Source organism: Callionymus lyra, chromosome 3, assembly GCF_982586985.1.
Source record: "Callionymus lyra chromosome 3, fCalLyr1.hap1.1, whole genome shotgun sequence".
Taxonomy (NCBI): Eukaryota; Metazoa; Chordata; class Actinopteri; order Syngnathiformes; family Callionymidae; genus Callionymus; species Callionymus lyra.
Genome location: NC_141820.1, coordinates 20802393 through 21029892, shown reverse-complemented (window position 1 = coordinate 21029892; position 227500 = coordinate 20802393). Strand labels below are relative to the sequence as shown.

Genomic DNA, 227500 nt, shown 5'->3' with positions numbered 1-227500 from the left:
CAAAAAGACACTTAAAAACATTGAAATACCACCATGGTGCTCGTCTGTAACATCCATCTTGTATTCTAAGTTTGTTTGTAGCAGACGTTATTATTCTTTCAGTTGCTGTCTGACATCTTTCCTCATGAAAAACACATTGCAAGTGTCAGTGTGAAAGATTTACGCTGCTGACCGGCAGCATCTGCTAAAAACAATCTTAAAAATACAGACTTGTTTAAGTTTTTTCAGGAATAATTCCTCATGTTGAGGCTTAAATAGAAGATGGACGTTACAGACGAGCAGTATTGAGGTATTTGGATGTGTTTTTGGAGTGTTTCATTTCCGATGAAGCTGAACCTGGGCGCTACATAGATATAAATTTTTGTTTATAACTTTAAAAAGGACGCCCCCACCCCAAGTTCTCCCTTTCTGGTTCACAGAACAATTCCAACTTTTTTATTCGCTACGATGGTTCATGAGTTATTATACCTGAACCCTGCGTAGGTTTTGATGAGGTGAGGCTGGTCTAGGTTTGGATGGTTCTACTGTCACCGTAATGACAGTAATATGAGAGCAAAGATGAATGTTTGCTAATGTACGAGTCAGCAGTTGATATAGGGTCAAAGTCTTGAAAATATTTTAACATTATTCACTTTTTCAAGCTGTTTTTTTGGATTCACCTGTTAAATAAACCTAAATAGTGTTTGAACCGACTTTTAGCTTTTTTTCTGAATTCACATGAACAAGATAATTAATCCCCATAATTCATTTCATTAAGTTATCTTTGGCTAATTCTGGACATGATACTTATTTAACACTAGTCACACACAAACAACCACTAATAAAGTCATCAATGAACATATTTTTACCCAGAGAAGATTAAAAACTTAAGATTGCAATGATGAAATAAGTTATTGAGCAGCTTCAACAGAACGGTAACTTGTAAATATATATGTTTTAATTCATGAATATTTGTAGATAATAATCTCAGGCTTCTCTTTATTGTTGTACAGGGAAAAATAAATCCTCAATTTAAGTAGAGATGATGTAATTATTGATCGAGCGCGGGGTCAATGAGGAGCAGCCGCGTGTACAGCATGAGCGAAACCGATCTGGTTCTGTCCTCTGTCGAAGATGCTGTAGTACTCCGTCAGAAATATGTCGCCCAGGATCCACAGGGGTCCGTCGGGAGACATCATGTCGACGGCCTGGAAGCCGCTGAAGCACAACTCTCTGCCGCCGAGCATCTCCTGGTGACGGTGGTGAGGAGGTCAAAAAGGTTTGAAAAAGAACCAGGAACCAAGATTCTTCACTTCTTCTCGCTCACCTTCCTGACGTACTCTTTGGCCGTCAGCGTGTACTCCACGCCTCCCATGACGAAGGTCACGTGAGGCAAACTGGACAGCCTGGCACAGTCGATCAGATACTAACACACACACACACACACACACACACACACAAGTCAACTTCAAGTTCAAGCCCATCATCCTCTTCGCTCCTTCTTACCTCGCCGATGTTGGTGGGCGTCGCTCCGATCAGCTGCTGGAGCACCAGGATGTCGTTGGTGGGCCCAGTGATGAGAGACGTCCCCGTGTCGACGATGGCCTGGCAGCCTCGCGGACAGAAGGAGTTCACCCCCTGGACAGCCACGCTGGAGCAGGAGACCAAAGATACTTCTTGTCACAACACCTCTCCCGCTCAAACGTCCTGTGATCTGAAGCACCTGTCCAGCTTGATCTGCCAGTAAGCTTTGGTGGTCACTGGGATCCAGTTGATGGGTCCAGTGTACAGAGCTGCGTCTATCCCACCCAGCAGGAGCTCCCCTCCCGGGGTTCCACCGTACATCCTCCTGCAGGTGACCGAAAAAGATTATTTGGAAGCAAATAATTGTTGCAGAACTTTCGGAATTCTAAGTGGGTCTTTCCAGACGTAGAGACAATTGTCGATTAGTTAAAGGGTAACTAATGTGAAAACCCAACTCTCTTGACTCACTCACATGTTTCAAATGTTGAAGTCTTCTTCTCCAAGATGACCATACATCATCATCATGACCATGTTTTGAACTTATTACTTTATAAAGTTCTCCCCCGTCTGAAATCTCCGCGAACGAGAGGTTACGAGAGCGGAGTCCGTCATAATGTAATAATGGATTCACTCCTCCTCCAGCCAGTTGTAATCATGCCCCGCTTTGTTTATACAATGAGTGTCTTGGAGGTGGAGACTTCTGGGGTTTATGACACGTAGTGACAAACCCTAATGCTTGACCAATCATAGCCGAGCAGGTGTGGTTATAGTAAACAAGATATAATCTCCAGAAAATAAAAGCATTTCCAGTGGGCGGGGCTTAAGTACATTTTCTAATGTCAATATTTAAATAAAAAGAGGGTTTTGTACAAACACATACTGATGATACGATAGAGGTCCATGATTTACTTAAGACACACTTAAATCAACACATTAGTTGAACTTTAAAAAAAAAATGCTGATTTATATTTATTGAAACGTGTTATATTATTCTCAATACGTTCATCAACAGTTTTAATCTTTTTAAATATATTCTGACTCACATTCTCATGATATTTTATGACCAAATCTAGAGTTAAATAGAAAAGCATTCAAAGCGCAGACCTCTGACAAGCAGCTCATTCCACCCATGTTGTAATTGTGATATATACTGTATATATATATATATATATATATTTCTAGAACTAATAGCACAACCCAGTAGAAACATTAGAAACATCACCAAAAGGTTACTGTTCCTTGTCCTCCTTTCAATATAGTTATTATAAGTTCCTGGGTGTTCACCTCAACAACCGCCTGGACTGGGTGGATAACACTGCTGCTCTTTATAAAAAGGGGCGGAGTAGAATCTACCTGCTCCGGAGGTTGAGGTCGTTTGCTGTCCGGGGGCCACTCCTGAAGTCATTCTATGACTCGGTAGTGGCCTCTGCCATCTTCAACGGTGTGGTCTGCTGGGGGAGCAGCATGACAGCAAAGGATAGGGCTAAACTGGACAGCCTTATTAAGAAGGCCGGTTACGTCCTAGGGCGCCCCCTGGATCCTGTGGAGGAAGTGACTGGAGGGAGGATGCGGAGCAAGCTGGGCTCCATGAGGAGAAACTTGTCTCACCCTCTCCAGCACACACTGAGGGCATTGAGGAGCTCCATCAGTGATAGGATGCTCCATCCCCGGTGTGTGAGGGAGAGGTACCGCAGGTCTTTCCTCCCTGCTGCCATCAGACTCCACAACAAGAACACACCAAGATAACTATTTAACTGCACCTCTTGTTATTTATGTAAATATGATTGTGTATATATTATATAGCGCAGATTTATCTTTTATTCTATTTAGATTTTCTTTCTCGTTTTTATTTCTGGGTGTTTTTATTTCTCTTGCTGTTGTTAAACCGAATTTCCCCTCGCGGGACTAATAAAGGTTTTCTGATTCTGATTCTGATTAATCGCTCTTCAAGTTATCTTCACAGACAGGCAGACAGATGAACTGGTGAAAACCCTGCCTTCTCTGGCAGTGAAACGCCACGACTCACCTGCTGAGGTAGAAGGAGAAGACGGGTTTCTCCACGGCCTTCTGAGCCATCATGTTGTCAAAAACAGGGTTTCCCAGGATCTCGGCCAGAGCGGGGTACCCCATCCCGAGGACCCCGTCGAACCTGGCCATGACGAACGCGGCTCCAGGCTCGTACACCGACTCCCCAAATTCCTGATTCAGGGCCGTCAAGCCGCCGACCTGGCAGAAATTCATCATCCCAATTTGTTGAAACAATCCAGGAATGATAAAAACAGAGTATTTTTTAGATGAGAAATATATTGTGAATTTAAAAAACATTTAAAAAAAACGTATTATCTGCTATATGAAACTTTCTAAATACATTTAAAAAATATAATGCCAAACTCTTTAGAGAGAAGGGAAAGAGAAGTTTCAGATGGATTATAAGTGACTGCCGAACAAAATCTGATATTGTTTTTTATTTTTGAAATTGGACCAATTTAAAATTTTTCACAGGGGGTTTTCTGCCCCCCTTAATCAGTAATATTTGTTTTATTTCAAAGGATGAAATGTTTGGAAGGATGAAATATTCTACTGACACTGATCTACTCCCACACCTTCAGGGTGTCTCTGGCCATGACCCCCAGCAGGTGTCCTGACCCGTAGTGGATCCCAAAAATACGACCGTCGTGGCGGAACGAGGTGGACTCGAACGCCTTGAACTTCCTGTGCAAAGCTACACACACACACACACACACACACACATATACACACACACGTGCAAACACAACACACAGATTTCTTATCAAGTCAGGGTCGAGCTGCTCCGACTCAATAAATACAAGGTTTTGCAATAAAGAGTCAAACAAACGTTAAACAAGTAAATGATCAGATATATGAAATTATGATGGTAGAATTATATAAGATGTGTTTCGGTGTAGTGTTGTGTGTTTGTGTTACCGCAGGCCTGCGTGACACAGTAGGACGAAGGCACCCAGAGGTCCGACGACCCGGTGTCAAACACCACAGAGAAGTTCTGTTCTGGCGTCCCCAGACTGATCTCGCCGTAATACTGGGCCTGACACACAAATGTCACTTGTAGATAAATGTCAAGTTGAAGTAAAGAAATATTTAGTATTAGAGACTTGATGTAAGACATGGATTGTAGAGAGAAACTACATGTAACATTATTAATTCAACTTTTTCTATTCAGTAATATTTGAACGAAGGAATATTATCATTTATCTTACGTCCATGAAGTTGTAGATCTTCTCGCTGGTCTGTCCCACCCTCAGAGAGGGGGTCCCCGGCGGGAAACACTGCGAGTAGCGCCTTTTGAAAGTGTCGGGATGGTGGTCCTGAAGGAATTCCTCCAGCAGTCCATCAGCCCGAAGGCGAGACCGGATGGAAGGCCCCCTCTTCAGGGGGATCCTGCGTATATGAAGGACTCTTGAAAACCTGTCAATCAAAAGGGGTTCGATTCAGCGTTGACCTCCTACCTGAGCAGTGCCGACCCGGTCCATGTCCACAGGAGAATCAGCAGCAGGGACTTCATGGTTGCTGACTCCAGGGAGGCAGAAGTCAAGGACTTTATAAAGCTCAACTTCTGCCCTGATTGGATCAAACTGCTTTCAGAGAGAGAGAAAAAAATCCAGACAAATGACATTTGGATACACAGTAATAAAGTAAAGGTCTTTTTCAATTTGGGTCACAAATAAACTCTACAGAGAAAGTGAAACGGTCGAGATAATGCGTTAAAAAAATATAGAATTATAGTTGAATATGAGTTATTGTTCATGGATTTTAAATGTCATCTTATCTGAAAGCTGTGTCAACAAATAGAAAATACAGTCGAATCATGTAATGTTTTAAACTTGTAAGCAAGAATAAAGGTGAAGCCACACTGACCGAAAAGATTGTTCAAATATTTATTTTCTCTTAAATGGTTGTAAAATTCTAAAGATACTTGTAAAGTACCTGCTTTCAGCAAACATTAGCAAGTGAATTCTTAGCATCACGTCTTGTCAAGATAGCCGCTAACGCTAGTTAGCTCTTAATGCTAGCCACGCAGCTTCACTGATATTAACCCTTGAATCTTAACATAGTAACCATATTTAAATTGGCTAGTTTGTAAACATAAATTGTTGATCAAATAAGTATAAAACAAATGTGAACCCCATGTGATAACACGTGACCGAACCTTGTTAGAATGACTAGATTTTTAGTTGAATCTAAAATTGAAAAGGTGCAAAAGTAAAGTAAAAGCAGCAAAATGACCACAGTTGTACATGGAATCAAGAGAATATACATTATTTTGTATATTACTATATTTAAGAAACTTTACAGAAGTACCACCTTGTTCAACTGAATCACGTTTTTAAATAAACTAAAATGTTATCATAGTTTACAGTAGACATTTACAGGAACTATCTATGCAAAGCTAAAACGAGTTTATAAAAGAACACAGCAAGACTACACAGGTGATCTGAATGGGTTCATTTATTTCAGTAACCAAAACAAACATTGAAATTGTTCCGTCCTCATGCTGGCTCGTGATGTTCAGCCTGGAGCTATAGCATCGATCTTAGCTAATGTTGAGAAAGAAACGCTGTAAGCGTTCTTGTTACTTCACAATAGCTTCGCCACGGATGAGGTCCGGCTGTCGACAAGACTAACAGTGGTTTAACAGGAAGGAAAGGATGGAGCGTTTCTGGATTGGAACTACAACAATGTGATAAATAGTCAGAGTCCCTCCTCGGTCTTCTTCATCCTCCTGTTACTCTAGCAGGGGTGATGGTCCGGAACCCTTTTCCTACAGCGAGGAAGCCAAGATCACAAGTCAATAACACAAGCATGACATATAGAACCTCGACATGACAGCAGTGCGATCAAAACTGACCTGGGAGCTGCTTTGATGATGTTGTCGACCCTCAGGATCATCTCGGCCGCCTCAGACGCACTGAGCAGAACCTGACGCTTCACCTGGAACGACTCTGTGACGCCCATCTCGGACATGTCGCCGACCGTGCCCTCGATCATGTCTGAAGAAAAAGAGTACGGAGGAAATAGTTGCGGCATGTTTTCACTTCTGATCACACGTGTGAGGAAGATGGACTCACTCAGGCCACAAGAGTTCTTGTTCTCCTGGTGAGCGGCTCTCAGTTGGGCCACCAGGTCAGCGCTGTCGTAGCCTGCGTTGTCAGCAATGATGGTTGGAATCTGGGAACAAACACCAAAACAAAATGGTTCAGCTTTTCTTAAATAGTCTAAGGAAGACATTGCAAAGCCAGCTCTATACAGTACAGGTCGACTTTGGTTTGGTTGTAAAATGCTTAAAATGTAGTTACTAAAGAGTAGTTGAACTAGTTTTTACTCGCCAGTTCATAGAAGTGATTCAAGAAAATGTGAACCTAATTACTATTCATTTCTGGACCTGAAGTTAAAGACACGCAGAATCCTAGTGAATTTTCAACAACCTCGTGACCCATACTACACCTTCTTAAACAATTATAATCTGTCCAGATTAAGAAAACTGTGGTCATTTACCATCCTCAGAGCTTTGGCAAACGAGTCCATGGCAACGGCCTCCTTCCCTGGGGTCCTGTTGGCCAAATCTGTCACTACCTTGGCCATCAGCATTTCAGAGCATCCTTCACGAGAGAAGAGATCAAACGTTAATTGAACGTAACTCGTCAAAGTGTTAAAGATGTTACTCAGGACGCTGATCAAAAAGCATACCTCCTCCGTAGACCGTTCGTGGTTCCTTCACCGTCTGAGCCAACACACAGAGAGCATCGTGCAGCGAGCGCTCCGCCTCGTCCAGGATCTGCTGAGTGGCTCCTCGCAACACGATGGTGCAGGCCTCACCTGGAGGAGAGGACGGTCAGGACCTTCCGATAAACAAGAGACAAGGCGTGTCCTTACGTACCCATCTCCACCCCAGAGAAGTGGATGAGCATGTCTTCTCCGATCATGACCTCTTCGATAAGCTTGCAGTGACCGAGCTTCACCATCTCAGGGTGGTCGAAGGTGGACGTGATCTCACCACCTGCGGGTCAGAGATTTTGATCTTTGTTAAGACGGTCACATTATCAACGTACAATCGTTATCCTTAGTTTTAAAAAAGTACATATTTTTGATTAATTAATTAATTTTAAAAAATCCTTAAAAATGTATTCAAGTAAGAAAAATGTGAAATTTTCAGATATAATTTTTTCCATACCTGTGACCAGTGCAAGACGTTCAACTCCAGCAAAGTCAGCATGTTCAATGGCCATGACTCCTGCCTGTGCAAACAACTGCTCTGGATAGTTGTAGATCAACTGTCTGTGTGGAGAAATAAAAGAAATAAGGCACAATAATTCAGAGGAGAAGAAAAAGCGGTACTAGTAGATGAAATATGTTTGAATATAGATGTGGATAAAGGATAGTTGTAACTATTCAGAACCCCCCCCCCTTCCCCTGTACAAATAAACATTACAAACTAGCTGATATACAAGACATGCTCACATAAAGCAGATAGAAATTAGTGAATTTATTCCAACCGCCTTGGAAGGAAATGAAATACTAGAAAAGCTGAAAGCTCTGCCAAACAGATAATTTCCTCATATAATGCATCTGTTTCCTAATGTTTTTGTTCTACATTTAAAGCTGGCTAGGCTGATGCTGGAAACTGCAGCAACCGAAAAGTGCCAAGAAAAGTTAGTGTGTTTGGCAACCTTAAACAATGTTGAACAAACTCAGCCACATTTTGGCACAACAGAAACATGAAAAGCAATTTTAATAATACATTTGTTTTTTTAAGGCAGGTACATTTTGTGCACCGTCCTGAACACAGTAAGGGTAAAGCCAAATATGTGAGTGACTTCAAAATGTTCCTGGATCCTCGAAACCGTTTATAACATCAGGTAATTTAGCTAAGAGAAAAAAATGGTGAAAAATAAAAAACTGATGGCATTTAAGACTTAAAGAAAATTAAGTTTGATTGAAACGAACAAGACCAAGCGTTTGTACCTGTTGATGAAGCAGTTAATTCCGTGTTTGAGGATTCGGTCGACCTTCTCCTTCATCTTCTCCTTCTCTGCCAGTTCAATCTCTGCGACCTTAGCAGTCGAGTCTACGCGAACCCTTGAGCCAAAGATCTAAAAAGGAAATAAACCAGTAGGTTAACAACAAGCACAAAACTGACCGTCCATCAATATCTGTCTTGACTAAAAGCTTTTGGTTTCCACCTTGATCTTGTCTGTATCCATGCCGGTGTTGGCGATGAGGATGTTGACATTCTCAAGCCTTTTTGGCTGGTTGACGCCGATCTTCTTGTCCAACAGGAAGCCTGAAAACCGTTAGGCGTTAAATGACATCAACCAATAACAAGGCAGCAGCTGAGGTCACATGTTCCAACCTTCATCCAGGTAGGAGTCTGTGAGGCTGCCGCCCAGCTTCTTGATGACGTGGATGGCCTCCAGGTTGCCAGAGCCCTTGAGCCTCATGACAGCGTTCACAGCAAGCTTGGCAAAATGATCTTTATGGTGAGTTAGGAGTTTGGAGGAGAGCGTTGTACGTGAGATGTTGAGCAGATCTTCTTGGAATCGAGCGTCATCGTTGCTAAAGATGCAAAAAGGTAAGTCTTGTTAAGCTTGCCCAAGTTACCGAAGAAGTAGTCGATAGAAAGGTTGATGAATCAATCACCTGTGGTCAACAGCTGCTTCCCTCAGAGCATCCCTGGCCACCTGTGTGGCCTTCCTCCAGCCAGAGATGATGGTCTGCGGGTGAATTTTCTTAGCAATGAGAAGCTCCGCCTCCTGTCATGACAGAAGTGTGCATGGTCAAAATCACATCCATTTGTCGACCTATAAAGCTTTATTAGATATTTCAGTAAGTGACATGTTTTATCCTTGCTTAAAGACAAAAGTGAGCTTTTAAACGTTACTCTTATCCTTTAATTAATAAACAAATAAAACAAGACATACCCGGAGCAACTCAGCAGCCAAAACAGTCACAGAGGTTGTTCCATCTCCAACTTCATCATCTTGAACCTTTGACATGTCTGAAAATTAAATTAAATTCACGTTAAATACGTTAGAAAACATGTTTCATAAATATTTGTATCATTTTTTTTTTTTTTACTTACCAACCAGAACCTTGGCAGCAGGGTTGTCAATGCCAATGGCCTTCAGGATAGTCGCTCCATCATTGGTTACTGTGACTGTGGAACCCCTTGCTCCACTGATCAGGATCTTATCCTGCGAACAAAACATATTAAAACCATTAGCCATCCACAAAACAATATTATTCCTCCATGATATTTTAATTTATTTATTCTAACATTAAAAACGGTATTATAGCCAAGTTGTAGACTTGCATAGTCTAAAATATATATTTCTAAAATAAACAATTGTTTATATTATGAAACAGAAAAATTAAGATGAAGAAGAAAACATAAGCAATTTAATACATGATTTAGGTAAATATGAAGGCACTTACCATTCCTTTTGGTCCCAGAGTGCTCTTGACCAGGTCTCCAATGGCAATTGCGCCCACAAAGGACGACTGCAGGGAAAGCACAAGCAGATGTCATCTAAGGTTTTTGATACCAGTGATTACAACGACAAAGATATACAAAAGAAACTCACCAATCGAGCAGTTTCTGCTTTCTCTTCATCAGCTCCATGCTTGAAGATGTTGACGGGGGCCATTGATAAGGACGCCTGAGGCGACAAGACATGAATTGATCATTCACAAAAATCATAATAACATACATTGTTATAAATCAGAACTGTGATTGAGGGAAACAAAGATAAAATCGGATTCGGTATTTTGCAAACATGTGTAAATAAACAAGTCATTGTATGTATAATCATAAACAAATACAGTAAATTATCATTATTAAAAAGTTACAAATATGCACACACTTGAGTATATTAGGCGCCACAGAATGGCTGCCTTGTTGATTGGTTCTGTTTCTATTCCTTGTTATTTAATTTAATTATTTTATTCAGTACTGACACCACAAAAAAAAAGTCCACGTTGTGCTTGCAACACTTTAAAGGATTCTGATTATACGAAGGTTTCTACAAAGGCGTGGGCGCAACAATTTATTCCGAGTTCCGTAAACGCACCAGCAGTCATCCCTGGAAACCGCTAGAAGCTTTGAGAACTATTACACAGCAATCGCTGAGATCAAGCTTTTCACCATATTTTCCGTGTAAAAACAATCCTTCTGTGTGTGAAGTCATGCGTGCTCTGGTGAAAAGTGATGTTCGGTTGTAATATTCAAGTTAAAACTGCCATTTATAACCATGACAGCAACAAAGACTGACAAGCTAAACTAGCATGCTACACATAGCCACCATTGACTTCGTCACACATCGTTTGGCCATTAAATCTTGATATAACGCTGCTGTTAATAGAAATTGAACTGGAAAATGTCTCCAACTATGTCATAAAACCCAGAAATAGGGAAACTGTTACAGTTAGCGTAGCAGCTAATGCAGTCACAATGCCCATGTGGTCGCCGGCTAGCCCGGCATGCTAACATCGTTTTTAGAACAGATAAAACAAAGACAAATACATTAACAACGTGGTTTAATATGATCTATAAACATTCAAGCATACATTCGAGTATATTTGGCATTCGTGGAATGCAAAATAAAGACAAATAAGGGACATTAATCTCACCATGATGTCTGTGGTGCTGAACACTCAACGTAGAAGGGCTGGACCACGGCGATGACGTAACTACGTAAGGAACGTAAAGCCTCTTCAAAGAGATCACGGAAATCAGTACGTCGGTTTGCGCACGTTGAAAATAGGCACAATAAGCTTTAATGTATTATTTTTTTTATTAATCACTTCGTTGAACTTTCATCATCATATCGTTGCTGTACAAAAGCTCAAAATGAACCTTCAAATTAAAAGAAAGTGAGATAAAACAACCCACAGTATTTTTTTTATATAAGCATTAATGGTGTGTTTATTTCTCAGAGAGTTGTTTTGTAGAAAGACAATAAGCTGCTTCAACGCAGGAACAAGAAGTCCTCAAATGTTTTTAGAAGATATTTCTCATCTCTGCTTCTTCTTCAAGCCCCGCCTCGGTCTTCTTTGATTGACAGGCTGCACAGGTAAACAGTAGATATGCATGGGGAACATCTTGAAGTAGCTGCTGACCCAGGGTCTGCAGGAGGTCAACGAGAGAGGGGACAGTTGGTCATCATTACATATACATTTTATCCTAAAAAATATTTAACAAGGTGTCGACCCACTTGGCCACACGCTGACTCAGGGTCAGGTAGCAAAGATCCTGCCACAGCAGTTTGTTCTCTTGTCTCCAGAGAAACTCGTCTTCCTGCTGCCGTTCCATGTCCAGACGAAGAGACTCTCTGAGCTCCGCTTCGATGGATCCGAGCTGCTCACAAAGATTTGACAGAACAAGTTTGCATCATATTATTTATTTCTTAAAGGGATTTTAAAAAGATGTGATATTATAATAGCAAAATAGAGAGATTACAGATTTCTAAAGAGAAATAACAATGTATTCCCTGTTCTTCTACCTCTTCCAGCAGACTTCTGTTGTCCTCCACGAGCTTCTGCTGCTCTGTCTGGACCAGAGGACTTTCAAGTGTCAACACGTCTCTGTCCTCGTCTCTCATCGCAGCATCTCTGGATCTCACACTCTGTTTGGAAACGATGGGAGGGAGGACACACGTGCTGGGGAGAAGAAACGGTTGATGTGCTTATTTTATTATATTATATATATTTATACAGTTTTAATTAAGAATTTCTGATATCATGCTCTATGGCTTTCAATAGTTACTTTCTCAACAATTCTTTGTTCCTGTAGCGATGTAAGTTTCAGAATTCTATTGCCACAAAATAAAAAATAACAAAAAAAAACAAAATAAAATACATTTACAAGGATGATATTGTGTTTTCAAAAAAACAATATGGGTGTAAACGTGCAGGGAGGCATTTAACAATAATTAAACATTATACTCATTCAACATTTTGTTAACTGTTAAATCACAACATGGATTATTTAGTATGTTTTTTTATTTTGATGTTAGAGATATAAAAACATGTCTCATGACTCAATTTTCTTTCAATTTATACCGATAAAGTACAAACACACGCCAAAAAAAATCTGATTTGTTTTTACAACAGAATCTGATCAGTGTAACGTGTATCCTTCAGTTAAGATCAGGCTTCAGTGGAGAGTATCACTCTCTCGCACGGACACACACACCGCACACACACACACACACACACACACACACACACACACACACACACACACACACACACACATTCACTGGATTTACTGTGACACAGACTGATAAATACACACAAACACACTCCTGTTGCAGATCCAACACATGAACAACATTGATCCAACACAAACATACAACACAATGTTGTCAGCAGCTCGTCCCAGCAAGCCAGGGTTAAGAAGCATCACGCTTTAGTTGATTTTAAAAACTTGCTCCGAACCAGCAGCCAACAAACTCACGACAAACAACTTTCATATCCACTTGAACATCTTCGTGCGATTGTTGTTTGTATGCTGTGAACCAGTCATGGTCTCACCTGTGTTCTCTGCTGTCTGACTCTTCTTTTATCTGGGAAAGATGGCGGGCTCCCATCATGCTCTGCAGAAACACACTCACGATCAGGTGTCAGTTAATTACACATTCCCTGCAGAGACAGAAGTTGAGAAGGAGAGAAGAGACGGTTTCACCATCGACAAGAGTTTCCGTGGTGACAGGAAACGTTTGTCCGTCAGTGTCCAACAGACAGAGGACACCATCAGTGACACACACTTGTTATTATAGAGTATTATATTTTTGTTAACAGCCTTAATTTGACCAAAATTTTCAAATATATTTTCATTCTGTGTCATGAAAAATATGAACAAAGCAACTTAAAACAGTTTGTAGTTTTGTTTTAACAATTAAACGGAGACACTTGATTCAATGTTTAATTTAATTACTAAATGATAATTATTATAAATAATAAGTCAACACAATACCATGCATTGCATATTAATAAATATGTCTGAGTATGTATGTACGCTTTTCTTTACTGTAGATATATAATGTTAATCAAAACAGAATTTGAAAAAGGCACAATATTTTCAGAAGAAATAATTATATAATTTTTCATTGTAAATATTGTAAATAATGGACATTCCGAATACATAAAGACAAAAAAAATATTCATATAACTTTTTAAAATTCAAACAAAACAGAAAAATAAATGAAACAAATACACTTTTCCACCTAAGAAAAGCAAAAAAAAAAAGGTTTGTCTTGAAAAGCAGCCAATCAGAGAGAGTTATGATGGCAGTAGGCTGCAAGGCAGCACCAGCTGAACGAGTAGCAGTAAAGCTTAAACAATTAAAGCAATACTCAATAAAATATATACTTCAAAGGTCAAGATAAAACTGATAACACAACAGGAGTTCCAGTTAATCAAGGAAAAGCCTGAACAAATAAAAACGTCTTAAGATGTTTCTTGAAAGAGAGAGTGAGGTGGATCCCATCCCAGCTACTTCGGGACAGAGGCCAGGGACACTCTCAAAAGGTAGCACACAGAGACACACAACCATACACACAAACACAATCACACCTAAAGAAAATTTAGAGTGTCAAAGTTCTTGGTTTTTGTTGTGTTGACGGGAAGAATAAAAACTGTATTTAAAGTTGACAGTTTCAACAAGAACACTTTCATTATATTAGTTTCACCCTTTGACTGTATATTCAATGTTTCTCCAATAAGACTTTAGATACTAAACATACTTTATTCAGACTCACCATGAGTGATCCGTCCATCCCGACCCTTCCGTCCTGAGAGCGTCTCTCCACTGCAACTGAAGCTCGGACAACTGACCCGTCGACCGACACCTAATTAGGTTTGTGCGTCGACCTCCTCCACCTGAATTAGTCATCACTCCGTGTGATTGTGTGTCTTCTCTCGAGGAACCTGACCAAACACACTCTCTTAAGAATTCTCCATGTTTCTTAACTCCCCTGCTTAATTTCTACAGGCTGTCCCAGCTAGCCCGGCTCACGTGGAGGCAGAGGAAACATGCGAGTCACATGCATCCACATTTTAATGTTGTATTCAAAGTTTTATTTTCTCAATTTAATAAAGAAGAAAACGAAAGTAGACAAACATGTTTTTGATAATTGATGAATCTACCTACAAACTAAAAGTAGAAGGAAAAAATCATTCATTTCATAACCTTATAAATAAACAATATATACAAATAGATCTTTATAGCGTATTTAGTTTCCAAATAAATAAATACATTTAAAATAAAATCATATTTATAACCCTTCATTCACTAATTTAATTTCATCTATTATAAGTAAGTAAGTAAGTATAAGTAATTTATATATATTTCATTACATTCAATAGACACCAATGTTTAATTTTTTCAAACAATGTCACATAAGAAACACAGAACAACAATTTACAGAACAACAAAAGCAGCGAACAGATTTCTTGACTGAATTTTAGTTAAAAAGTGACATTAAAGATGTGACTTCATTGGCTGAAAATAGGAGGATTGAAATACAGTTTTTTTAAAACAGTTGTTGGTGAAAGAGTTGGAGTTTTTCTCTCAGTCAGTGCATCTTCTGTAGAAGTGGAAGTGGTAGTCTGTGAAGAGCGCCCCCCCGAAGTGACGGTCGGTACTGCAGTCTGCCTGACCCTGCAAGTAAGTAAGTAAGTCATTTTTATTTATATAGCGCTTTTCCAGACCAGGGTCACAAAGCGCTTAAACAATCAAAACAAAATTCAATAACATATATACTTTAAAGGTCAAGATAAAACTGATAATACAACAGGAGTTCCAGAAAATCAAGGAAAAGCCAGTTGATCGATCAAGCAGTATTAATATTTCACGTTTAATACTTGTTGAGAACATCAGCAGAAGCGAATCGAGTTGCTTTTTTAAAATAAATTTTCATGTTCAAAGTTCAAAACATTTGTATTTACACAAGTGTATGTTCAGCTCATGAAATGTACATGGAAACGTTGACATATCAACAAGACCATGGACAATTTCCTATGCCTGGAAATTCACAAAAAGAATAAACATCTCAAATATCACATTTTTAACCAAATGATATTGTATTGCATTATTAAAATGAATACAATCTTTATTTTCTCTAATAAAAAAAATGTAATTAATGCTCACAGTCTTCACGAAACACATCTACATGACAAAATAAAATGAGCAACAAATAAAACAAATGATCAAGTGAACTCACAGCAACAGTGGAGCGAAAGTGGTAGGAGCTTCGGTAAAGACGAGCCACGTGAAGAGGCCATTCATGTTCCCCCTGCATGGACACACATGTTAAGACTCACAACCTCATTTAGATAAAACACTTTTAGTTCATGTTTAGTAAATCTTAGAACATTTATTTAAAGTGACAAACATCTCATAAAATCAAACAAAAGTATGTGTGTTGTTCAACCAGCGATAGATTTTTAAATATATTTGGTGATATCAAGTATAGATATTTGGTGGTTGATTGACAGGTCCGCCGGGTGTAACTGTGATTAGCATGTTGTCATCTCGATGACACTCCTTCATTATTCATCGAGCACTTGTTCTGCGTTATTGACTCTCACAGCCGAGGAACAACAACATGGTCACAAAGGAAACGGCTTCAGCCATTTTCACTCTTGTTTTATTTCACCGTGATGATCGACGTGCACGCACCTGAGTGTTCCCCGGATATCTGATCCCGTTGACCGTGCTTATGTCCAAGAGGGAAGAGCAAACCTCCGACTCCACAAAACTACAAAGATGGACGACCAACACCTCCGTCGAACTACAACACATGAAACAATATCATTGAATCATTTGCAACTGTTCATGCTCATAGTCTACATGTTTTCAGACTGTTATTCTTCACTGGGACAGCAGGGGGCGGTTGATGACCACATTACCTCCTTGGCTGAGGTAATTCATCCATTATTACCTGTTTCATCTTTACTGTCAAGCTTTCTCTTTAAATATACATTTTAGATATCAGCTTTTATTAGTAACATCTGTATTTTTGTGCTCTTTAAACTCTTAACTGGATTCATAAATGGCTTTAAACTCTCGTTCAATCACTCCATTACACTGAGCTATTTTAATACCTCACACAGTATATCTTGTTTTTCTTATAATATTTTTTAAAGCTGTTCATAATGTATTCTGTCATTTAAAATTAATCACGTTTGTTATCAATTCTATTGCTCATGCTATAAATGCTATTATGTAAAGCATTCAAGAAACTATTGTTGGTCTGACAGCTGCTATATAAATTAATATTGTTTTATTTACTATAAACTCTCTACAAAAAAGTATAAAAATGAATTTCCTGAATTTGGTAAATGAATAAATTAAATCTATAATCATTTAAAAAAATAAAAGCCATATGTTTAGGACTTTTAACCTTGGAAATCAACTTTAGTAAACATATATATATATATATGATGCAAATGATTCAATGATATTATATATATAAATATATATATTATAGACGCTTTCTGATATAATGACAATGTACAGTATCAAAACTACTTTAGGGATGAGTGAAACGTATACATAAGAAATTAATTATTATTTAATAAAACATTAACCACAGGTTGTCTAAATAATGGCTTTATATTTTACGTGTTATTCTCTTCATTAAAATACTTTACGTCTTCTGTGCGGACCATACATTATATTAAATTCAATGTATTTTTTTTATTATTAGTTATACATTATTTACATGCCATTTTATGGCAATATCTCTCCTTTATTATTTATAATAATTATTTATTATTGTATTTTATTATTCACATAATTGCATTACTTTCATACTGTAATGGCATGTGTTTACACCGGCAATAACATTTTCTGATTCTAAAGTCATGAACTACAAACAAGTAGAACTATATCAATGTTGTTCATACTTCATCAGCAGAGTGACTTTCATGTTTTCTGGCACAAACTGGCTGATGGGAACTCGGAAGACGAATCTTCCGGCTCTGAAAGAGATGAACAAACATGTCACAAATGTGCACGTGAAGGTATATTATCTTGAATGTTCTCTCACCTGCATTCATCCCTCACACAGTATTTGCTGTCGATGACCTGCTGACTCTCTTTGATCATGATGGTGTGGATGGTTGTGTTCCTCCCTGACACACAACACAAGTTAGTGGGTCAGTCTCAGGAGAGGTGTGAGCACAGAACTTACAGTCTTGGGATTTTAGGAGCTTTTCAATCACTTTTTGTTTTCCATTTCCTGCAGAGAAAAAAACAACAATAAACACAGAGAGAAACTCGATGTTTAGTAAATGCAGCAATTTAAACTTTTATTGGCAATCCTGTCCGCACAATACTAATGACTCAAACCCTGATGATTCCTTCAATAGGATGATCCAAACACAGAGCAGATTCACCTGCACATGTGTCAGGAGTTACACAGGCTTATCGGTAAAATAAATCCAGAATCATTGGTCCGATTAAAAATATAAATGGTTTCTTAAAGCAGAAACTACTATTCCACTGATGATGAACAGTCGTGACAGTAAAAATCCTCAAAACACAAACGACGAGTTCACTGAGAGGGAGCGAGACTGTTGTTTAGAGAATATTTATTGAGTAGAAAGTCATAATGTAATTTAATTTTAGACAGGAGGCCAGTTAGGAAGCGATTTTTACACAAATCAATATTAGTTTAAGTTAATCCTAACAATCCTGACATTGTATTTATGAAGTGGCATAAAAACTAAATCTTTATTTTAATTAACTAATAAATCCAGGAGAGAGTTATGTTAAGTTATTGATACAAAACTGTTAAAATCGATCGATACAGCTCGCAGATTTATTTGTATTTTATTTAAACTCACAGTTATGTTAAATCTCTAAGGAATACATTTTGAAAACTTGAGTTATTGTGGAAAAAGGGACAGAAACTCTCACTCATAACGCATTTTAAAATAGTTCTACTATGATAGAATCAAATTAAGTCCGGCTCAGACCTTCGTACGTGGAGTTGATGTTGAACCCTGTGTCTCCCCCTGGCGGTGATGGACAGCAGTACACCTGGTCGCAGTAGAGCAGGTCACAGAAGTCTACATCAGGGGGCCACGACCCTGAAGGGATGGTTGGTGAGTCTGTAAAATGGTAAAACATTATAAAAAAAAATCAAGATGAATGATAATTTGGATCATTTAGAAGAGCATCTATGTTTACCTGTCGTGGATTCTGTCGGCAACGCAGGACACGGAACCTCAGTGCAGTTACTGAAGAAGGAAAGATAAACACATCTACAACTTTTTTTCCTAAAGATAACTTCATGATAATCTTCAAGGAAAAAATGTTTACTTGTAGCCAGGCAAGGTCACAGAGTTGTCCTCGGTCAGAGTCGCCAGGTAGAGGGCTGTGATGGAGATGACGCTGCATGAAACCAAACAAAAGCATTGTTTCTCGGGGTTTTAAATGAGAGAATGTCTTCAGGTCGCTCACCAGAAAGCCATGGTTGCTAAAAGGGTGAAGACGCTGGCCTGGAAGACTTTGTGCTGCATACAGTGATGGTACTTTTGACTCCGGCTCTGCTTCGGCTCCTTCCCGGGTTTAGAGTCCTGACTTGTTGCCACGGAAACACAACTTTGTTTCCTGAGTTTCCTAGAATGAAAAAAAAAAAGTTTTTATTGGTTTATTTACTCTTTTTTTTTTTTAAAGCATTATATTCTTACTAAAAAAAACAATGATAAATAACATGTGATTTAAATAAGACAACTTTGAAATAATCAATAATCTTTACCTAAAGAGTAAAACATTCCAATAAAACTGAAGAATTCCATCATAAACAAACTGCAGAGTAAAAAAAACGAGTTACGTAATCTGATAAATAAACAGTAGCCTTCAGAGGCTCGACTGTCCTTGACTTTTGACCCACATTCGTCGCACACCTTCTTTTATACAACACATATAATCGTCTATATGGTCGTAAAAGATTCACTTTTTAAAAAGGTAAGGTAAGGTAAAACTTTATTGATCCCTTGCGATCAATCTTTTCTTCATGAATCCAATGTCTCGCCAGAGTTTAAGTGAAGTGGCTCCAGTTGAATGATTTTAAAATGAACGTTTGCTCATATTTTACGACAACAATTATCACTGAGGAACTGCAGGTGATGCAAGATTGTTTCCACAGACGATAAATGTATTGTGAAATCACATAAACTCTCAGTCCACAGTGGATTGATTCTGTCTTTTAAACGTTAACTCTTTCAAGCAGATATGAATCACCCTGCAGATCTCAAGCTGCCGCTCAAACTCTTGAGCTTGGCCAGGCGAGTGTTCCAACCCTCCAGCTCTTTGATCCGAGTCTCCAGGTTGTCCGTGAGTTTGGAGAGCTGCTGCACGGCTCCGACGTTCTCCATGAAGATCTGGTCCTGCAAGACCGAGAGCTCGGGTTCAACATGACATGTGACTGTAGTCGCCAACATTCCGGCCAGCGATCGTCCACCTTGTCCACCATGAGGAAGTTAGGAATCTTCTCTCCATCAGAACAGGTGACGTCTCCAACTTCCTTCACTGCTGAAGGTAACAACTCCTTCACTTCCTGAGCCAGGATTCCTACATGAAAAAAAAAGATGGTGCCTTCTTATTTATATTTTTGAATGAACTTGATCCTTGTTTGTTTATTTATTTACATGTGGAATGTATAATATCATAATTTTATTACGAAAATGTATAAAACATTTAACTTTTTTTACTTAAATTTGACCGAAAAAAGCGTAATTTATATAAATCTATAAGAATATATAACATATCAGATAATATTAATATCCTTATACAATTAATATACTGTAAAACACAATACACAATACAATATGATATAGTTTAATAAATATATGCATAAACTATTATACCTGTGATAACACAAGGGTAAAGAAACTTTATTTTATTTTCACAAAGTCAAATGTATTCAATTCAAACACATTCTACTTTAAAAAAGTCCATCGTTATTCTCGTACCGGTCTGGTGACTGTGGTCGATACCCATGGTGGAGGCGAACTCTGGTCTGTAGTCAAACTCAACAAGTCTCATTTGATTGATTCTCTTCAGCTGCGTTTCTGAATCCACCTAAAATAAAACACATTTTTGTCAACAACTACAGAAAGCCAGAGCTATTTTCACAGGTTGAGTGTTTTTTTTTTACCAGTCAAACAGAACCAAAATATCATGTTTCTATATCCAATTGGCTCGTTGAATGGTGTCGTAAATACAACTAGTAAATAAACTAATAAGATCATATCACCTCGTGTATGTTCTCTTTAGCACGGCGGTCGGAAGGCTGCATGACAGTTCCCATCACTTTTGCGTTTCCACAGACGACCAGAGCCTCGTCAGGACTGTCAGTGTTGATGCCAACCCTGCCCTGGCACACGAGCGCCTCTGGCAATACCCCGCGCTGCCACAAGGTGTCCCCGTCTGTCTCGAACTGACCTGGGTTTGAAGCCTAAAAAAAACAACATGGAATCTAAATCAACGTGATTTCATAGTTACTTGTAATTGTTACATAGTGACTGTGTTGTTACCCTGACAATGATCTTCTCAGACATCAGCGCCGTCAGCAGGAAAGATTCTTCTCTCACTAAAGCGTACAAGGCCACCACCATCTGAAAATATCTACAGAGCAACATGTGTATTTAGCAGCACGTATGTTTTTTAAAATACACAAACTACACAACTCACACACGCACCTCTGGTCTGGGTTGGGTTTTCCTTTCTTCCTCATGTTGTTGGCAGTTGTTTCGCTGAAGTGGAGTCGACCCAGAGTCACTTTGGTGATCTTACCTGCAGGCAGACTCACCCTGGGACAGGAAAGAAAGACTCAATAGGAATCGAACCCACAACCTTCTTGCTACGGGCTGCAGCACTAACCACCTGCACACTGTGCTGCCTTTATATCCACGTATGACTTTTTAAGTTGTTGAGGTGTTGGTCTATAATCTGCTGTTGAGTCATGAAGTACACAAACCCAGGTGGGTCAGGACTCCTAGGACACCTGTGCTGCCCGGTCTATCATTTAGACTTAGACTTAGACTTAGACTGCACTTTATTGATCCCTTTGAGATGACACTCTCAGGGAAATTTCTGTTTTCCAGTAGTATAGAAGGAATAGAGAAAAACCAAAACAGCACACAGAAGAGGACGATAGCATTAAATAACAACAACAGTAACTGAATATAACGACAGTAAAAAAAATAAATAAAATAAAATAAAATAAAATAAAATAAAATAAAATAAACACCAAAGCATCAACAATGTATCTAAACCTATCAGAACTAAAACTATTAAAACTAATAAAGCAAGTTTCAATGTCATTGTCGTATAAATCTACACTTGTTTTTGTCATTTTTACAGAGCATGGACAATAGAACTTGTGCATTAAAACATTTGTGTTTTAAATCCATTTTCTATTAGTTTCATGATCACAACTGGATTGATTCATTAAGTGTTTTTGGTAGTTAGATAGATAAGTTTGACCGTACCACCTCTTAACTCATCATAGATTGTTAAAATTAAGTTTTTTTTTTGCTATCTTAGCTAGTTGCTAACAGCTGCAACCATCCTATAACATGTTGTTTATGTTGTTTATTCAAGTAATATACTGTATATGTGTGTGTGAATACATGCACTGAAATTCCAAAGTCCAGGATTGAATCTTCTACCTGACAGTTTGAAAAGGCTTCTTGCTGCGGTCAGGTTGCGACTGCTCAATGGTCACCTGGTAACTCGGAGCTTCACGCTGCAGGAGTGAAATGATGACATTAAAAAAAGGAATTTGAGTGAATACCATCAAAAGTACACCGAAGTAAAGACCTTGACTCCAAAGACTTTGACCAGGAACTTGTCCACCGCTTGCGGTCCACTTGGCGTTCGGACGTATCGCGCCTCTGCCACGACCCCGATGTGAACCGTGACCTGGAAGTGGTTCTTCTTCTGGCAGATGAAAGCCTCGTCGAACGACGAGTAGTTGAAGCCCTTGTCGGTCTCGACGTGATAAGCAGGAGCCGACCTGGGAAGAAAGAAGAAGATGAAGATCTCTCTGGATCTACAAGCGTGAGGAAGCTGCTCTTACAAGATCTGGTAGCTGCCGTCCAACAAGCTGCTCCACTGCTCCGGCCGGTAGGGTTCCCAGGTCAGCATCTGGAATGACCCCAGACTGCTGCTCTCCCCCTCACACCCTGACTGATGGATCGTTGCTGGAGCCGTTTCTGACTCACTCCTTCTTCTCTTTCTACCGTCTGCAGAGCTGAGGAGACGACAGAAGGTTATTGTCTCCACAGAAAGAAGTAAGAATTGTGTGTTCAACGTGTATCTGGCACCACCGTCTAGATTTCAGCTGCCGACGACACATTTCAATGAATAATCAAGTTTTTCATGATTTTAAGGGAATGCCAATAGATTGTTCACGGAATGTTGATTTTGTTGTCTTTTGCATGTTAAAGTTTGACACTGTTTTTTAAAATAACCAAAATACACAAATATTCTACACTAATTATGTAGTTATGCATAAAAGTAAATATCCATACACCAATATATCAGAATGTTTTTTTTATGATACCATATCTTCATTCAACAAAACTGTAATGACCCCCCAAAAATATATATTTAATATTATAAAGAAAATGTAGTGTTTTTTGGATTTGTAATTTTATTTAATTTGTATCAGAGTTATTTTATGGCTCATTTTATAAAAAAAATTGTATAAAATAATAATATTTTTTAGAATTAAAGTTCAAATATTGATTGCGTTTGTTCATTTTTGGATTGCAATTTAACTTCCCTTCACTAGATGGCTGCGGTCATTAGGTCAAAAGGAACCATACAAAAACAGCCAGACTGAGGACGAGAGGATACAGTCGACTCCAGCCGCTTGTAAAGCTGATGTTTCGGCATATTTTGGTTTCCAAACAAATGAAAGCAGTTACGACTTCATCAAGAGTCATGTTTTCTGTGAATTCTGCAACACTAGAGTCAAGTACTCGACAATACTACAAATATATCCTTGTTTCTACAGTATGGCCATATATTGCAGTGTATTGTATTTGTTGCCCCTGTATCATGATATGTATCGTATTGCCACATTCTTGCCCATACACACCTCTATCATATATAATGTGTGTATATTTAGTCATTTTTGGCTTTTTCTTTTAATATAACAGAATAATGTATATCAATATCAATACAAACATATGAATGAATATAACAAGTTAAGAATGTATAAATTAAATAAAGGTTAAAAGAAATACTGGAAATATGAAATTTGAATATTTGAAAAAATATATATATATAAAAAAACATTTAATTTTATTGTCCTAATTGTTTAACTTTGATTATAATTTACAATATTATTTTATTTATCCATTTTTCACTTTAGGTCCAAAGGGTAATATGTATCAGAAAGAAGTGGATTATGAGACTAGTCGTAATGTTTTGGCTTCTCATTGCCTGTGTTGAATATATTCAAAAACAAAGGGGTGGAGTCACACGACGGTAATATGAATATTATTCTAAGCTTCGACTCACCAGGTTTGTTGTGTGCTGGCCTGATGGTGAGTTGGTGTGTGAGACCTTAGTCCAGAGGTCAGACCTCGACTGTGTCCAGAGACGCCTTCAGAGGGAAGTGTGGCCGGAGAAGGGGGAGTCGGTGGCGTGTAGGTCTGATGGCATCGGTCGGTCTGATGGATCAAGTGTTCGGGTGTGAGTTGAGAGGAGGCAGCAGGTGGGGGGGGCGAAGGTCCCGGCTTGACGGACATGCCGTTGAGGGCGAAGAGTTGATGGTCCTGCAGCAGACCAGGGTGGACGTGCCCGGAACCCTGATCCCTGAAGCGACACGAGGAAGAGGGCTGTGCTGGGTAGACCTGCTGGCGGGGCCAGTAGAGATGCTCCTGCTGTAGATCTGAAGACACAAGAAGATGATGATGATGAAGTGATGAGCTTCTCTACTCACGGGTAACAGGTGAAGGTTCAATACCAGGTATCCGTGCAGGTGAGCAAGCATCTGAGCAGGAGTCAGGAGGAGATTCAGGGAGCAAGCTGCGACAATTTAGCAGAGAATAATCATGAAAAACAGAATTAAACTGTAAATTAAGAGCATGTACAAATATATTACTGCCTTATTTTAATAAAAGTCAGGGTTTAAAACCGCACTATTGTTAAACAGCACTGTAGGTACAAAACTACAGATAATGAATTAGGTCAAAACGTCCAGGCGTCTCAACACAACTCGTGAACACGTCTTACAAGTTATTAGGATCCATGTCGGTGCTGAGATAATGCTCCAGGATGCTGGTGTCCACCTCCACCCCGGAGCTGTCCAGCACGCCGCTCACGTCCTGACCTGCTGACACACAATAATTCATACATTGATCGAGGTCATCGTTCGATACAATTCAATACATTCAAGTGTTCCAGGTGTGGTGCAGGGGTGTGAGACGTTTCAATGACATTTTGTTTTTCCTTTCTCCACTATAGTCTTACTTAAACTGTAAAGTGTATTGAGATAATTGTTATGATAAGACACTTTAAATTAATGAAAATTTAATTTAATTTAATTTAATACGTCACATTTTTTTTATTATATCCATTGAAAACAAATTAGATATTGAATGAAAATAAAATCTTATTTCAAGACATATTCATAGATGGTTTTATAATAAAAAATCAAAGTTCACCTGCTCTCCACTTTCACCCATTGATGAGTCACAGGGAGCTTTTTCTTTTCTCTGATATAGTTTTATTTAAACTGTAAATTGTCTTGAGATAACTATGTTATGATTGAACTCTTTAAATGTAATGTCATTGAAGAACAAGATCCAGATAAACACTGATAGAGTGTTTCGATACCATTTAAACGTGTGATGTTTGACCCAGAGCCCACGTTTATACACACTAAATGACAACAAAATGTTTTCTTTATTTGAATTAGGACAATGTATATTCATCAACATGTCACCATAGAGCAAAAACGTAAGTATGCAGGAGTAAGCACAATAGTTAATTTGTTATTTGACAAAAACAAAATTGGATTTACCGCTGAAGAACTGCTGCAGCGCCTCGTTCTCCCCGACCACCTGAAGCGGCAGACGTCCACCTCCGGGCTCCATGTGTCCAGATGTTGCTGCTGCTCTCAGGTGATAACAGAGGCCTGCTGGGAGCAGAGCAAACACAGCCGTAGCATTTAAAAACAGATGGAAACAACAGTTCACAAATGTTAAGATGCAGAAACATTGCTTATCAACAAGTTTACATCTTCCAGTTTAAGTAAAAAAATAAAATGTCTTATATTTGACATTTAGTTTAGTATATAAGTAAGTAAGTAAGTAATATTTATATAGCACTTTTCCAGACCAGGGTCACGAAGCACTTAAACAATTAAAACAATACCCAATAAACTATATACTTTAAAGGTCACGATAACACCAAGACAAACACGGTAGTCCCATAGAATCAAGGAAAAGTGTAAGATATAAGCTAAAATCTTCCTGTTAAATACTAAAACCATATACGAATATACACGTCAATTAAAAATATATCCAACTTTATAATTTATCAAAATTGACATTTTTCTTTTATGTGTTATTTTTCAATTTCATACCTCAATGAAAATGTTCAGTTTCCCTGAATATATTGCCATGATAAGATGCATCCCTAATGATGGTAGGCTTGTTTGGAAATGTTTAAAAAGGTTTTTATAGTAGTGTTTTTTTTATTTTGTTTATAGTTTGTAACTGAAATGTTTTGGATCTACACATGAAACTAGGAAATGAGAAACAATGTATATTCTTTCTAGGATAAAAAAAGACAAAATACAAACACAATAATCTACTTTAACTTGTAATAAACTGTACATCAATAAAATTGGATTTAATGGTCAACCATGATTGTCAAACACACCTCTCTGTCCAAGATGGATGCCAGTCGGTCTGTGAGGAGTTTGGTTGTTCGTCCGCCCTGAAGCTCTGCAGCAACAGTCAGGTACAATCCATGAGTGGACGTGTTCGGAGACTCACGTCCTTCGAGTCCTCAACACAAGTCGGATTTGTATCCGCGGCCCAAGCCGAGGAGAAATGTTGATATTTCTCTGGGATTTTTTCTGGTCCGTGGTGTCAGCCTGGATTTCCTCTGCTCAGCTGAACTTTGAGCTTTGGACAGTAAAAGGTGTGGACACACCTGTGTGTGTGACAGATAAAGACGTGATGTCATGATTCTGGGAAGAAAGCGCATCAAACCTTGTTGTGTTTCAGCTTTCATTATCATTATTGTTTATTCGTGGCTAGAATAACTCAAAAAGTGCACAGGATGAGGATCTTTTAACTTGTTCTGCTTCTCAATGTTCTCAGGATCACAGTCGCACTAAGAGCTGGCAAATAAATGGAACACTTAACTTAATAAAAGCACATCATATCACGTGATCACTAAAATAAATCAATTGATGTGACTGTGGAGACAAAATGTGATGTTTATTCCTTTTGTTACATTACAATTAAATGCTGTGTTGTTTTTTAAGACCTGTGGAAATAACTCATTTCCAGTGAAATGAACTGTATCAGCGATTTTTCAATCGTATTTTCTTTAATATTTGTCACCACAAACCAGGGCCGGGTCTAGACAGGCATGTATGAGGGGGCAGCCACAAATCTTGAGGGGGCATTGTGCTGTTACTTACTTACTTACATGCAAGTTTGAGAGGGCACAACATTTATATGAGGGGGCCAGGCCCCCTCTTGCCCCTGCCTAGACCCGTCCCTGCCACAAACTATTATTTTAACCTGTTTTTCCATGTCTGGGGGTCCGTAGAAAAAAGGGCAATTGTCTTACAACGCTGCCATCTAGTGGTAGAAAATATGTAAGTAAGTAAGTAATTTGTATTTGTATAGCGTTTTTCCAGACCAGGGTCACAAAGCGCTTAAACAATCAAAACAATATTCAATAAAATATATACTTTAAAGGTCAAGATAAAACTGATAACACAACAGGAGTTCCAGAAAATCAAGGAAAAGCCTGAACAAATAAAAATGTCTTAAGACGTTTCTTGAAGGAGTCAGTAGATCATCAAACACAGAGAGAGGAATATGTAGGGTATTTGTGAATGTGAGTTGCATTTATAAATCTTGCGAAAAGAATCTCTCAAAAGTACGCCAGAGTTGTAAACGCGCGTAATTTCTTATTGAGAAATTCGAATCTCATATTCCAATTATTTTGATATATTTGACAACATTCACTCTTGTTTTGCAAATTGTTTGTTATGGATACGTAAACGCATGTGCAAACCAGTAAGCCCATACTCTGTGTGGGAGGGGCCAAAAGTAGGCGGACATTTTGTAATCAGTGGGCGGGCTTAAGCACATTTTCTAAAGTAAATATTTCAATTAATAGTTACGTACAAAGAGACATATACCGATGAGTACAATAGAGGTCAAATATTTATTTAAGAGAGAGATTCAACAGGGTCAGAATTTTATTTTAACAAAAAATGTTTTTCTTAAATTGTATTCATGTGAGTTTAAGCTTCAGGCCCAAATATAAATAGTAGAAGTGACGATGCTATGATACTCATCAACCAACAGGTGGGAGTGCAGATCAGTTTACAAATACAAGATATAACACGATTAAAAAATGTATTTACTCATACTAAATTATACTCTAAGTGCAGTGTAGTACTTTTTTCTGTCAACTTTTATTATTGTGGTGATCCAGAAGTAAAGTGTGCAAAGCATTCTGGGAGTGAGTGATGGGTTGCAGAAAACAGACTTTTGGTGAAATTGTTGCTTTGATGTATTTCCCCCCATATTAAATGTGTATGATCATGTCGTTACAGAGCTAATCCAATCACCCTCATGTACCCTAAAGACATGCACACTCAGAAAAAGAGAAACATTCAACCTTTTTGACGTTTGATGCATCTATCGTGACACAAACATGTTTTGTACGTCCAGAATCTACAGGTGACATATGGTGTTGTATTGGTCCGGTCGATAACCAGGACACTTGAGGTTTCCGGTTAAATGTAATTTTACATTTGAGCAAGACACGTGATAGAAGTACATACTTAGTCAATTCGAATGGAAGGGAATAGTGTACTTTGAGCTTACTTCTATAAATTAAACTATTGACTCGGAGAAGACACTGTTAGTATAGAGATTAATATACTTGAAAATACTTCAATAAACTTAAAATGTTACAATTTAGTCCGAAGAACCTTTCAAGTAGTACACCTGTAGTACACTACAAGTACATATACCTTCGTATACTTGCTATACTGGTACTTATACTTAAGTATGCTTGATAGTATGAAGTTCAAGTGTCTTAAGGGTGTGTGTGACTGACATTCGTTTTTCTCTGGCTTTACTATTCACTCAGCCACATCCAGGATATTGGAAATATATATCATGTGTAAAAATACCTGGAAACATTGGAAGTTGATTCTGACGTGAAAAAAAAAAAATCCTTCTCAGGAGTTGTTGTGTAAGGTGGTCATGTTAACACGTTTAAATAAGACAAGAGTAATGTAATGAGTTCCAAAACTGTTGAACTATTTCTCTGTTCGCCATGTTTGTCGATGGCGAGTATAACTTTCACTAACACTCTCTTCCCACACCGGCCTGACATCCCAGCACTGCTGTCTCTTATTATGCTGCAAAACTTGTTTGCAGTTTAGATTGAAAGTTTGCCAGGTTCATTTTAAAGTCATAAAGCGAGGCTCTGGAAGAAGCTGCCGCAAAACAAACATTCAATGAGTCACTCTTGCTCTGCGTAATTGTGCGATGGTTCAAGAATACATTTGCTGTGAGTCACCTCGACTCTCACTTCCGTCAGGTCAAATCAACCTGAAGCTTCAGCCTGGAGTCGCACGTATTCGGGAAGAAAAGCATCATTGATTAGTTTCACAACAACTTATTGTGTTTCCGACGACAACGTTCCAGGCTGCTGACGTCGGAAGAAGAAATGTTTATTTTTAGAAGTCGGATTTCATTGTCTTACAAACTGTTCATTGGCTTCTTAATAAACCACCTAAGACAGTTTGAACTTAACTACTTATGGAAGCCTAAATAATTCTACAGAAAAAGCATGATTTTTTTCATGTTATCACGTCAGTCCTCAGACAGTAGAACAAGGGTGAGCAATAAAATTTCCTCAGGGGCCACATAACATGCTGTGACTATTGTAAGGTACCGTCAAGCCATTAGAAAGAAGGAACAAAACCTCGAAAAATATTTCAAAAATATACTTATTTTTCAATATTTGTGAATACATTTATTAAATTTAATTTGAAATAAATATATAAATGCTGACTATAAGGACAAATAAAAATAAGAAACCATCCTAAAAAATGTTATGGATATATATTGAAATAAATAATACATTTGATGATAAGATGTCTGAAACATTTTTAAGCAATCATACTTTAACCTCTTGAATGCAGCCTTAGGAGGTCACAAGCAAGTATGTGAATCAAAATTACGACTCCAATACCGAATCGGTCGAGGCCTGTGTTAACAACTACCGCTATTGATGCCGATAACCTACAGGGTAACAATGGAAATTGAGCTACTGGTTCAGAAACATAGAGAAAAGAGGAAAGGCAAGATTCTGGAACTGAAAGTAGGGACTTTAAATATATTCGGACGATGACGGGAAAAGCTAGAGAGTTGGTTGACATGAAGCAGAGAAGGATTGATATACTGTGTGTCCAGGAGACCAGGTGGAAAGGTAGCAAGATGAGAAGCTTAGGTGCAGGTTTTAAGTTGTACTACTATGGTATTGATAGGGAGATAAATGGAGTAGGGTTTATCCTAAAAGAGGAGTTTGTTAGGAATGTCCTGGAAGTAAAAAGTGTCAGAAAGCCTGAAGAGTATGAAGCTTGAAATTGAAGGTGTTATGTTAAATGTTATTAGTGGCTATGCCCCACAGATGGGATGTAAATAAGAGGAGAAGGAAACATTCTATAGCAGTGGTTCTTAACCTTGTTGGAGGTTCTGAACCCCACCAGTTTCAAATGCGCATTCACCGAACCCCTCTTTAGTGAAAAATAAAAATTATTTCTTGTATTCTCCATCTCCACGCAGCTACGTACAAGAAGTGTTCCTTCAGTTTTTCCAGTGCTCAACTTGGCGTTGCAAACCATGCAGATATGACGCTCACGTGAATCCATGTTGTACATATTCGTCCGACCACTTTCTTCTTTTGCCCGACATAGTTAGTATGGATTCAAATATGAACAAACAAATCACACGACGTACTACCATGACAGTCACACGTTGACTACTATGCGCACTAAATTCCCCTCAGCACTGATTGGCCAAACAGTGAAGCATGATCCTCTGTAGCCAGTGATGGCCAAGCGGGGCGTGTCATCACAAATTTACACGATAATTCGGGTGCGTCCGGACCTCAGCGCCAGAGGCGATGCCGAATCCCTGAGACCGACTCACCGAACCCCTAGGGTTCGATCGAACCCAGGTTAAGAACCACTGTTCTATAGTGAGTTAGATGAGGTGATGCAGAATATCCCCATAGGTGAGAGAGTGGTAATTGGTGCAGTCTTCAATGGACATAGGAAATAGAGGTGATGAAGAAGTGATGGGCAGGTTTTGTTTTCAGGACAGGTACACAGAGGGAGAGATAGTGGTAGACTTTTAAAAAATAGGATGGAAATGGCTGCAGTGAATTCTTTTCCAGAAGAGCCATGAGCATAGGGTAACTTATAAGAGTGTAGGAAGGAGCTCACAGGTAGACTATAGCTTGTATAGATTATGTAATCTGATGGAGATCAGTGACTGCGAAGTAGTGGTGGGTGAGGGTGTAGCAGGTCAGCATAGGATGGTGGTGAATCTGGTGACAAGAAAGACAAAGAGGACAAAGGCAGAAAAAAAGGACAAAGTGGTGGAAGCTGAAAGACAGGATTGTTCGATGGTTTTCAGGGAGGAGTCGAGAAAGAATCTGGGTGGTCAGGGAGAGCTGATGACTGGACAACTACAGCTAATGTTATCAGGGAGACAGGTAAAGTAGATAAGGAGACTTGGTGGTGGAATGGGGAACTGCAGGAGTATATAAAGATAAATAGGGACATTGAGAAGACTGAAGTGAGCAGACAGAAGTACAGGGAGATGCAGCACAAGGTAAAGGTAGAGTTGGCAAAGGCCAAACAACAACAAAAGTAAGGAGGGAGAGAATGATTTACACAGGTTGGCAAAACAGGGAGATAGAGATTGGAAAGACGTGCAGCAGGTTCGGGTGATTAAGGATAAAGACGTGTGTAAACAGGTGCCACAGAAGTAATAGGAAGATAGAAATAGTACTTTGAAGAGCTAATAAATGAGGAAAATGAAAGAGTGCAAAGGGTAGAAAAGATAAACACTCTGAACCAAGTAGCAGAGATTAGTGAAGGTGAAGTGAGGACGGCATTGAAGAGGATAAAGAATGGAAAGGAAGTTTGTTATGGGAAAAAGTAGTGGAAACTAGACTGAGAGCAAAAGTCAGCATTTGTGAGCAACAGTATGGTTTAATCCCCAGAAAGAGTACTACAGATGCAGTATTTGCTTTAAGAATGTTGGTAGAGAAATACAGAGAAGGTCAGAGGGAGCTGCATTGTGTCTTTGTAGATCTGGAAAAAGCCTTTGACAGGGTCGAGAGAGAGGAACTATGAGGAAGTCTGGAGTGGCAGAGAAGGAAAAGCTGGAGAGGTGGAGAAATGCTCTAGACAGGAGAGGAATGAAGGTTAGTCGAAGCAAGAACTATGAGGCTACAGGGATCGGGGATAAAGAAGGTGGAGGATTTTAAGTATTTAGGGTCAACAGTCCAGAGCAGTGGAGATTGTGGAAAAGAGGCGAAGAAACGTGTTCAAGCTGGATGGAGAAAAGTGTCAGGAGTAATGTGTGATGAAATAGTATCAGCCAGAACGAAAGTAAAGATTTACAAGTCAGTGTTGAGATCAGCGATGATCTATGGTCTAGAGCCAGTGGCACTGAGGAAAAGGCAGGAAGCAGAGCTGGAGGTGGCAGAGATGAAGATGCTGAGGTTCTCTTTGAGAGAGACGAAGATGGATCAGGAATGAGTCAATGTAGGAGGAACATGTTAGATGTTTGGAGATAAGGTCAGAGAGAATGAGATGGTTTGTTCATGTACAGAGGAGAGATAGTGAGTATATTGGTAGAAGGATGCTGGGGTTGGAACTGGCAGACAGGAGGTCTAGAGGAAGACCAAAGAGAAGCTTTATGGATGTAGTGAAAGAGGACATGAAGTTGGTTGATGTGAGCGAGGAGGATACAGAGAACAGGGTTAGATGGAGGAGGTTGATTCGCTGTGGCGACCCCTTCTGGAAGTAGTTCAAAGGAAAAGAAGATACTTTAACCTCTTAGGTGCTGCATATATATTGTCAAAGGGAAGCACGAGAGGTAAATCCTACCTGTACATCCAAAAAAGTTATTGAGAAATATTCATCTATTTTTAACTCTAACGTGAAATTCCAATTTAAAAAAGTTCGGCAAAAATGTTTGCACCCTCAAAACCCTCTGTCTCCCTCTCAATTAATGTTAAAAATGTCTTTCTTAAAATTAAAACTTTAGCAAAACTTTTTATTTAAAATATATTTAGAAACATTTAGAATCAAATGGAAATTTACTCAAATATATGATGTAGCTGAGAGTGGCTAAAATAATCCATGCTAATCCAAATTAGATATATTATTCATATACTACAACACCAGCAAAAATATATATATGTATAAACAAACGCATTGATTGTCATAAAAAATAGAAAAGTTGCTCACATATGGATGTTTTGTCTTAATTTGAACTTAAATAAATGTATTTCAAATAAAATACTGCAGAGGAAGTTACCTCAGCAACAAAATTGACATGCAAATAAAAAATAAATGAAAATGTAACGGTTGAAAAAAACACATTTTAATATAAAATAGTTAAATATTTATTGTTAATTATTTTGTTCTGGCATTTTATGGTTCTTCATATTATTTTTTTTTTCCTGTTTACAAATGTGCTGATCATGTCAGAATGTGGTAATAATATCATTCTATCACATTTTTATCTCCTCTTTCTTTTACAAACATAGCCATAGAATGAATCTTAATCTAATCCAAAAGTTTGTTAAAACACAAAAGTTGCTCATATTTATTTTTCAGATTGAGATTGTTGTCAACATCCTCTCATAGCGCTAAAAATGCATGTTTTCAGTTGCGTTTTTTACATCTGTAATGTGTTTAATTGTGCATAAATATATGGATCAATAAGTCGTCAGTAGTAATAGTAACACGGTCCAGTGGATTATTGTGCGATTGCTTCAGCTCTTTCATAGTAAAAATGACTCACAACTGTCGCAAAAAACAAACACGGTGACAGCGTTGAGTTTATTACACAAACTTCACAATACAAACTATAACGGAGAAATATCTTACATGGAAGAAAAAAGAGGAGCAACATTCACACTTAAAAAAACAAAACAGAGTAAGTGCTGATCACAGAAAAAGTGCAGCATGACTGTCACACACAGCGGACGTCTTCAATACAAGGATCTTTACAACAGCTTTTGCAGAAGCAGAAGCTTTTGTCTCCACTTTTCAAAAACAACGTCAAGATATTTCAACAAATATGAAATGTTTTTTTTTGTTGTTTTTTTAAACTATTTGCTCGTGCAGTTCAACTTTAAACATCTATGAATCACAAGTTTAAACACGACGTCGTGAGAAGCTTCACTTCTTTCCCTTTTTTTAAATCACTTCAACTCCACCTCGACAACAACAGTTCAACCAATAAAGAAACAGATTGTCACAATAGCTTATATCCAGGAGCACATGAACATAAAGTGAGTGAAAACACTCTAATGAAGGAAGTGACCTTCACTTCTCCAGGCCGTTGCCAAACATTTTTTTTTATCTTGTTTGTCTTCTGATTCCGGTTTTGTTGTTTGAGAGTTTAGCTCGTGACGACATTCGCGGAGAGTCTGGAGTTTTCACACAATCGTGAGGAAACAGATTAGCTGTAGACACACACACACACACACACACATACGTTCACACACACACTGGAACGTCTGTGCGGCATTTGCAGGAACATTTGGTCGAACGTTTGCCAACACCATGTTGTAATTGGTGTCATGTTTCAAAATAAGAGCTGCTGAGCTGGTGACGTACGTCTGGGCTAATCCTTTTTTATTATATATATTGAAGTATACATGATATAAAGATCTGATCAGAAATCAGAAACCTCTGCCTTTTGTTTCAGGTTCTTATCAGGAGAAATTCGAAATGTGTTTTGTGTTTTGACTCTCCTACACTCTCCTCTTTTTTACTATATCATCCCTCACTCTTCTCCTTATCCATCTGTCTACCCCCCCATCCTTCCTCCCAGCCGGTCAAAGCAGGAGGCCGTCAACAATGAGTCAGGTTCTGCTCCAGGTTTCTGCCTTCTAAAAGGAAGTTTTTCCTCGCCATAGTTCACCGTACAGTGTTTTGCTTCTTGCTCTTTGTTGAATTGCTGGGATCTATTTTTCCTTAATCAACTATAGTCTTATTTCAACTGTATAGTGTCTTGAGATAACTTTGTTACGATAAGACACTTTAAATAAAATTGAATTGAATTGAATTGTTTTTGTTTAATCGATTTTGTGTTTTTATGAAGTCACAGGAAATGAGCTCCTTGGCAGAGGTATGTGCTGTCCATGTGTGTTCCTCAGCTGAAGATGGTGAAGCTATGGAACGAAGCTCAGTGCCGGTCAGGGGAGGTCACGGCGTGTTGCGACCTGCACTTCTCTCTCTTCTCGTCCTTCTTGGCGGCGAGTGCGACCAGAGCTTGAGTGGAATCGCACGACTGCTTCTCGGCGTCCTCGTCGACGTACGACGGATCCGTCGCCCCCGATATCGTCCCCCTCCCCGCCCCATAAATGGCGCCGCACGAGCGTTTGGCGAGGGCCGCCAGGTGCTCCCGGGCGAGGGGGTTGAAGAGGAGGTAGAGCAGCGGGTTGACACAGGCCGGCAGCGGGACCACCAGCAGGAGGAACCCCTTGGCCGCCTCCGACCCGGCCAGAGGGAGGCGCAGCAGCGAGCAGAGGCAGAGGAAGGCGACGGGCAGGTAGAGGAGGCAGTCGGAGAAGAGCAGCCAGGCCACGTGACGCGTCAACCCGGACTCCTCTTCGCCGGAGGGGGGCGGGGTCTTGCCGGCCCGGCAGTACAGGCGGGTGTAGGCCAGCGTCATGAGGAGGAAGCACAGCGAGTCCAGCAGCACCAGGGCCACGGAGAAGGCCAGCGAGGAGGACGAGGAGGAGGGCAGGGGGAGGCAGAGGGACGTGCCGCTGTGTCCGGCCAGCAGGGGAAGCAGAGAGACGATGAATCCCAGCAGGAAGCAGAAGGAGACGGCCAGGCGGAGCAACGGCGGCGAGCTGCGACCTGAGGAGGCAAGATGAGCGAGGAGTTAACGTTATCAAACGATTCTCGGAGTCTGAAATAGTTAACGTTTAAACCAGGAGTTTTTGATTAATTTCATTTATATTTTGACATTTTTATGGATTTTTTGTTGTTGTTTTGCCGTGAATTTTTAGTCTAATATTTTATTTTATAATCAGTTCCTTCTTAAATTGATAGAAAATTAAACATCACTTATTTTCTATTCACCCTCATGTCGACCAGGAGTTGGGATTATTTTCAGACTAATACGTTCCTTTTTAGAGTTATACAAGTTTTTTAATGTAGTAACTGGAGCTTACTCGTCCAAAAAGACACTTAAAAACATCTAAATACCTTGATACTGCCCATGTGTAACGTCAATCTTTTACTAAAGCCTCGACATTAGTAATTGTCCTGAAATAACTTAAATTATTCCGCTAAAAACAAGCTTAAAATATAGAGTTTAATTTTAAAAAACTTAAACAAAAAAGGGCAGGTCACAGAATATCACGTGTTCTGCTGCAAACAGACCAGGGCCTCAAAAGAAATATGTGTGACTAAACTAACTAATTTAGTTAAGATTTTAAAATAAATATACAAATAAAAATCCAACATTCAAATGCACATGTCTGAAAACATAATCGTGATTTAAGCAAATGAAAAGTAGTTCAACTTTGGAAGGTTAATTTTTTTAATTTCTCCGTAGTTCAATAACAAAATAAAACGCACAATCACACAATTCAAGTTTGTTATTTATTGTGTGGTTTCATCTCGGAAATGTCTCAAGCCTCCTTCAACCAGTGCAGATGTGTTAGGGTTAGGGTTGTTTGTTCTGCACGTTCGATTGATTTGATTGATACGAAGATAAGTTTGGACTTTAAATGTTTTGCCATTGTGTAAATAAAAGTGCTTGTTTTCTTTGTAAAGTCCATTTTTGATTTTGTGAATAAAGTTTGTCTCAATCAGCTGAGGTGTTACAGGCAGCTAAAGTTGAAAATAAGTGAAAAATACATTTTGAAAAATATAATTCATTATGTGATGTTTGAATTGAGAGTTACAGACTCTCAATTCAAACATCACATGGCAATTCTTTAGTTTTTAATTGAAATTGAAAAATCTTTTCATACATCTTTTATAATAAAAACAACAAATTGCATTGAAAATGTTATATTTTTGAAGTTTTTTTCAGCCAAACCGTATAAAAGTGCATCCAGACAAATTCCATTAGAATAAAAGCTGGATTATGAAACACTCACCAGTGTGTCCGACGCTCTTGTGACGACCGGTCGCAGACATGTATCTCTCCAGCGCAGCGACGGTCAGCAGGAAAAGTCCGGTCTGCGACGCAAACACACACAGGAAGCCACTGAGGCGACACAGGAAGCTGCTCTCCCACAGCGCCCCGTACCTGCAGACACCGTTCGTGAGTTCAATAACTGTGTCTGATGAATCACTGCAGGGTTTTCTGTCTCACCTCCAGAACTTGCCGAAGGTCCAGGAGTCGACGGCCGCCAACCAGCCGCTCCACACTCCCATCAGGCCGTTCACCAGAGCCAGGAGACCGATCAGCAGTTTGGGAGGCGTGACGGCGGACATGGGCGAGAAGAAGACCGAGAGGACGACGAGAGCGTTGCTGATCAACGAGAGTGCTGCTATGAGCCACACCCCGCCGCGGATCAGCCAGCTGCCCAGGAGGTGGAGGCACGGTTGGAACGGACCTGGAACACGATCATAGGGTTCATGAGAGGTCGTCGGTTTGTTTCAACGCTTCATGAAGGAGGTTTAGGATAATGTGCAAGGATGAAATTAAGCTTAACTGATGATGAGGAACTAATTTGACAATTTAATTCAACTAAATTACTAAATTAAATTGACTTTTTTTTAGCTAACAGTATATTTATCATTGTTTGACGTGATAAGTAATAGAGGCAGATGTTTAAAGGAGTTTTAGTTTGCAAAGATATTTTGAAATCTGTTTTTAAATATATAAAATCAGATTTAAGTTATTCAAATTCAGTAAGAAAACATTCTCACAAAAAGGAGAAAAAAAAAATTAAAAGTGAGAAACATTATAAATGCAACTGACTTAACTCTAATCTTACAAATTTTATTTTTATTTTTTCAAACATCATTACAAAATAATGTCTACTTATACACATGTGCGATATCACTTTTTTTTATTTAACAAATAGACTACTAACATTAAATACAACAAAAGTTATGGATAGTTTAAATAAATTACCATGATAGAGAAAATAACAAAGATAGATATAAATAATAACAATAATGATACTGATTACAATAATTACAATAATAACAATAAAATAAAAGATAAAAACAACGCAAAAGACAAACAACCCCTGGAGTGAATAAAAATAGTTTTAGTTTAATATTAAATAAAAATCATCAAGTATACATTCATTCAAATATATATACTGAAGATGCATCCAATAAAAAAAAAAACCTGTACACTCCATTCCCATCCCATTCCTTCTCTTCTTTATTTTAACAAAGTAGAACAAGGGGATCAACTCCTGAATTGACCTGCAGGTTCATAAGTCATCATCTGGGGTCAGGAGAACCTGGTCAGTCTACTCCTGCCATAAATCCTCCTTGTTACAGTCGGATCAACATCCATAATGAAGAAGTTGTATTTTATGCTAAAGTCGTTTGGCTGTTGACCATATATGTCTCTATATATCTAACACGCTTTACTGAACATTAATAGAAATAGTTTGTGTCGTTTCACTATAGTTCACTTTTGCTCTAATTCCCCACTTAATGTACATTTGTACAAACCTTCATTGCTTTTGTATTAAATATAGAAGGTTTTTATATTGTGCCTTTATAAGAAGAACAAAATTCATAAAAAAAACAACACTTTTCTTAATTGTTTTAAACATGTGTAATTAGCGTATGATTAGTGTAAGTGTGTTATCATTAGAAGGCGAGTGTGAGTGTGGTACCTGGCGCCGGGCTGCAGTGGACTGAATGATGAGGCTTGGGTTCGTCTTCAAACTCCAACAGGAACTCCTCCCAGTCCTGGTCCACTGCGCAGACATTGAAAGATTTACGTGGTCTGAGCAGGACGTTTTGATGATTCACACGGCCGTGAAAGACACTGTGACACCACGGCGTGAATGTCTGCGCAGCATTTGGTCGAACATTTGGAGGAATGTTTGATAACATAATGTGAATCCTGTCTTGTTGTCTCACTTTTAGGGCTCGTGTAACACTTTCTGTTGAATTATATACCATTAGAAGTCAACAACCTTTTGTCAAAATACACCATCTAAGTAATAAATTATAAATAAAGAACTGTACAGTGGTCCCTCTTTATATCGCGCTTCACCTTTCTTTAGTATGCCGGATCACAGATTCAATTTTTGTATCACAGTAATGCATAGTTCATGCTGCAGTCAGGAACATGAAGATCCTTGTCTTTAGTTACAAACAGATGGTTTATTTGAACAGCAGACAAACTTCAACAAACAGTAAACTCCAAGGATGCATTTCTAGATACTTCTCTATTAGGTGAAGGCTGCCACAATTTTTCTTGTTGTTTATTTAAATTAATACATCAACGGCTGTGATTTGCTCGGCTGGGCGGCAAAGCATTATGGCAGCTGTTCAGGTAACCATTACTGAGAGGGTTGTCGATCAATGCCATGTATTTAAGCTCAAATAAATTGTTCATTAATTTAGACAGATTTTAACAGATTTTTTTTAGGAACGTTATCCCCAAAATAAACGAGGATCAACTGCGTATACTCCACAGAAAATGAAAATGTATGTTGAGTTCCTCCTACCATGACTGGCCACAACAGGAATGTTCCTCCCCGACGAATCCGAGGAGTCGTCTCTCTCCCAGGACGAGCCTCCGTCTTCATTCCTCTCACAGGAGAGAAACTTGCAGCACTGGAAGGCGTACGGAAGCTCCACCACCCTGCAAACACACCATTTAAACTCGTACTCTCCACTGAAACACACTGCAGAGGAACTGAATGCGTTGTTAAATTCACGCCTAAATATAATGTCACTCAGCGTATTTATTCAACAGTATGGCTCCCACGGGTGCTTCTCCCACCTGACTCGAGGCAGCAGCTCTCGCTCGATGAGCTCCTTCAGCTGAATGTTTCCAGCCAAGCGCAGGTGAGTTAAACTCTGTAGACCAATCAGAGGCAAGGACTTCAGCTGGTTGGATGTCAGGTCACTGTTGAAACATGACAAATATTCAATCGAAACATACAAATCTATCGATACGTTTTTAGGAGTACAGGCCGAGCAAGGGATGGTTAAATAATAAATATATTCAAATCAAATGTTTTCATTTATATGGATTTGATTGTATAGTTGAGATAGAACAGATTAGTAAAACACAATTTCACATCTTTGTGACATTTTTATTGGTGCAGGCTTTTCCTTGATTTTCTGAGACTCCTGTGGTGTTATCTTGATCTTTTAAGTATTTATTTTATTGAGTTTTGTTTTGATTGTTTAAGCGCTTTGTGACCCTGGTCTGGAAAAGCGCTTGCAAATATAATTTACTTACTTACATAACATCAGACAAAAAAAATGGCCGAAACTCCACATACATTAAACCACAAAATATAAATAAATTTGGATAAAATATGTACAGAAAAAAGGGGCCCTAGCCCTGCAGCCCAGTCTCTGTGTGGGCCCGGTTGAGTCTGAGACACGTTTCCTTTCCCCTTTACATTAATCTTTCATTTTCAAATGATAGTTAAAATGATTAAAAGACAAATGCACTTGAAGATTCTTCACCGTTATTACATTAGATGATAAATATCTACTCTTACTATTACTAAACAAGAAGCTTTCACTCCTGAACTTTAACCGTTGTGCTTGCTGCCAAATTAATGTCCAGTTGTCTTTATAGCTGCTCCTGCAGGACATGAAACAGTTTCCGTACTAAAACAGAAACTAATTTTTCATTGTTCATGGTTTAAAGAGAGATTAAAAAGATGAAAGAATGAAAAGAACAGCAATAAAAATTACAACTCCTGCTCCAGCTCTTGCCTCATCTCACCCCCTCCCAGTGAACTCATCCCCGCACCTGTGTGCGTTAAAATGAATATTTATGGTCTTAAGCCTGCCTAACTCCTGACACTAACACAAGAATCCGCTTTGAAGACGTTCCTTAAACCACATTTATATGAGCACATGTGAACATCCTGTTCTCTGCTGCCGATGATGTTTTTCAGAGAAACAAACTTAACGATTCGTGATTATAAATACACGTTTAAAAATGATTTCCTCCGTGACGGGCTCGTCAATGAAAGGGTTAATAAAACACTCACAGTTTAGTGAGAGCAGGGAGAGCCGAGAAGGAGTTGGTCATCACCGTGGACAGAAGGTTCCACGACAAATCCCTGCAGGAGGAGAGAAGGTGAGGAGAACATGATTGACAGCAGGCGTCGCCTTCCTGTCCTTTCTCCACGATTACCCCGAACCAGCAGCACATCCTTCTGTCTGGACCTTTCAGCTAAACAATGTCGTCATGCCGGTCTCATCACCAACCGGACCACCTGGGTCTGTGAGTGTGTTCCCTTCTGGAAGTGTTTAAAGGGGGAACCTGGGGATCACGACTCAGGATCTCCTGGGTAATTGTGTGTGTGTGTGTTTGTACTTGTATGTGTGTGTGTCTGTGTTTCAACTTTCCTCTAATAACATATTTGTTATCAAAATCACATACAATTGATATTTTAATCAAGGTTTTCAATTATTTTTGCAGCTCTGTTTTCATTCGTCTATTAAAATGTGTTACACGTGTGAGTGAAATTGAACATCGTTACCTCTGCCAAGGAGATTAAGTCAGCATTTATCCCTCTGCTTAACAAACTTCTGAGCATATTCAGGCGAGGGGTTCGGAAACCGTTGACGACGGGACGATAAACAGATGATTACATTTATTTATTCTGGAGTTTCATCTGGATTAATAAATGTTCTGATGTTTCATCCGTCTCTTGTACGGCTTCTCAACCCTAAAGTTCGGGGGGGATTCAAGGATTTCTGGGTCATGATTTTCACTCCCCCCTCTTGAATCAAAGATTTTATTAATTGAAAAATACGTTTCTATTAAGTCATGTCAACTGAGCTCCTTGTCAGAGGTATGTGTCGTCTCAGTGCCTTTCTAGTTTCCTCATATCATCATGTGTCATCAATTCATCAATCAATGATGTGACACATTCAATTGCACACATTAAACATGTATAGCTTGTCATGCATTTGTTTTAATCAAATACATAAAATAAATCAAACGTGTCACTTACAGAGAGCGCAGCGACATCAGGCCATGAAAGGTGTCGTCCTCCAGCTCCTCGATCTTGTTATGCTGCAGATCGCTGTAGGAAAAAAAAGACATAAAGGATAAAACATAGATCGATGATGAATAAGATCTGATGTTTACTCACATCTTCTGAATGCTTTCACAACCGGAAAAGCTGGGCAGTCGTTGGATCTGGTTATAAGAGAGGTCGCTGCGACAGGAAACAAGATATGGATATTGTTAAAAGCTTGATCCCCTGCTAAAATTAAAAAATAAAACAATATTGGAAAAAGTCAATTAAAGCCTTTATTAACCACCTATCAATAATATCAATAATAAGTCATGATCACTTCCTGCATGCTCTTATTTTGGAAGCCATTTTTGTACTTCAACTCCACTGTGTAGATTTAGATTTCAGAGGTCAGGGGAGGCAGGTGAGGCAGTGCCTCTCAATGCGCAATCCATCACAAACTGTGAATACATGCAATTGACATGCGCCGGTTGCTGGTTGTATCTCTGAATGTCGCAAATATAATGCTCACATTTTATTTGCCTTGATTTTCCACAGACAGGCTGATGTTTTTATCCATTAAAGTTTAATGTTTATAGGGTCTTATTTAGTTTTGCTGATCAGAAATACAACCGCAGTGAAAAGGCAAAGTTTGAGGCACATAGTAATGTGTCTCCACAAACTACGTCACATCTCCATTGAGGCGGAGAGACTTTTAAAACTAATAGAAATAAGGTGGACAGGTTTGTGTGGTGAAGGAAAGATGCATGGACTTTATCTACAGATAAAATTAAGACCAGAAACAGTTTTAATTTCAATTATATAAAAAAGAGATAAAAATACCATAAGAAACTTTGTTCCGGTTTGTGTAAATCTAGCCAATCACGGAAGGCACCGCGCAATATTAACCAATCAGAAGCAACAAAAGTAAGTAAGTAATTAGTATTTATACAGCGCTTTTCAAGACCAGGGTCACAAAGTGCTTAAACAATAAAAAAAATAACCTATAAAATAAATACTTAAGGTCAAGACAAACACAGAGACAAACACAAGAATCTCAGAAAATCAAGGAAAATCTGTCTGTCATTACAGCACCACTTTTCTAACGCTGTCGCTCTGGATTCTTCACTATTGAGCCAAACTTAACTCTGGAGAGTTCTCTCTAAACTTGAGAGTCAATTCCCCAAGAAATGTTTAATTAAATCATATATTTTTTAAACTTGATGTGTGTGAAGAATGCTGATGAAAGTTGAAATAACCAGTAGCCAATTGAATTTTGAAAAAAAAGTGAAATTTTTGGTTTATATACTTCTGCAATCTGATACTAAAGGAGTCAGTGCCTCACCAACCATGAACCTCACCGGACGTCACTGTTTTATACTTATTTTCAAAACAATATAATTTTGCTATTTTTTGTATATTACCTCTTCATCACTCTCTTACTTTTTCAAAAGTTAAAACAACAGTTTGTTAGTAAGGTTTATACATTTCACAACACAAAAGGTTTGATTTGAAGTTCTGAAAGATGTTTCTGGACTTTTAAACCGCCAGAATTTGAAATAAAACAGACGCCACAGAAAGTGAGTAAGAAAATGGAGTGTAGCTCACAGCAGTTGCAGGTTTGGAAGCTGCTCACAGACAAAGTCGGGCAGTGACGTGATATGAGCTCCTGTGATGGTCCTGAAAACAAAAATGCTTCATGTCGGCGTCAGTGGGAAAAGAACCATATACAGGCTTCCTCGAGACGACATCAGGTCCTGCTACTTCATTCAGCTCATCATCAAGTCATGCTTCATAACAACCCAGAAGGAGCCAGAACCTCCAGCCAAGTCAAATGATTGAGCAACACAATCTTGATTTTTCCGTAACGTTCTAGAATCAAAATGGATGATAATAAACTCACACACGACCTCCCGCACGGCAGATTGAAAAGAAAGATTTTACGTATTTTCTATTTATTTATATTATACATAGATTTATTTTTCCATTTCACTCATTTTCCTTTCATAACACGTCAACATGTGTCTTAAACAATTAACTTAATGATTGTTTAAGACACATTTTGTCCAATGTTTTATTTTGAATGTCTTACTCATTCAGGATATTTTTGAATTGAGAAAATGTTCAACTAGATGAAGCAACAATATTTAACCAGTCAAATTACAACCAGTTTTGTATCGGCCTTTCAAATTCTATTTAAAGATTAATGAAAGCACTTTAATCTTGAATTTGGTATATACAGAATTTCTAGTACATTAACTATGTGTACCTACTTTAATATATGTTCACACATCGACAGAAAACTCAATTTGGGTTAACTTTCAGTTAATTTGAAATAATCTGCGTGTGTTGGCAAAAAACTGTGACAGAAAAGAACAGATTTCAACTCTAGGAAATGTTGCTAAAGGATTAAAGATCAGATGATTCTGTTGTTCTTCTGGAGTTCCCTTGGGATCCATACATTTTTTGAGGGAACTGCAGAGAACGATCCCTTTACTTTTTTGTTCTTTTACTATGAGTTGTGCCATCGAAGTGGACCTGCTGTTTGATTGAGCTCATTCAAATTCCACCATAAGTGATATTTCAAATGCTAAAAAAAAGGTTAAACAATCACTCGACTACTTAAATATGTGTTATTGAAATTCCACAGGTCTTCTGTTTGCTATATGGGTGGGAGAAGATCCGGTTCGTTCAGCACAAGGTTACAGAAGCACACACTGCTCTCAGATACAAGCGAAACATAGAAAAAACACAAGAAAAATAAATATTGTGAAGGTGTTTGTTATCACTTGGAAAAACTGCGGTTGGGGTTTCAGGCTGCTGAGATTTTCTGTTTACTCAGGGACAGATTGAATAATAACTGTGGCGTATAAATAACATCAGTCTGATTTGAGGTTCGGCTCTCAAAACACACAGTGGCGACAGAAAACCCTCCGCGATACAAGACGTCACTGTGTGTGTGAATGAGTGTGTGTGTGTGTGTGTGTGTGTGTGTGTGTGTGTGTGTGTGTGTGTGTGTGTCTTACAAGCTCTCCAGGCTCTGAGTTCCTGTCAGATCCGGAAACTCTGTCAAGTTGGCCGCCCCATTCAAAGATCTGAGAAACGACCCAGGAAATGGTCTCAGTTGTGTCATTTGAACTTTTAATAAAAAGCATTTTTTAACAAATTGTATCGTTAGCAAAGACCCTAGTGGTAACAAACAGGATTAAAAACTATTTTTTTCTTACAAAGTACGCAGCTCTGGAAGGTTCTGGAAGGCAGAGCGTCCGACTGACTCGATGGGGTTGTCGTAGAAAAATCTACACGGTGAAGTAAAAACATTTCATTTTAGGTAAATCAACAACATCTGCACATTTGATTAAATCCTAATGGTCAGTGCCAGGATTTGATTATGATAAAAACAGATAATGTCATTTGTTTTTCTCTTGCGTCTGCACAGGCTTCATTCGCCGACTGTCCATCTTCATTTTATGCCCCCGGTTTTCCACCCGTCTGTATATTACTGCTCCAAACACTTCAGCGTCTTTACGCCGCGGTAAACGACACCAAGCTTAAGTCGTGATTCATGAGGCAGTTACCGCCAACAAATGTGTTTGTTCACCTTTTCTCTCCTGCTACTCAATTACTACATGGATCAACATCATTGGTTTTCTTCCTCTCGACCTTTTGACTGCATCTGGAAATTGTTTGTTCGAACGACCTCTTCCCCGTCACCCCCGAGTGCTGCTTCCATCTTTCTCTCTATATAATCTTAAGTATCCCATTTGTTTGCTCTCCTTCATCACACTGAGTTCTTACAACATCAGTTTTTGTAAATCATTTCTCAACTCTCGTCTATTACAACCCAAGGCAGCTTTCTACAGAGGGTATGCATTATTTTGACTTTATAAAAGCAAGGGTTTCTTATACTGACAAGAGGCGGAGAGAATACATTGAGTGTAAATCCAACTTATTAACAATTAAATTACATTTGTGTGCACAGAATATTTGCTCAGACGCCTTCATACCATCAGATACTAAAAGTGAAAGTTATGCCTACATGGTGATGAGTGATGGGTTCCCGGTGAAGGCATGCTCGGGAATCGACTTGATGTTGTTGCTATGGAAACCACTAAATGATAGACACAGAGAATAAAATAAAATATATAAAATGTACTTTGAAATGAATACATCATTGATAACAAGCATTACGGTTAACAGTTTCAACTGTGTTAGTTTAATGATAAAAAAAAACTTCATTTGTAAGAACTGTGAAATTGTTGTGACAGAAAATACTTCAATCAAATGCTTGAATAAAATACGTAGTGGAGCTTCGTCTTGTCAATCAATCAATACATATGTTTATCAATAGAAGTGAAGACTTACAGCTCCTTCAGGTGACCGAGCGAGCGGATAGCAGTGGGAAACTGCACCAGACTGTTGTAGTTCAGATCTCTGAGCAAGAGAAAGAAGAAATTAAAATGTCTTATTCTTATCTTACCTGTTGAAAAGTACATTCAAAACACTAGAGTAATATGAGTAAATACTGCAGACATGGTAACCCTCGTATTATCTCAGGGTCAAGGTGACCCGGAGGCCCTAAAAAAATGTGTTTATGCTATCCCTTGTGTTGTCTCTGTGTCAAGATGAACAACCTCCACAACATGTATTCATGGAAGCGAGGGAGGTCGTTCACCTTGACCCAGAGACAACACAAAGGATCTATTTTCAGGACTCCGGGTCACCTTGACCCTGAGGGTTAAGAACATTTTGAAATCGTTTCCATCTACAGAACATGTCAGTTAGTAGAAAGAGAGAAAACCCCCTGCACATGTATTTGATGGGAACCTTATCAGGCCTGTGTTAAGGAGACACTTTTTTTTTTCAAGCCGATCCACACATGGCTTCACTCAGTTGTTTCCATCCTTCGCTGGGACACAGGTGGCGATTACGCAGCGACGATGCCACATTGTGAATATACCACTAAATTGAAATTGGTTCAGTGTGTTCCCGAGTCTTTCAACGTGTGTGTGTGGCCGCGGATGATTGGACGCCACCAGAGCCGGTGGCTTCCAAAGACAATAAAAAAAAAAAAAAATGAAAACATCAAATACTTATGTAAACGATGGCGGGATTTAGGAAGAAAAAAACCCTTCAGAGGGATAGATAACAGCACTTGTTGAACCAAAAGTTGAGATTTATTATGTTTCCTGTCTTCATTTCCGTCTTCCTCCTCTTTGTTTTTGTTTGTCGGCCAAGATGGACGCCAGTCGCTGCTGCAGTTTATTATTGCTGATCACACAGGTACGCAGCCACCAAACACGCACACACACAAATCCGGGAGTGTGTGTGCATGAATCGTAATTATGATTAGCATACAGCCGGGGCCACACACAGAGCCAGACACACAATTTCCAAATGAAAGCAGTGTGTGTTAGTGTTTAAAGCTCCCGCTCTGGTTGACTGAGAAAACAGAAACATGCTGTATGCACACACTCAGATACACACACACAAATTTCAAAATACACAAAAACAGCTCAAAGGATGACTATACGTTATTTAAAGATTTGTTTTATAAGGGGGGGGGGGGGTCTGGGGGGAACTAAACTGGATTTAAAGATGGAAAAATGGAGGTCGGCTGTAAATTCAATATGGCAAATGTGGGAGAGGAAAGTTTTGTTGCCTTTATTCCAGCAATAACTTCAAACTTCTGGCATGTAGGCGTCTACGTATATAATGCAGTGTCACTAAAGATTTTTCACCAACTTTTCAAGACTATTTAAAATCAAATTGATGGTAACACATTTCAACCAGCTTCATGTCTACGAGAAAAACATGCATGTTGTGCTAAAGTCAAACACAAACTTTTTCTAGTGCATTTTTATTTTTGTGTAGAAACATGTTTCATATGTTACTTTATTATACAAAAATATAAAATAAATTATCTTCATTGTCAAGTGAAAAAGTTTAATGGATGTTCACATTATAATGTGATTAGTTTAAAGGCCAACTAATGTGTTGATTTAAGTGTGTCTTGAATAGATGTTGGACTCTATTGTATCATCAGTATGTGTCTGTTTGTACAAAACTCTCTTTTCATTGAAATATTAGAAAATGTGCTTAAGCCCCGCCCACTTAAACCATTTCTCTGGAGATTAAATCTTGTTTACCATAACCACACTCGCTCTGCTGTGATTAGTCAAACATTGAGGTTGGTCACCGCACGTCATCAATCCGGTAAGTCTCCACCTTCAAGGGACTCGTTGTATAAACAAAGCGAGGCTTGATTACGGCTGGCTGGAGGAAGAGTGAAGCCATTATTACGGCGCTCTCTTAACCTCTCATTCGCTGAGATTTCAGATGGTGGAGAACTTTATAAAGTCATATCTTTAAACCATCAGTTGGTCAGGAGAGTTTGGTTTTCAAATAAGTTGACCTGATTTTTTACATTATAATGTTTAAAGAAATATTATTTTTTTAATTCTGGTTCACAATTATCTCCGCCAAGCATTTTATTTGATTGTCTGTTAGCTCCATATTACCATCTGGATCTGCAAACCTTTTTAAGTTTTGTCACTCTTGGTGGGGTCGAAGTAGTAACACGTGTGTACTGTGTGTGTTGTGCAACATAGGTCCGTCATAATACTGCCACAATCCTTACTGCTGAGTTCATTGCATCAGTGATATTCCAAATGTGTGGTGTTGTACAGCGGGGCTAAATGTATTGCATAATAATATTGAGTAGAAAACAGAAGTGCAGTAAATAAGCGGCTCAGTGTACCTTATTTAATGATTTCCAGGTTTATTTAAAAGTTTGCAAAAGAGACTAAAGGTATTAGTAACGAAATGTCCTCTTGAGTATTTACAGTCTTGTGTGTAGCGACGTCATCCTTTAAGAATGTTCTTCACAAGACAATATCAACATGTTCACTGAAGACTGTTTTACAAATGTGAAATTAAATCCTTCTCATCTCCTCACCTTTGACCCTGACCCCAGCTCAACTCTGTCTCCTCACACACACACACACAAACACACACACACACACACAAACTTACAGCGTCTCCAAACTGTGGAGTCCCTGGAAGCAGTTCGTTCCCATGGTAACGATCCTATTGTTGTTGAGATGCCTGCAGGGAGAGAGAAAGACGGATGGACTAATGAAGCAGACAAAATGTGTGCATGCACGTACAAGTGTGTGTGTGTGTGAGTGTGTGTGTGTGTGATGGCATTCAGAGCGGTGGCATTGAAGTCGGCTGTCACTTCTTTTGTCCAATCGGTTTGAAGCTAATTTGCATGAAATTAACAAAATAAAAGCAAAAAGCTTTTTGAAGGCCGAGGGCCCCTAAGAAGACAGAACACACCCCGCCGCCGTCACACCAAGCACACACACACATATATCCCCCACATGCACGCTCTCAGAGGGGCGTGCATGTTATTAGCCGGGCAGAGGGACAGTCACACTTAATACTACGATGTCTCCTAGCAACTGTCCGCACACACAAAACAAAAACAAGTTGTTTTGAAGTTGAAAGTAGAGGTCAGCCGACACAAGAGAAGGTTTTTTAGACTTTTTGGTCTAATTATATTATATAGATTGTATATTTCAAATACAAAATCATGGTAATGACTTGTATTTTTGTGTACAATCATAACAAATTTTTCTATCGATTTATTTTTAAAATGATGCCAAATATATTACATTTTGTCCCACATTGTCATGTCTACATACTATGGCTATTACAAAGACATTGTTTCTTAAGGTAAAATCATGCAGGAGCTGAGGAAATGTTTTTCTTACAGGTCATGAATTTATTAAATAATGTCAATGTTTTAAAACAATTTCATCTTAAAATATGTATGTGGACAAATATGTGGACAGTTTCAAAGATTGGAATAATAAGTTCACTTACAGCACCACTAGGCGGCCCAGCTTGCTGAAGGCGTGGTCGGGGACGTGTCTGATGTGGTTGAGGGCGAGCGTCATGGCCTGCAGGGCCGGCAGGTCGCGCAGGGCCTGGACAGGTACCTCCGTCAGAGTGTTATCGTCCAACCAGAGGTGTCGCAGAGAACGCAAGCCAGAGAAGCAGCCGTTGGGGACACTTGAGATGTGATTGGCATCGAGACGCCTGTGGACATCAGAAGAGAGTAAAGCATAAATATCAAGTATTCTGACTTTATTGGGTAAATATATTGTAGTGCAACGTGACTTGCTCTGATGAACTTACTAATTTATAAAGTTCTCCCCGTCTGAAATCTCGGCGAAAGAGATTTTACGAGAGCAGAGTCCATTAAGACTATTAACTAGTAATAATGGGTTCACTTCGCCTCCAGTCAGCTGTAATCACACCCTGCTTTGTTTATACAACGAGTACCTTGGAGGTGAAGACTTCCGGGATTGATGACACACAGTGACAAACCTTGATGTCCGGCCAAGTAGGCATGGTTACAGTAAACAAGATTTTAGCTTGAAAAAAACCCAGCATTTTCAGTTGGCGGGGCTTAATCACATTTTCTAATGTAACTATTCAAATGAAAAAAGAGTTTTGTACAAACAGACACTGATAGTACAATAGAGTCCAACATCTATTTAAAACACACAAAAATTAACTAATTATTTGCCATTTAAGTCAGGGGTTTTTCTTTCCATGCGTGTGTGGGTTTGTCCCAGGGTCACTGGTCTAAAAACACAGAATTTTAGTTATTTATTTCACTTTTTCTTTTACAGGACTGATGATAATGTAAGAGTAGATTACATCATGATATTATGCTATAGTTCCATCTGGATTTCGTAATGTTATGAAGGTTTTGTTGTCCCTTTTATGGCTTGAAAACACTGCCTGAGGAGCAGCCACTATCATTCACGACAATATAAAGTACTGTGTACTGTATACAGTGTATGAAAACAGAGCGTACAACCAAATCACGTAAATGAAACAACTTTCATGAGAATTCAGTGACAAAGTGTGTTCAATCAACGACAAGATTTAAGGTTTTGCCAATGGCAGGCTTCATGCTAGCGTCATCTGTGGTACAGTAATATTGACCAGACCACTCTGTTTTCATACCAGCCACCCGGGTTTGAGTCCAAAACAATTATTCGATCACGGAAGCATTGAAGTTGTTCCATAGTCAAGACAAGAATTTCCCACAAGAGCCATTTACAAAATGACTACATTGTCAAAGTGCCTTGGTCAAACACTTGGACTTCAAAAAGGCTTAGAAATGAAAGCTTCATTTGAAGAAACACGAGGGGTCAAGTGTTCGAGCACCTGGAGCACCACTTGACACGCCAACATCGTACCAGAGCCTCAGGAACGGCTTGTTAATGAGCGCAGAGAGAGTCCTTAACGCTGGAATCTACTAGAATATTTGCTTAAGGAAACAGGAAGCTTGTTTTGGAGTGTCAGTTGTAAATTAACATACATTATTATAATTCATTGATGGGTTATGAGTTGATGGTTCTTTAGCAGAAACTGGTGCATTGCAAATTGTGAACCCAGCTAACTGCTAATACAAAATCTCAACTATAACTGAACCTGATTGATTCTTATCAAAACCGACCTTGTTAAATTGTGTGATGGTGACAACCCAGCCTTAAACAGTTACATAAAATGTTATAAGTTAAAGTTAGGAAAGCTTTTGAATTTTGATGGTTAAGATGTGTTTCATGATGTACACTTGCTGTGTATACGGTAGAACCTCACAGATTTTAAATCACTTACGAGAGCAATGACATTTTGCCACGTTGGTTCATTGTAAATGGAACTTCATTCAATTATAGGATAGACTTTTGGAGGTCGATCCAAATCAGAATCGAGCCCATTGAATCTTCTCTGGCTCGTAAGACTATTAATCACTGCTCAAGAGCATGGTTTTGCTTAAAAAGAATAACCCAACACACCATAGAATTGCGAAAAAACATTCATGGCGATAGTATTGTTAAGTGTGTTGTTTTTGTTGGTCAGTAATGATGTGGGGTAACTAAACTTGACTTATGGCCTAGTGGTTAACACTGAATTCACAAGGTACAGGTTTGATTCCTGGTACCCTTGATCTATCGTGAAATGTTTTATTGATCAGATTTTATTATCTGAAATAAGCTAAAGGTATAAATATTATTACTGCTCTCCTATATTTTGCCTTTTTCTTTGCATAAACCTTTGCCAAATTGTGAAAAACCTCTTTTAACATCTCTTATTATGAGTTGCAGATGGAGTGAAAGAATGCTCCTTCACAGATGCGACACTAATAGACTCAAGAAGTCATTCATTCCTAGGGCTATTAGATTGTACAATTCTGAGTTTGTTGGCAGGAGTGGAGTAAAAGTATCATGATGTTCTGTTCTATGTTAGTCTTTGTATCCTTTGTCTTTGTTATTTTCTTTGATCTATGTTCTTTATCTTTATCTGTAGACTTAGATTGTATCATCTTGTTCTTTCTCTTTATTTCTCTTGTTCTTGTTCCCTTTTTTTATTTTTATTTCTATGAATAATTTCTGTATTGCTGTGACTAATTTGAAAAAAACAATTTCCCGAAGGAGACCTCCTGAGGGATCATTAAAGTTCTACCTAACCTAACCCAACCTATAACAAAGTGTCCTCTCCACCTGAACCCATCTTGATCATCCTTCCTGGTCATCGAATTGACTTCCTCTTTTTATTAGTCTCTTACACGACACTTAAAATCAGGTCTCTTTGTTGCCAAATCTCTAACATACAACTCAAACCCTCTAATGTTTACTAGCGTGTTTCCTCCGGCGACATTATGGAGATGCTTTCCCATCCTGCCTCAGTGACACTCGACCCCGCCACAGATAGACCCTTGCCCCTCTGTTCGGTCTTGTATGCAGGCTTTGTCAGCAACATTACTGAGCAGGTAACATTACTGCTTAAACAGTAGGGCACTTTCGGTTGAGGAGTCACAAGTCCTCTCAAAAAACATAAACATGCATGCTGTAAAGGAAAACCCGGGTACCTGTCCGGAGCAACAATAGCTCCTCTGTTCAAGCACAGGGAGATGAGAAGGATGGGACTACACATAATCATCCATCAGATAAAAGAGAGAGACCTTGGACAAAAAGACTCTCCAGTCTCTCACCCTTATCAGCACACATGTACACACATGCACACTCATATACTATTCTATGTAGCCAAGACGCCGAGCGCTGAGTCGACAGTTATTGAGCAAAAGTGCAGAATCGAGACAGCACTGAGGGGCTTCTTTGTATCGGTTCTGTGTGATTCCTCATGTCGGGAACGATCTGTGTGTTTCATTTAGGAGTCCATTTAAGGTGTAACTCTGGCGGGAGGCAGCGTAGTAGCAGAGTTCAAACATTAATAAGAAGCATTGTTTGGAATTGGAAGGACATTCAGGTCACTCTGCACTTGGCAACAACACCAGTGACTCGGTTGTTGATTAAGTAATGCCTGTTGTTATCTCCAGTCATTTTTGTTTTGTTTTGTTTTTTGGTTACTGCACATGTTCTTGACTGCACTTTTAATGTTATATTTGTATCTATGCAACATTTAAAGGGCAGTTTGAGATTTAAAAAAAAAAAGTCATATTGAGCTCATTGCAGGGACTTCTTTAAATTTTTATTTTAGATTATAATTTAATTTAAATGGTTTATTAAAGGTGGAGACTGTTTTATTCCAGCTGGAAATCCCAATTAAAAAGATACGTTTGTATTCAATTAAACAAAAAATATAAAACTCATCATCTAGAAAGGTTTATGACATCAATCTATTTAGTTGTTGTTTTTTTCTTAAATATTCATGGTTTTAATTGGAAATATAAAAAGTCTATTTAAAGGCAGTATAAATAATAGATCAAATTAAGTTCATCTGCTGGGTGAAGTTTATAGAGGCTTGTTCAATGGTTCCCATTAAAAAAAAAGAGGAGCAAAGGACCAATTACGAGAGGATCGTGTTACGCCTCCTCTGAAGCAAAGATTGCTCGGAGACACTGAGGAAGAATCTGTCCACATGTTAAACTTAAGACTCCCAAGGACGATGAGGTTTTTAACTATGCAAAGTTAATTGAAATGAATGGGTGTTAACCTGGATATTAAACATTTAATCGAGAAAGTTACCTGCACTGTTGAAGATGTGTTTGAAAAAAATATTCTCTTATGCATTTTTTTAATGAGCTCCATCTCATGCCGGCCCTCCTGTGGGCACCCAGGTGCCTGCTCGCATCACGTGGCGACTGTTTGGCCAAAACATTGATCAATTTGTGGCAAGAGACATTCCACTGTTTGAAAATACTATCTAGAGAGAATTATGCTTCAAAGTAAGGCCGACCCAAAAATGCAGCAACAAAACCTCAAGTATGAAGGCTATCATTTTGAGGGTCTTTGAGCGTACTCTATATATAATTATTATATATTATTAGTATTGATGCACACAATTGGTTTTAATGAAACAGCAAGAAGAGTTTCTCACAGTGACTGAAGGTTGTGCAGGTTGTTGAAGGCTTCGGCAGGAACAGACTGCAGCTGATTGTTCTGAAGCATCCTGGAAATACACAAAGTAACTATAAACAGTTTTCCGGATTTCGAACACAATATCTCATGGAAAACACAGTAAGAGGATTAGCTCTCTAACACTGAACCATCCCTCGTGGAACAAAATAATTAGTCCCACCCTGCCAGGACCACATGCGTTACACTGCTGTGTGAGAGGATTCAAAGAAGCTCATATCAGAATTTTTATTTGTAAAAAGATGTTTTGGTCTTTAAGAAAATGTAAATATTGTACACAGAAATGTTATTGTCAACATTAATGTTATCAGGCAGAATTATAGCAGATTTTTAAAAAGTATTTTAAATAAGATTTACCTAGTTTTTATTTAACCATAGTTAAAAGGTTACATGCAATGCAGACAAAATGTTAATATAATGTAAAACAAAATAAAATGATTGTTTCTGCTCTGATGCATTTTTCTTGACCTAATAAGTAGTATGTTTTATTATTATAATAGGCAGTATCAAAACAAACAGAAACCATCAAAATGTAAGCTAATAGTTATTTTTTTTATGTTTTTTTTGTATTTTGCTATAGATTCATTGCAATAGACCATTTTGCTATTTCTAAACAAAAACATTTGGTATGTGATTCACAGCAGGGGTCCCCAACCTTTTTTGAACCGTGGACTTGTTTAAAATGGCCTTATAGTTACAGACCGCCCTTCAGGTACACTTTTTTTTTCCACAAGTTTAAAGAAGAAACAAGAAAATACATTTAAGACAGCACTATTTAAAAGAACATTAATTATATAAATTGTTTTTTTTCTGCGGCCCGGTAACAAATGCATCACAGAGGGTTGGGGTCCATTGATTTACAGGATAGCTTTACCTTATAGCACTACAAACGAGAGTTCCTATGTACTTTGTATAACCTTCACTTTATATAAATGTTCACTACTTTGTGAATTGGATTTGTGTAAAATATTTAATTAAAGTGACGGTACTTGAACTTGAAAGGGATGCTCCCAAAATGTGACAATTACAACTTGCAACTTTATTCTTCACAATCTTATTGACGATTCCAAGAATGAATTGTTCCCGACAACAAAGAGGTTTACTGCACTTGGACTGATAGATGAAAGTGTTTCTGTGAATGATTAGCAACAGTAAACACACCCGTGTCATACACTTACAGCACTTTGAGATTGAAGAGCCCGGTGAACGCCCCTCTGGGGATGAATGACAGATCGTTTCCCGCCAAACGCCTTGAAGAGAAGAAGAAAAGCAATGACATTGTGTCACTTAAAAAAAATAAAAAAATAAAGTAAATAAAGAGCTCCAACAATTTTGAAGCATAATTTAGTTGTGAGCATTTTTTTCCAGATGTTATTCGGGAGCACCGAGAGTTCAGCCAGTCTCAATTCCCATCATACACCTCTGCGGTATCCTATCGCCGTAGTGACGTTTGTCACGCCGCCGCGACAAATATCACACACACATATAAACACACATTGCTGGCAGCCAAGCAGAACAGCAGTCAGAGTCATGTTCGGGTCTCTGGGAGGTCAAATGTGTTCTGGAACCTTCCTTATGTCCACTTTTATCATTGAAAATCAAAACAAGATGAGAAGCGTTAGCGAGGGGAAAGAAAGAAGTATACAATCAGGTTACTTTGTGATTCATAACTGCTCAAAAATAACTATAAATATTCCCCCTATTATGAACTGTTGACCAGTAAGTGTTGACTGATGAAGTCTCTGAGTTGTTGCCAGGTTTATTTGATTAATGTATTTCCTTTTATTTTTTTACATACTTACATATTGTTGTTATTACATCATATATACTGTAGGTATCAAGAAAGCTGGTTCCCAAACTATTTAAAATTATTATTTTGTCTGTATTGGTCAAAGGTTTGGAGCCGTTAAGTTTAACTTTGTCAACCTGTAACCTGTAAGTAATCTATTACTAATCTATGCTAACAATGCTACTTACTCATGCACTGAAGTGAAATTTACCACCTTTGTATCTTTGTATAGTTAGAAGATTGCGATCTTAATTTTGTAAATCTCTACGTACATAACAAACCTTTATTTTCTCATCTTAAATAAAGGGCATTTATAATGATATAATGACTGTATATAATTATATTAATAGGGACCAACTGCACATTGTTACATAGCACTTTGTCATATAATACATCTAATCTTCAGGATGTATGGATCTGACCTAGAGTCTGCATCACCTGTCACAGGTGTGTGTGTGTGTGTATGCATGTATGTGTGTTTAGACTTACAACTCCTCCAGAAAATACAGACTGGACAGCGCTCCACTGGTCAGCACAGTCAGATTATTCATACTCAGATCCCTGCAGACACACAACAGTAAATAAATACCATTTGACATTGGGAAGTGTAACACAACTGCAGATATTTAGATCATTATGTTTAAAATGATGATGAGTTGCTGTGAAAGTGATCAGTGCTCATATATACTAATAGAGCCAAGAGAAAACCTTGAACCGTAAAACCCTAATCTTCACATCAACAGGTTGAATTAGTATACCATTTTTTTTTAGACTTCCTGCAGTGTTGTCATCATTCAGGAATACACAAACATCTCCGGGGAATCTGAATTGAAAACAAGATGACTTCACTGTTCTGAATAGACAGTGGTTGTATTTGAGCGTATTCATTCCTTATCTGTGCGTCTATTCCCACAGTGTGATCCCTATCGACAGGTACTGTCTTTCCCTCGCCGGTGTCTGAGAGAAAAGACACAGTCTGGCTCTGTCACACACACACACACACACACACACACACACACACACACACACACACACACACACACACACACACACACACACACACACCGGGAGAGTGTGTGTTAGGTTCAATTCACCCGTCGTTAACTTTCTCAGCACTTCATAAAGTGGCTTTACAACACAGACTGGGTTTGTTTTTGTGCAGACTGCTTCTTTAACCCGCCAACAGGGCTACGGCTGATTGGTTTCTACTGTAGACACTCACCGCTTGTGTGTAGCTGCACCTCCTGACTCCATTTACGGCTCAGGGCACACTGGCATATATGTTGTTGTCTCCGTGTGAACGTATGTTCTGGCGGGGGGTCTGTGTCTCAACATTAGGTCACTTGTACTAAGTCGGGACACAGAGTTATTTATATCTCTCGGCTGCTTATTTTTAGATCCATACTTACTTTAGAATGAAATGGTAAAAAGTGAAAACTGAGTTTGCGTTGTTTTCGTCACCACCGTACGACAATACTGATGATGTAGAACACATGTCCTAGTTTATCTAAAATATTGTTGGATTGACCAAGTCACAGATCTCAGACATTTCGTTTTCACTCGACAAAACATCTAAAAGGTTCTTTGGAATCACTTTGATAATATCAGTTATACACTCATGGTTGAGTCTGCCGAATATTCTTTATTTTAATTGGATCTCACACTGATTTCTTTGGACCTGATTGCCTGGTCGTTTGTAATCTGACTCTAATCCAGCCATGTTTACTGACATTTTCAGTCACTTCCATCGATAGGTTTATAAATTTAATCAATTAAAAATACACTGTGACTGCTGCATGTTTCTATTACTGTATATTTATGCATATTTTTAGAGACAAATTTTCTTATTTAACATGATTTAATGGAGAAAAAAAACAATTTACATCAGTAATATTTAATGAAACCTATTTTTCCTGTTTTTGAAAAGGGTAAATGTTGAGCAAGTTATAACATTTTGAAAGTCGGATTCAACAAAAGTTCACAATTGACTTAGTATTCAAAACGTTGCAATTAGTGGATTTTCCCCCGGTTTTAATAATCAATAACTTTCTAATATTTATCACAAGAAAATGTTACTTGAAGCACTGGAATTGTTGTTATAAGACCTGTTAGATAATACTGGTTTCATATAAATCAAATAATCCTATGGCTGCTTGCATTATCTTTAGCACCCCTGTTAGCTGAATGCTACAAGGTTCCCACGGCATCAGAATTATCTTATTTACACATAAACTGGTTGTCACGTTCTCATGTTCATGTTCAATATGTAAAAATCTCCATCCAAACAGAAACATCTAAAGTAAGAAAGCCTTTATCTTAAAGTCTGTATATCTCTTTTTTATCACCGAGCTGATCTGGGAACAGATCCAGAGGTGGATCTAGATGTAGTGACATCGTCCTCACCATGAAAAGGACTGATTATCCTGCAGCCGAACCCTGTGAGATCATATGACCTCATATGATCTTAATCCACCTGTTTTTCTTAACCTGCTGAACTCTGAGGCACCAGCTCACTTAAATCTTCCAACTTCATAATGGGTCTGGTCAAGTTTCAATTGTACAGTAATAGCAGAGTAAGTACTTGATAATAAGAGAGTCAACTTTTTTTTTAGTCAGAAATTTATGTTTAAAAATGTATAAAAATGTTTTATTCAATTTTGAAACTTCCTGTTTGTCTGACTTGTTTTTCCTTCTTGTGTTTCCTCAGTTTTTTTTCCTGGTCCATGGCACTTGTTGCTCTCTCAGCAGCTGCATCTCATCTGCAACTGCACTGCAGCAGAATTTAAAGCCACCTCATTTCCAGCAACAGGCGCCAGATTATAATCGTCGTTTTTTTGTCCCCCTGTTCCTACTTTTTTCCTTTTTATTTCATTTGTTGTATGTGTTATATGTTTTTTGTAATTACTGCTCTCTTGTGTTTTTTCCATTCTCCTTGAGTTTTTGTTTTCCACCTGATTCATGGTTTACTTTGAGTTTCTTTGGACAGCGATACAGACACTTGAGAACTTCGATGTATTTTTGTTTTTATTGAATTTAATTTAGAAACTCTTGACGTAAATAAACATTTATGTTATTTATGTTCTGTCAAAGGTCAAAATTTTTCTCAGGCTCTGTTCAGAAACTCACAAGAGAGCCTGTTCATACACAGTTGGTTGAAATATTATTAAAATACTGGGCGTCTACAGGCCTTATCTTTTAGATGGTTAAAAACTTTATCTGACATTACATTTTCTTTGTTAATATAGATTTAATTGGAGGTTAACGTGCACAAAAAAGAAAAGAACGATCAATCTGCTGGGGGTTCTAAAGTTAGTGTAAAAAAAATAACTAAATAAAGTTTGTACAGTGAAAGATCAGCTCACTGAGTTCCATTTGTATTTAGTTCTTATTTATGACTTTATCCTCTTAGACTCATCGGAAGACCTTGGTAAAAATACAACGACTCACATGGCGTACCGCTAGAAGCACATTAAAGCTGTTATGTTAAAGCTGTGACCTAGCTTATCACGAGCCAAGCTAGCCGTAACCACGCCTTGATATCGAGTGTGAATTGAAGTGCTGGCAGAAGACGAGCGTGTGTGTGCGACGCGGGAGGTAATCACCCGGGAATGCTGCGCCGCGCTCAGCTTGAGCTCATCAGTTTGCCGTCTGGCTGCAGCTTTGGTGTTTTGGTTGACACCGATGGCTGTCATCATGTGGTTTTCACCAGGCAGCTGTTTTCACATTTACAAAAACAGCTCCAGAAATGACTAAACACAACCTGCTCGACATGGTGAAGCACTTAGCACTAAATCCTTTCGATATGTGTCGAAACCCGACAAAAACAGAAGATTTAAATTTTAAAAAAAGGATTTATTCTTGTTGAAACATTGGAATTGAAAAGGTGTCTTGTTCTCGTCCAGGCTCAGATTAAATAGATTAGAAAAAACCCAATCAACAAGTTCAACACTGATGATTTGTTCATCTTCGTGTTTTGTAGTGCATTTGTTAAAGTCTGATTGTGCGGTTGAAAGAAAGACTGCAGGCTTCTTTTTCTCCGCTTCAATAAAAGCCGTCCTAATGTGAGAGTGTTGATTTTTGTGCGCCTCCACGGGCTCGCACTGATGGATATCAGACCTTGACTCAAAAGGCTGCAAAAACACAAACTTTGAAGAAAGAGTTGTGTGGAGTGACAGCGAGGCCTCTCCCTCAGTTTTTGTCCTCTTTCACTCTTTCTTTTTTTTGGTCTTTTTCTCATTCTTTTGGGGGGCGGGTCAGCGGGGGCCTCTGGGGGCCAAGAAAAAACATGGGGGGTTTGGTCCCCAATTCGCACTGTCAGTCAGTGCTGCCTCGCACCACACAAACAAAACCTCAGAAGGACGTCAGGAGCATTGGCGAGGACCTTTTTTTTTTGAACTCATGGTCACTAAACTGTCGCTCTTTATACTGTCAGGAAGAGCTATAGACGGAGAAAAACTTCATCTGGATGTTTTTGTTCAGTTTATCTTCTATGGTGCTTACGCCGTTAATAGCTGTTAGCAAAACAAATCAATAACAGATTCATTTATTCCAATAAAATGTTGAGAAATTGAACATGAAACATATGATCCAATTGTTCCATCTGGATTTATAAAGTTTTAGAAGCCTAGAAAACCTAGCCCTGTCCAAGGGGAAAAAAAGGAAAAATGTCTAAAACCCCTTATATGGTCAGTAGAGTTTGTTAACTTTCCTGTTAATAAAGATTATTTTTGTGTTTGCAAAATGATCTGCGTATGGTTTTAACGAAACATTACAGCCTTCACTTTGTGACCCGGATTTGATTTCCTGTCAAGACCCTTCTTTTTTCCTCCACAAACTTCTTCAATCAAACAAATTGTTTTATTGATTACATTTCTGCTCATATGTGAAATCGGCTCATTGGCAGAGGTATGCCAAGTTACAGTGCTTTTCTAGTTTCCAAGAGTTTAACTTTAACGTGACAGAAATTGACTTTACTTGACGTGATCAGCAACTAGTCGACCCCACATTTATAAGGATACGATCAGAGGTCGGATTATATGAGAGAATAAGAGGAATATTATTGTAATTTAATACCTGTTATATATAATTATAAATGCCTGCTCACCTGCAGACAAACATCCTTTTCTTGACTTAACAACTTAATGAGAACAAACAAAGAACCTTTGATCGTGAGTCGCTCTTTGTGTGTGTGTGCGTGCATGTGTGTGTGTGTGTGTGTGTGTGTGTGTGTGTGTGTGTGTGTGTGTGCGTGCATGTGTGTGTGTGTGTGTGTGTGTGTGTCCATCTGCTTGCTTTGGAAACACACACAACTACTCCTCAATAGAGCGAGGTTTTCTTTAATGAGGGTGAAATTTAAATCCTGACATTGTGCAGCTTTAAGGCCGAAGCCAAGATGGGCAGGCTCTCACTACACACACACACACACACACACACACAGACACACACACACACACACACACACCGCAGTGACGTAATGGTTTGCAAAAGGCTAAAACTGGTCTTGAATGGAGCTTCAGTCACCTGCTGGGAAGTGAAATGGATTTCAGCTCATTTTAACACAGCAATACAGTGACAGTTTAGCAGTTCACGCAGGTTTGGTCGTTCAAAAGCTTCCAGCAGAGTTTCCTCGTCAACACGTCCCAAACTTAACCTCTCGTCAGAAACTTGATTGGCTGGGACTTGATTTCAAGTTAAATCATGCAACGTTAATGAAACTTTTAAAAAGAGGCTAAAGATGAGTCACTGGGTGAAGTAGAAAAGTTTGCAGACAAATTTAAAAAATGTTCCCTCGCACCGCTGGAGGATGATCAGTGATGCGTCAGGACACGATGACGCACTCGCTAGTGAACGATACGCCATTATATTTTTGGTTTACACTTTATTGCACATTATTTTTAGCATTTCTTTCAGATGAGGTGACTGGAGTGACACGTTGTCTTTTGACGTGTGCGTATTCAAGATCAAGAGATGGGAAATGCCTGACGTGGCTGTCAAATCATCACACAAGATTTCAATTAAAAAACGATGTCACTCTGCTAAAAATACAGTTGCGTTTAAAACATTAACCAGAAGAGAATATGAGTTTTGGCTCCAGGCAGCTTTTAGAGAGGAAATGGAGGCAACACAACTTTTATCTCTGTTAAATTATGTTTTAGAAAAGTGACTTTAAATGTTGTCTTCGACAAAAAATGGGATATAATGAAAATATTCTGGCCCCGAATCAAGAAATAGAAATGATAAAAACCACAATATAATATTCATGTTTCAGTCTATTTGCTTCCAAACTTTTCTTTTCCCAAACTAAATGGTGAGTTATTGATTTAACAAGTCTGGCTCTATGTAGATTTCTGCTTTAAGAAAGTTGATTTAAATGTGTTTACGTTTCTGCTTTTTTCCCCGATGAGGAGCTTAGTGCTACTTCTTATTAATTTTATCATGAATCGTATTTTTTGGTGCACAGTTATTTGTGTACTAACCAACTTGTTTTACACTGCCACTTCATGTAATAAATGTGTGTTTTATTAACTATTTTATTTCGCTATCGTGCATTCTTAAATGTTGTTAGTGACAATAAGAAAAATCTTGAATCTCGAAACCAGGACTGGTTTTAATATGAATGGCTTATCATTTTTTAGTTATTACAAGATAAACAAAAGCAATGTATTTAATAATATTGATGCAACTTCACTATTTTTCTTTTTAAGTTGACTTTTTTTCAAAGAGAAGTGTACACGTTTCCCAATAGAACTAGGTTAACCACAGGATTTGCGTCTTCATTCTCAAACCTGTGTGCACTAGGATTATTATCGCCACAAACATCACTTTCTCTTGAAAAATGAGCGATTATTTATGTCTAGGTGATTTAACCATTAGCTTTTTCTAAGCTTAAAAGGTTGGTAGTTTCATCCTTGAACCAATGTGTTGTAAAACAAAAGATAGAAAATAAAAACAATTACTATTATTATTGTTATTATTATGAAAATGTTAAAATACACAAGTTGTTGGCTTTAAAAAAAGAAAATGTATTTATTTTATTGTGCAGTCTATTACCAGATAACTACAAAAAGGAAAAATAAAACTTCTTCCACACAACTATTAACACACAATACATTCTTGAAAACAAATATGTATTTGTTACCCTATTTAACTTAATCAAGTATTTTATGTTAGATTAGACTTCAAGCTAGTATTATGAATTTAAAGCGTTGTTCGACCACATAAAAAAACAGTTTAAAGTTGACAAGCTGAGTTTGACACCAGAGAACAACAAAGTAAGAAAGAACAGGTGCAGTTTACATTTGTATCTGGTTGTTGTTGTTCATCCTTTGAAAGGCTAACATTGTGTTTTGGATGTAAACATACACTGATGTGATGATTACATCTTTGAATATAATTTAAGTAGAAGACGAGGATCTAATTCTAACGTGACAGCACTTTCTTTACAAACAACTTTTCCATTTATTTGCCTGAACCTGTTTTCAGGGATTCATTACCAGGTTCTAGACTGAATGGATGCCGACATCTGCAATGTTAAAAAAAACGAACCTTATCCTTTTATATTGTAAGTAAGTAAGTAATTTTTATTTGTATAGTGCTTTTCCAGACCAGGGTCAAAAAGCGCTTAAACCATCAAAATAATATTCAATAAAGTATATATTTTAAAACTGATAACACAACAGGAGTTCCAGAAAATAGAAACGTCTTAAGATGTTTCTTAAAGGAGTCAGTAGACTCCATCAAGCGCAAAGAGAGAGGAAGATTGTTCCAAAGCTTAGGAGCAACATATTGTATGACAAATACTTACATCACTACACATTAATGAAGGGCGGGTGTCTTGATGAAAATGAACATTTTGTGGACGAAAGAATGTTTTGATCATATGTATGTTGAAAAGCTTTGATAAGAATTTTAATCAAATGTTTTCACTGAAATAGTTTGAAGGTCAGATATTTGGCAAAAAAAAAGGTGATACTATAACTTTTTTCACATTAAGAATACAAAACTAATCCCTCTCAAAAATGCAATGATGTACTTTGATTTTTTGGCTGAGGAGACATGTGAGGATACAAACACATTTCCTTCAGTCTGTCCTTATACATGCCCTTAACAACCTCACATGCTTCTTGATTGACATGGCTGTTGTGAAACATAACTTAATCGGGAGTCTGGATTATATGTCACCCCTTCATTTCCCTCTTTGTCATTCTACATAATGCACTTTGTGTCCTGATCCATGTCATGATCTCTCAGTGTTATTTAAGGTGTTGTGAATTACGTAATGAATGTTTCAAACTAATTATAAGTATCTACACTTTCTATTTTCACCAAGAACCCAGACGAGGTCTGCAGGTCCAGGAAGTCTTGGATAGAAATTCCAAATTCTAATTTGCAACCAAATTTTCATTACTTGTTAAAATGATGGCATTCAGACTTTACTACACAAACCACCCTGTTAAACCGACATGTTTTGTCTTGAATAAAGAGAATGTTTATATCAGTGATGACATCCCTAATACTCCAGCAGGAGCCAAGGTCTAAAGCAGTCAGTTTGGTGAGATCTCAATTTTCCACACAAATCTGATACAATTTATTTCTATTTTTGGATACGTTAAGATCATCTATGTAACACAAAATGTTAAAATTATAGTTAGGACATTTTAAACTGTATACTACACTTGCTAGCTTAGTGAGTTGATAAAAATGCCATCCTTATTTTTTATTCATTATGAGGTGAAATTTTCCAACTCGTAACACTTTCTATCTTTGTATATTTTGACGATTCAGAATCCTAATTTTATTAAATCAAAATAGAAACTTGTTGTTTATTTCATACATGGAGGAAATATTATAAACAGAATACATATGTTTTGAAAGATCTGTGCATTATGTCTCATATCAAGTTGTATACATTTAAATTGTGTGTATTTATATAACATTTAAGCGAATTTAGGACGGGTTTTTCCCCACGTGACTCTTTTACCATACAGTTTACACGCGTGTAGTAACTACGAGAGTAAACATGTGCAACAGGTGCTCCGCTTCTCACGATGTACGCATGCGCACTCCTGCACGCACTCAATTACTCCATTCCCGGGATAAATAAACTTGCAAAAGTGTTTTTTTTTTTTCAGACTCACAGGTAAGAAGTGAAGACGCTCAGATTGCTCGGGATGTCCCGGAGTCCCAGGTCCGAGCAGTCCACCCGCTGCAGCTGCCCGTCCAGCTCGCAGCGACAGCGGTCCGTGCAGCCGCTGAGAGCCGCTCCTGCGTCCCTGGAGCCTCCGGCCGCAGACTCCGTCACAGTCCCGGGCAGCGCGGAGCTCCTGAGCCCGGGGCGAGGAGCACCTTCTCCGGGCACTTGTTGCATCTCCACGGAGCTGCTGCTGCTGCTGCGCGCGGCCGAGAGGAGCGCGAGAGCCGCCAATAAAGTTCCAAACACCCGCATGTGTCGCGCGGGACGTGCAGCTTCCCTCAGAACCAGAGTTCACCTGAGAAACTTCCCTCTGTCAACGTGTGCGCGTCAGGAGAGGTTCAGTGTGCACGGTGTTTGAGAAAAGTATGTGCGACGCCATCCACTTACTACAAGCCCATTTATATTCTCTCTCACTCACTCACTCACTCACTCACTCACTCACTCACTCACCCATACAAAGTAAAAATCTTAGAATGGTCGTTTTTTTTTCCTCCCGATATTGATTTGAATATATGTGTATATATATAAATATCTTGACAGAATGAATGACCCCAAAGTTGAACTGAGTATTAAGTCGATTATGTTTAAAGGCATCTTGGATATGATTCAATTCATTACTATGATTCCAATTCCATGCTTGAATAATTGAGTTATAACCAGTGGTGTCACACTACACACTACACAAAGCAGAAATACAGGGTCTTTAAATGTATTCTAAAACCAGGTTGTTGTTCTTTTATTGAAAACATCAACACATTTTGTCACCGCAGTCACAAGAAAATTTATTTTAATGAGGATTTAATAAGAATTTAAATAGATCGCATGATTTATTTTATAAACCCAAGTTTTTGCCAGTTCAGACACGAGCAGCGGTTAGAAGCCATACAAGAGAATTACAAAACCTTCAAAATTCTCTAAATCCAGATTAAACTACAAGTTTTTAAACTAAAAAAAAAAGTATGAAAGTGCAACTTATATATGAATATATATGTATTTAATTCGTAATTCATTGGGTATTCATTCTTTATTCATGTCATGCTATTGTAATGTCCATTTTATTTTAATGAATTGTATACTATTGTACTTAATTATATCAATCTCATTTTATTTCATGATTGTTATTTTATTTTTATATTCTGTAATGTCACCACAAGAAATTCCTTTGTTTTGTTAAAAAAAAAAGGTTTTCTGATTCTGATGTATGTCACAGTGAATTTTCAAATATAAATATGAGGAAATACAAAAGGAATCCATGACATACATGTTTACTGTTTGTTTTTTTTGGTGTTTTTTCTTTTGCATAGCTGACACCAAGACTCTCTTTTTGCTGATCTGTTAATGATCCACTGACCACAGGCTTCACTCCTTCCTGCGAGGGAAGAGGGAGTCTAGTAAAGGTGAGATATGAGGGTTATCAGGCCGACCGCTGTGAGGTCATGATGCAACAAGAACCATTCTCATCAAGTTGTACAAAAATTAAAAGTTTTAGACCAAACTAATTATTTTGTAAAAAGCTCTTTTTTTTAATTAAACCTTGTTCGTATAACTTTAATTTTGGAGAGACATATAGCATGTGTGTTGCTAATGAAACTGGTTTATTTTATGTCTTTTGCTCACCACAAGTCAATTTGAGTGTGTCGGCCACATCAAGAGACTTGTCAGACATCATTTGGCCCCAGGGCCTTAAGCTTGATGCATGTGCATTAGATGCAGGCTTGGGAAGAAAAAGTAAAAACACTTTCAATTAATTAATAATAATAACGAAATTTAAACACATTCCAGTGTATTTTATACATTCTCTTGATGTAATCCTCAATATATTTAAATCTATCTTTCCATGTCACATTTAACTACTTATTCCTGTGGTTTTGACACTTATTTCTGTTGTGCCAGGGTTACACCAACACAAGAACAATCTTATACATTATATGTGGGGGAAATAATCTATTAAATAATTTAAAAAAAAAGTTTACATGCGAATCATAAGATAATACATCCATATTACAATTAAATAACACGATTCAGTAAACGAGTCTGCTATTGTTTCGGTATTTAAGAAAAATGAAATCTAAAAAGACATTTTCAAACAGATGTAACCTCGCACTGCTTCATTTTCAGTTCACAAGCTGACCTCTAGCAGTTGTTTCCAAGTACTGCAACTACGTTGTTACGACTCAAACATTCAGGGATGGCTCAAACAAAACATGTTTAATAATCAAAGTTATTTTCATTTATAAATCTGACAGTCGAGCACTGAGGATAATTATACGTAAAAAATAGGTATTTTGACAAAAGTCTATAATTGAGAAAAAAAGGAAAAAAAACATTTCGCAATGTTGATCCAACTTGTATAAATATAATACAATACACAATTCCAAGTGTTTTTCGTTGGCTCTTGTTCATAAATGAAGTGTAAAAGTACATGATCTTATGACATGTTGGTGAAAGTTAATACTGTGAATAATGAAACGACCTTTAAGCTTTGATCACTGCGAGTATGACGTCAGGATTAAAGCTCAACACATAAATAAAGACTTAAAACGACAAGGACGGATTAGGGAAGTAAATTGATTTAATGGAAGGTCATAAAGCTCGCACGTCATTTCCATTTCTCACTGTGTCAACTTTGTTTATGTTTGTCTCCTATTTTTTTTTAAACGTTGAAGGGGTGTTTCCTTAAAAAATCCGAACAATATCTGTGGACTGTGGAATTGTAATGTGTTAAAATAGCTATGAAGCACATGGATAAATAAGGTGTTGTTGACATGTAGTGGCGTGATGTTGATGGTGGCGATGAGGCAACACCAGAAACTTCAGTGTGACAGGCGACCCCAACTCTGGTCATGTGACACGTCAGAGAGTGTGCGAGGAACAAGAGATCTCACTGTGTCGTATTACTGTGGTTTCAAACCAGGACATTTTTTTATTTTTTTATTTTGGAGTTACAGTTTCCAGGTACATACTTCCGCGGCAAACACGAATAGTTTTATTATATAGAAAAAAAGGTCAAGCTAGGGTCATCTAGTGAGAATGAATTCGCATGTTACAAAGCGACACCGGAAATGTTTGACAAGAAAAGTAGCAGCATCTTGTTCCGTATAGAGGATCTTTGCCGCTGGTGGCTAGTTGGTAACTAGCTGAACGAGACGCCATTAGTTGGTGAAATTGCAGAGATTCTCATCACTTTAGCTACAGATTCGTCTCGCTTTTTTCCCGAAGCTTCTCTCCGGCTCCACGGCCGCCGCCGGGCGATGATAATTCTCTAATTCACCGAAGCTGTCGAAGCGTCTCCGTCGTGAAAAAGCAGCAGGAAGCAGGAAGCTGATGTGAAGCTGCGCAGCGCGTCGCTTCTGAAGGGGTTTTAGCTGTAGCCGCGCGCGCCTCGACGGGGAGAACACACCGGTTTGGACCGGCTTCACCGCCACAGCAGGCGCAGAGATGTCCGCCGCGGGGACGGGCAGCGGCAGAACCTACTCGTTCAAGGTGGTGCTGCTGGGCGAGGGCTGCGTGGGGAAGACGTCGCTGGTGCTGAGATACTGCGAGAACAAATTCAACGACAAACACATCACGACTCTACAGGTGAGAAAAGATCCAGAACCATCTTTGCTGTGAGACCGCGGCGCTGTCACTTCAATGGCCCCCCCTCCTGGACGCTGGATTCGTGAGGCGAATCGTCGCGGGGGAGCGGGGTTCGCGGGGACGTGACAATGTTAAGCATGGTGGGAATTTAGACCGTGGCTCATCGTGGGAGCGTCGGATGTGAAAAACGAGCGTCCAACTTGACAACTATGCGTTTAAGTGAAAATATTTGATTTATATTTTTCAGTCAAAAACATTCGTTAACGAGAATTTATAAGTATTAATTCAGTAACTAGCATTTGTTAAATTCAAAAGTGGAGTTGAATCATTTAAAATGAAGACTGTCATTGTGGATTTATTTTTTTTTATATAAAGTTATTCAAGGGTTAGACATGGATCATATATATATCTGAGCATAAGTCTGTGTTTAAGTTAACACACATGAATCACAGCTGTCTGTGGATTCATTCGATGCATGGTATTTCATATGTAGTAGAACCACCTGTCCCTCATCTAATCCAGATTGAATAAATCTCACTTTTAAGGTGAAAGAAAATGTCATTATTTCACTAAAAATGTGTTTTGACAACTGTCTAAATTGACTGGATTGGAATTTAACTGGAAGTACTGCCTCATCTGTTTATTCACTTTCATTTATTCACTTTCATTTACTAGTATGCATGTCCAGGTGCACTCTCTACTACTTCCTTATATTAGATCATCTATAAATCACTGTTTTTGTCAGGCAGGCCATTTTGAAATTGCACAGCTTTGCCTTTTGACTGTATTTAAGATGCATGCATTTCCTTATAAATGGGAAGTTGTATAAAAGAAAGTAAATGGTATTCATGTAGGGTAGGTCTGATGACTGTGTTTCAAAACTTTTATTTTCACAAGCTCTTTCAACAACTTTTAACTTTTCAAGAGAAGTACAGACTAATTCCAGTCAATGTTTTACAATAAATATAAATTAAAGTTAAAAAAAATATTTAAAAAAACAAAATAACCCAGATAACCATTAACTAAATGAACTTTGAATGCCATGAAACTCCCACAGTTAGATAATCTTAATAATCTTATTTATTTTTTCTGCCCTGCAGTTCATGTTATTTAACGGTGACTCCAAGGGTTATGGAAAAACATCACTTGTTTTCATATTTTAATGAATCCCAGGAGACCCCAAAGACTAGTTGAAAAAGGCCATGCTTGCTAAATTTATGGATTAGTTTAATCTCAGAAGGTTATTTAGTTTAACATTTCAATCTTAGAGACTCTCAAGCTTTCAAGAGGAAAACTAAAGAAAAGCAGGTGGTTTTCAGCGATTCCCTTATTTTTCCGATCAAATTCCTATTTGAGACCAGAGTTTCCAGTTCATTTTTTATATAACGTCCCAACTATTTCAATCACGGGGGAAATGATGCAAGCATGGATGACTGACTCGTACAGGATTTAAGTCCAGTCACATGAGAGAAGATGTAACTCACACATGGAGTATTCCTCCATCGTTACGCCATGAAACATACACATTCTTTTATTCAACGACTACTGCCATCACTGTGTTGGACTTCTTTCAAGAGTTAAATTAAATGCAGGCATTTGAAAATTGAATATGATACATAAGAAATAGTCGCTTGTATGAGCACGAAAACTGTTTGGATTATTCATTAAAAAAGTTAATATAATTTTTCTCTTGACTGTTGTTAATTGTGTTTGCTCGCACACACAAAAAGTATCTCATTGAAACTTGGCACCATGTATAATTCATGAAAAGCCTTTGATTAAAAAAAAATGATGCTGTATAAATAGACAAATCAACACCAGTGAAAATGACACCTTCCTTACTTGTGATCGCTTTAATTTAAGAAACGCTAATTCAAATACTTTCACGGCTATTTGAAACAAGGCATTGAAGCCTCTCGCTGTGTCTTGCAGAAAACAGTATCTGGGCCAATAAATATAAAATTTGAAACTCGGTGTTCATGTTGAAGCGAGTCACATGTGCTCACAAGACTGTGTCTTGCAAACAAATCTAAATGATTCTGATCACAAGTCTGTTGTGTCCTCTGGTTTTACTGTCTACTAATTGTAATTGCATTAAGCAAGCCTCTTAAGTTGATGTGGATATGTTTTATTGGTTGTTTTGGATCTTTCTCTCTTGGATTTTTGTCCCGATTGGAAATAATTCTAAAACAGATATTGGTGATCTGTTTCAAGTGGCAATAAATGCTCACTGCTCGAGCAGCTGTCACACTATCAATCTGTTTCTGTTGGCTTGTGTTTGACGATGCTAAGCACAAAATCAGTCGTTTATTTGTCTTTTTTATATGCTTTCGAGCTGATGTTGAGACACTATTGAGTTCTGTTGATTCATTCAGTCATTTCAGATTTGTGATAAACATTCCTTGACGTTGGCATCAGATCACCTCAAACAATATATGGTTCTAATCATTTCTTTCACCATCAGTGGCCGTGCATGTTGCATACCTGACTCTGGCTTTACATTTTTGCCTCTCATTGAGATTTTCCAAGAATGTTTATACCCTCAACTATAGGTCAAAGTTCACATTTTCACAAGGATTTCTTCTGACGGAGTTTTCAACAATGAAGACCTTGAGCATTTAGTCCAGACAAAGTACTTTAGCACGTGATCTTTCTACTGACTACAACCATCAAATCGATTAATAGATTAGCCACGGCAAATGAAAATCTTATCATGACCGAAACAACTAGACAAAAGATAAATTTGTGTAATTTATTTGCCGTGAAAAGTTGAGTTGGACACATGGTGTGTTTTAAATGTCAAGTAAATATGTATGCAATTGTAAGAATGAAGGGTTTATATGTGCCTTCTAAGTGACAACCGAGTTGAGGGCTTTGATGTGCATGTTTCTTAAATTATTCTGAAAATGTATTTGCTTATTTTCATCTGGAACACCTTATGCCAAATTCTTATCTTGATGTCGGTTGGCAGTGATAAAGGTCAGGGCCGTCTAAATTGAGGTGGATGGGAAGAGCCAGGAGAACAGATTAAAACCGTGTATTATTCGCCGAAGAAATGTAGTATGTTAAAGTCTGAGTAGTCGGTCAAAAGTGTTTCTGTTTTTGTCACCATTCAAACTAACAGATGGCTGGAGCTACTTCACTGTTTCCTTATTTATTTAATGTTCGATACATTTTTTGATTATGCTGCGGTCATGCTGTTTCGTAGGGATGTGTGTTCGATACACTGCGTGGACATCCATCGTGGCGAACATAGATTTTAAATATTATTATTATTATTTTTTGTGTTTTCTTTGTGGCCTCTGAAGTGAAACAAATTGTGTTGGTGTATATTTCTCTGGTAGGTTTTTTAACGTGACTATAATGTGGTTAATCAATCAATAACCCACTGATTCGCCAGATCAACATGATAGAAGCACATTCTTCCTTGAGGTGAAACTTAATTTCTCCATAATGACTGTGAGTTTGAAGACGTATGAGTTGGTCTTGGCGTTGTTGAAGTTGTTGGTTTTTCAGAATCTGGTTAGAATAAAAGATCTAATCGTCTCTGCCTTTGAGTCATACATAGGAGCTGAATGTCAAGTAGACATTTGCCTCATTGTCGTGGTTGTATAACTTGTTCGTCCATCAAAGTTGTTGAATGTATGTAAATGTTTGACACGGTAAACAATGCAGAATTTAAATAACGATCTTTGGAAGATTCTAGACTCCCTCTTCGTCATGTGGGATTGGAACTAGCAGTTTTTTTTTGTCAAATCCTACAGTGCCAACATTATTATTGTTGGTCATTGGTGGTCTGGTGAAACATAACCTAATTGTTTGTTTTGATTGTTCAAGCACTTTGTGACCCTGGTCTGGAAGAGTGCTCTATAAATATAAATAAATTACTTACTTACTTATTTGTTTTATCCTGGATTACCTTCTGGATCCAGAGACCTTGATAAGTACTGTGTCGTGAGAGAGCACTGCATCTCAAACTACACTTCTTATTCGTATATTGTTTATATTGTGGAGAAGAGTTCAGGAATGTTCAAATGAAATTTAGGATTGTAAAATAATTGTTGTTGTAACTACTGCTTTAAGATCTGATGCTTATTCTGTGGTGGACAACATGCAGGTTTAAGAGAAAGTACTTAATTTGTCTGTTTTCTGCAGGCATCCTTCCTCACAAAAAAGCTCAACATCACAGGGAAGAGAGTGAATCTTGCCATCTGGGTAAGTTCTTCCTCGACAGTAGCATCAACCTGACATCCTTGCTAACGTTTGCCTGCTCTGTCTGCAGGACACGGCGGGTCAGGAGCGCTTCCACGCTTTAGGTCCGATCTACTACAGAGACTCTAATGGAGCCGTGCTAGTCTACGACGTCACAGACGAGGACTCCTTCCAGAAGGTCAGCAGTCCTCTGGCAAACTGGGAAGACTTGATGAAACCTAATTTCCTGAAAGACCTCTCCAGAGGGATTAATAAAAGTTTAGCGATCCATCTATCTAAAACTATTCTATTCATCATTTCTAGTTGGATGATCACTCCATTTGTATACTACTTGCTATTTGAGATGATACTTTAAAAATAGACTAAAACGAGCCAGTTATTTTTAGGGAAATAATAATTCTATTATTAGCTTGTTCAAAGTGTTTTCATTTCTTCTGATGTGGCAGATGTGTGTCTGAGAGTAATCTGTCTGTTTGTTGTGTTCCAGGTGAAGAACTGGGTCAAAGAACTGAGGAAAATGTTGGGAAACGAGATCTGTTTATGTATAGTAGGTAAGTTCTTGCCTGAAGAGCTGAATAACTTTGGTTTAAGAAATATTTTTAAGGGAAATGTACAACATTTTATTATTGCCAAGAAATAATTACACAAGCAAAACCTGGCTTTCATGTGGTTATCAGTTAAACATTAGTTCATAATAGAAACATATTTGCCTACTTCTTATTTTCAATAATTGATTGATCTGTTTTATTAATTGGTTGATCGAAAAAACAAACCCACACAGGTTAAGTGTCTGTGTGTGTATATATATACACACGTATATATATATATATGTGTGTGTGTGTGTGTGTGTGTGTGTGTATCCATGCAAGCCTAATATTTGTCATGGAACTCTAGTTATAAAACAGTCCTATGATACCATGGAGCTGCCAACAGTACTGGTTGTCCTTCCATTTTATTTAATCCTTTTACGACTTTCTTAATTTCTCTCGACCACATTTTCTTCGCTCTTCTTCTTGCAAACTTCTGACTAGTGTTCGAAAGACAGAAGTGGAAGCTTGTTGTTACCCTTAAATGTTAACTTGTGCATTAATTTGTAACATATTACTAATGATGTAAACATGAAACTGGAAACTTTGTCTGTTATCCCGTCTAAATATCAGATTTGTATAAATAAAAAAATAGTTAAATACTGAAAGAAAGATCTGTTAGAATAAAAGGTTCAGTATGTACTTGGGTCTCTGAAGAGAGACATGGATCACAGATCCCCACCACTGGGTTCTGCAGCCCAGTCCCGTCCAGACGCTTGTGACCCGGTTGGTTGTGAGGTGATCCCAGTAGAAGGAAAGATAACTGGGCTCTGATCAGAAGCTCGCTGTGATGTTCGTGCGGATCATGACGGCAGCATCAAAGCATCATAAAGGGACTTTTTGAAGCCTTTAACTGGATTATACTGATGTCACCAAATCTTTTGAAGACGTTCGTGGAGTAGCAGCCCAAGACCTTTGAAAATAGTTTGTAATTTAGGCACATGAGCTTGTTGTTCGGGACAGTGGTTCACGGTGAACGGGGAATATTTGAGATCGTTTCTGAAATCATATAAAACATTAAACAGCATTTTAAACAGAAAAAAAGTAGATTTTTGTGGATGACTAATGTCTTGAATTGCCTTTCATCTCCCAGGTAACAAAATAGACCTGGACAAAGACAGGCATGTTTCAGTGGAAGAAGCCGAGAGGTGAGTTAGTCGCTCGTCGAGTGGACTTCCGGAGAGTTCTTCTGGCTCCGGTCCTTGACCTTCTGCGTGTGATTGTGATGCAGTTATGCGGAGTCAGTGGGGGCCAAACACTACCACACTTCAGCCAAGTTAAACAAAGGCATCGAGGAGCTCTTCCTGGATCTCTGCAAAAGTAAGATCTTTCAACACACACTCCACTTAAAGGGGCCCCGTCCTGTTTCCAGGAGGTGCTGCTGTGGTGCTGCAGTTAGCTGTACTTTACAGCCGTGACGAGCTACAATGTAGTGAGTTTTGCACTTTTAAGACCATCGTTGTGGCAGTTAAATACAAACTTTAAATGCTACAAATTTCCGACCACTGAACCCAGCAACTCCCACCATAATTTGAGTGCAAGTGTGAATCCATCCAAACACAGAGCAGATTCACCTGCACAGGCTTCAGAGTGGAATTCAGTGATGAGTTCATTTAGAAGTGAGACTAAGAGAGCGTTTGGAAAAATGTTTGGACATTCAGTTTCAGTTAGAGTTAGAACGTTAGTTGGAAAAAAGGGTTTTATTTAAAACCTGCATAAAACAATATCAATTTCAGCAAATGTTTTAAGGACTGAACGTTTCTAATAAAATCAGTTTTTTTGTTAAGATGTTATTATGAATATAATTTTAGAACTCGGACTTTGTAAATAGAAGCGTAAACATGACACCAAATGTGTATTTAGAGCAGGAAAGTAAACCCAGACCACCTGGATGTAATTGTAGGCGTTAAAGGGTTAAAGACAAATCGTTTGTTCGTTCAAAGGCTTAAAATTTTACCTTTTTTTTAGCTTCAGAAGTTTAAAAAAAAATGAAAGAAAAGGGACTCATTGAAGAAAGAAAACTCTTGTGTAAGTGTCAGAGGGACAGGGATGATGATCTAAGAACCCATGAGTAGCTGAAACTGATCAAGACCGTCAGCGCCCTCCTGTGTCCGCTCAACTGAAACCTTACAACATGGGTTTTCAGTGTTTATTCTTCTTTTTTTTGCAATATGGACACGTTTTCACGGAGCTGTGTTCAAAGTGTGGCAAAAATAAAATGACAAGTGCATAAATAGTATAATTTACTCTAACACTGAGAGACCTGGACTTGTTTATTTATTTATTTTAACTTATTTTCACTGTTTTGGAGGCTTTTTCTTTTTTTGGAAAGGGAGGCACAAGTGTATTTTTCTAACAATGTATGTTTTTCATTGAAACACCTTAAAAAATAGACCTTGAATAATCAATATAATTAAAAAATTATAGAAAAAAAAACTTCTCTCTGTTAGGTAGAACTTTATTGATCCCTCAGGAGGTCTCCTTCGGGAAATTGTTTAAATAAATTATATTATATTAATAAATTAAATTGTGCTGCCCAGTAGTTTATCAGATTTATGAACCTGTTCCACGTTATAGAGACGTCAGCCGTGCATCACATACTTGAGCTTTTCTGTACCAACGTGGGAGTGTGTGCCGATGTTTTGAGCAAGACTAAAACCAACGACTCGCCGGTCACCGTTGTTTACTCGTGTGTGTTTTATGTCGACTGGAACAACAACTTCTGCGACTTCTGGCTGTCGCAGGAATGATGGAGAACGCACAGGCCGACGAGAGGTTGAAGGGCAACGGAGCCAGCCAATCAGCATCCAGCAGGCGAGGCGTACAGATCGTCGACGACGAACCACAAGCTGCAGCGGCGGGAGGCTGCTGCTCGTCCGGCTAGAACGAGCGCACACATGCGCACACACATGCACGCACACACGCACACACGCTCACACACACACACACACACACACACACCAGTGTTCATGTTGTCAATCCCGTCAGTTGAACTCCAATGTTGCGTGTGTGCAGATCTGTTCCTGTCAGTAATCATCATCTTTCTAAACTACAAGCCTGAACCAGAAGACGCACCAGTAACTACTTTCAAAGAGGTGATCATGTCTTCAGGTTGCAGCACTTTACACTTCCAACGAGTGGGTCTTGAGAGGATTTGTGACTTCTGGGTTTTAAGGGTAAAAAAAACAAAAACAAACACTCAATTAGGTCGAACACACATGGATGTGTACACATGTCGTGGAATCATTAATGTGGAGCCGATTTAGCTAGTTTTTGATCTTCATTAGTTAGAAACGTGCTTATTAAAGGCAACAAAGCGTTTCCAAAATGTCAGCCTCATAAACCACAATAAGTGCAATATAATGAACTGTTGATCCTCGCAGACACACAGTGATCTGATGACAAAGAGCAGGTTATTTCCTCCTGCTAATGAGGCCCATTATCAGTAAAGTCCACTTTTAATGCCAAATTCTCAGTGCGTCCACACACTTTAATGAGCTGCTTTTAACGATTGTTTTCTCTAATGCTGTCATCTGGGTTGTTTGGTTCGCTAACACACACACACACACACACACACACACACACACACACGTATACGACCCACAGGGTCAATAACCACGTGCATGTCCCATCTTTGTAAATGCTTTCAAAGGTTGTTAATAAAAGAGCTCGACTATGATTATTTAATAAGTTATATTGACATGACCGTGGTGGACGTGTGTCGTGTCTTCATCGCTCTGCCTTCTCTGGCCTCCATTAACCTTCCTCGCTCCGGTTCTCCTCGTCTGCGACGGTTTTTCTGCGTGTATTGAATCAAGGAGAAATAAACACGATACCATCTCTCGCTGGACTTCTGAAGCTCCAAGCATGTTGCTCACAGGAGTGCGTTTTTAACAATGTCGTTTTATAAAAGGTCTGTGTTTTGTAATGGAACTATAACAATTATAATGATTTCCAACAGAAACAGGCTTCACACAAGGGTGTCTTTTTTTTTTTTTCCTGTAAACGAACTTTGACCTTCACCACAAAGCTGATGTCAGCACTCCTGTCTGTTGGCGTCGTAGACCAGGATTCCAATGACGCGATAAAGCAACGAGCATCATAATACTTCATGTTGATCCACCATAGGATCAAGGATTTGCTCAACAATAGTTTCTCCAAACTTCCGTGAGACTGCAGTCCACAGTTGAAGAATAGTTTCCAGATCAAACAATAGAAAACATTCCAAAACACAATAGAAGTGAACAAACGACACACAAGACTGATCAGACTTGATTCTCTCGGTACAAACCTACATTCTTCCGCACGGTGGCGCCAGAGAGTCATTTTGACACGTTTAATTTTATAATTTTTTTACAGCAACTTTTTTTTGTGATGTTATATGTTACACATAAGTGGTTGTTTTAGCTTCATGCTAACTCAATATGGAATATGAACGTTACTATAATCCAGGAATAAATAAGTAAATGTGTGACGTGAAGCAAACATTTGCAACTTTCTTCTTACATTTTACGTGTCTGTATTTTAATACACGGAGGGAGTATCTGTCGTGGACTAACATGAACATTAAACAAAGCATCAAATCGCAATAATTTAATAATTTTCTGGGTTTTTGCAGGAACACTGACCCCTATCGGCCTCTGTGTGGAACCGCAACTTAATATCTATATTTTCTAGGTAACTTAAACAGTTTTGAGTTTCAGGGATTCATAGTTAAACATCATGTTTTTTTTTTAAACATATCGCATAATCCTTTGTATTACAGTATAAATAAACAGAACCTCGAATATACCACGGACAAAAATAAGTTATTGTTGCTATACATCATATAATGAAAGTATTACTCAGATTTGTATGTCAGGTATTATATATACAGGAAACGTAAATGTTAAACTTACCCTTAATGAGATTGAAAGTGATATTTAACAGTTTAAGTTTTGGGAAATTATTAAATACTTGATGGTTATAATCAGGGTTTTGGTAAAATATGTTCAACATGAGTTAAAAGAAATGCAAGTTGAATGGGCTTAAATTTGACATTTTATTATGTTGCACAAAAAGGTCAATTTTAAATGAACATTTTTTTACAATAGGATTTGTATTCAAATTTCACAAAACGGTCAAAAGCCACACGTTCCAAATATGACTAGGAATGTTTAGTTACACAAACATTACAAAACAAGAGACAACTTAGATTTAAAATAAAAAAAATCGTAAAAAAATATGCTAAATTGAAAGTGTAAATTGTAACAATTTGGGGGTAAAATAAGAAAAATTAAACTGACTGAACGGATGAAAGTCTAATCATTTGCTGTGATTATCAAAGCGGTAAACGTAGTATCACCTGATATACAGAAGCATCTTTGTGTTGCGTTTGTAAATGAGGCGTTAAGAAAAGTATGGTTGGTTGAGATTCGTGTCTTTGAATGCAACACGTTTATCTTTCAGTTCTACTCACTAACTTTGTTTCTTTAGCGTGTCTATAAAAGTTAAACCATTTCCTTAAAACATAAAGAATGTTTGCTGGAAAAAAAAAGAAGAATTTACAACAAAACAAGAGTAAATGAATCCAGTCACGACATTCGAGTCCAAGAGGTTTTATTGAATTCGACAAGGAAACACAAAGTTTTTACCACAGGTTTGACCTTCAAGAAGTGCCGTGGATAAAATGAAAAAAAAAAACAAACCTCGATACATTCAAAATGAATCGTGTCTTGCGAAGCAATGAAAAGACCAAAAGTGATATTATTGTAAGGCATGTGTTCAGCTGGAGAATCTTATCTGAGAAGTATTCAGAGACTTCAAGGAACGTGCGTCAGAAGCTGCTGCAGACGCGAGTGAACAAATCTAGCTCCAAGAACTCCTATGGAGGGAGGTTCAGTAGCAGGGCGGGTTCTTCAGCTCCTCGTATTTGGGCGGCATCTGGGCGAAGATGGCCGGCACGCTCATCTGCATGCTGGGCGTCGTCTTGCTGAAGCGCATCTGGTGGACGATGAGCGCGGACAGAACCAGTCCCAGCAGCTGTGGAGCAGGAGCGGGTCAAGAGATCAGCCAATTGTGTTGCCATCGCTAAAGCTATCGATGCTACGTCAGTGAAAAAGTGACACATATCTCATTAGGCTAACGCGCACAAGCTAGCAAAACATTTTATAGCGTGAATGAACATTCATTAGATTTGAGCAGTGAAACCGTGCACTGGTAGCAGTAAGTGCAATAATAAAAAGTGCTAGCATAAATGCTATACAATCTCACTTGAATGACAAAAGTCTAGCAACAATTTTCATAAGGAAAGATGTGAATTATCCACTGAAAAGCAAAAAAAGTTTGACAATGATCCGCTGAATGTAGTTTACAAAACCGCTACATCGTGCTAGCATAGCTTAGATAATCTTGCGGAAGGCATTACTTACAATGCCGACGTACAAACTGATGCATAACAAGCTTAAAACATCCCTTTGTTTAACGGCTAAGTACATCGATGCGCTTTCAATGTAGAATAACGCAAAATTGCGTAAACGAATAAGCCTTTAAATCTAAAAACATCACGTAGCTTGATTTGCTACTAAAAGTTAACTTCATCTAAACTGTATCCAGTCTGGCAATGAAATATAATTTGACTCACAAACACCGCGCAGAGCGTGAAGAAGACCGCGAGCACGATGTTGACTCCCAACAGGGCGTAGTGCATGATGAAGGGCAGGCAGGTCTGAGGAAGAACCACAGGAGGGTTAAGAACCACAGGAGGGTTAAGAACCACAGGAGGGTTAAGACCCTCGACACTAGAACACGTCGCTCTCTGGTTTCAATCAACTCACCTGACTGTAGATGGACCTGGTCCTCCTCATCAGGCCCTAAAGAGAAGACGATACACAGTTGATCATTTCTTCCATTTTATAGTTCAAAGCTAATAAGTTATTAAACTGCTAATGTAGCTAAATGCTACTTGAGCAGTTAATGTAGCTAAGTGCTAATTTAGCTGCTAATATGGCTTAATGCTTATTAAGCGGTTAATGTAGATAAATACTAATTTAGCTGCTGATTTAGCCAAGTGCCAAATTAACTGCTAATGTAGCTAAGCGCTAATTTAGCTGCCAATGTAGCCCAGTCCCAATTTAACTGCTAATGTAGCTAAGTCCCAATTTAACTGCTAATGTAGCTAAGCGCTAAATTAGCTGCCAATGTAGCCAAGTCCCAATTTAGCTGCTAATGTAGCTAAGCGCTAAATTAGCTGCCAATGTAGACAAGTGCCAATTTAGCTGCTAATGTAGCCAAGTGCTGATTAACTGCTAATGAAGCTAAGTGCCAATTTAACTGCTAATGTAGCTAAGTGCCAATTTAACTGCCAATGTAGCTAAGTGCTAATTTAGCTGCTAATGTAGGTAAGTGCCAAATTAACTGCTAATGTAGCTAAGTGCTAATTTAGCTGCTAATGTAGCTAAGTCCCAAATTAACTGCTAATGTAGCTAAGTGCTAATTTAGCTGCTAATGTAGCTAAGTGCCAAATTAACTGCAAATGTAGCTAAGTGCTAATTTAGCTGCTAATGTAGCTAAGTCCCAAATTAACTGCTAATGTAGCTAAGTGCTAATTTAGCTGCTAATGTAGCTAAGTGCCAAATTAACTGCAAATGTAGCTAAGTGCTAATTTAGCTGCTAATGTAGCTAAGTGCCAAATTAACTGCTAATGTAGCTAAGTGCTAATTTAACTGCTAATGTAGCCAAGTGGGTTAACACAAGACAACTATACTTACAGTGAACATACGCATTGAGCTAAAATCAGGTTAAACATCAAACCTAATTGAAATGCATCAGTGTTGTTGGTAAACTCACCATGTAGTCGATCACACGGCAATCGTCCTCAATGTGCTCGTCGCACAGACACGAGGCTGGGATCTCGTCATTCCAGTCGTCGGCGCCAAACAGACCACAGCAGTGCATCTGACGACAACAAACCATCATTAATGCTCCTAACAAGGTTAAAGATGCTGTCGACACATCAAAGTTCATATTCAGAATACAGAGATAAAGTACAAATAACAGTAAGTTTAAAGTACGGTTATTATCTCACCGTTGACTGAAGGTTGCTCATCATAACCTGAACTTCCTCTGAGGCGCTGTTGAGAGGCGTGAACTTCCGGAAGGTGTCCTCCAATATCCCGTCCATCTGTTGCAGTTGACAAAAATGTCGATTTATTCACTCAAATAAACCATTTAACAAACACAAAGTTTGGCCTCGTCCAGCTGCGCTGAGCTCAGCGGGTCAGAAGAAAGGTCACCTGAGGACGCAAGACGGCGGCAGGGATTCCGATCCGGAGCATCGCCAGACTCCCGCAGATCATGAACACCAGGAACTGTGGACAAGGACAGACTTTGATGACCTCGAGTGAACGAGACTCGACTGTTTTCTACTTCGAACAAGGTCGAGGTTTTTTTTAATGCCGGTCCTTCGATGGGCTTTATCTGAGATTAACGTCTGGTAAAGTCTCCATTTTCCCTTTCAGTTATTCAACATCTCAATAACAATTCTTCGTAATCAAACATTTTTATATTGAACTTTATCATAGTCTTGCTTACAGCTTTTCACCATTTTATATATATATATTTATTGCATGTGTGAGCTCGGGATCGTGTGATGTCATCTGCTGATACTCACCACTACCATGGCAGCATATTTCTCCCTGAGAACCCCGTAGACTCCCAACAACCCGATGCCCATGGTGGCCCCGCCCACCAGGTACAGGATGATCAGGGTGCCATAGCGACCGTCCAGCTGGAGGAGGAGGAAGAGAACGCTTTACGATTCTGGACAAATTTCCAACGAAGACGTTTGAGCCTCGGCTAATGCTTACGTGGAAGGTTTCGTTATTTGTGGAGACGACATGGACCAGGATGGCGAGGGAGAACACGACGGCGCCGAGAATCTGGGAAATAAAACCAACACTAATGAGCAGCTGTTGCGACAAACCCAAAAAAAACACATTGTAGCGCTTGAATATTGGCGTGTAATTAGTGTCGTTCTGCGACATAGAATCACACTGAAGAGTTAAGAAGAAACTCTTGTATTTTAATGCATTTTCAGATAAATAAACACAATAAAAAAAAAATGTAAACTTCCAAACTAGTAAAAAAAAAATGATTTCAACATAACATTACAATATTTCAAATGCTAAAACAGCATCTACTTATTTTGATAAAATAAATGTTTGGCAATGAAGCCATGTTGCTTTTTTAAAAATCAATATATCTGTGAAGTCTTTTTATACTCGTTTATGGAAATTGAATTTTTAATAACCATTTTAATACAATTTAATTATCACATATTTTTTTATACGTTTGCCCAAAATTTTGAACAGAACCGACATTTTCTTTGTCGTCAATAAACAAATGCTGTTTTTAACCACTTCCCATCCATTTCATGGACGTGCGTCACTCATGTTTATTTAACCAACATTATCGCCCTACATTTCTCTTGGATGTTATAATCTACGGCTTCTTTTCTCAACACGCTCAGTAGTCGTGAGCAAGGAACTGTCACATTTATATAGAATTGATTGTTATCAGTTTATTCTTTAATGTTGTTTTATATGAATTATCTCGGTTCGTTCACCTTCACTAACACGACAATTTCTTTCCTTCGACATCAGGTTCACTTGTATATGAAGTTTGTGTACAAGTGTTGACGACACAAACAAGAATCTCCTTTCATTTTGAGCGAAACCACATAAACTAAAACAAACGATCTGCTATTAACTTATTTTACTTAGTAATTACTGGCCTAGTTACGATAACACAAGGCCGCACAGAGAAACATCACAAAAAATAAAAATTGTAGTATTGTAGCAAGAAATCTTATTGTTAGAAGCGCTTTTTTGTCCACATAAACACACACATCTTGAAAAGTGAAACTCTTTATTATTTGCTATGAGTTTAAATTGATCCGACGGGACTTTTACAAACTGTAGGAAATAGTTTCACTTGTGATACTTCCGGAAGTAAAACACAATGGAAAAAAAAAAGTGTGTATCCAAGTGGACCTGGTCGCTTTTTTTTCTTTTTTTTTTATTCTAGGGGAGTTTTTGGACTTTCTGCACTTATACAAATAAATAACTATATCTATAGATTAAAAAAAAAAGTTAGATCTTATCGAAGATCAAACTTTTAACATTTAGTTATTAATATTTTAACACTAAACTACTGTCATTTTTTATTCATTAACCTTTTTTTTTTTTGTTTTACTCATTTTTAATAATTTATTTGTTGTCCTATTAACGTCGTTTAAAACTGGAAACACATGTTAACATTTGACTATATAAAGTTATTCAAACCCGATGGTAAAACTCGTGTGAAACAAGTGTTTGACTTCAGAAGAGGATCAGTGACAGACTCACAGGTAAAAAAAACAAAGATCAACAGGTCTTCACTGCGCACTTCAATAACAGCAGCCATCTTATGTACACTCACCGCGAATAAAACGTTGAAGATGGTGAAGGTTCTCTTGAGGCAGGTGTTCACCTGAGCCATGGTTGCTTGAGAAGTCTTTACAAAAATAAGTTGAAATAAAAAACTTGTGTCAAGCTCGTTCTTCTCGGTCCTTCTGAGGCCCGAGGAGGGTTGAGGGAACACAGACGGGGCGAGGGGGCGTGGCTACCAGGAAGAAACCGGTCGCCACTCCTTTTATGGCGTTTCCGGCGGCCATGTGTGGAGCGGGACGGACTTTTGGGAAGTAAACAAAAAAAAAAGTTCCATTCTCTGGGAAGTTCCGCCCTGCCCCCCATTCTGAGACCGACATGTTCTGACATGATCAAAGTCGGTTTGTGACGAACACGACACGTTTCTCTCAGATCAGAAGGTTCTTTGCAAACTAAGTCAAATAATGATCATTATTAATAAAAGATTGTTCGGTAAATAGAGAGCTTTGCCTTTTGGCTCAGCTCTCTCTCACTCACAACAGTGCGTTAGAGCGAATTCAATACCACCCCTGCAGCAACTATCCGCCCACCAATCTCCAATTCCCGACCACCCTCACCAGAGAACAAGACCCCAAGATTATTTAACTTCTTCACTTGAGTTAAGGGCTCAATTCAAACCCGGAGAGTTCAGTTCCCTGACATAAAAAAACTTCCCACAGCTCTCCATGGTTTAGTTAGTAGTAAAAAGCAGATCAACTGTCCTACACTACAGAGGAATTTTAAGGTTGACTTGTGACTCAGTTTACAGGAATCCATCAAAAATAAAGGGGCGGGCTCACAGAGAAACTTGATCATCATTATTCACATTATAGAGAAGTTTCTTTAGACCTCCAGATTACATCATTTAAATTAAACAGTGATCCCCAAACTGTGGCCAGGCCACCTCCACATTTGGCATTTATATTATATACATTTAAGTTGCCTTGCTGCCCCTTTTATATAATACACATCAGCTCTATGTTACAGTTATTATTAACCTTAATATTTATGAATTAGCTGAATTCTCCAAAATAGATAGATAGATGGAAGTGTTAATAGTTTATTTTCATCAATTTTCATAAAAATGCAGTGAATGAACAGAAGAGAAATGTCAATCAAATCAGTATTTGGTGTGACCACCCTTTGCCTTCAAAACAGCATCAATTCTTCTATGTTCACTTGCACAGTTGTTGAAGAAGCTCGGCTGGTCGGTTGTTCCTAACATCTTGAAGAATTAACCACAGATCTTCTGTAGATGTTTTTCTATCTCTTCATGTAATCCCAGACAGACTCCATGATGTTGAGATCAGGGCTCTGTGGGGGTCATACCATCACTTCAGGACTTCTTCTTCTTCTTAAGATATTTCTTAATGACATTGGTTGTATGCTTGATGTCGTTGCTGCAGAATACATTTTGGGCCAATCATACGCCTCCCTGATGGTATTGCATGATGGGAGAATCTGCCTGTATTTCTCAGCATTGAGGAAATCATTAATCCTGAACAAATCTCCAACTCCAACCTCCACCATGTTTCACTGTTGCCTGCAGACGCTGATTATTTTACCGCTCTCCAGCCCTTCGGTGAACAAACTTCTGCTACAGTATTTTAAATTTTGATTCATCAGTCCAGAGCACCTGCTGCCATTTTTCTGCATCGTTTGGCCTTTTTTCCATGTCAGACGAATGGCTTTTTATTTGCAACTCTTCCATGAAGACACTTCTGGCCAACAGTAGATGGTGTACCTGAGTCCCACTGGTTTCTGCCAGTTCTGAGGTCGTGCACGGCTGGAAATCTTCAGATTTCGAAGGGAAATAATCTTGATGTGTCTTTCATCTGCTGCACTTGTTTGTTTCCTTGACCGACCACTGCGTCTACGATCCTCAACGTTTCTTTGTGCTTCTTCACAAGAGCTTGAACATCTTTAAATCCAGTCTGCTTTGAAATCTTCGTCTGGGAGAAACATTGCTGATGCAGTAGAACTACCTTGTGTCTTGTTGCTGTGCCCAGTCTTGCCATGATGTATGACCTTTGACATGAAACTGACTTCCACAACCTCAGCTTGGTAGCAGAGTTTGTTCCTCACACAGTTGTGTCTTTTTCACTTAATGACTGTTTTTCAACCGACTTTAAATTGATGATCATTAGCATCTGTTTGGTATAATTGTTGATCATACTCTATAATCCTACAAAACCCCTGACTTTGTGCAAATATACCTGAATTGATGCTGTTTTGAAGGCAAAGGGCAGTAACAACAAATATTAATTTGATTTGGATTTCACTCACTTTGCATTTTGGAAATTGATAAAAATAAACAACTATTATTTATATTTTTGAAATAATTCTTAGTTTACAGAATTTTTTCCACACCTGCCTCAAACTTTTGCACAGTACTGTTTATATGTTCATTCCAATCTAATCTTGATGGGTTTTAATACATTTACACGTATCTTTTATAACATTACATATCGAATATTAATTACAATCGCGCACAATTTCTACTCATTTTTAGAAATCGAAAAGCAGAGACCAGTTCTTTCTTTGCCTGCCCCCCTTTCAGAATTTTATTATTTTTTACAGAAAATGTTTTACATAAAAGTGAATCGAGATTTATTATTCCTATTATTTTTGATGCTGATTGCCTGTGTTATTGTATATGTTGTTATTTATATGTTATGATGTTATTATAATTTGTTTTTTTCCAAATTAGGATTCGATGAATAACAACAATAATAATAAAATAAATGTGGAAATGTTTTAGTTTCCATGACATCCGTTTGTTCATACTTACAATTCTTATATTGGTAAAAAATAATTCAACATAATCGTTCTTCTTACCATTCAATGTTTCTTTCTTCTTAACCACGCCCCCTCCTGTCCTCCTCCTCGTCTGCACCTGAGTCTCTCCCGCCACTATCTCAGGCCGGCGGAGCCTCCATCGTTTCCTCTCCGTGGACCTCCTGTTCTCCTCGTCTCTCCTCCTCGTCTCTCCTCCTCGTCTCTCCTCCTCGTCCCTTTGCGCTGCCTCTCGACAAGAAGAGGGAGGAGAAGCGACGACGCGGAGGCGGCTGGAGCAGCCGTAGCGGCGGCTTGTTCTCCGGGTTCATGCGCTGAAGACTCTCGCCCCATTTTCTGGACGCTTCGTAGGAAGATGAAGAGAACATCCATGACGAGGCTTCTGTTCGTCTGCCTGCTCTGGGAGCAGCTGCTGGTCTCAGGTGAGCCTTTGTCGAACACATATAGTGATTCTAAGGTCATACATGTTTTCATCTTATATCACAACAGCTCTGGTTTCTTCTGGAACAATCCATGACCAGAGATGCTACTGTACTCATGTAACACATGTCTATGGAACACATGTCTATGGAACACATGTCTATGTAACACATGTCTATGGAACACATGTCTATGTAACACATGTCTATGGAACACATGTCTACATGTCTATGGAACACATGTCTATGTAACACATGTCTATGTAACACATGTCTATGGAACACATGTCTACATGTCTATGGAACACATGTCTATGTAACACATGTCTATGGAACACATGTCTATGTAACACATGTCTGACACCCAAAGGTTCTTATCCGAAAATATAAATATATATATATTTATTTTTTTTGTGATGGAAATTGCAAATCTAGTTTTTGACATCCATAACAACAAAAAAATATTTATTCAAATTAACTTATTTTATGTTTATTTAAATGTTGCATCTATTTTTCTTCACTACTGTTATGTTAGCAAAACAACCCCTGGAACATTTTTCCAATTATGGATTTGGGAAATATATAACCAATAATTCCATTTACTTGGAGTTCTGTTACATCATTTGTTTGTTTTTTGCCCCCCCCCCCCAAAAAAAAGAGCCAATTTTTTTCTTACTATTTTTGTGTCGAATCACAGGAATAATTCAACTTTCATTGAACCATGTTGAAGAAATGTGTTGCACATTTTCGTTCGTTTTATTTTTCATTTCGTCGACACGTTTGAGGGATTATGGTTGATGGTCACTAGGGAAGCAACACAACATTTATTAGTTTCTTAAAGGGTTAGTTCACCCAAAATAAAACTGTCACTCGTCTTCTACTCTCCCTCATGTCGATTTAGGGTTGGGATTATTTTCAGAGTAATGTTCCTTTTTAGAGTAATGAACAAAAATGTTCATTTTAATGTAGCGACTGGAGCTCAGTTGTCTACATATTTGTCCAAAAAGACACTTAAAAACATCCAAATACCTCCACGGTGCTCTTCAGTCCCACTTGGATCAAATCCTTCTCATTGGGAATATTGTTCCGGGAAAACTTAAACGACTGTATTTATGCTACACAGACATCAGGTACTCTGGGTAAATACTTCCAGTATAGACTGTACACTGTATGCTTACACTAATGTGTGTAGCGAACGAAGCTCAATTTTCTTCGTCCAAAATTACTTTCTTGAGTAAATACAGCCAACCACTGAAGACACCACGTTATATTAACCAATCAGAAGCAAGTTAAGTTCTGTCACGTCAGCATCACTACACACAGAGACAACAACGCAAGGTCGAGTCGGTGTAACATCAACACAACAACATCAAACTGCTGTCAATCCATTGGTTGTTTGTGTTTCTCCTGTCATGTGTTGCACTTACAGTAGGAAAGTTATCGCTCAACTTTACGGTAAATTCCCAAAAGGCCATTCAGGAGGAAGAATATTAACGTCCGGCTTTCAAATTAAAAGCAACATCAGCATCAGCGTCTGCGCTAAGTTGATATCCTTTTGTTTATCACGGTCGTACTCTTTACTGTTTTAAAATCCACCTTTTAAATCTTTAAAACAAATATTTATTCGATTATTTACCATATCTATTGATTGTTTAAAACAAATTTAAATTTAAATTTCCACCCTAAATAATAAAAAGTCAGGTTTGAGATTTGAAATGATAACATTTGACCACATTTGATTGTAGAACTTTGTATAAATTAATATTTTAGCTTTGACTCATCCATGTCATCGTCAAAGATGGCAGGTTTATGATGCTACAAATCAATGATCATCCCAAGTTACTATCAATGACTCCCCTCCCAATATTTTACAATTATTTTTTTTGCCGTTCTGAAACATTTCTGCGCGATATGAACGAGACTAGTTTGCTCGGGTGCAACTGTGTTAAGGTCTCATGAGTCACTGCTGCATAAGGAGATTCTGGAATCTTCTTAAAATAGTCCATCTGACTGCGGAGATACAGTATCTCCAGTTCCCACAAGATGGTGAGCTCAGTAGTGATGTCAGGATCTAAGCTGTCATGGTTAGTTTTGGATGGAGACAGAGCTGGAATCTATTGTCTTGGTTAAAAGAACAGTGAGCTGTGGGTCGACCCTGTTCAGTCCAAACATGATTGGCAGGATGTAGCGAAGCTTTACTTCTCCGTCCAATTGCAGCAGAACCCGGCTGCAACGGGTCGGGCATAGCAACCAAGATGCTGCCGCGAGGGAGAGCAGAAGCTGTGACACACACACACACACACAGAAACACACACACATTGTCCAATACTTGTTGTGAAGCTTGAAAGCAAAATCCATTTTCATTCAGTTTCCATCTGCGTTTATTGACCTGCATCGCTGATGCTCGGCTCAGATCCAGACTAGGAAAAAAAAAAAAAGTCTTCCAGACAGACTGGCAGACGCAGGGAGGATCATTGTTGGATCTATTGTTTGTACAAACATAACATGTCAACACAACTTAAGGTTCTAATATTTAATCAGTCATAATTCTAGTGTTGCTTTGTGGCCTGTTTCAATGTTAGTGTTGTGCTAGTCTTTGTGAATGTGGAGATCAGAACCTCCACAGACGGATCTTTTGACAACAACTAACTTTATCTTTCATTACTATCCGTACGGTCCACACGGGCATTTCCCATCATGTTTTCTTGCTAGTCCTGCCCCCAATATCTTATCACTGAAAGGAACCTGCTTTAGGCCTTACTTACTCGGGGACTTGGGGAATTTCCTGGTTTGTCTACAGTGTTGCACCGTCCCTGGTCACTAAGAGTGAAGCATACTGTACCCCTGCCAAAAGAAAAAGTTGTTAGTTTCAGTGCTTCATACTTCACTGTCGTTTTATGGTGATTTGCCTATATCAAGTCAGATAACGTCAAAAGTTACTTTCAGTTACGTCAAAAGTTACTTTCAGTTACGTCAAAAGTTACTTTCATTTACGTCAAAAGTGACGCCAACATCTTTTTAAATGTTTTCTCAGTGGAGAGATTACAAAATAAAAATAAGGAACATTAGCACCTTCATGTTTAGAAGTTAGATGTGTAAGAGCACCTCAGGTTTAAAAAATAAAAAGAAAGGCTACGACTTTAATAAAAGATTACACCTTTTATTTTCACGCTTTGTCACAAGAAAGTGAAATACTGAAGCAATACCATTAACCTACAGGTCACTAAAGAAGCTGCAGTGTCACTCAAAACAAACTGTGGCTTGACACACATCAAGGATGTACTGTGTCAGTATTTGAGACCACTCTGGTGGTCTAGGACGCACCGGGATCTACTCTGCATTTCTGCGTTTCTCCCAGAGTATGTTGATCATATTCTATTCTATAAAAATCTGAAGAGAGTTAGGACCACTTGGATTTATTTTCTCCAGAATTCTCGAAAGGAGTATTGATGTATTGGCAAGAGGGGGATACGATGCGTATCTTGATACAGGGACAACAATACGATATAAAGTGATACTCTAGAACAAGTATGTATTTCTAGTATTGTCGAGTACTTCATTCTGGTGTTGCAGAATGAACAGACAAGTTGTAACTGCTTTCATTTGTTTTGAAACAAAAATATGTCCTAACATCAGCTTTAAAAGCTGCAGAAGTCGACTGTATCCTCTCGTCCTCAGTCATGGCCGGAATCTTGCGGGATTTGTTCAATTAGCTGTCAAGGACGGCTGCCATCGAACAAACGCTATGAATCTTTGCATGATAATTGTAAATTAAAAAATCTATATATTTTATATTATATTCGCTTTGTTGAAATATAAGCAATAACAGAACTAAGACAAAAACTAAATAGACAATATATCACTGTGTCTATATTTTCTTACTCACCTAATGTTCGGTATCTTGAGCTGAATATTGTGTCTAGTTCAGTGTATCAATGTATTCTCTCCCTTTCTTCCTGTGGGCGAAACATTGGCTGCAGCGAAGGTCGTGTTCTTCGTCACATCAAACAAAAGGCCTGTTTGGTCTCTGGCTAGTAAAGTCATAATTGGACCAGAACCAGTTGTGTGTGTCTTGTTTGTGGTGTGAACGTCTCAAGAGAGAGAGAGAGAGAGAGAGAGCTGGAGGCTGCAGGCATGAAGCACTTGGCTCGGATGTTATTTCTGTCCTCTCATGACAAATAAAAAGTGAATGAATAATGCAGCGTCTTCATCACAGCCGGGGGAGCTTAAGTGCCGGGATTTCCTGCCGACTGATGGAAGGGGCGCACAAGTGTCTGGACGACGTTCCTGGTTTAACTGGTGTCGACGTCCACCAGGGTTTAACTGTCTGCAACAATAGAGCCGTTATCCTGAGCCTTTTCTTTTGTCCTCACGCTGCAAACAAAGTTAATAATTAGTATTTAAAGTGAATTCTGAATGGTTGATATAAGCAAACCAATCTGTCTCTTTAACCACTTTATTATGAACTTACATTTAAAATCTGCACATGTTTGTATCCAAAATTTTCAATTATTTAATGACAGCCTGGTTCAACTGTTGGAGTCACAGTGACTGGCTACATTATTGTGTCTGAATGGTTATTTGACAAAAAACAAGTGTTTTATTCAATTCAAATATGTTTGGCCGGGGAGATCGAACATCTAATAACTGCCTTCTATTTTCTTTCTACTCTCTCTTGACCCAGAAGGCGGTCTGACTCAGGTGGAAAGACGCCGCCAACACGCATTCTTAGACGTCATGTTCTGCTTTTAAAATGGAAAAATCTATAACTAAAACATTCAGTGAAATACTTTGTTTTGATTGGGGGAAAACTGTAAATCATTAATTCCAATTGAATTACAAGACATAGAGACCGGAATATGACGTAACTTTTGACAACACGACTAACTTTATCTTCCATTACTATAAAAGATATGATGGCAGCTCCTGGTTGTTTACACATATTGATTGTTCCTCATATCTAGGGTAGGGATCAGGCTTCTGTTTTTTCGTGGCACCGACAGAAATGCTTCGTAATATAGTGAATCCGTAAATGCTTCGTCTTTTGGTGCCAAGTTTCGGTACCTACACGTGATATAAACTTGATAATGTATGGATTTTATGGAAAGAAATATGATGTGTGACATCACATTCATCTTTTACTTGTTAGCAACTGTTCTTTTGCACTGGAATTGATCTGTTACTGATTCTTTTCTCAGGTATCAATATCGGTAACTAAGCTTTTTGATCGATACCCAGCCCTACTCGTATCACACCAGCTGAACCCTGTGCACCTGCATTGTCTATTAATGCTCTTTAAAATACTTTAAATTCAAAAAGGTTATTATTTTGTTATAATCATGTTGTTCTCCCCAGAGTCTTCCTCTGGAGATCACGAGCTGCGCCTACTTTCTCCTCGCCACTTCAGTCATCATCCTCTGCCTCCCCCGCTGGACCTCCAGCACGACGTGCCCTCATCTTCAGAGTCTCACCACCACCACCACCATCCTGCCAAACTTCTGCCGGCCGCTCTTCTCAACTTGCGGTTCCGACAGATCCCCGCTCGTCCGCGGGCCCTCAGCCTGCTGGCCCGCCCCGACCACGAGGTCAACTTGGAACATGCGCTTGTGTCTGCGAGACATCTGGTTACCGTGGTGAGTAGAGCTGGACATTTGATGGCTTGTTAGATTCAGAAGATGAATGATTGGCTGCATGATGATTGGAAAAAACAAACAAATTTTGAACACAACATTGAGTTCAATGAGACAAACAGTCCAGTGTGTTGGTGAGTGAATTGTTACACGTTTATTGAGTTAGTAGAAACTAATGTGTGAGAAAATATTGATACACTTAAATATCCTGATATTATTTTCATGTTCTCATATTGATCTCATAAAGATGTAGTTTCACATGTAATTTAAATCGTACTTCTTTCATTGTCTATGTTTCTATTAAGTGTGTTTGTAAATTGATATTAAACATTTTAAGGTCGCAATTAACAACTTCGTCAAGAGTCATGTGGTCTGTAAATTCTGCGACACCAGAGTCAAGTACTTGGTACAGTAGAAATATACCATTGTTCTTACAGTATCACAATAAATCGTATTGTATCAAAACTCCAGGAGTGAAAGTTAATATTATTAAATATTAGTATTTATTGTAGTTGTTTTTCTTACTTCATGTTTTTCAATCAAAACGGTCAGTTTCATGTTTTAAATGTAGTTGAACATTCAGTGTGTTTGCATTTCTGTCCATGGAAACTGTAACAACATAAATTCAAAAAAATAACTAATTTCAGGAAAAGTTCCAATAGTATCTACGTAAGTATGTATATCTTTGACCAACATAGCTGAGTCACGGAGGTCAACTCACCTTCTGCTTCAGAGGTGAAGACCAGGAGAAGTTCATGTAACGTTGCATGAGGTGCAGCTGTTTCATCACAGACTGTTCTGTAGGGAGGCTGCTCCCTCTGTTGCCACGGCAACAGATATCAGGAGTCCCACTTACCGGTGCAGCGTCTGGTTGCATAACACTGGGATGTGACAGTGGAAATCTTCCCGGCGGCATCGAGACAAACACTCCTAAATCACAAATGTTAAGAATACATCTTACAGATTATAGGAACATTTAACCATATTGAGATGAACAAGGTTATGAAATGATCTGATCATCTTCATGACACGACAGATGCATCGTGGGAGTGCAATCTGGAAATAAACCCGGCAGGAAAAACTCAAAATGAGTATGACATGGATCGAGGGAGCCTGAAAATAGTCATGCTAACACAAATGCAGGTCAATTCTAGGGACGTAACGACACACTCGTCTCAAGATACGATATATTCAGCTCAAAATACAAAATATTTCTATACACTTGTTTAATTTCCCTAACAGTTTTATGGGACACTAAATTTTGGGGATTCTTGTGATTACTTTTGATGAAATTAATAAAACTGAAAGCCTAAATATATCCAAACATCAGCTTTAAAAGCAGCTGGAGCCGGTGGTATCCTCTTATCCTCAGTCATCGCTGGGATCTTGCAGGTTTTCATTGTCCTATTATCTGCAAAGGCGTAGTGGTGCCATCTAGTGGCTGAAAGTGTCACTGCAACACCAAAATAAACAAACTGTGAATTTTAAGTCTAAATAAAAACTCTTAATTGTTTTATACACACGTTGTTTGAATATTAACCATAAAACAACCTTGATAAAATAAAATGTAATTTGAAAGATGAAAAAGTAAAACAATTTTCTTTTGAAAACAATTAAATATAAATCGAAAAAATGCTGTTGAATACCAGTGTCGTGAAAAAAGGGATGAATATACAGCTTGTTCTATTTCACATCACTAGTCAAATCATGGTAAGAAAGTCTCTCTTCAAAACAGGGGGTTAATAAGTTGACGTGTGACAGGAAGGGAATGGAACCGACAATAAGTGAAGTAATTGCACCGATCCTGACAGATTCAGATAAAATCCCCTTTTCTGAGTTCATTTAAAACCAAAAGCTGGATAAATATATAAATACTATTAGAGAAATTGTGTGTGATTTATTCTCAGAGATTATTCATAGTATAGTTTTAAATGGTTTAAGATTGAAGCACAAATCAGTTTGATGCTGGAAAGACTTTTGTCATTTACCTCTAGAAGGCTCATGACAATGTCAGTTGTTGGCTTCACTCCTGAAACTTACTGAAGCCTTTACTGACACTTGATTCTTGGAAAACCTAAAAGAATTATATACTTCATGTTTCATGTGTGTGTGTGTGTGTGTGTGTGTGTGTGTGTGTGTGTGTGTGTGTGTGTGTGTGTGTGTGTGTGTGTGTGTGTGTGTGTGTGTGTGTGTGTGTGTGTGTGTGTGTGTGTGTGTGTGTGTGTGTGTGTGTGTGTGTGTGTGTGTGTGTGTGTGTGTGTGTGTTCAAACGACTATATCCTCCTGGTTGCTCGTATCATATCTCCCTGAACAAGGGTCAGGTGATAGCAAGAGAGACTGTTGGTCATTATCTAATGGAATATTTGGCAGTTATACCAAAAAATCACTCTCTTAAGGATGTCTGCTTGTTCATATTTTACATGCATCTTTTATCTTTTATCTTTTAACAAGCATTTTCGACATCTGTCACAAAGAGTTGCTGAGCAGCTTGAAATAGAAGCTTCTGTGATGAACTACACTGTTTTTTTTTTCTGAAAAGGAAACAACCCAAGCGTGAATAATTTGACCTCACATCCTCTCACTAGTGCATGTGTGCACGTTTGTGATCTCATTGAGTCGAGTGCTGCACGTGCCGCTCACGTTTCCCCCGCCGGCCCCGAGCACAGCGACAGAGGCGGGAGAAACAATTCACAAAATACAACATGAGGTTTATCTGTGGTTATTATTGTTTAATAATACGATATTTAAAATCAACTTTTATCACATTAATGCCATTTTTTATTCACTTTTGTCCAAAAATATTGTATTTTCTAAAAGAAAATTACATTAACATTTTTGTTCTTTAGTAATACTTCGTAAGAGTATGAATCAGTTGTATGAGACTGAGACTGTAGCTATAGAGCGCGCAGACCTCCCCCGAGCAGCTCATTTACACTTGTATTGTGATTTATTTTCTAATGTTACACCATATTTTCGGATGCCGTATTTATTCACCATAATTTCATACCAGATAGGGATATTGTAATGAGCTCAATGCGACAGTAGGTGGCAGAAGTTCAGCTTGTTCTTGACTACAAAGCACAAACTGGCAAATCTCTGAATGATTATTATGGTATGTAAAAAAAACAACTAAAAACTTTTACAGACAGGGAGATGATTCATATGAAAGAAAAGTATGAACTCCTTGGCAGAGGTATTTGGAATCATCCACAGACTTATTCAAAATGTGACTCAGAAGAGTCCAGGAAGATTATTAAGATGAATTGTTATGATATATTAGTGGTGTTAGTAAGTATTTATATAGCGATACATCGCAATATTGTTTTCAATGATGGATATACATATTTGACATCACTGTATCTATTCTTATACGATACCATAGCTATTTTATTGTAATAATAAAGTATATATTTTGAAATCTACAATTCATTTATATTCACAGCATAGAACTTTGCCGACATAAACACCACAATCGAATAACCTCCTTGGCAGAGGTAATACATTTAGCAAAGTAAATAATAATCTTTTTATAATGACCACAAAACTGGTACTTGTACAAATCTGAAAACAACTCAACAAGTATCTTTCATCGCAAGTTAACGTTGAAAAACATTAAATGATTGAGGATATTTTTTAAGATAAATTCAATTTTTTGTTAGATCTGCTGGTGAACCAGAGATCATCAACTTATCTAAGGTTAACGTCATCACTTTATATTTACTATTAGGCATGATCGTTTATATTCCACTCACATACAAAAGACATTTTAATTCTTCGATAGTTACTAAGTTACCAAGAAAACATGTTTATTAGATGGGAATGATTTATTTGTAACAGGCCTATGAAGGGCTACTACGTCTACTATGTTGATGACCTCTGATGTGAACTGATAGAAGAGATAATCTTGTTATTCTTATCAGTTATATTGTGAACGTTTGGTGGGTGAACAGGTTTGTTACCATACATGAGTACAACACTCATAAGACTAAGTTTTGTTTTGTCCAAGCCTGCTTGCATTTCAGTTAAAAGTTCCAACATGAATCAGTTTCTTTTTATTCCGGAGTTCATTTTAGTTTTTCATTTATCCATTTGCAATGTGTTTTGAGTGTGTGTTTGAGGTAGAGAACCGAGGTGTGTCCAGGTAATTGTCAAGAATCATCAAGTGGTTTAATGACATTTGAAAATATGTGAGTCGTCAGGTTGGAACAGATCGTGGCAGCATCACGTGGCTGAGAGTTTAAAAGCGTTCACCTGAGAAGTGTTTCAGTCCGCAGAGACATGGAGAAGACTAGAGTTGATCTGAACAGAGAATCCTTCTCTTGTTGCATCTGTCTGGATCTACTGAAGGATCCCGTCTCTCTTTCCTGTGGACACAACTACTGTGAGGTCTGTGTTGAGGGTCACTGGCAGGACAAGATCATCTACGAGTGTCCTCAGTGCAGACGGACCTTCGGAGAGAAACCTCTCCTGCAAAAGAACACCGTGTTAGCAGAGTTAGTGGAGGAGCTGAAGAAGACTGGACAAGCGGATGACCTCGTCTATGCTGGACCTGGAGATGTCTCCTGTGACGTCTGCACTGAGAGGAAGCTTAAGGCCCTCAAGTCCTGTCTGCTGTGTCTGGTCTCCTACTGTGAGGAACATCTTCAGCCTCATCTAGAATCTGCGGCCTTTAGAAGACACAAGCTGGTCCAGCCTTCCAAGCAGCTCCAGGAGATCATCTGCCCTCTACACGATGAGGAGAAGAAGTTGTTCTGTCGTACTGATCGGCAGCTCATCTGTTTTCTCTGTGTGGACCAACACAAATATCACGACACGGTCTCCGTCACAGCAGAGAGGAAGGAGCGAGAGAAAGGCCTGGATCAGAGTCGAGGAAGGATCCAGCAGAACATCCAGAAGAGAAAGAAGGAAATGAAGCTGCTGCAGCAGGAGGAGAAGAACATCAGAGTCTCGGCTGATAAAGCATTGATGACCAATCAGGAGACCCTAAAGCAGCTGATCAAGGTCCTCCAGAGAAGAATGTCTGATGTGGAGCAGAAGATCAGATCTCGGCAGAAGACGGAAGCCGCTCGAGTCCGAGGACTTCAGCAGCATCTGGAGCGGGAGATCTCTGAGCTGAAGAAGAAAGATGCTGAGCTGCAGCAGCTGTTAGACACTGAGAGTCACACTGTCTTCCTCCAGAACTTGACTTCACTCTCGGAGGTCAGTGAAGACCTGCTCTCCTCCACAACCCACGACCAAACTCCAGGCTACTTTGAGGAAGTAACAGCAGCCGTGTCCGCCTGCAGAGATAAACTCCAGGACCTTCTGAGGGACACGTGCGATGAAATCTCAATGATGATCCACCCAGAGACCAGAGACGAGTTCCTCTCATACTCCCGGGACATCACTCTGGATCCAAACACTGCTTACTCATGGCTGATGTTGTCTGAGGGTAACAGGGACGTGACAAACATGAGAGGAGATCAGTATCTTCCTCCTCATCCAGAAAGATTCACTTGTCGTTGGCAGGTCTTGAGTCAGGAGTCTCTGACTGGATGTTGTTACTGGGAGGTGAAGAGTAGAGGAGATGTTCATGCAGCAGTTTCATACAAGAACATCAGCAGATCAGGACAAGAGAGTGAATTTGGATTAAATGACAAATCCTGGTGTTTGAATTGTTCCAACTCTGCTTGCTTGTTTACACACAACGGCATCCGGACTAAAGTCTCCTCCGGTGTGGAACCCTCCACAATAGGGGTGCTCCTGAATCACTCTGCAGGTCTCCTGTCCTTCTACAGCGTCTCTGACACCATGACCCTCATGCACAGAGTCCAGACCACCTTCACCCAGCCTCTACATGCTGGAGTCTGGGTTGACTCCAAGTGCGAGTTTGTGAAGCTGAAGTAGACAACCGTGTGTCTCCAGGAGTGTTATCTCCACATGAAGCTTTTGTCTTTTTTTGTCTGAGCTGAGAAGTTAGTTTGTGCTGCAGTGAAGCCACAGTGACGTCATGTGACTTTATGGTTCCTGTATCTCTGTGTGGTTTATCTTTAATGCATCTGATTAATGATTTTGATAATAATTATGTCTTCTTGTAACTTCTTGGAAATCTTCTTCATAAACATGGTTCACGATCAGACTGGTGTGTCTCTTCTCACGGAAAAATGCATTTCATCAGACGTCAACACCTCGACCTTTGAACTGCTCACATTCAATCACGTCACTTCGGTGATTACAAATGTTTTCTTCATCGACTCTTATGTTTGTACACGAGCTTATGTATAAACATTAGTTACACACATCAGTTCCACAATGTTACATTTACAAGGCCACACACGAGATTAATTCACACACACATACATCAACAAACACATATGCATAAACAGGCATACAAATCTACAAAAACACACATCTAAAATACACACATATCTACAAACACACATACAACTACACAAACAAACACACACATCTACAAACACTTAAAAATATATTTTTTAAAACTCACACACATCTACAAACCTATAAATATAAAAAACACATCTACAAACACAAACATCTACAAACCCATAAATATTAAAATAAAACAAAAACACACATCCACAAACACAAACATGTACAAACTCATAAATATAAAAAAAACACACATCTACAAACACAAACATCTACAAACCCATAAATATCTTAATATTGATATGAACACAAATTCAATTTAATACATGTTACACTTGCAAAACTTTAACATTTAAAATCATTTTAAAATAATAATGAAAATAATTTATTCTTGAAAGAAAAAGCAGAAATTAAATGACAAAAGAAATAGATAATGATGATGATGATCAGTTTTATAGTTTCACTTCCTCCTAAAACAGGCAAAGAGCCAAATGGATGTGAAAGTTCATCTTCAAATATATCCTTTATCGAGATCATTTTAAAAGATAGAACAGTATGTAAAATGATAAATAGTAAAGTAACCTTTACAATATTTGACTCCCTCTCTCTCTATGGAGGCACCATATTTCTTAATGGACTCAGTGTGTGTGTGTGTGTGTGTGTGTGTGTGTATGTGTGTGACAGAAATAGCACCTGATCCTGACAGGAAGCGCAGCGGGATAATGGCATTACCTGGACAACAGCCAATCAGCCTGCAGGTTGAGCTCTGTCCCCCTCTAAGCCAATCATAGATCAAGGAATTGCGCGAGATCAGGAATTGGAGCAGGAGCCCTGAGCTGCGACTGACAGGCTGTCTCCTCTTTTTTTTTCTCATTGAGTGAAGTCTTCAGTGAGGAGCCACAATGTTGACATGTCTGTGTGGTAAGATTTGTGATTCAGGAGTCGTCGTCTCATGTTGGATTTAATGTTTTTTCAGTTGAAAGGATTGTTATTGAAGAGAAATGTGGTGATTTTTATGTTTTCTGGACGTTGATTGTTGAAGACACTGAGTCCAGTGTTTGGCAGAGAGGGAGCTCAACAGAGAAGGTTGGCTGAAGGCGTGTGTCTGTGTGCCTAATGTTCCTAAAATTGAATTAAGTGGCAGCAGAACATGTTGTTTTTGTAGCCATTAGAACTCCCACACACACACACACACACACACACACACACACACACACACACACACACACACAACAATAACAGCAATATTGTGTATTCGACTGAAGGATGAGGCTCCGCGGGCGTGTTTCCCTCTAACCTCATGTTGAGGCACAAAATGTGAGAATCTCGAGTATTTTAACGAAAAGTTTCTGAACATGAAGTTTCTTCAAATCTTTTTTTTTTCTTATCAAACCTGTTCATCACTTTGATTTTAGAGTTGTTGTGTGTTGCTTTCCACGTGTTTAAGAATCTGACTCAATAAGATATGTGTAGAGTAAGGCAAACTAGAAAAGCACTGAGTCGTACCAAGAATAGAATCAAATTAAAAACAGGTTCCATGGTTCAATACTTCATGGTCGGGAACTAACATTGAATAAACCTGTTCGCTTTATGTGGTAATGTAGCGTTTTAGGTTTCATTTTCTACTTTCCAATGCTGTCTTCTCTTTTGTGACCTATAATGATTTATATATATATATATATATATATATATATACAGTATATATATATATATATATATATGTTTACTTTTATTTCCTTATGAATTGTCACTATCTTCTCGAAACCCAGAAATGAATTCCGCCAAGCAGGCCTGAAATTTGTCTTTCAAGTCAGAGTGCAAAAGTTTACTATTTGTTTAGAGCTCTGTCATCGGAGACTTGGAGTTGAGCATCATGTTCTTTAAGAGTCATCAATAATCACTTATTTATTTAGCTTTTTTCTCACGTTTTTCTGTTTTAGCTCCTTGCTGTAGATGTGAGGCAACTCAACGTGGGACTTCTTCGTTGGTTCAGGGAAGGTGTCGCTGCAGCTCTGGGAGTTCCTGCAGGACACGTGCACATCAACAGACTTAATGTGAGAAGGTTGTTTGATAAAACTACCTGGAGCGGCTACTGACCGAGCGTCTCCTTGCAGGAGAAGAAAAACGGCATCGAGCTCTTCGTGACCTCCGACAGAGCCGAGACCTCGGAGCCACTTGCTGCAGAAGAAGTCATCCAGTCGCTCAACGTCCGGGTGCTCCATCGCCACCTGGGACACTTTGGGATCACAGAGGTGTCAACGGAGGTGTGTTTGTCACCGTGGATCTCTATTTTAAAACAGCTCAGGATAAGAAAGCCTGATCAGGACACTTAAAAATAAATAAATCATTATTTATTGCTATATACATATATATATATATTTTCATGACCATATTAATTCCCTGTCCGTCTGACAGAAGAACGTCCTGCAGGGGGAGCAGAGGGACCACTTGTGGAGCCATGAAGGGTTTTACACCATCATCCTCTTTTTCACAGTCTTCGTCATCGTCGTCACCTGCTTGATGGTAACCACTATTTTTTAATTTTACATGTTGTCTTTTCGTTTATCATCCTGTCAATATGTTAAGGGTTAAAAAAAAAGAATTTGGTTTGTTTCGTGCAGTTTTATACTCAAGCCACGGAGGGGCGCTAAAGAGCTATAAAACAAATCGACTCGTTTTTTCAGTTATTTGTTGTAAGAAAAACTTTTACTTTGCAAAAACAGTTGTGATTTTAAATGTTTCGTTTTATTATCAAATCACATTCAGAAAAATACCAGATCATTTGAAATGTTTTAACCAGAACAGTCACTGCTTTTGCTCATGAGCATTTTTAAAACAACAAAAATGATCGAGTCAGCATTATTCATGGGGGATTGAGGTCTAACATGACTTTTCCTTATATTTACACGTTATCGATCTGTTTGTGTGTTTGTCAGGTTCTGTACCGACTGAAAGAGAAGGTCCAGACTTCTGACACGCGTGTAAAAACTCTTCCCCCGAATGTTCCCTCAAACTCCTTCCACAAGTCAAAAGGCAACAAGGTGAGGAGCTGCAGCTTCATGACCAGCGAAGAGATTTTTAGTCATTTAATTTCAAGTATCAGTGGTTTAAATGTCCCTCGTGTGTCTTCAGGGGTCCACACCTGGAAGCATGGTCCAAGCTGAGCTGCCTCCTGCTCTAGCCACGCCCACTCCCCAGCAGCAGCCAATCACAGCTTGCCGCCAACTCACTCCTCCCATCGCCCCGCGTCCAAGGTTTGTCTCTATTTATCAATCAGACACAATGTAAGATTCAAAAATGACTTTTTGTTCATTAAAACATGTCATTTTTATGTTACTTGTGAAGATGGCTGTACTAGCTCAAAAAGGTGCTTCTACTCAATACTGAGCAAGGGGTTTGAATACTTATGTATAAATATTTCAGTTTTCCTTTGTTAATAAATTTGCAAAAGTTCAGTTTTTTTCAGTCAAGATGGAGTGCTGAGTGATCATTAATGAGGGAAAAATGAACTTTGAAATGAAATGATTTTAGGGAATGGCTGCAATGAAACAAAGAGTGAAAATTAAAAGGGTTCTGATTACTTTCCTTTACTGTAAATGCATATAGAGTTATGGAGTAAATTGATTTGATTGATTCATATGGTCTTCTACTGAGATCTAGCTTGTCCGTTCTAGCGAAGCTCATTGACCGCTGATCATGAAAATTCTTTGAATCCTCTCTCAGCCCTGCACCCATCATCAGCAGCAGAGACCAGGCCGCCCCGACCGGCGTCGCACCGGCAAACACCGGCAACGAGCTCAGACCCTGCCCCTCCCCGTTCAAGATGAAACCTGCCGCAGGTCTGCAGGAGAGGTGAGTCACGGCGGCAAGGACAACATCCCTATTTAGACACCGAGGCCTGATTATGGTCATTACTTTCACTCGCCATAACCTGGTCACTGTTGGAAATCACTTTTGTTGCTTTCTGAGTAACGTGGGAACGTTCAGAGAAGTGCTGCTTAGAGTCGCAGCCATCACATGCAGAGCTGGAAGGGATAAGTAATATTGGAAAATAAAATGTATTTATTTACTGTAAATTTATTGTCTTGTATATGTCACTCAAAATTATTTCAGAATTAATCTTATTATTTTGCGCAAATACAATATTCAATTCAATAATGAGTTTATTTTAAAACCACTTACATACCAACATACACACTTCATTCCCTCCCTTACATATTCAAAAAGGTTTCTATAAAGTGAATTTAAAAATAGTTCTAGAACAGAGGATGTTACATTTATCATAATGTTGACAAATATAAGGAACACATGTAATAAATAACTTAGAATAGGATCTATTTTAGTTAAGAAAAATATGGTATTCTAATTTAAATTATATAAGAAGAAAAAGCTATAAATGTAAATCACTGATGTAACATTCTATTTATGTCAGTCCTGACAGTCGTGCACGGTCCCATCATTGTACCTCGTAAACATTCTAATCCGGCTACCTGCATCCGTCAGGTGTTGTTTGTGTACGTGCTGGAGCGAGGCTTTTGTCAAGTGTCTGGTTGTGTAACTCTCAATGTGAGATCCAAGTGTTGTTTGTGTTTCTTACGAGATTCGTTCGAACGCTTTCCCGCCGTCTCCGGAGCGAGACTGATCAAATCTGGAGGAACACAGGCTGATTCATTTCCGACTTGAAACGTTTCGTAACCGAAAAGAAAACATCTTAATCAGCAGCTCATTCGTCTTCTACTGATCAACCCCTAACTTTTGGGGGCGGCCATTTTGTCCTGCTCCCATCAGCGGAGGCGTTGAAGTGAGTGTTTTCAAGGCGAGCGGAGGAAGGAAGATCCGAGTGAGAACAGGATGTTTTTCTTGCTGTCTCTTTAATGTGTTCGTTGTTTCGCTTTGGACGGCGGCCAGTCGGCAATCAGACGGACAGGACGTAGAACCGTCCCGTCGAGGAAGCCGGGCCGACACGTAGCGAGCGAACGGTCCAATCAGATACTCTGGTCCTCGTCGTGTGAACGGTTTGGATTAATGAGAAAATTAGAAAGAAGTTCTGTCTTCATCAAGTGTTTGTTACATGAATGTAGCTCAGAGGATTCCTTGAATAATTTGCTAAATAAAACTAGTCAAATTATTATTATTTTTTTTTATAATCGCTTGAGAATTTGCAAGAGTTAGAAGCGCAGAAATATCAAAAAGAGTAAAGTATATGTTTTAATTTTGTTGTTCAAATGACGATGTTATGTTACGAGGTGAGGTTCAGGTTGACAGCAGCAGACAAGACCTACTTCAGAGTTTAGCACGTACAGTGGCAACATCCTGACGGACAGTATCAAAAGTAATGGTTAGCTTCATATACTGGAGAGAGAATGCTAGCTCAACAGGACCATTTCAAGGCTTTCTATTGTTATTATCCGCCTCAGAGTCACATCAACTTGTAGCAAATATAGTTAGTGCAGAAAAAAAAACACACGACAGTCAGAAGTCTATGCTGTTACTGCTTTCTTTAACAAACATCAGCTTTAAAAGCTGATGGAGGTAACTGTAGTCCTCTAGTCCTCAGCCATCACGTTGATCATTGATCGCAGTGTTTAGATCGCATTAATGGTAGATTAGACAGTGAATGTTGGCTTTAGATACATATTCGGAACATTCTGCTCTTGAATTTGAAATATAGCTTGTTCACGATGTTTTAAAGATCATCTAGCCTGTCTTTAACTGAAAATAATTAAAAATACTTTCAAATATGGGACTGTTTTTACTATATACTGTTTTTTCTTTTAATGTGAACTAGCTGCTGTCTGAGTAGTCAAGAGAATACAGTTGTCCCTTGTTTATTGTGTTTTAGTTCCCGGGTTAAAGGAGAAGAAGAGAGAAGAGTTACTTTTGTTCTTGCTGTTGCTGTTGAACAGCGTGAGAAGAGTGTGTTTTGGCAGCAGCCTGTGCATCAGTTACCAAATAAAGTAATGAAAACTACAAACTGTCTTGTAACCTTGTCAGTCGGTAACGCTGCAATATATTGACATATAGAATATGACATATAAAGTCAGAGCTAGTGAGCTCGACGGCTTTAGGTCAGACATAACTTAAGTCACAAGAAGCTCCAGTCATTTCAAAGTAACTTTTTAACGTTTCTCCACAGACGAGGCTCTAACGTGTCCCTGGTGTTGGACATGTCTGCGCTGGGTTCTGTGGAGCCCCTCAGCGTGGCTGTGGTGACGCCGCGGGAGGCGGCCGCTCAAGAGTACCTGCTGGCAGCCGGACGACCTTTGACCCGACAGCAGCTACGTGACCTCATCAACAACACGGACAAGCTGCACACAGAGTTTGCTGTGAGTCCTAACTTCGAATCAGAACCTTTCCAAGACGTTCACGTCTTCTCCTCCATTTATAGGAAGTACCCATGAATTTCATCGACCCCAAGGACCTGGAGGTTCTGAACCACGGGACCAAGAACAGATACAAGACCATCCTGCCCAGTGAGTGCTGCTGTTGCTCGGCAACAAGATTCCAGTTCCTGTTTAGACTGGAAGTTGAATTATCAAGTGGGAGGGATGACGGTCAAATGCCAACAACCCCAAGGACGGCAGATACTTTTGAAAAGACACACACTTACACACACTCACACACACACACACACACACAGGAACAATGGCTCCCTCAGAGCACTTTGTTCTCACACAGTGAGCTTCGGCCTGATTGAGACGTTATATAACCCACACATACACAAACCTGTCTAATGGGTGAGGTCAAGAATACAGTTACTGTTTGAGGAGGTGTTCCTTCCTTCCTTCCGGCCAATCAGGAGCAAGGAATGCTCCTCTTGAGCTGCTGTCAATCATCCCGCTTCTCACCATGAAGCAATAAATAACCTCAACAGTCGAGACAACATTTGAGCTTCAGTCTGTCGCCTAATAATATATGTCCTGGCATTGTCCCACACTTTCCTTACCTTCTTCCATTATTTCCTCTAGATCAGGGATGTCAAACTCGATCCCACAAGGGGCCGAGATATTTAGTTGTCCAAGTCAAGCGCCAAACAAAATGTATATTTACCAAACAGGACGTATGAGTCCGGTTTTTCTGTCTATTCAGACTCAATTTGTCTTAATTTTCTTTGTTTGTTGTCCTTAACCAAACAGAATCTAGTTTTACTTGTATTGTTGATTGACAGCCTTATGCTTCCCAGAGAGGTCAAGTCATTGTTCAGGTGTGTTTGGACTTATTTGTGAACGAGACCCTCTTTAACAAATGTTGCACAATTGTTCTTCTAACTAAAATAAAACCAGTTCCAAACTCTGTTTCTATCTTTGATGAACAATATTTAACTTGCTCACGCTTTCTGGCTCCCTCTCAGTGAACTCATTGTTTACCCCAAAAACTTTGTTGCCTTCACTCCATCTCGTTCTTTGCCACTTTTGCATCCTTTATTCTCAACGTGTCTTCTCTCCGTCTCGTTGCAGATCCACACTCCAGAGTGATCTTGAAATCCAAAAGTTGCAACGACCTCCTGAGTTCCTACATCAACGCCAACTACATACGAGTAAATGTGTTTTTCTACTTCCTGCTGTTTCAATCTCTCCTTTTTTTAGGATTATGATTCTCATTTAATCCTGACAAGTCTGTTTGGGATACGGATGAATGCAATAAGGCTCTTCCTAACAAATCAAACATTTATGGGAATATTTATCAGACTTAATTATGGAAACTCTCTACAAACGACTCTCTGGAATGTCACGTTTTCAATTTCGACTTCCTCTTGGTGACCCCCGCACACAAACAGCAACACAAAGTCCAGTGAAAGTCCACAGGCCATAATGTTCTCCCAGACTTTGGACACAATAGACCGCCTTCCTGTCAGGAAGAGCCACTGAAACGCTTTTGAACCGTCGTCCCACATGAAAGAAGATAAGCTGAGTAAATTCTTCTACTGACAAGTCTGCTGGTGTCGTTCGGTCGGAAGTCCAGTTCATTAATCACACGAGGACTAGATTGTCCTTTTAAAATAAACTCAACTGAACTGAACTGAAGGTCAACTAATGTGAAAATCCAACTCTCTGACTCACTCTCATGTTTCAAATGTTAACGTCTTCCTCTCCAAGATGCAGTTAGTCTCTCATCATGACATGTTTTGAAGTTATTATCTTATGGATCTTTATATATCATTTTAATATAGTACATTTTGAGGATGGAAAGACAACTCAAAGGGTTAATTGTGTTGTTTGGTAAACGCACAGACTTTAGCAGCAGGCTTTAAAAAAATTAAATATATTTATTTATTTATCTTTTGAGAAAATTATTAATTTCAAGTCATAGTACAGTACAAAGTACAAAAATAATTTCCAGTTTTTAAAGTTTTTATACATGTAGATTTTTAAGATTGTATAAGTTAACATTTCTGCCATTTTTTTTTACCTTCTCAGGGTTACCATGGGGACGAGAAAGCCTTCATTGCTACTCAAGGTCCGATGGTGAACACGGTGAATGACTTCTGGCAGATGGCCTGGCAGGAGGAGTCGCCAGTCATCGTCATGATCACCAAACTGAAGGAGAAAAATGAGGTTAATACAATATTATTGTTTTTTACAATATACTACATGTAAGAGTCAGGCATTTTTTTGATTTGCATGCAATCAAATCTAGAAAAAAAACTTTCCAAAAAGCAATATTTTTTTGCTTGTCTTACAAATATAATTGAAGTTTGTTTTATCATTTTATAGATAATAATGAAATATTGGTAAAACACCCTCTTAATTCCAGGTTTGATTCCTAAAACTACTCTTGGATGTTGACGTTTCTTTAAATAAATAACATGTATACAAGTAAATACTCTAAAGTAAGTAAGTAAGTAGGTAAGTAATTTTTATTTATATAGCGCTTTTCCAGACCAGGGTCACAAAGCGCTTAAACAATCAAAACAATATTCAATAAAGTATATACTTTAAAGATCAAGATAAAACTGATAACACAACAGGAGTTCCAGAAAATCAAGGAAAAGCCTGAACAAATAAAAACGTCTTAAGATGTTTCTTGAAGGACAACTGTTGTGGTTTTCAGAAGTGTGTGCTGTACTGGCCGGAGAAGAGAGGCATCTACGGTAGAGTGGAGGTTCTGGTCGGGAACGTCAGAGAGTGTGAACATTACACAACTCGCAGCCTCACACTCAAGGTACGACTCTTCTAATCCAGGTTGGGAACCCGACATTCTAACATCCTCTGATCTGTCTGCTAGTGCGGGAATCAAACCCGCACCTCGCAGCATTACTGGTACACGTCCTGGCCCGACCATAAAACACCCGACTCGGCACTTCCGCTGCTGCAGCTGATGGAGGACGTGGAGGCGGACAGACGGGCGGCCTCGACCATGGGCCCCGTCGTCGTTCACTGCAGGTACAGTAAGGAAAGATTCGACATCGGTTTCTGAATCTTCTTCACTCGCCATTGTCTCCGCCTGCAGCGCCGGGATTGGCCGGACCGGCTGTTTCATCGCCACGACGATAGGTTGTAAACAGCTGCAGCAGGAGGGTGTGGTGGACGTCCTGGGGATCACCTGCCAGCTCAGAGCAGACAGGTGAGACGAGAGTGTGGAAATAATCCACGACAGAAAGTTGTTCAGGGGTTGATCCTCTTCAGTTCATTTTGTTTTACTTTTTAAAAACCAAAACTGTTCTTGTTTCTTGATTTTGTTTATTATTATGAAATAATAATATAGTAAGATTTTCACATTGAAAATCTTTTATTCTCTTTTTTTTATGCATTTAGAAATATTTTCTTAAAATAATTCCACCACCGTAAATTTGAATTCCTACATTTTAAAGTGAGGACCCCTAACACTAGAACAACATTGATACAACAATTTGAGTGTCTATTATTAAAATGTGCATAAAGAAATGGTGTTAAGAATTTAGTCATAAACAACTTTATTAAAAATGAAATGTTGGAAATTGTAGGAAAAATGTTGGGAAGCAGCCGGATCGCTGAGTGAACCTTTCGTAATTTTCAATTTTCGAGTTTAAATCTTAGTGGCCAGTAAATACACAACCCTTTGGCACAGGTCAGATCTCGTTTTGTTTAAGTTTTAAAGCTTCATTATTGGGAAAATTCTCAGCTTAAAAATGCACAATTAAAGTTTACTAAATAGAAATGAAGTTACTGAAGCTTTTTTTTTTTTTTAAATGCAATTTTAATATAATTATTCATTTTAAACACGAAACTACCGTTTTTTGTTGCATTTAAACTGAGAAATTGTCGTTCTGCTAACCAAGAGTGTTTTGTTGTGTGTGGTGCAGAGGTGGGATGATTCAGACAGGGGAGCAATACGAGTTTGTCCATCACGCCTTGGGCTTGTACGAAGCCCGCCTCTCAGTGGACACCGGCCAATGAGGACTCACCTTCAGTCACGTACCAACTTCTTCTCAGCTGCTGTTTGATCTCTGAGATGTGGGACGTCTCTGATGGACTAGTGGGACCAGCGGTGAGTTGCGGAGGTACATTTCTGACGAGGGAATGTTTTTCCTTCTTCTGCGATGTGATGGCGAGCAACTCTTTTTTGTGGAATCTCTACAAAACTTTCTCTTCTGTGAGCCATCTTGAGTCAATGTTTCCAGGTCTCATGAGAAGATCTTTCAAGTAGCCGACTGGACATGGACTGTTAACGCATCACAATCTCCTTCAGCCTTTTCTCTCGTCCTCCTGTGACCTCCTGTCTTCTGAAAGTTCATCTCGCTATCATGATATTTTCACAGCAAATACTTAATTTGTTGAATCTACACGAGTTCAGTCGGATGTATCATTTACACCTGAAAATGAAAAGTGCGAAAAGTTGATAAAACTGTCACAAATAATAGATTTAATGAGGAAATGAGGCTACTCACCTTTTCAACCTCAACATTTCTACTTGGAGCTCTACTTCATCGTATCTGCTGGACGACTGATTTCCCCTTCACATAGAAGGAAGCCACCTTCTGAAAAAAGAAAACATTTCTTAGACATCTTGTGGTTTGTTTGTCATCCGTTTTCACACCCCTGGTGCCAAAAACAAAGCCTGTTCCACTGCCATGTTGTGATGAAACATCCAGCAAGAACAAAGATACCAACATTAGCAACATTCGACACTGGCAGGGTTTAAGAGAGCAATAGTTGTAACCTGAAGTAAACACAAACTGTTTGTTTATTTCATGGTCGTTCTAGTCAACAATACAGTGACTCAACTCAAAATCAAGCAATTTAAAATGGTTTCTTGTTTGAAACTTTTAGGCACTTTTTGGTCCTTCCTCATGATAAGCTAACGTTTAAGAGTGTTTTAAGAGCATTGTGTAGCCATAAAAAAATCAGCCAAAAGCTAATTTACCATAAAAATACTGAGTTTCTTTACCCTAAGATTCTGGTGATTTGTAAAAAAAACAAACAAAAAAAATGTTTATAATAACAATATTTAGCACTTTATGTTCATTTTCACGCCATTACTTCACTCGTTTTGGCGGCTAATGCTAGTGCTTGCAGTGTTATAGCAAATTAAAAGTACATTAAATTAACAAAGAATCAATATATTTTAAATATCTCCAACTGACGGCTCAGAGTTATCGACATTAAATTGATGTTCTGTATGTTAGTATGTTTAACAATAACATTTTGTGAACACTTAAATACAGGTTATGAAAAATACTCCCTGGTTAGAAGTGGATCTGTTATTTAGCCTTCATTGCATTGACAAGTCATCAGTTTGAAAAACCAAAAAATGTGGAGTTTTACAGCTTTTTTTTCATGATGTATGTTTTACTAGCTAGTGACTTATTTTGTTATATCAAAATACTAACTTTATTTTTATACTGTTTTACTTATCGGTGTCTTTTAGCTGCCATTTGTCAGCACTTTTTCTTCAAGTGGACTTCAAGGAAATGTTTGGCTACACTTGTCATGTGACTACTGTACAAGTGCTGTTAAGGGAGGTCAGTGGCGTCACAGGAGTCTGGGTGAGACGGCATCACTGCTGGACATCAACACAACTCGATGATTTTCTACATAGCGATTTATTTTTGTTAGCCATTTTACTGTAGAGTCGAGGCCTCCGACGAGGTGTGTTCAGTCGCTGATGGTTGGTGTTGAGGTGGAAGAGACGCTGGACATTCTCAAAGGTTGGTAGAAGACAGTGTTGGTGAAGGAACTTTTTTTCCATCACCAACTTTGTCAATAAACAATCAGGTTCACATCATAGAAAACTAGTGGTTAAACTTTAAAGCAATAAATGTTTTTTTAAGTGAAAATAAACAAATTATACCATTGAAGCTACTTTTTACTAATTAACAAACAGTTTACTTGAAAAATTCACCTCTAAATATTGAATTTATGAAATAAATAACGTGAGAAATTCAATTTTTATGTCGACATTTACAATAAATGACTCAGATCTATTAGCCAAAGAGATATGATTTATTGTTTACATTTATTTAAACGATTATATTATTTTGTCAAATGTTTTTATGACATTCATTTTGATCTATGAAAATATTGTTTTGGATCCGTTTATATGCATTTAAAGTGTCATCTCAGTTTTAAACCGATTTTTTCCAACTTACTATATACATGATGACTTAGACACTAATAAACATTATGTAATAAAACAAATAGAGCTTAAAAATCCAGTTATACATTATTTTAAAAACTAAATAAACTTGTTATTTCTAACTAATTTTGTACATATAAATGCTAATACAATAGTCTCTAGTTAAAAAGATAAAATGTTGTCGGTTATAATGAATTTTGTAAATCCAAATCATAAGTTTTTCTCACTCCTTTATGTTCACAACTGAAGTGGATCATTTGAATTGTATGTTGTTTATCATTTCAAAAGTAAAAGTCCATTATTTAAACACCTCGACACTGAGGAAGAATGTCCAGAGTCTCTTGTTCTTGTTCCATCTGAGGCTCAGTGGAGTGTTTGTGATATTAATGTATCAATAATCAACTTGAATGTTGTAATAGTCCAGACACGAGTCGTACTGTAACCTCTAAGCTACTCTCTATTTACTCCTATACTCTGTACATACGAGTGTGAAGTGCAGATGTTCTCTCACCTGAGGCTGCACCGGTCAAGTGGTTTTGTCGATCGATGAAAGTGTGTTTTTGACTTTGTCTTACACAATAAAGAGATTCTGAGAAGAAGCTTGATCTCATTTCTCCCGATCTGTTTCCACAGGTGATCACTGATGGATTCCTGGAAGTTTAGTGTTAAATACTGAGAGTGGAGCAGCGCAGGGAGGAGGAAGCAGGAAGGAAGGAAAGAGGTGTGGATGACTAAATGTAGAGCTCAGTCATTTGGAACAAAAGCACTTTGGCCTTTAACTCTGACGCTTGAATAATGGAGCTGCTGCACAAAGAGGATCAGAGATAAGCAAAGAAAATGTTGAACGAATCAGCCTCTCGCTAAATCTATTTATACAAGAGGGCAAATTTGGTCAGTTTGACTCCATCTTTGGACAAACACACTGAGCACTGAGTCAGTGTTTGGCTAACCGCGGTGCTCTTCAATCTTGGTTTTAAATTCAATGCAACATCTAAAGATCAGTTTCACAATCTCCTCTGCCATGTTTCAGGAACCTTTAAGAAACAGTTTGAGGTGAATCAAGTGTAAAAGCCTTTTAAGTTTCTTCACTGTTGACTCAAATTTTCAGACATTTTCTCCAAATCAAACATCAATCCAAACTCAAAACTATTCAGGCTTATTATTGAAATCTTCATGGCACACGAGTCAACCTTGAGGCCCAAATGATCCGCCAGGTAATGTTATGTAGCCCAAGCTTTAAATACCTACAGTTGGCCAAATGCATCATAATCAGTGCCAGAAGATCATACTGCGTTATCAAGTATTTGAATACGTCAAATGAGAAATCTACTGTACATCCTCTAATACATACTGAGTGAGCCTGTGACATTTTCTCTAGGGACTCCAGTTTCCTCCTATACTGAACAGATGTTTATACACGATTAAATCTGAATCTGAGTCACAAGCCAAACAATATCTCTTCTTTAAGAGTAAAAGTGTAATATTATAAAGTGTTTCCAGTCCATTACACAAAAATACATCCATATTTGATCAAGTTCACGGTATCGTTTGTTTTTTGGAGGTATCCAGAGAAATTGTTGATGTTTTTGAAGTGCAACTAATGTGTTGATTTAAGTGTATCTTACATAGATGTTGGACGTCTATTGTACTCATCAGTATGTGTTTGTACAAAACTCACTTTTCATCTAAATATTCACTTTAGAAAATGTGCTTAAGCCCCGCCCACTAAAAAAAACACATACACTCTGCTGTGATTGGTCAAGCAACAAGGTTCAATCAATCCCAGAAGTCTCCACCTCCAAGGGACTCGTTGTATAAACATTATAGATTACAGCTGGAGGAGGAGTGAAGACCGTTATTACGTCATAATGTTACATTAAAGACTTTTTTTTAATACCATTTGAAATTAAATTTAATGCTAACTTGACAATCAACCAAAGGAACATAGGTTTAGGGAAAGTTTTATCCAAATGTTTATTTTAACATATAATAAACGTCAGTTTTTAAACTTTCCTTGAATCTCATCGTGCCGATTTTAATTAAAATGTATTTCAGCCATGAAAAGAAATGTGTAATTCTCAATGAATTTAAGTTTTACATGTTTCCCCAAATAAACCCCAGGAACCGGTTTGAACGAGATCTGCAACAACTGTGAAAGTCCTAGTTCTGCTATTGTGATTGACATTTTTTTTTCAATCAGACTTTTGAAAACATAACATCTAAATGTCAATTAAGGCCTTGTTTTTTAAATTCATGAATTGAATCCCTTGTAAGAGTTTTTCAGAACCAGTGGGAAACTAGTATTTCCATCCCTTTCCCAGTCCTCACATGTGCTGTAAGTTCCCTGATTTCTTTCCTGAAGTCATTGTTGAATAAGAAGCTATTGGCTCCAACTTGAGTAAAATCAATGGATAACTGTAACCATTTATCTATTTATAAATGACGAGAGCAGCTACTGTCCCTCTATTTATATCCATCCAGCCAGCGGTTGGTCCCTTCAGTGACTCAGAGCTGCAGCTCAATAGAGGAAGTGAGAGCAAGACAGCTCGACAGGCAGGAAGGGAGACAGGCGGCAGTGAAGCCAGGGACACGAGAGACGAGACACAGAACCGTTAACTGAGGAATTCTGTGACTTCAGATTTGACGCTTTCCAGCTGTTTTCTCTCCCCAACGCTGAAGGAGACGCAGCAGGCGGGACGTTTCCTCTGCTCACTAACTTCGGTCTGGATTATGGTGGTGCTGGGTCCCTGTGACGACTGGCAGCACCGACACAATGCAGAAATGTCAAGTAAAAGGTTTTCTTTGGTTCATCGGGCTGCTGCTCCTGCAGGTGAGTCGTTTTTTAATGAATCCAAGGTTAAGGTCTTTTCCATGTTCCTGTTCCTCATGAAATCTTTAACCAGCAGATTAGGACTTATTTTCAGTAAATCAATTTCTGAAGAAAAAAAAGTATCTAAAAAGTTTGATTCTTTTGATACACAAGCATTTTTTGTAGCTATATCTCTTGTCATTTAATTTTTTTTAAGAAGCTGTTTTTCTACTTTAAAAAAACTTAACTTAAAAGTCTGGATGTTACAAAAAATAGAGAATATGTTGCTCTGGGGAAGTATTGGACAGTTGGTGATGGACGATATCATCATTTACATCTTAAATATTTGGTGAATAAGACTGCAAAGCTCAATCGTTGTTACTGGTGTTTGTGACGTTACACATGAACGAGCATTAAACACAACACAAGTTCAAATTAGAGTTCGTCTTTGCTGATACTTTTCCTCTTTTAATACAGAATAGGTCAGTTCCAGGTAATAAATAGTAGTTTTGTCATTTCAAAATAGCATTAATAAGATGCAAATGAATAATAACTGAATGATAAAAACCAACATAAAATTAAAGCAGGACAAACAATAACTAAAGTGTGGATGAATGTTAAGGACGTGCAGCGTTTCAGCTCGTCACTGAGGATGATAAACAGAAATGTAGAACTTTAATGAAATTGTTTACCTGAAATCATTTTATAATTTTTGATTGTTTTTTCCTTTCTTGATGCCCCTTTGGTGACTTTTGAAGAATGATGTATAGTATGAATGTGATGTACAGTTTATTAGAGGCATGTTATTTATCATAAATAATAATATTTATTCAGTCATTTAAGAAGTGTGGAACAAAAGAATAACACGGCTGGTGACCCCTGATATGAAGTTACATTTATTTACATTTGCTGTTTTGTCTTAATAGTTGCATTATTGACATTGAGTTGTAACTTGAGAAATAGTTGAAAATGTGTTTTTAATCAGTTCAAGTCCACCTTTTAAACGCTAAATTGACAACTATTCTAGAGGCACTATTCATTTAAATTGTAAAAAATATATGTTTGTAATAAAAAAACGAAACATATTTCCATTTATTTTTACATATATCTGTTTATCAATATTAACAAGTATATACCTTATTCTTAACCTTTACTAGTAGTAAAGAGATTGATTGAAATAAGATGATCAAGAAAAGTGAAACATAAATTGCAGTAAAAAATAAACCTGTGTTACTTAGTTTTGTTCAGCATGTTTCATTTGTAGTATATCATCATCATTTAACTCATGACAAGAAAACTTTAAAGGCTATTAGCGAAACGCTTGTTTTATCTTACTGAGGTTTGAATCCATTAGCACAAAAGTGTTGTTAATGCTAGCAACAACTGATCTTCAAAGATAATTCTGCGTACTGGTAAAGATAACAATGACAGAGGGTTCAAAGTCACCTGACTCTTCTGATAGGATGTTCAGTCTAATTTCAATATCATAGGAATTTCTATTAATTTCATAAACTATTGTCAAATAGTTAGCATATGCAAAAATCAATAAAGGTAAACATGCTAGTTGCTACATTACTAGCTTCTTGTTCCACAACTTCACTTTAAAATGAAGTATTTTCGAGTCAACTTTTGTTCTCATTGTTATCTACAATGAGGTTAAACTCATTTCTCCAAACATTTATTGTCTCCCAGGATCTGAGCAGATCGGCTGCGACAGACGACACCTGTAGCATCGCTGTGTCCGAACACACGTCCAGTCTGGACTCTGTGTCTGCGACGCTGACCACGACTGAACCGAACTGCTCGTTCACGGTTTCCTCGGCCGACGTGGAGTCAGAAGTGGAGTGTAAGAGGCGCAGCGATGAGAACGAAGAGACGGAGACGAACGAGATCACGGGACTGGATAGCGTGAAAAAAGATTTAAACACTGAAGGAACGTATTTGGGAAACAACCAGCTGGATGGAGGAGATGCAGGAAAGCAACTTACAAGACACGTGTTTCACTGTGTGTTGGATCACCTGGAGCCTGGGACGGTGTATCAGCTGCAGATTCTGTCTCGCAGCGACAACCGGACGGCAAACATCACCCTTCACACCCGTGAGTACGACACCAAATCAGCTGCATAAATAAATAAATAGTCTATATTACAAAGAGAAAGTTTTTGCTGAAATAATGATGTTTCTATTAAAAAACTAAATTTGTTATGTCAAAAAATATGGAATGTATGCATGGAAGGTATATTTGAGGTGAAGAAAACATGAAGGGTTGTTTGTGTGACTCTTCAATCACCAGAAGTCGAATCAGACGTTGAATTGTTTCCATCAGTGGCGTCTCCGCTTTGAATCTGAAGAACCCAACTTGACCTTGTTGTTGTGCAGGGCCAGTGCGGGGCTTCGTGTCACGTCGGCCCTCCCCTGGTGCTGGCCCGTGATTAGCTTCAGGAACCGGCGACCCGCTGAGAGCCGCTGATAGAGCAGTAAAAGTGCCGCGGCGTCCAGAACAGAAGTTGGAGTCTGTATTTCCAGAGCTCAGGGTTTAGACATTTCCTGTCTCCATTGTTCCTTTTGTTGGCCTGGGAGGGTCCGCTCGAGTGCGGCCAGGTACTGCTGCTGCTGCTGCAGGGACGTACATCTGTCTCCACTCTAGCCTTGTAGGGCGAGAATTTCAAACATTCCCTAAGTTGAGCAGCAGTGGAATGAAGTCATTGATCATTCCTAATAGAGATGGGGTACAAGGATGGATGTGATTGTGAGAGATTGAAGAAACCTTTTTTTCCATGGATTACAGTTGTTGTCGCCATAATCTCCACTCTAAGTAAAATTAAAGAAAGGAAAAGGATAAAAAATATAGGAGATCTGAAAATTCAATTAAGATTAAATATAATTGAATGCCTCTTATCTACTATTTTGAATTATTTATTACTATGATAGCTACTTGTTTCTCAAATTTTTAAACTTATTCGCAAACATGCTCAAATAATTTTTTCTTACCTTTTATAACCTTAACATTCCAAATGTTATATACTTATATACTCTTATAAACCATAATTTATATTTTTATATTAAATAATTATATTTTTCTTACTAAATATTTTAATAGTTTGTCTTAACTTAAGTTTAAGTTTCCTTTTTTAACACGTGTTTTCTGATCTTTGATCATCTAAATATGAAAAACAAACTTTCATTACTTACACTATTAAAAAATATTGCTATGTCAGACATTTATGTAAAAAAAAAATCAAACACATTTATACATGTATTTGCAAATGTCTCACATAGAAGCTTAAAAAACGTCAAAGACTTAAAATAAAAAGGTGGTTTTGAGGTGCTGTTAAAGAAACTTTATTTATAAAAGTGTTTCCTAGAAGAAACACAGAAGTACAATGGCCCGTGAGAGATGTTTATCTACGTCTTCGCTACACTGTTCTAAGAGTGTGAACATCTGTCAACAAAGAATATGTTTGTTGAACAGAGGAAACACGATCATGTCAGTCAGAGAGACATTTCCGGTTACAATATGTGGTGAGACGACGTGAAGTTTCACATCTTTAGAAACTGACTATGCGTCTATCCAAAAAAACAAATGTGTTTGTGGTATCCTCTGCATTGTCTACGTGTCAGGGTGAACAACCTCCCTGACTTCCAGAAATACAAGTACACTGGCATTATTTGGGATATAATGTTTTGGTCTTGGAGGCTCAATATCTCTTAATTATCTTAGTGTTGCTAAAATTCCTTTCCTTCAACATTATTCTTGTGTGTCTAGTATCTCTGAATAACTTTCGACATCAGTAATCTATGTTCCTTATGTTACCTTTAAACAGGTGCATCTTTACAGGTCACCATGAACATTATTCTACTTTAATTTGAGCCAACCATCCAGGGGGCCACATGAAATGACTTGACGGGGCCACATGTATATTCCGGGTTTTAAAAGGTTTCAATGCCGGAGCATAGTTGGAGCATCTTTGGCAGTAATATTTCTTAGAAGAATACTCACCATCTTCATTATTTCTGAGTTACTCTCCAGTGTGGGATGTTTCAATCCTAGACAGTGCAGAAGTTCAGGTGTTAAAATAACAAGTTCAAATGATTATAATCATAGATGACGATCAGGTTTGTTTGTCATCTTTGGACCATTATGTGTCGTACTAACCGTCTTTGGTCGTGAGAATATGGGTCAGCTGTAATTTAAAAAACAAATAAATAAATAAAGGATATTTTTATTTCCACGTTTATTTGATACAGTAATTAATTTCGATTTCTTATTTTATTTCAGTTGATTTTACTGTATTCACTTCCATATTTATTGTGAGAAAACAAATGGAAAAACATTTAAATGAGAAAACATGTTTCCATTTTCCACTTCTGCGTTTATTTCCACATTTCATTCAAACAGTAGTCGATAAAATTTAAAATATTGGTAATAATTCTACATTTACCTCTGGATTATGCCTCTCGACCTGTCTTGGTGAAATCAATATCAAAGTCAACAAATTAAGTTAAAATATTGAATTTAAATTTCATTGAAACTTTGACACTTATTTCTGTTGTTTATTCTTGATTCCCATGCTGTTCATATTCACAGTTATTTGTTCTTATTCTTCCATATAAGAAACTGATGAAACTATCATCATCAGAGTTAAAGATGACTGTTATGACCTGATAATATTAAAACCTTTTAAATCTGCATTAGAGGAATTTTTGCTCACATGGTCGGCTGTTGCGTGCGAGTTTCAAACGACCTCCGGCTGAGCGCTCACTTTGAAGAGAAGGCCACAGGTCGAGCTGGCGGATTCCACTTCCTGCCTGACATAAACTCATGTCGACAACAGATAAATCACTTTAAAGGAACAGCCCCACTGTTCAGGATGTTTCATCTTCCTGTTGGTGACCGATGAGCCTGACTTAAGTTATTATGTTTCCTTTATTTGAATGAGAATTGTCTGAATACAATTTTGGTAGATTCAGACCTCACGTGTAAAACTCAATCACACAAGGGGCCAAAATCTTTCCAACAGTTTGTTATTGGCTGAAGATTTTTTTTAATAGTTACGGAAATGTCTGTGACAGGGAGGGTCTGATTGCAATATTGTCAGTCTTGGGAGGCTTGGTCTGAATTGTCTGTGCGTTCTTTTACTTCAACTCAAGTTTTACTCTTATTGTAAGTCTCTATGTAATTGTTTTATTATTTCATTTAATTGTCTAACACGTATTCCCTTATGGGGGATGCAGGGATGTTAGATATCTAAAATGTTCTTTATCTTATCTTAATAACTTGCATTACTTTAGGTCACCATATCAAGGTTATTATTTAAAGGATAGAGTCATTCCTATGGCCGGATGGCAGCAATCCTCCAGCAGGTCTGGATAACTTGCACTAGCACTGAAGGAAGTGTGGTGAGACTCTGCTTTGTGTGTCAGGTCCGTCAGCGGTGCTGGGTCTGACCGTGAGCTCCAGGAGCAGCAGCAGTCTGGACCTCACCTGGCAGGCTGGGCCCGGCAGGACAGAGCGGTTCTGGCTCCAGCTGTGGGAGTTTGATGACGGTCCGGATCAGAAAGGTGATGATTCGCCTGCTCACTGTGACGGGGGGGGGGGGGTGATGTCAGATGATTGATTGACTCACTTCGAGCAGGTGTTCTGATGAACGAGACCCTGGAGAGCACGGCGGTGCAACACACGCTCACGACACTGACTCCAGGACGACGTTACAATGTTACTCTTGTGACGGAGGCCGGAGGTTTGCAGAGCAGCAGCACCGTCGCTGTCCGGACAGGTCAGGAACGATCAATACACATGTAAAATACGTCAAATGTCTTCACCTCACAAATGTTCGTCTCCAGCTCCGTCCACCGTCGCCAACCTCACAGCCTCCAACAATGGCACCAACATGTGGTTGTCATGGCAACGACCTGAAGGGGACCTGGATCTACTGATGGTTGACCTCTTGTACAACGGTACGAGAGCGTGGCACACAATTCTGCCCGCGAACTCAACTGACGTAACCATCGAAGACCTCACGCCGGGGTCGGACTATCTGGTCACAGTATCCTCACAATCTGGTCAACTCACCAACCAATCACAGGTCACGCCTCACACAGGTAAGACAACACTCTGTTTTCCCATCATCCTTGTTTCTTACTGTAAATCTGTTGTTTAGCTCCGGTGCCTGCATCCAACCTTTCCCTAGTGCCCTCCTCATCTGGGGGCCTACACCTGTCCTGGTCGCCCCCTGCAGGGCACTGGGAGAGCTACAGGCTCGACCTGTATGACGGACCTCTGACGGTGGAGAGTACGACTCTGCCGAAAGAGTCTGAACATTATACGATCTCGGGGAGTAGACTGCTTCCTGGGAAGATGTACAAAGCAACGCTGAGGGTGGAGAGTCGATCGATGGTGGAGAGCAGCTGCGAAGGCTCGACTGGTAAAATATGAATAAATAAATTACATAATCTATGTCTGATGCTGTCAAGCACTTACTCAAATCTATTCTTTGCGGCTCAAACGTTTAACATTATTATTTAAATTTGTTTTGACCAATTATAGGTAGCGTTGGCTATTGAGATTCAATTTGAATGAGGACTAGCTTTATGATTCTTCTGAATCATTCAGAAGTTGTTATTTTTTTCAATTCAAATCCATTTATTTAAGAAGCAGAAACCTAGAGCAGAACCAGACTCAGTGTTGATGGACTCCTGCTGTGACTAGCTAAGAGGGGGGTAGACAGAATGATGGAGAAAAGGGAGAGGAAGGCAACGTGATAGAAGGGAGGAGAGTAAACATTGGGGCAACAAAGACAATTGAGGACCATGGAGAGAAATTTCGATTTGTAGTTTTGTAAGTGGTTTCAAAGATATATTTATATTTTAGTTGAAAACAGCCCTGCAATAAAACCATTGCAAAGCCTGCCTGAATATATCCTATTCTAATTAAAGGAGAGATTAAAGAGATTATTTCATAATTTTACAGTGAAACAGTGTAAGATGCATTTTACATTTGACTTAAAATGACTGAAGCTAGTACTGTTAGACACTAAATAAATGTCCTTTGTTTGTCTTTAAAGTTGTAAAAAAAAACAACCAAAACTATTGATTACGTGTTATATGGATTTATTATGTGCCTTTCGTTGCAGCCCCCGCACCCGTGTCTGACCTCCACATAAGACATTCGGACGAGACCTCGCTCAGCGCCATGTGGAGCCACGCCCCCGGGTCACGCCACAGCTACTTTCTCACCCTCGCCCACGGTAACCACTGACCCGACTCCGAACACGCTGAAGCGATCATCACTTCATTTGAACGTTGTGTCGTAGATAACGTCACGCTGGACACCAGGCAGGTGGAGCCGAACATGAGAGAGTGCACGTTCAACGTTCTCACCCCTGGGAGGCGCTACATCATCACCGTGACGACCAGAAGCTGGAATCTGAATGCATCTGTGGACGTTGAAGGAAGAACAGGTGAGTGGATGAGCTACTTTTTTTTTTTTTTAACTTTTCAGATAATGAACCGAAACCTTCTTTATAACAGTTCCTATGGAGATTCGCACCCTCACTCTGCGCAGCTCTGGAGTTGACAGTCTGGAGGCATCATGGGAAAAACCACTTGGAGATGTGGACTCGTACACATTTACTCTGCTGCGAGACTCGTAAGATTTCACAAGCGAATGAGATTCTTTCCTTGAAAAGAAAAACAAGAAGTTAACTTTATATTTACATCACACAGCCTTTTTAGAAAACACTCTTTAAATCTAAATATTCTCTCTTGCAGTATTGTGGTTCACAATTTGAGCTCCGCAGCCAACTCTTCTTCGCTGGTGCTCACGGGTTTGACCCCTGGCGCCCTCTACAGGCTGCAAGCGGTCACTGTCAGTGGAGTCCTTCAGTCAAAAAGCAGCAGTATTAAGAGACGAACTGGTGAGTCGGTTAAAACCTCTTTTTTTTTCTTTTTTTTATCTATAAATCTGCTGCTGCTTTTGAATCATAATTTTCAGTGGTTTATTATTTGTAAAAGAAGGATCTGTACTTCCTTTTCGAACAATAGAATCTTAATTTATTTTGCAATTTTGTTTATTATCCATAACTTCAGCCTTATTGTGTTGAGAAACTTTCCCACACTTGCTACTTCCACTCTTTGTGTGCCGGCTGATGAAACAACACATTTGGCAATTATTGATTGTTTCATCCACAGACAAATAAAATAAAAATATATATTTGACAGTGAATTTAAAATGACTATAAACTTGGCTGTAGTAACATGACATGATTGTCATTGTTTGAACTTGGTTTGCTTTCGTGAGCATTAGTGATAAGAGTGTTTTTGTCTTAATAGTCCCAAAAACAACGGTGGTCAAATGAGCGTGGAGTGCGATAGCATCAGAAGGTTTTTTAGAACAATAGGCAAAATGTAAAAAAAAAAAAGGTCTGGAATGTTCCATGTACACATTCATACATACACACATTTACACCAACACACACGCAGACACACCCTCCAGCTTCCTGCACACACGCCTTCCTGCCTAGACCCACCATTGTGTTCCCACCACTCAGTTTATTTTCAGAGGGACTTGGTGTGTTTGTGTGTACTCAAGAGGACCCTGGTGGGGTCAAGGTTAAAGTTTTGAACTTGATGAAAGTGGCAAACAATAATCACAAGAATTCATTTTGGCACGTGTTATGGAATACAATTGAAGATCATCATAACATGTTGTCTTCCCAGTGCCAGCCTCAGTCACCGAGGTGACGGTCGCTAATGGTGGCAAGTCGGACGCCCTGCAGGTGTCGTGGCTGCCTGCAGAGGGCGTGTTGGACAACTACCTGGTGCGACTTCTGGACAAGAAACGAACCATCCACACGTTAGTCGTGTCGAGAGCTTCGCCACCCGAGTGCTCCTTCTCCTCGCTGACTCCTGGGCGGCTGTACTCTGTTGTCATAGCAACCAGGAGTGGCGGGCTTGAGAACGCAACCATTGTCCAAGAAAGAACACGTAGGTTTTTCTAACAAAATTATCCATCAGACTTAATCCAACAATTTCAAATCTGATTATTGATTTTATCTTAAAGAACCAACCAGTGTGCAAAACCCAACCGCCTCTCACACTGCGATGGAGTACTTCCTCAAGGTGAGTCTGGTACCCTAACAAACATGGATGCCAAACTAAAGTTCTCGCTGTAGTTTTTAAATCACCTGTGCTGTTGCCAGGTTTACTGGCGTCATGCGGCCGGAGATCTGGACCGCTACGTGGTTCTGATCAGCTACAACAACAGCGTCTTACAGAACAAGACCGTCTCCGCGGCACACAACGAGTGTGTCTTCTCCTCCTTGACCCCGGGGAGACTTTACACCGTCACCGTGGAGACCTGGAGCGGCAGCTACATGAGCAGCGCCTCCACAGACGGACGCACGTGTGAGTGTTTAGTGGTTTAGATCACGATTGATGGGACCTTCTGACATCTATTCTGCGTTCAGTTCCGGCCGCAGTGAGCAATCTAACGCTGAGCGATGCAGGGACTGGTGACTTGACCATCACCTGGAGCCCGGCTGCGGGGGACGTGGACCATTACGAGGTCAGTGACGATGAGAGATTTTAATAGAAAGTCCTGTAACTAAACTACATTCCACAGGTGACGCTGCTCTTCAACGACACTCGGGTTTTCCCTCCCGTCGTTCTCGACAATAAAGTTCAAAGGCATCAGCTGACCTCCTTGACCTCGGGCCGGCTCTATAAGATCGTGGTGTCCACTTTCAGTGGGCAGAACCAGAGAGCCCAGTTCATTCAGGGACGGACAGGTATTACTCCCGACATTCTTTTTCTGTTCTTCCGTTCTTAATTCTCACGCCAAGTTTTCTGAACCAGTGCCAAGCACCATCCGGAACCTTCACCTCACTCCTCACTCAAAAGTCCTCGGAGGACTGATGGTGACCTGGACACCTGCAGACGGAGACCTGGACACTTACATCATCTCCTTGTCAGGACCTGTAAGTGCAACTTGACAATCATTCCTCGAATACTTTATGGCAGTATATCAGCGCCATCAGGATATTGAATGGTTTCATTTAATAATGAAAATGTTGATTTTTTTTTTAAAGCATTACATTGATTTTAAAAATAATAAAATTCAATAATGTGTATGTTGAAATGTTGTGAATGTTCCAAAAAATGTAATCAAGATTCCTTAATTTTTATTTGTGTAAAACAACTTTCTAAATATTTTTATTAATTATATAATGAATTAATTAAATTATTTTTATATTACACATAGTTTGATCTTCAAATTCCTATAATTCAAAGATACATTTTTAAATATCTCTGTATTTGATGTGTAGCCACCATGATTGGCTGAATGTTCAATCAAGAAACATTTTTATATTGAATTTAGAATATCTAGTCTAAAATAGGCTAGAATATCAAACTCCATGTGTACAAATTATTAATATTTTATTTAATTATTAATTAAAAAAGCAAATGTAACCTTTCACTATACAAATAATTTGTTTCAATTATTAAAATAGAAAGGTAATAATAAGGCTTAAAAAAAGACAACTTTTCAATAAAGAAAATTCAAGTTTCAATTTGAAATGAATCATTCAACGTTCTGACGTCAATGATATACTTCGATGAAAGTGTCATTATTGCATCGTGCCCAGATGTTTCTCCAACCTATTCAATTTGTGAAAGATGCAACAGTAATCTTCATGTCTTTCTTCAAAATCTGGAAATTAAAAAAGAAATATTTTGGTATTAGTTGGTTTTATCTTTTATCGTTAGTGTTTTCCAACATGTCTTCTCTGTGTCAGGATGGTAAAGTCGTTGAGTCCCCTTACGTCCCCAAACTCATCTCCTCCCTGGACTTCCTGGATCTGATCCCAGGTCAGGCCTACAAAGTGACGGTCCAGTCCGTGAGTGGGCAGCTGTCAAACAGTCACTGGGCGACTGGTCGGACAGGTGAGAAACGATCAAGATGACAGGGTTTTTAAAAAACATGATTGACGGTTGTTTAATGGTTCCAGCACCGGCTCGCGTCACGGCCCTGCAGGCGGACAATGACCACACCACGCACAGTCTGACCATCACCTGGGAGAGGCCGCGGGGCTTGTACGACGGCTACCGTCTTCTGTTGACCGATGAGAAAGGGGCGGTGGAGGGCAACCGCACTGTGGCGGCAGAGGAACACAGCCAGAAGCTGGAGGGCCTGGTGTCGGGGAAGTGGTACCACATCAGTGTGGTGACCGTGAGTGGAGGGGTCATGTCAGCAGAAGCCACGGCAGAGGGTCAGACACGTGAGTCATCCGTTTGAACGATATTTCAAAGTTTCTCCTGCCTTTTTGTGTTGAAAGATTTAGGGATATTTCATTCACTTACAGAGAAAACCTTTTTTTTTTTATAAATATAAATTAAAAAACATTTTGATTACAATGTTTTCATTGCACTTACACGACAGGTCCTGCTGCGGTCAGCAACCTAACGATGACATCATCCAACTGTTCGTTTCTGGCCTTCTCCTGGCATCCCTCTGATGGTGAAGTGGACATCTATGACCTGTCACTCTTCAGCGTGGTTGAGGTCGATCACCAGCAGGGCGGCGGCAGAGAGCACCATCAGCAGGTTTGAAACCTCTTGGTTTATTGTGGATTCATGTTTCTCAACCGTCTCGTGTTGCTGCAGTTGGGGCTGCAGAATCTGGTGGACCTGCAGAAGGTTGGTCCATCAATGGACCAGTGTGTGTTCACCGGTCTGAGAGCAGGAAGTCTGTACAAACTTCAGGTGGTGAGCTGGAGCAGAGGGATGAGCAGCGACTCTTCCATCCTGGCCAGAACAGGTCAGTAGTTCTATTTAGAAAAGTGTCTGCTATTCACTTTTGTTTCTTGAATAGTGGCAATAAATCTTTTATCTTCAGTTCCATCCCCGGTGACATCACTCCGGGTCCTGAGTTCTGGTCACACAGACAGACTGACGGTCAGTTGGCAGAACGGTGAAGGAAGCTGGAGCAGCTACCAGGTGAATTCATTATGAACCGTCTCAAATTAAATCGACATCTTTCAGGAACTATTGATAATGGTAGAAGGGAGAGATTGTTACTTTTTAGGGTTGTTCATTCATATTTTCTATACATCAAATTGATGGTGTAATGTGTTTGAGGTATAATGGGGATTCATTAAGTGAAGGAAGCTCCTTGACAGTATATGCAATTGAAGGGGTTTTCAACTTTCAACCCATTTGTTTTTCATGTCTCGCTTTCTTGATGTAATTTGTCTCTTATTTATTCATACAATATAATAACTTGTTTAACAACATTTGCATCCGTTTAGTCTCAATCTAACAGAAAACAGTATGTCATTTTCATTTGATATCATATTCTGTTCAAGGCCAACCTTTTTGACATGTCTGGAGCTACTCTGGGAACACAGATGTTGGGCGCCGAGCACAAGAGTCACATGTTCACGGGCCTCACTCCGGGCCGACTGTATCGTGCAGAGGTGGTCACTCACAGTGGAGATCTAACCAACACCTTGTCAGTCTTCGGACGCACAAGTAAGACTAACAGAGAATTTTAACGTTCATGGACTTATTTTTTTTAAAACACAGACTATTGACCCAACAGCTCCTGAGCCACCCACCAACTTGTCGGTCAAGCAAGGCCTGTCGAACAGCACCATAGAGCTGTCCTGGGTCGGTCCCGTTTCCGGAGACTACGACAACTTCAGCCTGAGGTGGACACCTCCGGACCACCTGTTGGTCACTCAGTCACACTTGACCAGTCGGGTTGTTGGTGGAATGTTTCCAGGAAGACAGTACAATTTCAGCCTCACGACCCTCAGTGGGGGCGAGCTGGGGGGAAAGGTCACGGTCTGGAGTAAGCCGGTGTACAAGAGTGTCAGAACAAGTAGGTGAAACTTCTCTAGTAGATCACATGATCGGTTGTTCAAGAGAAACAAAGATAATGATTGCATTTTAGCACAGAATGAGTGAAATAATTAACAAGCATACATTTAAAATAAAATTCGAAATGTTCATGATTATTAAAGTAAAGTTAATCTCTTTAAGTAAATAATTATGCATTACTTGAATCTACCAGCAGAGGGCGTCTTTGGATCAAATCTAACCACTCATTTTTCATTTCGTTTGGCAGCAGGGATTATAAGGAGGGAGCGCCATCGATAAATACGCAGATTGTGACCCAGATTTAGTTTTTTTGGAGACTCAAATATAGATGAGTTAATAAATGTACCATAAGAAGTTATCGAGGGGCTCAATTACACACAAAACTCATTCTTGGCTTAATAAAAATAAAACAAAGTTTTTGACCCTAAAATCTCAATATATAAGAAAAAAGGAAATAGTTAACCTTCTTCCATTACCCGTTCCGTTTATGAAACTTTCTCCATCCATTCTCTTGCACTTATCACCTGCATCTCTCATGGTTCCTCTACTGCCAGGTCCGTCCATGCTGAAGTCCCTCCACTGCTTCCCCGTCTCCTCCTCCTCCATCTCCTGCTCCTGGACTCCACCTGCCTCTGACTTTGACTCTTACGAGGTCGAGTGTCGGCATCATGGAGATGGAGAGTTGACCTCAGCGCTGAGGCTGGCTGAGGGCATCACCATGGTAACGCTGGACCGACTGGAGGCGTACCGAAAGTACACTGTAACGGTCCGAGTGTCATCTGCTGGACAGATGAGTCCGCCGGCATCGCACACAACCGTGACCATGATCGACCGTGAGTTCACCAAACACAATTTAAACTGTTTTTTTTTTTAAACAATGAATGTACAAAATAAAACTTTTTTTTTTTAAATCAAAATAGATTTTTTTTAGTAAAAATGTACCTGAATTAACATGTTTTGTTTTTATCGTTGATAAAAACATAATAGTATTGTATCTTTCTTACCTTTAGTTTACTATCAAAACTTAAACATACAAGTTTATCGTTGAGTGGAAAATATTATGCAACTACTCAAAATATACAAATGTGCACAAGACATAAAACAGGTAGTTTTACCTTAAAGAAAGATAAAGGTCTTGTTTTATTCCAATATTAATAATAACATGGGGACTTGAAATAAAAAAAAGAAAATTATGATCCTTGTTGTTTGTTGTATGTAACAAGTGAGATGATCTCAACAGATAATTAATTTTGTCATCATAATTTCAGACAGTGTTCCGATGCTACTCACTCACTGATTTTACTTAATATAAGGATGTCACAGATATCAGTTCTAGGTCACTGTGACCTTTAAAAAGGTTTAAGATTGATAACTTTTCCCTCCAACTTCCGCTCTTATTGTACTTTCTATCTCTTCTTTCTCTGGCCCCGTCTTCTCTGCGATAAATCATCCTGACACAACAGGACTGCAAACGGAATAAGAATAAGGGGATTGTATAATATTGTTTGGTCTAGAACACACAACTGATAAAAACGATTTTTAAACAGTTTCAGCCTTCACATTACCATGCCATATTTTAAGATGTAAAGAGATCACATCTCAAGACGAGACGAGTGAAATTGATTATAATGTGCAATTGTGTTTTTCAGGGCCGCCAGTACCACCACTCACCACACGTGTGAGCGAGAAGTCGTCTAAGGTTACGTCTTCCTCCATCTTGTTCCGCTTCAACTGTTCTTGGTTCAGTGACGCCAACGGAGCCGTCAGATACTTTGCTGTCGTTGTAGCTGAATCAGATGGTAAAAACATGGAGTTAATCTACTCCCTTGTGTTAATTCTACGATCATCATGTGTTGATTATCATTGAACGATCCACCCTAATCCAGCCTTCTAATGTTGGACTTTATTTTCCACCTACAAGCGAGCGAAATTCTGCAGCCAGAGCAGCGCCACCCACTGCCTTCATATCGTGACTACATCCACAACTCCTCAGTCCGAGCCTACCAAACCGCCTACTTCTCCAGCAGGTGCCCACAAGACTCAGACAGCACGGCAGCGCAGGTAACATATCCTGAGAAGATGCTTAAAAACATCCATAAAGCCACCAAAAACTGCTTTATTTTAGAATCTTACTCATTTGATCTGTCACACAAATGTAACCTAAAGGTGGTGGAGGTCAACCTGGGGGCAGGGGGGGACCGACTGGGAGGTTCATGTGACCATTACCATGACGACGACCTTTACCTACGGGACAGCTATGGAGGATTCTGTGATGGACCTTTGAAACCAAAAACATCATATAGGTAAGAATCTTAATTTGTATTCACTTGAAGCTTCCGGTGATCTTCTGGTTCACTCCAATGTTGGCAAATATTACATGTTTTCTTCAATTGTATCACCCTGCAGACAGCTGTACCCGTTGAGATTTCAAATGCAGCTTCACACTGATTTATAATGTCTCATGTTTGTTTGTGTACAGGCTGAGTGTGCGAGCGTTTACCAAACTGTTTGATGCAAACCACAGAGAGTTTTCAGAGCCACTTTTCACAGACACATTTCTGTCTGCACCTCTCAGAACACATTCTGGTAAGACTCACAAAAACATTATTCCATCAAATCAAGCTACTTAAATATGTTTTTTTCCGCTCATCACAGAGCCTCTTACCGGTGTGGTGGAGGGCCTGAGTGCTGGGATGTTTCTCATCGGTTTGTCTGTGGCCATTATCTCGCTGCTGGTTTATCGACAGAGACTTAGGAAAGTGTACGTAGAAACCTCTAAGTGTGGACTAACATAAACAAACATCAAATACAAAAAAACATATATTTATGAGTGAAATCTGTCAGTAATAATTCAACAATGACATGTTATGTTCTCAGAGCTGTGAGAGAAAACCCGGTCGTGAGAATGAGTATGTGGAAGGAGGTGCCTACTGCAGGAATGTACGTGGGTGTGAGAAGGTGAGAGTTGTTTACTGGTCACGATACATATATATTGTTTACAATATAGCAGTACAGTTCCGTGCTTAGAGTTACACCACCACAGATGCTGATGATGCATGTGTGGTTCATTACTCAATTAGCTGAAATTCAGATTGATGGTCTGTGTACTTCGCACGAAGACTACATAAGCTCGAGTAATAGATTTGTAATAGATGTGTGTATTGGCAAGAATCTGGCGATACGATGTCATGATACAGTGGCATCAATTTGATATATTTAAGTAATGTAGGGCAAACAATATATTTGTAATATTGTCGAGTACTTGACTCTAGTGTTGCAGAGTTTACACTCACATGACTCTTGAAAAAGTATCCTCTCATCCTCTGTCATCCAGATCTTTCATGATTTCCTTATTGCTTTAGCTGCGGAGGATGTAATGACTGCTGCCATCTAGCGGTTGGAAGTTTTCTTGCAACTCAAAAATGAACAAAGTGAATATTTGTACATTTAAAATCAAGTAATTTACTTTACACCAATTTATTTAAAAAAATCAATACAGTACTTTTAGAATATAGATATAGTATCTTATAAAAAAAACATGGCAATATATCGCTGTACATTATCGATATTTGGTCACACCCTAATACTGATGTTTTTTCCTTTTTCCACAGCAACCGTCGAGTCACGAGGTAAGGAAAAAGAAAACTGCTCATATAACAAATTCTAAGATTTAATTTATCTAAAATTATGTGTCCCTCTTTCAGTCCAATAAAAGTGTGTCACTTCGAGTGCCATCTGAATAAACTTCAGGCCGACTCCAACTATCTGCTGTCTGAAGAGTTTGAGGCAAGTTCAACTCTGCTGTCATTGAGAAGATTAAGAATTTGTTTAAAAAATGAAACTACATTTTACAATGGCTGATTCACAAAATAAAATTAAGAAGTTAAAAAAGGCTTTTGAAAAAAGTTGGAGTAGGTGGTGTTGAAAAAAAAGGGCTAGTCCGATTTTTAAATCAAGTCTCACTTGTAAAGGACCTTAAGGACGTCGGACGCAACCAGACGATGGAGGTGTCACGACTGCCAGAGAACAGAGGAAAGAATCGCTATAACAACATCCTGCCATGTGAGTTGGTGCAACTTCCCTTTTTAAAACTGTTAATTTTCTACATGGACTGAAATAGTGCTTTTCCGAATCAGATCAAACAAATAATTAATAAATTATGATTAGTTAGTCACACATTAAGTTAATATTGCTGATGAAAGCAGGATGAGTCACTTCAAAGGTCTACTGTGAAGAACTTGCTTCACACTCCTTTTCTCTCAGAAGTAGTTCCAGTCAATGTACTTTTCTCAACAGCTGGTAACTTGTCTTCTTTCCAGATGACTCCACGAGAGTGAAACTGTCGTACCTCGAGGACGACCCCTGCTCTGACTACATCAACGCCAGTTACATGCCTGTAAATAATCAACACTTTCATGTGTCAATCGAAACATCAACACTTATGACCTGTTGCTTCACAGGGTCACAACTACCGCAGGGAGTACATCGCCACTCAAGGCCCACTGCCGGGCACCAAGGACGATTTCTGGAGGATGGTGTGGGAACATGGCGTCCACAATGTGGTCATGGTGACGCAGTGTGTGGAAAAGGGTCGGGTACGTTTCTAAATCATCAACGTCTCTCAGCATTATGTATCTTGTGATAAAATATACTAAGAGTAACTTGCAGTTCTCAAGAGTTTACCTCGGTACGTTGTAAAGAGCTGAATGAAGCTATGATGTACAGTACATGGTACTTTTTAAAATGTGACTTGAGAAGTCTTTGATCAAAAATGAAGACAATTAGGGTGAGAATAATGCAATGTCACCAAATTGATTATTTATACTTGAAAAGAGTATTGATACAGTCTCCTTTTAATAGCCGAGTCTTGAACTTATCAGGTTTAGGTTGAAATAAATCGCTCTTTAAAACAGAATGCATTAATGTTTGAACTTTGATTGGCAGGTCAAGTGTGATCAGTACTGGCCTGCAGACAGAGAGCCTCTCTACTACGGAGACCTGGTTATTCAGATGCTGTCAGAGTCTGTCCTGCCAGAGTGGACCATCAGAGAGTTCAGGATTACTGCTGTAATTACTTGTTTATATTTTTATTAGATGGACATGATTAAACTCGATTATAACTGCACAACAAACATTTCTCCTGACAGGAGCGGAGCAGTGGTTACCCTCGAGTGCTGCGTCACTTCCACTACACAGTGTGGCCGGACCATGGCGTCCCAGAGAGCACTCAGTCTCTCATCCAGTTTGTCCGAACAGTGCGTGACTACGTGGACCGATCACCAAGCACTGGAGCCACTGTGGTGCACTGCAGGTAACACTTACTATAGTGATCCACGTGATCCCAGCTTCAACACGTCTCGTTCGTTTCAGTGCCGGTGTTGGACGGACCGGAACATTCATTGCTTTAGACCGAGTTTTGCAGCAGATGGACTCCAAAGGAACCATTGACCTTTATGGATGTGTGTTTGACCTGCGTTTACATCGTCAGCACATGGTCCAGACTGAGGTATCGTCACGCAGCTGCACTTGAGACACTACACTCTGATAAAGTAGATCAGATAGTTTATAGGCAGGTTAGGAGATTTGATAGGATACTTTTGTTGTATCACTTAAACTCCACTTTGCACCTTAAGCACAGACAATTAAAAACGCTTGAGCACCAAAACATTTGAATCACCACTATAAAAAACATTTTAAATGATTAAGCCCACTGTTCAAAATGATTGGATCAATGCTTCATTCAAATTTAACCAAACTCCCTGTGAAAGATCCTTCAGGAAAAGTTTGTATATTTGAAGGCACGGTGTGAAGGAGAATTGGACGTCTTTTGAATTCAAAATGCACAGCATTAGGTGACCATATATAAGATTAAAAGCTGAAAAATAATTGACCACAGTTGACAGAGAAATTGACGTTATTGACGTGACTCCAGGAAAAGCAGACTAGAAGTCACAATTGCAACTGGTCAGGGGGGAAAGATAATCAATTCTTTTGGAGTCTGGGCCACAGACACGGGGTCTTAAGCAGCTTTTTCTGAATGTCTTCGACAAATTAAATGTATACTGTTGTTTTATAGATTTTTGTGTGGTTTCAGTGTGAATTTCGGCCACTTTTGTCAAATTGTACGTATTATTTTAGAAATCTGTTCTATCTTAACTATATTCTATGGTTAACTCTATATAGAGTCCCAACTGATAAAAACAAAGACATGAAATGGAGGGCCATAGACCCAACATTCAGCCTCCACAATGAATTTACAGGGCTCCAGACTAACTATTTGACCGAGGAGCACTGTGCTCTTAACCCCAAAAAAGTTAAGAGCACCAGCAAAAATCTAGACGCACGGGGGGGGGGGGGGGGGGGGTGCTAGTCAGCCAGCGGGGCGTGGAGATTGTTAATTTTCAGTTTACGGCTTAGTTCTGCAGCCATTACTTAGGCTCAGGTCTTAACTTCTGATTGGCGCACTGTGCGAACGCAATTTCAAATATAGTTGCACTGTCAAAATTTTGGGCGCACTCTGGAGCCCTGATTTCGATAAAAAGTCTGTGTGGTAATATGCAATAGGATTTCTATGATATCACAGGAAGAACAACATATGTCAAGTAATGAAAATGCAAATGAGAGAAAAACATCAGATGGTTAAACTCCCTATCAGCAAGCAATGTAGCTTCTATTTAATTGGCACAGCAGCCTGTTAACTCCCAGCCTCAAGGTCTCCCACTCCTACCACGGTCAAAACAATCATCTGAGGAGTACAAATGTGCAGCGTAAGAGCAACGTACACAGCAATTATGCAGCAATAGGCAGAACCTTGTCAAGTAAGATGCAAATAAACTTCAAGACCGAGCTGAAGGCTTGATTTTATTCCTCAACCTCAGAGACAGACCAACACAATAAACTACATCCACTCTAGAGAACAAAAACTGCTCTTTTTTGTTTGGCATGTTTAGCCATGAATGTACCAACTTTGTAACACACACTTCCTGTCCTTCAGTGTCAATACTCCTTCTTGCACCAGTGTGCACGGGACGTCCTGAGAGCCCGGAAGCATCGCAGTGAACAGGAGAATCCTCTTTATCCCATTTATGAGAACTTCAACCCAGAGTACTGCAGAGGTGAGTCTTTACATGGCTAGGATTTATAAGTACTTCTTTTCAAATCTCTTTCTTTATTTTGACATGAGAGAAATACTTTTAATTTTATGGTTTTTTTTATGACCTCATGAGTGAGAGTAATTACAGTCATAGAACTGCATGTTGCCTTATTCAACCCAGGTCTGCCTTATAGGATCAGATTAACGTAAAATAACTTTAGCATCTAATTGTTAGAGGCTGCTAGCTCAAGTTCTTAAAAAGATTTAATTTTACTACTATTTTTCAAAAGAATTTTGTGGACTGATTCAGGTCTTCTGGACAGCGTGATTGGAGAGGTTAAGCATAATGACTTCGTATAAATCTTAATCTAAAAAAAAAAACATCATCTGGGCTTATATATATATAAATATATTTATATCTACGTTATATCTAATGTTTAAGAGGGTTTAACACTATGAAGGTTTAAGCAGTGGTCATAGGATAGTATGTTCATTTATTCAAACTCTTCTCTTTTCAGAATTCCTCTACAATGGATGTTAAACGGCCAACATGATTTTCAACATGATTTAAAAATGAAGTAATACGAACGTTTGAAAAAATTTTTTAATATAGGATCGACAAACGTGGCTTGAAAATGTTTTGGCTGAAATTCATGGTAAATCTAATTGGAAATGATTGCTTATTTTATATGTGATGCCTAAATGCAGTACATTAGACTTAAACTTTTCTATGAAATTTAAATCAACTCAAAATAAATAAATGTGCTAAAAACACTGTTGATGTTGGGTTGGACATGTAGCATTAGCATAGCATTAATAACATGGAAGGAGAGAGCCATCTATTTTTTTTACCAAACTCTCACTTGTATAAGCTGTTTATTTAAGAAATAACACGCATTGCTGTATGTAAATATTGACTACTCTTTTTTTACTTAATGAATATCTACTGTATACAATTCTATGCTGTAATATTTGCACCATCTGCTGCCAGTGAGTATAATCTACTGTTTATTGCAGTTAAAGATTTAACATGAAATGCTTTAATAAAGTTGTCTATATTACTTCATTAACTTTAATACGAGAACTTGTTTTTCAAATATAATAATTTGTTGTATATTTTTGTGAGGAAGGAGGGAAACATGAGACAATATATTTATATATATATATCCATTGTTCCTCACACCGAAGAAGAAAAATACCTACAGAACGATTCAGTCATTAGAGCCCTTTAAAAAATTGTATTTTCGATAAATATATATTTTTAGTTTCCAAGTTGGGTTCTGTGTGACTTATGTTACGATAATTAGCTGCTGCAGGAACATTGGTGTTGTGTTCCAATGATGATTGGTGTTCGGTTCAAAGCTTTTCTCAATGTCCACCGCTGAACAAAAAGTGTTAATTAAAAGATGGCTGCCAAAGTATGTGTCTTGTTTTTTTGCTTACGCCCAACAGAGAGCTTATTATTTATTCAAATTATACTATACATTTGATTCACCATTTATTTTTCAATTGATTTAACTCAGAAACAGGTTTTTTCTTTTTATTCTCGTGTTGAGAAAAGGGGAATTTAGAGTATACCTGATGTAAGAACCATTTTCAACACTGTAATTATGATTAAACATAAATAAACCCCATTTTTTACAGGTGCTAGCGAACGCAAAGTAAGGTGTTGAATATGATTGAAAAAAAGGTTTTGGAAAATGATAAACTCAAAAAATAATAAAATTAAGTATCAATACCAAACTCATAAAGTTTAACTCAGTTTGACTCACCAAGAGTTGAAGTTTTGCCTGCACCTATAGAAGCCATTTTGAATCATCTGTTCTCCATGCTGATGTGGGGCAGAGCGTCGGACCAGAACTGGGTAACCCAGATGCAGATTCCACCAGGAGAGTTCCTGTCAGCAGATGGAGCAAAACCAGGTTCCCACTGGATTCCGCGTTTTGGCAGAGTCACAATCAGAGAAAGATGGACACTAATGTACCTCTGGCGAGACTGAGCCAACAAAACAAAGTTGCTTGTGCAACTATACTGACACGTCATGAAGTTTGCAATATAATTAAGTCAGCTTTCCTCACCACTAACTTTTAATTCGATTGGGATCATTTCTGGCTATATGTTCTTGTCTAAAGCTTCAAGTTTGTCCTATTGTTTTCATCATATGGATTTAAAATAGAGTCCAAAAGATCAAATTACAAGGTTTAATTGTTAGTCACAAATTCAAATTTGCTGCAAATACCCGAAGAATTTCGGAACTCCACCAGAAGAACATGCATTAATTTATAGCGACAAAGAAAGTGGCATGAAAAGTAAAACAGTTTCTCACTCGAGAAATTGACAGAAGCAAAGGTAGTGACAGCAGAGTCAAATCAGTCCACGTTTATATTATGACTTAAAAATTAACATTTGACATTACATAAATATCCCCAGTAAAAATAATATGAGAAGTATGAAAGAAAAATAATTATGAAGGCACTGTAATGTGTTGAATTGTTTATAATTCAATTTAATCTTTCAACTTATTTGGACAAGAAATTTTAAAGAAGAACACAATAATATGTTCCTTTTCGGAGTTATAGGCTAACATGCATGTCTATGCTAATGTAGGGACATTTGAAAAACAGACATAATAGATTTAAAAATACCTTCTAAATGATGCTTTCTGATTATTAAATTAAGAGCAAAAATGTAATGTGTGTCACAGTAGGAGCAACATTAAAATATGTTTGTGGAAAATAAAAGAAACGGTTCACTGTACGCCTGTTCATAATAAGAGTGAACGAATGGCGCCGACACGACAGAAGGTCAAGAGACAGCGGTTGGATATTAAATGAAGAGACCTTAACAGAGGCCTCTCGTGCTCCTCCATCATTGTGAATGAGACAAGATGAAAGGGTAAGTGCATCAAAACAACTAACATCATTGAGATCCAGCGTTTTATTCCCTGTTGCCATGAGATTCTTGTCCTCTCACTGAGTGAAGCGAAATCATCAAAGAAACAATGCTGCTTCTGACAGTGACACGTGTCTATAGTTTGATTATAAAATAAATATATTTGAAGGGCAACTAATGTTTCGATTTAAGTGTGTCTTGAATAGATGTTGGACCTCAATTGTTATCATCAGTAAGGGTTTGCACAAAACTCTCTTTTCATTGGAATATTAACATTAGAAAATGTGCCTAAGCTCCACCCACTGAAAATGCTTTGCATTCCTGGAGATTAAATCTTGTTTATCTTAACCAAACCCACTCTGCTGTGATTGGTCAAGCATTGATAAAGATTTGAAATAGGTTTGTCACTACGCGCCATCAATCCCAGAAAGTCTCCACCTCCAAGGGACTCATTGTATAAACAAAGTAGGGCGTGATAACACTTTAAGTAATAACTTAAAAACGTCTTTAAGAACTTAAAACAGATGGGAAATATGGGAAATATATTAACGGTTTCAACTACTTGTTCATCAACTCTTGATGTATTGAAAATTCCTAAATTATCTGACATTAAACACGTCAACATTTAATCTATTAAATCAGAATTCTATTAACGTAGGTGTACGAAATTCAATATTCATGCATCAATTACAGTTGTCCATTCTCAATCTCTTTTTTTTTTAAACTGAATGACTTTCCATTCCATTTATTTATTAATAATATAGTTACCCATAACTCAGTTATGGTATCATTACACACATCCCACCTCATTCATGCCTAAAGAAGCCAGTTTATATCCACCATTCAAGTTAGCTAACTAAAATCATTTTAAACAATAAATAATGAAACTTAACTATTGAACTTGTTTAGTTTGCTTTCAAAAACGTTATCACAATATTTCGGTATCAACATGCAACTCTATGTCCGTCTACAAGTTATTTAGCAAAGCTACTAGTTAGCTTACAGACTGTGCACTTATAATTCAAGCTAGGATTACAAAGCAAAAAAAGTTTGTGTTCGCTAGCACCTCCGAATTTAAAAGCACATTGAATTAAGAGAAAAGGAGAGCCATAGAAACAGCGCGTAGAAAGTAACGGGCGAAAGTTTACTCTTAATATTTACTTCATAAAAGAGAAATAAGACACATTTTGCGACAGGCTAGCTTGTTGTTAGCATACGATGCTACAGAAAAGAACAGTGAATGCAAGAAAAATAAAATGGAAAATTACTCCAACCTGAGGATCTGCTGGTTTCCAGTGGTGGTGCTTCCTTATATCTTGGTAAATATTTCAGTTTATTAGTTATTTAGTCATGTTAAAATATAATTTGAACAAGAAGGATGTTGGAGGACGAAGCTAGTCTGACACATGCATACAGGTGTCAGTCATCAGTGACCACGCCCACATTCCCACCGTTATCATGGTTAGTGCTAGTTTTAATAATTCACTTTAGAATTATATCATAAAATGTCTACTTTACACTATTAGGAAGGGTGGCTTGAAACTTTATTTTTATTTTTTAAAGTAATAATATATTGCATATATTTTAATATGAACAACACACACGTTTTTAAGATATTTTACTGCTTGCATTTTATACGAGGAACAGAATAGAAAAAGACAAAAGAATCCAGAACATCCAATATGTCTCACATAATGTAAAATAGATTATTGTTTTCATTATTCTTTCTTTAAAAATACGTAATAGTCTTGTAGAAGGACCTGTTATTTCTTGTCTTCTTTGTGTTATTTGAAATTTAGGCAGGAATACAGAAACACATAACATCCATTGTTGTAAAGCAGTGTTTTTATTTATTTATTTAAAGATCTCTATTAGGCACTATTGTTATCATTTTTAGTAGATAAAAACACAAGCAAAGCAGCTACCTGGGTTACATGACAAACACAGTTGTAGTAAAGAGAATCACCAGGAGGACAAACAAATCCACAAACAAGAGTATAAACAAAGTGTACAGGACTTCCGGGTGTTTGGAGGACAAAAAAAGTTAAACACAATTACATTTGAGGGTTAAAACTAACTAAGTTTTTGATAGTATGGCTTTGGACGGACAAAGGTTTTTCAAAAGAAGTCACAAATTCTCAGAGTCTCATGAAATCAGACATAAAGCTGCTACAACATTGCTACATTTCCCCCGGAGAGTCCAAAAAAATCTAGCACAGCGGACGCAATGGCTTGTTTTATACGAAGATTCCAAAGGACAGCGAACAAATATACACCAAACAGAAATAACAGCCACTAATTCTTTTCAGCCCCAAAAACATTTGCTGCACACTGGTTTCTTTCATAAACAAAAATACATTTTGAAAGATGTAAACTTCAATAGTCTCTTTATTTTACAAAAGGTGAAATGCTAAGTGATACATTTTTTTTTTTTTTTAAACTAAGGTTAAAGTAAAGAGGTGAAAATAAATGGAAAGAAGAGTAGACGTGAATCTGCATTTGACTTGTCTTGCCTGATAGACTACAGACTTAATGAAACACAAGGAAGGAAGATCAAGATTTGCTGTATAAATAAAGTTAATTTAAAACTTTAAAAAAGCATCCTCTCTAAGTTAAACGTAGAATGTAAAGAGGTAGTACAAACCAATAGTTACCCATAATCTTCGATTTATACTCTGATGAACAGTCGGTTGCAATCCTGCTACGTTTTAACTGTGATCACCAAAAAATGTCATTATATATACTTTAATTTTCTATTTTAATTAGTATTTGTTGACATATTTGAATAGTTAATTAGACGATAACCGTTGTTAAATTAGACTTTATACAGCAATTGAATGTGTGTCAATTAGATGATCAATAGAAACTTGCAGAAACTCAATAAACTTCAAAATATTTTCTAAATTGTAATCGCATTTTAAAGTGTTTTGACAACCATTAAAGGAAATAGACGTTTTGTTAATTTAGAAGGATTCACTTCTTTGTGTATTTTTTTACACATTTCTTTAATGAGGGGTTTTGGTCATTGCACATCAATTCCCATTAAAAAAATATTTATTTTCATGATTTGTAACGCAAGTTGAAAACAACTCAAGAGTGTCAGACTCAATGACACAGGGCCTTGAGATTGACGCGTGTGTCTTAATGCATAACAGGTATTTTAGAAGCAGCAGTAGATATATAGGCTACAATACTGATGTCAGAGGAACAATTCCATGTCAAGTGTAGAGAGAGGAAAGCATCCAAAGCACGATGAAAAGAAAAAAATGAAAGTAAAAAAGTGACCCCTTTTTTTAAGCAGATATCGAAAATGAATGTTCATGTATAAGATTCTACAAATTAAACATGCATGCAACAAGAAAAAACTGGGATGCAGAAGAGAAAAGATCAAACCCTGATATCATCCTGTCTGTCCAAGAGTCGTACTTAAAGTCGCTTCCACAGTTAGATGTTTACATGACGGGTAATTTATCTCGTCTATCCAAAGGGACTCACAATGGATCATAAGGTAGCATCAAGGACCTTGCCTAAGGGAGTACACCGGTTACAACACAAGGTTTTGAACCTACAACCCTGACTCAAAATAATAAAAATATACACAGAAGTATTCTATTATCTTTTGCTTGAGTCAGTCATAAGCCAAACAAATGATACTTTAAATAGAATGACCAATAAATTACTTTCTAATTAAATATATAAAACAGAAAAATACATAAATATTACTTCATCTCTTTTTTTTCTTAAAAAATAAATGGGCTTACTGGGTTCAGAGGGTCATTGAAAACAGCATTTTTAACGCTGGAATTTAAGAATTCCTCACAGCTGCAAACAATCCATCAAGAAGTCTTGTTTAAAACTCCTTTTTAATTTGTCAAAAATAACGTCTGTCTTAAATTTTCGAAACATGGCTTTCAATCTCTCTCGATTGTAAAAGATTGAAACGATTGGAAACCTGTCTAAAAGTGTGCAAGTCAAACAGGAAGTTGCATCATCACTGTGTTTAGTTGATGCTACCAGATATTGTTGCTACAAGAAGAAAGCTAAAGTTAGCGAGCTACAGCAGGAACACGGCGTCACTGCGCCATCGTCAGGAACAAGCAAATCTCACACCACAGCCACTTCCCTGATTATAAAGTTTGATCACCATTTTGGCGAAGAAAACTGTAGGCATCGGAGTGGATTACCCATCATCCTCCACTGTAGGCGGCGGTGTCAGAGTGTCACGACACAGGCGTCACAGTCAATGTTCTCGGTCGCGCCGGCGCACCGGCACCGCGAACAGAGGAAAACTTCTGGACGGGGAAGACAGCTCGGGGTCAGAGTTCGTCTCCAGCGGGTCGGCGTCCTTGTCGTCCAGCTCGGCCGTGGTCAGGTCCTGGCAGACCTCGTAGGAGCACTTCCGCTTCTGGAGCGCCTCGGCCCGCACGGCCAGGGAGCGAGCGCACACCGTCAGCAGGACGATGAGCGTGCCCAGGAGCAGCGACACCATCGGCCAGAGGATGCAGTGAAGCAGGACGCTGGTGTCGTGTGAGCGGCGCCACAGAACATCGTCGGGCCTGAAACATGCAAAAACACCAGGCTAGCGGCAGATTCAGAATCTATTTTTTTTTAACATGAACACAAAAGATTACAAGTGATAATTCACTCGAAATTCTACTCACCCTCATGTCGACTAAGGGCTGAGATTATAGGGTATGAGAGTAATTTGTTCCTTTTCAGAGTTTAAAGAGAAAAATGCATGTTCATTTTAATGTAGCTGACTGACTGATGCCCAGTAAAATAAATCCTCCAAAAAGACGTTTAAAAACATCCAAATACCTCCATACTGCTGTAACACCTTGTATTAAAGCCTTGACAGGAGGAATTGTCCAGAAAAAATAACTAAATCTATATTTTTCAATTGTTTGTCTGAGAAGTTGAAAGAATAACAGGTGATATTAATATATTATGAAGCTAATACAACTTTCACTTCAAGGTGAAGTGACAAGCATCGTCATACCAGGAAGTGACAGAACGAACAGATGCTTGGAAAATGATCCTATCGGCAAATATGGTCTTTTTGTTGATATAAATATTTTATTTGTCGTACAAAGAGTCCTTCCTCTCATCAAAAAATCTATTAACCATTGCGTTATCTCAGGGTCAAAGTGACCCGAAGACCTGAAAACAAACAACGCACCTGCATTTGAAAGTATCATTTCTGTCACACTCTGCAAACATGTGTTATCTCAGGGAAAAGGAATAAAACAATCACATTTGTTTTCAGGCCTTCGGGTCACCTTGACCCTGAGATAACACAAGGGTTAAAAGAAGTTTGCAGTGTGTGACATCATCAGACGGAAATAGTAGGGGGGAGAGAAATGGTTCCATTGAATTCATGTGCATTTGTTTATAAAATGGAAATAAATGAAACTGCCATCTTGCAGCCATTAATCATTCACTTATACAGTCCAGGCCCCAGTCGGTGTCAATAATGTTCAAAATATAACCAATAATAACCATTGTTATTAAAAAAAAGGGGTTTATTTGAAACATATATCTAGCACTGCTTTAACAACATAAAATATATCACACTGGCTATAAGTGTGAGCAAAGTTTTGAAGCTGGAGTTCAAAGGAAGCCTGAGGCGTCCTTAATAATAGAAAAAGAAAAATTCACACCCACAACATGCAGTAATACCAGCAACTGCCACAAATTTGAATATCTAAAAAACATCAGCCGGAGATTTCGCAGGGTTTTTGAAATGTGACCTTTGTGAAGCGAGTGCATATTTTAATCTGTTGTTTAAGCCCTCACAGTGTTCCAGTTCGTCCATGTTTTCCACCAAAAATCATCGGAGCTTAGCTGAGCAGTGGAGGCTTCTCGCTCCTGCTGCTCAGTTAAAAAGTCAGCAGGTCGCAGGGAAGAGGAGGCAGCGCTTCTGTGCGGACAACCTGCCAAATAATTCTTGACCCCGGTACAGTTTTGAAATCATCAGGGCAGGAGCTCGGATGATATAATCAACCGTCTGAGCGACTTTAAGGTCATTTTTTTCTCTTTATTACGTGATAAAAGCTTATAAAAATCCATGCGCCCGCACGAACAAAAATGTCGCCCTGCAACACACAAATTGAGGTCAAAGCATTAAAGCGCGGACGGTGTGACGCCGAAAGTGATAGGAACGTCTGAAATCTCCTGCGCTGACAACCGCGGCGTCGCACCTCATGTTTCCAATTTGTCAGTCTCACACCTCCTCCTCTATCTCTTTTCTTCCTCTCACCTCCGCTGCTGGTTGAAGAAGCAGGTGAACGACTGGCTGCTGACCTCGCGGGTGAAGTAATCCTCCCACCACAGGACGCTGTCTTTGTTCTTCTGGTTGTCACGTTCACAGGGGGGCACGTAGGAGCACTGAGACACACAAGCACAAGTCAATACAGTCATCAGTAGTGCGCCATACTTGGTGTGAGTCATCGTGCTGATCCAGCTCCTTCTCCATCAGGGTGTCTTCCAAACAACGGTTCTGTTCGCTCGCCTCGATCGATTTGTGTGTTTGTGTTTATCCGTCACGCTTCTTTTCACGCACATTTTTACTTTTATTGTTTAAGATGTTCAGGAATACCATCTGGACCCACATATCCTTAAGAGGATTAGTCAATATCTTTTGAGATAAATGCAGTACGAGCTCTTCATTTTTTGTTTGATGTACCGCGAGAAAACAGCTAATCCTCATTTAGAAATGGTGAGACGTTGTGTTCATGTATTCAGAATCATCGTCTGAGAAACTCACTGGATATAAACTGAGCGCATACATTTTGTTTTTGTTTTTTTAAAACAAAAGTTAAAAAAATAAATGTTCCATGCGCAGTGAAAACTCTTTTAAAATATGAATTAAGAGTTAAATTTAATATTAAAAGGGTAATAAAAAAAATTCAGGCACACCTGTTGGCAAACACTTCCAATACATTTGTCTGTTTTAATTTGAAGGGCCTCCACTTTCTACCTTGTTTACTAAAAGAGTTGTGTGAGATAGTTGCGGAACTCTACTGCCTCCTGCTGTCCAATTGAGCTCCTTTGAGTTTGATTATTAATTATATAAGCAAGTGAGTAATTATTATTTGTAAAGCACCTTTCTCAGACCAGGGTCACAAAGCGCTTTAACAATCAAAAACAATACGCAGTTAAAATACATACTTCAAAAGGTCAAGACAACACAGAGACAAACACAGCAGCCCCAAGAAGATTAAGAAAAAGCCTGCACCAAAAAAAGGTCTTAAGATGTTTCTTGAAGGAGTCAGTAGATCATCAAACACAGAGGGAGAGGAAGATCGTTCTAAAGCTTAGGAGCAACAGCCTGGAAGGATTTCTCTCCTCTACTAATCCACAGACCTCAGAGCCCGAGCTGGGGTGTAAGGCTGGATCAGATCACTGATGTAAGGAGGAGCCTGACCATGAATAGATCTGAAAGTAAGAACCAGAATTTTAAAATTGATCCTGAAAGAAAAGTTTTTAAGATCGGGGAAATGTGAGTTCTTCTACTAGAGCAGATCAGAATTCTCGCTGCAGAGTTTTGTATCTATTGCAGGAGAGACAGATCCTTCTTGTTTAGACACGAAAATAAACTGTTACAATAGTCCAGACGAGAAGAAACAAATGCATAGATTATAAGATCCAGATCCAGATCGTGTTGTGACATCATTTTCCTAAATTTGGAGATTTTTCTCAGTTGAAGGAAACCGTTTTTGGTAATTTATTTTCACTACAGACATGTCTTTGTCAAATACAACACCCAGGTTTCTCAGGCCGAGATTGACAGACTGACCTAAGTCACCCAAGTACTCAACCCTGGAATTTTGTCTTCAGGTACAATAACCAGAGTTTCAGTTTTTTCCACATTTAGCTGCAAAGTGTTTTCAATTAGGCATTGTTTGATCTCTATCAACTTGTTTTAATGTGATGAAATATATATAGTGCTTAAAAAATGTGGACAAGTATACAGATAAAAGAAATGATTATTAAGGGAAAATCCCAGTTAAAAAGAGCAGTTTGGAGGAGGTCTGCGCTCTCTAAGTGCTGTTTTAGCTGCTGCTTTAAAAGTTGATATCATCAAATGTCATAAATGGTGTCAGCTGACAGGGATCAAAGTTCTCTATTCACTCTGTTATTTGACATTATTGGTGAAACAATGTGAGGTGAAGTCACAAGTCACTGTCTAATCCTGATTGGCTCCAGGGGGGGGTCTGCTGCTGCTTCGCTCTGTGTTTCTCTTTCAGCTTCCAAACACAACCAGGAACATTCACGTCACAGGAGGTTGATTGGCGCCCGGCCGGCTACGGTAGATCATCCCGTTGCCGTGGCGACGGTGTGATTAGCACGGTGACGACCGTGTTCGACGATTGGAAGTCCGAAAACCGAGAACAGCATCGTGTTCCGATAAGAAGACGAGAGTGAGATCGCACCTATTCAGGAAGACGATCCTGGAGTGTGAGACGTCTGACACATTCATCACCTTTTCCACTTTGAAATCCACCTCTCGGTTTCGCAGCATCAAGTACTGGTTGAAATGTTCCAAACATCGTAAAAAGCTTCATAAAAGATGTTCTCACCTGTCTGCCAAAAGACTCTTAATAAATGCCCGACGCTTTTAAACTAGAAGCAAAGATTTAAAATGGCTTTAATTCTATTTAAGTTGACAAAATAAATGTGTGTCTGTCCTGTGCTTTATTAATTAAACATCTAATTTTGAATGTGAAAAGTTTCTTTGTTGATGACCATTTTTTTGTTTGTTTGTTGTTTTTTTTTTACAATCTAACATTGTCACTTTTATTAAGTGTAAACTGTTGAATGTAAAAGATAGATAAGCTTAAATGCTTAACTATATAATGCTAAGCTTCTTTTCATTTTCCTATTGAACATTTTGTATTTTTATGCTTGCTTTAAATTAATATAAGAAAATAATACTTTAACAAAAATGCCATCATAAGGTACCTGTTTGCTATGATCCATGTTTGTTAGTGCTATTGCTCTATCGTGCTTTATTTTTTAGGCTCAACTGTGCATCTCACAGAGTCGTGGGCGGCAGCATGGCTGCACTCAACTTCTTAAAGTCGTGATAAACAGAAGAATCCTTCAAACACAAGCATGTTTGTTTATTTATAGCATTCCAGCTCTGAACTTCAGCTCGACTTAAAAAGCAAAAAAAAAAAAAAAACCGAGTGCTTCAAAAACTGTTTAACACATCACAGAGAGACGCTTCATTGGATCTGTTCAGACATATATTGCTTGTTGAACTTTGACAAGTCAATGTTCGCCCCTCGTGTGAGTGTCTTTGACACCTCAGCTCCAGAGCTGGAGCCTGTCCCGGTGAAATAGGGCGAGAGGCGGGGGACCACCAGTCCATGATGACGACAGACAACCTCCGGGAGGAAATGCATCTCAACAAGATAAAAAAAAAAAAGTGTAGATGTAAACCCTCTGAACTTAAAGAAATATTACGCAGAGATTGCAGCAAATAGAAGAGCAGGATCTCAGCAATGTTCCGAAGGACTCTTGTGTTCAAAGACCTTTGTAAAAGTTTGGGAACATTGTGTCTCGCGGTTGTATATCTCTGATGAATTGTGGAGCGACCTCTTCTGACAACAGCAGGCAGGTTTGTGGTTTTCGGAGATAAACGTCTGACTGAATCCCAGAATGATTTTATTTCCACTTCAGTGGCGAAACGGTCTCGCTCGGCTGAACCCCGTTTCTGTGTGATTGCGTCTCATTCATGCGGCAGCGACGAGTCCAGAGAAGTGTCTCTCTCGCACTCTCATCGTCGACTTTACTCCCGGTGCAGCCAATCACCCCCCCCCCCCCGATGACATCACCGTACGCTCTTCCCGCCGGAAGATTGTGGTCGTCATGACGACCGCATGCTGAAGTTACGTTGATGTTTGTGTGTTGTGGTCATTAAAAATAGTCAGATGGTGTGAGTCAGCTGAAAAGACCATGTGTGATTTGTGGTCACCGGACTATTTTTGAATACGTTCGTGGATTGACTTAGGTCGGATGTTTAGTAGGACCTTTAAAGCACATTTGTGAGCTGTGCTGCTTGTTGATCCTGTCAGTTGATAACTAAATAACTCAAAAACCTAATGAATGTACTTGAACGTAAATCTCCAGAAATGTTGATATTGGAACAAAGAAAAGACTAGTAGAGTTTCAGTACATCTCATTTTTCTACATGTTTTTTGAATGTTTCAAGTTGTTTTTACTTGCTGCTGTAAGTTTAGGTTATGTAGATTTGAACATTTGAATAGTTTTTTTCTTTAGAGTGAAATTTTGTTCTTAATTTAGAGTAAAAATGCAGCGATGTAAGGTAAGGTAAGGTAAGGTAGAACTTTATTGATCCCTCAGGAGGTCTCCTTTGGGAAATTGTTTTTTCCAATAGCCACAAAAAATACAGCAATTTTTCATAAAAATTAAATCAAAATAAAATAAGAACAAGAACAAGAGAAATAAGGAGAAGATGACACGATCTAAGTCTAAAGATAAAGAACATAGATCAAAGAAAAATAACAAAGACAAAGGATACAAAGACTAAGATAGAAAAGAACATCAAGATACTTTCACTCCACTCCTGCCCCCGAACTCAGAATTGTACCATTTAATAGCACGAGGAATGAATGAGTCCTTGAGTCTATTTGTTTTGCACCTGGGAAGGAGCATTCTTGCACTGCTTCTTCAATGTGATCTTGAAGTCACCAAACGGAAGACTCCTCTCGGCCCCCGTTTGCCCCGAAAAAATGGGTCCCAAGTTGTAAGAGTTAGAATCTGGTTACACCTCTTTTACCGACCACTCCCTATAGGATACCCCGAGGAACAACAAAGTAAATAATAAGAAGAGGGAGTTTGAGTATGAATATTTTCTTTACTTTTATTTGTTATTATTATTGCTGAAATACCTTTTTTTCAATTGACAATTTCCCCAAACAAATGTATTTGATTGATATTTTGGTTGACAGTTCTCTAACTGCAAAATGTATCTATGTAATCGTAATTTATTTGTATTACTTAACTCTATTACTCTTTCATTTTGTTGTTTTGTCAAGCTAGCAAGAAGATTTATATAGATCAAAGCTCTTAAACTGACAAAAAGATGAACATCAAACATGGTACAAAGGTTTTTTTTTTCATTTTTAAAGTGACAGTCTTTAGAAAGGAAGTGTTGTCAACATCTACAGGAGGCATCATCCACGGTGAATCATGGGGATGTGAAAAGATAAGCGCTCTCATGATTGACATTTGGTCGTGATCAAAATGTCATTCCAAACTAGTTTGGGACACAAACAATTAACTGAGCAAAGGGAGCATCAATCATCTGCTGACAGGGCAGTCAAACCTCATTCTATCAGATCGTGATTGGCCGGTAATGAAGACGTGAGCTCTGACCCTGCAGGAAGTCGCCGAGCACAGAAGTGACGTTTTTAGAATTATATATATATGATGCGTACGCACGACATGTCTGTCACGGCCTGTTGTTGGGTAGATGCCAGATCACGAGCCACTGAATCCACAGACAAGTCCACTCACACTCATCCTTCAGTGTTGGCGCTCAGGCGAGTCTTTTCAATTGACACTTCTCCATTGTGACGGTATCTGTGGAGTGGACCCCCTTTTTCTTTTCACACCTGGTTCTTCTGCTTCACCACACAGTGAAAGAGGGGCTATATATAAAGCTTTTCGAAACGTCCGCGGTACATTGAAGAGGTCTCAAAGTTCCCGGAGTAAATGATAGTTTCAGCGACAGCAGCTGATGTTTCTCTGCAGGAGTGAGGATGGTGATTATGTGGAAGGTGGAGTGTCTTCAGGGACCCGGACTCCTGCCAGGGCAGGGACTGCTGAAAGCCCCTGCAGCTCCAGACGCTCTGCCTCATTGCAGTTAATTAGATTACATTTGCAGGACAAACTCAGACACGCACACACACAATGCTGTCATCATTTCTTAATGGTGATTTCTTTTTTTTTGTCCTCCATTACCGCGCCCACATTTGGCTGAATTTTTTTTTCCGATCGCCATTTGTTTCTGTACATAAATATTAAAATATGAAATATGTTTTGTAATTAACATTATTTATAAGGCGCCAGTCGGATGTATTCCCGATCTGGAATGACGCCCCCTGGCTGCCCAAGGTGCTCGTCATTTACATTCATAATGCAATTAAGTTATAAACGAGGAAATTACTTGGTCGGTAATTGGCCGAGTGGATCCACCCACCTCTGCTGAGCAGCTCTCTCCTTCCTCTGGCCAAGTGCTTGATCACTTCTCAACACATTTGCTGCGTTTGCTTCCTAAATAACAGCAATTTAAAGTAAAAAAAAGTCATGGTTGTCATGGCTACCGTACTGTGTTAGTCATCATTAATGACTCAACAATAGTTATGTCTGTTACTGCAAGAAATTCTGATCACTGGTCAACATCTTGCCTCGTCATGGTGTTACTCCAGCATTAGTATTTGCTCAGTCATCATTACCAGCATTACAGAGTCAGTTTGAGTCATTTACAGATAAGCAATATTGGCATTATCATTGTGTTTCTGTCCTTGAGTGACTATTGAATTTGGCTTTTGTCTCACTGATATCATACATCATAACACAATGAGTGTTCTTCGCATTCAAACGTCAACGTCCCTTCGTCGTCATCATCATCTTCCTCATCCTCATCACCGTCATCATTATCATCATCATCATCACCATCATCATAACCATCACTATAATCAGCATCAGCATCACCATCATCATAACCATCACTATCATCAGCATCAGCATCCTCATCATCATAACCATCACTATATCATCATGCGCATCCTCATCATCATCACTATAACCATCACCATCACTGTCATCATAACAATCGCTATCATCAGCTTCCTCATCCTCATCACTATCATCATCATCACTATAACCATAACTATCATCATCATCACTATAACCATCACTATCATCATCATCATCATCATCACTATAACCATCACTATAATCCTCATCACTATCATCATCATCACTATAATATCACCATCATCATCATCATCATCATCACTATAACCATCACTATCATCATCATCACTATAATATCACCATCATCATCATCACTATAACCATCACTATCATCCTCATCACTATCATCATCATCATCATCACTATAACCATAACTATCATCATCATCACTATAACCATCACTATCATCATCATCATCACTATAACCATCACTATAATCCTCATCACTATCATCATCATCACTATAATATCACCATCATCATCATCACTATAACCATCACTATCATCCTCATCACTATCATCATCATCACTATAATATCACCATCATCATCATCATCATCACTATAACCTTCACTATCATCATCATCATCATCATAATCACTATCATCATCACTATCATCCTCATCACTATCACCATCATCACTATTATCAGCATCATCATCATCACTATCATCATAACCATCATCATCATCACTATCATCAGCATCCTCATCACTATCATCACTATCATCATAACCATCATCCTCATCACTATCATCATCATTCTCATCACTATCATCAGCATCTTCATCACTGTCATCATCATCACCATCCTCACCGTCATCGTCATCGTCATCATCATCATCATCATCATAATGAACTTAAACCCCCGAAGGTTGGTTAAGGTTTATTTTCACAGTGACTGCACTGACATCCATGGTTACGATCTTATCCATCTACCAACATTTTTTTGAAGCCTGAAAAGGTTTTATATCTAGATGGCTCAGAGATTGACTAAGATTCATTCACGTATTTCCAATGACAGCAGCTCCCGTTTATGAGCCAACCTAGAGGTTTTTGAATCAACTAAATATAAGTTTATTTAAAATGTCAAAAGATATGTCTCAATAACTAGACACAACAACTAAGCAAACACACAAGCAAACCCAACGTCTGCCTCTCCAAGATTCAGGAAGTCTCTCCTCATGACCATGTTTTGAAGTTATTACTTTATTAAGTTCTCCCCTGTCTGAAATCTCAGCAAACGAGAGGTTATGAGAGCAGAGTCCATTATGATGTAATAATGGTGTTTACTCCTCCAGCCAGCTCTAATCATGCCACGCTTTGTTTACACATGAGTCCCTTGGAGGTGGAGACTTCCGGGATTGATGATGCATAGTGACAAACCTTGATGTTTGACTAGTCACAGCAGAGTGGGCGTGGTTACGGGGGTTAATCACATTTTCTAATGTAATTATTTCACTGAAAAAAGAGTTTTGTACGAACAGACACATACTGATGAGTACAATAGAGTCCAAGTCCCTTTAAATAACACCATATATGACAAACAACCAGTGACAGGAAAAACTTTATTTTAATAGGCAGGAACCTTGGGTAGAAACAGACCCAGTGTGAATGACCTTCTGCTGTTACCAACTGGGAGGGAGAAGAGGGACAGTGGGAGGGAGAAGAAAATACTGGATCCAGCTACGATCTAATGTCTATCAACCATGCATCCACCCCTCTTACATCCAACCAGACATTCATCCTTTCAATGTTTAACCATCCATACATGTAATGTCCAACCATCCACCCATCCATCGAAAAAACATGTATCCATTTAAAATCTAACCATCTTTCCATCATTCCTGCCTTATAACCATCCATCTAACCTTCTAACTATCCATCGATTTAATGTCCAACCATCCATACAACCATCTTAGCATTCATCCATCTAACTCATTATCATCCATCCATCCATTCATCCATTTACACATCCATCTAAGGATTCATACAGCCAACGTTTGCTGCCTTTTGAGAAAAAGCACATGACCGAAAGGAACGTGAAGGGAGCAGTGATTCATTATGAAGATAGTTTCAGTGAAGTCCACACAAGCTCAGTGACGCACACACCAGAATACCCAATTATTGGGGCCAGGAGGTCATTTCATTTGTGGATGAGAAACCTGCAGATACAAGAACAGAGAAAAGGAGAGAAAATGTGAGGTAGTGTGTGAGTGAACGTGTGTCATCCTTTTAATACACTCTCTCTGGTTTGACCAGATAAGCGGGTGTTTCTGATCAGGAAACCGTTCAAACCTGCCGCAGGTTGAGATGATGTCAGGTGAGCAGATGTGTTTGAGGATAGTCTGTGGACCATTGCTTTAACCATCATCTCATAAGAAAGGACAAAAAGTCATAGTACTATATAAACAAAAACAGTAAAATCGACCAAAGCATTATATAAATAATAAACAATAAACTCATAAGGACCAAATAATTAGACCAAATTACGTCAAAAACAACATAGCTAACAACAAACTGAACAAAACCTGAATAAACGGCATAGTCATCTATAAAACAATGTGTGCAATTGTATGAAACTCATAGATAAATGTAAACTGATATCAAATGACAAGATGAGGTTAAATTATCAACAATATTACATAAGCAAATCCATTTAAAGTCCTCCCAAAGTAGATACTCTTTTCTGTTTTTAAGCTTCACGTGAGTATTCCTAACTGCTATAAGATCTGTCAGAGACATGGAGTCGAGCTGCATCTCTGTACAAAGGCAGATTAAACACCATTTCACAAGCACAGAAGAAGAAAGTTTATATTGTTGTTCTACTTCAGAAAACATATAAACATTCAACTAGGTCTTCTTCTGCTCGGGTTTGGTTCCTAAACCTCCAGACCGAAGAAAGCGTTGCGGTCGTAATGCCATGTCAGTCATCAGGCCACAGGCGGCCCCCGTTAACTAATCGCCCCCTAAAGACACGAACACCAATTAACTCCATTTACTTTCCTCCTGACTCGCAGTCAGCTGTTCCACAGAAACAGCATCCTTCATATCCTGGTGCCGGTCTCATTACTGCCGTGAAAGGTCAATGTTGTTTCCTAACAGAAGATTTTAATAAGAAGAATCAAAGTTTTGATGTCAAATCTGTGCTGGGAAAGATTGCCAGTTCAATCTCCCCTTCGTTCAGTTAACACCAAGTCATTTATATTGATATACATTTTTTCCAAACATAAAGCCACTCATCTGCAAAGTCTTTGTCCAACGTTCAGAGCAGATTAGGAATACGATACAAAACTGTCAAACATGACCAATATGTGTACATTTCTGATGCAGTCGTTTTATTTAGTCATGATTTTATTCTACTATTTCCAAACCGGCCTCTGGTGTCCTGACGGCGAGGTGGTGAGAGCAAAGTGCTTCCTTATTTTAAGTTTGAAGGATTGTGCAGCGATCTGGATTCATGTGTGCGTGTGTGTGTGTGTAGGTGTGTTTTTCTGGGTCACTGAGTGGGCATTGTGGAGGACTGGTTTATTTGCTTGCTTTTTCTTCCTCCATTTTGTTACATATCTGTAAACATCAGTGCAGTGGAATAAATCAAAAAGACTTTTCAAACCGTTTTATAATTTTTGTTGTGTTATTTGTCATCTATGCTTCACGTCTTGACCCCTGTTCACTTCTGTGCCCTCTTCCTCTCCATCTCCCCCTCTCCCTCTCAGCCAGTCACAGGAGAAGACCGAGTCTGATTCTGCTCGATGTTTCTGCCTTTTTTTTATACTCTGCAGCAAGAATTCTGAGCTGCTCTAGTAGAAGAACTCACATTTCCCCGATCCTTAAGGCCTGGGAACACCGCACCGACTGTCGGGCGTCTGACGCCGTCGGCCAGTCCTGTGTGGTCTAACGTAGTCTGCCCCCGTGCCTCGAAAAAATGCCTCGTAACACACCAAAGAGACTGTCGGCAAAAGTGTATGTTGACGTCGGAGAGAAGTGGAAAATGGAAATGCTTTGAGAAAACTCGAGAGCGGTCGATGTTTTCACCGGTTGAACGAAAGATTAAAAAGAAAAACGATGGATAACGACACGAACATGAAGCGACTTGCATTGTCAGCCCTCGGTCTTATTGTTGTGGAAGAAAGACGTCGCAGGAAAAACACATTAAGTGGGTGAAGTCCTGGAACAGCGGCAGCTCGGAGGGTTTTAATGTATTTGTGTCGAGCAAGATATAGGGAAATAATTGTCTAGAATGATCATTAAAGTCATGTCAACAATATTGTGTGTCATTATTAGAACAAAATGACAATGAATCAGAGATGGTGATGATGTACAAATGTTGAGATGATGGTGACTAGCATGAAGGTTGCATGTAAATGAGTTCATGGAACAGGAGGTGATGAGATGTGTTCCAATGTATAATAATAATGTTCGCTGGATGCATGTGAAAGGACCAGATTACCGTGTCTAGACTGCGCCGCATTTAGCTGCTTCATTCACATGATAATATCGGTGTGAAGTTTTCGATAAAAGTTTAGTTTCATCCATCGCTGCTTATCTAGTGTTTGCAATAGTCAATTCTGTTTAATTGTCCTGCCCTGATTCGCAAGGATGCCGACTCCCGACTGGGGGAGCAACAATGATCAGTAATAAGAAATACATTATCTTTTTTCTGATTACAAATATAGAAATTACAGATATAAAACTGTCAATTTTCTTCCCTTTAAATTGTTTGCTTATTTCAATATCATTCAGTTCCATTACCCCCCAAAATCAGATTCTTTTTTAAAATCTTCTAATCTAATAATTTCCTTAAACTTGTTGTCACTACATGATTTTGAAGATAAAAATATTTAACTTTTTAGCATCCAATTTTTATTTTATATCAAATACACAATAACATTAAAAAAAACAAAAAAACTGAAATTATTAATAAATATAAAGCAGAATTCATCTTCCTCCTGTCTCTTAAAATGCAAGAAACTAGATATAGTTTGACTATATTGAATAAGTATTTAAATAAGTGCTAGATGGTAAAGGCGCCAAATCCTCTCGACAAAATATTCAACTTCCCTTTCCACTAAATGCCTTTTGAATGAAGCGTGACTCGTCTCTCTCTCTACCACTGTCTCCCCAAATCAGCTCAGTCTGTGTTGCCACGACAACTGGGCAGCATCTGTGACGTGCCGTTTTTTCTCTCCTCTATATTTACTCTGTTGCTATAGCGACGCAGCAGACGTGTACGACGGAAAGACGAGTGGAAGAGGAGTGTGTCCCGTGTGTTTTTGTTTTGGAGATCTGATCATCTGTTTCATGACAAACCCACTGAGCTCTGGACGAGCTTAAGTGAGGAGTTTTGGGAATCTCCTGCTCACAATGATGAGTCAGCGATGACAGGTAAAAAATAAATAAAATAAACTTCAATTGAAAGTCAGAGGGAGCAACAGATCAAACTCAGACGTGCAGCTGGAAGAAGCACCAGAGTTTGTTTTAGAAGTAGGTTTCTCCCTCAGTGTCCGTGTCGACATTTGGAGAAAATCCTTGAGTAAAGAGTATGAAGTAGCAGAGCAAATAGCAGATGAATCATGGCCTCCATACAAAGATTCAGCAAACTTAGAGAGAATGCCTTAGCAAAAGAAATGCAATCTTTCATAAGGCAGAGAAGAAGTCTGACTTAATAAAAGAGTAAAGATCTTGAGATGATATCTTTGCACAAGCAGAGATATTATCCGACCATCATCTGTCAATCTACACTATAATTACTTTTTTTTCTCAAGTCAAGCCTTTAAGAAATTTACTGGCAAAATCTAAAAATGTAGTTTTGCACTCACTTATTCCAGCAAATGCAATTCAGATCAGGCTTTGATGAACATCATCGGTAAACACGACTGGATTGACGAAGAAATGTCTATTTACTCACACAATATATTGGCTGTGGAGTTCATTTTGATGTTAAGGCTGTTTAATTGTTTAAAATATCAGATCTGTGAGTCCTTTTGTGCCTTTTTGCAAGATAGGTTTAAAATGATGTTCATTTTAACTCTGGCTATAACGCCGAGTCGTGAACAGTGTTAATGTTGAACAGACAAAACTTTTACTTTTACTTTTTTGTCATATTAACAACTTTACAATGGCACAAACAAGCTATAACTTTTGTTTTTTATTTCATATGTATATATATATATATATATATATACATATATATTCTCCAGGTTTTTGCCAATTGATGAGTCAATGTATATTATAGTTTGAGTGTTAGGACTTCAACACTGTACCGAATTAAAAGAAATAGCCTTTTAATTACAATAAAAACACATATCTACTAATTTTAGATCAATAACATGAATAATCATTTAAACCTATGCTCTAAAACTTGTTTTCGTTCTTTCTCACTCCCTCTCAGCGAACTCATTTCTGCGTACAGTCTAATTGCAGAAGTGCCTTTCGTAAAATGCTCTTATAAGTGCATGTGGTTCTATCTCGCAAAGCATGATTTCGAATCACTATTTTGAGACAGCAGTTTGAGGAGAAGACGAAAAAAAAGGATAAATGTGTTGAGTGCTGAAGATTGGTGCTGGTGCGGCGTCACCACAGATGAGAGTCTGACTATCATCCTCGGCTCTGATGTGAGAACACAACTCCACTCAGGCGGCATCTGTCAGGTTGGGGGGGATAACGCCTCTAAGTTAGAAGAGGTTTACACATTTAGAGGAGAAGCAGAAAGACGCGAGTGACTCTGCAGGTGGGAGAATGAATTGGCACATTTGGTGAGTATGTGAGTCGGAGCAATTACAGGTTATGAGTCACTCTCCAGCTGCTCGCAGACACACCACCAGACTGGTACGGAAAATACATAATTTGGGTTAAAGGTCAACAACCTTCAGTATTATCGAGTGCAACACTTGATTAGGTGGGATTAGCTGAATCATCCTCTCAGAGGCCGCGTTCGATTTTGAGTTAATTATTTTACAGTGGAAACACGTTCAGTTCAAGTATTTGAGTGGAACCATCAAGATGAATGCGACGAGTAGAAAGGGGATGAATAGGAGAGTGCAGGAAGGGTGGAAGAGGTGGAGACGACTGTCAGGGGTGAACTATGACTCAATGATGGTCTAGACCAGTGGTCTTCACACTTCTTCAGCATAGATTGCTACTAATTTATCAATTCAAATGATCTTCAAAACAAGGACACAACAAAATGAAAACTTTTTTAGGCTTGCATTTAGATCATTTGGGCCAATCAGAACATTTCTTCAATTTAAAGTAAAATATACACATTTTACAGGAATAATGTGATAGTGTGAGCTGAGGACTTGACCACTTTATGTAAGAACTGGTGTAGTGTCGGGAAAAACTCATTTTACCAGACGTTAACATGATTGTGTAAAAGATTAAACTCGATAGATTAAGTCTGGTGCATACTTATAGCAAATATTTTTAATGGTAAATTTAAAGTGCAAGTAATTAAAAAATATATTGTATTTAAAAACTGTATTATGTTATATTGGAATGAGCATATAAAGATTTAAATTGTGTGTAAACAATATAAAAATATAGAAACTATCATCATCTCTGGAAGTCCACTAAACTTGAGGTGCACAGACTTCACCTCAGGGATCTGATGTCCTCATACGATAAGATGGTGGAAACTGCCAGATCTGATGGCATCAGGAAACTGTTAGCGGTAAAAAAGAAAAACCCCAACGTGTTGTTTGACACGATCCACTCTCTTGTGTCTCCTGCTCCTCAAATCCTGCTATCGCCTCTGAAGATCACAGCAATGCATTGTTGAGATTTTTCATTGACAAAATTAAATCGATCAAAGAGAAAATCTCTCCCCCTCTGTGTGGAACCCCTGCTTTCACTGAGCCCGTCTCCTCCTCATGGCCTCATTCAGTGCTGTATCTCTGGGTGATATTTCGGTACTGGTAAGCAAGATGTAACCCTCCTTGCTCGTCCGAGGTATGTAATTGGGCCCTGGGTTACCAAAATGGTAAACCTCTCCCTTTCCACAGGGGTTTTTCCCAATGAATTTATTTGAGGTCGGGCTCGTTCTTACACCAGTGATCTAATCCAGCCTTACACCCCAGCTCGGGCTCTGAGGTCTGTGGATCAGAATCTGCTGATGGTTCCTGAACACGCTTCAGGACCAGAGGGGAGAAATCCTTCCAGGCTGTTGCTCCTAAGCTGTGGAACGATCTTCCTCTCCCTCTGTGTTTGATGATCTACTGACTCCTTCAAGAAACATCTTAAGACACTTTTATTCGTGCAGACTTTTCCTTGATTCTCCGAGACTCCTGTGTTTGTCTTGATGGTGTCTTGACCTTTTAAGCATATATTTTATTAGGTATTGTTTTGATTGTTTAAACGCTTTGTGACCCTGGTCTGGAAAAGCACTGTACAAATATTACTTACTTACTTAAAACAAAAGATATTTTGATAAAGACGAGATCCTTGTGTGGACGGTCAGCAGTGATAAGGGGGTCCAGCTGCTTGTATAGTTGTGTTATTGAGTCTTCTGTTGTCTATATGTGTTGATTCCACTCCAGGCAGCTGCAGGACAGAAACTATGCTCTGTTTAACATCCATCTGTCTGCAGCAGACAGCTTCATTTGGCTTTAATTTAGACCCAAGTGTGCACTCAGACAAAGATCACAAACCTTAAAAGGGATAGTTTACTTTGTTCATCAGTCACGGCCCTTGAGTGGGGATACTTGGCACCGGTTCAGTCGAACGCTATTGTCACTAAACCGAAAAGCAACAGTGATTTTGTAAAAAACCCGAGCTCGAACACTTTATCAAACCAATAACCCTTAAATAAAATAAAAGAACATTGGATTAAGTCTGATGCCAGTATTGGTTGAAAGAGAAAAATAGCTTTTATTATAAAAATATGAAAGAATATAAGATTTTTCATAATAAATGTTAGCTTTTTAGTTTCTGTGATTATGTTTTACTTTTCATTATTGAATAAAACTTCAAATTAAAATGTTAAAGCTTTTGGTGGAAAATATATTGTTATTTTTTGATAAATTATCAGTATTAGCCTCAGAATGTACCTAATTTTGAAGGCCGAGATCACATTCATCGATGTATTGTTGTGACTTTTGGTAAGTCAATACTAATAGTTAAAAAGTTCAGCCAAGATCACATTAACAAGGTCCATTCATATGTTGAATTTGAATAATTAATTTGAGGTTTATGAAATACTGAAAGAAAAAAACAACCTATGTGATCAGCTGACACATTTTGTAGAGCTCTGAGTTTTACACTGGTCTATAAAACACAGAAAAGTCTGTGGCTGATGATAGCTGCTATTCAGATGTTTGAGGTGGGAGGTGGTTTCTCACTACAACACCCACACAGATGCACTGCGAGAAGATGCAGACTTCATAAGGAAAGAACGCCTCAAACTCAGGGACTTCATTATCCACCATGATGTCCACATTTATCTTTTTTAAGTGTCGCAGTAATTGCCCCCGAAGCCTGAACAAAACCGAAAGCACTCATTAAATATTTTGCTTGGTCGGCAAAATGACTGAAAATCTTTACAACAATTTAGGATGTTGCAAAGTCCGGGTCATACCTTTGGGTTGAGGACTAGTTGCTGCTCGTCAAAGTGCAGCAGAGCCACAGAGTTGGACTCGGAGTTGTTGACGAAGATCTGCAGGCAGGGATACAACGACGTCCCCTTACAGTCGGCACCGCAAGTGAACACGCATTCGAACATCTCCTCTGGACGCAACACTGACACCACCTGCAGTGGGGAAGAAACCGGAGTTTAAAAAACGTCTAAATTGAGATATGAATCGAGGTCGGAATCATAGTTGATGTGGAACGTGAAGCAGTTATTTAAGCAATGTTATGTAAACGATACAAGTAGTTTGATAATTGAAATAATGTATGTAATAAATTGTAGGGGTATTTTAAATCCATGCATTTTAAACTTTTTGATCACATGTGTCAAACTCAAGGATGAATCATCAAGATGAATGGGAAGAGTATATAATAATATATAATATATAGTAAAGGGGGCGAAGAGGAGAGAAGAGGAGTGGAACATGTGTCATTTTTTATGGCCCATGAGTGCTGGAAATCTATCAACCTTCAGTGAATGTCGATACATACCCATCAATATAACTGTATTCAAGCTTCATTGTTGTTCAAGCTTCTTAATAAACAATCAATTACCTTTATTTAAAACAATAATGAAAGACATTGAGCAGACGTGCTTCAGGAAAATCCCGAGCTTCTTGTGCCTTGTGTTATAAATCAGAGTTGGAATAATCCAGGAAAAAGGATTATCTAAGCATTTTGACACCTTACAAAGAAATGTGTTTGCTAAGCCTCACCTACAGGAATTAAAAGACGGATATTGCAATCTGCTCAGAATCATTTTTCCTGCCATAGAGGAGAAAAAGCTCTGGCGATGAACTAATTGAATTATTCCATATATGTTGTTATGGTTATTATTATTCTGTTGTATATGCTAAATTCAGTGTTCCTCAGCCTTATTAACGTCACTTTCCTGCTATGAAAACCAGAAAAGATGATGTTGCACATCATTAAAACATGCTAATAAACCATCTTCATCATCCTTTGATGACATGTGTGTTCAGTACATGAGCAACATGTCAGTAAAATAAGAAATTCATAAAAGAATCAGGACTCATTTCTAAAGTGCCAAAGCTTTCATAATCAATCCGAAGGTCACCGAGCTGCAATAAAGTCAAAGTTTTGTTATTTATGACCACTTTTATTTGTGGATCAGACGATGACATCACTTCCACTGGTCTTTGCTTTGGACTACTTTCTGTAATGCCTGAACCAAGCAATAAGCTAACAGCCTTGTAAATCAAAGTGGTATGAATTATTCTTCCTGAGTAAACCAAACGTTGATTTATGTGGAGAGAAGGACTCAGACTGCTGTTTTTAATCAACTGGTGAAGGAAGCAGTGCATCAAATACTATACCAGAGGCTCCGGATAGTTGAACAAGACAAACACGGTCCACATGACTGGGTCTGCAAACCATTAGATCTGCTGTCTTTACCATGTTTACTTTGGTCAAGAATAAATACTCTTTAGCTAATCTAGCATGTCTCTCTTAATTCAATTCTCTTGTTCTTCTCACAGCAGGCAGATTTCAATGTTTCAGAAAGTTTTCAATCAATGGTAGTCTTTGAAAAGACTATCATGCACGTATCATTTCAGCACTGGTTTGTCATAATCAGAGAGCTGCTTGGATATAAACTACGCCCCTGAAACCCTGGCATACTGGGAATAGGTTTCCTCAAATTTGTGAAACATGAAATAAAATATTAAAATGACTGAGTTACATTAGTTAAACTATGTCAAGAACATTAAATATAAGGAATTGAGTTTGAAATTGCTTGAGACCTTGGCTCCTGCAAGGGTTTGTCATCTTCTGTCTATGATGTTACTTAAAAAATCAGTGCCTTTGGAATAACTACAAGATGCAAGTGTGGGGTGGGGTGTAAAATTGTAGGACTGGCATAAATCATGGTTTAAAAAAAACATATTTTTAATCTTTCTAAAAGGAAAAAAAATAAAAACAAAAAATGTATTTGTATCTAGTGATATTACAAACAAAAAACAAAACATTTATTTGTATCTAGTGATATCACTTGAAAGTTAATGACATGGAAACGGAAGCAAATTGGTTAAAGACATATTGATCCTTTTAACGTTAGTGGTATAAGTTTTTCAGAACACTTAAATAGAACACAGAGTAAATAAACAGCAATTTAACCTTACAAAAATAAGTGTAGCGACTACATTTTGAGCAGAATGGAGTAGTTGTAATTCACAAATAAACCCGTTAAAATAACCTAAACTTCTATAAGGTATCACCCCCGGGGTGTCACGCAGCTCAGCGCCGGGCTCACCGTGCAGTTGGCCGGCTTGCTCTGGAGGCTCTGCAGGGTCGGGCTGAGCCAGCAGAAGCCAAGGATGAACAGGCTGAGGATGCCACAGGCGATCAAGAACAAACCCAGCCGGATGCTCTTGTCTTCGGCCTCGGAGTATTCGTACGACACCCGGATCTTGGCCATGGCAGCGGAGCAGTCCGCCGGCATGAGGCGGAGGAAAGCGCGTCCTTCTGCGGCTGAGTTCAGCGTCTCAGTCGCTCCTCGCTCCCGCAGAAACTCATTTATCCTCCCACCCTCTCTGCCTCACACTGGTGCTCATTCTCCGTCGCTACTCTCCTCCTTCAACGAGCGCACTGTGGGCAGTCAGAGGATGAGTTCTACCAAAACACTTGCGTCTGGAGATGTGACTGAAATACACCGACTCATGTGTGGATGTGTGGAGAGACGCACATTATTTAAAGGCGCACTGACGACTAACTAGTTGACAAAGTAAGTAAGTAAGTAAGTAAGTAAGTAAGTAATTTTTATTTGTATAGCGCTTTTCCAGACCAGGGTCACAAAGCGCTTAAACAAACAAAACAATATTCAATAAAGTATATACTTAAAATATCAAGATAAAACTGATAACACAACAGGAGTTCCAGAAAATCAAGGAAAAGCCTGAACAAATAAAAACGTCTTAAGATGTTTCTTGAAGGAGTCAGTAGATCATCAAACACAGAGGGAGGAAGATCGTTCCAAAGCTTAGGAGCAACAGCCTGAAGGATTTCTCTCCTCTGGTCCTGAAGCGTGTTCAGGAACCATCATCAGATTCTGATCCACAGACCTCAGAGCCCGAGCTGGGGTGTAAGGCTGGATCAGATCACTGATGTAAGGAGGAGCCTGACCATGAATAGATAGTGATTCCCAACCTGTGGGCCGCAAAATCGTTTCCAAAATGGTTTCATTTTTTTGTGGGAGGGTTGATGTAATTATATATAAATAAATAACATGTTACAGATGCCGTGTTAGTGACTGTGGAGCTTCCGATATGTTTCTCCTTTATTGATTTCAGTCCTTTATGTTCAATCTTCAATAAAAAAAAAGTGCTCTGAGAACACATTATAATGCCTGGGCCCAAAGGTTTTTAAAACTTAAAAGTGGGCCCTGAGTTAGAAAAGGTTGGGGGCCACTGCTCTAGAGGAAGAACTCAAGGGAAAACACGACAAAAAAAAAATAGGTCGGATTTCAAGTAAGTAACAAAGTTACTAGAATAGTAGAAAAAACAATCTCCTCATTTTTCAGTTTTCCACAATTCATGTGTATTTGTATTTGTAAAGCGCTTTTCGAGACCAGGTTCACAGAGATGTACTTGACTTATATTTGTGACCCTGGTCTGGAAAAGCGCTATATAAATACAAATTACTTACTTACTTACTTACTTATATTGAAACTTCAAATCAGATCACAAGCAGGGGTTTAAACAATATACCCTAACATTTTGAGACTTTCATGAACGCATGACACATAAAAGAACATTTCTCGTATTTTTGTAACTTATATTTTATCAAAAATCTTTAACAATTTTTTCTGTATTCTATACCTTGTTTTTTTTTAATCATCACTTTTGTAAATGGTAAATTTGTTATCAGGTCAAGTTTCAAAAATAAATACCCTGATGCAGACCCGGCTCTCCATTTCCCACACTATAGTCCCTAATTGCAACTTTTTTAACCTGTTGAGAATCGGTCATAAAACACTAACCAATAAAACAATGAAGAAAAAAACACTGTAACAACTGTAACACACCTAGAGGTGCAACCTAGACACACCCTCAGTGATACTGACAGGGTTATTGGGTGTTTTAGGTTTTGATCAATACACGCTCAACACTCCAAAGACGATTGTCTATGTTGCCTGGGAAACTACTAAAGCAGAGCAATGCTTGTTAGAATCTGGTGACTTCAAAAGCCCCCGCATTTTTGACAAAGTCTAAAAATAATCTGTAAATCAAATAAAGAATTACATTTCAGTTGTATGAACTATAACAGCCCAACAATCCTCCCTGGCTTAGGTTATATGAAGGTTGCCGACATCAACTGCCTCTGAAAGTGGGAATCACAGACTACATGTTCCCCTGCAGGTGGAATAAATAAAATGTGCGGCCGGCATCATGATTCAAAGCAGATTTCTGTTTGATTTGGCTGCTTGTTTTTCTCTCGCTACATGCTGGATGAGATAAGCCTCTTAGCGACAGACGAGCACATCGCTCTCAGATACAGCCAGATTCTGAAATATATATATATATATATATATACACACACACACACACACATGCACAAACACACATGCACACACACACTTTATACATGGAGGGTTCCAGGTGCAGCACCAAGTGACCTCACACGTCCTTTGTCGTTTAATAAAAAGCAATAGCAGCTTAAAATACCTGTTCTATGTGAGCATGTTTTTACTCCTTGAAATGAGTCACAGAGACTCCCTGCTATATATGTGCTGGAAGAGTGAAAGAGGAGAAGAGAGTCAACGTGGAAACTGACCAAGGCTGCACGGTGAGGTTAGTGCTGCAGCAGGAAGATCGTAGGTTCAATTCAAGCTATTTGACTCTAAAGATTGATGGAAAGAAAGATAGATAGATGAATGCATGGACAGAAAGACATAGCAATGGATGGATGGAATAATGGATGGGTAGATGTAGAGATTGATGGATGAATGAGCATAGAGCTGGAGGTAAAGATGGAGGATGGATGGATGGATGAATGAGCATAGAGCTGGAGGTAAAGATGGAGGACGGATGGATGAATGAGCATAGAGCTGAAGGTAAAGATGGAAGATGGATGGATGAATGAGCATAGAGCTGAAGGTAAAGATGGAAGATGGATGGATGAATGAGCATAGAGCTGAAGGTAAAGATGGAAGATGGATGGACGGATGGATGAATGAGCATAGAGCTGGATGTAAAGATGGGAGATAGATGGATGAATGAGCATAGAGCTGGATGTAAAGATGGAAGATGGATGGATGGATGAATGAGCATAGAGCTGAAGGTAAAGATGGAAGATGGATGGATGAATGAGCATAGAGCTGAAGGTAAAGATGGAAGATGGATGGATGGATGGATGGATGGATGGATGGATGGTCAGACACAGAGATGGTAGGATAAATGGATGATATAATGGATGATCGGATGAACGGATAGAGATGGATCTAAAGACAAACAAATATAGAAATGGCTGGACAGACATAAATAGAGATTTATGATGTTAGGATGGATGGAAAGATGGATGTTTGGATGCATAAACACACATAGAAATTGATGCAAAGATATGATTAAATGGACAGATATGGATGGAAGTACATACAGATATAGTGATGGATAGAAAGATGGACGGACAGACAAAGAGATAGAAGGACAGGGGGTTGTAGAGATGGATGGATGCTACTTTTAAAGTAGTTTTAATAAATCTACAATCCATACTACTGATGGACACTCAAGGATAAAGTGCTCAAATGTCTTTTCCTTGACATGATTACGTCGATGACAATCACACAAAACACCCTAAATAAAAGTAGATAAAAGCAGCTGCTGGTATTCTCTCCAGACTGTATCCAGTTGGAGCTCCGGCCTGCTGCACAAAGGCGGAGCAGCTACACGTTGGTAATCAGGGAGGCATGTGGCAGGATTATTATCATCTGCACAGATCAAAAGATTACAAATAATAACGAACCTCAGCGAGGAGACACACGTGGGCCTGCACAGACACACACTAACACTCGTACACTCTTACAAACATTTCCACTCTTGGAGATATCAACCGAGTGACACTCTTGACAGCCGAGATTGACTCAGTCTGGACCGGAACCAGAAAAATGATTAAAAGCCCGTCAGACTTAATTCCAAAAAATGTGAAAAGGAAGCAGACTGATGACGGTTGGCTCGCTCTCCAAACAACATTTTAAGGGAATTAAACAAATAAAATTGATAAAGTAAAGGAGAAAGATTCAAATCAGAATATGTGGCGAGGCTGCTCAACATTTACTCTGCAAAGCTGTTGTTTGGATTTAAATCTCAGCGGAAAAAACAATGAAGGATCTGGTGTATCTGGACCAAATCTGTGTTCCTAGTACAGCAGGCAGGGTGAAAGCTGATTACATGCGTCCATTCATTCATTCTTTTTTCTACTGCAGATTCTCTCGGCAGGTCAGCAAGTTCTCCCGTTTTTTTAAAGACTTGATAACAGGACGAAAATCAAAAGATCATAGATGGGATTATATGATGATGTAAAATATATACTCAACACAATCTCAAATGTTTGCTCAAATCCTCACTTTAAGAATCAGAATTCTTTTTATTGCCATCATCAGTGAAGGGTTCCATGAATAAGACATTTGCTATGATAAAGTCGTGCAACATTTGCCATGAGATAAAATCTAAAACTGAATAAAAATACAGTTAAACAATTTCCACAGTGCAGAATAATCGAAAGTGTGTGTTACTATAAGTTTGTTTTCAAAAGTGTTACTGCCGAGGGGGTAAAAAAATGTTGTTATGGTGGGAGGATTGATTTTGACCTTAGCTACGTCCACAGCCCAAAAGCATTCAGAAGACAATAGATACTAAATAATAGGTCATAACAGGTGCTTCTTGCCCCGAGGAGCTGGGATACACTTATGCAACCCAGTTAGGGGAAATAACATTGCACTGCTTCACCAACAACAACACTTTATATGGATTTATAAAAACACAGTATATATTACAATATAAAAACGACTTTTATCATTAAAGAACTAAAATACAACATAAAAAAAATAATATAGCCTTTACTTCCTTAACTGGATCCTACCCATTTGGAAATCACTTAAATCTCCCAAAAAGTGGACACATTTATATTGAATTGTTATAAATTGAGGCTTAATTAAAACATTTTTCTGTTGTTTAGCTGAAGTGGAGGTTGTGGTGGGTAGGTGGGGCCATGGAAATAATATGACTAAACTATTTTTCTTTATTTTGAATATAAATATATAGATAATATTTTGAAGGAAGCCATATAGGTGACTAACAAGTCATTTAAAACCTTTAATAATTCAGATGTGACAACAAAACAGCACCACAAACTTGACTAATCCTAAAAGTTATGATTATTCACAACCTTTTGTGTTACTTGTCTCTTATAAACAAACAAAAAACACTGTCAGGAACATAACTTCCTCCGTGGTGATACAAATAAATGAAATAATACACACATTTGATTGGCAGCCAAGAGCCAGCATGGCAGTAGGTGATTGACGTGCACCGCGTTAAAAGATAAACAAGAGATAAACAAGAGACAAACAACAACTCCTATTTCTAATCATGTAACTGTCGACCACCTGTGAGTCCCCAAGGTGTCCTACAAAAATTTACATTAGAAAATTGCGGATTATCTGGAAGTGAATGTGATTATGAGAGCGGGAATTTGGCTCACCCGGGTTTGTGATGACTTCAGACAGGTCAAGATGGACGCGGCTTAAAACCTAATCAAATGCCTGACATGACAGACTGCAAGTGTGGGGTGAGGTGACTGAGGCGACGCTCAATGGGAATTGTATGTAAAAACAAATGGAGGGTACATAATGGATTTATGTTACCTCCAACCAAGCTGAATGAAATACTGTTAGTACAAATCTACATACCAATGACAAGAGATCAAAGTAGACAAATTGAAGTTATCTCAATTTCCAGGTCACCGCTTTGTGCTACAATTTTCAATAAACTTTAGATGGAAAATACACACTTAAAGAGTAATATGTTGTCATCAATAGAAACCACCAAATACCCGTTGTCCTCATAGGAGGACTTCATATTTCTTATTTACGTTTCACTTAACCTATTAGCTATTTAGGGACAGAACATGCACAATCTTTTCGCAATATTAATATATTATTATACTTATGTTGGTGCACAGTTGAAAAGTTTTAGCCATTTATTTTTCAAGAAAACAATTGGATTGTTACACTTGCTTACACATGGAATAAACAAACATTTTGTTAGTAGTTTAAAAGATAGTAATTGTCGACACAACTGGACTCTCTTTGTGTAAGAGATAAAGAAAGGTTGGTAGAACTATGGGGTCATTCTTATGTCCAGGTCAAGAGAAAACAAATATCAGGCAAAAGCTCTGAAGATGTTTATTTTTTGTGTATTTTCTGGTGGTTGTTTATTATTTACCTTCAACTGTTGTATCGCTGGTTGAACTGCTGGTCAACTGCAAAGCCATGAATTCATCTACAACAGAGAAGGAATAAAAAAAAAAGTTATGATGTACGTTTCTAGGCCGACTCCGCCATCTTGTGGAAAAACGCGGGAAACACAGTTGTCGCTCTCGGCGAACTTTCTGAACTGGAAAGTTCACCAACAAAAAAAGACAACGACAAATAACATTTCTACTGTCGCCACAAAATTATTTTAAACATAAGTTACCTTTTCGCCAACTCTTCGTCGCTGTAAAGATGACTGTTGCGAACTCTCCACAACAATGTCTTCACCCTATACAACGAGAAACATCTCCCACCACCCAAAAAAAGAGAAGATTCCTCCTTCAGTTTCATTACCAGAATATTTATTTCATTATTTTTCCTAATAAAACACTAGCTGCCATATTTCATAAAACAGCCGACGGCCAAGTGCCACAGTCCTCATCCAATCACAATCTTCTCCGAAGGTCACATGGTTCGGGAGGAGAGGTCTTGACGTTGCCGCCCATGTGAACCTGTCAGTGAGGATGGAGTCGCGGTTGTTCCCTGTAAAACATCTGGATAGATGGACAAGTCTTGTATTGCTGGCAGCCAAAGTGTTTCCAGATTCGTGTTTGTATCTCAAGACTCGTTTGGTCCGACTGTCGCCAGGCAGAATAGACACCGCAGGTAAAGAATGACGATGAAACGGGTGGCAGTAGACAAAGGCTTGCAGGATCCTTTGAACTCCCATTCAATTGGAATTAAACAAGAAAAGGAATGAGAAATTTAAATTAAACGTATAGTGAATCTATTTAAAGTGATTCACACAGACATTCGTTAAATGGGGGACTTGATACAGAAATGGATTATTTAGTGTTTAAAAAGAAAAAAACCTTCACATTTCCATTTAAGATGCTGCAGATCAAATGAAAGCACTTGTCTGTTGCCACGTGGAAGAAGATGGAATGAATCAAAGCAGACGTGAAAATAACACATATAGTCATGCATGGGAGCTTGACAGTGTGGGAATGAAAAGGGGGGAACTCTCGATTTAAATGTGTGGAATGTCTTGAGTTGTTTAAAAATCTTGTGTTGCTCAAAAACCACCTAGTGGATCAGAGGCAGGTTTACAACTGAAATGTTGTGACACAAGGAGGATATTTTGGAAAGGAACTGGTTGTGGCACCAAATCCTAAATAGGCCCTCAAAGAGATTAAACTGTTGGGTCAAGCCTACACTAAAGGTGCCAAGAAGGCCATCAGTGTGGACTTACAACAGGGACATTTACGTTACGATCGTAATTCAAGCTTGATACTAGATTTAAGGGAGTAAAAATAGCAGTTGTCGTCGTCTATAAATTATAATTTTATAAAATTGGATTTTAAACATATCTGGTTAAAATCCAGATGTTCTGAAGTACAAGCTGGAACCGCTGTGGAGCCTAAAGACCAAATAAAAATCTTCAAACAAATCCAAAACGTTTTCCTCTTTTATTAAGAAATAGTGCTACAATGTACATTGCATTTCTTCTGTCTGCTGATGTAAGAGCTTCTGATTTGTGGGTCAAAAACGAAGAAAACTGAAACACTTATCCACCCTGATCAGTGATTGAAGTCTGGTCTTAAATGTTTTAAAATCTGGTTGTAAAAGCTGCTCGAGACAAAAATAGCCGATTCTGAAGACTGAGTAAAAACGTGAATCACATGATCAGATGGACAGTTATTTACAGTGCTTGTGTGCCTGAGCTCCATTGAACAGACCAACCAAACATGGAGGGAAGATGGGAAATAAAGTTTAAAAACAAAATGAGGTAAAGAAGCTGAGAAGAAGTTAAAATGATAATGTCTATTCAGAGACGGCGGCGGGAGCCGACTTGAAGCCTCCCGTCCGGAGTCCTTATTGGCCAGATTGAGTGTGTGGAGGCGGAAAAACCTCGTGGAGAGATGACTGATGGCGGGCAGGTGGGAGGAGCAGCGGCCCATCAGAACGCCTGTTGGGCAGGATTGTAGTTGAAGGTGGAGGGAACGTGAGGTCGCTCTTCTAGTTTGTCATATTCCAGATGAAACTCCTGAGAAGATTAAACACGTGATGATGGATGAGTTCATGTTTAAATGTTTATTCATGAGCATCATTTAACAACAGCGCTCACCTTGGCCACTTTTCTCCAGTTGAGGCAGTCAAAGAAGTAGTAGGTCCCTCTCTCGTAGGCATTGGTCTTCAGTGTAGGCTCCATCCCGGGGGCCCGCGTGATCCAGACCCGCTCTTCTTTATGGTACCGCCAGTCCCTGTTGAAGCTGGATACAAACATATTCGTTATAGGAATTGTAAGAGATAATGATCAAAAGATTAGGGCATCATGTGGATTAAAATACTAATATACATATCAAAATAGGCAAATCATGCTTTTTTTAGAACCATTTCTTTGACGTTTTCCGCAACTGTGTTGACGATAACAGGTTATATTTTAGTATAAACATTTATTTTCTGTCGTTTCATAATGACATGGAAAACAATGCTGTGTCAGATAAATATCGCCTAAATCCGACCAGAGATTAGCTTTTAAAGCTTTCCCAGGAACTCATCATATCTTCACTCTAAAAAAAAATCCATCAAGTTTTGCAATTCTAAAACGGCACAAACAAAACACACTACACTGGTTGGTGGAAAAGTTTTGCTACTTACGACATTTGAATATGTGAATTAATGATCATCATGCTAGCAAGCATTATGCTTGTGAATACAGTCGCATACACTTGACTTCTTCTGTATAATAATATTGTTATTGGATAAAATCTGATTAAAGATCCCAATCCCAGTCAAAACCTACAATTCTACTCCACTCATTAGGATCAGTGCAGCAGTGTGTTGATGTTTGTTAATAGATGCAGAATTTACAAGTTCCGTTTCCAGATTTGGTTGCCAAATAAAAGCCATGAGCCGCAGATCCGAAGCATGTTTCCATCATTACTGTCAAAATACAGTCTTGATGAACCGTCTTTTTACTGTAGTGCTCAGCCCTGAAGAAAGTCTTAAAAAGTGCTCACAGTTCTACTGCAGCCAGCAGTTGTAGCAGGTCTCCTCCGTTCATGTAATAAAGGTAGAACAGCAGGTCTTCGCCATACCGCGATAACTTGATTGCTGCTAACTGGAAATACAAGAAAAGAGAGAGAGGATTGTTTGATGGGTCAACATATCATGTATACGTGTTATTTTAACAACCACGCCGTACCTTATCCCTTATGTGGATGTTGGTTAAATACTCCGAGGGGACGTGAAAGTCTGAGGATGAAGGAGGATTTTAGATCTTTTAAACTGACTTTCAAGAGGAAAAGTATTCTAATCATCTCTCACCTATGTCTTGCGGTCGACAAGGTGCCGACGCCCACGGAGACGCAAACTTAGGATAGAGATTTCTGGAGAGAACCATATGAAGAACATCATTCCAGTGAACCATCACAAACGTTTTATTCTAACATCAAGCTAGACAGGTTGACCAAGTTGAGAATAAAACGGAAGAACCGTGCGTGTCTTACTCGGGTGAGTTGAGGTTGAGGCCGAGTGTTGTGAGGTCAGACCCAAGTGCAAGATGGACCATGCCAGGATCAGTCTCAGCAGCCCGGATGAACGTCAGCAGCCCAATCATGCCAAACTGGTCCGTTACCATGCCAACAGGGATGTTTGTCACTCGTCCTGAAGAAAGCAGAGCAATCGTAATGTGATGGTTGTATAAGCAAAAGATCTGGGTGGATGTTCAGACTCGTCTTACCATCAGGAAGCACCTGAATCCCCTTCTTCTGCTGGTTGTTGTTACTTTGAGTGACAGAACTTTTGTCGCCTGGAAACTTTGGACCATCTGAGCTGGAACTGGACTTTCCTGAAGAGTTCAGATTCTATATACAGAGAACCACATCATTAAAGTTACTTTGGTGTCACACACCTGGGCGCAAAATGGAAAAATTGACTCGAACCGTTTTGCTGTCTTCACTAGTGCTGGTGGGGTCTTTCGTTTGGTAGTTTGGCCCAGGTAAAGCGGGGAAATCTTCATTATGGATGGAAAAGTCCTGCGACTGCTCACTGGACGGCTTGGTTACCATGCCAACTGGAGGTGAGGAAAAAGATACTTTATTCAGTAGGGCACAACAACCAAAGTGATTTTAATTATACTTCCTCTTCACGTCGTGGACCAATCTGTTAGCGATACTAACCGGTACTAAACCTCAATATGATAATGTACAACAGCTTATGAAAACCATCTATAGTTAACATTAAAGAGGATATTCTTTGTCAGTAAAAACATAAAAAAAACAAACATTGCAGACCTGAGAGATACAAACAGGTACATCTCCAAAAATTATAATATCATGAAAAAGTTTTTTTAAATATTTTTTGTCTCATTTCAGAATGTGAAACCCATATATTATATAGATTCATTATACATAAGAGTGAAACATTTCAAACATGTATTTCTTGAGTGTGGCTTATAGATAATGAAAACCCAAAACGCAGTGTCTCAAAAAATTAGAATATTACATAGGACCAATGAAAAAAAAGGATATTTTAAACAGAAATGTCAGGCTTCTGAAAAGTATGTTCATTTCCATGCACTCAATACTTGGTTGGGCCTCCTTTTTCATGAATTACTGCATCAATGCGGCGTCGCATGGAAGCGATCAGCGTGTGGCTCAGGTGTAATGGAAACCCAGGTTGCTTTGACAGCAGCCTTTAGGTCATCTGCATTGTTGGGTCTGTTGTAGGTAGGTAGGTAGAACTTTATTCATCCCTCAGGAGGTCTCTTTCGGGAAATTGTTTTTTTCTCAAATTATTATACAGCAATTTTTCATAAAAAAATAAAATAAGAACAAGAACAAAGAGAAATAAAGAGAAAGAACAAGAGGATACAATCTAAGTCTAAAGATAAAGAACATAGATCAAAGAAAAATAACAAAGGATACAAAGACTAACATAGAATAGAACACTATACTCTATACTCCACTCCTGCCCCCGAACTCAGAATTGTACAATTTAATAGCCCGAGGAATGAATGAGTCCTTGAGTCTATTTGTTTTGCACCTGGGAAGGAGCATTCGTGCTCTCATTCTGCTTCTCAATGCATCTCTCATCTTCCTCTTGACAATACCCCACATATTCTCTATGGAGTTCAGATCAGTTGAGTTTGCTGGTCAATCAAGCACAGTAACACCATGGTCATTGAACTAGCTTTTGGTACCTTTGGCAGTGTGGGCAGGAGGAATGGGACTTTGTAGCCCATGTCTAGGATTCTTCTGTGCGTAGTGGTTCTTGATGTGCTGACTCCAGCTTCAGTCCAATCCTTGTGAAGCCCCCAACAAATTCTTGAATGGATGTCGCTTGATAATCCTCTCAAGGCAGTGGTTATCCCTTTTGCTGGTGCACCTTTTCTTACCACAATTTTTCCTTCCACTCAACTGTCCATAAATATGCTTGGATACAGCGCTCTGTGAACAACCAGCTTCTTTAGCAATGACCTTTTGAGACTTTTTCTCCTTGTGGAGGGTGTCAATGATTGTCTTCTGGACATCTGTAAAGTCAGCAGTCTTCCCCATGATTGTGTAGCCATCTGACCCAGACTGAGAGACCATTTAAAGGCTTAGGATACCTTTGCTTACACCTTTTCTGAGACGCTGGGGCTTATAGATGATGAAAACGCAAAGTTCAGTTATCAAAATGGCAAGGAATACATGTTTAAAATGTTTCACTCTACGTATAATGAATCTATATAATATATGGGTTTCACATTCTGAAATGAGTAACAAAAAATATTGAACTTTTTCATGATATTCTCATTTTTTTTAGACATAAAATGCACAGTATACAACACAAGCAAACATTGTCATACATTTAAGATTTGAAAATGTAGTTTATGAAGCACTGACACAATCTCTCACCGTATGGCGCCCTTCCGGCCAATGGGTTGAGTAACGGTGTGGGGTTGGATCCTCCGTCCCTTCGACTCCTGTCTGCCAATGCTGGGAAATCAGACAGGTCTAGCCCCGTCACATTCTCGCTGCCGTCTGAACACAGGTGAAGGTTTATTTAGCACAATGATGGCTTTAAATGTATCAATTATCTTTGGGGTGGGAATGATGATTACCTGTGCCATTGAAGATGTTGTTGGAGAGAGAGTTGTTCATGTTGTAGCCTGGATTCCTGTTCACACCAAACCCCGACATACTGTTGCACACAGAGGTTATATGAGATGAGGGAAAGCACAAGTGAAACATACAAATATAAAAGTGAAACCTGCAATCTGACACTTAAAACAGGATTATAAATAAACACAAATCTCAGGTTTAACTTCATAATATTAGCTCTACAAACAACTTGTGAATGCGTCAGAATCACTCTTGCTTTTAGAGCAAAGGTTTTCACGAGAGACAAAAGCATGCTGTTCATTTCCAGACTGAAAACCTTTAACTGCGTCCTTGTAGTTGCGCAGTAGAAAAATGAGCATGGCTTTATGATGTCACACAGTGATAAAAAAATAAAAACATTTGGGGATTTTCTACAACAGAACATAGCCTCATACCAGAAATGAAAATACAGATCTAATAATTGGTAAAAAAAAAAAAAAAAGTAGCATCACAGAAAACTAAAAATTAAATAATTTCTCATTATTAATGTAATTATTAGGCGTTTCATTGATTAACAATACGTTTAAAACCACAGTCATAGAAAGTACCTCACACACAGACATGTTTGCACACCCCTTTACATTTCAACCAAAACACAAAATTTAACTCATCAGTGCACTTTTTTTTATGAATCATTGTATAGAATAGTGTTTTTTATTTGATGCAAGCTAAATTTGTGTTTTTCCTACATAGGTTTATATTTGCACATATTTCTTTAATTTATATTTTTATTTATTATCAAAACCCCATTAATTTTGAAGCAGGCAAGACTACCAACAATCTACTTGTTTGTGTTATTATAAACGCCTGCATATAGTTCTATTTTGCCCTAATAAAACAATGTTAAATGATCATGTTGCAAAATACTGCAACAATAATGATAAGTGTGATCATTTTGGACCATGACAGGACACTTTCTATCGTTACATCCTTATCTCTCGCGCCGGAAATTTTGTCACTGTGAATATTTACATGCAAATCTGTAACCACAAGCTTGTGATAGTTAAACGGTTCCTTGCTTAGAGAGCAACTCTTTTATCTGACACGGCTAATGAAAAGTAAAAAAAACAACCCTGCATAACAGGTGAAGGGGATGCAGAAAACATTAGGCAAAAGCAAGGAGGTCAAATGTTCTCAGGAAGATGACCTAATTGGCTTTTTTTATGAAGATGTGTATACCTGTTGATGGTGAATGGCTGTCGTGATTGCTGCTGCTTCGGCATGCCGATTATACTTGGCGACGACCGGCTCGGACTCCCCATACTACCACTCCTTCCAGACCTTTCTACTCCTATTCCGATAGGCTGACCCGTTGGACCCCCCACCTGCTGGCTGTGGTTCATTACACTCCTGCTGCTCATTGGTAAAATCCCCCTAGAAAAAAAGGACACATAGGTTAGTGATCTTATGACTTAGATTATTAATTATATTCAGCCTTTGCTAGATGACATGTAAATGCGATTTATTTATTTTTAATTATTAAAAATTGAACTGGAGTCATCCAACTATACTGGCTGTTTTGCTGCAATGATCAGCAACATAACGCTAAATGTTATTTCAGTCCATGTTGTACCTGCTTGGTGAAGGAGGCGTGTGCATTGTGCCAGTGTTGGGTGTGTTGGTGTGACTGGAGAGTTGGCTGGCAGACTGATTTAGCCCACTACGACTTAATTGAGGCGCCGTGCTGCTGTTGATGTTCCGCATAGGGAACCCCAACGCACCTGCAAAGAAAGGCAAAAGATAAAGCAATTTGTTTTTATTATGGATAAATAAACAGATGCAAATATTATTTCAGCTAGTCTACTGAAGGAATGTATGCCCGTTTGAGTGTCGTTGACTTACTCTGTGGGCCATATAAACTGGCCCCGAGTTGTGATAGTTGACCCGTCGAGGAAGCAGAGGTAGACGCCAGCATCTGAAAAGAAAAAACATCCTGCACATCAGTGCATTCAGGACATATTTATTTCAAAAAGAAATCTCATGGGACAAATTTCATTCAACATCTTGTTCAATGCAAACTTGTGATAAAAGTAAATATGAATATATCACACAATTTCATGTCAAAGCTCTTACATCTTTGTCAGCTCGATGCGAAGGGAACATGGACTGTTGGCTGTAGTATAGACTGGAGTCATCTGCATAATCGCTCTCTACCCCTCCCTCCATAAACTTCTTCCGGTTAGCACCAAACATGCCTCGTGTCACCTGCAAAAAAAAAATCCATGATAAACAAAATTGCATTATAGCCGTTTTTCCGAAGCAGATTTATCTTGACTTATTGAAGATATAAATTGTCTTCTATTGCAAGTCAATATTTTAGTGGCAAAAACAAGTCCTTTGTTCCGTTTGTATCATTATTGTATACATATACATTGTATAAATTATCCTTTACTAGTAGGTGAACTACGCCAAAAACTAATTGAACTGCTATAAACTTTGATTTTATTAATTTATTTACGGTCCAATCCAAGGGGTATAGTTATTTTATAGGTTTTATAAGTTATTTTTTGTTAAGATAACCTCAGTTCTATGTAAAAAAAATAAAAATTCCACAGAAAAAAAGAACAAGCTTCTATGATAATTCATGATTAAAGTTTAATTGTATGGCTCAACAATAACCAAATTTTAAAGGCATCAGATTTAACAAACGTCAAGAAAATTTGAATTGTGGACAAAGTAGTCGTTACACCCTTCATTTAACATCCACGTGCAGTGTATTTTATAAAATATACTGCAATACATCCTACTTATTGCTTTACTTTAGTGTTTGTAAAAAAAATGTTATGCTCAAATATTTTCAGATGAAGACATTTATATACAGTATGTATTTCCCTTTGTTCATTAATCAACTACAATAACTACCCTCAATGAAAGACTCAAGAAATGTACATATACACAGGGAAACTTAAGTTCAAAACAAAACCGAGGGCAATAAGGTTGAACTTAAATAGAAAGGGAAAAAAAAGACACATGGTATAAATGTTGCTTCTGTAGAAAATAAGCAGTTTTTCCAATAATACCCTGCAAATCTCTTAAAAAAACAACAACAAAACAATTGCATTTTAAAGTAATGCATGATAATTTCAAGATAAAATCATAGGGTTGATCCAATACTCTTAGAAAGTGCTTGAAACTTGTCTGGGCTACTGGAACTCTCACCAGCAGCAAGGCATCAATCTGACTTTTAACAGACGACTGCACAAAACCCCAGTCATCTACTTTCTTTGCGATCACTGGTATGTTTTTCAGCCACATATCTACATTCATGCATTAAAATTTGCATGTCTCAGCATCTTTATTGCATGATCTTGTTTATGTGTTTGACTAGCCCGTAAAACATGTTTTAAACAGTGTTCTGAGATTTGCTTCTTGATCTTCAGTGCATGGAGAAGAAAAGGTCAGACTTTGCATCTTCAATGAGTATTCCATATCGTTTCAAGAAGAGTTTGTAGGTGAGGAAGGTCTGTGGACCATTATTATATTGCAGTGTTTTGCCAACGTTGACTTAGCCCAGCAACACATAGCTCAGCTACAGAGAAACAGCGACAAATAGTGGAATTTTTCCTGCCAGATTGTCCCAATGAGAGCCCAGTTTTCACATGTTGGTCAGGTATCCCCTCAGTGTGCAGTAAATTTAAATCTATGACAAAACAACGAGCCAACTTGATGCAACGATACGAAAACTAATGGTCTGTGAGCCGCTACTTAAAGGTACAGCACTGTCGTAAAAAAAGGCTAACGTTAGCTTGGACGCTTCTGCAGTCATAGTACACCTGGGGCTTTTAAGTTGGGGAATTAAGTGGATTTAAATGTTTGCGCAAATGGAAACCGTGCGTCCTGCATGCATATTTCGCCACTGAATATTTATTTAGCATCTTAATGCACGGCAGAAATGCAACGCTACCTAAGCTACCATTAGCATTCGAGTTAGCATATGAGCTAACGCAGCCGCTACAAAGCTGCTGCATGTATGGCGGTAAGTGCATATAACTGCACAAAAAACACCGCTTAAATGGAACAATGGTCGGTCATAGAACGCGGCAAGAAACTCTACCACATAGCGTCTGTGTTTTTGTTGCCGACTCGGGGCCTGTAGCGAATGCTAGCAGCTCGAACAAAACAAAAAAGCAACAAAACAAGACGGTTGGCGAGTAAGTCGACATTCGACCGCTTCCGTGACCCGCTGGATGCAGAGACGGTTCCGCCGGTGCTGCCGGTGCCTCCGTGGGTGTCGGTGAACGACGGCTGTTGGATTAAAGAAATTAAAGGAATTGAAAAGAGCTCACCGCATCAATCCTTCTCCCCCGCTACGGTCCAAGATGGCCGACATGTCTCTGCCTGTCAGCGAGGATGCTGGGAAACTTCTCACCGCTGACCCTTCATCTCCATCTTCTCCACTTCCAACTTTTCCTCTGGACATCTGTCCCTCTTTCTTGGACTCTTGCTGTCAAGGTTATACATCAGTTCTTGAGCGGATCCACAACTAGCCGAACTAAACTGCAGTTTAGGGAGAACCGCTTTATCACAGGCCGCTTTTAGAACTCTGTATAATAGAAATATAATGATTTAAATTCTTGTTTTTGTGGTTGTTCACCCTTTTTATGTATTTGTGGCCCGTGCGAGGTCACTGTGGAACTGTAAAATGTATATTAATATTTAAAATCTAGCCGCCATTCTATCCAAATTCAAAATAAACTAATATCTATTTCAATGTTAAACCTTATGCTCATTGCTTAAGAACTTAAACTTCGCTTTTATAATTTAGATTCTCTCCCCTTTTTGTGCTAATAATAGTCCTATTAAAATGTTTAATTAAATCATAGTCTTTTAAAGTAATTATTCCTTTTTCTAAATTAACTAAAATATATACGTTTATTGTTCCTTTAAAATAAATACATACTTAAATATTCCACGTAAATTTTATTGAAAAGTTTGCGCATTTTGTTATTAATAGAGGGCCTTTTTCGTGTTGTTAAGTTTTCATTATACTTTTTAAAAAATGTTCATATAACCACAGTCCTGCTCCATGTATTTTGGTAAAATTTTACTCATAAATAAAACAATATATAAAAAAATAAAAAAATGTAAATCGATACACGTGTCTATATAGGACTGTCATCGCGTCTTGTAAATAAATCACCGAACAAAAAACTAAATATAAAAGTGTATTATTAAAATATAAACTCCATAAATAAGCAAGCGTTACCTGGTAATGTTTGGCTCCATCTCGTGGCGATGAAAGGGATAGCATGTGTTGTAAAAACGATTATGTGCGTGTATTTATGCTGATCTTTCTTCTAAAGTATCTTTGCGTCTCCCAAAAAAAACCGCTGTATAAATGTGACGTTTACTATTATTTTTTACTATACTATAAACAACAATAAACACTTCGACTTCGAGTTTGTTTTGTTTTTTATTTTATAACTCCTCTGCATATATTATGAACAATTTAACAAACAGGAAATATCTTATGTTCCTTTAAAAACACAATGTACCATGAACAGGGTGAGGTTTAACATGTGAAACACTTAAACCACTGAAACACAGAAGTTTTGGCTTTTTTTAGACCATTTTGGCAGCTTTGTTTTTAGGGAAAGGAGTCAGTAACGGAAGCTGTTTCACACTCACAGGCAGCAAAGTTGAACACAGACAAGGGCTGCATCGATCATAACCATGCAGTTAAAGAAAGTTAGACTTCATCTATCTTGATTTTTTTTTTTAAACTAAAGAAAAATGCTGCATTAACTGAAATATATTTGCACCACGAGCAACAGTTTGTGCCTTTTGAGGGCGATTGATGAAGTAAAAATGGATATAAGTTGAAGACACTTGGTTGCTGATGAGAGGAATACATCATTTAATCTTTTCCTTTACTATTCGATTATTAAAAGCAGAATGTTTGGGGGAAATGCTTTCAATTTAAAGTGATGTTTTTCAGCCGTAATCTTTGCTCTAAGCATCTGTTACTGCCACTTTTCCATGTGTACCTTCTTCATTCTCAAATCTAGACTCAATGTAATAATCAGGTTAAAAACACAAAGTTGATTCCCTGAAAGGCACAAACTGAACTCCTGATGCGTTCAAGTTCATGACGCCTTATAACTTAAATCTGAGGTATCTGGAGCAGTGGTGGCAGGATCTTCCGTCAGGGCTTTGAGGGACATAAGGCCAGACATCCAGACAGGTTAGCAGCTTCAGGATATACTCAACACGTTTCACGAAGGCAGGAAACTGGACAGAAACGGCACAGTCTGCACAGGAGACACTGTAAATTCTCATGTTTGAACAGAGATACTGTGTGATTCTCTTGTTTTTGTACCCTAATTGAACATGTGCAAATTAGCTTTCAAACTAAAAATCAGCTAAATTATTTGAAAAGCTAAGATCAAAATTATTATTTTTGGAAATTTTGATAACAAGACAAGATGATTAAACTGTGCTTTCTTTCTGTAGTTCCATCTTGGTACCAGAAAGTTTTTGAAGGATTATTGATCCACTGTTCACTATTGACTTTTAACTGTAAAGGCGATTTACAAATAACTAATACTTACTTAATTAATGTTCAATTACTTAACTTAGAATAATGATTTGTCTTCTTTCAGTACTTTGAAATGAGTCCATATTAAAGGCTCAATCTTTATAATTTAAAATAGTGATTGTGGCTCCCCCTAGTGTCGGAATAAACCCAGGGGTTTCAAACGCAATCGCACAAAACAAAACTTATCTTAAGTTGCGGGCGAATGAAAATGTCTACAACTCAAACTGTTCTGATGCAGCTAATGCTAATGTGAGCATAACCCACTGTAAAGTTTAGAGTTTACACTGTTTTTTTCTTCTTAAAACTTCTGCTTCTTATCTTTCATTGCACTTCTTTCCATCTGCATCATTGTTTCAGTTTTTTAAAGACGTTTTAAATCTTCACTATCTATATGATAACGTCTGGAGAGGGATAGCTTTAACACTCAATTATTCATGACTGGAAATATTAACTAGATTGAGGTGTTCTAGTTTTCCATCCACTTTAAAGTACTATTCTGTACTCTACTTAATTCAATCTTCACAGAATGATTTGATACATTTAAGCGGGAACCTTCTTGCTCATTAAATCTTTAAATAAAATCAAAATAATCTCTCACTATTTTTGTCATTTAAGTTGAGGATTTACAGTATTTCCATACAGCCGAACACACACACACATTCGTTCACACACAACTATTCATGCCACTTCTAGTATTCTTGATTGATATGTAGGAGGAAGTAGAAGAGCAGGCCACACGAAGGTTCAAGATAAATCAAACCCTTTGAGATTGAAGCCCGCGAACAAACAGTACAAACCAGAACAGCATTGACGAGCCGACACCCAGAACTGTTATTTCCAGCTCTGAAATCTGCGACCCTGAATGTTCAGTTCAGGACAGTGGAATGATCCGAGATCCTCTATGGCTTTGGCCCGGCTCAGGGCAGGAGGGAAAGTCAACACGGACCACATGCTTCATCCTCCTTATTTTTTTTTCATTTAAACCCCCCATTTGTTCTTCATTTTAGAAAAATATAAATCAGGAAAAAAAAAAAACGTCATTACAAAAATAAAACAAAAGTTCGTCAAAAGTCTACATCCACACGACAACTCCACATAAATATTGACTGATATTGCACAGCTAGGGATTTATTCCAATATGAAGTAAATCACTGACACGATTGTTGTAGAAAATAATAATCAGTTATCACAATAAAATGAGCAAAAGTTGCATTTCCTGACTAGGTCATTTAAATATATATATTTTTTAATGTTTTGAGTCCAAAGATCAGCAGCAGATCCCAGGCCCTCCTACATCAGGAAGATAAATCCTCTGAGTCCTGCTCGAAAGAAAGAAAGATAGAGAAGAAGAAAGAAAAACATAAATAGCAAAAAAAAAAAAGAACTTGACTGCTTCTGGTTATTTTGGTCGAAGGCACAGAGTTAAAAGGAAAAGAAAAGAAAAAAGGGCGGACGATGCTGCAGCAGTTGTGATTTCCAGTGGAAGGGAATTCCTGCGTGGGATCCTCTCTCCTGATAGTCGGAGGGCAGGGCGTCGACTCTCTGCAACACACAAGAGAAGCAACATGAAATGACATCGAATCTTACCCTGGACTATAGACAATAATCTCTTTGGATCGTTTTATTTTTATATTTTTGAACTTTATTGTTGATACTTAACATCTTATTTATTTTATAATAGCACATTCAATAATGTAACGTATAAGTTCATTCATTTATACACTCGATACTAAACAATGTATTACATTATTTAAAAAAGTATAATTGCTTGTATGAAAATCAGGATCCACACACTCGATAAAAAACAGCCTATTAAAAAGCATATATTTTAAAATACTAATTCAGATTCACACTCTTGATACTAGCTACGTATCAAAAAAAAAAGAAGTATGATTTCTTATAAAAAATATTCACGATTCACACACTTGATCCTAAACTATTTATTTAAAAAAAAATCATAAATTACGCAAAACACTGAATTAAAACGATAAAAAAAGTACAATTCTTCATGTAAAAAATCATAATTTATACTCTTAATACTAAACTACGTAATACAAAAAGTACAATTCTTTACATAGAAAGCATGGTTTTTACCCTTGATAATAAACTGTAAATAAATGTAAAATACATCTTTTTTTTAATACAAATCATGATTGTTTTCTATACCCTTGAGTCATCTATAATACAAATTGAAAAAAGTATTTATATTAATCAATTAATGATTCACACCCTTGATACCAAACCATATTAAAAAAATAATGATATTTGATAATTCATCATATTAAAATTAGGATTCACACCTTTCATATTTAATGATAGTAAAGAAAAATAGTTTAATTTCTTATACAAAAGTGATGATTTATACCTCCTCACAGACACACACACACACACACACACATCAAACCATACATTGACCTTCATCATTCCATGTAAATGCAGATTATTATCTATAAGCCTGCATCTTTAAAAGAGAGACCTTAAAAAGTAACTCATGAAATCCTCAAACATGATCAAGACTCTTATGCAGACCTCCAGGTCTACATGCTGCTCATCTCATTCTCCTAAATCTGCATCAAGATCCTTTAACGTGTACTTGAAGCCATCAAGGCAATAAAAAGATGTATAATCCAGACAAGTCATGAATCATGTACGTGAGAAAAGTCTGGGCTTCTAAACCTCTGGTTCTCACGCTCGACGTCGAATATCCTTTATCATCTCTTAAGGGATGAACCGGGACAACGGACGGATGGATATATAAAACTCATTTAAAGGGTCTGAACATTCTGTTTCTGCACGGTGGTCCACAGATCAGGGTCTCCATGTGCCCATGGCCCTCCAACCCCCCACTTTTCTTCAGCTTCCTCGAAGTTAATCCTGCGTGCAGCGGCAGATGGTGCGGGAGTGTCCACGGCTGTGCTCCTGTAGTTATGAATGATTGCATGGTCTTAGGAATTAAGTTGGATCAGCATAATCCACGGCAGCATATGCAGAGCCACCAAATCCAGCGTGCAGGAGAACTTTACTCCTTCACTCTCACTTGACAGGAGCTCTCCAAGAAGACCCGGCGGAGTTAGCGTCCGCATCATGGTCACTGATCTCATCGGTGCCCTCAGATTACAGACAAACACATTCATGTATAATAATATGGGTTGAGCTATTGAAGATTCAATATTTATCGTGTAGATATCTCAGGGGAGTCGTTCCTTTTCTCAATAAAACATCTGAAGATTTCCTCCTAACAATTATATTCTATAATGTCTTCTCTGTTTCTCTCTCGGAAATCTAGTTCTGTATATAATTATTATCAAAACTAAAGACAAGAGATAAAAAGACCAATTCTGAAAAACATTGTTGGTAATTTATGATTTTTATGGAAGACTATAAATGTATGAAGGAAAATAACTAAAGAACGTACTGAGACAGTGTATGCCTGCACTCAGCAGAGAATTCTGACCTGATCTAGTAGAAGAACTCACATTTCCCGGGTCCTTAAAACTCTTCACTGGCTGCCAGTTTCTTTCAGGATCAATTTTAAAATTCTTGTTCTTACTTTCAGATCTATTCATGGTCAGACCTTACATCCGTGATCTGATCCAGCCTTACACCCCAGCTCGGGCTCTGAGGTCTGTGGATCAAAATCTGCTGATGGTTCCTGAACACGCTTCCGGACCAGAATTTTTTTGTTTGAGCCTCTCATGGATTGACCAAAAGTGCAATTACTTTGGCGGGAGTAAATAACGAACAAAAAAAAAGGCAGCAAAAGGGTTTACTCTAGGTACTCCAACCTTCCTCCCACAGTCCAATAATAAACAGAGTTCCTGATGTGTATACAACCAGTACTGGTGGCCATCTGCTTAGTGGGTTTGACAATTTAAAAATGAATAAAACAAGATCTTTTAAACATTTTTTTTTAAAGTTAACAAGGTCTTAACGTCCATCATTTCTAATCTGTTTCTTATGTAAACTACAAACGTAGAATTTCCCAAAGGTTGGTCACTGCTTTGTCATAAAACATTTATAAAAATGTTCTTTCCTTCTAAACTATCTTCTGAGGTGGAAACCTTTGAGACGCTCAGACGCCTATTGTGGAAAATTCCAAAAACTAGATCACCTGGTCCATCTTCAAACATGTCTTTACTGTGTATTTCCCATGAGGGAAAGTCCTCCACTTGAACCTTCATCATCATCCCAAGTCACTCGTCTTTGTTTACTCGTTCATTTGTTCGTGTCAGCACGTTCACAACAGTCAATGACTTGAGGGCACAACAGTTTGGAACTGGGGGTATGTTGCACTCAATAAAGCAAGAGACCCTAGTTTACTGTGAACTATTGATGGGTCAAACAATGGTGCTATAAAGTCTCCTTTGAAGGGAACTAGGAGTCTTAACCAACATATTGTCCTCCTTCATTGCCGGAAGGCTCGTCTCTGCTAACTCAAACAGTCTGTTGAACAACAAACACTGGTGTCTAGTTTGACACATTTGCAAAAATGTATTTTCAAATAAATTGATGATCCACAAATATATTTGATAATGGTGACACCGTCACCGTAAGGGTGTGAGTCTGATTGTGCCAACAGACGGCTAGTATTTCCAAACTGTCCCCTCATTTGTGTTTTGTTTGTCCATTTAAAAGAACCCACAGGAGCATTTAAACACAACCGTCTTCTTGTTCAACATTTTTTCAGCAGGTAGAATCAGTAACACTAAATGTTTTTCATTGTCTATCTACAGCATCCTTATCGATGACTATAAAAATTGTACTGTAAATGTTGATGTATGGGATATATATATATATATACATCAACATTTACAGAACAATTTTTATAGTATATATATATATATGTATATATATATATATATAATATAAATCAACATTAAATTCCAATGGATTGTTTTTCCATAATTAACACTGGTCAACTAATAAAGATTCTTTAGTTTTTGAGTAGAGAAAGCTGTCAAAAAACAGCTCTTAGGATCACCAACTATGTTGAAAAAAATAATAATAAATGAAAAAGAGTTGAAAGTTTCGGCTATATCCAGATACAAAGGTCACAAACTGTATACATTAAATACATTTCAAAAAGTAAAAACGAAAAGACGCATCTACTGGAGGAACCAGAGCAAGGACAATAAGGGATCAAAATTAATTGAAAAACATGGTGTGTTTATTGTTAAAATATGTAACTGAAAATGATTATTTTCAACCTGATTGTTGAAAACGATTTCAATAAATTTAAACAGATGTAAATAAACAAATAAACTAAACAGCAAATTGAAATTGATAAAAGATTCAGATATAAGTCATGTATTAATGTTGCATAACTTCAATCTATTAACATGTTTTTGAAGATATCATTCAATTTACAAGTTAAAAGTATGTATTCCTGCAGTTTCATTATCTAATGACTTAGTTTTAAAAAAAATCCGCCAGGTGGTGCTGCAGCCTCTCTCCGCGTGGACCTCATGGTTTGTTTGTTTGTGTTGTATTTCTCGCGGACAAGCTTTATTTACCTTTCACAAAATCGGCTGTCCTGGAAAAGGTTTCTCGCGCCAAGGGATTCCCAGGAGATTACTTTTCATTCAGAGCGTCGTGTCGGGATTACCTCAATTCGGAGGAAAATTCACTAGAAAGTTGACAGCAGCTTTGGACACAACCTTCCACACACACACACAGAGTGACCTCTCACATTAGGATGTGAACTTTGATTTACTGAGGCAGTTTCCCGCCAGCAGTCTTATTTGGTCTTAAACTCTTGGCCCCACGAACGTGTCGTGCGATGTGAGCGAAGCAGATTAAACGTGGAGAGCTGTGGATTCATGTGCTGATTCACTGGAGTAAAGATGAAGACATGCATGTCCGTCTTAAACGTGTGTGTGAAGGGTGTGTGTGAGAGAGTGTGTGTGCTCGTGCTGGAGTCGATGATTCAGTGCTCGGGTGGTGAAACATCACGCTAGCCTGCAGGGCTCGGTTCCACTGTGGGAAGCGATGTCGTTGTGTATATATATAAATATACATGACTCTGTCTCTGTGGCTTAGAAAGCAGAGCGCCAGCTCCATAATCCAGGTTTTTGTCGTTTTGTCTTGGAGGAATTTCTGCTTAGGTGACCTGCAAACGTCTCCGTGTTGATGCCTCAACAAACACAAGCTTTTTTTAAGATGGCAAAAACACATTTTATACACAGTGGTCCTGAAGCGCAAATGTAAAATAGGGACTAAAAATGCTGCCACGAAATCAAAATCATAATAAAGAAAAAGCGTTTTAAATCGACAAAACTGAAACGACCGTAACAAAAGACTTATCAATGGAGGTACATCGTGTTCATGTTTGTTAATGTTGTTTTGTTAACTTTTTCATTTTGATTTTGATCATTCAGGGCCACCATACTATTGCTAAAATTCTACAAGTTTTAGAACTTGTCTCACACAATTTAAGGTTCGTCATTACAGTTGGAAATGTATATTATATATGTATATATGTATATTATAAATAAATATATAATAGAATTTGGTGTGAAATAATTAAAGACCATTTGAAAAGGTATTCTAGTTGAGCCTCTCATGGATTTAATTTCTTTAAAATAAAATTAAAAAACTCTAGAAAATACCTTTTCTCCTATTAAGATGATTTATTTCTGTCTTTTTAGTTCATCCCTCTTTTGTGTCATGAAACCTCTTCCAATAAAAATATAAAAACCGAAAAACTATTAAATTAAATGGTTAAAATAAAAGTGTACGAATATGCTCATTGTTCTTAAAGCCTTTATTTTCCGTGAACTGAATCTAGTGAATCTTAACTCTTGTCAACCTGACTAGTTTGATAACCAGTTACTAGTGATGGTCGGATGAAGCTTCATGAAGCAGTGTCATTATGGTCAGATTCCACTAGATGGCGGTCTCTGCACTATTTTCCTTTGTTTTCAAACAACTGTTCTAATAAAACATAATTTTTTAACTGATGGCGCCACCTACTGACCTCTAAACAACAGGACACTGCTTCATGAAGCATCATCAGCACATCACTACAAGTTACACAACAAACTGCTTCCTTTCAATAAGTTGGAGATGGTGATTTTATTAATTTCCATCGTGGTATTGAAAGTTCTTTTAGAAGATTCTAAGTAGAGAAACCAGGAAGTTGTCAAGAGCCTTTATCTCATGTTATCAATACATGCACATGCAGGCTGTGGCTGCCAGGTTAATGAGTTAGTTAGTTTGTTTTCATGCAAGTTCAAACTTTTAATTCAGAATTGTTTCAAAGTTTCCCATCAGCAGATGCATCAGTAGTGGTTCTCACAACTACAGTGGTCTCAGGAGGACAAAAGGCAAATGTCACAACACCTATATGAGATAAAATGTTAAAGAAATTGGATTATGAGAAATACAATGTGTTCGTCAAAACAGGAACTAAATTGGGATTCAGACAGAGGAGGAAATGGAAAAAGAACAAGGGGTTGCTGGTTCTATTACTGCTCCAGACATGTTTGGATATTGCTGCTGGTAGTTCAGGTGGTGAAGTGTCGCAGCTTAATTGTTGTTGTAAAAGTTACAATGTTATATAAATTAGAGACATTTAGCTTCTATAAATAATCCAGCATTGAGGAATGAAAAGCTAGTTAAATTATCATAATACACAATTGTATAACTGAAACAATTTGTGATAATGCATTGATCAATTAGCAAACACATCCGTGAATTGTATTTATTTATATTCTAGAGCTAATCCAAACTTTCATTCGACTTCAGGAAAATATATTTTTTAACAACAAATAACAACAAATAAAACAAATAAATTACCGTCAGTAAGTAAGTAAGTAGCCCAGATGTTGCTGTTAAGCAAGCTAGCTAGCGCAATACTTTTGTTGACTGTTGTGAGGATATGTTTGGTCATTTCTTGAATGAAATATTTGACAATCTTTTATGAAAATAATAAGAATTTTTGCTATTTTAAAACCATGTTGTCAAGAGAAAGTTTATAACCTGAGCTCATTATATAAAAATATTTATGAGGGTTTTTCTCTTTAGGCAAGGAGTTGACATGTAATCAATTTATTCACGTATAAGTGAGGGTTTAATGAAGAAGTTGTATATTAGTGTAAACTTAGATAGTAGCACAGTTTATCTATTGAACAACAAATTACAGAATTATTTTATTTAAACATATAGAAAATGCAACTTTTTCAACCGCAAAATTGCTGTTGACTCAATAAAACTATCACATATGAAGTATTGTTTGGGTAAAATGACAAGACTCTGGCATCTGTTTGGATGTAAAAAAAAACTACTTAAAAAGACTTTTTAAAATCCAAAAATAGAAAGTCTCGGACTCGCTAGTCTCCCTTGGTCTGCCATCAAAAGTGTTTTCCACCAAAGACCCTCCGTGACCTTCGGCTACGAAGATAGCTAGCGGATCACTGAGCTGCTCGCCATTATGTACTTAATAACAGTCCAGCGCAAATCCAAGTCTGACATCCGTGGCAGGACTTAGCCTGAGTGTTTTTCCTTTTTTCTTTTTGCAACATAAACACAAACGCTGTTTAAAACGACACATGTGTGACACCAACAGAGACAAACACACACTGAACTCAAATCTCTTAAATCTGGTAGAGGGTGATTCCTGCAGCTGTTTTTTTACTTTAATGGAATCTCTCCATTTAAACAGGGAAAGCCGCAGATATAATAAATCCCTAAATATGAATATAATCAGTTGTGGTGGAACAAAATATCACTTAACATGAAGGGAAATAAACAGACTCGTGAATTATTACAGATTTGAGTTCTGCTATCAGTCGCACGCGCCTGTAATAGATAATTATATACATAATTTCAAATTACCTTGTAGCACAAGAAAAATACTAGTAATTAAATAACAAATCAATTAATGATTTTACAGTTATATATTTAAAGAAATATTACATTTATATAATGTAAAAACAACAAACATAAAAGATTTGAATTGGATGTCATCCAAGAAAAGATGGATCATTAAAAGTAAATAACTACTTATTTTTATTTTATATTTTATTTATTTATATTTTATTTTATTGGGATATGCGTAAGTATAAAAATAAAGCAACAAGTTAGTAATGAACAAAATGCAATTTTAAATGTAGTTCAAAAATATAAGTAAAATAAAAAACATAAAGGTAAAAATAAAATAAAAACAATATTTACCAACTGTAATTAGTTTCTAGAAATCTTAAGCTAATAATAATTTAAATAGTAAAACATAATCATAATTTAAAAGCAATATGAAACAATGAGAAATTACAGTAAAAGGTGTCAAAAGTTAAAAACACATATTAACATATAATTGGGGTGTCAAACTGGTCCAGAAAAGGGCCGAGACGGTGCAGGTTTTTGTTCCAACCAGTCAAGCACACATGAGTTAACGAATCAGGTGTCGGCTTAAACAAGCAACACCTGCTTGACAATCAATTGATTACTGTATCCAGACGCCTGATTGGTTAAACTATATGTGCTTGAATGGTTGGATCCAAAACCTGCACCGTCTCAACCCTTTTCTGGACCAGTTTGGCACCTTTCTAGTTGGACAAAATCTGCTTGGATCTGTAAAAACACATTTTTTTTAGTATTTTCTGACAAATAGTGTGATTGATTTGTAGCGTCTCAGACGTCTCAAAAAAGACCAAAAACCCTGAGAAAAAATGAGGTGTTTCCTCAGGTCAAGTCTGAAGAAAACACTTGTATCATCCCATGTTTGCAAAACATGGCTCCGTATTTCTCTCCCAATTTCTCTTCAGAGAACCGCCCACGACTCTAGAGGAGGAGAGTGAGCGGAGATGAAGTGCAGCGAGACGGTCGGATCATGTCTGTCTTTATCAACACACCGGTTACATCACTGAGCGCCCCCTGCTGCTCCCCGGGACACATCAGTCCAACACAACAATCAGTTTATGGATCTAATGACGGGAATCTATCATCTAAAAATACGGTTCAAATATGGTGCATTGCTCAAGTGCACTTTAGTACTTATGGTCCAGGCAGGACTACCAAGAATTCCGTGCTCGGTCCGAAGGTCTAATTTGAGAACGAATTTTCCAACCGAGAAAACACATGAAAGCACTAGAGGCAGAGATGGATGAACGTAATTACCTTTTCCATCATCAGTGTTCCCGAAGAGACGGACTGATCGATCTGGATCCGTCAGAATAGGATTGGATCCATTTTTTAACTTTAATAACAACCATCAGCTTGGTTTTGTTGAGTCACCATCAGAGTCCAGAACTTTACCTCTGATGGTGCTGCTGAAAATCAAAGTATTGACCAACTGTGTGCATTTATGGTCCTTTTAGCAGATCTGAAGAGGCTCATGGTCCTTATCAGGATCTATACTATTCAACCAGAGGATGTAAAATAATCAAAAATTTGTCAAATTTGAACACTATTAAGTGAAGTGTTGATGCATATTGATGCATATGCTCACTTTTGTGTTGAACTGGTGGACACTCATTCCTTTTCCAAAAAGGACTCTGGACCCCCCGCGGTCTGTATATATATCTTTACCTTGGATGTGTATCAAGTGGCAACACACCGGACCACCTAACACGACAACATGTTGAACACACATTGTTTTCTCGCTGCCTTTTGTCAGCTCTTAAAATTGTAAAAATGTGTAAAAATGACAATCGTCAAATGGTTTGAAGTCATCGTAGATCTAGTGATTATAAAAAAAAGTTTACTTTCAGAACATCTAAGTTCTGGTCGATTTAACGTCTATGATGCATGGATCTTCTCGTCGTCCTGAGAGGCAGGGGAGACGGGCCTCGCTCAAAGTTGTAGGGCAAGACCGGAACAGGATGTGGAACTCCAACAGATGCTTCGTCGTAAAGCACGTGATGGAAGCTTCAGATGGCTTGAAGCTCACCCGTGGTCCACGGGTCGCTGAATCTTGACGTTGTAATGAGCACATCACATTACAGTGGTTTACACTGAGTTTATCCTTCTCTCCTGTCCTTCTCTCCTGTCCTTCTCTTCTGTCCTTCTCTTCTGTCCTTCTCTTCTGTCCTTCTCTCCTGTCCTTCTCTTCTGTCCTCCTCTCCTGTCCTTCTCTCCTGTCCTTCTCTCCTGTCCTTCTCTTCTGACCTTCTCTCCTGTCCTTCTCTTCTGTCCTCCTCTCCTGTCCTTCTCTTCTGTCCTTCTCTTCTGTCCTTCTCTTCTGTCCTTCTCTCCTGTCCTTTTCTTCTGTCCTTCTCTCCTGTCCTTCTCTCCTGTCCTTCTCTCCTGTCCTTCTCTCCTGTCCTTCTCTTCTGTCCTTCTCTTCTGTCCTTCTCTTCTGTCCTTCTCTCCTGTCCTTCTCTTCTGTCCTTCTCTCCTGTCCTTCTATTCTGTCCTTCTCTCCTATCCTTCTCTCCTGTCCTTCTCTTCTGTCCTTCTCTTCTGTCCTTCTCTCATGTCCTTCTCTTCTGCCCTTCTCTTCTGTCCTTCTCTTCTGTCCTCCTCTCCTGTCCTTCTCTCCTGTCCTTCTCTTCTGTCCTTCTCTCCTGTCCTTCTCTTCTGTCCTTCTCTCCTGTCCTTCTCTTCTGTCCTTCTCTCCTGTCCTTCTTTCCTGTCCTTCTCTTCTGTCCTTCTCTCCTGTCCTTCTCTTCTGTCCTTCTCTCCTGTCCTTCTCTCCTGTCCTTCTCTCCTGTCCTTCTCTCCTGTCCTTCTCTTCTGTCCTTCTCTCATGTCCTTCTCTTCTGTCCTTCTCTTCTGTTCTTCTCTTCTGTCCTTCTCTCCTGTCCTTCTCTCCTGTCCTTCTCTTCTGCCCTTCTCTTCTGTCCTTCTCTTCTGTCCTCCTCTCCTGTCCTTCTCTCCTGTCCTTCTCTCCTGTCCTTCTCTTCTGTCCTTCTCTTCTGTCCTTCTCTTCTGTCCTTCTCTCCTGTCCTTCTCTTCTGTCCTTCTCTTCTGTCCTTCTCTCCTGTCCTTCTCTCCTGTCCTTCTCTTCTGCCCTTCTCTTCTGTCCTTCTCTTCTGTCCTCCTCTCCTGTCCTTCTCTCCTGTCCTTCTCTTCTGTCCTTCTCTCCTGTCCTTCTCTTCTGTCCTTCTCTTCTGTCCTTCTCTCCTGTCCTTCTCTTCTGTCCTTCTCTTCTGTCCTTCTCTCCTGTCCTTCTTTCCTGTCCTTCTCTTCTGTCCTTCTCTTCTGTCCTTCTCTCCTGTCCTTCTTTCCTGTCCTTCTCTTCTGTCCTTCTCTCCTGTCCTTCTCTTCTGTCCTTCTCTTCTGTCCTTCTCTCTCACTCATTGCAATTGTTCGAATACTTCATGTTTCATTCCCAACAACCCAAATTATTCTGTGATCATTCAATCTATTGGTTCTGTCTTGATTCTTTCCCAACAAACCAAGAACATTAAAACCTAAACACATCAATTATATGATCAGTATAAACACATGTTGGTAGTTAGTAATCATATCAATTAAAGTTTAATTGAAGGTTTGTAAGACGTGATATTATTCTTTTTATTTCTTTCTTTAGTCAAATCAAACACTTTGTATTACGTAGATCCATCCACATACATGTACACATACACATCTACGCATGTACATACATAAGAACATCTCAAGTGGGTCTTTATTCAAAAAGATCAGAAACTAATTCTGGAGGTAGGGAACATAGTTCAGTCCATCTGTTTATTCTTCTCAAGGTAGATGAGACATCTCACAGACCTCTGTCTCCGAGGGTCACGGATTCTGACCCTCCAAGCCAATTTTACTACGACCGCTCAGGCCGCAGATTTGGTGGTCACAGGTGAAGGACCCAATGGTTAAAATTATATTGTAGAGGGCCTTGCGTATTTCTCTGAAATAGATGCATTATCCAAAGAAGGAATTTCCACAGGAAGCATGATTATCTACATTAATGTACATGTTTCTATTATTTCATATCAGAGAGTATGAGTAACTTCACTATTCCTCACTGTTAATACTCACAGGTTCTGGCCGTTACATACAAACATGCAGGAGCCAAGGTGCCAAACAGGCACACAGTGTAATTTATTTGCTCTATTTGGTAGTTAGATAGAATGTGTTCTTTTGACCGTCACACCAGGTTAACACGTAATTGATAAAGATACTTCAGTTTCCCTCGACCTTCCTATACCAGGAGCTAGCATTTGTGTTATTCAGTCAAGTCGAGCAAAGTTCTTTTATTGTCAAATATGCATGTATTAAGACATACAGCATCAATTAAATTGTGGTCCTCTCTGACCCACGATGCAAAACATTTAAGACATTAAACACTTTAATGACAATTAAAGACTTAACAGTTAAAGTCTTAAACAGACATTAATTAAGACATTCAAGAAAATAAATACAAATAAATAACCAACAAAATGAAATAAATAATCAACAAACTTAAATAATCAACTAATAAACAGAATATAAACAAAAAAACAAAGTTAATGCAGATAAAAGTTAAAGCAGAGGTGAGATTGATGGAAGGACAGAGAAGGAGTTGAGTCTCCTGACAGCCTCTGTGGAAAAATCTGCATTTAGGCAGCATTTAGGGTCAAGGTTACCCAATGGCACGGAAATGTCCCGGGCTTCGGGTCATCTTGACCTTTAGATAACACAACCTTTGTTGTCTGCAGAAATACCTGCGTTACATTGTATGATTCTACACACATATTTTTGCGTCAACAGCGAGGATTATGGAGTCGAAAAGTTAGACTTAAGAGCGAGAACAAAAATATAATAAAACACATTTTTGAGAAAAAAGTTAACTAGTGAAACACCAGTATTAATTTTAGATGTCTAAAAAATAGAATTAAATGATAAAGAATGGTCTTACTTTAAAGTCTTTAAATTACCATGTATACTTGAAAATTTACTTCAGAGAAAATTAAAATTTGTGTTGCGCAAGTGAGTTAAAATTGCTACTGCCACCTGTTGTTCTATGGAGCTCATTACAGCAAAACCGATTTTGAATGCTTAAAAAATGTTGTTTGACGACAATATATAAAATAAACGCAGTAATAGTATAAATAAGTGGCTTGGCAGATTCTCTAGAGTAATTGTAATTTTGGTAGACACCAAATATAGAACTTCAAAAACACAAATGGTTGCAACTGGATTTAGGAAGGTCTTGAACTAATCATTATTCAATTGTACAGCCAATCATTGTCAACTAATCCTTATTTTTTTTAAATGAAAGTTTTACACTATTGGATGGATGCCAGCGTTGTCTTCAGGTGCAATTCCCAAAAGCAGGACAAATGAGTGTCTGGCTTAAGGCCCAGCCGGACACTGGACAATGCATAAAAAATTCCAGACTCTATGGCTTAAATCCGGATTTATGGCCACCCTTTATACTGTATATATACATAGATGTTCTGCTATGTGTGCAAAAAACTGTTGTGATACTATTTGGGAGTGGAGGATACAAAATGTTTGAGGCAAACAAAGTAACGGCTGCTGATCTTTACAAAATAAGCAGAAAATGATTGAATAAATCAACCATTAACAAATCGCTTTGATCGTTTGATATTGTTTCAAAGTTGGTCGGTCAGTGCCAAGTCGGTCTTCTAGTACTCTCTACTAGCTACTACTACTGACTGATAAATGTTCCTAAGAACGATTTAATAAAGTTGAAACACTAAAAAACATGTCGAACCACACTTAAGCGCTCTGAGTGCTAACAGCAAACACAAGCGTACAAGCGTGCACACGAGCGTCCGCCCCCGGCTCTATTGGCTGCAGCGCTGACCGACTGATGAGATTCAATCAAGCACTAGCTGCTGTGATAGGTCAAAGCGATCACGTGACCTTGTCTACCACGGCGGTTATGTGTATGCGAGCGAGCATCACCCCGACAAGCGTCTCCGCTCCAATAACTACATGCAGCACAACACTCTGGCTCTGCTCGGCGTTATTATCGAGTAATTAAATGTGTGTGTTCATGTGTGACTGACGAGCACGTGAAGACGAACGTGACGTTAAGAAAATATTTTAAAAACCTCGCACATGACGCACTTGTGCCTCGTCGTCTGTGGATAATGGAAGCGCGAGAGCAGGATTTTCCCTCTGACACTAAAAATAGACACAACATTGACAGAGATTACGTCCTCACTTCCACCGACGGATAATTCTCAAAGTCGGGGTCCGTGTGTGTGTGTGTGTGTGTGTGTGTGTGTGTTGGTGTGTGTGGGGGGTTCAGGGCAAGGGTTGGTCTATGGGGCTGGAAGGTTGAGAGTTCATTTTCGTAGTCATCGCTAGCATGAAGCTGTCGGTGCACCTTGATGAATGACGAGCGGCCCCGGAGCCATCATTAGAGAGCGTGTAGGATGTGATGTGCTTCATAATAATTGGGCCGTTACTAAACTATAAGCGATGTTTATTTCCGGTTCATTTGATACGTGGACGAATACACAACAATGTATTCACGACTTCACGATTCTATGAGCATCGTGGAAAGTCTTTAAGACGTTTAAATAGCTTAACCAGGTTCTTTTCCAACTCAAAACCGCTGCTTCATTTACTTTCCCTTCACGTCTTTGATGCGTCCATCATCACAGTAGCAAGCACGGGTGATATTAATCCCGTCTTCTTTACTTTGATGGCCTTTTTATGGTGTAAAAATGGCTTCTAGCGTCTTAAATTGAGGCTACCTGTTAGCTTGCTTGTGTGTTAGCATGTTCTGAATGGCGGTGTCAGTGCCATGACTATATCATGATACAGTGATTCTGAGATACTGTGTTCATCACATGTATCTATAACATATCTTGATGTATGTAAGTAAGTAAGTAAGTAATTTTTATTTGTATAGCGCTTTTCCAGACCAGGGTCACAAAGCGCTTAAACGTGTAACAGAAGAGAAATGTACATGTTTTTAACCAATAAGAAATTGAGTGACACCGCTTACAGCCAATCATTGCCAACCAATCCTTATTTTTTTAAACTGAAAGTCTTACACCATTGGACAAATTGGTAGCGTTGTGTTCAGGTGCAATTCCCAAAAGCAGGACAACTTAAGGCCCAGCCGGACACTAGACAACGCATAAAAAATTCCAGACTCTCTGGCTTAAATCCGGATTTATGGCCACCCTTTATACTGTAGATATATATAGATGTTCTGCTATGTGTGCGAAAAACTGTTGCGATACTATTTGGGAGTGGAGGATACAAAATGTTTGAGGCAAACAAAGTTCCAAAATATGAACTTAGTCGACCATTTCGTGCAGCGTTAACCAATCAGAGAGCAGGATCGAGTAGAAAAAATCATCAACAATAATAAGAAGGAACATCACTTAAGAGAAATCATATCAAAGATCCGATGGATCCAGAGATGCTTTAAAAAGGTTCTGCATTAGATGAAGGTAAAATAATGTCTCTTTAAGCTGCCACTCTGTCTTTCCACTAACCTTAGACCCCCAAAAGATAATGAATATCCCTCCATTGATTTGAATTAAATGTGGAGCAGCTTTGGTGAGCATTACACGATTACAGAATTTGGTGTACAAATAAAAAACAACCGAACAAACCACAGACAAAATATGTAACAATGGAAATATGTTTAAAGTACTAAGTAAACATTTCTGAAACATGTTTATTTTTATAAATAAATGAAATTAAAACAAAATATTATTTGTTAAAGTATTCTTAAAGCAGTGATCCTTTCAAATGAGCCCCAGTTTGGCTCTGGTAGTGGAAACAATATCCATATTCAACTGTATTCAGTGTCTTGCAACTATTTATCAGATTTAATCTTATATCTGGAACTTGAATTTACATTTTTAAACATAAACACAAAAGGAACGTGTGCTGGACATCCCTCTCTGAAAATATATAATCATGAACCCACACGTTGATATATTGATGCGTTAATGATTGACAGATGTCAGTAAGTAATCATCTGATCATTAAGAATGGTTTCACAAATATTTTTATATTTTAAATATTCTGTATTCCTGCAAAAGCAGCTGCTGTTGAGTGGAACGCGAGAAACTTACAACAACTCGTCCGTATGATCACCGATATCAGAATATGTCTTTTTTAAATTCATTTATTTTTCTGGTGCAACAACACAATATTTATGTTACCATCCTTCCATGAGCCAGAATAACTGTAGGCGTAAAGACATTTATTCACAACTGATCCCACTCAAAGACAAAAATCTCCAACAGAACCTTGATAGAGATGAATTAAAAAACATCAACTTTTAAGAGAGTTAAAGTCATTCCTAGCTACTTGGGCGAGTAACACGGGACACAGTCCATCACAGCACGTATAGACACTCTTACACAAACAGGGTGGACAGTTTGGTTATTCATGAGATTATGTGAGATTTGGTTTTGTGGGAGGAAACTGGAGTGCCTGGAGGAACAACAGTCTTAGGAGCCTACACAACTCCATCTATCTGATCACGCATTGACAATGATCCAGGATCCGCTCATAGGACACATGAGAACCATTCATTCATTCATAGTCCTCTATCCTACCTCAGCTACATGAGGCGAACGCTGGGGACACCCTGGACAGATCTCCAGTCTATCACAGGCACATATAAACAAACACACTCAAACACACAGGGGCGGTTTAGTCATTTATAAGCTTTGGTGAGATTATGTTCCGTGGGAGGAAACTGGAGTGCCAGGAGGAGAAGCGTTTTTTTTTAAGTATTAGGAACCCACACGACTCTACTTGATAATGTTAATTTACAGAGCTCCGGGGTCAAACTGGCACGATCTTAAACTCTGTTTTTGAGCACATTTATTCACTCATTAGTTCATTCATTTCTCGTCTTTACCATGGGACCTACAAACCAATCTGCACTTTTTTATTCTTTAATCATTCATAGTCATTATATGTTCCCACCTAAAACATATTTAAAATATCTTTGTATTGTGACACAGGTCTTACAATGGACAAAACACATTAATACATCTTCACCACCATGTGATGCACAATATGCAACTAAATAAAGACACAATTGAGTATTTTTATGTCATAAAAATGTCCTCAATTGAATTACATGTTTGTTTACATAATATACATGAATGTACAAAGTTTAGTTTTAAGTTAAAGCTTTCTTTAACCTTAGATTAGAGTCGAGAAACAAAACTTAATTCAAAAGTTTCTACCCATTATGTGTTGTTCTACCAAACATATAGAATGAATCTTATCAAATTTGTGGGAACTAGCCTGCTTGAGACCTTGGCTCCTAGAAGTGTTTGAGTGATGTCATCTAAACTGTAATGAATTAAGACGTTGTGTTTGTAACACAACATGTATGTGTTACTGGGATGTAATTAGAGACCGTTTTAATTTAAATTTAAAATTAATTCATAGTATATGTAGTACAGCAATCAAGCAATCACAGTTTTTAATGAATATTCTGGACTTAACATACACAGAGAAACTGTAAAAAATGTTTAGTTTAAAAGGAAAAGTAAACCTTTTAAATACATTATGACATATTTATGAATTTTGGCATATAATACACTTAAATTCCTGAAATTTGTGATTCTCTCCGCTTCAGGGATGAAGACAAGAGATCCTGGGAGCTGCAATATTATCCTACAAATCTGTTCGACTTTATGGTCCTTTTAAATAAATAAACTGAAACTGAATCTCCCTCATGCATCAGCAGTCTGGAGAGCGTGCATGTGTTCGATGTGCGGCGAGCTAATTGAAAGTTGGTGTGATCACACTAAAGCTGTGATGCTGTCAAATGCCATGAGAAGAAATGTTATACATTCCGGAGAGCTGCTCCTGCCCTGGATGTTCTGCGTGGTGTTGTTCTCCGGCCTGCTCCAGAGCAGAGAGGAACTGCACCTTTAACTGTTGGCGCGTTGACGTGACTGTATCGGACAGGCGGCCTGCAGCTTCCATGTTTCATCGCTGTTGTTTGGAGGAAATAAGCTGCAAACAAATGTGGTGATTTTGCACAAAGCCGCCACCATCTGACGCTCTCTCTCTCCCCTCGAACCAGCTGACACAGGTACCTCTGATTAAAATGTCCAAACCTGGCCGATGAGCAAAGCAGGTCGATGTGTCCGAAGCATTTTGACGTGTTTTCACGCGGATTATAATTCTGGATTTGGACGTGTTTGTGTGTTTTGGGTCACTGCAAACTGACTTACTCAAATAAGCAGAAAACAAGGAAACAAAGAGGCCTCGGTTATCTAACCGGACGCTTCCACATGAGCGGCTGATGAATTCATTTCTGCATCATCTGCTGCAACAAGACTGACAACTGCGGGGAGAGAGAGAAGGAAAGAGAGACAGAGAAAGAGAGAGAGAGAGTAACAGCACCTACACTGAGCAACAAGAGAAGGCTCAGGAATTTCTCCACCACCACCATTGCTGCTCAAACAACATATGATCTGCAGTTAAATTCAATATCCACTTGAAACTCAATCACTTAATTCTTATTAGACCTTGGACGAGAGACAAGTTTAGAAGGAAACGTTTGATATAAACTAGAAAAATTAAAGACATTTTTCTGGTTTAAAACGTTTTTTTTTCTCCAACCCAGTAAAATTTGATTTGACAAAAAGTTTAAAATACAAGCAACAAAAAGAGTTTGCATAAAATCACTCAATTATCAAGTATCTTATTTTAAAATACATACAGTATGACCTAAACAACTTTTCAATGGTTTAACAAATGATTAATTATAGTCATTCTTCAACTGTGTTAAAGTCATTTGAGATAACTTTGCTATGATTTGATCATTTAAATTCAATTTGGATTTAATTCAATTTTAATGGACCGTCTGAAGTTGATATTTGGGATCTTTGCACTAGCAATGTGGTATCCGGGGAGTTTATATTGGCACTTTATTTGCCTTTAAGAATGTAGAGATAATTTGGGTAATAATAACTAGAGATTTCTAATTAAAAATCTTAATCATGAAAACTATTTTTTACATTACATTATAAAAAATAATTTAAACTGTGATGTGTGTGATGGGAACCTTCAGGAAACAAGATGTTTTTTTTTCTTTACCAATATACAGTATATGATTTAAAAAGTGCTAACCCTAACCCTAACCCTAACCCTAACCCTCACCCTCACCCTTACACTAACCCTAACCCTTACACAAACCCTAACCCTAACCGTAGCCCTTACACTAACCCTAGCCCTTACACTAACCCTAGCCCTTACACTAACCCTAACCCTTACACTAACCCTAACCATAACCCTAACCCTCACCCTCACCCTAACCCTTACACTAACCCTAACCCTAACCCTAACCCTTACACTAACCCTAACCCTAACCCTAACCCTTACACTAACCCTAGCCCTTACACTAACCCTAACCCTTACCCTTACGCTAACCCTAACTCTAACTCTAACCCTAACTCTAACCCTCGCCCTAACCTAAAAATCAATTGATATTATCTGAAAATATGTTTATTTGTTTATGAGGACATAAATAAAGAAAACAATGAAAGCAGCTGCTAAGGCGAACCGACCATAAGAGAGCAACCATCCACGAAGAGAACAGGGTTGAGTTTCTTCCAAAAAGTCTCGTCCAAATAGTTTTTCAATTCCATAGAAGGCGCTATATGTAAAGAAAATGTAAACAGTGTTATGTAAACAACACCAGCATCATCTCAGCAATCTCTCCACATTCCTTCTGGTGTCATTATTTGATTTTTTCTCGCACGTGGCGTCCATTCGTCCCGGAGACATTTGGCGAGATGAGTCAATGCCACACGAAAGTGGACGAGAAGCAGCCGAGCGCAGAGAACCAGGACTAAGAGCCAAACCTTCCATCTGGTTGGTCTTCGTGACGGCGGCCGAGACAAACATCAGCAGTAATTAACAGTCAGCGAGAGTTAACATGTATTTGATTATAGGAGCGCTCGCGTCGCTCCTCCATTTTAAAGATAACTGCTCTTCTCCCGGCTAAACAATTAGGTTACATAAGCCCATCTGAGTCTTACATTTCCATGTCACAGACCTCGAGCCAGCTGAGCAGCCCGGATGAAAACCCTTAATTACCGCACGTCGATGAGGAAATGGTTTTCTAAATAGTGGCACGATCACTTACTCCACTCGCGTGGACGACTGAGGTTTAAAATAGCCCGCCTTGAGTTCAGCACGTCTGAGCGAGATCATTAAAAACCATCGTGTGGTTGTTCACACTGAAACGACAAGGTTCAACGTAGACTGCATTATTGTCCTTCTATTTTATTTATATTTATTTAAACAACAATAAGACGTATTTTTGTCTTTCCAATTCTTTTTTGTTGGTTTAAAAACAAGGTTTCTTTCATGATACATTCATATTTTAATTTAAAATGATTGTTGATGATTTTATGAATAAAACACATTAGATTAGGGTTTTTTTCAACATTAAGTAGGGAACGTAGGACGTAAATGTTTTGCTAACATGCTAATGTTATGGCATCATCAATATTAGCGCTTCACGTCCTGCGTCTTTTACATTTTGTTTTAAGAAGTTAACAATTTCAACTCATAAATAGAATATTTACCCTAAATTTCTGGCAAGCATTTTTCTTCTTGTGTTATAGACATGCTAGCATCAGCAGCAAGCTAATTGCTAAAGAATTGATCAAGTTGGGACATAAAAATGTTAATGTTCAACTGGAAAGCATTCAATAGTTGATCAATAATTGAAAGCCATTTTTGGATTTTTACAAATAACCTTTACTTTACTTTATTTACTTTTGTAAGATTGAGCTATTGGCTAATGTTGCTCTGCGATAATGCTAATAATTGTGTTGCTATTTGTTTAAATTACAAGGTATTTAGGGCTTTCATTTGTTTCAGAAAAGGAATAAATAAAACAAATATGAACCTTTGATATTAATGTACAAAATACAATGTATACATTTTTATATTGATACATTTTGAAGTTGAAAAGCTCCTAAAGAACTGCCACCAATTTGAGAAGTTTAGAAAAAACAGGTTAATAAGAAAAGTTCTTGATATTTGGCTCGTCTACTTCTCCACTCGTTTTTTATTGCAACAAAGAATAATTATTGACACCTTATTAAAATAGCAAGGCTCTCAATAGAAGAACGAAAACAGCAAGTAGAGCAACATTATCAAAAGAGGAAAAAATGAAAACTTCAGAGCATTTTAAAGCTTCTTTAAGACTCAGGCTGAAGCCTCCCACAGTTGGTGCACTGTGTGGTTCATGTGTGTAATGTGTGTTACATAACCGCTTCATTGTCTCTCTTGCTTCCAGCATCCCTTCATCCTAACGGAGCGAAGAACTAAGCGGGTCACATCGAATATATCTCTGCCTTGCTTTAGAGCAGGACAGTGAAATATCAACACTCATTGACCAACAACCAAATGTTTGATTCAAAGTATTTCACATGTGGTTCGTTTGGTGAAAACACGTTTGCTGGATCTCGTTCTGCAGTTTTGACATTGAGCAGTTATTATTGAGGCACGAGAATGTTTATCTTGTTCTCATCTTGCTCGGTGGATTATGGTCGTTCGCGATCTCCCTTGATAGATTAAATCAAGCTTCATTATCACTCGAGAGACTTTTTTTTTTTTCTCACCCGGAGCGTTAAACGCATATCAAGAGAGAACATTTATCGACAAGAATACATTAGTGTATGATTTCATAGGAGGCTCTATCCAGTCATACATGATTAGAAACTAGACACTGGTTTATTTAAGATACATGTGTAGTCAACAGTTTTACAGGGGTGAAAACGCAACTTCAGTTATTAACCATGCACAGGTTAATCAAACATCAGAGCACCTTTACATGTAGAAATGTAATGTCAATTTTGCCAAGGTCACATGGTAAGGTTGGTAGAATGTGTGTACATGCCCTCTTTTGCAAGAACAATGAATACGTTTTCTTATCAGCAAATACTTCTGCAGATTCTCTGTCTTGAGGACGTTGTAAAGCGCCTTTCTAGACCAGGGTCACAAAGCGCTTTAACAATCAAAAGCAATACACAGTTAAAATATATACTTTAAAAGTTCAAGATACATAAGACAAACACAGGAGTCCCAGAAAATCAGGGAGAATCACAAATAAGAATGTTCTTAAGATGTTTCTTGAAGGAGTCAGTAGATCATCAAACACAGAGGGAGAGGAAGATCGTTCCAAAGCTTAGGAGCAACAGCCTGGAAGGATTTCTCTCCTCTGGTCCTGAACCGTGTTCAGGAACCATCAGTACATTGTGATCCACAGACCTCAGAGCCTGAGCTGGGGTCTAAGGCTGGATCAGATAACCAATGTAAGGAGGAGTCTGACCATGAATAGATCTGAAAGTAAGAACCAGAATTTTAAAACTGATCCTGAAAAAAATGGCAGCTAGTGAAGAGATTTAAGGATCGGGGAAATGTGAGTTCTTCTACTAGAGCGAGTCAGAATTCTCGCTAGAGAGTTTTGTATTAACTGCAGGCGAGACAGATCCTTCTTGTTAAGACATGGAAATAAACTGTTATAGTTAGTAGTCCAAACGAGAAGACACAAACGCATGGATTACAAGCTCCAGATCGTGTTGTGACATAATTTTCCAAAGTTTACGGGTTTTTTCTCAGTTGATAGAAATAGTTTTTGGTCAGATTTCTGCAGTGTTGAACTAGATATAGTGAGGATAGATGATGACATCTAATAGAAGAAGACTCTTTATCTTGTTCTATAGAAAAATAGAAAAATATATACCTTATATTTGCTCAACAAATTGCACCACATGATTTTGAATGTCATCTGTGTGAGACTGGTGGTAGAACTGCTATACATCGATAGTGTTTTGGATGGAGAGGAACTTACTGGTCAAATCTGGGCATCTTTCCTCTGGCTGCTGCCCCCACGATCCCTAGATCTTCATATTGTGTCTTATAAATCGTCATTCGTTCTTAGCGGCTAGGTGTTGGTTGAGGATGCACGTGCTTGGTGAAAGTAAGATTTGATTACTCATGGTCGTGTCTGATGCGGCGTGGTTGATGTGAAGTGTTGAGGATGACTGGTCGAGATGACACTGAGTGATTACGAGTGGTCATGGCCGATTACAAGAGCTCATAGTGGATAGTTCTGCGGTAACATCCGTGTAATTAGCTTCCGCTCCACACCGCCGTTTCTCCTTCTGCTCCTCGGTCACGCAAAGCCTCTGATAGCGTCGGATTAAACATATTTATGAAGGTAAAAATAGAATCCTGATAATATGGGGCATGTAAACACTGCCATACACATGTGTGTTTATCTCCCTGAGCGATGGAACCGGTCCAGTTGACAGTGAGCTCGCTGCAAAGATTTGGGGGGATTAGTTTGGGATTCAGATTGACTCTCTCCATAGAACCAAGCGTCAGTCACGTCGGCGGCTGCGTCGGGATATGATTGTAGTGGATTGAAAAGTTTTTTAATCCGCTACAAGTTTTTTGAGGACACAGCTCAAATCTCAATGTCATTAACAGCACTAACAAATAGAAAACTGATGATTAAATGAGCAAAAAAAGGCACTTCCTGATTAAGGATTAACCTGAATTTAGCTATTATTTTACGGATCTACTTGATTATTCCGCAGCAAAGTTGACTTGTGATTAGTAATGTAGGGAAGTAGGGAAATTAATTTTGTCGTTTTTTGGTGAAAAAAACCCATTAAAATGATGGAATCAAAAGTACAGTAGGATAGCAAATGCACTTATACCTTGATATTTAAGATATGAGCTTAAGAAATATGAATAAAACTATCAGGAAATATGACACAAACACTGTTTTCATTTTGAGAACGAAGAAAAAGTATTCTATAAAAAGGCAAAATAAAAACATTAGTAAGTTTGATGCTGCTTGAAGTTGTGGAGGAAAATTCAAAAAGGCGTATATCATGGGAAAGAAAATATACAAACAAAACAATTATTAACATCTGAAATATTGAAAAAGTGGAAATTATTGACATCAGGGCTGTAACTTGACGAACAGAAATTATTTTACATCTTCAGTTTCAATGTGTTACACAGGCAAAGGCCACACTGATTTACATTGTCTGTTGGTGTGAGTTTCTGTCTCTCGGTGTATCCTGACTGTGATGAACCTTAGTGTCTTTGGAAGACACTCTTATGGGAACAAAATGTGGAAATGTAATGAATAAATGAACACAAGCTGACCAATGCTTGCTTGTTTTACATCTCGATAATATTTAAACGACTTTATACCCAAAATTTGTACACAAAAGTACATGTTTTTTAGAAGCTATTCGAGCTTCATGTTTGCTTTGGTTCTTAGGATTGTAAACATTTGTTGACTTTTTTCTTCCCTTTGATGTTATGTTGTGTCTGCAAACAAAATAACTCAAAAATAATTATGCAGTTAAATCATTGTTGATCAAAATCTGATTAATTAAAATAAATTATCTATCTATATAATCTATCTATATCTCTCTATAAAGAAAAACGTTTTTAGAATTATGTGGAATTGAATAACATTTTGTATTGGACTAAAACTGTCTTAAAGGTGTTTGATGGTGTAAAAGAAAAATATAGAAATATCATTTTAGACTAGAGTTTTAAAATTTGTAAACATGTTTTATCTGTAACTTGGGTTATAAATTAGGTAAACATAATCAAATATAATACATTATTATTATTGCCAATATGTCCTGTAAATATCATGGACGTCTGTTATTTAGCAAACAGACGCACGAACACACTTCCTGGCCGAAGCTCTTAATTCAACACGATCGGTGCATCAACGCCACCACGTCCTCACGACACCGCACTGGTCCAGACTATGAGCCATGTGGTGTGACCACGACAACACTGCTAATCATCTCTAAACCCCTTGTTATCTGTTGGTCGATTAGCCATATACGACAACAGTCAGGGGCCGCGTCCAGGACCAGGTCTTAACTTCCGACAGCGGTCGTAATCCTGGTCGCTGGCACGATGCAGCTGATCCTGACGAGGGAGCCACGTTTGCAGCTGCTGAACACTGGAGCAGATGATTTGACGGTTATCTGTCGTAGCATCAGCAGAAAAGCAATTAGCCTCAGTGGAGGGTCGTCAGCGCACACACACACACACACACGCACACACACACACACACATGTGTGCAGATCCAGAATGAAGTCAAGAGCTCTATTTATGGACGATCTATTCTTCTCTCAACCAGACTGGGTTCTTGAAAAAAAAACACGGCCCCCAAAAATGAGGCCATGTTTAAAGGTCAGTTGTCCCCCATGAATATATATTTATAGACCCAATGAATCAGGAATCACACCATGAAAGAGCTCATGATTGTGTTTCACTTTTGAGTGCTATACATCTGGGAAAAGCAACCCACACTCATCACTCAATCATACAAAGATACCGTCCACGAATTACACATACATGTTGTAATTTCAATCCATGATGCAGATTATGTGTATTTAGCTGTGATTTTGGTTTATAACTAAGTCTTTAAAACACATGTTTTTGCTATATTTACTCTGAGTACAATGACTTTACTCACACAAAGCTTGTTCCTGTGACTTATGCAAAGGATCATGGGATAGATCAAGGCCTTCATAGAAGGTTTTTCCATCTATTATGAAAATTAGAAAAAAAAGATTATGAAAAAAAGAATGAGGTCACATGTTTCCTACACAATGAAAATGTCCTACAATGTTTTGTTCTAAATGACAAATATAAGTCAAGAGAAAAGTGTCTAGTTTTCTACCAGTGATTTGGCGATCGGATTCGTGAAGGGCTGGAATCTATCCCGGCTTTTCAGGACGAGATGAACGGGACACCCATGACACCCATGACACCCTATCACAGGGCAGGCTATGCATTATAGGGCAGTGGTTTGGCTCCACCTGAGACATTTGTCACGCCGTCTGAAGGGTCTTTTATTCTAACAAAGCGACCTGAGATCCTTCAATGTAACACAAGCCAGTCCCTCTTGAAAAGATGCTTTTGTCAGTCAAGTCCACAAAAGTAGTGAAACACTAACTCTACATACAGTAGGACCCTGATGTTTCAGTCAGTGTTACGTTGACATGTATTTTTAATGTACATTTCCTACTTATTTATATGAGTTGTTTCCATTGGAAGGCTGGTCTGTGAAAATCATGTCGACATTAAACTGGTGTCATCATTTTTCCACTAGACTATTTCCCTATGTTTTGAACAACTTTTATACTGATGGCGCCACCTACTGATCTCTAAACACTTCTCGAACTCCTGTGTTGTTCTCAGTATTATCTTGATCTTTAAAGTATGTACTTTTTTGAGTATTGTTTTGATTGTTTAAGCGCTTTGTGACCCTGGTCTCGAAAAGCGCTATATAAATAAGTATTACTTACTTACTTACTTACACTGTTTTTTCTTGACGCTTCATTAGCTGGTCCACGGTCCAACAAAGTTTGGGGACCCTTTAGAGGATCAAATAAACCTTTTTTGGACCCAAAGATTCATTTTATAAAATCAAACCTGTGCATATAAAGAATCTGATTTTCTTCTTCTGAACATGCATCTCCTTATGTAAGTTTGAGTTAGCATTAAGCTAGCATTGTAGCTAATAGGATGATAAGAATGGAATGGGAGGAGATAACATCTATCATGATAATGTTCTCAACACTGTTTTCTTGAGCTTATTTAGTGAAATAATCAAACCCATTTCACATCATCAATCGTTCTCATTCCTCTCTGTATATATATATATCATATATATGAAATAAATAGACAAGAGTTACAAGAGAATCCCCCTCAGATATCCGCGTGTTATCTGACATGTTCGGCACAGAAACGCCTTCAGAGTTTTTTTTTTTACCAAACAGTCGTGTAAGTGCAGGCGGAGCGTTTGAGCGGTGGTGATGGAGGCTGCAATTACTGGGTGAATTGGAATGAAAGTAATCAAAGATGCAGGCTAACACGTTCGTTGGCTTCCGGTCGACTGCGTCCAGATGCTGTCCTGCTGGCGGAGGTGACGCCATGAGGACGCCACGTTTGTGTCCCGTCGCTCAAGCGAGATGCTGGAACAAGCGTCGGTACGTTTGTAACGGGGCGAGTGTGTGTGTGTGTGTGTGTGTGTTTAAAAACACAAGGTTACGTAATCCCACCAGATCCGGGCAGCGAGGGGACCTGGATCGCTCGGAAAAATACAAAAGTCCATGAAATGATTGGATGTGGCTCCAGGATGAGCTCTGCACGGGCTGAGTCGGCGGAATTTTAGTTGCACGAATGTAATCTCTTGACTCGAATGTGGACCAATCAGAGACCTTTGTCATAAAAGCCTTTGATAAACAAACCAAATAAAAAAACAAGAGAAGAAAGTAAAGCTTGTCAAAAAACATTTTAATCACTATTTAGCTATAATAATACATCATTCACTATTTAAATTAAACTTTTTTAAACTATAAAATGGTTCTCTAGTGTGATCACTATATTTTACTACGCTGTGACCTAGGCTTTATCACTTTATCCGTTACTTCTTAATGTCAATGCAACAGTAAAAAAAAAGCGTAAGTAAGTCTTTAAAGGTCAACTAATGTCAAACTCCAACTCTCCTGACTCACCCACATGTTTTAAATGTTGAAGTCTTCCTCTTCAAGAGGCAGTAAGTCTCTAAACATGACCATGTTTTAAACGTATTACTTTATAGAGTTCTCCCCCGTCTAAAATCTCAGCGAACGAGAGGTTACGAGAGCGGAGTCCATTATGACTTAATAATGGCTTCACTCCTCCAGCCAGCTGTAATAACGCCCTGTTTTGTTTATATAACAAGTCCCTTGGTGCTGTGTGACAAACCTCGATGCTTGACCAATCACAGCAGAGTGGGTGTGGTTATGGTGAACAAGAATTTATCTCCAGAAAAACTAAGCGTTTTCAGTGGGCGGGGCTTAAGCTCATTTTCTAATGTAAATACTTCAATGAAAAGAGAGTTTTATACAAACAAACACATACTTATGATACAATAGATGTTCAACATCTATTTAACTCACACTTAAATCAACACTAAGTTCACAATGTGTTTCTTGCAAACTTCACGTCATCCTCACACGTAGCTAGCGATCACATGATGAAGAGTGTTGTCAAAGATGTTGGAGTTAGTATAACGCAGGGAAACAAACACATCCATATATAGAAGAAATGAGGCTAACATGGACCACCAAGTCACCGCTAGACCACCAGCAACGTTAGCTTCACTGCATCCTAACTACCAAGTTTAGCAAGCAAACCTAAAACAATGTTGAATAAACAATAATATAACATTTCGTCTTGAATAGTAGTTAGAAGCCATACAAACAAAACCCAGGTGGGATTCGAGAACCCCGTAAATTTGTTATATTTCTTCTTTGTCTTATAATCATCATTTCTTGAAGTATTTTATTGAAAAATGATCATCGTCGAGTTTCTTTCCTGACCCAAGACAGATGAATGCAACGATCATGTGACCATTGTGGCAGAGGTACATGTACTGAAAACATCGGTTTCATTTGAAGTCATGAAATCGAAAATTGAAAACATTTATGATTTAAAAAAAGCGAGGTCTAGACTTAATGTATGATCATCGAAAAACAATACAAGCAGATATGGATAAAAACGGTGTGAGTTTGTATAATTAAAGTAACGTTTCTTAATTCCAAGTTGCTTCTGACGACAAGTGTCTGGCCTGCGACGTGACTCGCTTGTGTATTTGCCGTTTCTATGACGATGTTTCCGAGCATTAAACGAGGAAAAATGTTGTTTGCTCTTTCATTTCAGAACGCAGCAGTTGTTTTGCCAGACGCAGCTTGCAGTCAATCTCGCCCAGAAACACACACACATGCTCTGCTCTGCGTATCAGGAAAAAAAAAAGCTCATTGTAATCTGCTTTGATCTTCCTTTGTTGAACAGGTCAAACTTTCCTTCTCTCTCCTTTATCCCTCAAATTTTTGGGTCAGCACCGGCGAAGCATTGACCGCGGTGAGACGTGATAATGCTCCGGCTGTGTGCGCTCGTGTCGCATGTGAGTGTTTCTGTCAATCACAGGCTCTCGGAGCATCAGCTGCGACTCTCTTTGTGCTTTAACTGCATCATATGAAGACGTCGCTGCACTCGTCACTCAATCTCTCCCACAGATGACATGTAGCTCAAGTACATTTGACAAAGTGATGGAAAAATTATTATTACTGAATATACTTTTATAAAATACATTCTCATATAGTTTTAATATTAATATTTCATATTTTCAATGATTTCAACCAAAGTTTTTTTTTTAGTTTTTCTTAGCCTATTAGCTTGGTCACTGACACCACTATAGACTTTCACTCAAATATTTTACACCTGGCAAGGAGGTAAAATAAGCACAGAAAATTAATTGATGAGGATTTTTGGACAAGGAATAGATTTTTGTACTTTACTTGTATTTGCCCTGGTCAGTTCTGAACCATCAAACTGAAAACAGTTTCTTGCAATAGAATAAGAATTTTCTTTTATCATTAATTATGGAATTAAAAAAAAATAAAATTAGAACCTTCACCCAAGAATACATGACACACATAAACGATCAAACGGCATCGAAAAAGGCAGTATTTCTGTAGGATTAATATTAAATAAACAAAAATATATGAACCAAATGAGAAGTAAATATTCTGCTCAGTGAAATAGAAAAGTATGAATATGGGAATCAAATAATAAGAACTGCTCTTCTCTCTCTCTTTTGATTACAGTTGAAAATTGTTTGAATACAGTTCAACATTGTTTGAGTAAAAATCGATTTGATTTTAGTTGAATTAATTTTGATTAAAGTTGAAAATGGTTTGATTAAAGTTAAATATTGTTTAAAAACGTTTGAAAATTGTTTGATTAAAGTTGAAAATTGTTTAGAGTTGAAAATAGTTTGATTAAAGCTAAACATTGTTTGAATACATTTGAAAATTGTTTTTATTAAAGTTGAAAATTGTTTGATTACAGTTGAAAATTGATTGATAACAGTTGAAAATAGTTTAATTAGAGTTGAAAATAGCATGATTAAAGCTAAACATTGTTTCAATAAATTTGAAAATTGTTTGATTAAAATTTGAAAATTGTTTGATTAAAGTTAAACAATGTTTGATTACATTAAACATTGTTTGATTACAGTTGAAAACTGTTTCATTATACTAGAACATTGTATTATTACACCTGTTTATGGTTGATACGTGTTTCAAACAGTTAAAGAGGTTAATTACAGTTTAAAATGATTTGATACAGATACAAAATGTTAAGATTCTAAGAGTATGACATATACAAAACAGTGTGCAATTGTAGAAAACAAATATATACATACAAAATAAATACATACAAATATATTGTTAATTGATATAAAAGATGAGATCTATTTTTGTATCTTGAAGCGTTAATGTGTGATAGATTAAAGAGGGAAACATTGAACTCGTTTAAAGACTGAACAATGAGGAGAATCTTCACTCACCTGGTGATTGGAACGTTGGCTCTCTCCAGAGGTCTCTGCGCTGTCCTCTTTCTTGGCTTTTCCTCCTTGAATATTATACTTCCATGTGATGTCCTTTGAAAAATACTCTTTAGTTTAAACACCAAGGCTGTTGATCAACGTCTAAAAATCTTCAGGTCCTCTGCGAGGAGACTCTTGATACGAAAAAAGAAAAACAAAGCTTGATCCTTGGTCAGAACCTGAGTGGAGGAAACAGGTGTCTGCGTCTCAAAAATAGTTTTCTTTTTTTTTTTTTTTTACAGCAATACTAACACCATGATGATGACAAATATTTACACGACTCTCCAGCGTAAACATGTAGGGATAAATAAAATTTGGCTTTTCTTCTACTGATCATTGAGTTTGTTTTATGTACAAAAGTCTGCAGCTGCAGTTAATCCTTGTCATGTCAAGTAATTATTCCAAGTCCTGCTCCATGATCCGGAACACAGACTGCGTGTCCTATATTCCTGGCTCGTTCGTCCACGACTTTAATGTACTTGTGTAGGTATTCCCGCTCTTAAAGGGCCAGTGTGCTTCTTCTTCTACTCAGCAAATGAGGAGGATTAACATGTGCTTTTCATAAATCAAACCTCTTTTAACTTTTCAGGATTGCAATCTGTTGATCCTCTGCTTGTGCAAAGACTTAAGAGTGCATTAATGGGGGGCTTATTGGACAGAACCGGGCTCTAAAGGAGCTACAGGTCAGTTTCCCGTGTGTCCAAGCAGAACGCGTAAAGGGATCTCTTCAGGTCCATGCTGCTGTTGGCTTTCATGTTCTTCTCCACCGACGCGTCGTTGTTCTCCGCGTCCTGGGATTTGTTGGATGTTTTGCTTCCTTTGCGCTTCAGCTCCGGACTCTCCTTGTCTCCGTTGGGGTCGTCCTTCAAGGACGACTGGTCCTGGTCCGTCTCCCGGTGGTAGAAGTAGTTGAAGTTGGACACGATGACGGGCACAGGCAGAGCGATGGTCAGCACGCCGGCGATGGCGCACAAGGAGCCCACGATCTTCCCTCCTACAGTCACCGGCCTCATGTCGCCGTAGCCCACGGTCGTCATGGTGACCACGGCCCACCAGAAGGCGTCGGGGATGCTGGAGAAGTGCGACTCCGGTTCGTCGGCCTCCGCGAAGAAGACCGCGCTGGAGAAGAGGATGACCCCGATGAAGAGGAAGAAGATGAGGAGTCCGAGCTCCCTCATGCTGGCCTTGAGGGTCTGACCCAGGATCTGCAGCCCCTTGGAGTGCCGGGACAGCTTGAAGATTCGGAAGACGCGGACCAAGCGGATGACCCGGAGGATGGCCAGGGACATGGCCTGCTGACCGTTCTGGTGCTCCTGACCCTGCTGCTCGGCCAGCTCCGTGCCCACGGTGATGAAGTAAGGCATGATGGACATGATGTCGATGATGTTCATGATGGTCTTGGAGAACTCCGATTTGCTGGGGCAGGCGAAGAAGCGCACGAAGAGTTCAAAGGTGAACCAGATGACGCACGTGGTCTCGATGATGAAGAAGGGGTCGGTGAAGGTGAGGGACGGCCGGGGCGCGGTGCTGTTGTCCAGGCGGCTGGTCACGGGGAGCTCCCGCTCGTCCCTGAACTCTGGCAGCGTCTCCAGGCAGAAGGTGATGATGGATATGGTGATGACGAGCACCGACACGATGGCGATGCCCCTGGCGGGACTCGAACTCTCCGGGTACTCGAATATGAGCCAGACCTGCTTCTGGAATTCATTCTGGGGCAGGGGCTTCTCCTCCTCTTTAATAAAGCCCTCATCCTCCCGGAACCGCTCCATGGCCTCCTCCCCCAGCTGGTAGAACCTAATCTCATCCGCGAACACATCAATGGACACGTTGACAGGTCGTCGGATCTTCCCCCCGGACTGATAGAAGTATAAAATCCCGTCAAAACTGGGTCTGTTGCGGTCAAAAAAGTACTCGTTCCGGAGCGGGTCAAAGTACTTGATCCTCTTGGCGGGGTCTCCCAACAAAGTGTCCGGGAACTGGTTGAGAGTCCCCAGCTGGGTCTCGTACCTCAACCCGGCGATGTTGATGAGGACCCTCTCGTTGCTCTCCGTGTCCAGGTCCATGTCCAGCAGGTCGTCGTCGAACAGGTGCGGGCTGTGGTCCGCGCGTAAAAGCGCATCCATGGCGTTCTCGCTGCAGCCGAAAGTGTTGTTCATGTCGTTGATCTTCCAGGAGCTCTGCTGCTGCTGCTGCTGCTGCTGCTGGTTCTGGCGAGGACTCCCGCGGGTGTTCAGCTCCTTGGCGAAGTCCTCCCCGAGTCCACCTTGAACGAAGCCCGGCTGAGGGACGTCCAGCGCGTTCCGGCAGCTCTCCTCGGCATTGTTTCCTCCGCCGCCTCCCGCGCTTCCTTTGGCGCCTCCGTTCTCAAAGCTCACCAAGGCTATCTCCATCCCGCCGCCATCCACCGTCACTGCGCGAAGAAGTGCAGGGACTTGTTGATCCGGAACATCCTGCCCGAGATTCGATCCTGCAGCGGAGATGGATCAGACTCAGTGCTCCCGGCGGGTGGTCCTCTCCACATGTGTCAGTGGAAAACACACTGTGGTGGACGCGCGTGTCTCTGAGGGTGAAGGATGATGGATGAGATGAGGTTGAGGTGATAGTTCCTCACGTCAAAAAAGTGCGTCTCGCACCGTTTAGCTGCCGCTGAAAATGTCTGAGCAGGAAACACGAGCTGTCACAAACTCCCTCTCTCTCTCCCTCTCTCTCCCTCTCTTTCTCTCTCTCTCTCTCTGTGGGGGGGCGGAGTCACAGCTCCTGTTTTTCATGAGAGGCTCTTTACTTCAAATCACTTTACTATGAGGCCAGGATCAAAACAACAATAACAACAAGTGGATTTCAGAGAACCGAGGGGAAAGAGGGTCATCACTAGGGAGAAAAAACTCAAATCATGCTTCAAGCCACGAACAACAATAACTCCTCACATGAGTTTTTTAATTTGCTGTTTCTCATCAGGCAAATTTATTCTAAATCATTAGAGTCTCTGTCATGAAAAAAAATGAAGCTTCAGATTTGAATCTAACAAAAGGGAGAATATGTATAATCCAATTGTGTAGGAATATGTTAGCTTGAGACCTTGGCTCCTGCATTTGAGTGACGTCGCTTGTTGCTGTGATGTCACTTAAAGAAACAAGGGTTTTGTAACAGCAAGAAGATGTAAACTATACAGGTACATAAACCTATTTGGACTAATGAACATCATGATTTTAATTTAAAAAAAAAAAGCATTTGTTTAAGGAAAAAAAAGAAATGTGATGTAAGTAAGTAAGTAAGTAATTTTTATTTGTTTAGCGCTTTTCCAGACCAGGGTCACAAAGCGCTTAAACAATCGGAACAATACTCAATAAAGTATATACTTTAAAGATCAAGATAAAACTGATAACACAACAGGAGTTCCAGAAAATCAAGGAAAAGCTTGAACAAATAAAAACGTCTTAAGAAGTTTCTTAAAGGAGTCAAACACAGAGAGAGGAAGATCATTCCAAAGCTTAGGAGCAACAGTCTGGAAGGATTTCTCTCCTCTGGTCCTGAAGCGTGTTCAGGAACCATCAGTAGATTCTGATCCACAGACCTCAGAGCCCGAGCTGGGGTGTAAGGCTGGATCAGATCAGTGATGTAAGGAGGAACCTGACCATGAATAGATCTCAAAGTAAGAACCAGAATTTTAAAGTTGATCCTGAAAGAAACTGGAAGCCAGTGAAGAGTTTTAAGGATCGGAGAAATGTGAGTTCTTCTACTAGAGCGGGTCAGAATTCTTGCTGCAGGGTTCTGAATCAACTGCAGGCGAGACAGATCCTTCTTGTTAAGACATGAAAACAAACTGTTACAATAGTCCAGACGAGAAGAAACAAACGCATGGATTACAAGCTCCAGATCATGTTCCGACAACATTTTCCTAAGTTTAGAGAATTTTCTCAGTTGAAGGAAACAGTTTCTGGTCAGTTTTCTGCAATGTCGAACAAGAGACATGTCTTTATCAAATACAACACCCAGGTTTCTCAGGCTCAGTTTGACAGACTGACCTAAGTCACCCAAGTACTGACTCAACCCTGGAACTTTATCATCAGGAGCAATCACCAGAGTTTTAGTTTTGTCCACATTTAGCTGCAAAGTGTTTTCACTCAGCCATTGTTTGATTTCTAGCAAACAATTGACTAAGCTGTTCAGCCTCTGGGGCTCAGTTGGATCAAAAGAGCAGTAGAGCTGGATGTCATCAGCAAAAATGTGATAAGAAACATCAGGAAATCTCTGAATGATTTTACCGAGGGGAATCAAGTACAGCAAAAATAATGTGTCCAATAAGACTATATAATACTAAGAGATGATAATAATAATGAGTGGGACTTTACAAACATGGATTTATAGAGAAAAATGCTAAAAAGCAAATATTAAATTAAAACATGCACTAACTGGCATGTTGGTTTGCAGCACCAGAGCACCTTTTCTAATGTAAACCTGGACACATATATTACATTTCAAGAGTGTGTTTCTCTGCAGAGTAAAAAAGGATTTTTATCAAAAGTTAAATCTGAACGGATGAACTTAATCATCACCACCTCAAACTAGAAAAAAACACAGACCTCTGCCAAGCAGCTCAATGTTACTGCAGTGCATTTGTTTGCTCATAAATCTAATCTCGTTAGCTTTTAAATTTCCATAGCACTGAACTCAATCCGACAGCGTTGGCGAAGAAATGTTGTTTGAGCTTGAACAGCAGTTCCTTTCATCAAAAAAACAAAGTGTTCTTTGAACCTTTTCTAATGTACATTTTTCAAGGAAAAGAGAGTTTTGTACAAACAGACACTGATGAGTACAAAAGTGGTCCAAGACATTAGTTGACCTTGAAACTGACGCAGAGATGGGAGGAGAACAAAGACATGAAAAATAAATAAATAAAATTGGTTTATGACAGGAGCCTGTTATGTTGATTATTTTTCACTCTCTCAAATCCTGACGTTTTTGATACACAAAATGTTGAGGAACGATGTCCAAGAAGTGAAATTTGTTTTCTTGCTTCTTTGTGTTCCAGGATGGTTCGTCAGTTTGTGTTGCCGCTCTTTCAAACCTGCAGCCTTTAATGCACACAATTTCGTCCTCTTACAACCGGACACAAAGAGGAGCTTTCATCCCGATGACATCTACTTCCTCTTCGCTTTTCACTTTGGACTTTTTGTTGGCTTTGTTTTGTCCCTCAGAGACCGGAGCAGGGTCGGGCCCCGGGGCCGCTCCGCACCACTCTTCTTCTTATCCAGATGTTTTCATCCCTGCTGGCTTTGAAGGAGATGAACAGGCTTATTCTTTTCAGACACACAGTCACTGACACTTGCAGACACACTCACTGAGTACATTTCATACCCTCATAGCGATTTTGTGCTTTTCCTAAAAAACATTTCTAGTATTATGTATTTCATTTTCAATTAACACATTAACGTTTGGCTTTAACATTTACTACTTTATGTCAAATATACAGCAAGCAACCATGTATGATTAAAATATATTCTCCCAAAATATTGAGCAACTTTTTAATCATTTTAATGTTACTACTGTTCAACTAAGTGATTGTGTAATAAATGTTTTATTGAGCTAATTCTATTGAGTGTAATTCTTCCCATGATGCAACACTAATAGACTCAGGGACTCATTCATTCCTCGTGCTATTAGATTGTTTAATTCTGAGCTTGAGGGCAGGAGTGGAGTGAAAAGATGATATTCAATGTTAAGCTTTGTATGTTTTTCTTTATTATTTTTCTTTGATCTATGTTCTTTACTTTAGATTTAGATTTTGTCATCTTGCACTTTCTTTTATGAATCTATCATCTGTGTTGCTGGAAATACTATTTCCCGAAGGAGACCTCCAGAGGGATCAATAAAGTTATCTAATATAATCCAAAAAGATCACAGGAAAAACGTCCTTAATAATAACTTAAGATGATTAATGCAACCTTATGCTACATGGCTAATGATAAACTTGTGGTTAGCCTTGGTGTTTTCAAAGGTTGTGGATGACTAAACCATACATTAGAAAGAACAAGTGGAGTAAAAAGATTGTAGATACAAAAATGATCTACCTCCTCACTGCTAATATGCATATATTTAACAAAGCATACATTATTGTATTAATTATAATATGATTACATGTTAATAAATATATTTTAGTGTCGTTTTGTATGGTGAGTGGGATCTTGTTCAGGTGTATTGTTTCCTTTTTTGGTTTTCAATAGACATTTGAGAGGCATAAACATCTTCGCATGAAATGATAACAAAAACGAAATAATAAATAAATAAAATATTCTCCATAGTTTACCAAACAGATCAAAATCCATATCACATCGACAAGATTAGTATTTTTCTTTATATTCTGTAGATGCTCAAAGTGTAGTTAACATGGAATGTCAAATATTAAAAAATAAATTCTAGTCAATACTTTGTGTGACAGCCCAAGTTTTTTTTTTTTAAACAAACAAATTCTGTACATACAGCAACATTTGTTTGTTTCCATTGGGGTCTCTGATGGGTCTCGTCATTTTGGTCATCATCATTGGTGTTTCATTGAATCATCTATTGTAAATTGATATATTAGCCAAACCACACAAGATAAAAGTTTTTAGCCACAAACTTTTCCAAAAAGAAATATTTGGAAAATCAGATTGTATCCGCAGCATTTAGTGTATTTTGAAAGAATATCCAGCTTCAGGACCACGGACAGCTGCACAGCATTCATCCGGACCAGCAGACCTTGTAACAACACGATGGTGTTTCCTTTCTTTTTGTTTCTTCTCTTTGACAAGATAAGACATTTTAAATTATGAATCCTCTAACTAGTGTCCTGTTCGATCTGGGGGTTGCAGAGGCTGTGGAAACGAAACAACAATCTTCATTCAGTCTCGAGCGTGGAAATATGAAGTGTGTCATTCTTCAGGAAATATTGCTCTTTAACAAGCGCACTTCCTGTTTCGTACATTCCTTTTTCCCGACACGCTGAAACGGCCCTTTAAGAAATGCACTCACTCATCCAAACATCCCAAACTTTAACTGGCTGCTACGAAGCTCACGCACGCGCATGAACGCAGCGAGCGTGAAAGCAGAGAAGGTGACCTATTTAAAAGGTTAGTTTCTTCGCCCTGTGGCGGGATTAGGAAAACAAAGCATGAGCACTATATTTATCTTTTTCCTTATCTAATGCTGGGCCTCATCATGATAAGAACTATGTGCATCTCCCCGCCCCTGGATTAGTGCACTGTCCTCAGACCGCAGCCATGAATAATAACTCACCAACATCTCGCTGTGTGACTGGCCACTGGCAACGCAGCGATTTCACGCACTGGATACAGCCATTAGGATGTTTTTACAATATTTGTCAAGTGGACATCTGGAGGAAGGTTTAATCCAGCTGCAAACAACGTAATAATAGAATCAGACATCCTGTCGACCCTTGTTTGGATGTAAAGTGCGGTCGTTCTTATCTTCGACACGTGGGAAACTAATCAAAAATTAGCTGCAGCTGCTACAAGCTAATTAGCATAGCAGAGTTAGCTCAGCTAAAGCTAACGTCAAAAGCTATTTTTGGCTCTGAAGTGCAACATTTTATGCTCAGACTGCCACAGGTTTAAAATATATGAGGGCATGCTATCAAGAAAACACCTGAGAAAAAGTTACAACATAAAGTGATAGTAAACACAAAATTTAAATTTCACTCATTTTCCACTCACCCTCATGTCGACTAACGGTTGGTATTATTTTCTAGTAATCTGTTCCTTTTAGGCAGAAGTGTCTATAATAAATGTAGTATTTTCCTTCTGTGTAGCATGTCAGCTCCTGTTACAAAACAAGACTACAAGACATTATAGACGAGCAGTATGAAGGTATTTGGAGGATTTTTTGGTTATCTTTTTGGACAAATAATAGTAGAGAGTATAAAAGAGTGAATTTTGGGTGAACTTTCACTTTAATAAAGCAGAATTTGATCAGTGAACAATGTCAGAATTTGTATCTTCTTATATTTTGAAATTAATAAAATGTATATAATTATAAGAGCCTCTTTTGAATTGAACATTAAAGAAAAAATGCAACAGTTTTGGTTTCTATAATAAAGATATAAATGATGCACTTAAACACATTTTATTTTAACCAAAGCGATGAATAAAAAAAAAACACAACATGTGATGGTTATATGACTTTGAATGACAATAAAACACTGCAATTGAATATAACATGTCTGTGTTCACCTTGAAAAGTCCAAGATGATCAATCAAATAACTCTGATGGTACATAAATAACGTGTTGATCACTTTTTCTGTAACAATGTTTACAAAGACTGACTAACTTAGTTAGTTAGTGTCCAAATACACAACAAATACACAAGAAATCCTTATGTTGCATAAGGATTTCAAGAAACACATCTTTCATCTGAATCTCTATTTCTGTTTTAGGGAGTTTCCAGATTAACTTTTGACAGTTTGTCCTCTCCACGTCCTTGAAAACAACCTGTTGAAGGTCGAAGATTGAACACTGTGAGCTGTCCATAGGTCATAATATCAATATAAGTTAAATTTTGTGCCACTTTTGAATGTTTTATTGAGTTAACCATAAGTATTTAAAGCTCTCTCTCGATCTTGGGTTTTTGAACATTGGTCTTTAATGTTAAAAGATTCATGATTCATTTTGATTTTGCTGCTTGTTCTTGTGGGAAAATGTGATACAAACTATTGAAACATCACATGTTAGCTTAAGAGAAATAAAAGTGCTAACAAGCGTCAGTAGAAGTTTCTCAACAGGTGAACAAAGGTGTGTGCGTGAGTGTGAGCTGAGTCGCAATCTTTGCCACTTGAGGTCTAGTTTGCCGTTACAGAGAGGAACACGGTTACCATAACGACAGGTAACCAGTAACAACCAGCATCCACAATGGCTGCAGCTCACAAATGAGCTTCCTAATTACAGAGGGACGATCCGGGCTCTTGATAACAACAGGAGGGTGAAGAGGACGCTCGCCAAAACACACGTTATCACAACAACATTTATGCTAGTGTCGGTGTGAACAATTGTGTTTCTCTTAGACTCAAATTTGAAGTTCAGATTAGTTGTTTCAATAAGTAGAGAAGAAAAAAACAGTGTGTGTGTCCATGACCAGAGCAGTCATACTAAGACTAATAGCCTCTTGAGTACAACAACATGCTGACCTTGAACCAGCCGAGACAGCCTGGGAAAACTATAGCTATTGATCAACAGTCCAGTTGATTTTCACAGGTTTGTCAACTGAATTAGATCTTTTTTTTCTTCTGTAACTAACATTTGCTGAACATTAAAGGTGAAGTTAAGTACAGCCTTGTGTGTCACACACTGGGATGAATTATTCATAGCTACGTACACTATAGTATAAGTACTTCACACTTTTGAAATGCCGAACTGAAAGTAGTAAAGAAAAACAAAAAAGACTCAATAATGACATTCACTCTTTGTTGCGTGTACTTAAAGATAAAAAAATCCAGAGCTGTGAGTGTGTTTCAAGTGTATACAAGTGTGTATATGTTAGTAAGTAAGTAATTTATATTTATAGACTTTTCATTTATACAATGTGTTTTGGTAACATTGGATTTCGAGTTAGTTGGAGTGAGTGGTTTAACCACTACCTCCACCAAGGAGCTTATGTCTTGTTACAAATAAATATATAATTCATCAATCAAGTTATTGATCTCACGTGCAGTGTGTTGTGCATGTTATCTATTAGATTACATTAGATTAGATGGACTTTATTAATCCCTTTGGAAGGTCTCCTTCGGGAAATTGCACAGCAAACGATAGTTTCATAAAAACAAGAACAAGATTGAAGTGCAAAGTGCAAGGGATGACAAAGTGCAAATATAAAGAACATATATTTACATACACAGACATAGACATGAATGATTTGAATCAGTAATATTTAAAATGATAAAAATGGATCACATTTTTTTTATTGAAACAAAAATACTGCAAAAGTATTTGAACTCACAATTCGAGTGCAAATGAGGTGCTCAGTCTTTTCTGCTTTTCTTTTTGTCGTGTTACAATTCCATCAATGTATTTCCATATGTGAACCTTCGTGTTTCATTTTTATAAATTCACAATTTTGTTTATTTTTTGCTCAGAAACCTATTGAGCACATTATATTGTTAAGAGATTTGGGTGAACCTGAATTAGTAGATCCAGTGTTGTTTTCACAAATGTGTTCAATGCAGGTGTCCACTGACTGAACACTTTCTGTTTGTTTTCAAACATGATTGAACTCTGACCTTAAGACCCATCAAATTAAATCCAGCATCGTCAGCTTTTAAACAACACCAATTAGAAACTTCGACCCCCCATAAGGGAACAAGCGGCACAGGACATGAATGAATGAATGGTAAAAATCCCCCAAAAAACCAATTGCACGCTGTCAGGTTTGAATGATGTGGTCGTTTTGACTTTGAAAGATGGACACATTCGGTTCTCTAGTGAGTCCAACTTTAAAAAATGAGACAGACTTTAAACAGCCTCAGGGTTTGGTCTCATTCATCGACTACGTCAAATGAAGTTGCCCGTTTTTACTTCCAAAAAAAGACTTTCCTTATGCGTTCAAAATCTATTCCTCGTCATAATCACCGTCATCGATCACATCCTGTCACCGTGCTGCCTTCAGTGTCTTCTCGCCCGTCACCAAATTCGCTCTTGACTGTGAGTCAAGTCGAGCGGCACCGCGGGCCGACAGTAAGCCTGAGTCAGAACCACCAACACCTGAGGGAGCATCACCAACGTTCTCCCATATCTGGATGTGTGTTCGCGGTGAGACAGAGGGACTCAGGGCGGCGGCGTGGAGCGAGTGGGGTGGAGGCGAGAGCGAGAGGAACGCAGCGATGAATTTAAGAAGTCTTGACAGCAGTTGCCTGCATCATGACACACTGAGAGGACATGTGCAAGCGGGAAAATCAAGGACACCACGTCATGCGTGCCAGTCATTTAAAGTCACAGTTTCCGGCTGCAGCTTAAAAACATGCACACAGATTATGTGCGGAAAATGCTGCAGATGCTGCTAAATGGATTTCAAGTCGGTGCTGTGAAAGGGAGTCGGGCGGGGATTTAAACTCTGTCTATGGATTTTGATGAGGTGTGTTGCCAGGGAGAGGAGGTGGTTTTTAAAACTGCTTCGATGTGGCTGCTGTGTGGGAGGAGTTCACCGCACGGCAACTCGTTACTATTCACAGATAAAATCAAAAGCAAATGGGACCAAATTCTTTTTTTTTGATTGTTAGTCAAAGTAGATTCAACATCATTAGCTCACCTCTGGTGAACAAAAAACACTTGTTACAATTCTGTTAAATCACTGAGTCAGAGGCTCTGGGTTCAGTTATTTAATAATTATGAATTTGTAATGATACTGGTTCCTATTTCTGCTTCTGTGAGGGTTGTGTCAAATCATTTCATGATCCAAAATGTAAAAGAGGAAAATTGAATTCGAAACACAATTATATCATTCAAGAAGCAGCTTGTTCACAACATTTTGAAGGACATCTACCCTACCTAATAGTTCACAGTTTGTGTGAAAAGAAGAGGTTGATTTTCCCAGCAAAATGACAGAAGTACTTCAGCGAAACAGGTTGCGCGGTAGCATGCTAACTTTTAGCATACAACCCCATAAAAAAGGGGATGAAAATGAAACAACAAGAACATAGCAGGTTAATAGTGTTTAAAGCTTGAATGGGTAGGAGACTCATGCAGAGTATGTTGTGAAAAAGTAGTTGAATAGATTATTTAACGACATGTCAGAACTATTCATTGTCTCTTTCTTAACTTCTCTTGTCTTTGTCAGTTTATAGTCTTGGTTGAGTCTTTGTCTTGTCTTAGTCTTGAAAGTCCATGGTGTTGGTATTTTCTTGTTTGATCTTGTTAATGTCTCTGGGTCCCTCTGACCCGCTGCTCTTTGAATAAAAAAAATGGCACAAAAGTTGACACACATTTACACAATCCATACACACTATCCTTGAATCATCAGAGTTGTTTTACTGATTCGACTGACAAGTTAACTGAGCTCCTTGGTGGCTGTATACACTGAAAAAGTGTCTTCAAGTCAAATATCTATGACTGACAGACACACACAAAAAAAGCAACAGACAGGATCTAACAAACAAGGAAACTAAACCTTCTGTCTGTAGTCATGACAGAGATTTGAATTTGGACAAAGTGGCATTGTCCCGAAAGCTCTTGGAATATCCCTTAAGATGCTTTCCTTAAGAATTGGTTGGGTTACATTTTTTAAGGCCAAACACGATCCCAGACAAGTGCAACATCTGGTCAGACGTGGATAATCTGATGGAGAGGAAACGACAATGTTTTCAGTGACATTTGTTTTTTGTTTTTTTTAAAGAATTATACAGGCTGCATCTGTCGTAGCTTGAGTCTCACACTGTCTGAGCCAAGGTCGCGGTGACACAAGAGATGTGAACCTATGTAAGGAATGGCAGCGTTCTGATTGACAATCTGCCGCCTCCACTCAACACGACTCAAACCTCGGAAAATGAACTAGAAATAAATACGTACGGACACTGTGGCCCGAGTTGGGCTTCCCCTCCTCCATCCCTCCCATTACACTTGACCGGATACCAAATCTCTGCTTGTTCACAGCAGCCTGCACAGGATATAAACACACACCCTTAGCTACTCAACACCAGTGTGTGAGTGTGTGTGTCGGGGGGGTGAGGATGGGGAGGGCGGGGGGGCGGCGGATTACAGCATCAGGAAAACAACATCCAGCTCTTGACTCACACGATCAGGCAGAGGTGAAGGGGGAAGTCCTGAAGCATTTAAAGTGTGACTGTGTCAGTGCCGTTGAGCAAGGGGGGGCGAGGGGGGGGAGGGGCGACGTCGGTGGCGGAGGTAGATTGTGTCGAGGGATTCTAATTGACAGCTGTCCAAATCCCCAGACAGATCCTCTCCCTCTCTCACCCATCCTCTCCCAGACGAGGGTATTAAGAGTGTAAAGCATTAGGAAGAGTCAGGAATTAAGAGTCGCACACACACACTTGCACACGCGGACACACACACACACACACTTGCGCACACACCTGCCCGAAAGCCTTATTCCCTGAAATACTTGGGTTAAAATATTTCCCATAAATTCTTCAGACTATTGGTGGTAACCCTTTGGTGAAAGTGGCAGAGTCTGTCTGTGACATCACATTTAATCAGGTCACTAAATCAACCGTCTGCTGAGTTCACTGACAGTTAAAGCTGCGGGAAATTCGAGTTCAGTCGTCTCTGTCCGGCGTTTTTCTTCTCATATATGTTTCAGTAGAATTAAAACATTCTCATCAAATATACTCTTCACCATTTTTACCATTTTACCATTATAATGGTTCTGATTATGAACCAGAAATGCACTGAGGGAGCGCATGCCTCTGCCAAGGAGCTCATTTTACCGGACAGTGATAGTTTCCATGATATATATTTTTTAATTCCAAATATTTGACTTGTTCTTGACAGTCAATGGTCAGATTTTAGTTCAGCTTGTTCAATAAAGTCACACGGACTCTACCTTTGAAGAAAGAAGGCACTTTTAATTTCTGTCCCAATACATTTTTGAAAGAGAACTGGTACATTGAGAAAACGCCCACAATAAAAGACTGGAGGAACATAATTTCGGGAATTTAGAAAATGGAATTACATACCCACAGGATAAAATCATAGGAAGAAGAAGTCCATAGGAAATGGGGAAAATGGACTAGTATTCACATTTTTATAAAAAAGAAGGACTGAATGACTATTTTGAGTGTGCTTGACTGTGTTGAATATATTTTTGTAGAGATCAATCCAACCCATTCCATATTCTGTTTATATTTTGTTTGTAATATATATATATTTTTTACTTGTTTATTTATTTATTATTATTGTTATTTTATTTTATTTTTTCTCAATTCTATTTACGTTGATTGTCTTTCATTATTATTGTTTAAATGTACTGTTTCCTTTTGTGTGTTGTTTTGTGTTGTTTGATTATGAAAAATTAATAAAAATTAAAGTTTAAAAATAAAAAAAGAAAGAAGGCACTTTGACCCATGGTGCAAAACCACAAACCCTTTAGTCCTGCAAAGCATCCTGGGAGGCCCACTGTATTTTTAGATCCACTGATGCAACAAGTACAATTTAAATTAGAACAGAAGTTTGACACATTAGCAGAAATGTTCTACAATCGTCTTTTTAAACAGCTGAGAATATATTTTTAAAATGAAATTCAAAAGCATACAAAGAAGATAAACAACTAAAGATTAAACTAAGGACATAACTGTGAACCAGGAAACACATATTGAACAGCAACAAGGAGCAGAAGCCTGAAACTTAAAATACATGTGGTCGTCAACACACACACTCATGGCAACTGTCTGTTAACAAAACAAAAAAACACAATGTCAAAATATCCTCTACAAAAATACAAGATATTAACAATCAAGCAGAACATACCAATCAATAAATAAAATAATGGTCTAATACATTCCCAACTTGCTAAAATGCATTATTATCTTTAAAAAGAAGTGCTGGTGTATCTCAAGGTTCTGTCATTGGTCCTTTTTTTTCATCCAATTTCA

General features: G+C 38.6%; 12 protein-coding genes across 14 annotated transcripts; 4 read left to right on the top strand and 8 right to left on the bottom strand.

The window, feature by feature from the left end:
- Nucleotides 1–1049: 1049 nt before the first annotated feature.
- Nucleotides 1050–5044, bottom strand: nots (nothepsin). The gene is made up of 9 exons (XM_087786051.1): nucleotides 4989–5044; nucleotides 4740–4920; nucleotides 4450–4567; nucleotides 4107–4225; nucleotides 3530–3729; nucleotides 1703–1828; nucleotides 1486–1630; nucleotides 1307–1405; nucleotides 1050–1229 (listed from the first exon to the last, which is right to left on the bottom strand). Exons 1-9 carry the CDS (start codon nucleotides 5042–5044, stop codon nucleotides 1050–1052), a joined length of 1224 nt encoding a protein of 407 aa, XP_087642177.1.
- A 926-nt stretch (nucleotides 5045–5970) lies between these two features.
- On the bottom strand, nucleotides 5971–11258 carry cct2 (chaperonin containing TCP1, subunit 2 (beta)). Its single transcript, XM_087786962.1, has 16 exons — nucleotides 11167–11258; nucleotides 10122–10196; nucleotides 9973–10038; nucleotides 9620–9731; nucleotides 9459–9535; nucleotides 9178–9290; nucleotides 8891–9093; nucleotides 8721–8821; nucleotides 8503–8630; nucleotides 7712–7815; nucleotides 7418–7537; nucleotides 7228–7356; nucleotides 7036–7139; nucleotides 6609–6708; nucleotides 6389–6530; nucleotides 5971–6301 (listed from the first exon to the last, which is right to left on the bottom strand). The coding sequence occupies exons 1-16, from the start codon at nucleotides 11167–11169 to the stop codon at nucleotides 6271–6273; spliced, it is 1608 nt and encodes a 535-aa protein (XP_087643088.1). The 5' UTR covers nucleotides 11170–11258; the 3' UTR covers nucleotides 5971–6270.
- A 3828-nt stretch (nucleotides 11259–15086) lies between these two features.
- myrfl (myelin regulatory factor like) lies at nucleotides 15087–25665 on the bottom strand. Its single transcript, XM_087786050.1, has 23 exons — nucleotides 25593–25665; nucleotides 24803–24899; nucleotides 24510–24595; nucleotides 24086–24458; nucleotides 22635–22808; nucleotides 22376–22571; nucleotides 22225–22301; nucleotides 21253–21363; nucleotides 21088–21178; nucleotides 20808–21008; nucleotides 20524–20632; nucleotides 20013–20122; nucleotides 19793–19938; nucleotides 19010–19168; nucleotides 18869–18940; nucleotides 18737–18786; nucleotides 18523–18657; nucleotides 17736–17783; nucleotides 17592–17676; nucleotides 17449–17523; nucleotides 16220–16331; nucleotides 15762–15833; nucleotides 15087–15199 (listed from the first exon to the last, which is right to left on the bottom strand). The coding sequence occupies exons 1-23, from the start codon at nucleotides 25663–25665 to the stop codon at nucleotides 15110–15112; spliced, it is 2742 nt and encodes a 913-aa protein (XP_087642176.1). The 3' UTR covers nucleotides 15087–15109.
- An 8242-nt stretch (nucleotides 25666–33907) lies between these two features.
- On the bottom strand, nucleotides 33908–66020 carry LOC148083796 (leucine-rich repeat-containing G protein-coupled receptor 5-like). The gene is made up of 20 exons (XM_087786958.1): nucleotides 65644–66020; nucleotides 56996–57067; nucleotides 55896–55967; nucleotides 54680–54751; nucleotides 50147–50362; nucleotides 49292–49363; nucleotides 46622–46690; nucleotides 46296–46367; nucleotides 45484–45555; nucleotides 45283–45351; nucleotides 43865–43936; nucleotides 42392–42457; nucleotides 42251–42322; nucleotides 41279–41350; nucleotides 40045–40170; nucleotides 39767–39903; nucleotides 38924–39007; nucleotides 37432–37675; nucleotides 37214–37365; nucleotides 33908–35960 (listed from the first exon to the last, which is right to left on the bottom strand). Exons 1-20 carry the CDS (start codon nucleotides 65949–65951, stop codon nucleotides 35281–35283), a joined length of 2799 nt encoding a protein of 932 aa, XP_087643084.1. The 5' UTR covers nucleotides 65952–66020; the 3' UTR covers nucleotides 33908–35280.
- A 2785-nt stretch (nucleotides 66021–68805) lies between these two features.
- On the top strand, nucleotides 68806–77921 carry rab21 (RAB21, member RAS oncogene family). Its single transcript, XM_087786957.1, has 7 exons — nucleotides 68806–69278; nucleotides 73434–73493; nucleotides 73561–73668; nucleotides 73978–74041; nucleotides 75171–75225; nucleotides 75309–75397; nucleotides 76822–77921. Exons 1-7 carry the CDS (start codon nucleotides 69138–69140, stop codon nucleotides 76959–76961), a joined length of 657 nt encoding a protein of 218 aa, XP_087643083.1. The 5' UTR covers nucleotides 68806–69137; the 3' UTR covers nucleotides 76962–77921.
- Nucleotides 77922–79658: 1737 nt separating this feature from the next.
- On the bottom strand, nucleotides 79659–84699 carry LOC148083794 (tetraspanin-8-like). Its single transcript, XM_087786956.1, has 9 exons — nucleotides 84536–84699; nucleotides 82924–82995; nucleotides 82728–82844; nucleotides 82351–82425; nucleotides 82143–82238; nucleotides 81905–82012; nucleotides 80893–80928; nucleotides 80700–80783; nucleotides 79659–80098 (listed from the first exon to the last, which is right to left on the bottom strand). Exons 1-9 carry the CDS (start codon nucleotides 84593–84595, stop codon nucleotides 79955–79957), a joined length of 792 nt encoding a protein of 263 aa, XP_087643082.1. The 5' UTR covers nucleotides 84596–84699; the 3' UTR covers nucleotides 79659–79954.
- A 2743-nt stretch (nucleotides 84700–87442) lies between these two features.
- Nucleotides 87443–112888, top strand: ptprr (protein tyrosine phosphatase receptor type R). The gene is made up of 16 exons (XM_087786955.1): nucleotides 87443–87740; nucleotides 93093–93370; nucleotides 101677–101790; nucleotides 101851–102000; nucleotides 102152–102259; nucleotides 102673–102777; nucleotides 102869–102990; nucleotides 103460–103588; nucleotides 105873–106062; nucleotides 106125–106209; nucleotides 107194–107273; nucleotides 108154–108291; nucleotides 108788–108898; nucleotides 108962–109119; nucleotides 109187–109300; nucleotides 110019–112888. Exons 1-16 carry the CDS (start codon nucleotides 87674–87676, stop codon nucleotides 110110–110112), a joined length of 2043 nt encoding a protein of 680 aa, XP_087643081.1. The 5' UTR covers nucleotides 87443–87673; the 3' UTR covers nucleotides 110113–112888.
- LOC148083793 (tripartite motif-containing protein 16-like) lies at nucleotides 97646–99253 on the top strand. Its single transcript, XM_087785608.1, has one exon. The coding sequence runs from the start codon at nucleotides 97646–97648 to the stop codon at nucleotides 99251–99253; it is 1608 nt and encodes a 535-aa protein (XP_087641734.1).
- A 1904-nt stretch (nucleotides 112889–114792) lies between the features above and the next one.
- Nucleotides 114793–136494, top strand: ptprb (protein tyrosine phosphatase receptor type b). Its single transcript, XM_087786953.1, has 40 exons — nucleotides 114793–115121; nucleotides 116793–117198; nucleotides 120525–120662; nucleotides 120737–120877; nucleotides 120945–121202; nucleotides 121262–121525; nucleotides 122234–122347; nucleotides 122414–122560; nucleotides 122631–122748; nucleotides 122871–123016; nucleotides 123819–124085; nucleotides 124162–124220; nucleotides 124301–124505; nucleotides 124568–124665; nucleotides 124723–124888; nucleotides 124956–125077; nucleotides 125897–126044; nucleotides 126110–126379; nucleotides 126541–126704; nucleotides 126765–126918; nucleotides 126997–127097; nucleotides 127466–127631; nucleotides 127702–127983; nucleotides 128537–128815; nucleotides 129632–129781; nucleotides 129904–130043; nucleotides 130149–130285; nucleotides 130462–130568; nucleotides 130638–130743; nucleotides 130860–130940; nucleotides 131594–131611; nucleotides 131687–131768; nucleotides 131954–132044; nucleotides 132302–132378; nucleotides 132443–132577; nucleotides 132927–133049; nucleotides 133130–133293; nucleotides 133353–133488; nucleotides 134977–135097; nucleotides 135594–136494. Exons 1-40 carry the CDS (start codon nucleotides 115065–115067, stop codon nucleotides 135614–135616), a joined length of 5961 nt encoding a protein of 1986 aa, XP_087643079.1. The 5' UTR covers nucleotides 114793–115064; the 3' UTR covers nucleotides 135617–136494.
- Nucleotides 136495–139800: 3306 nt separating this feature from the next.
- LOC148083790 (calcium-activated potassium channel subunit beta-4-like) lies at nucleotides 139801–162931 on the bottom strand. Its single transcript, XM_087785812.1, has 4 exons — nucleotides 162656–162931; nucleotides 160334–160504; nucleotides 144227–144354; nucleotides 139801–142523 (listed from the first exon to the last, which is right to left on the bottom strand). Exons 1-4 carry the CDS (start codon nucleotides 162842–162844, stop codon nucleotides 142208–142210), a joined length of 804 nt encoding a protein of 267 aa, XP_087641938.1. The 5' UTR covers nucleotides 162845–162931; the 3' UTR covers nucleotides 139801–142207.
- Nucleotides 162932–169211: 6280 nt separating this feature from the next.
- LOC148083789 (CCR4-NOT transcription complex subunit 2-like) lies at nucleotides 169212–179426 on the bottom strand. 3 transcript variants are annotated; one of them, XM_087786959.1, is made up of 15 exons: nucleotides 179307–179426; nucleotides 177094–177225; nucleotides 176863–176953; nucleotides 176594–176741; nucleotides 176200–176394; nucleotides 174981–175060; nucleotides 174763–174900; nucleotides 172819–172949; nucleotides 172617–172740; nucleotides 172384–172540; nucleotides 172202–172263; nucleotides 172080–172129; nucleotides 171895–171995; nucleotides 171000–171144; nucleotides 169212–170918 (listed from the first exon to the last, which is right to left on the bottom strand). In XM_087786959.1, exons 2-15 carry the CDS (start codon nucleotides 177211–177213, stop codon nucleotides 170832–170834), a joined length of 1629 nt encoding a protein of 542 aa, XP_087643085.1. In that variant the 5' UTR covers nucleotides 177214–177225; nucleotides 179307–179426; the 3' UTR covers nucleotides 169212–170831. The 3 variants fall into 3 exon arrangements, with proteins under 3 accessions (XP_087643085.1, XP_087643086.1, XP_087643087.1); XM_087786960.1 differs by having other exon boundaries at nucleotides 174775–174900; XM_087786961.1 differs by having other exon boundaries at nucleotides 174775–174900; nucleotides 176863–176935.
- A 3447-nt stretch (nucleotides 179427–182873) lies between these two features.
- Nucleotides 182874–215397, bottom strand: LOC148083788 (potassium voltage-gated channel subfamily A member 5). Its single transcript, XM_087786951.1, has 2 exons — nucleotides 212874–215397; nucleotides 182874–183100 (listed from the first exon to the last, which is right to left on the bottom strand). Exon 1 carries the CDS (start codon nucleotides 215300–215302, stop codon nucleotides 213590–213592), a length of 1713 nt encoding a protein of 570 aa, XP_087643077.1. The 5' UTR covers nucleotides 215303–215397; the 3' UTR covers nucleotides 182874–183100; nucleotides 212874–213589.
- Nucleotides 215398–227500: the final 12103 nt, after the last annotated feature.

Excerpts from the sequence above, each read along its gene's own strand:
- nots (XM_087786051.1), bottom strand. The coding sequence starts at position 5,044 with ATGAAGTCCCTGCTGCTGATTCTCCTGTGGACATGGACCGGGTCGGCA. Across the intron at positions 4,568-4,739 it reads AGATCTACAACTTCATGGAC|GCCCAGTATTACGGCGAGAT; the intron begins GTAAGATAAATG and ends TTTGTGTGTCAG. Across the intron at positions 3,730-4,106 it reads TGGCCAGAGACACCCTGAAG|GTCGGCGGCTTGACGGCCCT; the intron begins GTGTGGGAGTAG and ends AATTTCTGCCAG.
- cct2 (XM_087786962.1), bottom strand. Across the intron at positions 9,536-9,619 it reads TGCTGCCAAGGTTCTGGTTG|ACATGTCAAAGGTTCAAGAT; the intron begins GTAAGTAAAAAA and ends TTTAATTTTCAG. Across the intron at positions 9,094-9,177 it reads GAAGCAGCTGTTGACCACAG|CAACGATGACGCTCGATTCC; the intron begins GTGATTGATTCA and ends TTGCATCTTTAG.
- myrfl (XM_087786050.1), bottom strand. The coding sequence starts at position 25,665 with ATGGAGCCCGGAGGTGGACGTCTGCCGCTTCAGGTGGTCGGGGAGAAC. Across the intron at positions 24,900-25,592 it reads GCTGCAGCAGTTCTTCAGCG|GTCAGGACGTGAGCGGCGTG; the intron begins GTAAATCCAATT and ends GTGTGTCAGCAG. Across the intron at positions 24,596-24,802 it reads GACATGGATCCTAATAACTT|CTTGCTCCCTGAATCTCCTC; the intron begins GTAAGACGTGTT and ends AAATTGTCGCAG.
- LOC148083796 (XM_087786958.1), bottom strand. The coding sequence starts at position 65,951 with ATGCGGGTGTTTGGAACTTTATTGGCGGCTCTCGCGCTCCTCTCGGCC. Across the intron at positions 46,368-46,621 it reads CTCGGTCACCTGAAGGAGCT|TGGTTTCCATAGCAACAACA; the intron begins GTAAGTCTTCAC and ends TCTATCATTTAG. Across the intron at positions 41,351-42,250 it reads CTGATGTCGCTGCGCTCTCT|GGATTTGTCGTGGAACCTTC; the intron begins GTAAGTGACACG and ends CTCCTCCTGCAG.
- rab21 (XM_087786957.1), top strand. The coding sequence starts at position 69,138 with ATGTCCGCCGCGGGGACGGGCAGCGGCAGAACCTACTCGTTCAAGGTG. Across the intron at positions 74,042-75,170 it reads GATCTGTTTATGTATAGTAG|GTAACAAAATAGACCTGGAC; the intron begins GTAAGTTCTTGC and ends TTCATCTCCCAG. Across the intron at positions 75,398-76,821 it reads CTTCCTGGATCTCTGCAAAA|GAATGATGGAGAACGCACAG; the intron begins GTAAGATCTTTC and ends TGGCTGTCGCAG.
- LOC148083794 (XM_087786956.1), bottom strand. The coding sequence starts at position 84,595 with ATGGCTCAGGTGAACACCTGCCTCAAGAGAACCTTCACCATCTTCAAC. Across the intron at positions 80,784-80,892 it reads CCAGGTCCATCTACAGTCAG|ACCTGCCTGCCCTTCATCAT; the intron begins GTGAGTTGATTG and ends GTTCTTCCTCAG. Across the intron at positions 80,099-80,699 it reads TCACGCTCTGCGCGGTGTTT|CTGCTGGGACTGGTTCTGTC; the intron begins GTGAGTCAAATT and ends CCTGCTCCACAG.
- ptprr (XM_087786955.1), top strand. The coding sequence starts at position 87,674 with ATGAAGAGAACATCCATGACGAGGCTTCTGTTCGTCTGCCTGCTCTGG. Across the intron at positions 102,260-102,672 it reads TCGTCGTCACCTGCTTGATG|GTTCTGTACCGACTGAAAGA; the intron begins GTAACCACTATT and ends TGTGTTTGTCAG. Across the intron at positions 109,301-110,018 it reads TGCCAGCTCAGAGCAGACAG|AGGTGGGATGATTCAGACAG; the intron begins GTGAGACGAGAG and ends TGTGTGGTGCAG.
- LOC148083793 (XM_087785608.1), top strand. The coding sequence starts at position 97,646 with ATGGAGAAGACTAGAGTTGATCTGAACAGAGAATCCTTCTCTTGTTGC.
- ptprb (XM_087786953.1), top strand. The coding sequence starts at position 115,065 with ATGCAGAAATGTCAAGTAAAAGGTTTTCTTTGGTTCATCGGGCTGCTG. Across the intron at positions 117,199-120,524 it reads AAACATCACCCTTCACACCC|GTCCGTCAGCGGTGCTGGGT; the intron begins GTGAGTACGACA and ends TTTGTGTGTCAG. Across the intron at positions 135,098-135,593 it reads CAACCCAGAGTACTGCAGAG|AATTCCTCTACAATGGATGT; the intron begins GTGAGTCTTTAC and ends TTCTCTTTTCAG.
- LOC148083790 (XM_087785812.1), bottom strand. The coding sequence starts at position 162,844 with ATGCCGGCGGACTGCTCCGCTGCCATGGCCAAGATCCGGGTGTCGTAC. Across the intron at positions 160,505-162,655 it reads GCAAGCCGGCCAACTGCACG|GTGGTGTCAGTGTTGCGTCC; the intron begins GTGAGCCCGGCG and ends TCCCCACTGCAG. Across the intron at positions 144,355-160,333 it reads AACTAGTCCTCAACCCAAAG|TGCTCCTACGTGCCCCCCTG; the intron begins GTATGACCCGGA and ends TGTGTGTCTCAG.
- LOC148083789 (XM_087786959.1), bottom strand. The coding sequence starts at position 177,213 with ATGTTTGGTGCTAACCGGAAGAAGTTTATGGAGGGAGGGGTAGAGAGC. Across the intron at positions 172,541-172,616 it reads GATTCAGGTGCTTCCTGATG|GACGAGTGACAAACATCCCT; the intron begins GTAAGACGAGTC and ends TGCTTTCTTCAG. Across the intron at positions 171,996-172,079 it reads ACATCCACATAAGGGATAAG|TTAGCAGCAATCAAGTTATC; the intron begins GTACGGCGTGGT and ends TTGTATTTCCAG.
- LOC148083788 (XM_087786951.1), bottom strand. The coding sequence starts at position 215,302 with ATGGAGATAGCCTTGGTGAGCTTTGAGAACGGAGGCGCCAAAGGAAGC.